Here is a 239,669-nt window from a genome sequence, read left to right on the forward strand (position 1 = left end):
CCTGCCGGATCAGGTCCGCAGGGCACAACGTTCCGGAACAATAGGGTCTGCAGCATTTTTCCGGACCGGATGCCGGAGTGTAAAATCCGGAAGGAAAAGGATTCGGTAGGACGGACGGATGTGTATGGACCCATAGGTTATCATTGGATCCAATCTCATACGTTCCGGATCCGGTCCGGAAAAAAACGTGTGTGAACCGGGCCTTAGTGAATGGCAGTTGCTCTGTCCAACTGCCAAAAAAGTGTATGGTGAGCATGGAGGCTGGTCAGCATCTTTGTATAAATCTTTTTCAGGCAGTGTATTTATAAAGAATAAAGGCCATGCTGAGAATCCCCTAGGGAGTGATGGACTAGCCTAAACCCTGTTGGTATGTCAGATTTCTACTACTTACTGTAAGTGACAGCAACATAGGAGAGAAGTAATTTTTATGGCTCATTTTACTCAGGAAGAAACATACTTCTTATTTGTATGCGTTTACATTTTTTTGACTTTCGTAACAGTTCTTCTTTAAAGGGAACCAGAGACAAACTGTATTAAAAAAATGAAAAAGCTTTTATACATACCTGGGGCTTCCTCCTTGAGGCAATAGGTGGGCATGTATTTTCGTACTGTACAGAAGGGTATGCGTGATTTCTCCAATGGAGAAGTCAAAGGCCATATGTCCCTCTGTACTTTTACATGGTCATGCAGTTATATTCACTTCACAGTGCTGACGTTGGGCTGGTAGTGCCGAGATGCACATTTCACGGGATAAGCATGACATTTTGCAGGCCCTATGCAGGGCTGCCAGTACTTTTTTTTTTTTTATTTACCTGGATAAAGGCTGCCATACACTGATTGCCACCAGATCGACCAACAGATAGATCCCTCTCTGACCAAATCTGATTAGAGAGGGATCTAATGGTTACCCATACACTGCAAACAGATTTTGAATTGATTTCAGCATGAAATCGAATTACAACCTGTGGAACTGCCGTTGCCGCCTCCATCGTGGCCCTGCTCTCCAGGCCAGCCGCAATACATTACCTGTCCGTCGACGTGAGTCTTTGGGTCCCCGCAGTCTCATTTCTTCCAGCGTACTTCTCCATCTTCGCACACTTCCTGTCGGTGTCCCGTCCTGTCACAAGCAGAAAGTCCAAACAGTAGAGCGCCCTCTACTCTTTGAGCTTCGCTTTCTCACAGGACGTGACAGGAATTGAAGAGAAGACACCGGAAGAAGTGAGAGACTGCAGGGACCCGGGGACTTGCGCCAGCCGGACAGGTGAAGTATTATTGCGTCTGTCATCGCCTTATCGAATGCCACGAAAGACGCGCTCCCGACCTGCCTCCAATCGAGCTAAATTTTCCGCCTGGGCAGATCGATGGAATCGATCGATTTGGGATAGAAATCGGTCGATCGGTTTGAGTTATCGATTTCATAGCAGATTCAATCACAGTGATTTAAATCTGCTGTCTATCGGCGGGAAAGCGTGTCAGTGTATGGGCACCTTAAGAGTAAGACAGGATGTTCAAATAAATGACAGAACACAACTTTACCAAGAGTAGATTATTTCCGCAACAATAACTTCTTTAAAGTCTATAGCAAAAAAAAAAGAAAAAAAAGGGAATTTAATGAAGCTGAGTACACTTGAAATGAGGGATTTGAAGGGTGCCATATTTATTTCCTTTTAAAGCGGAATATAACCCTGCATTTCAACTTTGCTCTAAAACATTATTTACAGTATATTATATGCAACCAGCATTTTTTTTTTACTAGACCAGCATTGTACAGGGCTTTAAAGTCCCTAGAGATTTCTGCAGACGCATCGGAACATGAGTTAGATACTTTTTGTTTACAAATATGTGTTTATTGTGACTCATCTCTCTCACTGAGAAGGAGCTTGGAGGACAGCCAAAGAGATGTATCTATTGATAAACAGTTACACACTAACTAAATAGAATGTAACTATCTGAATGTCTGCACGGAACTTAAAACCTCTGTGTTTAACCCTTCCAATGCTGGTCTAGTAAAAAAAAATGCTTTTTGCATATAATATGCTGTACATAATAATTTAGAGCAAAGTTGAAATGCAGGGTTATATTCCGCTTCAAACAATGCTGATCGTCTGCCTGGAGTACCTTTAGGCATAGACCCTGAACAGTCATACAGATTTTTATTATTATTATTAAATTATAAAGTGCCAACATCTTCCGTGGCACTGATTAGAAGTAACAAAAACCATTTCTTTGTTACAGCTGATAAAAATACTAAAATAAATCTGCACTGTTTCTACTTCCTGGTTCATTGAAGCAGACATATTGTTTACAGCCTGCACTTTCAAATGGCCTTATCTGCCATAGGCAGTCATGTGACACAGAGGAAAGATCAGATTACAACATGTGATTAGACACAAATGAGGGGGAATTAGACAGGCTAAACTCACTAAATACATACAGGGTGGATTTCTCTATGTATTTCTTCAGTCCTGTGCAAGAATTCAGGTCCACTTTAAAAGGAAATAAATATGTCAGCCTCAATATCCCTCTCACTTCAGGTGTACTTAAAAAAGAAAAAAATGTTCAAGATACATGTTAAAGGGCATTGCATCCAGCTGATGGAGTAGTAACCTCAAGGATCACACACCAACATCCAGCAGATGTGGTGGGTGTAGGACCAAGTAGACAAAGTCCATACAAGTATCCAAAGAAAGTCCACACACCACTTTAACAGGGCCTTTTATTGCTTCATCACCATATACTGTACACACAATCAATCATAAAAACCGACAAGTCATTTTGGGGCACACATAGTCCCCTTTGTCAAGGCCCTGTGTGGCCTCAAAACTGTGGTAACTGTGCCTCAACAAAGGGGACTCTGTGTGGTCCCGAAGCTATCGTCTGTTTTACTATCGATCATCTAATGGAGTAAACATACTCCAGATAAGTAATAATCTATGTCAATACATGCCAAACAAATGTATCAGCTGTACATTTAATAAAATAATGGATAATATTCAGTCAAAAGAACAACTCTGATGCTTATTGGGGGAAGAATTTTATAATGCTTTTTTTTTTTTTTGTGTGTAAATAAATTATCTCTTTCTACGCCTGGCATTGCATAGTCACTATAGTCACTGCCACGTCTCTGCAATATTGTGTGTTTCTGCCTAGCGTTTCTAATCCTGAACCTGTGTAAATGAAGTCCAGAGGATACAGAAGTGCTTACAAGATTAGCACAGGGATGATAAGCACTGCAGGCAAACTAAAGAGAAAAAATAAGAACTGTGGGGAACAGTTTACAAGGAAGTTTTTACGGGTTAGAACAGCACACTCAAGCCTACTATCACAATAGGGTATACAGATCATAGTAGAGGTGACTCATGAGACAAAATAAAATGGAGTCAAAATCAATAATGAAAATACATTTCTTTATTGATTAGGATTTGAGATGGTCAGACTGTATACAACATGAAACTAGGTGTCCCCAGTATAGGCAGTCTTCTTCGTTACTCACCTTCCTGGGTGCAGCAATGAGCAGCTCCCCCCGCCTCCTCTTTCGCAGACATCCAGCCTCGCACTGCCGCTAAGACCCAGAACTTAGCTGCAGATTGAGGATGGATGCCGGGCAGAGCAGACAGGGAGTGATGATCGCCATAGGAACGTCAGGAGAGGTGAGTGGGTCTTCTTCAGCCACAAGAAGGCCGCAATAGCAGCATAGGGGGTGCTATTGTGGCTGGGAATGCGAAGAATCACTCGCGTTCCCATGCCTGTCGGCCGGTGATGGCGAAACCGGAAGTTGCCGCCGGCGGGTCCAGGAGCATCGGAGCGGGGCTGTGAGGGCACCAATCAGCTGCAGGGGGCTGATGATAGCCCCAGGTGAGTTAAACTCATTTTTCCCCCTTGACTTATGGTTAACTTTAAGGGGATTCTACTGTATAGGGCTCATTTTTGAGAGAAAGCCAGCTGACCTATTACAGTCTATTTTTGAAAGGGAGCCAGTTAACATACTAGTTTGTTTGTTTTTTTTTTTTTTTTGGGGGGGGGGGGGGATATGATAGGAAACAGGCAGAGCAAGAAAAGGCACACACACATTACATGTAGATAGTATTAGTAGGGAAGAAGGTACCAAAAATATATATATTTTTTGTAAATAGAGGAAAGAGTGGATGGATTTACCTCTAAAGAACCAGAATAGCGGTAATAAGGCAAAACGTATATATAGAGCTTGGCACAACTTGCACAATGCATTTCCAGGGCTAACAGGTATATAAAGAGATGCGCCGGATTCCTGGAAAGGCCTGGGCCTTGGGCAGTTGCAACCCAAGGGGCCGCTGGACATGGAAGAAGGGTTGCTGCATATGGAAGAGGAGGCTACAAATGGGAACACATGAAAAAGGGAAACTGCAACCATACATGGATGCTACACATGGCAGTGGAGGCCGCAAATAAAATAGCATGGGGACTGCTAAACACACAAGGGGCAGTTACTACAGTCCTGGCCAAAAGTTTTGAGACTGTCAAAAATATTGGAAATTAGAAAGGTTGGTGCTTACAGAGAATCTGTATTGTTAAAATCGCACAAAAGTAAACATACCAGTGCGTTGGGGGACATCTCCTATTCCCCTCTGTCACAATTTCACCGCTCCCCGCCGCATTAAAAGTGGTTAAAAACAGTTTTAAAAAGTTTGCTTGTAAACAAACAAAATGGCCACCAAAACAGGAAGTAGGTTGATGTACAGTATGTCCACACATAGAAAATACATCCATACACAATCAGGCTGTATACAGCCTTCCTTTTAAATCTCAAGAGATCATTTGTGTGTTTCTTTCCCCCTGCAGCTCACTGAAGAGTTACAAGCTGATTGTTTCTGCCCGGTTGTCTGTAATTCTGCAGTATGTGACTCATCAGTATGTGAACAGAGGATTTATCCAGCTTGTAAAAGATAAGAGAGCAGAGAAAAGCTGGCTTATGTAAATAACACACACAGGGGAGTGTGCATAGAGGGGGCCTGCAGTGGGGGCATGCATAGTAGATCACACTGAAGAGTTGGCAGCCTTCCAGACACAGGCCGACAAGTCTGACAGGGGAAAGATAAGCTGATTTATTACAGAGATGGTGATAGTATAAAGTGCTGCAGTAAGCCAGAGCACATTATAATAGGTTTAGGAACCTGTAGGATGGTAGAAAACACAATGACATTTTTGTTACAGAGTCCCTTTAAGTTTTTATAATAGCAATTTGCATATACTCCAGAATGTTATGAAGCGTGTTCAGATGAATTGCATAGTCCTTCTTTGCCATGAAAATCAACTGAATCCCAAAAAAACCTTTCCACTGCATTTCATTGCTGTCATTAAAGGACCTGCTGAGATAATTTCAGTAATCATGCAGCAAGCGCCAGGATTGCCTCCTAAAGACGATTTGGCTGTGGGATTGGAGTGCAACCAGTGCAGAGGTTGCTCAGGAATGGCAGCAGGTAGGTGTGAGCTCCTCTGCACGCACAGGGAGGTGAAGACTTTTGGAAGATGGCCTGATGTCAAGAAGGACAGAAAAGAAGCCACTTCTCCCAAAAAAACATCAGGGACAGACAGATTGATCTTCTGCAGAAAGTATGGTGAATGGACTGCTGGGGACTGGGGTAAAGTCATATTCTCCTATGAAGCCCCTTTCCGATTGTTTGGGGCATCTGGAAAAAGGCTTGTCAGGAAAAGAAAAGGTGAGCACTACCATTAGTCCTGTGTCATGCCAACAGTAAAGCATCCTGAGACCATTCATGTGTGTGGTTGCTTCTCATCCAAGGGAGTGGGCTCACTCACAATTTTGCCAAAAAACACAGTCATGATTAAAGAATGGTACCAAAACACCCTCCAACATCAACTTCTTCCTGCAACAGTTTGGTGAAGAACAATGCATTTTCCAGCACGATGGAGCACTGTGTCATAAGGCAAAAGTGATAACTAAGTGGCCCGGGGACCAAAACATTGAAATTTTGGGTCCATGGCCTAGAAAGTCCCCAGATCTTTATTATTATTATTATTATTATTGATTTATAAAGCGCCAACATATTCCGTGGCGCTGTACAAAGTAAGAAACAAACATGGGGTACTTAACAATACAGACAATAGTGTACACCAACATACAAGATACATAATTAGTGACAAAATACAAGAATGATACAAAATACAGAATTGGTAATGACAGTGATTAAAGTAACATGATTAATAAAATGTATACTGATTTCCAAACACAGAAGGGGGGGGGGGGGGAGCCCTGCCCTTGCGAGCTTACAATCTAAATTGAGAACTTGTGGTCATTCCTCAAGAGGCGGGTGGATAAACAAAAACCAACTTAATTCTGAAAAACTTAAAGAAGTGATTATGAAAGAATGGGTTGCTATCAGTCAGGATTTGGCCCAGAAGTTGATTGAGAGCATGCCCAGTCGATTGCAGAGGTCCTGAAAAAGAAGGGCCAACACTGCAAATACTGACTCTGCATAAATCTCATGTAATTGTCGATAAACGCCTTTGAAATGTATGAAGTACTTATAATTATCTAACTATTATATATATTTCTGAAGTACATCACATAAACAACCGAAACAAAGATCTAAAAGCAGTTTAGCAGCAAACTTTGTGAAAACTAATATTTTTGACAGTCTCAAAACTTATGGCCAGGACTGTACATATGGAAGGGGTGGTGGGGGGGGAGCAACACATGGAAGCAGAGCCATCAAAAATTTAGCTTGGGGTATAAAAAAAAATATGAATCCAGCCTTGATAAAAAACCCAATGCCTGGAAAAACATGGGACTAGGCACCTTCACCTGATAAAATGGGAGAGTTGGCCCACAAGACATGTTATGGCTGCTCCATAAACTTTTTGCCTTATTTCAGCTGTTGTGGTTCTTTGGAGGTAAGTCTATTTTTACCTTCTTAGAGGTGCTGTATAAAACCATAGTAACAAGCTCTGGACTTAAAGGATAACTGAAGTGAGAATTATATGGAGGCTGCCACATTTATTTCCTTTTATACAATACCAGTTGCCTTGCAGTCCTCCTGGTCTATTAGTATGCAGTAGTGTCTGAATATTGCCAGGAACAAGCATGAAGCTAATCTTTCAGATCTGACAATAATGTCAGAAACACCCTATCTGCTGCATGCTTGTTCAGGGTTTATGGCTAAAAGTATTAGAGGTAGAGGATTAGCAGGATAGCCAGGTAATTGGTATTGCTTAAAAGGAAATAAATATGGCAGCCTCCATATCCCTCTTGCTTCAGTTGCCCTTTAAGGTCAAGGGAAGACGTGGCTTCAAAGTCAGTGTATAGTGTAGGAATTCTGAGCCAATAAAGCTAGCCTGAGTGGTTATTTGTGATACACTAAAAACCTTGCTGGTTGCTATGATACACAGCGGTTTTATACTCTCTGGGGAATTTGCTTACTTAACTCTGATATTAAATTGGCATTGACTTGGTATCTTGTCTCTGCTGCTATAATTAGGTCGAGTGTTCTGTAAACATGGGTTTGCTTGGAAAACACTCTCTGCGACATCTTGGGAACATGAGGATTGTTGCAGATACACTACCCACAATTAGCATTCAAATTATAACGCATTAGAAAACACTCTTAAGCTTAAAGTAGAATTGAAGCAGCAATGTTTACAATAAAAAATCCATACTTTCTTGCAAAAAATCCTTTCCTTTTTGACCCAGTTCTGTTTGTCGTCACACTGTTGCAGACGTGGCCGATCCTCTTGTATGCTATGGCCTCTTTGTTCTTCTTACATCAAGGGTGTCCAAACATTGTTGGCCAAGGGCCATATTGCTGTTCTTAAGAGTGCTGCTAGGGGGTCAAACAAGATAAATTAAAGACAATTTTTGGTGATTGCCGTTATTTACACTATGCCTGTGTCATTTAGTCAATTTAAACATTTCCACGGGAAATAACCCATATACTGATTGTAGTTAGCATCAATATCCAGGCATAGTGCTACTGACACAGTGGCCACTGCTAATCAGAGGCTGTTACTGCTGCTAGTATAGTGGCAGCTGTTAATCTGTAGCTGCTACAGTGGTGGCTGATAACCTATAGGCGAGCAAGGGGTGTGGCAGAGTGGGGATACAAGGTGGCCCCTGCAGGTGGCACCACAGCTATGGTCTACGAGCCACATGGAATGAACGGCTGTATAGAGCTTGGGCGGCCACATCAAAAGGCTTGGTGGGCCGCATTTGACCCTCAGGATGGATTTTGGACATGCCGGTCTTACATGATCATGCTCTGGTCCACACCTCTCCCCACAGAGGCCTGGGTGGAAGTATCTGAACAGGCTCATGATTTAGAGCAGTTTCCTTGCACTTCCCATGTGCACAAAAGACAAGTGAGGACCCTGAGGTATGCAGAAGGGGGCGGGAGAACGTATAGGACAGATCAATGAAATGCAAATCATTTTTTGCACAAATTTTATGTTAATTTATGCAGTTTAAAAACGTACCAAGAAATGCAGAAGCAGCATTAGACTGGTCTGATTTCAAAGTTGCATAAATTTACATAAAATGAACATGAACATTTGCATCAACTTCACATTAGTTGCATTTAATTGACTACTGTCAGCATTATTATTATTATTAGCATGCGCCAGTGTGACATTTTCGGCGCACGCGCTGATGCGACCTTTTCGTCCGACGCATGACACCTGACACCGCCGACCCAGAAATAAACAAATCAGTCCTAGGGAACCCCTGTGCTTGCACACAACAGGGCTGGTACGGGAGCCTGGGACGGTGAGTGTGCCACTGGATTTGTGCAATTATAGCAAAACTTTTATTGTGCCATAGTAGCTAGAAACACAACGTTTCGCCCAGAGGCCTTTATCAAGTGTTACCAAATAAAACAAGTGCTCACCTCGCTATAATTGCACAAATCCAAGTGGAGACCCAGTCTTCGTTTCCTCTTTGCTTGGTTACCTGTGCACCTTGCTGGATTCAGGTGCTTGCCGATTGACTCCCTGGTGCTGACTTATTGTCCTACAGTTGAGCTCTGGGACTTTTTTTTCTACTGTGGAAGAAATAGTGGAGCCTGGCTGGGCTGCAGCAAACAGGGAAACAATTGACACTGGCTTGACTGCAGTGAGCTGGGAAACAGTGGAGTCTGGCTGGGCTGCAGCTGGTTTGGAAACAATGGAGACTGGTTGGGTTGCATTGGGCTGAGAAACAGTAGAGACTGACTGGGCAGCTGTGAGCTGAGATACAGTGCAGCCTGGCTGGGCAGCAGCTGGCTGGGATACAGTGGAGACTGACTGGGCAGCAGCGGGTTGGGATACAGTGGAGACTGTCTGGGCAGCAGCGGGATGGGATACAGTGGAGACGGGCTGGGCAGCAGTGGGCTAGGATATAGTGGAGACGGGCTGCGATACAATGGAGACTGTCTGGGCAGCAGCAGGCTGGGATACAGTGGAGACTGGCTGGGCAGCAGCGGTCTGGGATACAGTGCAGACGGGCTGGGATACAGTGGAGGCTGACTGGGCAGCAGAAGTCTGGGATACAGTGGAGACAGGCTGGGACACAGTGGAGACGGGCTGGGCAGCAGCGGGCTGGGATACAGTGGAGATGGGCTGGGCAGCAATAAGCTGGGATACAGTGGAGACGGTCTGGGAAGCAGCGGGCTCGGATAACATGGAGATGGGCTGGGATACAGTGGAGACTGTCTGGGCAGCAGCGCTCTGGGATACAGTGGAGACTGGGCAGCAGCGGGTTGGGATACAGTGGAGACGGACTGGGCAGCAATGGGCTGGGATACAGTGGAGATGGGCTGGGCAGCAGCGGGCTGGGATACAGTGGAGACGGGCTGGGATACAGTGGAAATTGGCTGGGCAGCAGCAGGCTGGGATACAGTGGAGATGGGCTGGGCAGCAGCGGGCTGGGATACAGTGGAGATGGGCTGGGCAGCAGCGAGTTGGGATACAGTGGAGATGGGCTGGGCAGCAGCGGGCTTGGATACAGTGGAGGCTGGCTGGGCAGCAGCAGGCTGGGATACAGTGGAAATGGGCTGGGCAGCAGAGGGCTGGGGTACAGTGGAGACGGGCTGGGATACAGTGGAGGCTAGCTGGGCAGCAGTGGGCTGGGATACAGTGGAGGCTGGCTGGGCAGCAGTGGGCTGGGATACAGTGGAGACGGGCTGGGATACAGTGGAGACAGGCTGGGATACAGTGGAGACGGGCTCGGATACAGTGGAGACAGGCTGGGATACAGTGGAGACGGGCTCGGATACAGTAGAGGCTAGCTGGGCAGCAGTGGGCTGGGATACAGTGGAGGCTGGCTGGGCAGCAGTGGGCTGGGATACAGTGGAGACGGGCTGGGATACAGTGGAGACAGGCTGGGATACAGTGGAGACGGGCTCGGATACAGTGGAGACAGGCTGGGATACAGTGGAGACGGGCTCGGATACAGGGGAGACTGCAGCAGCAGGCTGGGATACAGTGGAGACGGGCTGGGATACAGAGGAGACTGGCTGGGCAGCAGCGGGCTGGGATACAGTGGAGACTGGCTGGGCAGCAGTGGGCTGGGATACAGAGGAGACTGGCTGAGCAGCAGCGGGCTGGGATACAGTGGAGACTCGCTGAGGAGCAGCAGACTGGGATACAGTGGAGACTGGGTGAGCAGCAGAGTGCAGGGATACAGTGGAGAGTGGCTGGGCAGCAGAGGGCTGGGTTAAAGTGGAGACCATATACAGTGGGTTGCAAAAGTATTTGGCCCCCTTGAAGTTTTCCACGTTTTGTCACATTACTGCCACAAACATGAATCAATTTTATTGGAATTCCACGCGAAAGACCAATACAAAGTGGTGTACACGTGAGAAGTGGAATGAAAATCATACATGATTTCAAACATTTTTTACAAATAAATAACTGCAAAGTGGGGTGTGCATAATTATTCAGCCCCCTTTGGTCTGAGTGCAGTCAGTTGCCCATAGACATTGCCTGATGAGTGCTAATGACTAAATAGAGTGCACCTGTGTGTAATCTAATGTCAGTACAAATACAGCTGCTCTGTGAGGGTCTCAGAGGTTGTCTAAAAGAATATTGGGAGCAACAACACCATGAAGTCCAAAGAACACACCAGACAGGTCAGGGATAAAGTTATTGAGAAATTTAAAGCAGGCTTAGGCTACAAATAGATTTCCAAAGCCTTGAACATCCCACGGAGCACTGCTCAACGATCATTCAGAAAGGGATGGAGTATGGCACAACTGTAAACCTACCAAGACAAGGCCATCCACCTAAACTCACAGGCTGAGCAAGGAGAGCGCTGATCAGAAATGCAGTCAAGAGGCCCATGGTGACTCTGGATGAGCTACAGAGATCTACAGCTCAGGTGGGGGAATATGTCCATAGGACAACTATTAGTCGTACACTGCACAAAGTTGGCCTTTATGGAAGAGTGGCAAGAAGAAAGCCATTGTTAAAAGAAAAGCGTAAGACGTCCCGTTAGCAGTTTGCCACAAGCCATGTAGGGGACACAGCAATCATGTGGAAACAATATTTGGAATGATGTATGATTTTCGATCCACTTCTCACATGTACACCACTTTGTATTGGTCTTTGACGTGGAATTCCAATAAAATTGATGCATGTTGTGGCAGTAATGTGACAAAATGTGGAAAACTTCAAGGGGGCCGAATACTTTTGCAACCCACTGTATATATAAAACAGTTTAACACGAGAAATAACTCACTCCAACCACTATCCCATGGGACCTATGCGCTATAGGTATTGTGGTCCAGACATTATGAGTAAACACCAGAAGAGCGTGATGACAAGCAAGGCAGCAGATTTCTTGTCACATACTTGCGATTGTCAGCCGCTCGTTGCTTTGAAATGTTGGGGTTACAGTAAACGAATGCCAGGGCTTCGAATTGCCTTGGGATTTATATGCTACGAACACTTTTCTGTTTTAATGTGTTGTTTTGTTTTTCTAATTTTATTTTCTCCCTAACAGATTTTTTCGTTCCCAGCAGAGTTTAGCTTGTCTCAAGGATAAATGAAGTTTTTTTTTTTATGTGCGGAAAAAGTTCAAGGCAGCTGCAGCGTCTCGTAGTTTGTGACAGAACGAAATCAAAACCTCACCACGTTTCAAGGAAAAGAACACGTTATTCCGTAAAGCGCAGCCTTCCTGGACACCGCATGACCGTTTGTTTTTTGAGAAAAGACATTTTGGAGTTCTGGAACAAATAATAATTTACTTCTACTTAATAGCAAGAAGGGGGAAATACATTTCCAGCCAAAAACATTAGTTTTGTGTGGAAATGAGTTAGAAATTATTTTACATTTATCATAGCTGTGGGTTATATTGTTATTTGTTTGTTCAGCTGGAACAAATTCCCTCACTTTACATCCTGGCAGCAAGAGGTAAATCATGCTAAAAAATAGCTGAACGTAACGTAGCTTGTGTAAATTAAAAAAAAAAAAAAAAAAAAGAGGTAAAACCTATGGCCCATGCAATTAACTTTTTCTCCTATGTTTTCTCCTAGAAGATAATTTTCATCTTCTCTTTAACCACTTGACGACCAGGGGATTTTCCCCTTATCTGTGCTGCGTGGGCTCTTCAGCCCACAGCACAGATCAGGAATCAGCCAGGGCGATCAGACTTCCCCCCTTTTTTCCCCACTAGGAGGATGTCCTGCTGGGGGGGGGGGGTCTGATTGCCGCCGGCTGTTTGGGTTTTGTGGGGGGGCTCCTCAAAGCCCCCCTCCGCAGCGCTATTCTGCCCTCTCCGCCCTTCCCTCCCTCCTCTCCTTGCTGTGGGCGGCACAGGATGGCGATCCGTCCTGCGCCACCTCTAATAGGCGATCCCCGGCCAATCAGAAGCCGGGGATCGACGATCTCCTTTACGGCAGCGCCATATTGATGTAAACAGCGAGGATTTCTTCCCCGCGTGTTTATAATTAGCCTGCGACCCGCGATTGGAGGCTCGCAGGCTGTTCACGGAGACACCCTCCGTGAACTGACATGGAACGGCCGCTCCATGGAAACACCACTTCGACCTGCCGACGCCTATCGGCGTTAGGCGGTCGTTAAGTGGTTAAAATAACTTTTAAATGGACCCAGAAAAGACAGCTAAAATGGACCCTGAGAAGACAGCTAAAATTAAAATCTGGACTTACCTGGGGCTTCCAACAGTCCCCTGTAGCCAGCGAGGTCACCCAGCTTCCTCTTTGTCCCTTCCGGGGTCCCTGAAGGCATGCGCAGGACTCTTAAGAGGACCAGCGTGATGATGCGCAGCCATAAGAGTCAGCCAAAGTTGCCGGATTACCAGAGCTGCCAACGGGTCTGCTGAAGGAACCCAGAGGACGCCGAAAGAACTTGCGGGCTACGGTGTGCTGGAAGAAGCCCCAGGTAAGTCCAAATTTTAATTTTAGTTCTCTGCTCAGAGTCCCTGAGGATCGAGGAAGCCACTCTGTGTCCACCATCCTGAGTTAGCTGGTCACAGAGTGGTTAAAGGAATAGTATCAAACTTCATCAATTTCTGGCAGTAGCATAAATCAAAATTCAATCAACAGTCTGATGGAACACAGCATATCTTTTTACTGTGCAGTGTCTTATTTTATTTATTTTACCTTATAGATTGCGTCCCCTGAGAAACTGACGGCGACGGGGAATGGGGCAGCTCATTATATGAGAGGGGATTCCTCTATGACAGTGTAGCAGTGCCTATCCTACTTTCCCCACATCATAGCGCATTATTCAGCGCATGACCCGCCTAAGTAGCCTGCTATGAGGAGCGAGAGACAAGACAACCTCTCTCGCTCCTACTCTGCCCAGCCAATCTGCCCCAGCAGGCTTCTGTGTGTCGGGCTCGGGCTGCCGCCGCCGCATCGTCATTGCTGTTTGCTACGGAACGGCAAACACATTAGCTGGAGGAGGGCGTGTCATGAGCCTTCCTCCCCTTCCGCTCCTGCTTCCAATGCTTTCAGGAGCAATGACACCCCCTCCTCCAGCTAATGTGTTTGCCGTTCCGTAGCAAACAGCAATGACGATGCGGTGGCGGCAGCCCGAGCCCGACACACAGAAGCCTGCTGGGGCAGATTGGCTGGGCAGAGTGTTACGCTTGGTGGTGTATTCTCCACAGTCAGCATGCAACGCATGAGCTGACGTGGAGGAGGTACACACACTAGCACAAAGAAACAGGCTATCCCTAGTATAGTGGAGGGGAGGACTGACTCCTGAAGGAGATTGTGGCGCACAGAGCCGGTGCAGATCCGACAGCCACAAACAATACTTTCGCGATAACGTCTCAGCGCAAGGTAGCACTGAGCGCATAAACCAGAACTGAGGAGATCAGGACAGGTAGACAGAATGAACGCTTGCTAGCTAGCCGCTACTTAGTGACAGCAAGCGTCCACAACAAGACAGACTGGAATGAGGCAGCAATGCGTAGCAGCGATGGCGTGCCTCACAAAGACAGGACAGGATAGTCAGGAAATAGCAGGATCAAGATAGATGAACGTAACACAGACAAATATACAATAAGTATGTATTCCTAGCGTATTACAATTACAGCTATCAATGAAACTATTTGTAACGTCTGACTAACATATGTATATATCGGCAATGAACCGATATATGACATAAGCAGGAACTCTGACTAGGACAGGAGTAATACAGGGAACAGGACTCAGAAGGATTCGCTATCTCTTCGCAGAGATGAACGCAATCCACAAACGGTAACAGAACAGGATTCAGAAGGATTCGTTATCTCTTTGCAGAGATGAACGCAATCCACAAACGGTAACAGAACAGGATTCAGAAGGATTCGTTATCTCTTCGCAGAGATGAACGCAATCCACAAACAGAACCAGGAGCAGGGTAACTACCTCAGCACGGGTGATCACAATACGCGCAACCTACCAAAACGTGCTGGAAAGCTGACTAACTGCACACAGGATATAAACAGTTCGTGTACGTATACATCAGCGACACTGATGTATCAACGTAACACGAATACAAGGAAAATAATAAACGTGCTGGTATGCATATATATTGGCAATGAACCAATATATGATGCAAAGACCAGCAAAGTATCTTTAGAACAAGAAACACGATCGGGGGCTGAAGCAACAGCAAGACAGGCTTAAACTGAAGCTATGAAAACCCGAGGAGTCCTGCAGGAAGCAGATCTTTATACTGAGGTCATCCAATAGGAGCAGACATGCAGATTCCCACACAGGTGAATGATAATCAGTCACAAGCTGACAGCAGGGAAAGGCAGACAAAGCTATACAGCTTGCATGGAAAGAGATCAGAACTACCTGAGCTGCAGCACTACTACTTCCAGCAATACCTGCTGCAGCAGCGATCATGACACAGAGTAGGAGCGAGAGAGGTTGTCTTGTCTCTCGCTCCTCATAGCAGGCTACTTAGGCGGGTCATGCGCTGAATAATGCGCTATGATGTGGGGAAAGTAGGATAGGCACTGCTACACTGTCATAGAGGAATCCCCTCTCATATAATGAGCTGCCCCATTCCCCGTCGCCGTCAGTTTCTCAGGGGACGCAATCTATAAGGTAAAATAAATAAAATAAGACACTGCACAGTAAAAAGATATGCTGTGTTCCATCAGACTGTTGATTGAATTTTGATTTATGCTACTGCCAGAAATTGATGAAGTTTGATAGTATTCCTTTTAAGCATTTTACAGAAGTACCTAAAAACTGGTGAAAAAGTACTATCCACATTTTTTTAAAGTATTTTCTTGCTCGCTGGTGGTTTATAGGGCATTTTATGACAAGGTATGAAAATATCACCTAGGAGAAAACTCAGGAGAAAAAGTGAATTGCGTGTGGGTTCTTGTCAACATAATTCATTGTAAGCAACAAAATACTCAAAATAATTTTGATGGTACTTTTTCACCTATCGTATTTTTTGGAATATAAGACTGCTGACACTGCTTTCATCTATTCAGGGGGAGTAGAAGAGACATGGGGACAGAAGGAGACACATGGGGACATAGGAAGACACAGGGGAACACAAGAGGACACATGAAATACAAGGTGGACAAAATCATTGGCGGGGAACATCTACAAGACACTCCTGGATGATGGACGCACCAGGTTAGTATATTTTTTTTTCCTGGTTTTTGCCCTCTAAACCTAGGTGCATCTTATAGTATACACCATTTTTAAGATGCACCTATTTATGTTATATCTTATCTATATATGTATATGTCTTATATTACGAAAAATACAGTACTTTCTTTCTGGTACTTCTTCAATTGTAAAGTGCTAAAAAGTTATTGTAAAGAGAAGATGAAAAAATAACTCCTAGAAGAAAGCTCAGGACAAAAAGTGAATTGCATATGAGCACTTATAAATACAATTCCTTTTAGGGCTGGTTAAAGGTAACCAGAGATGAACGCTTTGGCACAAAATAAACATATCCCCCGATAGATTTTACAGAATAAAAACTATACCTGGTATTTTCGCTGCTCTTGTGTGCCGTTTTTTGTGTTTTTTTTTTTTTACTAAAACTTCATACAAAACACAGTTCAAAGCAAACACAGAACATTTATATCACGCTTTTCTCCTGGCGGACTCAAAGCGCCAGAGCTGCAGCCACTAGGACGCGCTCTATAGGCGGTAGCAGTGGTAGGGAGACTTGCCTAAGGTCTCCTACTGAATAGGTGCTGGCTTACTGAACAGGCAGAGCCGAGAATCGAACCCAGGTCTCCTGTGTCAGAGGCAGAGCCCTTAACCATTACACTTTCCAGCCACAGTTCACCAGAAAAGCATATTATTTAGTGGGCTGTGTGCAAAATGAAATCACCATTTCTAAAAACCCCTTATGACTAATAAATATAGATTAAAAAAAAGTTTTTCAATATACCCTTCCATTAGCAGCTCCTCCCATCTCATCACAACTCTCTGTGATGCTGCAAGTATACAGAAAGGGGAAAGCAGAGCCAGAAGGGTGCAGGCTTGGGCTTGAAAAGACATCAGAGAATACAGACTCAGCAATAATGATTCCTGAGCAAAGCCAGACTGAATGCTCAGTCTGGGATTTTATCAGGGCTGATGACAAGCAGGCTGAGCAGTGAAGAATGAAACAGAGAGCAGGGTAGGTGGTTTCTCTAATGTTCTCACTGATATATATGGTAAAATACATGAGGGTGCTTCGTCTCTGGTTCACTTTAAAACAGCAGGGTTGTGATTTTGCGAAAAATGCAAACAAGCTGCATGTAATATTTTTAAAGAGATCCAGCTTGAATGAATGTGCAAAAACACACATTCATTCAAAAATCACCAAACACTACCTATTTTTGGTGCTTTTTTAATTCCAGAGTGAAAGGTTATTTTAAAGAAAGTATGAAATACTATCTCCTTGAAGAAAAAGTTAATTGAATTGTGTTGACCTGAAAAATGTTATAAACTTTATCCATTCCATCTTAAAATGAATTAAAAAATTGCAAAAAAAGAAGAAGTTAGGAAACCCTGCCTGGCCAAGGTGATGTTCTGGCGCTATCTGAAAGGAACACTTAGTTGTCAGTCATTGGTAGAGATGTTCAACAAGACGCTAATGACTTTGACTTGCATGCAAATTCTACATAGGTTGGAGCTTGGCCAATCAAAATCATAAAGAAATTTAGTTGCAAGCTGCATACAATCTGCATTAAATCTGATTGGAGTCTAGGAACACAAGTTTCGCAGGCACCAATGTAGTAAATTATAGCTTCTTTATTGGTCACATCAGACAAAGCACTCTGCTTTGTCTGATGTGACCAATAAAGAAGCTATAATTTACTACATTGGTGCCTGCGAAACCTGTGTTCCTGTACTTGACGGCTCCAGTGGTGTGGAAGACCGACTGCTTGGGCACATTATCTCCTATACATGGGTGCTGTCCCAATCACACTTCTTGGACTCATCTGATTGGAGTCTGTAATTATTAGCATGTCACTAACCACCTGCAGCCACTGGACAAATAGTAGGCCAATTCATGGAATAATGTCTCTGCTTAAAGCAGCAGGGAAAGCCCTACTATCCCAGGAGAAAAAAACATGCATACGTAGAGAAATAATTGTTCTACTTACATAACCTATTTATTGTACCCTCCATGTTTTGATCTCAGTGAATTTTATATAGTTAATAAAGAGAAAATCGGTTTGGGCATTTTCCATCTTTGCTACCTCTGACTGAAGCCAATCCTGATTTCATTTTCACCCTTACTCTTTTATTCGCCTAGAAACTGGACTATCATATTTAGCTTGCTTTGTCAACACATGTGAGCACAGCAGAGAATGTGTTTCAGGTCAAAGAAGCCTAATAATTGGCTGGTGCCGTGTCTCGACCGGATTGCTCACACGGTCCTGGATACAACCATAGAAAGAACGAGACGGCACTCCACTGGCTGCAAAAAAAGTTGCTATATATTCTGGAACTGTAGTCCTTCATCAGGTGTAAAACAGCGACTTCATGCACATGCACATGTATAAATACACATAAGGGTGACCTCACCCTAAACCCAATTGCTCCACCCCACTGTTATGGATTGCGGAGATGCCGCCGCGCAGTCTGGCAGCGGGGCAGCTGTCTCCGCGTTCAGACCGGCGGTTTCCGCACAGCTGCATGCATCTGGTTTGCCTGGGCCTTCTAGTGCACACAGATGGAGAGCTACGCGTGTGCGCACTAGAAGGCAAGCCCTTTATGCCAGTAGGAGAAGGATCAGCTGATCCCAGTGCGGTTACTGATTGGCTAAGTGGCGCAGGGCGGCACGGAGGAGCGCTGCAGTATATATAGATCTTGCTGGTCAGTCTCTGGTTGTCTGCCGTTGCGAATACTTACGTGTGAGCACTCAGACCTCAGTCAGATCCCACAGTGTGTTAGAACCAGGTGGACCTGGGAATTCACACTTAGCCAGATTACTGTTGTGTTATACTTTAGACCAGTTCCGGGGTGTTGTGACCAAGGACCTCACACCCAAGCTTAGGATCACTGTGTCATTGCTGTGTTATTCTTTAGACCAGTTCCGGGGTGTTGTGACCAAGGACCTCTTACCTCAGACTAGGACTGTGCTTTATATCTGTTATGACTATTTGCTCTGTCGACCTCTCTCTTGCTTTCTGATTTGGTACCTCTGCATATCTGCCTACCTGTTGCCCACCTGGCCTGCCCGACCCTCCAGGCTGTCACTCATCCCTTGAGTGCTCAGTCTATCTGTATTAGCTGTGACACTATTCCATCAAGTGTCAGTTAGCTATTAGGACTCCTGCTCCTCAGAGAGTCCGGCCTGCTAGCAGCCAGTGGCCTCTACTCCTCTGGAGTCCCCTGGCTGCAGTACAGTCTATTATCTGATCACCAAGTATCACTGGTTGCCAGGTTCTCTCTATTCCCTCTCTCAACTAAGGAGATAGTCCCTGCACAGCCGAGGGCCACCTGCCCCTCAGGTGGTTCCTGGCCGAGCTGCCTGTGTCTCCCGCCTCACGGGAGATAGCCTACAGTTACACCAAACACTTACACTTCATAGGTGTCCAGAGGTTAGTCATACTTGTATTATTGGTGATTCTGCAGATCATCCAAATTCAAGTATACATCTGTATTGTTGATGATTCTGCAGATCATCAATAATCAGATTCTCTCTGTGTGCTGACACCAATCGTTACACCCACACACAATAAACCATTAATGTCCAACATCCCCACTTAATGCACCATTTGCATAGTCCTTGAATTCCACACGGTCTTCTGGCTCTCCCAACAAAAAGGGCTACCAATTAATGCAGTAACAACATTTAACTGACTGTGATTCTGGGCCCTTCCTGATTGGACTGCTTCACAGAACAAACTGTAGGAATAAAGATGCGGTTTAAAACATGCATATGCCTGCACACTAGCTCAACTTTAAATTAGCACATTGACTGTACACATTGACTTTCCTCGAGGAAATACAACATCCATTGAATGTATCCATCTAGCTTCCCTCTGTTTCAGATACTTTTCAAAATTGCCCCCATTATTTGGAGGATTCATTGCCTCCCAACACACACCACTTAAATTGTGCTGCATTGTTGCCTCCTTCTTTGAAGTGCCTAGCTACCAATGTGCAGAGATGCTCAAATCTGAACTTTGGGTGAATCCGGATAGTTCTATCCGGATTTCACCCAGATACCTGTGCGAGGTGGGCGGTCAATCTTACCTGTGTGTCGTCTTCTTCGGTCCGTCCCTCGGCGCCTCTCACGATGCGGTCAAAGCGTCGGTCACATGATTACAAACACTTCCTCCTTCCGGGTTGAAGGAGGAAGTGTTTGTACTCACGTGACGCACGTGGAGTGCATCGTGGGATGCGCCGAGGGACAGACGAAGAAGACGTCAGACAGGTAAGATTGACCCCCCGCCCACCCCGCATAGGTTTACTGGGTGATATCCGGATAACAACTATCCGGGTTCACCCAAAGTTTGGATTTGAGCATCACTGCCAATGTGTCATAGTCTTTTTTCTCCATTGTCAAAACTAGTGATTGTCCTCTTGTGCTCCTGTATACGCGTTCTTACCGATCACGTTGTCTCACCTTTATATATATATGAGTCTGCAAGGGCATTTTAACCCATAAACTACCCCTGCCTTGGAACAGTAATGTCTCCCCTTGGTTTTAATTTTGCTTCCCGTATGTGGATGGCCAATCGTGTCCCCTTTAAAAATGGCACTACATACATTACTGTATTTCAGCAGCTTCTCCCTTCTCAACTTTGTGTCATACTGAACTGCCGTCAGCCAATCAGTGAGGACTCGGAGAAGGAATGTGGGAGGAGAGATACGATTTATTATAACAGAAACATTTATGATTATATTGGAATGCTTGCAATTACAGGGTTAGGTTGCAGGCTGCATAATAAACACAGAGCAGTGGGTAAATGGAATTTGATTTTGTGTCTGACAATCCTGCTTTAACTAATTGCCTGTGCTTATTTACAATACAGATAACACAGTGCCCAGAACAAGTTTACAGATATGTACAGGGTCATTTACATTTATGGTGCTATTTACAGCTGGATGAAAGAGATCAAACAGCCCAGGTGTTGGCCTATGAGCTATTGATCAGCAATATAACAAAACAATGACTTAATTGTATCCACATTCATAGTTTTACAGCTGCCCTTGGCAGAAGGGCAAACGGTGCTTTATTAGGAGAAATAGTTATGGGGCTTGTTTATGACCAGTTGAACGTTAAAATCAATCAGTTTTTACCCTTTAAATTCTGCACATTTACTACCTGAAGAAAGCAACTTAAAGAAGTTTCTCAACTTTGTTATTCATCGATAAATTTACGCCACCTATGTGTTTTACCCTTTGATTCCAGTGCTTTCTCTTGTATGCGGAGTTCCTCAACACAGTAAACTGGATTGGGTCCTATTTTCTTCCTGTGTTATAATTTTTACACAAAATATGTTTGGAGGCACCAAATGTGTATAGAACAGGTTAAAAGTGTTGGCAGTATCAACAGAAATACCTAAACTGCATTATAGTCAAGCAACCACAAGATGTCACTGTAAAATGTAAAGTACTGCAATGATCTCTATGGTATTGTGATTTCCTGTATTCACTCTGTGTTCCTTTCTGTTCTAAGTAAGCTACATTACCCTATGGTGGTGTATATTTTATCCCTGCATGTTTTTCCTCAGTAAAGAGTCCTAACTTGTTATACTGGGAGCCTATCTGCGTGTACAGACCACTCTGTTCTATCAAAAAGGAGAGGTTAATTTGGCGTAGCTCGCAGAAGAAATGCCAAAAAACGTCTTGGAAAAAACAATTTATTGTAGCACAAAAAAAAAGGGATAATGCATTTCACAAGATTTAACCCGTTTCCTTGGGTCAGTCAACAAGAAGTGCCAGATGGTTGATGCAATTAGGTATGAGCACCTCCACCTCTGGTGTGGGTGTTAGCTGTAATATTCCGCATAACATGCTTTAACCTGAGGATATTGTTCGTGGAGTATGTGAATAAATTGTTTGTATCTCAAGTGACAGCCTCAAGTCCATTTTTGAGTGGCTGGTCCACCACCGCCACCCGAATGTTTTAAACTTTGTATATATTTTTTACTCTTTTGGCGCCTCTGTACATCTATTTGCCAGGATATCCACCCTGGGTGGAAGGGTGACAAACCCTCTTTTCCTTCTTCAGAGAGCGACATCTTAATCCTGAGTGGGGACAGGTCTAATCTCCCCACCTGCCTATACAGTGGTTACCTGAGCGGTAACCCAGTTTTGTGAGTATAATACTTACCTACCACATTCCCCCCTTGATCCAATACATACTACACTATATTGGGCTCTCGGTTTTTCTCTTTCTTTTAACCTGAGGAAGGAGGTGCAGACTTCCGAAACGTGTTGTTTGGTGCTAATAAATTGTTGTTCCCATTTTCTTTCGAGGTAAGTGAGATACTTTAACAGTTTTTTTTTCACTCTTTAATAATTTTAGTTCTTTAGTATACCTCACTAAACCTTTTCATCTTTATCACATGACTTGTGTTTTTTTGTTTTTGTTTTTTTGTTTGCAATTTAGAAAACAAGCTAAGAAGTTCCTTCTTTTACACAAGTCTAGATTACAACCTTTTGTTTAAAGCTCAGCTGAAAGACAAATACTTCGATCTGCGTTCCCTGAAATTACTGTAATAAATACACACATTGGCCTAAAAGTCATGTGGAATAATTACAGTGGAAATGGCTGGAATTATGTCTTGTGATATTGGATTATGTTATAGTGTTCTAATAATTGAACTTTAATAGGGATTTTTAGTGTGTGTGGCGGTCGCACTGACAATCTGTCATCTCAATGTGTACATTAGTGCGCGTGGCTCACTTGATGGCTTCTCTTATTAGAATGCACATTACCCAGGAAAGTACACGGAGGCCTTGGGGAGTTTTCGTTGTTTTTTTTTTCCTTTACAGCTGCGTGAATTTGATAACGACGGCAAGATTGAGCAGCTGTTTCATTGGTTTTGGAATTTCCTATCTGCTTGTTATATATTATCGGCGTTATGAGAATGCAGTAAAACATGAAGGTTAAGCTAATATTACATCGTAGATCTAAAACCTGCCTTGAAGCTGAATGGTGCATTTAGGATGATGTAGTCAATCAGTGAAATGCAATTCTGTTGTTAAAGTGGAACTCCAGGCAACAAAATTGTAATTTTATCTTTCTAATATGGTTTTTATGTGTCATAAACAGAATATTTTCCAGTAACAGGAAATCTGGGGGCGGTGGTTTGGGCGCCACCATGGGCGCCCACAGAAATATCGGAAATGGTGGAAAATCTGGGTGGCCCCAGCGCCCAGAGGGCACGGTATTTGGTGTCCCAGTACCGCGGGCACCAAAATTTCCCCTCTTTGCAGTCATTTCTATGGGCACATATAGTGCCACCCAAAAATGTGTGTTTTTGCTGTTTTTTTTTCCATGGATGGGTGGTGGGGGTGGTAGTTAAGGTTAGCCGTGGGAGGGGTGGTAAAGTTAGTCGTGGGGGATTAACGCTAGCTGTGGGTGGGTGGTTAAGGTTAGCCATGGGGGGTGGTTAAGGTTAGCCATTGGGGGGGGGGTGATTAAGGTTAGGCATGTGAGGGGGTGTTTACGGTTATCTGTGGTGGGTTAGTTAAGGTTATCCATGGGAAGTGGTCAAAGTGTAATAAAACTCTTACATAACATTCAATAAAAATGTGTTTTCCTACTTTTAATTACCCATTCAGTTACCATAATTGCTTTTGAGCACACATAATACAGGATCTTCTAAAAAAATTAGCATATTGTGATAAAGTTCATTATTTTCTGTAATGTACTGATAAACATTAGACTTTCATATATTTTAGATTCAAATACATACAACTGAAGTAGTTCAAGCCTTTTATTGTTTTAATATTTATGATTTTGGCATACAGCTCATGAAAACCCAAATTTCCTATCTCAAAAAATTAGCATATTTCATCCGACCAATAAAAGAAAAGTGTTTTTAAAACAAAAAAAGTCAACCTTCAAATAATGATGTTCAGTTATGCACTCAATACTTGGTCGGGAATCCTTTTGCAGAAATGATTGCTTCAATGCGGCGTGGCTTGGAGGCAATCAGCCTGAGGCACTGCTCAGATGTTATGGAGGCCCAGGATGCCTCGATAGCGGCCTTAAGCTCATCCAGAGTGTTGGGTCTTGCGTCTCTCAACTTTATTTTCACAATATCCCACAGATTCTCTATGGGGTTCAGGTCAGGAGAGTTGACAGGCCAATTGAGCACAGTAATACCATGGTCAGTAAACCATTTACCAGTGGTTTTGGCACTGTGAGCAGGTGCCAGGTCTTGCTGAAAAATGAAATCTTCATCTCCATAAAGCTTTTCAGCAGATGGAAGCATGAACCCACTTTTGAACCAGAAACAGCGGCAGAAGCGCCTGACCTGGGCTACACAGAAGCAGCACTGGACTGTTGCTCAGTGGTCCAAAGTACTTTTTTCGGATGAAAGCGACTTTTACATGTCATTTGGAAATCAAGGTGCCAGAGTCTGGAGGAAGACTGGGGAGAGTGAAATGCCAAAATGCCTGAAGTCCAGTGTCAAATACCCACAGTCAGTGATGGTCTGGGGTGCCATGTCAGCTGCTGATGTTGGTCCACTGTGTTTTATCAAGGGCAGGGTCAATGCAGCTAGCTATCAGGAGATTTTGGAGCACTTCATGCTTCCATCTGCTGAAAAACTTTATGGAGATGAAGATTTCATTTTTCAGCACGACCTGGCACCTGCTCACAGTGCCAAAACCACTGGTAAATGGTTTACTGACCATGGTATTACTGTGCTCAATTGGCCTGCCAACTCTCCTGACCTAAACCCCATAGAGAATCTGTGGGATATTGTGAAGAGAAAGTTGAGAGATGCAAGACCCAACACTCTGAATGAGCATAAGGCCGCTATCAAAGCATCCTGGGCCTCCATAACCCCTGAGCAGTGCCACAGGCTGATTGCCTCCATGCCACGCCGCATTGAAGCAGTCATTTCTGCAAAAGGATTCCCGACCAAGTATTGAGTGCATAACTGAACATCATTATTTGAAGGTTGACTTTTTTTGTTTTAAAAACACTTTTCTTTTATTGGTCGGATGAAATATGCTAATTTTTTGAGATAGGAAATTTGGGTTTTCATGAGCTGTATGCCAAAATCATCAATATTAAAACAATAAAAGGCTTGAACTACTTCTGTTGTGTGTATTTGAATCTAAAATATATGAAAGTCTAATGTTTATCAGTACATTACAGAAAATAATGAACTTTATCACAATATGCTAATTTTTTGAGAAGATCCTGTATTGTCTGATTACAAATTACAAGGTCCCAAAGTACAGTTTATCTGCTCTGAAAGCTGCCATTGCATTTCATTCATATATTTTAATATAATTAGAACAGCTATCTAGTGATACATTTCTGTGTCTGATGTCAGCTCTGAGTGGTTCAGTTTCAGCAGTTGCTAATTAACCTGTGTTTACATTCCTCTGTTGATACAATGTTATCACCTTGGATCACAAGCTAATGCTAGGTACACACCGTACAATTTTCTGTTAGATTTTCTGTTAGATTCATCTGCCAGATAGATTTTTTCCAACATGTTGGATAAAATCTATCTGGCAGGTAAATCTAACAGAAAATCTATCAGAAAATTGTATGGTGTGTACCTAGCATAAAAGTTTGGATCACAAGCCTCCACTGCAGAATGAAGTGCTGTGTTTAACTGTTTGAATGCTGTTCAGCTAAAAAAAAATGTTGTTGATAGTTGGTTTAAGGCTGTAAATAATCTTTTAGAGCAAAAAAGAATTGCTGTATTTCAGACCACTTTAAGGTTAACAGTTGTGGTGTGTGGTGTCAAACTCTAGTCCCCGAGGGCTGGAGTTGGTCTCCTGTGCTTTAGACAAATGGAGTGGGTTTCCTCATATATGGTCAAACATAGTGGACATGTGCAAGTTCATGAGCTTTGGCCCTAAAGAAACCACTATAGAAACCATGAAAGCAGGTGGATGAGTGTTGGTAGGCCAAGACGTTACACCCCTCCCCCACCATCACCAATGAACCGAAGAAAGTGGAAAATCTCTTAAAAAAAGATTCCTAAACCCTTTAAAAAAATATTTACTCACCTTAGTAAGTATGCCTTGTACCTTAAACAGTTTTCTGTTTGCACAATATGTTCTAACATATTTACATAGTTTCATAGTTGGAAAGTAAGATCAACAAAGTTTAATCAGGCTTGAACAGTGCTAGATTCACACACTGTAAAATAAGAAGAAAAAAAAAAGAGACTGCTACATGAAACATTCTTCCATGGCATGGATGTACGAGCTCACTAAGGCAAAGACAACCAAAGAGGACTGATCATTCAGTGTTTAGTGGTAGGTAGGATGAAAGCCTGCTGGTTTCTGTCTGTCCCCTTTCAAAATGATAAAAGGAAACAGAGGGTGTTCTGTATGCGGTATGAAACAGGAAACAAAGGGTGTTCTGTGTGCGGTATGAAACAGGAAACAGAGGGAGTTCTGTGTGCGGTATGAAACAGGAAACAGAGGGAGTTCTGTGTGTGGTATGAAACAGGAAACAGGAGGTGTTCTGTGTGCGGTATAAAACAGGAAACAGAGGGAGTTCTGTGTGCGGTATGAAACAGAAAACAGAGGGTGTTCTGTGTGCGGTATGAAACAGGAAACAGAGGGAGTTCTGTGTGTGGTAGGAAACAGGAAACAGGAGGTGTTCTGTGTGCGGTATAAAACAGGAAACAGAGGGTGTTCTGTGTGCGGTATAAAACAGGAAACAGAGGAGGTTCTGTGTGCAGTATGAAACAAGAAACAGAGGGTGTTCTGTGTGCGGTATAAAACAGGAAACAGAGGGTGATCTGTGTGCGGTATGAAAGAGGAAACAGAGGGTGTTCTGTGTGTAGTATGAAAGAGGAAACAGAGGGTGTTCTGTGTGCAGTATGAAACAGGAAAAAGGAGGTGTTCTGTGTGCGATATGAAACAGGAAACAAGGGGTGTTCTGTGTGCGGTATGAAACAGGAAACAGAGGATGTTCTGTACGCGGTATGAAACAGGAAACAGAGGGTGTTCTGTGTGCGGTAAGAAACAGGAAACAGAGGGTGTTCTGTATGCGGTATGAAACAGGAAACAGAGGGTGTTCTGTGTGCGGTATGAAACAGGAAACAGAGGGTGTTCTGTATGCTGTATGAAACAGGAAACAAGGGGTGTTCTGTGTGCGGTATGAAACAGGAAACAGAGGATGTTCTGTACACGGTATGAAACAGGAAACAGAGGGTGTTCTGTGTGCGGTAGGAAACAGGAAACAGAGGGTGTTCTGTATGCGGTATGAAACAGGAAACAGGGTGTTCTGTGTGCGGTATGAAACAGGAAACAGAGGGTGTTCTGTATGCTGTATGAAACAGGAAACAGAGGGTGTTCTGTGTGTGGTATGAAACAGAAAACAGAGTGTTCTGTGTGTGGTATGAAACAGGAAACAGAGGGTGTTCTGTGTGCGGTATGAAACAGGAAACAGAGGGTGTTCTGTGTGTGGTATGACACAGAAAACAGAGGGTGTTCTGTGTGCAGTATGAAACAGGAAACAGAGGGTGTTCTGTGTGTGGTATGACACAGAAAACAGAGGGTGTTCTGTGTGCGGTATGAAACAGGAAACAAGGGGTGTTTTGTGTGCGGTATGAAACAGAAAACAGAGGGTGTTCTGTGTGCGGTATGAAACAGGAAACAGAGGGTGTTCTGTGTGTGTCAGTGATGCTCATCCAGATTCCAGATACCCGAACTATCCAGATATCCGAACTTTTTTCTGATATCCGAACTTGGATACAGATTACAGATACCTGGATAAATCTGGAATGCACTATCCGAGCTAACTCAGATACCTATTTGGTATCCGGAAATCAGTCCGGATACTTAGTTCGGGTACCCGGATCTGGATATCGTAACCACGAAGATGACGTCCATGACGTCATTGAGCCAATCAGAGGGCTCCCAGCCGAAGGCCTAGCAACCAATCATAAAGGGGAACTCTGGCCAGCCCCTCCAGTATATAAGGCGGGCGACTTGATGAGAAACTTGTCCTTGCTTGTGACTGCTCACTGAGAGACATCTCCGGTGCTGTTGGCTAAGCAAATGCTGTATTACTGAGTTAAACCTAGCGTTTTTTCTCCTAAACACCTGTGCTACACCAGTATTTTATTATTTTTTAGTTAGCTAGCTTGTATTTTGATTTTAGTCAGTCTGACAGTCAGACTCAGTGCTGCAGCTGCTAGGCTAGGTTAGGGCCTGCTTTGTGCACAGGCTTGGCCTGCTGCCAGCCTTAGCTACAGTATAGCTTGTAGGTTATTAGGGATTAGATTACTGTACTACTACTAGTCTTATATTGTGTGTAGTTAGTTGTTAGAGAGAGTACTACTCAGGGGCGTAACTAGAAATCACTGGGCCCCACTGCGAATATTTGAATGGGGCCCCCCCCATAGGTGCCAAATAATCGTAATGGGGCAGCGTTTCACTGTAAATTAATTGTAAAGTGGGCAGCATTTTACCAGACAATCGTAATGTGGGCCAGAAAATCGTAATGTGGGCAGAGTTCACCAGAAAATCGTAATGTGGGCAAAGTTCACCAGAAAATCGTAATGTGGGCACCAGTCACCAGAAAATCGTAACGTGAGCAGCAGTCACCAGAAAATTGTAACGTGGACAGCATTCACCAGACAATCGTAATGTGGGCAGCGTTCACCAGAATATCGTAATGTGGGACAGAAAATCGTAACGTGGGCAGAGTTCACCAGAAAATCGTAATGTGGGCAGCGTTCACCAGAAAATTGTAACATGGACAGCATTCACCAGACAATCGTAACATGGGCAGTGTTCACCAGAAAATCGTAATGTGGGCCAGAAAATCGTAATGTGGGCAGCGTTCACCAGAAAATCGTAACGTGGACAGCATTCACCAGACAATCGTAACGTGGGCAGTGTTCATCAGAAAATCGTAATGTGGGCCAGAAAATCGTAATGTGGGCAGAGTTCACCAGAAAATCGCAATGTGGGCAGCAGTCACCAGAAAATCGCAATGTGGGCATCAGTCACCAGAAAATCCTAATGTGGGCAGCAGTCAGTCACCAGAATATCCTAATGTGGGCAGCACACACCAGAAAATCCTAATGTGGGCAGCAGTCACCAGAAAATCCTTATGTGGGCAGCAGTCACCAGAAAATCGCAATTTGGGCAGCAGTCACCAGAAAATCGCAATTTGGGCAGCAGTCACCAGAAAATCGCAATGTGGGCAGCAGTCACCAGAAAATCCTAATGTGGGCAGCATACACCAGAAAATCGTAATGTGGGCAGCAGACACCAGAAAATCGCAATGTGGGCAGCAGACACCTGAAAATCGCAATGTGGGCAGCAGACACCTGAAAATCGTAATGTGGGCAGCAGACACCTGAAAATCGTAATGTGGGCAGCAGACACCTGAAAATCGTAATGTGGGCAGCAGACACCTGAAAATCGTAATGTGTGCAGCAGTGACCAGAAAATCACAATGTAGGCAGCAGTGACCAGAAAATCGTAATGTGGGCAGCAGACACCTGAAAATCGCAATGTGGGCAGCAGACACCAGAAAATCGTAATGTGGGCAGCAGACACCAGAAAATCGCAATGTGGGCAGCAGACACCAGAAAATCGCAATGTGGGCAGCAGACACCAGAAAATCATAATGTGGGCAGCAGACACCTGAAAATCGTAATGTGGGCAGCAGGCACCTGAAAATCGTAATGTGGGCAGCAGACACCAGAAAATCATAATATGGGCAGCAGACACCTGAAAATCGTAATGTGGGCAGCAGACACCAGAAAATCGCAATGTGGGCAGCAGTGACCACAAAATCGCAATGAGGGCAGCAGTGACCAGAAAATCGTAATGTGGGCAGCAGACACCTGAAAATCGTAATGTGGGCAGCAGACACCTGAAAATCGCAATGTGGGCAGCAGACACCAGAAAATATCAATGTGGGCAGCAGTGACCAGAAAATCGTAATGTGGGCAGCAGACACCAGAAAATCGTAATGTGGGCAGCAGACACCAGAAAATCGCAATGTGGGCAGCAGTGACCAGAAAATCGCAATGAGGGCAGCAGTGACCAGAAAATCGTAATGTGGGCAGCAGACACCTGAAATTCGTAATGTGGGCAGCAGAAACCAGAAAATCATAATGTGTGCAGCAGACACCTGAAAATCACAATGTAGGCAGCAGTCACCAGAAAATCGCAACGTGGGCAGCAGACACCAGAAAATCGTAATGTGGGCAGCAGACACCAGAAAATCGTAATGTGGGCAGCAGACACCAGAAAATCGCAACGTGGGCAGCAGACACCAGAAAATCGTAATGAGGGCAGCAGACACCAGAAAATCGTAATGTGGGCAGCAGACACCAGAAAATCGCAATGAGGGCAGCAGTGACCAGAAAATCGTAATGTGGGCAGCAGACACCTGAAAATCGCCATGTGGGCAGCAGACACCTGAAAATCATAATGTGGGCAGCAGACACCAGAAAATCATAATGTGTGCAGCAGACACCTGAAAATCACAATGTAGGCAGCAGTGACCAGAAAATCGCAATGAGGGCAGCAGACACCAGAAAATCGTAATGTGGGCAGCAGACACCAGAAAATCCTAATGTAGGCAGCAGACACTAGAAAAAAAATGCACCTGTGAAAAAAAAACAATTCACTTACCTGACAGAAGTCTTCTCCTCTCCCGGCATCTGGCTCGCAGCTCCCCGAGTCCTCCTGCAGCACATCTCCCACGCTGACAGGCAGAGTGCAGGGCTACGGCAAGATGGCTGCCGATGCCCTGTACTAGAGACACAAATAGTCTCCAGTGAAGGGCTTCTTCGGCGGCCATCTTGCCGTAGCCCTGCTCTGCCTGCCGGAGACTATGCAGGCTGCTGCTGGAGCGGGGCTGAGGGGAATGAACTGGCGCAGCGTCTATTAGACGCTGCGGCCAGTTGAGCACCTTGCTGGGGGGTCCAGAGCAGCGCTCCCCCCACTCACAGTGAGCGGGCCCCAGAGCAGCCCCGGGCCCCCCTGCGGCTGAGGGGGTCGCATCCCCGGTAGGTACGCCGGTGGTACTACTACTGTGTTAGCTTCATTTAGATGAAAGCTTCATTTAGATGCAGTGCTGTGACAGATAGACAGTTAGTGTGTGCTTCTGTCACTCTGTCAGTTGAAGTTCTACTAGTACTACTACAGCTAGTCTGCTACTACCAGTTATATATAGTTCATTTGTGTTGCGTTAGCTTACTTTAATTGCAGTGCTGTTACAGTGTGACAGATAGACAGACAGCTAGTGTGTCAGTGTGTGCTACTCTGCTGTCACTCCATTAGTTGAAGTTCTACTACTGCTACTATCTACTAGTACTACTGATTTGAATAAAATACAAGTACCCCACTTCATTTACACATATAAAGTTGTACTATGTCTGCTGGCACTGGCAGCCGGGGGAGGTGCATCATGAAAAGCAAGGGCAAGAGGAGAAGCATTGCCGCCACCGTCGGTGTCAGTGTCCATTCTGCTGCTAGCCACTGGCCGTGGACGCACTGGACGCCCAGCTGTTAGGGGGAGTCACATTGCAGAGGTGCAGCAGCGTGTAGAGGCACACATTGGAGGAGAAAGACGCCGAGCCATGGAGCTGATGGTGGATGAGCAGGCTACCACCAGCTCTACAACAGAGATCTCTACCCAGCACACAGAACAAATCTTCTGCTGCCAGTCTGCCACTGCCACCAGCTATTACGCCACTACAATAGCTGTATTTTGTTGAAAAAAAAAAAACTTTAATTTTTTGAGATGTCTGGGCTGAAAACTGTGATGTCCCAGTTGTGCATTGGACACAATGTGGGCTGCACGACCGCTGTCTGGAACATCTTGGATCTGGAACAACCCAGATATCAAGAAGAGGTATCCAGATATCTGGATGTATCCAGATTTTTTACTATCTGGATCTGGAACAACCCAGATATCAAAAAGAGGTACAGAGGGTGTTCTGTGTGCGGTATGAAACAGGAAACAGAGGGTGTTCTGTGTGCGGTATGAAACAGGAAACAGAGGGTGTTCTGTGTGTGGTATGACACAGAAAACAGAGGGTGTTCTGTGTGCGGTATGAAACAGGAAACAGAGGGTGTTCTGTGTGCGGTATGAAAGAGGAAACAGAGGGTGTTCTGTGTGCGGTATGAAACAGGAAATAGAGGGTGTTCTGTGTGTGGTATGACACAGAAAACAGAGGGTGTTCTGTGTGCGGTATGAAACAGGAAACAGAGGGTGTTCTGTGTGCGGTATGAAACAGGAAACAGAGGGTGTTCTGTGTGCGGTATGAAACAGGAAACAGAGGGTGTTCTGTGTGCGGTATGAAACAGGAAACAGAGGGTTTTCTGTGTGTGGTATGAAAAAGGAAACAAGGGGTGTTTTGTGTGCGGTATGATTTATGAAACAGGCAGAGGGTCGTTTACACACTTATGAGGAATTACCTGTGGATAAAGCTGTAACACGTTACCTGTAACTTCAGCAACACACTGTATAAAAGCAAAATGGGAAGCAATTGTACAAAAAGGTTATACAGTATATTCACCTATGGAAAGGGGAAGGCTCTGGATCCTATAGAGCACAGGTATCATGTACAAGGCTACTGGCCGAATGCGGCCCTCCTTGCCATTCTGTGTGGCACTCAGGCAGGGGCATTTCTAGCCTTTTCGTCACTCCAGGCAAGAAGTCCTGTGTCACCCGCCCCCCCCCCCCCCCCCCCCCAAAAAAAAAAACAATCACACTAGAGACAATAAACAATGTGCCATATAGGGTGGACACATAATACAGGGAGTCCCTGAAATATAAACAACCCCGGATCTTGTCGCATTTTGTTGCACACCCCCTTAGGCTTTGTTCACCTCTAAATTTGAAATCACTGACGGCAGCAATTTTAGGTTTTTTTGCACGTTTTTTTCCTCCTTCCGGCGCTTACCTGCGGGCTGTGATTTTGTATAAAGTGTATTTCAAAGCGCTTTTGCAGAGCAATTCTATTTTTTCACTTCCTGACGCAAGTGCGCAAGTGCAATTGCCACACAAAGCGATTTTGTGAGCATGTTGCATTTTCCTATACCTTCCATTGTAGCAAAAACATGGTACATGCAGCACTTTGCTGAGCGGAAAGCAGACAAAATGTGCTGATTTAAACTATCCCATAAGGATTCATTGCACTAGCGATTTTAGGATGTTTTTTTAAATCGCTGGCGCTCAAAAAAAGTATAGTGCAGAAGAAGTTGTGATCTCCACTGGAGTCCAGTGCTGTATGAAATGTGGCAGGATCGTTGGTTTGTTTTTATCTCAAGGACTCCCTGTATTATGCATCTACCGTATACGGCACATGGTTTAAATTCTCCAGTGTGTGGTGTTTTTTTTCGAGGGGGGGGGGTGGCAGAGGATGCAGGGGAAGGGGGGGTGACACAGGACTTCTTGCCTGGAGTGAAAAAAAAGGCTAGAACTGCCCTTGCTCTCGGGGTGCCCTCGTTCCAGCGCTGTCCCCAGTTCAAATTTTGCAGTCTCTGAGTCGGGTGCCCTCTGAAGGCTTTGGCAGAACTGAGAGCTTCTGAAGACTAGTGGCTCCATACTGCGCATGCATTAACATGCACTCATGTGCGCATGCACTGTGCACATGCGCAGTACAGTGTCATCTGTCTTTGGAAGCACTTGAGGCCACGAGTGCTTTCTAAAGCCTTCCGAGTGTAACTAAAGACACATTCAACCAGTTGTGGTTGGGGTGTCTAGGCACCCTATGGGAAAAAAAGATACAGGAGACAAAAAAGGGAGCCCGATAGTGCAGTATGTCAATAGTAGGTGTGTGGAGAAATCAATTGATTGAAAGGGCTACTCACAAAGGAGGGTTGCAAGGGGCAACCGACCACAGGAAGCAGGTGGAGACCATAAACCCGACTCCACTCGGGGTGGTCCTGGACGGACCTGGTTGCGGTCGCTCTCTTAGATGAAAAAGGATGCACAAAACATTAACCGTGGTAAAACAACGGGTGTTCTGTCACCACCCCTCGGACAAACATGTACGGTGGTATAACTATGCACAATAAGGGAAAGAGGCGCCCTGATTTGAATAAAAGCTTTTAAAACCAGTTTAAAAACGAAAAAGAAAAATGAGGTATCTTACCTCAATGACGAAATCTCTGTAAACTTACAAAATGGCCAATACAGTGCCAAATGACAGAAATCATGTAGCATAGGGAGGCTCCCTATGCTACATGATTTCTGTCATTTGGCACTGTATTGGCCTGAGGAAGCGGGCTCAGACCCGCGAAACGCGTTGCCTGTGCTCAAATAAAAATCTTTTGTAAGTTTACAGAGATTTCATCATTGAGGTAAGATACCTCATTTTTCTTTTTCGTTTTTAAACTGGTTTTAAAAGCTTTTATTCAAATCAGGGCGCCTCTTTCCCTTATTGTACATTCAACCAGTTGGTCGAATACCTGCCATGGGGGGAGACAGCACTGGAATGAGGACACCATAAGAGGACTTGGAAGACTATAGAAACAGAGTCTTGCCTCGCAATAGGTGAGTATATACATTTTTCTTTTGTAGAACCGCTTCACGTTTACTTGAAAGGGAACCAGAGGTGAGGTGCATATTGGGATGATTCCACAGCAGCATTTGTCACTTCATCAAATAATTTTTGAAGCACCTGTGCTTCATTACAAAGTATAGAATAACTGCAAAATTGCTTTTCAGTAGCTGTAAATATTACACTATGACCCTTGCCACTATGCAAGAAGAGGAGCAAGCCCCCTTGTCCCCCCTGGTAATTAACACTTCTATAGATGCTTTGAATAGTTGTAATCATTAACAAACTGTTCCCCATTCCCTTCTTGCACTTCTGATACTGCGGCTGTCCTTGGCAGGTTTTGGTGCGCAATGTCTATTGTTATGTATAGAGTGCTTGGGGGAGATGTCAATTTTTCACTGGGACCCAAAGCTCCTTAGTTCTATCACTGCATACCCTTTTAACGCACTTCTTCAACTTTTGACTTAAAATTGGAAGAAGACTCTCTTACTATTGTGCTGGGCAGACTGGCAAAATACTTGGAGTTTTCCGCTAAGTTTGCACTGAGTATTTGAAGGACTGAAAACAGATTAGCGATCTGCTAAACGTGCAATAATTTTGCAGTAATTGTAGCTTTCGAGCGCTTGTCAGGCATTACTTACAGTAAAAACTGTTTTCTAAATGCTGTCTCTGGATAAAGACATTATTTCTCAGATGCTGGATCGCTGCGCTCTAAATCAATTAATTAAATGAAAAAGAAAAAGTCAGGAGGATTTAAGCGTACTGACAAAGGAATGGACATTTGTATGGTTGTAATACAGCGTATTTTTGTTAAATGTGTTTGAATTTAATATCAGCAGAGGACATACAATCATGATTAACCACTTAATGACAAGCAGACTTATAAAAACGTCCTGCTAGAGCCTCTTAACGGCTCCAGGACGTTTTTATAAGTCAAACAGCGCTGCTGCCGCGTGCATTAGTGAAAAAAAAAAACATAGAAAAAATGCACCTTTATTTCCAAAAAATATCTTGTCACCATACTTTGTACTAGGGACATAATTGAAACCTTGTATTAACCAGGACAAATAGGCAGATAAAATGTGTGGGTTTTATGTACAGTAGCAGTGTTTATATTAAAACTATAGGGGATGAAATTGGAGAAATACAGGGAGTGCAGAATTATTAGGCAAATGAGTATTTTGACCACATCATCCTCTTTATGCATGTTGTCTTACTCCAAGCTGTATAGGCTCGAAAGCTTACTACCAATTAAGCATATTAGGTGATGTGCATCTCTGTAATGAGAAGGGGTGTGGTTTAATGACATCAACACCCTATATCAGGTGTGCATAATTATTAGGCAACTTCCTTTCCTTTGGCAAAATGGGTCAAAAGAAGGACTTTACAGGCTCAGAAAAGTCAAAAATAGTGAGATATCTTGCAGAGGGATGCAGCACTCTTAAAATTGTAAAGCTTCTGAAGCGTGATCATCGAACAATCAAGCGTTTCATTCACAATAGTCAACAGGGTCGCAAGAAGCGTGTGGAAAAACCAAGGCGCAAAATAACTGCCCATGAACTGAGAAAAGTCAAGCGTGCAGATGCCAAGATGCCACTTGCCACCAGTTTGGCCATATTTCAGAGCTGCAACATCACTGGATTGCCCAAAAGCACAAGGTGTGCAATACTCAGAGACATGGCCAAGGTAAGAAAGGCTGAAAGACGACCACCACTGAACAAGACACACAAGCTGAAAGTCAAGACTGGGCCAAGAAATATCTCAAGATTGATTTTTCTAAGGTTTTATCGACTGATGAAATGAGAGTGAGTCTTGATGGGCCAGATGGATGGGCCCGTGGCTGGATTGGTAAAGGGCAGGGAGCTCCAGTCCGACTCAGACGCCAGCAAGGTGGAGGTGGAGTACTGGTTTGGGCTGGTATCATCAAAGACAAAATGAGCTTGTGGGGCCTTTTCGGGTTGAGGATGGAGTCAAGCTCAACTCCCAGTCCTACTGCCAGTTTCTGGAAGACACCTTCTTCAAACAGTGGTGCAGGAAGAAGTCTGCATCCTTCAAGAAAAACATGATTTTCATGCAGGACAATGCTCCATCACACGCGTCCAAGTACTCCACAGCGTGGCTGGCAAGAAAGGGTATAAAAGAAGAAAAACTAATGACATGGCCTCCTTGTTCACCTGATCTGAACCCTATTGAGAACCTGTGGTCCATCATAAAATGTGAGATTTACAAGGAGGGAAAACAGTACACCTCTCTGAACAGTGTCTGGGAGGCTGTGGTTGCTGCTGCACGCAATGTTGATGGTGAACAGATCAAAACACTGACAGAATCCATGGATGGCAGGCTTTTGAGTGTCCTTGCAAAGAAAGGTGGCTATATTGGTCACTGATTTGTTTTTGTTTTGTTTTTGAATGTCAGAAATGTATATTTGTGAATGTTGAGACGTTATATTGGTTTCACTGGTAAAAATAAATAATTGAAATGGGTATATATTTGTTTTTTTGTTAAGTTGCCTAATAGTTATGCACAGTAATAGTCACCTGCACACACAGATATCCCCCTAAAATAGCTAAAACTAAAAACAAACTAAAAACTACTTCAAAAATATTCAGCTTTGATATTAATGAGTTTTTTGGGTTCACTGAGAACATGGTTGTTGTTCAATAATAAAATTATTCCTCAAAAATACAACTTGCCTAATAATTCTGCACTCCCTGTAGTGTATTTTTTAATTTTTTCCTTGTTTTTCCCTTTAAAATGCATATAAAATAAAGTAATTACTGAAAACAAATATCAACCCCAAAAAGCCTAATTGGTGGTGAAAAAAACAAGATAAAGATAATTTCATTGTGATTATTAGTGATTAAGCTATTGGCAAATGAAAGGGGTGAGCACTGAAAGGTGAACATCGCTCTTGTCTGTTAGGGTAAAAACCGCTTTGGGGTGAAGTGGTTAAACTGTGAAAGTCTTCTGTGAGCCCTGCCAGCATTATAGTTGTATATCTAATTAAAAAGCTTCTGGGTTTCAGACATGCCATTTGTGGCAAATAAGTGTCTTGTTGCACGTCATTATAAAGAAAAGCATAACAATGTGTGGAGCATGAAATATTAGGTAACTCAACAATGGAAAATGGGAGTGATTTGGAGGGAGGGATTTGGATCTTAAAGTGTACCCGAGATGACATGTGACATGATGCGATAAACATGTGTATGTACAGTGCAGAACATATTAATAACCGGGCTGTTTTACTTGCTTTATTTTGCTGTCTGAAAGAGTTAATTTTAGGCATGGAAGTAAAAGCTTCTGTCTTGTCGGTACCTTGTCAGGAATTTAGTAAGCATCACCGATATGCAAATTACAGACATAAGTTTTCCTAGCAGAATACAACTTCTGAGAACAGAGGGAGATAGAAAAAGGTAAATAGTTCATGGTTTTTTTCATTTAGGGACACTTAATAGGCTGCCACTGAGCAGAGACAACAAAACATTCAATCTACTTTGTAAATGTTTAAATAAAAAAAATAAAGGAATTCTTTAAAAAGGTCATTTTTAGGAGTAAGAGGATATATACAATTGTTTATCTCATCAGTTTTTTTTTACCTTGGGATCACTTAAAACTTTGACAACTTGAGGCAAAATAAATATATTGCTTAGGAATGCCGAGCCCTGGCAGCCTTAATGAGTAGTTTACCTATATCCCATACATATAAATGATTGGTTTCTATACAGTATATGAATGAATTCTATATAGGATGGGTTCTATTCATGTCTGTATGTGCTCATATGACTGTTCTTGTATGGCAGGGATGTCTCTTTAGACTCTCTGACCAAATGACTCAATAGAGTGATATTATATACTTATTGGAGCTGAGATTGGACTTTGATCCCTGTAGATTCATATTTTATGTTAATGGTAAGCCGGTATCCCTTTTGCTGTAAATTCTTGTTGATAACAGTGTTTGTTTTCAGCCCTATTATAGAGAGTATATTAGCCCAGATGATGTATGATATCATCAGCTTCAGTAGCGGAATTACCCTTATATGGTTCTCACTCTGGGGGACTGTCATCTTTGCCTGCATGGATAACCTGTTTACGTTGTCTTGTTGCCTGTTCGGTATATATAGGGATGGAAGATTCCCCCTTACACAGCTGTGTATATAATTGGACTCTCCTATGTACATGTGTTATTAGCTGCATCTATCCTGGATTTATCATGACCGCGGGGGAGAAAAAGAGTTGTAGTGACCTCCTGTATGTTCTTATAGCAGATGTATATATCTATGTTGCATATGACATATTGATGTATAATATGAATACTATAATCGGCTTGGCTTTAATGTATTTTACATGCTTTCCATCTGTACTGTATCATACTAGTGAATATAAAAAAATGTTCGATAGGCTCCCCATGAAGGAGCGAGGTGATTATTGGCTGTAACTTAGTTACGAGTCCTGCCTGAGGGACTATCGGATCCAATAGACATGCCGGCAGAGTAGTGCAATAGAGGGGGTGGAGCCTGCTCTCATTCGGCCCGTCATTGGCTTACTGATGGGGGAGATACGCGCAGGGCTGGTTCTAGACTTTCTGCTGCATGAGGCAAACTTATGAGAATGTGCCCCCCCCTCCCCCCCCATCTCCCCCTTCCCGATTTGGAATGATCGCACACCACCTGACAATTTACTCTGCATCATTTAATGTTCTCAGACAACAAGGGAGCATTTCCAACAACTTGAACCATGACATGCTGCAGCTCAACACAATAACACACTGGCTGCCTGGCTGGCTGGCTGCGAGTCTGTGATAAACATTCTGCTCACACTCAGCCAGTCAGCCGTCCTCCACTCCCCCTCAGCCAGAACAGCAATGCCACCTCCTCCCTTCTGCTGTGCAAGTCAAATGAAACACTACTGCTCTCCTACCTCCCCCCTCCTCACTCACTGTCAGACTCCTCACACAGCACAACAAGCTGCTTTCCCCCAATGATGACCTCTTCTCCTTGCTTTCTCTCCTCTTGCTTCTCCTCCTACTCTGGCTGCATGCTGTTAGTGTAAACACAGTACAAACATGCTGCCCCTGTAATCTCTGCACCTGATGCAAATGTTTCACCTTGCTTCATGAGAGAACCGGCCCTGGATATGCATAGGAGATGGTGGTGATTGGCCAATACACTACTTTGGTTCTGCCCACAGACCTGGCAGGACCAATCAGCACATCCCCATTGCAATGCATTGCGAACCGGGCCCCAGCATCATCCTTTATGTTATTGGTATTTAAACAACCAGATTCAGAGTGAATGCTACACATGCCAATACAAATAAATGTACAGCTAAATAGATGAGGAAGGGTGGGAGGATCCCCATAATTCACATGCGCCCATCCCTCCAGTGAGTATAAAAAGAAAGCCAATCAACCTATTATTTATTGATAGAGCTGAAAGGCTGTTTGTTATTTTTCTTGTTTGAAATCTATATGTAATTAATTTATTGCACTTTGCACTGGCACATTGTCACTATGCACTTTTCCCCTGACAAAGCACTCCTTTTTAGGGATTGAAACATGTTAGGTTGGCGGTGGGGCCTTTCTTATGTATGATCAATTAGCCATTAATAGCAAGTAGTGAAGGGCTGATCCCTGGAGGTAGAATTGCTCTATGTACTTGTGGATCAACAATGTGTACCTGTGCCCCTCCTCCATGGAAGTATTTCAAACCTTATACATATATCAGAAGCTAAGCTATTTTAATATTTAATTAAAAGTTATATTTTAAGACGTTAGTCTCCTCCTTCAGGTTTAATTAGCCCTGGTCAAATGCTCATTTAATCCTGTGGAAGCTGCAGCCCTGCCACGTCCCCCCTCCTGCACCCAAATAGTAAGAGCTCTCCTGCTTTTCCAAGATCTTCATGCAGCATAATTTACTGCGGCTATCACGCCTCATAAATCAAAAAAAGTTATCTGCAGTTTGGAGATGTGGTTATGGGCAGCTCCTGCTTTAAAGGAAAAGGGGGCCTTATGGCTACACTTGTCAAAGGGGGACAGGACTCCAATTGTTAAGGGTGAATGATAGCAGTGTTTAACCTTATTGCGATCGCTCTGCTCCATCATCAGACTGTTAGACGGGGTAATCGGCATCTATTTACATTGTACAGCGCTGTTATCTACGGCAGCACTGTACTCGGGACAGCCGTGTCACTTGGCTGTCCCCCTGGGAGGCTTAGAGAGCGATCGGCTCTCATAGGCTGATGTCTATGAGAGCTGATCGCTGGGATTGGCTGGCGGAGGGAGGGGTTAAAGAAATACACACATATTATTATTATTGTTATTATTTATTGTATTTATAAAGCGCCAACATATTACGCAGTTATAGTTATAAATAAATGATTAATACATTAATATAGTAAAAAAAAAAATAATGCCCATAGCTATGATCAGAGCCCACGAACAGAAAGCTCTGCTGGTGGGCAGAAAGTGGGAGGGGGGAATCATTAGTGTGCTGCGTTGTTTGGCTCTGTAGCTAGCTCTTAAAGCTGCAGAGCCCTTAATTGTAAAAAATAGCCTGGTCATGGGGAGGGAAGGGGAATGCACACACACTTTCCCTTGTCTTCCCATGGTGATCCCAACAGCCAAAGGGCCCATCTTGCAAGGGTCATAAATCAAGCGTGGGCATCATAATCTTCACATCCCTAACAAGTGTAGCCACAAAGGATGTACCCCTTTATTGGAGTTGGATAGTTGGGGCCCCCTCACAGCTTTGGGCCCCCAGGAGCTACTCCCCTGTAGTTATTCCTCTGGCAGCTCTTGTTCTATGTGGCAAAGCCACCGGGAAGGGGAAGCCATAACTGCACCAGAACAGTTTCTTGGGCAAACTCTGATAAAAGTTGACAAATGTGCACTCTGAAAAGTTTGGTAGGGTTCAGTACAAAACTGTGCATCCATCTCGTGACCCACCGCATGATCTGCACACGGAAAACAAAAAGAGGTGTGTGCTCTGCCCAGGTTCACCTGACTATATACTGGCTGCCTAATTATCAATTAACTAATTCAAATGGCATACAAATGCTTGTTGCATCTGCTTGCCCGAATATGCAGGGTCTAAAACTAACTCACCGCTTTCCCTGCAGGAGTTCGCCCACGCAAAATCCATTGCATCTCAACAAGGGGCACCCCGTGTAGGCCTGCTATGCCCACAGTAAATGACGTCAGGAGTGCTTCAGCTGCCACCAAGAGGGGAGAGCAGAGATGCAGACAGCCATTTCCCCAGGCCTGGCACCACAGCCCGGGTGGGGGGAGTGGGGGGGGGGGCGGCGGCAGACCATGCATGGCTCAAAGCTTCATTGTTTTTGACATTAAAAAAATATCAATTTTTAGATGGATTATATAGAATTTTCCACTACATCTGACCAGTCATTTTATTCGATTCTCTACAAAATTGATTGAGAATTGTCAATTAAAAAAAAGTTTGATGAGCTTATTCTATACCATTGATAGTTTTATTGAATAATTGTAAAATTGTGGTTGTATCATGTAGATGGATAGTGTGCTGGTTAAGGTTACCGTCTTTGACATGGGAGACCAGGGTTGGAATCCTGGCTAGAGTTCAAGGCAAGACTCCCTAACACAGCAGGGTGGCCTCTTGAGTGCTTTGAGTCTGTCAAGAGAAAAGTGCTATACATATGTTCGGATTATTATTATTCTGTGTGGTCACCTTAAAGACTACATCCAGTCAAAAAAGAATTGAATGGCAATACATACTGTATATGTAGTCTATGCTCCGTGTACAGTTAGATGAACACACAAAGTTTATATCTGTAGTGTCTAGAACAGACACACATTTATATCTATAGTAGCACCTCCATCTTTCTCCTCATTCTCTGTGTTCTCCCCATGCTCTTTTAGCTGGGTGCTTGTAACGATTGGTGTCAGCACACAGAGAGTATCTGATTATTGATGATCTGCAGAATCATCGACAATACAGATGTATACCTGATTATGGATGATCTGCAGAATCACCAATAATACAAGTATGACTAACCTCTGGACACCTAATGAAGTGTAAGTGCTTGGTGCAACTGTAAGGCTAGCTCTCGTGGAGCGAGAGACACAGATATTACTGCAGCCAGTGACCACCGGAGGGGCAGGCGGCCTCTGACTGTGCAGGGACTATCTCCTTGAGAGGAGGAGATAATCTTGCAGCCAGTGATTCCCTGATGGGCTAGAAATCATACTGTACTGCAGCCAAGGATTCCCAGATGGATTGGGAATCAGGCTGTACTGCAGCCAGTGGACTCCAATGGGGTAGAGGCCACTGGCTGAACTGCAGGAAGGACTCCCTGAGGAGCAGGAGGTCCTTGCAGCTAACTGACACCTGGTGGATTAGTGTCACGGGTAGTACAGACAGACTGATCACTCGAGGGATGAGTGACAATCAGAAGAGTCAGACAGGCCAGGTCGGCAACACACGAGCAGATAAGGTACAGAGACAGAAGGCTGATTCGGTAACCGGGTACAGGCAAGGTTGGCAACTGGTAGACAGATAGGCAGAGGTACCGAATCAGTAAGCAAGAGAGAGGTCAACAGAGCCAAAGGTCATAACAGATATCAAGCACAATCCTAGTCTGAGGTGTGAGGTCCTTGGTCTCGACACCCGGGAACTAGTCTATAGAATAGCACAGTATCCTAAGCTTGGGTGTGAGGTCCTTGGTCTCAACACCCTGGAACTGGTCTAAAGTATAACACAGTAATGACACAGTAATCCTATGCTTGGGTGTGAGGTCCTTGGTCTCAACACCCTGGAACTGGTCTAAAGTATAACAAAGTAAAGGACAAGAGCGGAATCTGGCTAAGTGTGAATTCCCAGTTCCAACTGGTTCTAACACACTGTAGGATCTGACTGAGGCCTGAGTGCTCACACGTAAGTATTCGCAACGGCAGACAACCAGCAACTGACAAGCAAGAACTATATATACTACAGCGCTCTGCAGCGCCGCCCCCAGCCACTCAGCCAATCAGGAGTTCCGCTGGGATCAGCTGATCGTCCTGATCAGCTGATACCTCTCCTGCTGGCATAAAGGTCCTGTCTTCTGGCGCGCGTGCGTGTAGCTCTCCATCTGTGTGCACTAGAAGTCCCAGGCAGACCAGACACATGTTGCTGTGCGGAAACCACCGGTCTGAACGCGGAGACAGCCGCCCCGCCGCCAGACCGCACGGCGGCATCTCCGCTATTCATTACAGTGCTCCACCCGGCTAGCTTTGGTGCGCACCCGGTTGTCATCGGCTCACCTCCTCCTGTGCTGTAAGCAGAGTTGTGCAGAGAAGCACTAGCTCTGCATTCTTTCATCTCACCCCACCCAGCTACTTTTACATGCCACCCAGCTGGAAAAAAATTCTGTGGAGAACACTGATCCTGATGCCTTGCAAGTACACCCCCAGCCTAGTGCCCTCCCCTTCATGCAAATACTGTATGCCTGTAAAATCCTGCAGTACAGATTATGGGATGGACTGATGATATTATAAAAGCCTGCCTTCTTGTTTTGGTTCAGCACTTGGGAAAGAAGTGAGAAACAGAGAGGTAGAGCAGAGTAATCATAAAGATAAGAAATCAGAGAGCATGCTGTAATTCTTATCCCAGATGTCTGCCTGCCTGCCTTTTAACAGTGGGTTTGTGCTGGGAGCAGGACATGGGGGTGGAGTCATGACATCAATCCCCCAGCATACTTTTCGCCCATGGCCGGTAAAGAAATAAAAATTGCCAGGGTCCAATTTCAGAGAGGGGGCGGGGATAAGTACAATCCCTGGGGGTGAGAAAATTACACTTTATTATACCTGATTTAATATATTTTGGCAACTTATCAGGTTTAAAGCAAACTGTGATTTAAAATTTAGGTAATCTTTAAGATCTATCAACATCAAAAAAAAAAAAAAATGCCACCTCGTAGCACCCGGGTCAGCTGCCCATCTGATGAGAAATATTATTGCGTGTGCTACAATCAGTGTCGGACTGGGAGGTGGAAAAGCTGAGGAAATCCACCTGCTGGCCAAGCAGCAGAAACCCTGTGATATCACTCCCAATAGAAACCTGTAGCAATTCCTCACTGTGCTCAAAAAATCTAAAGCACTCGGCGAGCACCGCCTACTATATTAAACCTAAGATCTACTGTGGGTGTGCTGCATAATTAAACATGTTGCACTAACATAATTGTAACAAAAATTCTATAACAATTATGCGCTGCCTCACAGTCCACTATACTTTACAAAAGTGCCAAGTCCCACAGATTCAAAGGCCTCTTCAGTCCTTGAAACCGATAACCTTAACTCACAAACGTAGATAAAATCACAGCATGTATCAATAAAAGCCGCTTCCTGCCCGCTAAGCCACGCCCTACGTATTTCGTCTTATGACTAATCAGGGGCTGTGGGTCAGGATTGGCTGGCTGATTTTATCTATGTTTGTAAGTAGCGCTACTGATTCTTTTACTACTTGATTAAAAGGTTTTATGCTATATGAAGTTTTTAGTTGCAGTGGACTGCATTAATTTCGGCTGGCAGTTGGGAAGGTGGAATCACTAGTGGATGCTGGGCTGTGCACACATGCTGTCAAGCTGTCTGTGACCTGGGCAGCCGATCTCTCAGGTGAGCACAATCCCGGAAGGTTGGGGGTGACACAGTGTGTAAATTGGTGACCCCCTTAAAGGGAACCTTAACTGGCGGGGAAAAATAAATTCACTTACCTGGGGGCTTTCCCAAGCCTCCTGCAGCCGTCCTGTGCCCGCGCCGGTCCTTCGGTGCCCTCCGGTCTCCCTCCGTGGCTAAGTTTCGTTTTTGGCCGACCGCCAGTCGTCCTCCGGCAAAGCGTCCTCTTCTTCCGCATTCCCCGTCGTAAAGAGCCGTAAAGCGTGTCCGCATGACGCCAAACGCGTCATGTGGATGCGCTTTACGGCTCTTTACGACGAGGAATACGGAAGAAGAGGACGCTTTGCCCGAGGACGACTGGCAGTCGTCCGAAAACGAAACTTAGCGGCGGAGGGAGACCGGAGGGCACCGAAAGACCGGCACGGGCACAGGACGGCTGCAGGAGGCTTGGGAAAGCCCCCAGGTAAGTGAATTTATTTTTCCCCGCCAGTTAAGGTTCCCTTTAAACAGAAGCACGGTGACATATTCTGGCAAGTGGGTGTGTTCCTTTCCAATGCCTAGCAGTGCAGCCTGCGCAATGAATTTTTATCTTTGTTTTTATTGGGAGATCTGTCTATGAACCGGATCAGAAACTAAGGAGACGAGAGTGTGATCAGTTGGAACTATATGCTGTACTAGCTGTCTGTGGGTCTGGGCAGCCATGGTATAAGGTTATCGGTTTCAAGGACTGAAGTGGACTTTGAATCTGTGGGACTTGGCACTTTTGTAAAGTATAGTGGACTGTGAGGCAGCACATAATTGTTATAGAATTTTAATTCCTCACTGTGAGTAGCAGCCAGGGCCGGTTCTCTCATGATGCAAGGTGAAACATTTGCATCAGGCGCAGAGATGACAGGGGCAGCATTTTGGTACCGTGTTTACACTAACAGCATGCAGTCAGAGTAGGAGGAGAAGTGAGAGGAGAGCGAGGTGAAGTGGTCATCATTGAGAAAAAGCAACTTGTTGTGCTGTGTGAGGAGTCTGACAGTGAGTGAGGAAGGGGGAGGCAGGACTCGGGAGAGCAGCAGCTTTCTTTTGACTTGCACAGCATAAGGGAGGTGGTGGCAATGCTGTCCTGATTGAGGAGGAATGGAGTGGCTGAGGGTGAGCAGTTTGTCACAGACTCACGGCCATCCAGTGTGCTATTGTGATGAGCTGCAACATGTCACGTGAGAACATTAAATGAAGCAGAGTAAATTATTGGGTGCTGTTCAATCATTCCTATTCACGGGGCGTATCCTCACAAGTTTACCTCAGGCAGCAAAAAGTATGGAACTGGCCCTGGTAGCAGTACATGATTACTGCTGCTTGGCCAGCAAGTGGTTTTCCTCAGCTTTACCACCTCCCAGTCCGACACTGGCTACAATGCCCCTGAAGATGGCAGTACTGCGCCCAGAAGGAGAATTGCCGTAGAACTGTTTCTCCAGTGTTTTTATCCATGAATAGGCATTATTAGCACAATATAAATGCTCTGTAAGAAAAAGAACAAGTGCAAGCTACACATTTTCCAACTAATCTGCTGTTACTGAGTAAATGTGTTGACATATTTCTTGTTTGCGCTTTTAACTGGGGAAGTAATTTTCTCATGGGGAAAAGAAGACATGAAGCCACAATTACAGCAGCTGAGTGACACCTGCTTCTAATTATACAGTTCCTGTCATCTATTTCATATTCTACAGCTATGCAAGCTTCCAGATTTATTATAGATACTGATAGTGCACATTCTCTGTGATTATTTAGTACAACATACAAAATCCTGTCGAAATTGATGACAGGTTTTTAGGAAAGCCCAGATTTCTGGGAAGGCCAAAAAGTCCCAGGCCTTGGGCAGCCACAGCCCAAGGGCAGGGGCGTAGCTTGGGGGGCGTCGGGGGGACACGAGTCTAGACCAGAGTAGCGGTGCACAGATCTCCCTCCCACGCCGGGAATAAAGTGTTCTGCCACCGGCCCGCCGCCCACCGCTCATATTTGGAGGGGAAAACGAGGGAGGGGAAGCCCTGAGGTGAGGGAAGGGGGGAGACGTCCTCCCTTCCCCGCCGCTGTGCCTACCGCTTCCCCTTCTCTGCGCTGCCACCCCTCCTGCTGGGGGGACACCTAGCTACCTATTCTGGGGACTACTATACCCCTGGCTACATATACTGGAGCATATACCCCTGGCTACATATACTTGGGACACCTATACGCCTGGCTACATATACTGGGGACACCTATACCCCAGGCTAAACATATACTGGGGACACATATACACCTGGCTACATATACTGGGGACACCTATACACCTGGCTACAGATACTGGGGACATATACCCCTGGCTACATATACTGGGGACAGCAATACACCTGGCTACAGATACTGGGGACATACACCCCTGGCTACATATACTGGGCACTTATACCCCTGGCTACAAATACTGGGCACATATAGCCCTAGCTACATATACTGGGGACAGCTATACCCCTGGCTACATATACTGGGCACATATACCCCTTTCTACATATACTGGGCACATATAACCCTTGCTACATATACTGGGGACACCTATATGCCTGGCTACATTTACTTGGGACACCTATATGCCTAGATACATGTATTGGCCACATATACCCCTGGCTACATATACTGGGGACAGCTATACGCCTGGCTACATATACTGGGGACATATATCCCTGGCTACATATACTGGGGACAGCTATACACCTGGCTACATATACTGGGGACATATACCCCTGGCTACTTATACTAGGGACAGCTATACACCTGGCTACATATACTGGGGACATATACCCCTGGCTATATATACTGGGGACAGCTATACACCTGGCTACATATACTGGGGACATATACCCCTGGCTACATATACTAGGGACAGCTATACACCTGGTTACATATACTGGGGACATATACCCCTGGCTACATATACTGGGGACAGCTATACACCTGGCTACATATACTGGGGACATATACCCCTGGCTACATATACTGGGGACAGCTATACACCTGGCTACATATACTGGGGACATATACCCCTGGCTACATATACTAGGGACAGCTATACACCTGGCTACATATACTGGGGACATATACCCCTGGCTACATATACTGGGGACAGCTATACACCTGGCTACATATACTGGGGACGTATACCCCTGGCTACATATACTGGGGACAGCTATACACCTGGCTACATATACTGGTGACATATACCCCTGGCTACATATACTGGGGACACCTATACCCCGGACACTGCCGAGAGCTGGGGGAATGACACGCGGCTCTCGCACATTGGATGTTAAGAAAATAAAGATGTGTGCGACTGTGCGCACAGTTATCGCTGTGCACGTTGCTAGGGCAACCGGGACTCGGCTCCGAGAGCAGGGGAGGATGGGGCCGGAGGGGAGGGGCATGCGTCTGTGTGCACGTTGCTAGGGCAAACGGAGTCCAGCTCCGAGAGCAGGGAGGACGAGGCCCTCACAGCAAGGGGCCCCCCTGTGATCGCAGAGGCTGCACCCCTCTAGTTACGCCCCTGTCTAAACAGCATTCATGCTGTCATTATTAGAGGTCTATTCAGCCCCAAAAGGTCTGAAAAGTCATACATGACACTTTAACTATAAGTTTGCTATTCTGGCCCCGCCCAGAGCTCATGTGACTGCTGTTTGATCCCTGCATCGGTGCAGAAATCATGCTGTAATGGGGTCAGGAGAAAGGAAGGGGCAGGGCCAATATGAGCAGCAAAGGGAGGGGCTGGAGAAAGTTATTTATAAGTGGGAAAAATGTATGACCGATGGGAGAGAGGGCTCAGCCCCTTGACGTTATGATTCTTCCCAGATTTTAGGGTCTAAAAGCAGTGCAATTTTTTGCATGCTTTTAGATCCTAAAACCTGGAAAAAATCATACCGCTAGAGAGATCTGCGGCAGCCCAGCACTCACTCACCTCCCTTGGATCCAGCGCTGCAGTTTTCCCTCCGTCCTCCAGATAACGCTGTAAATATATATCATGACGACAGGCGGTGATCTCATCAGGGAAAGCAGAGGAGAGGAAGAAGAATGGCTGCCAACTTAGGGATCCCCGGGAGGTGAGTTAAAACACCCGATGTGCGCATTGCTCTGCATAGACCTCCGCCGGCTACCACGAGTTCAGCTTGGGGTTAACGCGCTCCTGGCTTGTTTTTTACACCCCAATCTCCTGGCTTGTTTTTTACACCCCAAGTTGAACTCGTGATTACTGCTAAGGAGGTTAATTTGGAGAATTGCTGAGACTCAGAAGAACCACTAAGAACCACACTTTCTCGGATGAAAAGTCTGATCCGTGTAAAAACGTATCCATAGAACAGATCCGTTTTTCAAAGGCATCAGTTTTGCATTCGTGGCCCTCTATTCCATTAGAGTGCAGTCAATGTGACAGACGCACCAATTAGGGAAAATCGCTGCAGACCCAAACTCTGTCTGTTTGGCAGAACGCAGCTAACGGATCCGCTTGAACGAAGCAATATAGCAATATGAATGGATCCTAGGTGCTAGTAAAAAAGTGCGCACAGGGATAGTGGACAAAAAGGGCGCTGCCATAGACTGCAATGCAAAATATCGGCTATTCGGCGCCCGACAGGAAAAAAGGGTGCCCGAGAAATAGCAGTTACAGGGATCGTGTTAACAAAAGTTTTCGTTTACAGAATAAGATTTATAACAAATATCGTTTACATGTTCGTTTTGACTTTGTGTTTTCCTTTTTTTTTCGTTTTAAAATTTCGCTTATAGCAGTTTTTACTTATTTTTTCGCTTAAAATTTCGCTTACTAAAGTATAACAACTAAATTTTCGTTAACACTTCTTTGATCATTTAAAAATTAGTTTTCATATGTATAATGCTTAACCATTTCCGCTCACGTCCGGGCGGCAGCTCTGCAGTGCTCCCGTGCTTGGGCGCGCTCCTGCCCGCTATCGCGGGCGCGCCCCCGCGTCCCCGTTGTGTTCCCTGGTAGCCCTGGGATCAGTGAAAGGGAACATGGTTCCCGATTACACCAATCCCTTTCCCCCGCAGAAAAACCGAAGCGCTCACCTGTGAGGCTTCAGTTCTTCTGCCCGACAGATCTCCGCATCCCCCTTGTACTTCCGCTTAGCGAGAAGTACAAGGAGGGTAAACAAAAAGGAAGGTGGCCATCTTGTGGCCAAATAGTAAAACTACAGCTACACATTTTTTACATTAGTATTTACACAGATAACAACATTAAAAATTTACTGTTTATGTCCCACACCCAAATATTAACCAAATTAAAATTTTAATGAAAAAAAAAATTACAATTAAAAAAAAAAAGACATAAATAGTTACCGAAGGGTCTGAACTTTTGAAATATGCATTTGAAGGGGGTATACTACAAACATTTTTTTAAATTATAAGCTTGTAAATAGTGATGGACGCAAAACGGAAACAATGCACCTTTATTTCCAAATAAAATATTGGCGCCATACATTGTGATAGGGACAAAATTTAAATGGTATAATAACCAAGACATACGGGCAAATAAAATACATAGGTTTTAAATATGGTAGCATGGATTATTTTAAAGCTATAATGGCCGAAAACTGAGAAATAATGAATTTTTTCCATTTTTTTCTTATTAATCCTGTTAAAATGCATTTACGGTAAAGTGGCTCTTAGCAAAATGTACCACCCACAGAAAGCCTAATTAGTGGCGGAAAAAACAAGATATAGATCAATAAATTGTGATAAGTAGTGATAAAGTTATTAGCAAATGAATGGGAGGTGAAAATTGCTCTGATGCATAAGGAGAAAAATCCCAGCGGGCTGAAATGGTTAAATACCGTTTTCAACCTTATTGTATCAGAAATACATCGCTTTTGGTATTAACTTTGTTTTTACACTTAAAATGCGTTGATTATAGTTACTAAAATATCGCTTTTAATATTACTGTTATTTTAAGATTTATAATGCACGTACGTACGTGATTGTAAGGCTATCTATTGTATTGTATATATTTATATATACTTTTCTCTATTTAAAATATTAATGTATACGTAATTTTAAGGCTATTTTAAGGCTATTTATTTTATTACAAATATATAAATTAATTGTATTGTATATATTTATATATACTTTACTGTATTTATAATAATAACCACTTCAGCCTAACTGGCCGAAAATTTTCGTCCAGTTAGGCTGCGCGCACCCCCGCTGCTGCCCCCCCCCCCCCCCCCCCCCGTGCGCGCCCCCGCTGCTGCCCGTTAGCCCACCGATCAGTGAAAGGGATTATAAATCCCCTTCGCTGATCTGACCCCCCCGGAGAAAAGCCGACAGCGTCTCTTCAGAAGCTGCGGCTTTTCTGAGCTCTGGTCTCCTTTCATCTGCCTGGGAGCGAGATTGATCGCTCCCAGGACTTTTTGACTTTGGCCATCTTGTGGCCAAATAGCAAATTACACCAAAAACACACTTTGTGTTAAATAAATACATTTTAATACATTAAAAAAAAACCTGTTTACCTCCCACACCAAACAATACCCACATACAAGTTTTATAAAAAAAAAAAAAATTACAATAATAAAAAAATGGCAATAGCCGCTATTGCCATTTTTATCTGCTTTTGACCTTCTTTGTCATTTTTAGATGACTTACCAATAAAGAGCTGAACTTTGATTTGTGGTGCCAGCCTTTTGTCGTGGACTGGATTTAGGGTCCCTATGGTACTGGGACCTCAGGCTTTGGCACACAGCCTTTTTCCTTTCTATATGGGTGCTCCTCCATTCTTCATTTGTGGACAATAATAAAAAAAAAAAAAAAACATAAATAGTTACCTAAAGTTACCTGAACTTTTTAAATATGCATGTCAAAGGAGTATATCAATATGATTTATTAAATTATGGGCTTCTAAATAGTGATGGACGCAAATTGAAAAAATGCACCTTTATTTCCAAATTGAATATCGGCGCCATACATTGTGATAGGGACATAATTTAAATGGTGTAATAAGCGGGACAAATTGGTTAATAAAGTACATAGGTTTTAACTATGGTAGCATGTATTAATTTCAAACTATAATGGCCAAAAGCTGAGGAATAATGATTTTATTCATGTTATTTGTAGTGAAGTATTTTAAGGATTAAATATATTATTGTTTATATGTGTTTATGGTGTTTGTGCGGTGGGGATGGTTAGGCTTAGGCATTACCAGGGGGGTCTAGGGGTTAGGGATAGGTACAGGGAGGGTTAGGTTAAAGTTACAGTATAATATACGCAACCAAAGGGTGGTTAGGGTTAAGCACCACCAGAGGGGTGGTTAGGGTTAGGCACCACCAGGGGGGTCTAGGGGTTAGGGTTAGGTACAGGGAGGTTTAGGTATAGTTACAGTGCAATATACACCACCAGGGGGATGGTTAGGGTTAGGCATCACCACCAGGGGAGATTTGGGGTTAGACACCACTAGGGGGTGCTTAGGTTTAGGCACCACCAGGGGGTGGTTAGGTTTAGACACCACCAGGGGGGTGGTTAGATTTAGGCACCACCAGGGGGTGTTTAGGTTTAGGCACCACCAGGGGGGTGGTTAGGTTTAGCCACCACCAGGGGGATGGTTAGGGTTAGGCACCACCAGGGGGGTGGTTAGGGTTAGGCACCACCAGGGGGGTGGTTAGGGTTAGGCACCACCAGGGGAGGTCTTAGGGTTAGGCACCACCAGGGGGTGGTTAGGGTTAGGCACCACCAGGGGGTGGTTAGGGTTAGGCACCACCAGGGGGGTGGTTAGGGTTAGGCACCACCAGGGGGGTGGTTAGGGTTAGGCACCACCAGGGGGGTGGTTAGGGTTAGGCACCACCAGGGGGTCTAGGGGTTAGGGATAGGTACAGGGAGGGCTCTGTGTGAGAGTAAGGTTAGGTATAGTTACAGCACAATATATGTAATATATGCAATTTATTAAATTATGTATATTTAAACAAAGAGGGGTCTAGGGGTTAGGGATAGGGATAGGGAGAGATCTGTGTGAGCCTACAGTTCGGTATAATTGCAGTAAAATATCTGTAAAATCTACCATTGCATTGCTATGCTTCATACAAGTGTAAATATTGTTTTCGTTATAGACGCTATTTGATGATTCGAAAGAAGGGGATACACCGCTACACTGCAGACTGACGGAGACAGTGCTGGACCCTTGGTTGCTCAGTCCAAACAAAGTTAACAAATAGGAAGGGAAGGTCCGCAACAGTGTCTCTTGAAAAGCTCAGATTCTTTATTTAGGACGTATCCTCATATCAGTAAAAGCACAGCTGATATGTTTCGGGCCAAGCATTGCCATTAATCATAGCTAAAAATCACAAAAGGTCTCATCTGTTTTTATATAGGTGGTAACAATCCAGGGTGGGGCACATGCCTCTACCACTAAAGGAGGAGTCAAAACAAATACTACAGTCACGACCTATACATACATGAATTTAAAAAAACCATGCAAGGTAAAACATAAAATCAAAACAAACAGAAAGGAACAACAATATGAAGAGCAATAAATAATTGTGATGGTAATTAATAGAAAGTTTATGTTGTAACCAGAGCCAGATCCCACCTTGCATTCAAACCTTTAGGGACTCTAGTTCCAAGGCGGAATATCCATAGAGCCTCCCTTTTTCCAATGATTGATAGTAGGTCACCACCTCTTTTTGGTAAAAAGACCTTCTCTATGCCCTGAAATACAAAACCGGACATGTCACCACCATGTATCTCCCGAAAATGTTTTGCTACATTTGAGATGTTCCTAGTGGACCAGGACTCTACTAAATAATGTTCCGCTATCCTGGCCCTTAGGGGTCTGGTGGTGCACCCCACATATTGTAATGAGCATAAAGTGCATGTAACCAAATAGATGACATTTTTGGTGTTGCAATTAATAAAATGTTTGAGAGAGGACCCATAACCAGTCGTAAGTGACCTAACTGTTTGAGAGTTATTGTGTACTATACAGTAATGACATGTAGAAAGAGCACACCTATATGACCCCTTACTAGAAAGCCAGGTGGTGGTATCCGTGTTGGAACTAAAAAGACTAGGGGATAACATGTTACCCAGTGTAGGGGCACGCCTGCTTGCAAAACTAACGCCTTTCTGTAGGTAAGGCCGTATGCCACTGTCTCCCTCCAAAATAGGTAGGAGTCTTTCTATGATGCATTTAACCCCCCTGGCGGTATAATTCCCGCGGCTGCGCAGCCGCGGGAGGTTTTTTTCACCTTTTTTTTTTTTTTAGCATGTAGCTAGCCTAGCGCTAGCTACATGCTTCCCCCCTCCCCGCGGCGTCCGCCCGTCCCCTCCGATCGCTGCCGGCGCCGCTTGCCCATAAGGAAATCCCGTTCTGAACGGGATTTCCTTGAGGGCTTCCCCCATCACCATGGCGACGAACGGAGTGACGTCATCGACGTCATGGACGTCGTGACGTCACAGGGAGTCCCGATCCGGCGATTGGCCAGGCTGCGCAAGGGGTATGCGGCGAGGGCCTGTATCCGCGGCGTGTAGCGGCGCATCGGCGGCGGGCGGCAGCGATCAAACCAAACACGCAGCTTGCAAAGTGCTAGCTGCGTGTTTGAAAAAAAAATTATGTAAATCGGCCTAGCAGGGCCTGAGCGGCACCCTCCGGCGGCTTACCCCGTGTCACACACGGGGTTACCGCCAAGGAGGTTAATATCACGGAATTCAACACTGTAATTGGTAACAAAGACAGGTCTTTCCATGGATTTAACACATGAAGCAGAGCTACGCACCAATTGATTTCTGGGGATTGAAAGGGCTCGTCGTTTGCCCTTATCTATCATCCACTTGGGATAACCTCTATCCCGTAGGCGACCCTCCACCACAGAAAACTCCCGCATCAAGGTGCTCTCGTCCGAGCAATTCCGGCGGGCCTGAACAAATTCACCCACCGGAATTGCCCGGAAAGGTATGGCCCGGATGACAACTGTTGGCCTGGAGAGTGGAGTTGCCTGCACATGTCTTTCTAAAAGTTCTAGTGTGAATCCCTCAAGTGTTCACATCACCCACCAGTGTAAGATCCAGGTAGTCAATGAGATTCTGTTGCCAACTATGAGTGAATCTCAAATTACAGCAATTATCGTTGAGAGATGTCACAAAAGTATCTGCCGAGGATTGATCTCCTCGCCAGACAACCAGGATGTCGTCAATGAACCTCCCGTATCACGCAACCCTCTCTTGAAGGCGTCTCCCAGCCCCAAAGATGTGGAACTCCTCCCACCATCCCATGTAAAGATTGGCCAGGGATGGAGAGAATTTTGCTCCCATGGAGGCCCCACACCTCTGGAGGTAGAAGACGCCATCAAACATAAAAAAATTGCGGATCAGGAGGTATTCAACGGCAGCACTAATAAACACCCTGAGATCAGAAGAATAATCTGAATATTTCTCAAGGTGATACTGTAAAGCCGTTAAAGCCAAGTGATGCAGGATACAGGAATATAGGGCCTTTACATCTATGGTAAGCCAACTACAGGAATCATCCCACTCAAATCTCTCTAAACTTGCCAGCAAATGCCTGGACTGGAGTCCTTGAGATAACCCGGGAGTCTCCTAACTTGGGGCTGTAGCATAGAATCCACCCAATCACTGAGGCGCTCCCCCAGGGACCCGATACCAGCAACAATGGGCCTACTCTCTGGGGGAGCGCCCGGTTTATGTATTTTGGGAAGATGGTGAAAAATAGGGGTGGTAGGGTGAGATACACCCAAATACTCCACCAATCTGTATTCTAAAACCCCCGAACTCTCACCATACCTAAGAAGGCTAAATAATTGTTCCTGAAATTCCTGCGTGGGGTTCCTTGGCAAGCGGGTATATGTATTAGGGTCCTCAACCTGTCTAAGGGCCTCTGCCCTATAATCTGCCCTGTTGAGGATAATCACCGCTCCCCCCTTATCCGCATTGTGAATGACGGCATCCTGATTGTTCTGCAGGCTTTTGATGGCCTGATATTCAGCTCTAGTAAAATTAGTCCTAGATGGTGTGGACGGTGCAGCAGCCAACCTAACCAACTCCGATTCCACCAATTCCTGGAAAATCTCTACGGGAGGCTTTCTAGCAGTCAATGGATAAAAGTCAGGATTCCTGATCCTGACTGGCTGTACATCCTCTATGGAGACTAGACCGGTACTTTTAGATACCAGGCAATCCAGGGTCCATTTGGCACACGTGTCTTTGAAATCCCCAATATCGGGTATCTCAACTACGCTGTCAGATTTAAAATGTTTTCTTATAAGGATATTCCTAATAAATTTGTTGACATCCAACAGGGTATTAAAAACATCAAAATGATGCGTGGGTGAAAAAGACATGCCCTTAGATAATACTAACAATTCAGTGTTGGTGAAGGTGGAATCGGATAAGTTGAAAACATTGGCCGGTACACCAGGGTGACAATCCCTACATTTACCTGTTTTGTGTTTTAAACCCGCCCTCCTGGTTCTTTTCCTCTCCTGTCCTGGTTCGGAAATTGTTTGTGTCGTCTGAAATGAGTGGGCCTGTTTTTTGGAAATGATGATTGACCTCTCCTACCAGACAGACAGACAGACAAATAACATTTATATCGCGCTTTTCTCCTGGCGGAATCAAAGCGCCAGAGCTGCAGCCACAAAGACGCGCTCTATAGGCAGTAGCAGTGTTAGGGAGACTTGCCTAAGGTCTCCTACTGAATTGGTGCTGGCTTACTGAACATGCAGAGCCGAGATTCAAACCCTGGTCTCCCGTGTCAGAGGCAGAGCCCTTAACCATTACACCATCCAGGCTGACCTCCTGTAAGTTCCTCTGTAAAGTAGCAAAAAATAGGTGAAGTCAAAATTATTCTGTGTATTTTCTTGCTTGCCTGTCGCTTAAAAGGCATTCTATTGATAATTAACGAAAATGTCACCTAGGAGAACACTTAATAGATAAAGTAAATCAAATAAGGCCCATTTAGAAGTACAGAGCATAGGCCGTACAACAGACAATCCTGCCAGGCAACTAGACAGGCTACAGGCTTGAAAAACAAAAACTGTACAATTAAGTAAGTGGACAGATACTGTAGTTAATGCTGGCAAAACTAAAAAACTTCTGTTATGGCTGTTTTTCTCTTTTCCTCTACAAACACTATTGTGAATTCATGTTTGCATTTCACCAAAATGCAATACTCTGTTTTTTGTTGTTGTTGTTTTTTTGTGCGATTTGCTGCTCTTTATCTTTTTTGACTGCATTCGCAGTTCAGAATTTTCACTAGACTGGCCAGGAAAACAATGCATTTCAACACATTTTTATTGTTAAAAAAACACCAGCACATATTCTAAAAAAAAAAAAAAGCAGGACTGACGTTTGCGGCCAAATTGGCAGAAAATTGGATAGCACCAAGGGCATAGCATTAGGGGTTGCAGAGGTTGTGACCACATCGGGGCCCTTGGACCACAGGGGCCCCAAAGGGCCCTCCCTCAACTACAGTATTAGCTCTCTATTGGTCCTGTGCCCATAATAATCACTTCTATAGATACTTTGAATAGTGGTAATCATTAACAAACTGCTCCCTATTCCCTTCTTGCACCTCTGACTCTGTAGTTGCCATTGGCAGGTTTTGGTGCGCTGTATCAATTGTTATGTATAGAGTGCTTGGGGGGCCCCATTGCAAAACTTGCATCGGGGCCTACAGCTCTTTAGCTACAGCACTGGATAGTGCCCTGAGACAAAAGTTATTTGGGGACCTCCCTGACCCCTAACATATTCCCAAGGCCCCTAAGCCTGATGTTAGGCCCCACCCCACCCCCAGTCACACAATATTATTAGGTGTCAATCATATGTCCCCTCAAAAGCATTGTTGGGGTCCCCATTATGCCGCTCCTCCTTTCCCCTACAGATGCGGAGTGTACACACTGCAGAGTTTTACCTAAACCAGGCAGGAAACAGGAGGCAGCACCGCGCTCTACACTTTGGACCTCTTCTACCTGCCAGTGGCACTGACATACCATGCCTGCACGTCATGGGGACAGCAACACCACAGTGACAGGAACCATGGAAATGGGACTCCTGTAAGAAGGAGGAAGATGAAGAACGCGCTGGTTGGACAAGTGAAGTATGCGACTGACATTCGGCTGTGCTGTAACCAGGGCCGGTTCTCTCATGAGGCAAGCTGAAACATTTGCATCAGACACAGAGATTACGGGGGCAGCATGTTTGTATTGTGTTTACTCAAAGGCCCGGTTCACATTAGCGTTTCGAGACAAAAGGATCCAGTGAGCGGATCCGGTCTCCGCTTCACCGGATCTGAATGGCTCTCTCGGCGCCCCGGTTCACATTAAAAATGGAAAGTGAAAACGGATCTGATCAATAATTGATAGGATCCGTTTTCACTCAATTTCGCCAGCAAATACATACCTAATCTTCTGTAGCAGCCGGTGGTAGAGGCTTCATCTTCTTCTGCTGTGACTACACAGCGCATCATGTGACTAGTCGGAAGCCTCTACCGCCGGCTGCTACAGAAGATTAGGTAGGTATAAACCCTCTCTCATCCACCCGCCTTGCTGCTGCACCCTCCCTCACCCTCCCGTCGGTCAGGTTCACGACCCCACATCCCTTCATCCCCCGTGGAAAGGTCCGTTTCTTCACTAGTGTGAAGAAACATTCCGTTTTCCATTGCCCCAATGCTGCAGTATTTTTTGTCCAGATACGTTCCGCTGGGCAGAATGGTCCCGAAAATTAGGGCCTGCAGCATATTTTAGATCCGGGGACCGGAACGTATCACCAACGGATGCATGTGAATGGATCCATAGGTTAGCATTGGATACTTTCACATCTGTTCCATTTGCACAGTATACGTTCTGGTTCTGATCCGCAAAAAAATGCTAATGTGAACCGGGCCTAACAGTATGCAGTCAGACAAGAAGGAGAAGTGAGAGGATTGGGAAAAGCAGCTTGTTGTGCTGTGTGAATAGTCTTACAGTGAGTGAGAAGGGGGGAGGCAGGAGTGCAGCAATGTTTCATTTGACTTGCACAGCAGAAGGGAGGAGGTGGCACTGCTGAGGAGGAATGGAGGTCGGCCGACTAGCTGAGGGTGACCATTTTGTTTGACACAGACTCGCGGCCAGCCAGTGTGTTATTGTGTTGAGGTGCAGCATGTCATGCCTCAAGTTGTTGTATATGCTCACTTGCTGACTGAAAACATTAAACGAAGCAGAGTAAATTATCGAAAGAGGGACAAAGTCCTGAAAGACGGACACATGATGAGGAAAGAGGGACAGGGCTCCCAAAGAGGGACTGTTCCTCCAAAAGAGGGACATTTGGGAGCTATGTGTAACCCTGGCAGCATGTACTGCAATTCAGCCCCACACCCGGCTAATGAAGGAAAAACGGGATGTGGAGAGGAACAGGAAGGCTCTATAGGACCTAGAGCAGACTTTCTCAACCAGGGTTCCTTGAGGACTCTGCAGAGGTTCCTCTGCATTTTCCCCCATCGTGGGTGAAGTATAATAGAGCACCAGCGCTGCTCGGATACCCCTTTTCAAAATCTGGATCCGATTCGGATCCGGATACCCAGATATCCGATCCGTGTCGGTTATCCGAGTTCAAAATTTTCCGATCCGAGTCGGATATCCGACCCTAGTATCCGGGGTATCCTGCGGATTCGGATATCCGGATAGAAAAACGGAAGTGGCCTTTAAATTGCTTTAAAAACATTTTTTAGGGTATATGAGGCATGTAGCATCATTATTTTGCAAAGAGGAACACTAATTAATGATGTGGGGACTTAAAATCCCCCCCCCCCAAAAATAATAATGGCTGTCAATTAACATTAGGCCTAGGTTCCAGACAGTGGTCGTGCAGCCCACATTGTGTCCAAAGTCCAACTGCACAACTGGGACATCATGGCAGTTTTCAGCCCAGACACCTCCAAAAAATTACGCAGCAATTGTGTTTTGGGTTAAATATAGGTGGTATCAGTGGCCTGTGGCACCCTGGCCTGGCGGTGGGAGCTGCACAGGCAGCAGGAGCAGGGCAATGCAGCAGCAGCAGGTGTAATGTGTGCCAGGAGCATGCCGGACATGGCACGTTGCAATTGGCACTTAGGACGTGTCATGTAGCACTTACCACGTGCCATGTGGCACTTACCATGTGTCATGTGGCACTTACTTACAGTATTTCGGATCCGGATATCTGCAATATCCGCGGATATCCAGGTTATGCGGCCAAATATCCGCAGATAGCTAGCCGGATTTGGGCCCAGGTATCTGGAATCCGAAGCAGGTCGTATAGCGTAAAAAAGTTCGGATATCCGGGTTACCCGGATATCTGGAATCCAGTCGAGCAGCCCTGTGGAGCACATTATAATAGGGGGTAGTGTAAAAAGAAGCACTAAATTGGGGGTAAAGAGACAGTATAATGAGTGGCAGTGTAATAGGGGGTAGTGAAATAAACAGCCTCACCGAGTTTTAAAGACCATGCCTCCTGCAAAATAAATGCAGGGGTTCCTCGAGATCAAAACATTGTTTGCAGGGGTTCCTTAAGATCCAAAAAGATCCAAAAGTTATTTGCAGGGTTCCTCCAGGGTAAAATGGTTGTGAAAGACTGACCTAGAGCTCTCCCCTCCTTAGGTAAGTATCTTTTTTTATTATTATTTCTGGCTTCAGACTCCCTTTAACTACTGTATTTCAACATTAATACAGAGTTTATGTAAGTATACAGTGTGGGGTATAGTACTTATTTTTTAGCTAGGCCTACTTTTAACATTGAGTCTCAAGCAACCAGAAATGTATCCGGCATCAGCTGATCCCCATTGATGCCGGATAATGGGGATCTACTGTATAACCAATCAGATGGCTACCGTAACGCGTAATTATCAGAACAGTGAGAATTCACTGAATGGGTTAATCATCAGTCGATCCTTCCCATGCCAGAGGATGCTTTTCTTTTCACGTCTTTGAAATTAAAGATTTATTTTTTTCTTTGCAGTGAACGTTGTCTGCTCTTCTTAAGTATTCTAAACAAACGTATCAGAAAGCCACTCCAAGGACAAAAGAGGAACCTTGAGAATCCTGTGATTGGCTGCATGTTTGTGCTCTCCCACAGTTAGTTATAATTGGCTTTGAGCGGAGTTTGAGAATCACGTTTTTTTCCCTCTGTGAGCTGCGTTGGGACAGCTGTAACGTGACGGCACATCCTGGACTTGTCTTCCCAGTGTAAACTGCTGCATGAAGCGCAAACATGAGCCTGTATGCGAGGAGAGTGACCCTGCCGGCTATCACCCCGCTGCTTCTGCACAACAGGGTAGGGCTGTGTGATTGGCTCTGTCAATGATTGTGAGACAGGATAGACTGCCGGATCTGCTGCACTTCTCACTGTTAGCTGTGGTAGACTTGCTATTTTGCTTTGTATGTCTATGGTGCTTTGAGTGTGCTTTTTAAGGGAACCTGAAGGGATATGGAGGCTTCCACATTCATTAAAGGACAACTGAAGTGAGAGGTATATAGAGGCTGTCATATTTTTTTCCTTTTAAGCAATACCAGTTGCCTGGCAGCCCTGCTGATCTATTTGGCTGCAGGAATGTCTGAATAACACCAGAAACAAGCATACAGCTAATCTTGTCAGATGTGACAGTAATGTCAGAAACACCTGATCTGCTGCATGCTTGTTCAGGGGCTATGGTCATTCCCCAGTTTACCTGACTCTTATTTGGTACATTGCCGCACAGAGGAAGTTGCAGGGCATGCTGGGTTGTCCTTTTTTGTTTTTGCTCATTAGTTAAGTCTGAGAAGCAAAAAAAAGACAACCCAGCATGCCCTGCAACTTCCTTTTTGCGGCAACATACCAAATAAGAGTCAGGTAAACTGGGGAATGATCATTTATAAACAAGAAAAGTAATAGAGATTTTAACTTTTGGATTGCCTGGTTAGCATCCGTATTACTTGTTTTCCAGATAAAAATAAAGAATTCATTTTTGATTGTATACCCGACAGTTACACTATAAACAATACCAGTTGCCTGGCTGTCTTGCTGATCTGTGTCTCGAATATTCGAATACTTTTAGCCATAGACCCTGAACATGTAAGCAGATTAGTTGTTCTGACTGATGTCTGACTAGATTAGCTGCATGCTTGTTTCAGGCTGGAATAATTAGCAGGACTGCCAGGCAACTGTTATTGCTTAAAAGTAAAGAAATATGGCAGCCTCCATACCCCTCTCACTTCAAGTTCCCTTTAAAGGACAACTGAAGTGAGAAGAATATGGAGGCTGCCATATTTATTTCCTTTTAAACAATAACAGTTGCCTGGCAGCCCTGCTGACCCTCTGCTTCTAATACTTTTAGCCATAGACCCAGAACAAGCCTGCAGATGTTTCTGAAAAAATCTTACAGGGTTAGCTGCATGCTTGTTTTGGGTGTGTGATGCAGATACTACTGATGCTGGAATAATTTGCAGGACTGCCAGGCAACCGGTATTATTTAAAAGGAAATAAATATGGTCGCCTCCATATACCTCTCACTTCAGGATGCCATTAAAGAGCACCTGTTACGAGAGAAATATGGGCTTTGTATTTTCAGTTTTTTATAAAATACTAGTTTCCTGGCTGTCATCCTGGTACTGTTGCTGAAATTCTCAGGGCTGAAATTCTCAAGGCAAACGCAGAACGCAGTGAAGATTTTACAATGTGGATACAGTATTGCAATTTTTAGTGGATGAGAAGGAGAAATGCAGAAGAAATGCAGCGCGCAGGATGTTTGTGGATCGCAGTTGGATGTATAAAAGGGTTTCTGTGATATTCATTATTTTGCTGATGTCCTTGTGTTTTGCATGAGATTGTGAGCAAATTGTCTGTAGCATAAAACATCCTTTATGGTGGCCATACATGGTACAATAAAAACTTTGATTAACCCATTTATTCGATCTAAATGATCGAATCAAATGAAAGTTGAAAATATTTTTTTTTCGATCAAGAAATTTGAACGATTGTCCCATTTTTTTGAGAAAAATCAGATCAGACATGCTGGAAAAATCTTTGTATTCGATCTAATGGAATAATCGAACTAAATTATCTAATCGAAACAAAAATGAAAAATTGTACCATGTATGACCCCCTTAGGGCTGGAACCCACTAGAGAAATGTTTTGAGCATTTAGGGGAGCGATTCAAAATGCTAGCGATTCCCCTAAATGCTCAGCTAATGTTAATGGATGGGCCAAATTCCACTGGAGCGATTACGATTAGCAAAATCGCTATCGCAGGACATGCAGCATTTTGGTGGTGTTAGCGTTTGCGTTTCTGCAATGTAAGGGGCCTTTTCCACTAGCAATCACAATCAAAAATCACACCACCAGGGATTGCGATTTTTCATTTGCATTGCATTATCACTGTCAAAATCGCTCCAGAAAGAGATTGCGATTTGCGATTTCCAAATCGAATCATTACAGTGGAAAATACTTCTCGTGATTTCTATGATAAAGTAGCAAACCTAGCGATTTAAAAATCACAAGCAATTTGCGATTTTGCGATTCAGCTGTGTAGTGGAAAAAGGCCCTCAAGTATATAAATGCTGGCGTAATCGCTCATGAATAGCTACACATAGCGATTTGAGTGCAATTTCAAATTAATGCAAACTATAAATAAAATTACGATACATTGAAAGGTCCAATCAGAATTAAAATCGCTAATCGCAAATCGCTACACAATCCCTGGCAAAAAGCTTACACTTTTTAAAATCGATCCCAAAATCGCCAGAAACGCTCAAGAAATCGCTTACTAAACGCTCATGAAAAAGGCTAGCGCTTGAGTTACCGATTTGCGATTTGTAGTGGGTTCCAGGCCTTAGGGCTTGTGCACATGGCCAGTCCATTTGCGTTTGAGACGGAAAACAGAGCATGTTCTGGTCTGCTGTGTCTGAAAAACTGCAGATGCATTATAACCAGGATACAAATGCAGGACAACAACAGCATTAGAGCAATGCGTTCAGACATTGTGCATTTATACCAAGGTTTGGGCATGATACCCTTACGCTGGCCATACACTGTACAATCTTGGTGGTTCAATCTTACTACTTCCATGTAGTACAAGAGCATATTAAAGCAATGGTTTCAAAGTCTTTTCAATCTGTTGGCCCTTATACTACTTATATTTGGTAAATTTGTACAATTAAGATGGTATGGTGTATAGGTGGCCACTAACAGTCCAATTTACAGTGAAGAGTCACCCAAGCAATCATATAAATGCAATTGGAATTAAAATAATGTACAAATCAATTATTTTCACCATCAACAAACTAATCTGCTCTTCCTATCCAACACAACTAATTATAAAAACATTTGTTATTGATTAAATGGTCATTGAACGATCACCTTTAGAATCATTCAAATTCGGTTTGAGACATCAGTGTCAATCTGATCACATTTATCTGGTCACCTGGGCAATCTTTTGCAGAAAATTGTACTGTTAGTGGGTTCCTTAAAGCACCACTATACAAAAAAAATTAAAATGTAATATACATGAATACACATAGATACAAACTACATTTCTTCCATACTGTAATGATCTATGAATCACATTTCTCCAATGCTGCTGTCACTTACAGTAGGCAGTAGAAAACTGACAGAACTGACAGGTTTTGCACTAGGCTATCTCCTCAAGGGGAATTCTAAGGATTTTCTTTTTTTCAAAAGCACTTAGTGAACAGCAGTTGCCAAGTCCAACTGCCAGAACAATGTGCAAACAGATAGGGGGGCAGCCTGCATCTTTGTATAGATGCTTTCCAGGCAATGCTTTTGTAAAGAATACATTAAATACTGAAAATCCCCAATGAAGAGATGGTCTAGTCAAAAACGTGTCAGTTTTCTACTAACTACCGTAAGCAACAGCAACATAGGAGAAAAGTAATTTATAGCTGATTTTACATTGGAAGAAACACACCTCTTATTTGTACAGTATGTGTTTACATTGATTTTAAATGTTACTTTTTTTGTGATATTGGTCCTTAAAGAGAATCTGTACTGTAAAATGCTTACAACATTCTATTCATTATGTTCTCCTGTGCCCCTCTGTGCTGTTTCTGCCTCTCCCTGCTGCAATCCTGGCTTGTAATTGCCATTTTTATGCAGTGTTTACAAACAAAAGACATAGAAAGTGATACGCTGAGATTAGCTCAGTGTGTGAGTCATACAGAGTGTGCAGGGGGCCTGGAGAGGGTGTGTATAGCTTCTATCCAATCACAAGCAGCACAGCACATTCCAGCCTGACTGCCTGAGCCCGACAGAGGAGAGAAGATTAGATCATATATCAGAGATAATACAGCCACTGCCCAAATAGGAAAGGCTGCAGTAAGACAGAGCACACTAGAACAGCTATAGGAACATATAGGATAGAAGAAATAAGGCTCAAAATTTTGTTACAGAGTCTCTTAAAGACCACCTTTAGAATGCGCATACACATCAGATGGTATGGTTTGATTGGGAAGCTGTCAGGCATCTGTAAAGCGGGAGTGGAATTCTTAACTGTTACGATCTTGGTGGGGAGCCACAGCTCCCAGTACCAGTAGGTATCAGTGGTGTTGTGCCGACATATACAATGCTGTGACCATATACAATGACTGTATCTCATCACACGTATGTAGTATGAGGGACTACATAAAGTTCAAAGTATATTCAGTAAGCTTTCCACTCCACTACATAGACTTTGCGATATTGGACAAGATCATACATAAAGATTGTATAGTTGAAGAGCACCTTAAAGGACAACTGAAGTGAGAGGGATATGAAGGCTGCCATATTTCATTCCTTTTAAACAATACTAGTTGCCTGGCTATACTACTGATCTTCTGCCTCTAATACATTAAGCCATAGACCCTGAACAAGCATGCAGCAGATCAGGTATTTGTGACATTATTGTTAGATCTGACCAGATTAGCTGCATGCTTGTTTCTGGTGAGATTTAGACACTACTGCAGCCAAATAGCTCAGCAGGACTGCCAAGCAACTGGTATTGTTTAAAAGGAAATACATATGGCAGCTTCTATATCCTTCTTACTTCAGTTGTCCTTTTAGGCCTCTTGTACACTGCAAGCGATTCAGATTCAGATTCCGCTTTTTAATCAGTTTTTATATCTGATTCAGATTCCGATTTGCAGTTTGCTCCCTGCACACTGCAAATCTGAATCTGAATCTGATGTAAAAACTGATTAAAAAGCGGAATCTGAATCTGAATTGCTTGCAGTGTGCAAGAAGCCTAAGAGTGGGGCTACTGAAAGGTTTTGGCTAGTGTAAACTATATTTCCAAGGTATATAATTCATTACATTTTTTTTAATTCCTATTTTACTACGCTTGCAATCTGTTTTTAAAAAAGGTTTGAAACACAGCAGGGGCATAACTAGAAGTCACCGGGCTCCCCTGCAAGAATTTTGATAGCACCTCCCCCTGGTGCCCGTCCAGCGCCGTTTTTGGGGGGGGCAGGAGGGATTGCAGCATGAGGGGAGAGAATTGCACATCGGTGGGGAGGGGGGACAGTCCCCCCACCCCTCACCTTGGGCTCTCCTCTCAGCGCTCCCCTCCTGCATCTATCACTGGCAGCAGCGGCAGGCAGGACTCATACCTCCAACAGGAAGTAACGTAAAGCACTTACGGATCGAAGACCTCCGTGGTGGATGGAGGTATGTATTGCTGCTGCCGCCGTTGCCAGTGATAGATGCAGGAGGGTAGCACGCTGAGAGGAGAGCCCGAGGTGAGGGAGGGGGGGACTGTCCCCCTTCCCCGCTGATGTGCAATGCTTTCCCCTCATGCTGCAACCCCTCTTCCCCCCCTCCCCAAAAAAAATGGCCCTGAGTGGGCCGCAGAGGGGCCCCTGCCACCCCCCCCCCCTGTGGGTGCAGGTGCTGCATCCCCTATTGTTACGCCCCTGAAACAGAGCTTATTCTATGCCTGCATGCACAGAGTTCCATACCATGAGTTTTTATGAACATATACTTATGAATATGCTATATGAAGCCCAGAATCACCACAATGATGTTCGCTTCTGGATTTTGCTATGCTAAATAGAGCTAAAAACTTACCGGCTGCACTGGCTAGGAGTCTCTCACTATGGTGCTGCCTGCTAGTCTCACATCTTTCCTATGCCTCTTCCTGCTCTCCAGTCCCCACACTGCTTCCCATGGCTGTTTGTAATGATGGTTATTGTTATTAGTATTGTTATTATGCATTAATAGGTTGCCACATTTATAACAGTAACTTAAGTACATTTAACAATGAATGTCAATAAATGCCCCTTTGTGAAGCTCAGAATCTATTTACAAATAACAGTTGGCTATGTGTGTACAAGTCGTTCAAACGTCTTGTACAGTTCTGGTCAAAAGTTTTGAGACTGTCAAAAAAATTAGTTTTCACAAAGTTTGCTGCTAAACTGCTTTTAGATCTATGTTTCAGTTGTTTATATGATGTACTGAAATATAATTATAAGCACTTCATACGTCTCAAAGGAGTTTATTGACAATTACATGAGATTTATGCAGAGTCAGTATTTGCAGTGTTGGCCTTTCTTTTTCAGGACCACTGCAATTTGCCTAGGCAATGCTCTCAATAAACTTCTGGGCCAAATCCTGACTGATAGCAATCCATTCTTTTATAATTACTTCTTTGAGTTTCTCAGAAATAGTTGTTTTTTGTTCGTCCACCCACCTCTTGAGGAATGACCACAAGTTGTCAATGGGATTAAGATCTGGGGAGTTTCCAAGCCATGGACCCAAAATTTCAACGTTTTGGTCCCCGAGCCACTTAGTTATCACTTTTGCCTTATGATACGGTGCTCCATCGTGCTGGAAAATGCATTGTTCTTCACCAAACTGTTGTTGGATTGTTGGAAGAAGTTGCTGTTGGAGGGTGTTTTGGTACCATTCTTTATTCATGGCTGTGTTTTTTGGCAAAAATGTGAGTGAGCCCACTCCCTTGGATGAGAAGCAACCCCACACATGAATGGTCTCAAGATGCTTTACTGTTGGCATGACACAGGACTGATGGTAGCGCTCACCTTTTCTTCTCCTGACAAGCCTTTTTCCAAATGCCCCAAACAATCGGAAAGGGGCTTCATCGGAGAATATGCCTTTGCCCCAGTCCCCAGCAGTCCATTCACCATACTTTCTGCAGAAGATCAATCTGTCCCTGATGTTTTTTTGGGGAAATAAGTGGCTTCTTTTCTGCCCTTCTCAACACCAGGCCATCTTCCAAAAGTTTTCGCCTCACTGTGTGTGCAGATGCGCTCACACCTACCTGCTGCCATTCCTGAGCAACCTCTGCACTGGTTGCACTCCAATCCCACAGCCAAATCCTCTTTAGGAGATGATCCTGGCACTTGCTGGATTTTCTTGGATGCCTTGAAGCCTTCTTAACAAGAATTGAACCTCTTTCCTTGAAGTTCTTGATGATCCTATAAATTGTTGATTTAGGTGCAATCTTAGTAGCCACAATACCCTTGCCTGTAAAGCCATTTTTATGCAACACAATGATGGCTGCATGCGTTTCTTTGCTGGTCACCATGGTTAACAATGGACGATCAATGATTTCAAGCATCACCCTCCTTTTAACATGTCAAGTCTGCCATTCTAACCCAATCAGCCTGACATAATGATCTCTAGCCTTGTGCTCGTCAACGTTCCCACCTGAGTTAACAAGACAATTACTGAAATGATCTCAGCAGGTCCTTTAATGACAGCAATGAAATGCAGTGGAAAGGTTTTTTGGGGATTCAGTTAATTTTCATGGCAAAGAAGGACTATGCAATTCATCTGAACACTCTTCATAACATTCTGGAGTATATGCAAATTGCTATTATAAAAACGTAAGCACCAACTTTTCTAATTTTCAATATTTTTGACAGTGTCAAAAGTTTTGGCCAGGACTGTACTTTTCTGAATACGGCCATATAGCGCAGTCTGTCGTTCTGCTTGCACGCTCAGTACGCAAATGAGTTGGTCGTTCGGTTGGTTGTTGCATGGAAAATACAAGCTGTGCAGCCGGTCATGTCATTGGGTTGGTTGTGCGCTTTTGTTGGACGTGTGTACCATCCTTTATCCATTCCAATTCCTGTCTGTCCTCTCAGACCTAATGTGTAGAGAACAGATGAATCACCTGGGATTCGGTATACAAGCTATTCTGATACACATGCATGTGGCCTTCTATTGCCTTGAAGGAAGAAAAGTTCATAATGCATTGTAATACCTGTACTATTATTGATAGGAAGCAAGTTATGGCTAATTTAGCAACTTCAGGTTGCAGACATTTTTCCCCTAACAAAATAAACCTTGAATCACAGCTAAGTTTGTGTATCAGTAACAAGGCCGAAGAATGTTTTGTGTGAGTTATTTCTTATCTGCAAAAAGTGAAAAAATAAAATAACAACACAAAAAGAACATGCTGTTCAGTGTAAGGATGAATGCTTATTGCTCTTGTCTGGATAAATGTCTCTCAGGAGGCATCTTGGGGACATGGAGCCGGTGCTTCCATAAAGGCAACCGGTGCAATTGCCCCAGAGCCCTGCAAGTGCCGCCCCAGGTCTCTCCCCAACTTTATAATGGTCCTCCGTCCATCTGTACTTCCTTGTCCCTATCCCCTCTGGCCACTTCTCATCATATTACCTAATAACCAGGTCACGGTGGAGAATCGCCCCTGTGAGAATGAAGACGGGAATGTGCGGAGTTTGCTAGCTGTAACAGGTAAGTCACTACACTGTCTACAACTTTGTAGAGGGCCCCAGGCGTAACTAGAGGGAAGCAGCCCGTCCATTTACCACCTTATAGTCCTCGATACTAACCTGTTTTCAACACAATTGCCTGAACTCCTGTCCCCGATAGCTTTATGCTGTTTGAAGCTGTTCATAGCTTTGCCGATCTCCCTCTGTTCTTCCCCTTGCAAAGCTAAAATTTGCCACCCCATCTAACCACATTCTCAGTCTAAAAAAACTGCCTAAAAACCATTGGAAACTTCTCTATTGGGTGTGCATTGGTGTGAAAAAAAACGCCTTTAGGTCTGCTGCTATGAAGGAACACTTATCCTAATCTTATCTTAGTGGGATGTTAGTGTACTGTAGTGAAAAATAACATAATAAATATCATTGCTTATATTTTACACTATTCATTTATAGATTACAATTATAGATTTACATTCTGAAATGCATCACCGGTGGTGACATCCTTAGTTCTGCCAGGTGATCTGTATGGAATGTTCTTTACTGAGAGTTCTATGCATAGATGGAGATACTGCTTGCTTGGTAGTTGAAAAAAGCTGTTATTTCCCACAATGCTATGAGGTTCACAAACATCAAACTGTCAGGACCTTGGTCATGACCTCACACTGGGAGGGGTGGGAGGGGTTTCACCACAATACCAGCCATACAGACCCCCTGATGATCTATTCGAGAAAAGGTAAAGATTTCTTGTGGGAAAGGGGATATCAGCTACTGATTGGGATGAAGTTCAATCCTGGGTTAACGTTCCTCTTAAAGGGGTTGATCAAGTGTCAAGTGACATGCAGCCTATTGGTCCAAACAAAGTGCGGGGATCATGTCCTATGAAGCTACTGGACCGACGGACTCAGGGTGGGATAAGTGGAGCGGGTTACACTTGGAAGGAGCACACGTAAGTTGCCAGCGCACGCAGCACTGCACTATCGTGCGTATCATGAGCACAACTCGGACTCCTCACATTGCAGCTTAATGAGTAAACCCCCAATGCTGGGCATACACGGCTCGATTTTGCCGCTCGATTCTCCCGCTCAATCATTTTGCCGCTCGATTCTGCAGTCAATTCTCTTATCTTCCGCTCGTTTTTTAAAAATCTTTTTTCCATTCACCTCAATCTGGAATCGAGCGGCGAAACGATCGGGTCGGAGATCGGACATGTCAGAAATTATCTATCGAGCCACCTTAATGGCTCAAAATCTGTGTATTCCCAGCATAAGTGCTGTGGATACGATCTTTTCTTTCACTCTGATTTTATCAAATATATGATTGTTCGCTGACAATTGCACCTTAAAGCAGACCTGAACTCAGAACTCCTCTCTGCTCTAAAAAATACACAACAGCATAATAACCTTTAAACAAAAAAACATTTCTTTGTTACAGCTGATACAAATCCTAAAATAAATCTGCACAGTTTGTACTTCCTGATTCATGGAAGCAGACATATTGTTTACTGTGCTTTCAAATGGGCTTATCTGTTTATCTGCCATAGGCAGTCATGTGACACAGGGAGGATCAAATTGCAACTTGTGATTAAACACAAATGAGGGGGAATTAGACAAGCTAAACTCTCTAAATACATTCTGAGTGCATTTCTCTAATTTCTCTATGTTTTCCTTCCTGTGCAAGAGTTCAGGTCCACTTTATTAATTGGCACCTTTAGTGATCAGCTGTCACAATCATACTCAGACTTCCAACATTATTCTTTCAGAATGAGGAGAATGGGGTGTAAGTTAAACGTACAAACCGGACAGATATACAAAGAATTTTGTAAAGTGTTTGTTAAATGTTTTGATGGTCACAGTATTGGTTTCTATGTGCCCGGCTCCAGTACCCTAGGGTAGTGATCTGTAAACCTGGCTCTCCAGCTGTTAAGGAACTACAAGTCCCACAATACATTGAGGGAGTCTGACAGCCACAGTCATGATTCATAAAGGCAAATGCATTGTGGAACTTGTAGTTCCTTAACAGCTGGAGAGCCAAGTTTGCAGATCACTGCCCTATTTATTACTATAAAGTGTTATAATTTTATCTTTATATTCTTATATTCATATTGATGCGTAAGTGTTGCACCTCTTCCTGCCTAATACCAATTTCTGCCGCTTCTCCTTTAAAAAGGACAGGGTCAGAGTGATGCACCACTCCTGTTTCTTCGTACTGTTATATAATATCTCATTAACTTTCTCTGCTACTTTCCTGATATGCTTAATGCACCACTCCAATGAATAAAAGTTAGCAGTTAAAATCTGACAGAACCAACAGGTTTTGGACTAGTCCATCTCCTCATGGGAGAATCTCAGGATTTTCTTTGTTTTCAAAAGCATTTCCTGAAGGCAGTGTAACTGCCAAAATAGTAAGATACCAGCCAACCTCCCTACCCACTTGCAAACACTACTTTGTCAGTTAGACTTAGCAACTGCCGTTCAGGAAATGCTTTTGACAACAAAGAAAACCCCTGAGAATCAGTGATAGAAGATGCACAGTGCAAAAGAAGAGAAGGTGACCTGGCAATATACCATATGACTGTGTTTCTGCTGTGGCCACTCTGCACAATTTGTCACCGTTGCCTATCCCTAGATGCTGCTGCTGTGTGAGTCCAATGATTCAGGAGGCCTCATGGTAGGGCTGGCCCAGTCTCCAGTATAAAGCCATCACCTGAGCTCGCCCACCTCTTTCTGCTGCTCCCTCCTGTCCAGCAGGGTCTGCTGCTCCCTCCTGTCCAGCAAGACTAGCTGATTCCGCTCTTGGCTCCTCCCTGACTGTCTAATGCAGGGCCGGTATACCGACCAGGCAACAGAAGCAGTCAAAGGGGCCCCATTAGCACATAATCCAGCCCTCGCCATCCTGTCAAAGAACGCCACCCACTGCTGATTGTCTTCAGAGGTGGGCTCTCCTCTGATGTTCTCCTCCTGCTACTGTGCGCTCTGCTGCTGCCCACTCCTCCCTCCCTCCCTTTCCACAGATATGTGGGAATGATAGCAGAAGATGGCAAATGCACTCACCCATCCGTGATCCAAGCGATAGAGGTTCCGTCATCCGAAACCAATCTGTCTCGTCTACAGTGCTGCCGCTCGCTCTGAACGTTCTGATTCTCAGATCAGACAGGAAGTAGAAAGTAGTAATAGTAGTAGTAACAGAGCGGCAGCACTCTAGAGGAGACAGTGGGCTCCGGATGAAGGGACCTGTATTGCTTGGATCGCAATAGGTGAATGTGAGTCATCTGGTGCTGTCATTCTCCCCCGATGCGGCTGCTCTCCTCTGCGGGTCATATTCACTGGGGTGGAGGCTGCATGGTGGATGTGTCTGTCTAGTTTGGGAGGAAATTGGTTGTTCGGTGGTGGGGGTTATGTAATTCTGTCTGGGGAGAGGCTTCCCGGGTTGGCAGTGTCCAGAGCTTTCTGTTATTGCCAGGCTGGAAATTCAGGGGGAAAGTGCTGCTGCTGTGATATCTGATGCCCTCTTCACAGGGTGCCCCGAGTGACGAGATCCCGGCAATTCATCTCTCACTCTGCATGTTGCTGCTGCTATTGTGCACCCGCAGAGGAAAGCAGGCTGTTGCCCATAGCAACCAGTAGCGCGGCTGTCCCGGTGTGTTGCGGCATGTTGCTGTGCACACAGCAGCTGAATCTTCTCATGTTATTATGATATGATGGGGGGGGGGGGGCTAAATCAGTTACTTTGCTAAGGGCCCCATTTAGCCTTAATCTGGCTCTGGTCTAATGTAGGTTATGATTGACTAAGGAAAGGATTTTACACTGCTCACAGACTTGCTGTTCACTCAAGAAAGCTACATTTGATTTCAGCCCAGGGAAACAGCAGGCCCCCAAAGTGTCCCGGATCCTCTGGGACTGTCCGGGGTTGGGGATGGTGTCCCGCTAGTCCGCAAATCCTCCCTTGTGTCCTGGTGTGGCGGCTGGGCAGAGGAAAGAAGAAAAGATCGAGGCACCAGCCGCCGAAGTGTAATGCTGGGAAGGGGTGCCGACATCACTCCTCCCTCCATCTCCATCATGGGCCCCCTCCTCAGTCATCTTGCAGAGAATGCGCAGTGGGCGTTTCGTTTACCGGAGTATGTACGCTCCAGCGGCCGGCTTCTTTCTATTTCCTGCTTCCCATGATGCGAAACAGGAAATAGAGAGAAGAAGCCGGCTGCCGTAGTGCACAGACTCCGGTAAACTAAACGCCCGCTGTGTGTTCTCTGCAAGATGAACTCAAGAGGGGGTTCATGATGGAGAGGGAGGGAGGAGTGATGTCAGCCCCCCCTCCATGCATTACACTTTGGCAGCTGGTGCCTCGATCTTTTCTTCTCTCCTCTCCCCACTGGCACACTCCACTCCACCCCCACAGAGTGGCACCCTCCTTCCTCCTTTCCCCCCAGAGTGGCACCCTTCTCCCCATCCAGAGTGGCACCCTCCTACCCACCCACTCCTACCCGCCCAGAGTGGCACCCTCCTCTCCCCCCAGAGTGGCACTCTCATCCCCACCCAGAGTGGCACCCTCCTACCAACCCACCCACTTCTACCCACCTAGAGTGGCACCCTCCTCCCCACCCACTGGCACCCTTTTCCCCACCAACTGGCACCCTACTCCTACCCACTGACACCTTCCTCCTCCCCACTAGCACCCTCCTCCCCACCCACTGGCACCCTCCTTCCCACCATCCTCCCACCCATTGTCACCCTCTCCCACCCACTGGCACCCTCCTGCAAAATTAGGGTGTGGCTTAAGCGGGTAGTGGCTGTCAGGAACCGGCCCGCGGCACGCCTGCGTATACGGTTCCCGACTGCGGGTTTGGCCAGATCAAGCGGGGAGCAGCCTTATTCAAGCTACAAACAAGGCTGTGACCCCTAAAAAGCTCCTTACTGCCACCACTAGCGGTTTGCTAGACATGTTCACTCAGCTGTCGAGTGCTCAATACGCAATCTGCGTTTTCGTATTTGGGTCAGCTTCGTGCTTAGGCCGAATACGAAAACGCCACGCACACACACACAGTTGCAATCTTACACGGTAGTGAAGCAAAACCACTAACAGTCGTTCCGAACAATACTGTTAGACTTCCCACTCGGCTGTCGAGCGCAGAAGTGCCCCATACACACAATACAATTACAATTTCATATGGTAGTGTTGCTCAAGCATACAATTAGGCGTGGACTTATACACAGCTACACTGCAGTCTCCTCTAGGCTATGAGTGTTAGTTTAGTACAGCAGAAGTCAGGCTTATTAAATAATAATTTAATATTCCAGGGAAAAAAGTGGAACAGTGCAGAAAGTAATATATACAACAGATGTACAAAAAACAAAGTAAAAAAGTTCAAGGTAAAAAGTACAAGATAAAAGTTACAAAAATACACACAAGGATATTTGCATAAAATAAAAATGGGATATAAACATACCAGCGTATCGATCAGGACGTTGTTGCGGGAGTACGCACTTTCTGGTCAGGAACCAGGTTAGTTCTAGCCGTGCTATCTCCAAGAACTACGAGTTGTGGTTATCCTAGCTGCTGTTTTATACTGTGAGATACGCCTGGAGGCTGCAACTTCCTTGGGGAGGAACTAGTTTTAATTAAATCTCAGACATAATTCAATTTCCAGAGATCTAACTTCCATGTATGAAAAGTGTATTATAGCACATACATGAAAAGACTTCCCTAGTCCAAGTTACAGGTGACAACCCCATTGTTGACAGTATTTCCTAGCTGATCAAAGATAAGGATATGGCTGCTATTGGCCTGATTAGCCATCTCCTAATAGATGTAATTTACAGGATATAGTTTGCACCTCCACCAATAATATTATTTCCTCACAACGAAATAGTGTTTAACACACAGTAGGCTCTTCCTGGCTAGTCTAGAGTTCTTCACAATGCTTTAACAGCCTTCATCAACAGAAGTGTAAATGTTTCAGTTGTCAATGACTTCCAAGCTTCAACTCCAGATAAGGTAGAACAAAACCCTTTACTTCTGCCATTGTCTAATTAACCAATGTCTTTGCTGGAGGCTAACACCCCAGCTCTATTCACTGAAGTCCCTTTAGACGCAAATGTAGTACAGCCAGATGACAATTGCTTCAAAGCAGTACACATGTGAGATATAGCAGACAAAGTAGACAGAAAAATGACAGAAATATGATCGTGTATTCCCTAACATCATCAGCACCCCAATATATCACCACAGGGGGCATGGCTTAAGTGTCCCTCTTTTTCATTATCCAAAGTTGGGAGGTATGAAACAGTTTTGAAAACCTTTATAAGCTATTTAAAAATGAATGTTGCAAACTGGTTAATGGGCAATGCACAAACCTTTGCAAGTTTCAAATTACAATATTAACACCAAAATATGCATTAAAACATGAGCCTGGCCTAGGGCTTTAAAGGGATCCTGAAGTGAGAGAGATATGGGGGCTGACATATTTATTCAATTTTAAACAATACCACTTGCATGGCAGTCCTGCTGATCCCCAGCTTCTAATACTTTTAGCCATAGACTCTGAACAAGCTTGCAGATCAGGTGCTCTGACTGAAGCCTGATTGAAATTGCTGCATGCTTGTTCAGGTGTGTGATTCACACCTGCCCCACTTCTAGTGACGGGCCAGGTGGGCAATCGCCCTGAGTGCTATGAGGTGGGGAGCGCAGTGATGGAGGGGGGAGCCTCATCCTCACTGGGACTCAACCGCGGTAAGGAGAGCCTGACTTCTCCCTCCTTCTCCCCAGGGCTCCCCTCCATGCTCCCTGTCTTTGCAGAGTAAGCGCAGCAGAAAGCCTCATATTAGTAACTCACCTCCCTTCCCGCTCCAATAACCGTTCACTTGCCACTGATCTCCTACATCTGAATAGTCACTTATATATAGCTCCCAACTGTCCCTTTTTCGGTGGGACTGTCCCTCTTTTGGAGCCCTGCCCCTCTGTCCCTCTTTCCTCCTCATTTGTCCCTCTTTCAGGACTTTATCCCTCTTTCTATGTAAATATATATATTTCTCTACTCAAATATGTGTTTGACTCTAAACTGTATTCCCATTCTTTAAATTGATATATTACTAATTTTAAAATGTTAATGTGAAGTAAAATAAACCAGGATAGAAAGAACCAGTGTGGTTTGAATGATAGAACAACATATTTTTCTTATATTTTTCTTTACGCTATGCGTGACTAGGATTGTGATGGGGGCGTTATTAGGGGTGTGGCAGGGGCATGGCTTAAGTGTCCCTCTTTCTCATCTCAAAAAGTTGGGAGGTATGACTTATACACTCTCTACTTCCTGGTTTTGGTCATTAAAATGTCTAATGTCAGAGTCCAACTAAAAACCTTTGGAGCCAGAGCTTTCTGCCATGCTGCCCGTCTTGTGGAATGTCTTGCCAAACTTAATCAAGACAGCTCCAAACCTAGAGAAGTTTAAATCAAAACTGAAAGGCCACCAGTTTAGCATACCTCCCAACTTGTTGAGATCAGAAAGAGGGACACTTAAGTCACGCCCAGGTCACACCTCTAACCACGCCCCTGACACACACCCAGTCATGCATACTATAACATTTTTATAAGTAAAATAAGTGTTTTATAATTCAAAACAAAGTGGTCCTTTCTATCCTGGCGCATTTTCCTGAGTATAAGAAATAGGTATATCAATTTAAAGGGTAGGCATAAAGTACAGAGTCAATTAAGCACATTTTTCAGTAGAAAAATACATATATTTACATAGATCTGTACATCAGTCCTAAAAGAGGGACAAATGAGAAAGAAATAGGGACAGAAGGATTTGGTTCCCAAAGATGGACTGTCCCTCCAAAACAGGGACAATTGGGAGCTATGGGCCTAGTCTGGCATTTACGATCACATCACATAATTTTTCCCCTGTACACACTATGTTCTGATCTGAGACAAGCTTATGCACTTTGGGTCCTGCAGGAAAAAAGCGCTTTACAAATGTTTTGTTATTGTTTGTTACACATCTAAAATCAATAATGAGCCATATTTGCATGATTGATAAGGGACTGCTGACAAAGCCTTCTGCGATGAGTGATTTAAAAGTCCAGTTGTCCTTTAAATAAAGTCAGAGCAGCCTGTATTTCATCACCCATTGATAGTCTTACAATGTTCTTTTCTACAGGTGCTTTGTTAATACAAGCCGCTGTATTAAAGGGAGCTAAATATAACTGTGTGGTTTGTTTACTGCGATTGAATGGAAGCCAGGCAGACCAGCTTGAGAATTCCCTGTCTTGTGCCCACATTACTGTACGCATTAAGCAAACAGATTTGCAGAGCTGATTACATCTTGATTGCCCATGTCAACATGGCTGTTTGTAGTCTGCCACTCTCACATGTTATCCCCAGCTTTGCTGCAATGTGTTTTGCACGGGACCCGTGATGTTAGGTATAATGTGGCAGGGGAATGGAATTTCATGGCCGGGAAGAACTGCTTGATCTGTTCAATGTGAAAATATTATACAGTTTAGATTTTCAAAGGAAACTTGAAATGAGAGTGATTTGGTGGCTGCCATCTTTTTTTCTATTTTTTTAAAGCAGGATTGTGTCAGCCACAAAATCAAATTCCCTTCACCCACTGCTCTGTGGTTATTATGTAGCCAACATTCAGTCTGCATTGCAAGCTTTCCAATATAATCATAAATGTTTTGCTGTAATAAATCTTATCTGAGTCAGCCTGGCTCAATTCTGGTACATTGCCGATGAGAGGGAAGCTTGTTATCTGCCCCCCCCTCCCACATTCCTGCTACTCACTGATTGGCTGAGAGCAGTTCTGTGTGACAGGAGGCTGAAGTTGTTGTAATACGATCTATTCTGTGCTCACATGTTTACAAAGCAAGCTAAATATGACAGTGTAGTTTCTAGGAGAAAAAAAGAGTAAAGGAGGAAATAACATCAGGATTGGCTTCAGCCAGAGGCAGTAAAGATGGAAAATGCCTGGAACAGTTTTCTCTTTATTTACTTTTGAATATTTACTGAAATCAAAACGACAGTACCGTACAATACATATGTTATGTAAATAAAACAAGTATTTATTTACTTATATATGTGTTTTTTTCCCCTGGGATAGTATGGCCCTATTTCATTTTAAACCTTTTCTGGGTATGACCCTGTTCCCCAAGTCCATTGTTGTAGTTAGGGCATAACTACAAATGATGGCACCCTCCGAGCAAAACTTTGATGGATTTTCCTACATTTACACAGCTTGGTGATAACCATGCTCAGGGGCCCGTTGTAACAAGTGTTGACACTGATTTCAGCCCACTTATACCAGCACCTGATCTGGAGGGAGAAATCCATGGGTATAATTGGAGGGGAGCCCAGAGTTATGGGGGCCCCCAGCTAATACCCTTCCCTTCCTCCAATACAGGGGACTATGCTTCTGATCAGGAGTTTTGAGGCTACACTTGTTATGGGTGTGAAGATCCTGATGGCGACACTTGTTTTATGACCCTTGTAAGATAGGCCCCAAAGTTGTTAAGGGGAGGCATGGGAAGGGGTGTGAACATTGTGGAGGGGGCCCATGAAGTGTATTAATGCCACCAGAGGGACCTTATAATGTAGAAAGGAATGGTAAGAACTAGGGGCACCCAACATCCTGGCCCCCTCTGCTATTGCAGTATCTAGGCCTCTGGAAATAGCTAAGGACCGCCTGTCCAGTATAGTAAGTGGTGGTGGTTTAGTTTTAATGTGTAACACATGGGGAAGGGTGATAATGTAGGGGCAATATGAGGGCTCCTTGAAATTCACCACTTCATTGGTATGCATGAAAAAAATTGGCAAAAAAAAAAATTAGAGCAAAAAAAAAAATTAGAGCAAAATACAGGATTGCTTTTAGCATTTTCAGTGTGTGAACTAGTCCTAAGGCTAGGTTCCCGCTTAAGCCGGAACACCAGGGCAGTTTCTAGGCCTTAGCTCTCCCATGATGAGGATGTATCAATTGCCCCCCCCCCCCCATCCATAGGCTCGGGCACACTTAAGTGATCCAGTAGTCAGATGGGCATCCCAGTAGCCAGAGAGCCCCCGTTTAGGAAGCCAGAGGGCCCTCCCCAGTTGGGGTTGCCAGAGAGCTCTCATTTAGGTAGCCAGAGAGGCCCCCCTTTTAGGCAACCAGAGAGCACCTGTTAAATAGCCAGAGAATCCCCCCTTTAGGTAGCCAGAAAGCCCCCGGTTTAGATAGCCACAGAGCCCCCCCCTTTAGGTAGCCAGAAAACACCACCTTTAGGTAGCTAGAGAGCCCTCCCCTTTAGGTAGCCGGAGAGTCCGCCCCCCCAAAAGTCCTCCCACTTTAGGCAGCCAGATCCCCCCCTTTTTTGGTAGCCAAAGAGTTACTCCCTCTCCATTTAGAAATCCAGAGAGATCCCTCCCCCTTTAGGTAGCCAAAGAGCCCCTCTCCCTCTTTAGGCAGCCAGAGTCCCCCTGCCCTTTTTGGTATCAAGAGGTACCCTTATTTTGGTAGCCAGAGAGAACCATCCCCTTCTTTAGCTAGAGTGACCCCCCTTTTGGTAACCAGAAAGTTCCCCCCCTTTTGGTACCGCAGAGTTCCCCCATTTAGGTAGAAAGAGAGATTCTCCATTAAGGTAGCCATGGAGATCCCCCTTTGGTAGGCAGAAACACCCCCCTTTTGGTAGCTTGGTAGCATCTGAATCTTGTGATTGGTCTATAATTACTGCAGCAATCCAATTTTCGTGGAAAAATTCTGCAATCTCTGATTGGCCTAATGCTTCGATGTTCTGTGATTGGGCTAAAAGTACCGAGTTGTGGTAAATCAGATTTCCAAGGAAATCCGATTACCAAATGGTGATTACCGAGTTCCTATTTTCCAACAGGGCCAGAGCTACCATAGGAAAAAAATTGTGAAATTGCCCCAGGGCTCCAGAGCCTGTAGGGGCCCCCAAGGTGTCCCTCCCCCATCTTAACTGTTGCTCTCAAGGGACTCTGCAGAGCCTGTTAAGTTGGGAGGTGATTGGGGGAGGGTCAGCAGCCAACTCAGGGGCCCAGGAGAGAAATTTGGCTGCAACAAAGGGCCTCTAATGACGCTTTTTTGGGGGGGAGGTGTCTGTTGGGGGAGCCCCAGGCTAATTTTGCCCTTGGTCCCAATTGTTACTTGAACCGGCCCTGTTTTCCAATGAGAAATCCTATTTTTATTTGGAAAATCGGAAGTGTTCGTTCTCGCAGAAATTTCCGACCATCCCAATAGACCTGCTGAAATCACCTATCTCTGATCTACAGGACAAAAGTTTGCAACAATCTGCAATAAACTTATAATCAATCCTCGCAGGCAACTGCCGTTTTTGCCACAAAACATGAGTTTCACTTTACATAGTTAATACAAATCTTAGATTGCTAATTTATGGTCTCGGCTGATGTATATTAAAGCAGAGATTAACTGTGTTTGGCAGGGATAAAAGAAATCTGACCAAAGGGCACAAATGGCTAAAAATGTCCGTTAATTTTTGCACATGCACACCAGAGCCTAAACCTAGTGTTCTGAGGCATGACAAGGGAGCGTAATGAGGATTCACAGGACACTGTTAGAAACGTCCACAAAGACCGACATTTACATAATTAAAAGTAACATCCTTTCAAAGCCCAATTTCTGAAAGAAAAATATAAGTTTTGGAAAAATGGGAGCCTTGAAACGCTCTGAAAGAGAAAGGTACACAGGGAGTATCCATCACAAACATGTTCCTGAAAGTCTGCATTAAAATGATTGCCTAAATGCCTGAACATATAACACAAACAGTAACCACACCGTGGGCCAGTGAAACAAGGGGGTGGTTAGCAATTGTTAATGATTTAGCCCAAAGTGGCATTTCGGATAAGGGTGTGTCAAAAAGGCAAGTGCTACAACCTTTGTAAATGAGCCTCAAAAGAGTACACCTCAAAGTCCCCAAGCATTTACTTGCTATAGCCAGATAGGGCAATTGCACTGGTTTAAAAGGACAAAACAGAATAGATGTAAAAGCAAACAACCCTAATTCCCAACATGTTTCACCCTAAGAAGGGCTTCGTCAGAGGACCCTCAGGGGGTGCAAGAGTGCAAATATAAATAGCTAAAGCATCCCCCCATCCAAAAAATAAAGAACACCACTGCAGACGAGTGCTGCTCCAGTCAGTGCTCTGTACACTCTGGTGGAAATTAATATAGCAGCCTCTATATCTCTCTCGCTTTAGGTTCCCTTTAACCCTCTGGGCGATATAATTACATCGCCCAGGAGGGGGCGCAGCACTTTTTTTTTTAATTTTTAATTTTGTATATCATGTAGCGAGCCCTGGGCTCGCTACATGATAGCCGCTGCGCAGAGGCATCCCCCCACCCACTCCGATCGCCTTCGGCGATCAGAGTAAGCAGGAAATCACGTTCACAACGGGATTTCCTGCTGGGCTTCCCCGGTTGCCATGGCGACGGGGCGGCATGACGTCACCGACGTCATGGACGATGTCGTGACGTCAGCGCTGCCTTGCACTGATTGGCCAGGCTGCGCAAGGGGTCGGGGAGGGGGGGGGGCTGCGCGGCACGGCGGGTAGCGGCGGATTGGCGGCGAGCGGCGACGAGCGGAAGTTACACGCAGCTAGCAAAGTGCTAGCTGCGTGTAACAAAAAAAATTACGCAAATCGGCCCACCAGGAGAAATCCTGAGAAATCCTCCTGCGCGACATACCCCGAGCTCAGCTAGGGATTATCGCCCAGGAGGTTAAAGGGAACCTTAACTGAGAGTGATATGGATGTTTCCTGTTAAACAATACCAGTTGCCTGGCAGTCCAGCTGATCTCTGTGGCTGCAATAGTGGCCGAATCACACCCTGAAACAAGCATGCAGCTAATCCAGTCTGACTTCAGTCAGAGCACCTGATCTGGATGCTTGTTCAGGGGTTGTGGCTAAAAGTATTAGAGACACAGGATCAGCAGGCGATTCAGGCAACTGGTATTATTTTAAAAGGAAAAATCCATATACTTCTCAGTTTAGGTTCCCTTTAAGGGCCTGAAAACATTTGCATGCTTATTTGCAGATTTCAGCAACACATTAGTGTGTAACACATTATTCAAAGAACTGAAGCCAACACGGAAATGCTCAAGTGTGCTAAGGCCATTTGCATGCCCTCCATGAACACCTCCAACACATGTGCATTTACACAGAAATTTCCACTATTTAAATCACAGTGCATTCTTAAAGAGAACCAGAGCTAAAGTAAAGAAAATATTCTACACATACCTGTGGCTTCCTCCAGCCCCATACGCGCTGATCGATCCCACACCACCATCCACTACTGCCCGCATCTATGAGAACCGGCTCCCTGCTCCACCGTCAGTCGGAGCCAGTCTAGCGTAGCAGAAGTGCGCTCTTTGCGTATCTCTGCAGCAGCCACTGGAGAGATACATAGAGGGTGCACTTCTCCGACTCCGATGACGTCAGCGACGGGAGACGGTTCTCGTAGATGCGGGCAGCGGTGGATGGTGGCGTGGGATCGATCAGTGCGTATGGGGCTGGAGGAAGCCCCAGGTATGTATAGAATATTTTCTTTACTTTAGCTCTGGTTCCCTTTAAAGAGAAATTTCACTTTTGTGGAGGAAATCTCAGTGTTTTCACTTTGGTTCTGTAAGTGACAAGGTTATGGTTTTTATGCTTTCATAAATAAGCATAAGCATTCCCAAGTGCTTCTAACCGAAACTAGCAGATAGGAATGCCAATGCTTGATGCCAGTCAATGGATTAGTCAAAGTGTTGTGCAGCTACTGACTCCTACAGCACTGCTTGTATGTAATAAGAACATGATAAGAACTAGAGATGTCGCGAACATAGAATTTTCTGTTCGTGAATCGCGAATGTGAACATTCCTAAATGTTCCCGAACAGGCGAATCTGGCGAACCGCCGTAGACTTTAATGGACAGGCGAATTTTAAAACCTACAAAAACTGTTTCTGGTTATAAAATCGATGAAAAAGTTGTTTCAAGGGGTCTAACACCTGGACAGGGGCATGCCAGAGGAGGAACCATGCCAAAAGTCTCACCAAAAATTACGGAGTTGACGCAAAGTCGGGTTTTAATCCCTAAAGGGCAGAAATCACATTATGCACAGCTCTGGTTGTCAGTGGGTTGCGGAGTGTCTCACACAGAGAAATGCAATAGTACTATCAGAATACAGTGAAACAATAATGCACTGGGTGGTTCTGTGACTGCAACTTAATGAGGCAAAAGCAGTAGTGTGTACACAGCTCTGGGTGTCAGTGGGCTGTGGAGTGTCACACACACAAAAAAAAACACAGGAGACCGATGTGCTAGCCCTCAAAAGGGCTGTTTGGATTGATTTCACAGCAAGTGAGGAACAACAACACAGGCCTAGCTAATGCTGTTAGTGAGAGCAAGGTCAGACTTGCAGCAGATAGGTAGGGAAACTACCGGTACCTATCTGCTGCAAGTCTGACCTTGCTCTCACTAACAGTCAGCATCTGCAGAGAATTAATCCAATATGGCCTCGAAATTGCTTTTTGATAGGGGGGTGGGGGGCAGGGGCGTAACTAGGCCCCACCGGGCCCCCTGCAGAATTTCAGAGTGGCCCCCCCCCCCTCCCTGGGGCCCGCTCGGGGCCGTTTTGTGGGGGCTGGAGGGGTGGCAGCATGAGGGGAAAGCCTTGGCCACAGTCGGAGGGGAGAGGGGAAGTTCCCCCCCCCCTCTCCCTCACCTCGGGGCTCTCCCCTCTGCGCTCCCCTCCAGCTTCAGTTACAGTGTGGGCAGCGGGCAGCGGCGGGCAGATACATACCTTCCGTGCGTTCCACCGCATACTCCTCGCTATAGCGTCTGTGGTCACTTCCGGAAGTGACCACAGACGCTAATGATAATGTATAGAGGGAGATTCGAACACGCCAAATGCTTGCTGTTCGCCGCAAATGCGAACAGCGGGTGTTCGCAGTATACTGCTCGCTGGCGAACAGTTCAGGCCATCTATAATGAGAACACAGACCAGCTGCTACACTCACATTGAGTCACTGTGCAGGCAACAGAAACTCAGAGACCACCGTGTGCAGAAAACACATACAGAAAACTCACAGACGAGTGTGCTCCCAGACACAGCTTTTTATTACACACACTCTGTCCACCTCCAATGGCAGCCGAACTTGCTCTGCAGACTGCTCCTGCATCACTACAGTACACAGGACTTAGGGAGGGACTGGAGAGACAGGGGGTTGGGCGCTGTACACAAGACCCTGCTGAACGCTGAATAGGAACTGTCTACAAATCTTTGTCTACAAAACTTTGTATGATTCCTCATCAGTGGCTGAGCAGATGCAGTTGTGCAGAGAGCGGAAAGCTTTTTCTCTCCGCACGCTTAGTTGTCAGTCTCTCAGGACAGGGAAAATATATTTTTTTTCCTGAACGCCCATCCTGACCTGCGCTTAGAGACTGGAGCCTCCCCAACCTCTGTGACGGTCAGGCCCTTATTTTAACTATTGGCTTTGAATCAGTGTCCAATTTACCAGGCGACACAACTATATGAACTCTTTAACCTCTTCAGTACCATAGGCTTACATCCCCCTAGTGACCAGGCTATTTTTTTTTTACAATTTAGAGCTCTGCAGCTTTAAGAGCTTGCTTCAGAGCCATTCAACCATACACATATATAACCCCCCCCCTTTTCTGCCCACTAACAGAGATTTCTGTTGGTGGGTGGGCTCTGATTGCTGCTGGGTTGTTTGTTTACTTTTTATATTTGATTGTGTCTTTTTTCTTTTTTTTTTTTAAATAAAATTAACTATTTATTTTATGTAATTTTTTTAGCCTGCCAGCCAATCACAGCGATCAGCTGTCATAGACATCAACCTATGGCAGCCAATCGCTCTTCTGCCCCCCTGGGGGACAGCCGTGTCACATGGCTGTCCCCAGTACTGTGCTGCAGTAAGATTGCAGCGTTGTACAATGTAAATAGACAGTGATTGTGCCGTCTAATAGTCTCCTAGCGGCCGGCGTTCGCCGCTTGGAGACTGGTGACGGAGCGGAGCTCCGTTATTCAAGCCGGGAAACACTCCTCTGGAGACTTGACGCCAATCAGCGTTAAGCAGTCTTGGGCGAGCCATCTCGTTCATGCCCATTGGCGTAATGCAGTCGCTAGGAGCAGGGGCGTACCAATAGGAGTTGCAGAGGTAGCCACCGCATCAGGGCCCTTGGGCCAGAGGGGCCCTGAAGGGCCCTCCCTCAACTACAGTATTTGCCCTCTATTCTGTCCTGTGCTCATAATAATCACTTCTATAGATACTTTGAATAGTGGTAATCATTAGCAAACTGTACCCCATCCCCTTCTTGCACCTCTGACACTGTAGTTGCCATTGGCAGGTTTTGGTGCGCTGTATCAATTGCTATGTATAGATTGCTTGGGAAGCCCCATTGTAAAACTTGCATCGGGGCCCACAGCTCCTTAGCTATGCCACTGGTTAGGAGGTTAATACAACACATACTTTATAGGTGGTATTGCTAAGCACAAGGAACTGCTAATATGTGAAAGAATAAAGCTATCACCCCAATGTGTACATTACAGTTACATTACTGTTTTATCTGTGCTTACATAGCTTACCTTTACCTATCTTTCTGTCTGCTTTAAATGAGGTTAAGTAAAACTAGGAAAAACAAACAGGAGGAATAACAGAACAATTGTATAAACAGATTACTAATCAGTCAAATTAAACAAGGTAGAAAAAAAGAAAGAAAAAAATATGTAACGGCTGGGGGGAGGGGGGGAGAACTCGGTAATAAAAGGCTTATATTGTGTTTGAGTATGACTAAGTACACCGTTCCCTGCTTGACACATGTCACCCGGAACTAGGACCAAACAAGCCCTGCATTGTGGCGTTCCCAGACGATATCTGCGGCGGTGACAAGGCTAGAGAAATGGGAATGTCAAGGTCAGACAATAGGAATACAATTAATGAGTACGATAAACTTTTTCAAATCAGAGCAATAATCTGCACTATTGGGCTCTGACGGGAAGGGAAATTTGTCTCTGGCACATGAATATTAAATATTAAAGTTCAAGTTCATGTGTAGGGGCTCATTCACACAAGTGTAGTGAGGGGCGGGGCCACCCCTGAGAGAACTGATCCCTCCTGATTCCATTGCCTACCATAGTACTTGTCTTCCCAGCAGTAAACCATGAAGAGGCTTGTACTAATGATTATTATTATTTAGTATTTATATAGTGCTGACATCTTCCACAGCACTTTACAGAGTATGGTAGGGATTAGATTGTGAGCCCCTCTGAGGGACAGTTAAGTGACAATACAATATCTCTGAGTCCCTCAGAGGGGCTCACAATCTAATCCCTACCATAGTCATATGTCTATGTATGTATCGTAGTCTAGAACCTATTTTTAGGGGGAAGCCAATTCACTTTTCTATATGTTTTCGCAATGTGGGAGGAAATTGAAGTACCCAGAGGAAACCCACGCAGACAGGAGAACATACAGACTCCTAGCAGATAGTGTCCTGGCTGGAATTCAAACCAGGGACTCAGTGCAACAAAGTGAGAGTGCTATCCACTACTCCACCGTGATCTCTACAGTAAGCTCAGAATGAAATGCAAACTTGGCTTGTTGAAATGTTTAACCACTCTGCGACCGCCTAACGCCGATCGGCGGACGCAGAGTGGCTCTGTTGTTCCTCAGTCACGCCATATGGCATCATCTCGCGAGAGGCTAGATTTTCAGGAAACTCGGAGCGCTCGTTACCTGCAGTCAACACAGCGGGGCACAGAGTTCAGCCTGCCAGCCTGCGATCAGAGCTGGCAGGCTGTGAATTACATTTAAACTGAAATAAACATTGGTATAGCGCTGCGATCTTGCACAGCACTGTACAAAATAAAGGCTTGTCGCTTAACTGACCCTCGGAGGGGCTCACAATCTAATCCCTGGCACAGCCATATATCTATTTATATATATTGTATTGTGTAGTGCATGTAATGTAATGTAGGGCTAATTTGGGGGGGGGGGGGGAGGGTAATAAGAAATAGCGTTTTTTTATTCAAAACAATTTAACATTTTTTAATACATTTTTAAGTTGCAGCACTAATAAAATACAACCAAAAGAAAGCTCTTTTAGTGAGAAGAAAAGGGGGTAAAATTCATTTGGGTGCCAAGTTTTATGAACGAGCAATAAACCGTTGGTTGTGAAGTGCCAAATTGTACAAAATAGCCTGGTCACTAGGGGGATATAAACCTCTGGTCCTCAAGTGGTTAAATAGACTGGTCACTTTGCGTGGTCATGGGCGCCAATGTAAAAAAGCCACTAATTGCGGTTACAGCAGCTTGCACCCACTGTCTATAGTGTATAGTATACTTTGTTTAATGGCGGTCCTGGGACCCACTATTTTTATTTATTGCTGTAACCACTATTAGTGGATTTTTAACATAGCGTTTTTTTGGTTTTAGGTATATGTACTGCAGGTGTGGATTAGTGTTAGGAGTAGATGGGGGGTGGTTAGTTGTAGGCATCAATAGGGAAGGGTTCTAGTTAGGCATCAATAGGGAAGGGTTCTAGTTAGGCATCAATAGGGAAGGGTTCTAGTTAGGCATCAATAGGGAAGGGTTCTTGTTGGGCATCAATTGGGAAGGGTTCTTGTTAGTCATCAATAGGGAAGGGTTCTTGGTGGGCAGTGATAGGGGAAGGTTCTTCTTGAGCATCAATAGGGGAAGGTTCTTCTTGGGCATCAATAGGGAAAGGTTTTTGTTGGGCATCGATTCGGAAATCGGCATTCCCATGGAAATACTGCACAACTGCAACACAGTAATTTTAGCCCAATCACAGAACTCGGAAGCAATGAACCAATCAGAGAATGTAGAGTCAACTTGGAAGTATTTGGCCAATCAGAGAATGCAAAAAATCACAAAACCGGAAATCCACGGAATCGGTAATCGTCATTGGTGGAAATCTGGATTTCTGTGGAATCTGAAATTGGCATCTCTGACCATCCCTAAGTAGAAGCAATTCTAAGCAGTGGACACCACAATCCACCTTTGGCGGCTTCTGCATAGTAATAGTGCTGAAATCTATTGGTCTGTGGTGTATGGACAGGCAGTGGCGTAGCAATAGGGGGTGCAGAGGTTGCGACCCCATTGGGGCCATTGGGCCAGACGGGCCCTCCCTCAACTGCAGTATTAGCTCTCTATTGGTCCTGTGCTGGTAATAATCACTTCTATAGGTGCTTTGAATAGTAGTAATCATTAACAAACTGCTTCCCATGCCCTTCTTGCACCTCTAACATTGTGGTAGTCCTTGGCAGATTTGATGCGCCGTATGAATTGTTATGTAAAGAGAGCTGGGGGGGAGGGCCCTATTGTAAAACCAGGGCCCATAGTACCAGGGGCTTAACAATAGACCCCGCAAGGGATGCAGCCACAGGGGGGCCCAGAAGCCACAGGGGGCCCCATCCTGAGAGACTGATAACTGTGGGTACAGAGAGTAAAACTTTTCTATTCTCTGCACAACTGTTCTAATGACTGCATCTGCTCAGCTACTGATAACAAATCATACAAAGTGTTGTAGACAGAGATTTGTAGATAGTCCCTATTCAGTGTGCAGCAGGCTCCTCTGTACAGCGCCCAGCCCAAAACCTCTCTACCCCTCCCCAAGTGCTGTGTTCTGTAGTGATGCTGGAGAAGTCTGCAGAGACAATTATGTTCCATCAGAGATGGACAGAGTGAGTGTAATAAGCAGAGGCTGGGAGCACACTGGTCTGTCAGTTTTCCGTATGCGTTTTCTGTACACCATGTGTGTCTGTATGAGTGAAAATATGCACGTTTTATCACAACTAATGTAATTGATGAGGAAAATGCCTGCAATGCTTCACTGCTGTCAGTTTTTATCTGCATGGGCAAAACATGCTTTAGCCAATTGAATAACATTGGTTCTCAGTTTACTTGTGCAGAAAGCAGGGGGTGGGGGTTGGCGGGAGGGGGCCCCATCCAAAGTTTCGCAGGGGGGCCAAGTGATTTCTAGTTACGCCCCTGCATAGTACCTTAGTTACGGTATGCCACTGTGGACAGGCTCTCTTTTTATCAGATTCAATCAGAGAGATCTATCTCAGGGTCCATCTCTCTATCCAGACATCCTAGGCAGGAGGTTCAGTTTTACATTTCTGATGCAGTTTGGAGGGCGAGGAGAGACATAAGAGGCTGCAGATGTGTGCAGTGCTGTATGTGTACATGTGCACTATGATGCTAATATGAAAGAGCTTTTAATTAAAACCACCCTGGCGTTCTTATAAGATCGCCAGGGAGGCTGCGGGAGGGTTTTTTTAAATAAAAAAAAAACTATTTCATGCAGCCAACTGAAAGTTGGCTGCATGAAAGCCCACTAGAGGGCGCTCCGGAGGCATTCTTCCGATCGCCTCCGGCGGCCAGAAGTAACACGGAAGGCCGCAATAAGCGGGCTTCCGTGTTTCGCTTACCTCGTCGCCATGGCGACGAGCGGAGTGACGTCATGGACGTCAGCCGACGTCCTGACGTCAGCCGCCTCCGATCCAGCCCTTAGCGCTGGCCGGAACTGTTTGTTCCGGCTACGCTGGGCTCGGGCGGCTGGGGGGACCCTCTTTCGCCGATGCACGCGGCGGATCGCCGCGCTGCAGGGGCGATCAGGCAGCACATGCGGCTGGCAAAGTGCCGGCTGCGTGTGCTGCTTTTTATTTCATTAAAATCGGCCCAGCAGGGCCTGAGCGGCAGCCTCTGGCGGTGTTGGACGAGCTGAGCTCGTCCAGACCGCTCAGCTGGTTAAGAATCAGACATGGAAACAAAAGGGACTGCAATACTCATCAGCAGAGACCTAACTGTGTCGGAGTTAGGAAGGCTGGTAGACCCTAATGGTAGATTCGTGTTCCTAAAATGTCTAATTAATGAACAAAAATACACTCTGGGCTCGATTTATGCACCCAATTATGAGCAGGACAAATTCATAATAAAATTGCTATTAGAACTAGACTCATTTGCTGAGGGCAGTGTCATCCTGGGCGGAGACTTGAATTTGCCTTTAAATCCCAACCTAGATACATCCCAAGGTAAATCCGCTATTTCCTACTCCAGGCTTAACAAGGTGAAAAAAGCACTCCATGAGAGACAGTTAGTAGACGTTTGGAGGTTGACACATCCCATGGACAAGGACTACTCATTCTACTCCTCGGTTCACAACGTATACTCGCGTATCGACTATATTCTACTCTCCCATAACCTGCTTTCTGAGCATATACAATCAGAGATTGGAATAATATCTTATTCCGACCATGCGCCGGTTAGCGCAACACTGAATGCCACAACTAAAAGAGGTAAACCTTTTACATGGAGAATGAATACCTCCTTACTGCAAGACTGTCAAGTCGCGAATAAGGTAGCCCAACAAATTGAGGAATTCTTTCGCCTAAATGATACAGGGGAGGTGTCACTTCCAGTCCTGTGGGAATCTCACAAATGTGTCCTCAGGGGAACATTAATCAAATTGGGCACTAAACGAAAAAAAGAAAGAGCGGAGGCTCTAATCAGACTTTTGGAAGAGATAAGACAGCTGGAGTGTAGACATAAACAAACCCTTTCCCAAGACAGCCTGATCTCATTGTTGGCTACCAGAAAAAAGCTTAATGCACTACTGCAAGACAACGCGAAACAAGCTGCACACCGATGCAGACATATCTTTTTTATGCATGGTAATAAGCCCGGAAAGCTGCTAGCCAGAGCCTTAAAACAGCAACAACAAAAAACGTATGTAGCACAAATTGTAGACTCAAGAGGTAATAAACACATCCGAAGTGAGTCCATTGCCCGGGGATTTCGAGAATTTTATTCTAAACTATATGACCTAAAACAGACATCAGGAGATAGCAGACGGGGAGACCTCACGCTTGCCATGAACCAATACCTTGATCAGGCTAACATGCCTAAATTAACGGCAGACATGATTAAAGAGATGGAAGCGCCGTTTTCAGAGACAGAAGTCAGAAAAGTAATAGCAGGCATTAAACCTGGTAAGGCACCAGGCCCTGACGGCTACCCTATCGAATATTACAAAAGGTATAAAGACTTACTAGCCCCCTACCTCTGTAAAATGTTCAATGCCCTTGCAGATAGCGATCAAAATGTAGCGTTACCTCTTCAGACGCTGGAATCCCATGTCACCGTGATAGCAAAACCAGGAAAGGACCCTGCTGCATGTGGTAGCTATCGCCCAATATCCCTGCTAAATTTAGATCTTAAGATTTTTTCCAAAATCATAGCTAATCGACTGGCAGAACACTTGGGGCACCTTATACACTGGGACCAGGTGGGTTTTGTGCCCCATAGGGAAGCTAGAGACAATACCATTAGGGCTCTGGATCTGCTCCAGCTCGCCCGGTTAAAGAAAATCCCCTGTATGTTGCTTTACACAGATGCGGAGAAGGCATTTGACCGGGTGAGCTGGCAATGGATTAGAACTGTTCTGCACAAAATAAATATTGGAGAACGCTTGATGTCTTGTATTGATGCATTATACTCACGCCCCACAGCAAGAATTAAAGTTAACGGTCTCCTATCTGATCCCCTTATAATAAGGAATGGCACTAGACAGGGTTGCCCCCTATCACCTTTAATTTTTGCATTGGCGTTAGAACCATTTCTGTGTCATGTGAGATCAAATGAAGACATAAAGGGCATTGAAATTGGTACGACAGGACATAAAGTAGCTGCCTACGCAGACGACTTGTTATTTTTTCTAACTAATCCATTGATTACGCTCCCTAACCTTCTTGCTGAATTTAACACCTTTAGTAAGTTTTCATATTTTAAGATCAACTATGACAAGTGTGAGGCCTTCAACGTGGGACTGACAAGTGGGGTTAAAAAACACTTAGAACAGAGCTTCCCGTTTAAGTGGAAACATTTACACATACGATACCTTGGGACAAATATCTCCGACTCCTTGAGTGATGTCTATATACACAATTTCCTGCCTATTTTACAGCAAATGAAGGCAGATTTAAAGAAGTGGGATCTCCCCCAGCTTTCGTGGCTAGGCAGAATTGCAGTTATAAAAATGAATCTTATGCCCAGACTGTTATATCTCTTCCAAACCCTCCCGATTCCAATCCCGATGACATTCCTACAACAGGCTCAGTCGACATTTAATAAATATATCTGGAAAGGTAAACACCCTAGAATTAAAAGGGACACCCTGTATAGACCCAAGCAAAACGGGGGGCTGGCGGTACCAAATGTAACCTATTACTGCTTTGCCGCGGTCCTTACCAGAGCGGTGGACTGGGTCAGACATGCTCCATCCAAACAATGGACAATATTGGAACAGGATCTCTCAACTTATAGCCTATGCAACTTAATGTGGCTAACCAAATCTACCTCAAAAAAATGGCCTCTTCCTCCCCTGTGTACTCATACAATCCAAGTATTTGCTAAAGTGAGGAAGCTAATGGCGATCTCGCCATGGCCTTCCCCTCTGTTGCCCTTAATTGACAATCCAAATCTTCCAAATATAAGCGGGACACGTGCAGGTGGAGTCTGGAGAGAGCTAAAATTTTTGAATTTATCTAACATTGTGGGAGAGAGAGCATGGCTGACCCTGACAGACATTCGACGAGCATATGGGAAACCAGAACTAGACTGGTGGGGATACTTCCAAATTAGATATATGTTAAGACATTTAGGGGTGCAGCCCTCGCAGATGAGAAAAAAGACTGAATTTGAGGATCTATGCTCGGGTTCAGTCCCGATGGAAAAAACTTTATCCAAGATCTATCTTATGTTAATTACGCCACAGGAGCAGTGTGCGCCACTCCTCGAGAAGTGGGAAAGGGATATTGGCAAAACCTTCACCCCAGCACAACAAGAAAGAATGTGTATATATGCCCATAAGACCTCTTTATCGGCCAAAATACAAGAGATCAACTACAAAATCCTGTCTCAATGGTATTACACACCCCTTAAACTACACAACCTTTTTCCAGAACTAGATGATAGATGTTGGAGATGTGGCAGGGAAGTTGGCTCGCTTATGCATCTTATGTGGACATGCCCACTTATAGCAGAATTCTGGGGAAAAATAGAAAGGCTTCTGAAGCACGTTACAGAACGAGAGGTACCATTCTCCCCCGAATTCTACCTCCTACATCATAACTCTTGGTCAATGAAGGCATATAAAAAATCGGTAGTTCGACATATATTAAATGCAGCTAAATGCCTTTTAGTACGAAAATGGCGAGACGTTACTCCGCCTAGCTCGAGCGAATTAATTACAGAATTAGATCATATCTATGCAATGGAAAATCTAACTCACTCTGTTCTGAACAGAACAGAAGTCTTTCGCAAAACATGGTCGTACTGGAGTGTGTTTAGAGAGTCAGGGGATTTTAATAAAGTACTGGAGGGCTTGACCTGATATGAAAAGATGTGGCATCGCAAGACACTGGGTATACCTTGGAGTTGACTACGGAGGATCTTTTTCAAAATACATGGATGAAATAGGGGGGGAGAGGAGACGACATGCCATTCCTAACCAGGACACACAAAATGTGTGCCCAACTGATGTTGAGTTATAGGTTTAAATAGTATTGTTCCTTAATTGCTATATTTCTTATGCATAATAAAATCCACAGTAGCTGATCAAATCAGGATTTTAGCATTAAGCCTTTTCTTATCTTTGGTGTATCTATTTCTTATTTACTGTGCAATGGAGCTGCGTCTCCTAATGTCTCACATTTTTGGAAGATCACCTTTGTTCAAATGTATGCTTTCCTGAAACTTGAAATGCTAATTGTAAAAAATATTAATATAACACTAAAATAAAGAATTAAAAAAAAAAAAAAAAAGAATCAGACATGGAAAAATATCACATCATTCAATAATTACTTATCGGGACATTTTTTGTATATTATGTCATAAGCTTGCTTATCCCTTTCAGGCACTTAGCAGAAGACAAGACTCCCAAATCCATTTGACTACCTAGCAGCAACAGTCAGTGACAGTTACATCATGTTTGCTTGTGGGAGCGTACAGCTGTATTAATTCTCATCCTATAAGGACCTTGCCAGTGTATACATGTGAGAAGCATGGAACACATGGAACATACAAATAATAGAATGATTGTCTTGTATTGTACAGCATGCTATAAAATTAATCGAAGGAAATTGCTTAAAGTGGACCTGAACTCTTGCCCAGGACAGACGGAAAACAGAGAGAAATGCACCCTTTATGTATTTAGAGAGTTTAGCCTTTCAAATTCCCCCTCATCTGTGACTAATCACCACCGTAATTTGACCTCTCAGCTGTGTTAGCTCAGGAATGTTAACCCTATGTCTGCTTCCATGAAAGCAGGAAGTAGACACACTGCAGATTTATTGCAGGATTTTTATCAGCTGTAACAAATAAATGTTTTCTTACAAGGTTATTATGCTGTTACTTATCTTTAAGAGCAGAGGGGAAGTTCTGACTTCAGATCTGCTTTAAGTCTATTGTTCACTGACTGAATACATAGTAAGCTTGGAAGAACAAAGAGAAATCGAGAGCCCAATATGGTGTAGTATTGTTAAGTTGTTTGTGGTTAAAAGCAAAATATTTAGATATACTCACATACATGGGTTACCCATAGGCAACCACTTTTAAGTGCAGGTGGGAAGTATTAGAACCTGACCCCACTCAGGTTTTTAAGATGTCGCTCTCTGTAGCTAGGAAACGGGGTAGCACCCCTCCACCGAGGGTGGAATCAAGATTTCAGCAAGGCTTGGTGTACAGAGGCGCCAGAGTAAAATAAAAACGTTTAAAAACGTTTTTTTAAACGTTTTTATTCTACTCTGGCGCCTCTGTACACCAAGCCTTGCTGAATACATAGTAAAGTCACACACCTTAAACTGAACCTGAAGGGGAAATAATCCTATGGAATAATGAATTCTATGTGTATTATGGATGATAAATAGAACATTAGTAACATGGAAACCAATCTCCTAATTTTATTTGAATTTTCCCGGCATACTTTTTAAGCTTGCATCTGACTGTTACAGTTGCTGTTTAGAATCCACACTCTGCCTTATTAAGCTGAAAGAAAAAGAGAAGTAAATTCCCTTTGAACTTTCCTGCACTTAAACCTCATTAGAAGGCCTTTCTCAACTGTTTTAACCTCTGTTTACTTTTCAGATAACCCAGAGTGAATTCGACAAGCTGTCAATGAGCTCTTTTGCATAGATAACAACTCAAGTTTTTAACTATTGTTGTAATGGAAAACAGAAAGGGATTTCAGATAATTTCTTGCTAGGTCTAGTACTATATGTTCCCTCATATTTTATCTCATTATGACACATTTCACTACAGGTATGCTTTAAAGTAAACCGGAAGCAAAAATAAACTTATGAGATAATTAACCTGCCTGGCGTTCTATTAAGATTGCCAGGGAGGCTGCGGGAGGGTTTTTTTTTATAAAAAAAAAACTATTTCATGCAGCCAACTGAAAGTTGGCTGCATGAAAGCCCACTAGAGGGCGCTCCGGAGGCGTTCTTCCGATCGCCTCCGGCGCCCAGAATAAACTGCAATGAGCGGCCTTCCTTGTTTTGCTTCCCTCGTCGCCATAGCGACGAGCGGAGTGACGTCATGGACGTCAGCCGACGTCCTGACGTCAGCCGCCTCCGATCCAGCCCTTAGCGCTGGCCGGAACTTTTTGTTCCGGCTACGCTGGGCTCAGGCGGCTGGGGGGACCCTCTTTCGCCGCTGCTCGCGGCGGATCGCCGCAGAGCGGTGGCGATCAGGCAGCACACGCGGCTGGAAAAGTGCCGGCTGCGTGTGCTGCTTTTTACTTGAGCCAAATCGGCCCAGCAGGGCCTGAGCGGCAGGCTCCGGCGGTACTGGACGAGCTGAGCTCGTCCAGACCGCCCAGCAGGTTAATTGTATCTGTAGTACAGCTAAGAATTCAGGGCCGGATTTACCACTTAGAGGCCTGTAGACACAGGTTTTCTGGCGCCCTAAGCTCCACCCCTGAACACAGGTCACACCCCAAGTAAGAAATATTCCAAACTCGAATTTCTGCCTTATGTCAGTAACTGTCCTTAGAATCTTACACTCTAATCACTGGCTCATATTAATCTTAGTGACATGAGACACGGATTAGGGTGTAAGCTCCTGAGGTGATCAGTGATCTGAGGAGCAGTCACCTCTTCCACATAAGGCGCGTGTCGGCAAGTGCCTACAGTGCCTTATGGAAAATCTGGCCCTGTAAGAAATAGAACTTTAGTAGCAAAGAAAAGAGTCTCATATTGTTTTCCAGTACAGGAAGAGTTAAACAACTTCACTTGTTATCTATGCAAAAGAGATTCTCTGAGTTATTTGACCCAACTTGGTTGAATACAGTCCTGTTTTCTGAGGCACTTAAACAGCCAAGAAACAGTGAGAGGCAGCTTGGGATGAGGTTTTACTGCAGGAAAGTTCAATGGGTCATTATTTCTGCTTTGTTTTATAGTTTAAAAGACAGAGGCCCATATGCAATTAACTTTTCCTCCTGAGTTTTCTCCTAGGAGATACCGTACTTTTTCATCTTCTTTTTAAAATAATATTCCAGCACTTTACAATAGAAAAAGCACCAAAAAGTAGTGATAAAGTACTCTAACAATTATGTTGAGTATTTTGTTTATTGCTTGAGGTTTAAAAGGCAGCCTCACATCCACAGCGGCAGCTGCTACAGCCACAGATAGTCACGTTGTGTGGGCAGATGTCCGCAATCGCGATGTTGCAGGCAACAGGGGGGATTGGTTGCAGGGAACAAAAGTCTCTTGAGCCAATCCGTACATTACCACCGAAAATGAACACTGTTTTAGTTCAAAAACAGTGTTCATTCTTAAATAGAGCTGCCGCGCTTCCTCCCGTTTTACTGCTCCTCTTACTGCTGCCATTCGTTAGATTTATGAATGGGAACAAAGTTGCCATTTATCAATCTCCCCTTTAGGCCACCGTGATCGCAGGCATCCATTGATGCCTGCGTCACTTCCCTTGTTACAATGTAGTAACACATTACTTCCTAAAGCGTACTTATTGTACGCAAATAGGAAGTACTGATCGGGGACATCTTGTGGCCAAATAGTAAAATTACACCTACTGACTTTAGGGAATAAAATGTTTTCAATATGTAGGTCAAGAGGGCATATTATTATTAAATTACGGGCTAAAAATTAGGGATGGATGTAAAACTGAAAAAATGTACCTTTATTTCCAAATAAAATATTGTCACCATACATTATACAAGGTATATCATTTTAATGTTGCAATAACCAGGACAAATGGCCAAATAAAATGTGTAGATTTTAATTACAGTAGTATATTTTATTTTAAAATTATAATGGCTGAAAACTGAGGAATAATGATTTTTTTCCCATTTTTTTTCTTATTATTTCCATTACAATGCATTTAGAATAAAATAATTCTTAGCGTACCACCCAAAGAAAGCCTAATTGGTGGCAAAAAAAAAAACAAGGTATAGATCATTTTGTTGTGATAAGTTATTGGGGAATGAAAAGGAGGAGCGCTGAAATGTGAAAATTCCTCTTGTCCATAAGGTGAAAAATACCCGTGGGCTAAAATGGTTCATTGACAAGTTGTAAAAATATCCTCTAGGATAAAAGTCAGGAGAAAAATCTAATTGCATATGAGCATATGAGTGTGGTTTTAAAACTGCAAATGTGACTGGATGATGCAACGTTATAAAGAAAAAAAAAACAAAAAAAAAACTATATTACTAAAAAGAAAAATATGAGATTTTTCTTTTCTACTAATGTTCTATTTATTATCCGTACTCCACATACAATTCATTATATCAAAGGTTTTTTTTTGCTTTAATGTTGCTTTAAATATGCTGGAATATTTATTGACTATAGAGCTATAAACAATTATGTTCTCAGAAATACTATTGTTTATTATTGCAGGTGATTAAAGTCTTCAGTGAAGACGGCACCAGCAGAGCCTTAGAAGTGCCACATGACATAACAGCTCTCAAACTGTGCCAACTGCTGATCCAAAAGAACCACTACATCGACGATCAAAACTGGACAGTGTTCGAACATCTCTCTTCCCTATGTCTAGGTCTGATTTTTTTTTTGTGTTGTCTATAATATAATATTGAACCGCTAGGCAGAGAGAGAAGTGTGTTAACTATCTTTTTTGGACATGATCTGTTATAAAGGTGCTTTGTTAAAATGCAGCAATATAGTAAATAGACAGTAGAGGATTGTTGTTCATTCTTGTTTATCTGTAGTTCAATGTATTGCTGCTGCCGTGTCCACTACTGGTTCCCATTCCAACCAAGGTTAGTTTTTGGATCTAAGCAAGACAATAATTAGACATTGAACTTAAAATTTAACAATGTCATTTAGCACACTATCACTTTAGTAGGCAAATACACTTATTTATACAGTTCTGTATATCAGACAAAAAGAGGGATATTAGATTAGTAAAGAGGGATGGGGATTTGTGTTTAAACAAAGATGCTTTTTTTCCTGAGCTGCAGCCACTAGGGGCTCACTCAGTAGGCAGTAGCAGTGTTAGAGAGTTTTGTCAAATGTCTTTTTACGGAATAGGTGCTGACTTACTGAACAGGAAGAGTCAAGATTCTTACCCAGTCAGAAGCAGAACCTTTAAAATGTACCTGAGATGGGGGGGCGTGGCCGCGACATCAGGCAGCACGGATGCCAGATAGAGCAGCTCCCGCTCCGGCGAATCTAACCCGGCACAAACCATGGCGCATTCCGCTCCCGACACTCACAGCACACAAGAGGAGATGGAGACTGAGCAGGACAGCACTAAAAAGCGCAAACTCGGTATTCTAAAACCGCATAAACTCACGGATTACTTCGGAGCAAGCCTGCCCGGAGAACCCAAGATGGCGCCCGTCACACTGAACCACCCAGCGCAAAGCAGACAAACATCACCGGCGCTCATCAGGACCTAGAGGACGTCCAGCCGTTAATCTCACCCGAGTCCTCTCCCTTCAAAAGCCCGGCGAGATCCAAACTTCGGGTGGAAGGAAAAGACGCAGAGAGCACGGTAAGAGATAAAGACCCTCCCTGCATCACACAAGCAGCGGCCATTTTTGCAGACTTCCCAGCCACAGACCAAGCTGCATCGCAGGCCTTTATTAAAGAGATTCTATTCTCATTTAGAACCTCCCTGCTATCAGATTTTGCCAACTTATCCAAATCCTTACAGAACGATATAACTGATCTGGGTGACAGAGTAGATGGGATAGAGAACAAAATCACCGAGATCATAAAAGAGCATAACGTCATGGTGGACGTCTCTGAAGCGCAGACCACTGACATTAAATGGCTCAAGTCCAAATCAGCAGACCTAGAGGACAGATCAAGGAGAAATAACATCAAGTTTAGGGGCATCCCAGAGAATGTTCCCACCAACGAACTGAGACCTTACATCCAGCAAATTACTAAATCTGCCTTACCCAATGTCAGTGATACTGAACTCATAATAGACAGGGCCCATCGCCTGCCCAAACCAACCTACCTGCCAGCGCATGTGCCCAGAGACGTGATCGTGAGATACCTTTGCTATCATGTTAAAGATAACCTACTCTTCTCAATACGTAAGAACAATACACTCCCTGAACCCTTTGAGAAAATCAAAGTGTTTGCTGACCTATCCCAACAGACACTACAACTTAGGAAGATTCTTCAGCCAATCACTTCAGCTTTAAGAGCAGCGAATGTGCCATACAAATGGGGCTTCCCCACAAAGATCATCTTTACTATCCAAGGGCAACAGCATATCATCCCCTCCATCGCAGCAGGCCGCAGCCTATTGAAAACCCTGAAAATAAATATCCAGGAAGATCCCAATACTCCTTTAAGGAATGTCCCCTCCTCAAAGATAAACCAAGACTGGCGCCTTGCAACATCATAAGCCGGGGCCCGCACTTATTGGGCCTAACTCCAGTATTTCTTCGGCAGTGTCCACCTCTACAACTGACACTCCCGCAGGTACTTACCTGTTCTTCCCCCAGTGTGTAGAACAAGGAACAATTTGTTCTATTTTCGACTCGGCATCTTGCACTAATAGCTGTTACTAGTGCTATGCTTGTACAAGGAGAGCAAACCAAGCTTGCTCTCAAAGCTTCTTTTTGTGTTTCCAGAGTTGAGTATAAGTTATACGGTTTCTTGTTAAACAGTTTTTTTTTGCTAAGCATTAAAACATGTTTCCTGTACCCAAGGTTTGCAGACCTAATACAAAGTGAACCAACCAATGGTTCTCCCATCGTATACTTAATCCCTCTTTGTTGCAAAAGGGAGCAGTATAGCGTTATGGCACCTATTGTTCACCTGAGGTTTTATATAGCAATGTACGCGCTGACTTGTCATTAATATGTCTCTAAAGATTACATCTATTAATGTTCGTGGGTTAAATTCACCATACAAAAGATACCTCTTGTGGAATGAGATCAAACAGCATAACTCCCAAATTATTTTTGCACAAGAGACTCATTTGGTAGAGAAAGATACACATTTATGTGTAAATAAACAATACCCAACGATTCTCCATAGTACCTTTTCAAAGAAAAAACGAGGTGTCATGATGGCATTCCACAAGGATCTTAAAGTTAATACCCTTGAGATCATCAGAGATACTAATGGCAGATTTCTGATCTTCATTGGTTACATCAACGACCAATCAATGACACTGGTCGTCGTATATGGCCCAAACAATGCTCAAAAAACCTTCCACCAAAAACTCTTTGCAAAGGCTAAATCAGTTCAGAAGGGTCAGTTATTGATAGGAGGCGACTTTAATGCCTGCCCCTCACCTACTGATACAACCTCTAAGGCTCGCCACCATATAGCTACTATAGATAAACAACTACAGTGGCACGATTTATTCGATCCTTGGCGCATTTTCAATCCCTCAGCCAAAGACTTTACCTTTTTCTCCCCAGTACATAAAACGTACTCTAGAATCGACCTATTTGTAACTGACAAAATGCTATTGCAAAAAGTTTCAGATTCCTTTATTGATACCAAGACATGGTCGGACCATGCCCCAATCCATATAATATTAGACGGTAACCTGTCAAATACGAAACCCCCTCTTTGGAGATTAAATACCTCCTTATTGTTAGACAACAACTTTGCTGACAGTTTAAAGTCTGATATTAATTCATTCATACAACTGAACCGCACTCCTGATATGGGTGTAGATGTGATCTGGGCAGCACTAAAAGCTTATACCAGAGGTATACTAATAAGAAAAGGAGCCTTTGAGAAAAGAAAACGGACAGAGAAATATAATTCACTGCTAAAACAAATTCAAGAACAGGAAAAACAACATAAACAATCCCCCACCATAGAGAAAGAAAGGCAATTATTTAACCTGAGACAGGAACTAAACACTATCCTACAATCTAAATATGAATATCTAAGACAGAAATTAAACCTAGATACCTATTCTTTAAGCAATAAGACAGGATCATATCTAGCAAGAATTATAAAATCGAAACAGGTTAGAACAAAAATACACTCAGTTAGACACCCCATTTCTAATAAACAAATAACTAACCCCAAATTAATTGCAGATGCATTTTGTGACTATTACGCTACTCTTTACAACCTGCAATCTGACAATTCCACTCACCAACCCACTGAAAACTCTATTTCTGAATTCTTAAACGCTATTAATTTACCCTCTCTTACCCCTTTACAATTGGAGCACCTCAATTCTCCGTTCCAAACCGAAGAAATCACCTCAACAATCAAATCACTTAAGCGTAACAAAACACCAGGTCCTGACGGATTCAGCAATGAATTCTACTTAGCTGTCAACCCTAGCATCGCACCTTTACTCACAGACCTATTCAATAATTATGCCAGCTCAGGTGCAATCCCAGAAGAACACCTACAAGCCATTATCACGGTCATTCCCAAACCTGGAAAAGACCAAACATTAACGTCTAACTACAGGCCAATCTCATTATTAAATTCAGACACAAAGGTATAAGCAAAGTTGTTGGCTAACAGGCTGATGAAATACACTCCCATTCTGTTGGATCAAGACCAGGTGGGTTTCACTCCTGGCCGCCAAGCGCTGGACGCTACCAGACGAGTGGCTACGGTATTGAGATACGCACAGCTCTGTCGGATGCCTTCTCTGCTCCTAACTTTGGATGCGGAGAAGGCATTCGACAGAGTTCACTGGCAGTTTCTTAGAGCCACCTTGACTAAATTTGGATTCTCAGGTACAATATTATCAGCCATTATGGCTCTTTATGCTGCTCCGTCTGCCCGAGTGAACGCGGCTGGCTTCATTTCTAAATCCTTCCCCATTACCAACGGTACACGACAGGGATGCCCACTCTCCCCTATTATTTTTGTCCTAATCATGGAAACCATCGCCCAAAAAATTAGATTGAATCCCTTAATTTCAGGCATCCAGATTAACAACACCCACCACTTGATTAGTATGTTTGCTGATGATGTTGCTTTACTCATATCAAACCCTACATTGTCAATTCCACACCTCTTAGAAGACCTGAACTCCTTCTCCAAAGTTTCCCTTTATAAACTGAACCACAATAAATCATACGTACTTCCCCTGAATTTGTCCGCTGAAACAATATCTCAACTTAAAAGGATGTTCGCGTTCTCTTGGGCAGACGGGGCGGTATCTTACCTAGGTATTAAGCTTTCCCATAACTCATCTGAATTATTTAGACTCAACTTTAGTCCACTATTAACAGAAATCAAAGAGGAATGCACCTCAATGTCAAAATTCTGGATGTCTTGGTCGGGCCGCATCGCTGCCTTTAAACTATTCCTACTACCCAAAATTTTATATATACTACGCACCTTACAAATTCCAATTCATAAGTCATGGTTTATAGAAATGAGAAAAGCTGTAAATACCTTTATATGGCAAGGGAAAAAGATCAGAACTTTCTTTCAAGTAATGACACTTCCAAAACACCGCGGGGGCATGGGTTTGCCCGATATCGAAAGATACTATCATGCAGCTAATTTAGAATTGACAAAACAATGGTGGAATACACACTCACAAAAACCATGGGTCAAACTTGACTCGATCCTTTTAGGGTCAAATCCAAGAGCTATACTAACCAGTATATATATAGGTGCAAAACCCCCTCAGTCCCCCTATCCATCTATACAAGCCTCTTTAAGATCCTGGGAATATTTTACCAAACACCCACCTCCATCCAATGAATCTACCACTTTACCAGTTACCCTCGCAGCCCTTGAACATTATATCACTGATATCAACCTACAACCTTGGATAAACTCAGGTGTTATATCATTACAAGATCTTTTCAAAGATTCACAACCTAAGTCTTTCTCAGACCTACAAACACAATACAATCTTCCTCTATCCCAAACATTTACATACCACAGACTCATCCATGCAATCAAAAAGGACAAAATCTCCTCCCCAAAAATCCACCCTTCTATTTTGAACATGTTAAATTTTTCAGGTTACTTCAAAGGCAGTATCTCTGTCTGGTATAAACATCTCACGACAGGAGCCATCTCCCCCCTTAACAGGTATGCTACAGTGTGGTCATTAGACCTCAATAGCGAAATTTCGGTTGCCAAATTAATAACAGCTAACACCCTAGTATCAAAAATCTCTCGTTGTAACTCACATTGGGAAATGGCAAAGAAGATACTATTTAAATGGTACATAACCCCTAGACAATTAGCCACATTTTCTGCTACTAACTCTCCAATCTGTTGGAAATGCAACTCCTCTGCAGGTACATACCTACACATGTTCTGGCAATGCCCACTAGTAGCTCATCTTTGGCACCACGTAGAAAAATATATCCGTAAAATTCATAAACCAGATTTCATTCTCAAACCGGACTTCGCCCTTCTTTTCATACAGGAAGAGCCAATCCCCTCAAAAATACGCCCCCCGATCATCCACCTAATACTGACTGCACTTCATCTAATAACAAGTAATTGGAAATCCCAAGAAAAAATTTTACCCTACCTGCTCCTTTCACATACGAAAAATAATATCCTTTTAGAACAAAAAATAAGAGCTAGACTAGCGATTGACTACTCCAATTTCCATATTCCTATAAGTTGGAATGATCAATGTAATGAATAATACCTGAGTATCCCCACCCTAGATAACATAATGTATAAAATCTTCTAGAGTAACAGAATAGAGTGCCAAATTAGACCGTTCCCTGGGTATGCTTTTCTTTCCAAACCCTGGGTCTGCAACTACTTGTTGTGTTTATGTTCATGTTGTTGTTTATATTCATGTTTCTGCTGTTAAAGTCTAACAAGTTAGCTCACTATCAGTTCCAGCCGATCCGGACATACGTAACCTACATTTAACACATTTCTCCAGACTATAACCACTATAAGCTAGACTGTTGTATAAAATCAGATCTCAAATCAACGTTCTAGTGGGGGTCCGTTCTGGCCCACTGGTACCACTAGAATACATAGTATTCCCACAAACGATAGATACTCTCTGCCTGGCTGCCCAATGGGTAAAGTAAAAGTCAAGCAAGAGATTATTCTAAAGAACCCTAGCCCACACGGTTATACTATTTTTCACTCAATTAACAACAAACACATATCATATTAGATTCTACCTGTATTGTACAATGTGATGTATATTGTTTCTTTATATATGTATTGAAGCTGTATGTATTGTAACACGTGTAAACCATTGTCTAAAGGATTTGGCACAGATTATCTGCTTATATGACCAACTTTATTATCTCTTAATAAATTTTTTTTTGAATAATGAAAAAAAATGTACCTGAGATGGCGTGTGTGGGCCGATTTATACTTACCTGTGGCTTTCTTCAGCTACAATAGGTGCTTGGGGTCCCTCCCCATCCTCACCAGCTGCTCCGTTCTCTCTGAAATCCTTCCGGAAAGTGGGTCAGTCATGGCCTGTCGTGGTCTTCAGTGCCTACGCGGATTGCATGTGTCCCTGTCCCGTGCCCAGGAGTGTCTGCGACCACTCAGTACTACTGCACAGGCACAGAACGCACCAGGCTGCAAGAGTGTGACTGGAGTGTACGTGGCCGAGCTGCGCATGTGCATGAGAGTGCAGCAGGTCTAATTACCGGGAGGATTTCTGAGTGAACGGAGGGGCCAGGGAAGACACTGAGGAACCCCAAGCACCTCATGGGGCTAGAAGAAGCCCCAGATAAGTATAAATTGACCCACACATGCCATTATAGGTTAACCAGTACACCATCCAGCCTCAGTGAGCTGAGGCCTTCTTCATAAAAAGTAGGAATTTCAAGCCTGCAACTTCTTTTTGATTCAGAAAATGCAGCCAGGTTGTTGTCTTTTGCCACCAATAAGGAAAATGAAGTGACAGTATTTGTTTTATTTGCAGAAAGAATTATAGAAGATCATGAGATGGTTATTGAAGAAGTGCAGTCAGAGTGGGACATGGAAGAAGACTGTAGATTCTGTGTCAGAAAATACTATGCAAAGTATGAATTCTTCAGAAATCCTGAGGTAAATGAGAAGAGTTATGTAAATCAGTATAAAAAGAAAGCTGACTCATATACAGTGTGGGCAGGGCCGGATTTGTACTTTTTACCGCCCAAGGCCAACTATACCATCTGTATGGTTGTTATCTGTGTGCCCCAATGAGAATTCTACTTACTTTCCATCATTGGAGGTCACAGACAATAACTATTTCAGTAATACGCGTATAGATTATACGTTTTTTCCTTAAGAACTTTTATGTTATGTTTGCCAGCTCGTCAATGATGGACCCATTGTGTCTCGATGTGAGTTAGGCTGATGTGTACCTGCAGGATAGAGCTTACAGGACTTGCAGGGATGTCACAAGTACAGGACAGAGTTCAAAGGTTAAAGCTGTCCTTGTAGGTAGGGATGGCTGTATAGAACCGCTTTACTGCCCCTCACTGAGCCGCCCCTAAATTTCTGGTGCCCTAGGCCATGGCCTATGTGGCCTTGCCAGAAATCCGGCCCTGAGTGTGGGTGATAGTCTTTTGCTGCTGCTGCAGGACCTATGTCCAGACCTCAGGGTATAAACTCCATTTTTTGCTGTAAGATTTCTCTTTGATTGATGGAGAAAAGTTAAGTCTGGTTGCTATAGACAAAGTAGAAAGTTTCTTTCTAATGACTGGATACAGTAGGATAGGAGGCGCCCTTGTTTTTAGATGTATATATGTGTGTTACCTCTATTATAATTAAATCATGTAAGGTTCTTGCCTGCCTTATATAGGAAGACATCCACTCTTAAAGAATTAAGGTTCCTGGTGTCCCTGTGTCCTTTTTCTCCTGTTTTATCCAGCCTCGATATTTCTAATGACTGCACTGATCCTAAGCAACAGAATTTATTTTCCGTATCACGCCCTCTGAAGAGTACATGACTTAGCCTGAAGCAGGAAAAAAAAAGGGGCACCGCCATAGGCAGCAATATAAAAAGCTGCGATTGGCGGCAATACACGGACATTTGGGCACCTGGAGGGCCTGATAAAATAGCGAGTGCTGGGGGCTAGCATTGTGGGTAGCCCTGGTGCCCGCTATTTTATTGCGCATCTCCTCTCCAGCATCCAAATTTCTGTGGATTGATAGCTTTGTGGCAGGTTTTTTTTAGGAGTGTTGGGGGGGGGGGGGGGGGTGTTTAGAGGTTAAAGTTAGGCATCACCAAGGAAGAGGGGGGTTGAGGTTATGCACCACCCACTGGGGAGGGGGTAAGGTCAGGCACCAGGGGGGAGTTTAGTTTTAGGCACCATCGGGGGAAGGGGTTAAAGGGAAGGTCCATGCAAAAAAAAATGAGTTTCACTTACCTGGGGCTTCTACCAGCCCCATGCAGCCATCCTGTGCCCTTGTTGTCACTCACTGCTGCTCCAGTTCCCCACTGGCAGCTAGTTTAGTTTTTGCCGACCTCGGAGGTCGTGGGGCCGCATTGCATACGTTTTTACGCATTCCCGCTAGTGCAGGAACATCAACACATACATTTTTACGCGTTAGTGGTGCAACACGGAAATTTTTACGTGGGCACAGGATGGCTGCATGGGGCTGGTAGAAGCCCCAGGTAAGTGAAACTCATTTTTTTTTTGCCTGGACCTTCCCTTTAAGGTTAGGAATCAGTAGAGGGAAGGTTCTGTGTGAGAGTAGGGTTAGATTAGGTCATAGTAAAATATCGGTAAAGATTGCCGATATTTTACTCAGGGCCGGGACAAGGTCTACCACCAACAGAGGTTGAGCTGCCCATGTGTGCCCCCCCCCCCCCCCATTGGCCACATCTCCGTTATTGTTCCTCTTTACAGGGTGGTGTATATAGTGAGCTGCTCCACAGGACTGTATGGCACACATACAGTAATCATCAGTAGTGGAGATCACTTGAAGTCTTTTTGTTGCTATGAGTTTTAGGTAGCCAGGTATAGGTGTCCCCATTAGAGGTAGACAGTTATAGATGCCCCTTGTATAGGTAGCCAGGTACAGGTATAGGGGCCCCCAGTATCACTCCAGGTATAGGTTCCCGCAATATAGGAAGCCAGATATAAGTGCCCCCAGATTTCATTCAGATACTTCATATTCTCCTACATCTTCAAAACATGCTAATAAGTCAACTGGTTTCCCCCCAAACAATCCTATAGTGATACTATTTGTCTATGACTATGGTAGGGATTATACTATGAGCTACTCTGGGGACAGTCAGTGACATGACTATGTACTTTGTAAAGTGCTGCAGAAGATGTCAGTTCTATATAAATACATAATAATAATATTGTAGGGTATTAGGACTATGACTATGGTAGGATTAGATTGTGAGCTCCTCTGAGGACAGTCAGTGACATGACTATGTACTCTGTAATGTGCTGCAGAATATGTTAGTGCTATATAAATACATAATAATAATATGGTAGAAGATTAGATTATGACTTTGGCAGAGAATAGAAAGTGAGCTCATCAGAGGACAGTCAGTGACATGACTATGTACTTTGTAAAGTGGTGCGAGTGATGGATGCAACAAAACCCCTGGCGCTGTTCCCCCAAGTGTATAAATGTGCCCCCATGTGTGCATTTATACATTACCTGTCCTGTGTTGATTACCAGATGGTGCCCATCCACCTTTAGCTTCTTCCTGTTCCATTTGTGGCTCACATGCCACCAGCATATAGTGTGTGACGCATGTGTGATGTCACCCGTGCTAAATGCCAGCGGCTTGTGAAGCACAAATGGAGGAGCGGATGATGGCTGGGCACTGCACGGTGGGCAACACAGGACAGGTTATGTATAAATACGCACTGAGGGGCACATTTATACACTAGGGGGTTGCGGCGGATGCAGCAGAAGCTGGAGACTTGTCTGATTCCCAAGAGATGTCATGCTAAAATCGATGGAGAATTGGTCTGAGGTGTATGGGCACCTAACAAATCTCTCTTTAATCAGATTAGAGAGAGATTTGTCTCTTGGTGAAATCTGCCCATCATGGGTTGATGTATGGCTGCCTTTACTCTAGCATGGCAGCATTAGGACACTGCAGTGTCATTTCGGTAAGTCCAGGTCCTTATCAGTACTAGGAGTGGAGGGGGGTAGGGGGAAGTGCAAAAGCCTTTACAGCCTGTCTCCCTGACTTCCAGAGCACAGGTTCAGGATGGAGGAAGGGGCACAGGGCTGCTCTCTCTCACATACACACACTGCACATACCTTTCACCTTCCCCGTTAGAATTCCATTCTCCATCAGCCAGCCATGCAAGACTGGGTGGCTTACTGGGGGAGCAGCTGGATGACATCACTGACAGAAGTCAGTGAAGAAGAGTTAAAAAAACAAACAAACTTGCAGACCAGCTAAGCACCCTTACTGGTGTGCTAGGAACTGTCTACCAATCTTACTTATCTAAACTATGTATGACTCCTTATCAGGTGCAGTCTTTAGAACAACTGTACAAAGAGCTTTTTATCTTCGCTCCCTTAGCTGTGTCTCTCAGGACAGTGGTAAAAAAACTTTTTTTTTCTGGACTGCCCATGGATTGAAATGCCTTTGAAAGTGCCCCATCCTGACCTGATGACCTGCCGCTCAGCCTATGTGTAGTCCCGGCCCTGATTTTACTATCGGAATTAAGTAGCAGAATATGAGTCATTTTTCAGATACTCTATTAGTGGCAATATGCCCTTTCTTCCAGGCGCCTGGAGTACATGACATAACCAAGCGTTATAATTGCTACCAGCACTATTTGTATTTTGATCTGGAAAGTAGGGGGGGTTATTGTGTTTTGTATGTGCATTTGTATGTGTTTTGTAATGTATTGTGACATTACTATAGGACAAAAGAAGCTAGGATAACTTCATTGATGATAAGGCGTTGTCAGACATGTTTTCATTGTATCTTGCAGACTGTAATTCCTCAGAGGCTTTGTTTCTAGTTGCATGTTTTAACCCATGATTGAAGTGCTTTACGTATACTACCAATTCAATGGGTAGCTGTGACAAGACATTAATCAAACACAGCAATGGTCACCTGGATTTTGTACTCTACGTGCCTTGTTTTAATAAAAAAAATGTATCAGGCCTTTGTGCAGGTCTGAGTGCTACCATTAATGTTAAATCAATTTTATTGCACCACTACAGAACCCCTTGAAATCTCACTCATTTTACTGAACAAGGTGTGCCTTACTGTAGGAGGTTGTGAGTTATGCCATCATCACTAAGCATTAAATACCTCAGAGGAAAATACAAACGCTCAGCAGATGAGCTTTTTGTTTCTGGGCCTGTACAACAGACAAGGGGACTAAATGTGAAATAATTTAGTTATGGCAAATTCTGTATCTGCATTTAAAGAGGGCTTGGATACTTTCCTTGCACTGAAGGGCATCAACAGCTGATATTACTTGGTCCTAGCGTAGTTGATACAGGGATTTTATCTGAATGCCCCTGTAGTCAGTTCCATTTAAAGAGTAATTGGTCCAAGCCTTGGGTTTTTTGCCTTCCCCTGGATCAGGGCAGGCGAACAGTGCTATGTAGTGTTGCAGGACAAATATTTAGTTTTTTTTCTGGTTGAACTTGATGGACTTATGTCTTTTTTCAACCAGACTTACTAAGCAACTATGTGACTATCAGTCCCTGAATTAAGTAAATTAGACTTTCCCACAACATTTGGTTGGAATGTCTCATTTGCATAGGTGAATCTCTGCAGTTTGACATGCTAAGAAGAGTGTAATACTTAAATATAACCCTGCATTTCAACTTTGCTCTAAAACATTATTTACAGTATATTATATGCAACCAGCATTTTTTTTTTTACTAGACCAGCATTGGAAGGGTTACACAGGGCTTTAAAGTTCCTGGAGATTTCTGCAGACGCATCCGAAGCTGAAATAGATACATTTTGTTTACATAAATGTATCTAAGTGTTGAATGTGACTCATCTCTCTGACTGAGAAGGATCTTGGAGGACAGCCAAAGAGTGTGTAACATTTATCAATAGATACATGTAACTAAATAGAATGTATCTATCTGAACTTCTGCATATCTCTCCACGGAACTTTAAACCTCTGTGTTTAACCCTTCTAATGCTGGTCTAGTAAAAAAAATGCTTTTTGCATATAATATGCTGTAAATAATATTTTAGAGCAAAGTTGAAATGCAGGGTTATATTCCGCTTTAAGCAAAGTTATATGAAATGCTTCTGGTGTCAGGTTTCACATACTATTACACATGTTTATGTTGCACATAAGATACATTTCTGCTGCTCTCCCAGAAAGCTCTCTGAGAGATTTTTCTCACACAGGGTTAACAGATGTATTGTGAGGGAATCCCCCTCCCCTCATGGTTCATTCAGGATCAGTTTTGGCGACACTGAAGTGTGAAAGGAATTAGATAATAATAAACAAAGAGATAAGTATTCAAATGTATACACCAGTACTTAGCAGCACTTTCCAAACTATTCCTATCTCAATAAAAAAAAACATGTTAATCGATATTGTTCCTTTATTGTTATTTTTATATAACTTTCTTTAGTGTTCTGTTACAGTTCCTTATGAACCTGCAAACCTCAGGCAAACTAAAATGCAAATAACTTTGCCTAGAGAGTTGCGGTTGGGCCTGCTACCTCTTGTGAGAGCAGGATCATCCACCAGGCAACCTAGGACGGTGCCTGGGACCTAGCAGGTGTCAAGGGGCCCACCTGTCACTTTCTCTGACCTCTCATCACTTCAGCTTACCAAAAGGACCACAAGGGGGTGCCAAATCTAGTACCTTGCCTAGGACCCCATTACATCTTAATCCATCTCTGCCTCTTGTGTATTCCTATTGGACTATCAGCAGGATTTATTGGGCCAAAAGCAAAAAGCAATTCTGTGGAGATAGGATTGGTGTGGCCAACTGGGGTTTTCCATGGAAATACTTGTCAGAACTTACTATCATTTGAATTTGTTAGATAAATAAATCTAAACACCATTCTTTTTTATGCCAGATGTCATTGTTTTACTTTATATCTAATGGTTTCATGTTAACAGAGCTATTTTCCAGATTTAATGCTGTCCGATTGCAGTGAAATTAACGGCACAACAAAGTCTATGGATACTATAAAGGTGAGAATTTAAAGAAAAGTACAAACTACCTCTTGGATCTGGAAAGAGTACTTGGAAGAGTGGACTGGAAGTAGCGTCCTAAAGATATTTTGACTTTAAAGGGAATATGTAGAGAGACACCAAGGGAGGAAAAATGCAAGAAAACAGGGTCCCCTTTCTCATGTTACCTCTAAATAGGCAAGATACCTAACAAAAGAAGGTTAAAGGATACCCGAAGTGACGTGACATGATGAGATAGACGTGTATGTACAGTGTATAGCACACCAATAACTATGCTGTGTTCCTTTTTTCCTTTCTCTGCCTGAAAGAGTTAAATATCAGGTATGTAAGTGGCTGACTCAGACAGGAAGTGACTACAGTGTGACCCTCACTGATAAGACATTCCCCTTTTTATCTCTTTCTTGCTCTCAGAAGCCATTTTATGCAAGGAAAGTGTTTTATAGTTGGAATTTCATTGTAACGTTTGCAGAATCGTTTTCGTGGTCAGCGCACGAGAGTACACTGACACAGCGAAAACCTTCCACAAGCGTATAATTGGGTGAACCCAGGCTAGGTGCAATGCACCAGCAGAGGGCAATTCCCACCAGCAGATGGTGCTGTGGAGTGCAGACGAGCACAGCCTCTGCACGGCCACAAATGCCAGATGGGAATTGTACAGATCTAAGACAGTGCGGAGCTGTGAGCAGCCCTTAAAGAGAAGAGCACAGAGATAGGCTAATAAATGTGTGTTCCCCAATCTAGTCGCCACCCAGCGACGGTGAACACACATTCGCAGAAACAAAGTATGAACGCAATCGAGGCGATCGCCAGAAGTGACACAAGACTGAACAGAACAGAACACAAGAGTAGCAAAGGCACAGCAAACGACAATGAGAAAATAACGAAAATAACAAACGCTAGCTAAACGCGAACACCGCACTCATTCGCAACAGTGAACGCATTTATGCACGATCTCCGCACGTTAAGCGCAACAGAGACAAGCACGCCTAACTAACCACCGACAGACAAACACGAAACAAAGAACGCGAGCGCTTGCTTAACGGTTACCTCACCGAGCCTACAGCAAGCGTTCGTATCAGACAAGACAGACAAACGGAAAACAGGAATACGAGAGGAAAGATCCACTGCTCTTTCCGTCAGAGCGAGTGAGATCCGAGTTCAGGAACAAGAAAGCAGATCAGAAGGATCCACAGCCGCTACCGCTAGGGGCTAGTGCGATCCAAGCATGACAGACAGATGAGATAGCAGGGAGCAACCGCTGCTCCAGCTATACTCCAAGAACAAAGATCAGAAGGATCCACAGCCACTACCGCTAGAGGCTAGTGCGATCCAAACACGACAGACAGAAGAGGTAGCCGGTAGCAACCGCTGCTCCAGCTTACACTCCAAGAACAAAGATCAGAAGGATCCACAGTCGCTACCGCTAGAGGCTAGTGCGATCCAAACAAGACAGACAGATTAACAGAAGGGGCTACCAGTAGCGGCCGCTGCTCTGGTTAGCACCCCAGACAGACAGAACGATTTCCTGACAACCACCGTTGGTGACAGGACAATCGCAAATGAGAGGCAATACAGACAAAACAGATATCAAGCTAACTGCACTAGGGAAGCTGCCTAGTGCAGTCCCAAGAATTACTATAAGATAACGTTGACAAGAAATAGCATGGCTGACACTCTAGGAGTGTTTCAACAAACCCTGAAGGAATGACCAGCAAAGGACTCTGGGAAAACATGGGGTTTTGTACTGCCAGCCTACAAAGTAGTTAGGTGGGTGGTTTCCATAACCAATGTATGCAAATTCCTCAGCAGCAGAGCAGATCAGAAACTTGCAAAGGAAAGACAGGTCTCTCTTACAGAGACCTGCAGCCCATAGACTAGAGGAATGGTCAAACAGCTGTCTGCCTGTGCAGCCAGCTGAGCGGATCCTTACATTCATATCAGTGAAGGCCACACTGTAGTCACTACCTGTCAGGACTGAGTCAGCCACTTACATACCTGATATTTAACTCTTTCAGACAGAGAAAGAGAAAATAGAACACAGCATACCTAGTTATTTGTGTGCTAGGCACTGTACATACACATGTCTATCTAATCATGTCAGATGTCACTTCGGGTATCCTTTAAGGACAATAAAAGTGGAGAATTTGGTCTAGTAGTAATTATTCGAAGAACCAGTAATAACATTTAAGATACTTGCAAAACTAGGTGACAGTTACAGATAACCACTTTAAAATAAGTGAAGAAAATTGTATTCCATGTACTCTGTAAAGTGATGCATAAATACATAAAAAAATAACAATAATATGGTAGGGCATTATGCGAAGCCGTAAGCGGCCCAGGCTCCATAATCTGACTATCCCAGCCTGCATGGGTGACAAGGGGTTAAAGAGACCTGGGAGGGGGTACCACACATCATATTTTTTGAAATTTTCCTCTGATTTGGCCATTGAAAAGTTAAACCCTTTAACCCCTTGTCAGCCATGCAGGCTAGGATAGCCAGAATGTGGAGCACAGACTACGTGGGCCTGAGTGATACCAGCCCACATGGTCCATGGTATGGGGGAGCTCTGGAAGAGAGGGGCAGCCAAGCCCCTCCTCTCTCTCAGAGCCCTTGTCTAATCCATGGACCTGTGGTGAGGGACACAGAGGCTTCTAGGGGCTGGAGGAAGCCCCAAGTAAGTAAATCTTTTGTCATTTATTTGGGCTCATGTATCCTTTAACCTAAAGTTGACAGACATTGACTTCAATGTTAAATGCAAACACATTTTTACTAAAAAAAAAACAACAACTGGCAAGCAGTCATTCTTCACCAGGTTTGCCGGTTAACTAGTTCATCCATCCTTACAGATCAGGAGTCTCTGTCTGACTGAATTAGCCCCATGCTTGTTTAGGGTGTGTAGTCAGACACTACTTCAGCCAAATAGATCAGCAGGGCAATTGGTATTGTTTAAAAAGAAACTCCGACCAAGAATGGAACTTTACCCCAATCAGTAGCTGGTACCCCCTTTTACATGTGAAATCTATTCCTTTTCACAAACAGACCATCAGGGGGCGCTGTATGGCTGATATTGTGGTGAAAGCCCTCCCACAAACAAATTCTGAGTACGTATTCTTGGCAGTTTCCTGTTTTTGAACCCTGTTGCATTATGGGAAATAGCTGTTTACAGCTGTTTCCAACTGCCAAAAAAGCAAGCAGCAGCTACATCACCTGCCAACAGTAAAAATGTCACCATGTAATAAATGTCAGAATATAAATCAGGGATTTAAAATATTTTACAATGGGCAAACACTGACTAAATCATTTATACATAATTATGGTAAAAATTAAGCACTTTTTTTATTACATTATTTTCACTGGAGTTCCTCTTTAAAAGGAAATAACTATGGCAGCCTCCATATTCCTCTCAGGTGTATTTAAACTGAAAAACGGTTCCAATACAAAGTCTTTTAAAAACCAGAGACAGCTGATCATCTCTTTTTATTTCTAGATGCTTCTAAGTACGAGCACATATCCTGAAATTCACAGTTACTTACATATGACAGAAAAAGGGAAAAAATCATGGAAAAAGCAATTTTTTATATTACGTCGCTCCGGACTATATTACTCAACCAAAGGAACATCAAAGGTATGGCGTTTCTAAATAGACAGCTTCAGGTTACGGCAAATATATTGTAAAAAATGTTTATGATAAAGAAAAATATACACAGTAGAATTGTATCATGTAATAAAAGCAAGCACCTATTAAAAAGGGCGCCCAATAGACATCAATGTTAAACTTTTTCATTTGGCGATAACTGTATAAAAAGGGTACTGCGTTTATTTAAAACAATATATTGCTTGTTATCTTTAGCTTTCATGTCAACACCAAATTTACTGATTACGGTAACCCATAATTTTACAAATAATCGTTACTAAACTGTATAATTGTTTCTAAAAATGTTTCCTATGCTTTCTCAGAAAAAATTGTTTTCATTTCAACTTTTTGCAACGAGCAGCTTCCACTATTTTCACCTATGTTACAAATTATCATTTTTCAACAAACTTACTTATACTTATATACGTATAAAAAAGTTTATTTTTACATTTAATTCCTCAATTATCATTTTTTTTCCTTCTATGTTGAATAAAACCATAAACAATCATATACAAACTTATTTTACACAAACAAAATGTGGGATTAAGGTTAGGAGCTCTCATGGGAGGAGTTAAGTTTGTGCGCCACCAGGGAAAGGTCTAAGGGTTAGGCACCACTTGCAGGGTCTTAAAGTGGATCCGAGGTGAACTTTTACTCATTGCATAATTGTGTTCCTTTCCTATTGTTTATAGAGCATTCCTCAAGCCAAATACTTTTTTGTTTTTGTTTTAATACTCAAATTCCCTATAAACTAAATAAACCACGCCCACAGTTTTTCAGAGAGCCTTGGCAGTAGCAAGGGCTCATGGGAGCTCAGTCTGGGCAGGAGGAGGAGGAGGTGTTACTAGCCATTGATTTCAGAGGCAGAGGGGAGGAGGGAGGAGGGGGGATTAGGTTTTTTTTTCACAGGCTTAATGATCAAGATACAGATAAGCCTGCCTCTGTGTAATGTTTACAAACAACATGGCTGCTGTCATTGTATCACAGGAAGAAATAATCATTTTCTATTAAAGCTGTTTTCAGCTAGATTTGCTGTGTAAACTATCTAAACTTTGGATAAGATATATAGACAAGTTACTTGTTATAGTTAGTTTTTCATCTCGGATCCGCTTTAAGGTTAGGCAACACCAGGGAGGTCTTAGGGTTAGGCACCACTAGGGGAGTGATCTGTGTGAGAGTAGGGAGAGGTTAAGTTATAGAAAAATATCGGTAAGGATTAAAGATATTTTACTATATGAATGTAGTACAATATCGGTATATTAAATGATATTTTATCACTTTTACTGGTCCTGATTTTAGTAAACATAAAAAAATAGGTTACAGTGGGGAATAGTAGAATATCAGTATTATAAACTATATTTTACGTTATATCTTGGGGCCCAATTTACTAAACAATAACTTTGTCATTCATTTCTGGTTCCCTTTTTAGCTGGGGCCCTTATGTATTCACCCAGTAGAATCCCTTAATAATAAACTTCATGGGACCAGGAAAAGTAGTTTACTATATTAGTTTACTATATAAGAATTGGTCATACACTGTATATCTATATGGATCCATTTGCTGTGACCTGAGAGAGGACTGAGTTTACTATATCCAGAGCTTTAGAATCTCCTATAATAACATTCTGCTGTATTTGTTATGGTAATGCCAGTCACATGCAATCACTGTTTACGCCAGCCACTGTTGTACTGATCAGTGAATTGCCGAATCGTGGAGGAAATCGCATTGCGCCAAACAGGGTTGTTGCTAGGATCCCAAGAGATCCGGGGCACTTTTGGGCACTCCAGCCAAAAAATGGGTGGGGCCATGCACCAGAATGTGGGTGTGGTCATAGGTGCAGCCAAATTTACATGAACTTAACAGTGGTCTAAGTAGGCCTGCCTAGCAAAATTTTGGACTAAACCCCCATCTTCATTAATACAATAAATTAATACATAAATACAGCATATCACATAAATAAGCAGTGCCACTTCAAGGGGAACTGAAGTAAGAGGTATACGGAGGCTGCCATATTTATTTCCTTTTAATCAATACCAGTTGCCTGGCAGCCTTGCTGGTCTATTTCTCTGCAGTAGTATCTGAACAACACCAGAAACAAGCATGCAGCTAGTCTTGTCAGATCTTACCGGACTATGGCTAATAGTATTAGAGGCAGAGGATCAGCAGGGCTGCCAGGCAACTGGTATTGCTTAAAAGGAAATAAACATGGCAGCCTCCATATACCTCTCTCTTCAGTTCCCCTTTAAACATAACTAGGCAGAATTACCTGTCTTCTGTGCTGGCTTATTTCTGCTAGGCATGCTGCCAGGTTGTCTGGCAGTCCGCCATAGCATACCCTGACCTTCTAGTGGATCCCCTCCCATGCTCTTATGGGCCTCCCATTGAAGCAACACAACTCCCAATATGCCCCCATAGAAGAACCACAGCTCCCTGCATGCCTCCATAAAGGCATCACAGCACCCAGCATGACACCACATCACCCAACATGTCCCCATAGAGGCTCCACAGCATCCAGCATACCCCCATTGATGCATCATATCTCCCAGCATGCACGCCATTGAGGCACCACAGCTCCCAGCATGACCCCGTAGAGGCTCCACAGCTCTGACTCTGACAAAATAGATCCGTGACATGGGCAGCACGGTGGCGTAGTGGTTAACGCTCTCACCTTGCAGCACTGGGTCCCTGTTTCGAATCCCAGCCAGGGCACTATCTGCAAAGAGTTTGTATGTTCTCTCCGTGTCTGCGTGGGTTTCCTCTGGGCACTCCGGTTTCCTCCCACATTCCAAAAACATACGGATAAGTTAATTGGCTGCCCCCTAAAAATTGGCCCTAGACCACAGTACTTACACTACATAATATAGACATATGGCAATGGTAGGGATTAGATTGTGAGCTCCTTTGAGGGACAGTTAGTGACAAGACAATATATATATATACACTGTACAGCGCTGCGTAATATGTCGGCGCTATATAAATACTAAATAATACTAAATAATAATAATAATGTGCCATCTTTGGGGCTAGCAAAACCCCCTGGTGCTAAGATTGAGACAAGATTTTCCTGCACTCCTATACAAAGTATAGCAACCCATGCACACAGAAAATGCAGCAGGCAGGCCACTGGAATTCAGAAAAAAATCGAATCGCACTAGAAGAAAAACAGCACTGCGACTTGCATGTTAATCGTGGTGCTCTAATGTTCTGCAAAACCCGAGCAAAGCAATTTACTCATCAAAATGCACCCATTGGAAAAGGGCTCTCATTTGCCATTTACAGGCCCTTTATGTATTGGTTTACAAAACATGAACTAGAATATAATAAACTAATAATAACTCAGTTCAGAACTTTGTATCACTGTGTAGATGTGAGAGCGATATGAGGTTAATTGTGATTGGAAGAGCACTTCTGGAGGGAAAATTAGATCACCCAACCACGGGTAACCACCACTTCTCAGCTACTACATTAGTTCCTCCTCTTTCAGTATCTCCCAGCAACAGCATCTTCTGAGGAGAATCTTTAAAGAGAACCCGAGGTGTGTTTAAAGAATGTTATCTGCATACAGAGGCTGGATCTGCCTATACAGTCCAGCCTCTGTTGCTATCCCAAACCCCACTAAGGTCCCCCTGCACTCTGCAATCACTCATAAATCACAACCGTGCTGTGAGGCTGTGTTTACATCTGTAGTGTCAGTCTCAGCTGCTCCCCCGCCTCCTGCATAGCTCCGGTCCCTGCCCCCGTCCATTCCCTCCAATCAGCAGGGAGGGAAGGGATGCAGGCAGGGACTGGAGTTCTGCAGGAGGCGGGGAGAGCAGCAGACTGACACTATAGAGATAAACACAGCCAGCTCTGACAAGCCTTTTGTCAGCAGCGTGGCTGTGATTTATGAGGGATTGCAGAGTGCAGGGGGACCTTAGGGGGGTTTGGGATAGCGACAGAGGCTGGGCTGTATAGGCAGATCCAGCCTCTGTATGCAGATAAAATTCTTCAAACCCACCTCGGGTTCTCTTTAACATGAAATACAAAAAAGGTACCAGGCATTTCAGCTGGTAGTAAAACGGTCTCATGAGGCAGATACACGCAGCCCGCAGTACAGACGGTCGGTAAGCTCCTCTCACATTCACGCTGTCATGAAAGTGTAAACAGCAGTGGGATTTATTTTTTAACTAATTTTTAACCCTTCACTATCCCTTCTACTAGCATTATCTTCAGTATAAATCTTTTTTATTTATTTATTTTTTATAAATTTCACGATAGTGGTGCTTTAATGGTAGGTAATGTACCTGCCGCAAGGGTCTCTGCTTTTTTCACTCATGTTTTATGTAGCTAAGCTACATATGGAAATTGTGTGGCATGTAAGCCTTGTTTTTCTCCAGCTACAATAGTTTTGCTTGCTGGAAGCCTCTGGGTGCCGCGTGGATCGCAGGACGGATCTGCCATTCATAACCTTTGCTTAGGAGGGTGAAAGTTGAAACAAACTTCACTGCAAACTTTCTGAGTAAAACTTTAACATGAATACATAACAGTGTGAAGGATGTTTTGCTCTATTACAGGCCACACTTGGCGGAAAGCAATGCTTATTGCCTGTTTAATAATCCATGCAGCCTGGGTTATTCAGCAGTCAGCTGGCAATGCTTCCTCCATGACTGATTTACATTATCACCAGCAAACTCTTATAAGCATTACAGCCAAATGCTAGTGGGCATACTACTGATAATTATGTGTTTGCTTTTATGATTTTTATTTCTATTATATTCTTTAATGTCTAATTACTTTCTCCTGTCTTCTAAAATGTTCCACCTCTGTCCCCAGCCCTAAGATAAATAAAGCTTATGCGAAAGAAAAAAAAAATGGCAGAAATATATCTTTAGGGCTCAAATAATAGTTGGGTGACCTCTACACAGTTCAACCAAACTTCTGTTTGGGCGTGTCCTTTTTCCTCTGCTCTCTATTTGTGACTGCTCCTTTTCCACTAAGCCTATTGAGATTGTAATTATTGTAAATACACTCAGAGGAGATCTTACATTTAGGTGTGATAAACGCAAACATAACATTTAGCACAAATAGAAACTTGGAGGAAGATTCCTTTGATTTGGTCTATTCAGGAAGGATTCACACTGGATTTAGGGTATAAGAGCATAGCTGTGAACATTCACATCAGGGTTGAAACACTGGCATATTGGATAGTACTCTTGCCTTGCAGAGCTAGGGAGCCTGTTCCAAATCTGGGCTACCACAGAATTTGCACAGAGTTTGTATGTTCTCCACTAGTTTGTGTGGGCTTCCTCTGGGCACCCTGATTTTCTTCACATGCTAAAAACATACAGATAAATAAATTGGGTTCCCTTAAAATTGGCATTAGACAATGGTAGGGTTTTAAGACTATGGCCCTTATCCAATTAACTTTTCTCCGCGGTAGGAGATAATATTTAATCTTATCTTAAAAAAAACTTTTAGCCCTTTACTTTTTTCTTTACTTAATGCATATGTCTGGAGCAAGGGACCTTAATAAATGCTTTCCACTGTTTCCTGACCTGAGCAATCTTGCCTACTTTGGTCCATGATGTCTTTGCATTCTTAATTTCCTCCACCACAATTCTTCTCAAAGTTGCTTTTGGTCTCCCTTTTTTCTTCTAGCTTGGGGATTCCACCTTAAAGGTAATATCCAAGGAGTATAAAAAATAAAAATCTACTTACCTGGGGCTTCCTTCAGCCCCTGTCAGCTGTCCTGTGCCCTCGCCACAGCTCTGCTTCCCGCCGGTGGACCGGGGTCCCTTCATCAGGTCGGGAACTACTGCTCCTGCGCGAGAGCCGGTCACAGTGGGCGCTCTCTTGTGCAGTACACTCAAGATGACATCAGCTCCTGCCGAGGTTGGCATCTTGCACCCCTGGCCACCGGTGGACCCCGGTCCACCGGTGGGGAGCAGAGCTGCGGCGAGGGGCACAGGACAGAGCTGACAGGGGCTTGAGGAAGCCCCAGGAAAGTAGATTTTTTTTATACGCCTCGTACATTCCCTTTAAGACTTCTTTCTCAATGGTGTTATTGCAAAGAGTGCGGTGACTCAATCCTCACTTTGTTTTTATTTGTAAATCTATTGGTTCTTCTTTGGCTCTCTCCCACAACTCTTTGTTTGAAATTATATTTGGCCACGGGATATACACTCAGTGTTCCATCTGCAGCCCCTCTGGGTGATTCAGGACATCTCCATCACTCTAGACTTGCCAAATACTTCACAGCACTGCAACATGCATATGCACACATGGACGTCTGCTCCACCCAGATTCTGTGCTGCAGATCCTAGAAGGTCAGACCAGCTAGCGCTGCAAGCAGCACTACAGAACTCCATCTGCTGTTTCCTCAAGGCTGACAGGTTCTCTTGTCTGCATCTCCTGTGTGACTCCGCATGTGCCTCAGGTCTACTGCATGCCTCGGCCACCTCCTCCTGCTGCTGCCTCCACCTTGGCCAGGTGTAATGTACTATATTAAGCCCCTGTTCCCCCAGATGAATCTGTTCATCTCTGCCCCTGTATGGGATGCACTGTACACATATACTGCACCCCACTGCTCCCTGCCCTAGATATACTGTTCTCACTGCCCTCAGGTGGGCTGCAACCCCTTTTTGCACAGCTGTCCTTGCTGGATGTACTGCACATCATCATTTCCTTGGATGGGCAGCATCCCACGTTTGCACTTACCCATTGGCTCAGCTTGCCCTCTGCCCTTCTCAATGCACGACCTCTGCTGCCCCTGCATGTACTGTATTTATTAGTAGTACTGCACAGGTGCAAAATGCTCCTGGCCATGGGATCATCAAATCAAATGCAGACTTGGGTATTTTGTACAACAATAGTTGCACACAATCATTTACTCAAGATCGTGTTTCAAGGTAATGCCTGGTCAAAAGCTATTTTCTGTGCTGTTGATTGGCTCAATCCAGTGTAAATCCAAGGCTGAGCAATTCACTCTTTTCGGCCTTGTAGAAAAACAAAAAAACCACACAGGGACACCTGCAGCCCGATCCTGCATAATAATGTACGGTGCTAGAATATTTAGAACAATTCTGATAAGTTTATGCAAAGCTGGGTTGCTTAGGAAGGCAGCCACTCCTAAGAGCATGTGGGGAGGTACCGTCCCCACTCGGCCTTGTGGTTGAGATGCGGTTGTTGCTGCTCCAGAAAAAAGGGAAGAAAACGGTCCCGCTCTAGATCAGGCCGTGGAGTGAGTACCTTTGGATGGGGGTCACTGATTAGTACTGGAAAGAGGTAGGAGATGCCCAAGGGTAGAAGTGTATACAAAATGGCTTGTAGGGAAGTCTTACTATTAAATAATTCCAGGAGTATGATCATACTCCTAGAATTACTAGCTAACTACTTGCTGACCGCGTGTGATGCGGCTGTCTCCCTGGGACACAGGAGAGCGATCGGCTGAAGCCTATGACAGTCGATCGCCGTGATTGGCTAGCTGGGGGAAGGTTTTAATAAAAAATAAATAAATAATAAGTAAAACGTATTAACAAAATAATAACATAAATATGTATATAAAAAAAACACTGGGGGAGCTATCAGACCCCACCAACACAAAGCTCTGTTGGTGGGGAGAAAAAGGGGGGTCACTTGTGTGCTGAGTTGTGTGGCCTTGCAGCAAGGCCTTAAAGAAAACCTGAACTGAAAATTAAAAGTCAAAATAACCATACACAAGTCATACTTACCTCCTGTGTAGTCTACTCTTTAATCTCTTTTTCCTCTCCTGTGTCCTGTTTGTCCACTGTGATCAATGGAATTCTCCGTCCTCCATTTTGAAAATGGCCATTACCCCACAACAGCTTCCTGGTCAGCACACAGTTAAACTGTAACATCGCCCACTTGAGCCATAGGAAAACATGGACACATCAGTTCTCCTCTCAGCTGTAACTGACAGCAACTGATATATTTCAGTTCTGACAAAATATTGTCAGAACTGGAAGGGATCACTGTAAGAAGAAAATGGTGAGCTTCTGAGAGGAACTAATAGCAAGGTAACTATGTAATGTTCATTTGAAGTTACCTCATGTGTTTATTTTAAATAATTTTACTCAGTACAGGTTCTCTTTAATTTGGCCGGGATTTGAACCCTGGTCTCCCATGTCAAAGGCAGCACCCTTAGCCAGTACACTATCCAGCCACTGCCATTACGCATCAAAATACGCATGTACACATGCGTAATGACGTAACTAAGTGCCCGCCCCACATTCCAATTAGCTAAGGGGAGGAGTTCAACACTATATAAACAGCAGTTCAGTACTACTTGGCCACTGAGGCGCCAGGTGCTATCTGGACATACTGCTGGTAAGTGAATCTTGTTTGATGCTTGTTCATTATGTGTCTTCTATAAATTACTCTGCATGTCTTTCTTAAATACCCAATGTACTATTGCCAGCCCTGAACTCCTTTGCACTATTTCATATAGGCTAACCGCTCCCAATACACATATGTATGGGTAAAAAATATATATATATGAATTATGATACTGTTTACTGTATGTTATGAAAGTATCTCGCCACATGCTTGAGATTAACGTTTGATTATGTTTATGATTATGTCTATGAATATTAATGCTATGATGTAATACTTAAAATTACCACTATCTTTCTTCCCCCTAAAACAAACCCCCCCCACCCTTCTTCCCCTTCCCCCCTCTTCCCCCCCCCTCCCATTTCCCATCTCCAATTCTTTCCCCATTTCCCCCCCCCCCCGGCCCTCCGTCCTCTTTCCCCCCCCCCTCTCCCCGCCCCCCCTCCACCCCCAAAATACAATAATTAGCCACCTCTTCCCGTTAATTTAAATCACACCAGTGAATTCCATCATACAAATATTTATGTTTATTGATATGCAGTCTGTTCAGGATTTGTACAAATGTGTTGCCTCTTACCCCCAGTTGTGTGCTCCTTCCTGTAATTGCCTGATGAAGCGGGTTTGACCTGCGAAACGCGTTGCAACCTTATTTGGAGTATACCAATAAATGTCCCTTTTGTGAATACACAGTTGTTGTGTCTGCTTGTGGGAGGTGAGTCCACCACTGCCTCCTAAGCAATAATTGTAAAACTTTTAAATATTGTTTTTATCCTTTTGGCGCCTCTGTTCTCTACCATAATACAGGTTCTCTTTAAAGCTGTAGTGGCCAATTTAGCAAAAAATGGCCTGGTCTTTAGCGGAGTTTAACACACTGCGGTCCTCAAGTGTAAGACTTCCTTACCACCCAATTTTTGTATACACAACTACCCTTGGGTCTCCTACCTCTTTCCAATTCACCCCCATTCTATTACAGTAAACATAGGTGAAGAATATGAAGGACAAGTTGACATGCAAGCATTGTCTTATAGAACTCTACCAATAGAATATATTGTTTATTCCTAGGACCCCAGACACCTACAATTCTTCTGTGATTTCACCCAGAGTAACGTATATATGTTACTGTCTGCCAAGAAAAGCTATGGAGCACCCACAGACTATGGCTTCAGTCTAAAGGTATTGGATCACAATCTGTATTACTATAAGATTTAGAAACCCTGAACAAAAAAACAAAATGTATTTTCAAGCTGCATAGCCACGTATCATTATGCATTTGCTGTTTTAGTAGGAGAATTTTAGTGACTTTTATTTCAACAGGTATTGCCTGCAAGACATGCATTAATCAAAATGTGCTGTGGCCTTCTAGCCTAACAAGACAAGAGGAGCCAAGGATATGAAACTGCTGTGTGCAGAGAGTGAAGAAAGTAAGATCTGCTGGGTGACAGCAATTAGATTATACAAGGTAACATTCTCCCTGCTACACCTGCTTTCTGTTTTTGTTTTTTTCCTGCTTTGTAAACACTGTTGGTAGAATACAGATTGTATTCCTTGTAATATAAGATGCAATGAAGTAGGTAATTTGGGTGCAGTTCATGTCCTAGTAATTGGGCACCACCAGGTCCGTATTTACATCACTGGAGCCTGTAGGCGCAGATGTCCTGCTGGCACCCTAGACTTTGCCCTCCATGAACCTACAAACCCCTTCTGGTTGGCTCAGCTTTCACTTCTCCCTTATTTCCCTTGCTCCTCATAGGTAGCTAAAGGTGTAGGTAGTGGTGCCCCCGACTGAAGGGAGATCTTGTCAGATGAATGTCAAGAGCTGGGTGGAGAACCTCTTATTTACAATCTATACGGGACTCTGCATAGGGAAGGAAGAAGGCAAGCACTAGGGGAGGGGAGTGAGCCGCCTTTCTATCATCAGGCGCCTGTGGGCATGTGCCTACAGTGCCTTACGGTATAGGTGCCAATGTTAAATCCTAAAATTACTGGCTACAGTCAGACAGTAATTTGAGTTAGTGTTGGTGGAGCAGGGGGACAGCGGTAATGGTGACAGTGGATGGATCAGGTAGTTTCAGTACCATGACCGGCAGGTGTCTCATAGACGTCTGTGTTCATTTTCTGTAATTGACGCCCAGCAGGTCATTTATGTGCTCATAAATGATCGGCTAAAACTTTAAGTGGTTTGGACGCCTGAGTTTAAATTAGTGTAGGCCTGTATTTTACTATTGTCCTTTTATCCCGGTGCCTAACGGATGCAGTGCTGAGGTTATCTCACCAGTGGAGATTCAAACTCCAGGTAGTGGCGTGGACTGTGGTTAGCAGTGTTTGATAGTGGCGGTATTAGTTGGACATAGGTAGTGAGTAGGATACAGTTTGATGTAGGTAGGGGGTAGGTTAGTGTTAGACATAGATGGGGTACATTAGTGTGATGATAGTATGAGATAGATAGTAGAATTGGTAGAATATCGGTTATGCTACCAATACTCTACTATTGATAACAGGTGATAGTAGGAAATCAATAAAATAACTGATATTCTACTATCCCCAATAGGCACCACCTAAAATAACATGTTCCACGTGTACAGATGGGATAGGTGGCAGACACTATTCTAGTAAATGCACGGAGCAAGCATGTGGTTAACATTGCTGTGGTCTTCTAATGTAAATACTTTCATCTCACAGGAGCAGAAAGGCAGAAATAACATTTTAATGACAGTATCAGATGTTACTTAACCATTTCAGCCCGCGGGTATTGATCACCTTATGGACGAGAGGAATTTTCACATTTCAGCGCAACCTCCCATTCATTCTCCAATAAGTTTATCACTACTTATCACAGCAAAATGTTCTATACCTTGTTTTTTCCACCACCAATTAGGCTTTCTTTGGGTGGTGCATTATGCTAAAAATTATTTTATTCTAAATGCATTATAATGGGAATAATAAGAAAAAATTGAAAAAATTCATTATTTTTCAGTTTTCAGCCATTATAGTTTTAAAGTAATTCATGCTACCATAATTAAAATCCACACATTTTATTTGGACTTTTATCCCGGTTATAGCAACATTAATATTATATCTCTAGTACAATTTATGGTGACAATATTTTATTTGGAAATAAAGGTGCATCACTAATTTTTAGCCTATTATTTAATAACTATAGGCCCTCTTGACATAGATATTATTATTATTTATTCCCCTAAAGTCAGTAGGTGTATGCTACTATTTGCCCACAAGATGACCCAGCTGAGCAAAATTCTATGTAGCGTACAAGTACAACACGCATGTACCCTTTTCGAAGAGAACTAAAGTTAAAACTTAGCTTTTAATGTATAGTACTAAAAAAGACCTATTTTGTTATACACATAGAATCGTGATAAATTGGTAGGGGGGTAATGTCAGAGGTACAAAATTACCATCCTCCCCTTTCCCAATCCTAACTTATAACTCTACACAAAAACTCGACATGTTTCATTTCCTAAAATGGAAATTTCGTCAGGAGTGAAAGGTGCTCAGTGCTAGAGTGCCATAGTGCTAAAAACAAGTTACATTAAATACAAATCACATATCTAGTATAACAAACTAACAGAGTAACGGCCGTAGCAAAACAGCCTGCTGTAGTCCATCCTTGAAGCTGCCTTTTTATAGTGTGTGACCAGACCCAGAGGGTGCTGGGTAGGGCGGGATCCAAATACTCCTCCCACATGGGAGTATCCCCTTGTCTGATAGGTTTAAGTTAAAGTCCATCATTGATATCATCCAATCAACCAAGTCCCCATAGTCATTCATATAATGGTAGAACATGAAAAATCCCAACTTTAAACGTACTTTTTCCCCTAAAGTGGATCCTCAGTAGCAGGCTAAAGCTGTAGTGCAGCGGGTCGAGGTAGCGGCACAGCGTTTCAGCACAAAAACGAGGAATCCGTATTTTGGGCACTCAGATTGGTCCAGCCGGGAGGGTGGGGGGCGTGGTCGAGCAGAGCGCTCAGAGGCCTACGTCATGGTTGTGCAGCCAATAGGCCACCGCTATCCTCTGGCGGCGCTCGCTCTGGAACGCATATGTACATTACAAGACGTGATCATAGGCGTGATCACGTCTAGATGCGTTGCCATGGTGATCCCAGCCACAAAGGCGGAACCACCGTATAGTGTGCGCTGTTACAAACAGGCTGCGTGTCAGTAGTCATGGCAACGCATACACAAAGTCACATTCGTTATGGGCGCCGTACCATGAATCAGCCTGATGACAAGAGGTCAAATCTAACCAACTATAAAACGCGGCTGGTGGGGATTACACAAGGGGACTGCAGAGGGATCACATACAAAGATATATTAATAATACAAGGGGAACAGAGGATGGAGTAGGTACCCAGTTAGCAAGCTTAGTATTAGCAACGGTCATAATATAGAGAAGGGTGAAGGAGGGGGAGAATAACCCCTCCAGTCCATAGTGGGATAAGGATCAACTCTATATACTCATATTAAAGCGCCAGGAATGGACTAAAAATGGTAAGTATTCACATGAGGAAAAAACAGCTCCACATCCATTAGTTAAACACAGGAGAGACACGAAAGGGGACACGGCAAACACCAGAGAAGGAGGTCTCGAGGGGGGGGGGGGTATTCCCACATTTACAAAAAGGGGGAAAAGGTAAAACCCTCATTGAGGCCCTTGGGGCTGAGAGTGCCCAGTCTATATATCCATCGGGCCTCAAGCTGACGCAACTTCTGATCCAAATTACCCCCCCCCCCCGAGGCCCCATCCTCCATTTCTGTATGACCCAGAATTTCAAACTGGACGGGTCACCGCCATGTTTTTCATGGCAGTGTCTAGCAATTGGGGTGTTGCGTTTGTGGTTAACATCTCCCAGATGTTCCAGAATTCTTTCTTTGACGACTCTTGTAGTCTCACCCACATAGATTAGGGGGCAAGGACACTGGATGGCGTATACTACTCCTTCACTGTTACAATTAAAGAAATCCCACAACTCAAAAATACGTCCATCCTTGGGGGCAACAAAGTTCTTACAGTTGAGGACATTTGCACAAGCCTTACATTTCCCACATCTATACATTCCCTTGGGGGGGTTAGAATTCAGCCAAGTTTTCCTTTCCTTAGCAGTGTTTTTATTAACAGTGGGTAAAAAGGAGTGCGTTAGGTTGTCCCCCAAGTTTTTTCCCCTTCTGTATGTAATGAGGGGTGCCCTTGGTAGGTAATCCTTTAGTTGTGTGTCCAATTTCAAAATGGACCAGTGTCGCCCTGGAATTCGCTTCACATTATTTGATTGGTTAGAAAAGGTGCTGACTAGTCTCGCCTTTGTACATTCTTTTGGGGCATCACGATTTTTCGGGATAAGGAGATCCTTACGCTCGACTGCCTGTGCTTTTTCATATGCTTCCCTTATCACTTCTCTCGGGTAACCACGTTTAGTGAAGCGTTTTTCTAGGGTTTGGCACTCCTCATTAAAGTCTGATTCATTAGTATAGTTCCTGCGAGCCCGCAGGAACTGCCCTTTGGGATACCCCTTTTTAGAGGTTCTGGATGGAAACTACGCCATTCCAACAGGGAATTAGTGGCCGTGGGCTTACGGAAAATCTTGGTATCCAAGCCACCCCTGCCGTTTTTCCGAATCTGCACATCTAGAAAGTTAATGCTATCCCTGTGTATCTCATGGGTGAAAAACATTCCAATGTCATTAGCATTTAACTGTTCAACAAAATCGACAAATAGATTCCTGGGGACGTCCCACAAGATGAAGATGTCATCTATGAAACGGCCCCAGAAGATCACATGAGAAGTGTATATTGCCAACTCCTCTCCGAAGACAATTGTGTCCTCCCACCACCCCAAAAAGAGATTTGCATATGATGGGGCACAAGCCGTCCCCATTGCACAGCCCCTCTTCTGTAGGTAAAATTTGTTTTGAAACAAAAAATAGTTATGATTCAATATGAATGACAACAGGTCTAGGATCAGAGTAGAATGTTCTGCCAAGTAGACACTTCTAGATTGTAGATAGTAGCTTGTGGCATTAAGGCCTAATTTATGATCTATATTATTGTATAAGGCCTCTACATCTAGACTGGCCAGCCATACCTGGTCACCAACATGTACATCATGTAGTTTGTTCAGAAGGTCCATAGTATCACGTAGGTATGCCGGAAGACTTTCCACAAAGGGTCTCATAAAAGAATCTACATATTTACTAATCTGTTCGGTAAGGCAGTTATTGCCCGATACAATCGGGCGACCAGGTGGGTTACATATATTTTTATGGACTTTGGGAAGGGCGTAAAAAGTGGCTACTGTGGGGGACCTATTAAGCATACAGTCAAAATCAATCTTGTCAAGGACGCCTTTTCCCAATGCTTCTTTTAATAGGCTTTCAAGTTTCTTATAGAAGGTCTGTGTAGGATTCCCCTCTAATATCGTATACTGTCTCTCATCTGAGAGAATCACACGACACATATTAACATATGCATCCCGGGACTGTAAGACAATATTACCGCCCTTATCCGATTTCTTAATTACTATATCATCATTAGTCATCAATTTTTGTAGGGCGAGTTGTTCGTTTTTACTAAGATTATGGTCAGTATGGTGTTTTGATTTCGCCAGGTCCTCTAAGTCCTTAACCACAGTGTCTACAAATGTTTGGGTAATAGGGTAGCCACTAATACTGGGACAAAACCTGCTTTTACTCTTCAGATTACTTTTTGGTGTTCCCAGTTGTATGTCCCCAGTCCTATTCTCCTCTAAAAGCTCATTCAGGATGTCCAAAGCGTTTGCATCCAATTCCTCTAGTCGTTTAGCCTGCATGGTTGGGGAATTCATATACTTGTAAATGGCCAGCTTCCTCGCAAACAAATTAACATCTTTGACGGTATCGAAAAGATCAAAGTCGGGCGTGGGCACAAAAGTCAATCCCTTAGAGAGGACAGAAATCTCATGTTGATTCAGTGTGTAGTCAGTAAGATTAATAATTCGCATTGTATCAGTCACATCAGGTGTTACCATTCCTCCTCCCTCCGTCTCCACTGACGGGGCTTGTAGCCCCATTTGTCCCTGTTCCTGAGTTGTCTGGGGGTTTCTGGTGAGGGGGGGTTCCGACCCTTTGGCCTGCCCCTGCCACATGGTTTTTTGGGCTTTACAGGTTGCTCCCCTGATTTTACATCCTTCTCTGACTCAGATTCAGTTTCTGTCTCAGTGGTAGTATCACTCCCTGATGGAGTAGGTGTAGGTGCAGAGGGATCCCTTACGGAGGTTTTTCAAGTATAAACCTTTCCGTTCTTGAAATCGCGGCAATCCCTTACAAACTTTTTATGTTTTTTATTTTTAATACTTTCTTTATGATTAGATACTTTTTTCTGTACAAGTACGCTACATAGACAGAAGGTTTCAGTGGAAACCTGTGATCACAGTGGCGGTGGGGAGATTAATGAAGTAAGTACTGTCATTTGAAAAATTCAAGATGGCAGCGCGCATACAAATGAGACAGCACATTATTTACCTCTGTTCAATAAGATTAGATAATCATGTTCATAAAGAATTCAATGCTACTTAGATATGTAGATCATAAGAGAGATTGTGTTTTGTTCAGGTTTGTTTAAAATCCCTGTGCTCACTTGCTCTGTGTAAAATTATAGTAGAAACATGTAACTATTTGTCTATCAGAATGATCTATCCATCTATTGCCTTGTTTTTCAGCATGGTAAACAGATCTACCAGAATTACATACAACCAAAGCAGAGAAGTGATGTAAACAGCCAAAATCTCTCAACTGTGGTATGTACTTTTTAGTTAAAATTGAATTTCTAAACCTTGTAACCTTAAAGTGTACCTGAAACGACAACAAAGAAAGATTTGATACTTACCCGGGGCTTCCTCCAGCCCCATAAGCAGCACTGAGTCCCTCGCTGTCCTCCCAAGTGCCTCCGTTTGGCCGCAATCAGCCCCGGTAACTGGCTCAGCTGCGCCAGTTGGAAGTCCGTGCATGCGCAGAAGTCCCCAACTGACACAGCTGATTTAGGCCAAACTGAGGCGCTCGGGAGGACGGAGGGGGGGGGGGGGGGAGGTCACTCAGCATTGCTTATGGGGCTGGGGGAAAGTATTGAAACTTTCTTTATTTGTGTGTCAGGTACACTTTAAAGGACAACTGAAGTGAGAGGTACAGTATATGGAGGCTGCCATATGTATTGCCCTTTAAGCAATACCAGTGCAATACCAGTTGCCGGGCAGTCCTACTGACCCTCTGCCTCTAATACTTTTAGCCATAAACCCTGAACATGCATATGCAGATCAGGTGTTTCTGACATTATTGTAAGATCTGACAACATTAGCTGTATGCTTGTTTCAGGTGTAATTCAGACATTATTGAAGCCAAATTGACCAGCAGGGCTGCCAGGCAACTGGTATTGTTTAAAAGGAAACAAATATGGCAGCCTCCATATACCTCTCACTACAGTTGTCCTTTAATCAACTTCTCATCTTAAAGTGAACCTTAAGAGTAAAAAATAAATTGAGTTTTACTCACCTGGGGCTTACCTCAGCCCCCTGCAGCTGATCGGTGCCCACGACGAGTCGCTCTGATGCTCCGGGTCCCGCTGGCAGCCACTTCCGGTTTTGCCGTCAGGACCCGTCAGGCTGGGGAACGCGGCTGATACTACGCGTTCCCAGCCAAAATTGCACCCCTAAGCGGCTGTATGGCCGCATAGGGGTGCTATTTTGGCTGGGAACCGTAGAAACGACCGTGTTCTTCATGTGCTGGGTTTGGTAAGAGTTAGGCATCAGTGGAGGAAGGTTGGTTAGGGTTTGGCATCGGTGGGAGTCAGTTTTTCTGCATCCAATCTGCGTGTAGTGGAAACAGGCCCTTAGGGTAAGTAGTCGATGGGTTGTCAGTTAGGGTTAAGCATCTGTGATGCAGTTGGTTAAGGCTAGGCATCAGTGTGGGAGGGGGGGGCAGTTAGGGTTAGGCATCGTTAGCAGAAGGGCTCATGTGAGAATAAGGTTAAATATAGCGATAGTAAGATATTAGTACAATTTACTGATATTTTACTATCAGTAAAACACTGCAAAATAGTAGAATATTGGTAATTTTACCGATATTCTACTAGCCAATATTTCTGCAGTTTTAAAGCAAATCTAAATCGTATTAACTGATCATGCCACACCATTGAACCTTCACTAAAAACTGTGCTGCTGCAGTAGCTGGCCTTTTCTGTATGAAGAGATCTTGTCTACCTACAATTCTCCCAGTTCCCCACAATCCTTTACTTCCCAAGATTCCTTACTCGTGAAATAGGTAGTTTTACAGACCAATGATGAAGCTCAGAAGCTCAAATGACTTCACTTTCAACTTTACATCAGCAGTTGCTAACAATGGAACTATGTATTCACTTAGAGAACATTTTCAGTGATGGGATTAACTATGAACAGTGAGCTCTGTTTCTGTTTCTCTAGTAGGGCTAGCTTCTGAGAAATGTGATGCAAATGTACATCCTTAACAATCTTTACAAACCAGCATGCAAACAATGATATTGTTTATGTTTTATTTGTAGAGGAGCATATCAGAAAACTCTCTAGTGGCAATGGATTTCTCTGGCCATAAAAGCAGAGTCATTGAGAACCCTACAGAAGCACTGTCCATTGCACTTCAGGAAGGGATGCTGTGGAGGGTAGGTGTGATGATGATCTCAGCATTGCTTTTGGTGGTACCCCAAAATGCACTTTGCTCTCAGCTTCCGTCTGGTACTTGGTCAACAGTGTCATCATGACCATGTACTGATGGGTTCTTCCCTTCAAGTAGTGGGGTATATTGAAATTAGCATTATATTATTTCGTTTTGAAATTAAGATTCAGATGCACACTGGTAGCAGCAATCTTTCAACTACGAAGGCAGGACATCACATTTTACAGGTGGTGAGTAGAACTATGGCCTGCACGGGACAACATGTCACTACATTGAGAGTGATTGGAGATTATGTACTCAAGTGGTTACATTCTCTGCAGAGGTTGTGCCAAGCAGCCGCCTAGGCCAAGATCTTGTTAGGATGTTTTCAAGGCTTAAGGTCAGTGAACCTTAAGTCTCCCCCCAAAAATTAGTTTTACTCACCTGGGGCTTCCCTCAGCCCCCTGCAGCCGATCAGTGCCCTCGCCGTGTCTCTGCGATCCTCCCGTCCCCGCTGGCCACCACTTCCGGTTTCGCCATCAGGACCCGACAGTCTGAGAACGCGAATGATTATTCGCGTTCCCAGCCACAATATCGCCCCCTATGATGCTATTGCCACTGGGAACGCGAATAATAACTCGCATTCCCAGCCTGTTGGGTCCTGACGACGAAACGGGAAGTGGTCGCCGGCAGGGACAGGAGAATCGCAGAGACACGGCGAGGGCACCGATCGGCTGCAGGGGGCTGAGGGAAGCCCCAGGTGAGCAAAACTCATTTTTTGGGGGGGAGACTTAAGTGCCTCTTTAAGGTCTATTTTGTAGCCAGTTAACCAAACAGTATCTTCTTTGGCTGTGGGAGGGAACAGAGCAGCCTGAGGAAGCACACACAAAAAGAACAGACAAATTTCATGCAGACTGTGTACGGCCTAATATATAAAGCAGAGATGTCTAAGGTTGGAGTGATATCTGCTTATAAACCATCCCATCTGATTTTCCCTCAAGTCCTGTCTCAGGGATCTAGAAATCTAGGCCCATATGCAATAATTTTTTTTCTCCTGAGTTATCTCCTAGGTGAAAAAAGTACTATTAAATTTTATTTTAAATATTGTCTTGCTTGCTGGTGGTTTAAAAAACATTTTATGGCAAGGGCCTATATGCAATTCACTTTTTCTCCTGAGTTTTCTCCTAGGTGATATTTTCACAACTTGTTATAAAATGCTTTTTAAGCCACCAGCAAGTAAGAAAATACTCAAAATAAATTTGATAGTACCTTTTCACCAACTTTTGGGTACTTTTTCTATCGTAAAATGCTGAAAATGTAGTTTAAAAAGAATCGGAAAAATTATTTCCAAGGCGATAACTCGAAAAAGTGAATAGCATATGAGCCCTAATGTGAGACTTAGTGGTCACTAATAAAATAATTGAGGAACACCAACCTTAATGTGACAGAGATTCTATGACTCCCCCCTTAGCAAAAATGTTTTAGAATTTCTGTCTTTGTCCTTGTTGGAGAAATGTACCAACCTCCTGTCAGAGCAAGAAGTACAGATAATTATATCAAATAGAGTACATGCAACATTTAAAAGCAGTTTTAACCATCTGCAAAGCTATCCCAAGCCAAAAATGGAAAATAAAAAGAAAGTAAAAAAAAATATCATGTCAAATATTGTTAGTTTTAATATTTCTTTTTTTTCCAGAGGAAAAGCTGTGGGAGGATCAGTCTTCACGGAGTCACTACAAGTTCACAAAATCCTGCAATGAATTTAGGTATATGATTTAACTTCACATGCAAAGCTATATTGAAGTGAATTGTGTAGTGTAGTTAGTTATCTGTGAAGGTAGCTTGAAATGTAGAAACTGAGGCCTTTTTGTGTTCTAGATCAGTGTTTCTCAACTTTTTATTGGTATGTACCCCTTTTAAAGCCCTGCACTCGCCAAGTACCCCCTAGCATAGTAAACCTTATCACAAGTACCCCTTGACAAATTATATTTCATTGTAGAACATGATAATTGGTTCTAAACAATTTCCAAGCATTTACTATTGCTTTTAAATTAGCTAAAATACTAATTTGGTGTTTAAATAAGATTTATCATTTTCTAAAAACTCTAAATTAGTTATTCTTGGTTAAGTATATCAAGGCCGAGTACCCCCTGGAACCATCAGAAGTACCCCTTGGGGTACGCGTACCACACGTTGAGAACCTAGGTTCTAGATGTTTTACCTCTCTAACGGAACAATTTCATCAGTGTTAATGAGGTTGGGTAGATATGTGTTTATAAGTGTAGATAATCAACGTACGTACTCCAACCAAAATCAAATTAACTGACAGCTATCATGCAGAGTAAAGTAACTCTCTGAAAGTGGCTGCAAGTATTTTTTGTCTTAAAGGGTAATCAGGAAGGATATGGAAAAAGTCAGATACTTACTTCAGTAGAGGGAGGTCTTTAGATGGGCTAGATGCTTCCCCAGTCTTCCTTCACCCCTCCCACACTGTTCTGGGACCCTCTAAAGCAGAATTGCTGTTAGAAAGTTTCACTTCATCACCATAGAAGCACCAAGAAAGATTTGTTAGGTCAAGATCAAGATGTTTATTTCACATGTGTGGCCTTCTCTTATGCTTTGCACGCAAAACAAGTGTTAACTTGTTGCCAGCACAAAGAGATGAGAAAGTCTCCTCCCACTCCCATCCCTTATGATATCTTCTTTTGTCTCTGGTCAGGCGTTGCCATCAGTACATCACATGTCGTTGTCTCCCAATCATCATTGATTCCTGCTACTTTAAGTTTCTGTCTGGGCGGGTCTGCTGTATAACTTTCTATTCCCCAGCGAAATTATTATCTCAGTTCCATTTTTCAAGAACTCGGTTCTCCTAGGTTTCAGAATCGTCACAGGAAATACTGGTATAGACCGGTTCTGTGTCTCCTTCAGAAGACCCTGCAATAACAAAAAATCTCGCCACAATGATTTGCTCTCACTTTCATAGTATACTGAAAAGCTCTTAGTATATAGGAATAGAAAGTATAAAGGATATAAACACAATTCAATTATAAAGGCTATATTAATTATTTCCACATTCCCCAACTCTGTCCTCAAGGCCCACCAACAGTACATGTTTAGGAAACCACAAACATGCACAGGTGCGGTACTTAGTGTCTCAGCAGAGCTGATTAACTACCTTTGTGCATTTATACAAAAGATGCACTGTTGGTGGGCCTTGAGGACAGGGTTAGGGAACACTGCAGTCTAAAGAATCCTCAACATTTCACAAATTACAGAACAACATAGTGATCTCAATTACCATCTGAACAATTATTGTTAATAGTTGGACTGTTGTGTGAAGTATGTGGGTAACATGTTGTAACGATTGTGGGATTCTCTCCGTGATCAGCGCATAAGACGTGCGCCGACACTGCGGAAATCCTCCACAAGCGTGTAATTTGAGGGAACCCAGCAAAAGGTGCAATGCACCTGTAGAGGGAAATTCCTGTCGGCAGGTGGAGCTGTGGAGTGCAGAGGAACAGCTCCTCTGCCCCACCACACACGCCAGACAGGAATTGCACGAAGGGAAGAAACGCAGGGCAAGATAGCCCTGAAGGAGAGAGAGCAAAGCGACAGAGGGTATGTGTGTGCACCAAACTAGTCGCCAACCCGCGACGGTGCATACACAACAGTAGATATGAAGTAGGAACGCAATCGCGAGAGAGGCGATTGCCAGAGGTGACACAAGGCTACAGCAAGGCAGAGCACGAGAGTAGCAAAGGCACAGCAAATCATCCATTGAGAAGATAAGGAAAACAACAAACGCTAGCTAAACACAAACACCGCACTCATTCGCAACAGTGCACGCGTTTATGCGCGGTCTCCGCGTGATAAGCACAACAGAGACAAGCACGCCTAACTAACCACCGACAGACAAACATGAAACAGAGGACGCGAGCGCTTGCTTAACGGTTACCTCCCCGAGCCTCCAGCAAGCGTTCGTAGCAGACAAGACAGATACACGAAAACAGGAATAAGTGAGAGATAGGATCCACAGCACTAGCACAAGGCGAGTGCGATCCAGGCAAGACAGATTAGATGAGATAGCTGGTAGCAACCGCTGCTCCAGCTATACTCCAAGAACAAAGATCAGAACGACTTCCTGACGACCACCGCTGGGACAGAACAATCGCAACAGACAAACAAAACAGATATGCAATCCTAACTGTACTAGGGAATCTACCTACTGCAGTCCCAGGAATTACTCTAAGCTAATCTTCAAACAATGAGCAAGGCTGACACTCCGGGAGTGTTACACAGGAACTAACCCTTATGACCAGCAAAGGACTCTGGGAAACATAGCTCTTTATACTGGCAGTCATCAAAGGAGGCAGGTAGGGGATTTGCATAACGAGTGTATGCAAATTCCTCAGCAGCAGAACAGACCAGAAACTTGTAATGGAAAGACAGGTCTCTCTTGCAGAGACCTGCAGCCCACAGACTAGAGGAATGGTCAAACAGCTGTCTGCCAGTGCATCCAGCTGAGCGGATCATTACAGTACCCCCTCCTCTAGGGTCGGATTTCAGACGAGCCTTTAAACTGATATTTGCAAAAGACTCTAACTGAAGACTCATGAAGGTCGGGGCAGCCCGACAAGGCCCAATTCCAGAGTCAGCCCACCCGAAACCGACCTCATCGGAAGGAGAAGCCACCGAAACACGCCCATCAGCACCACAAGTCTCAGCGTAACACCCATCAGTACTGTGAATGCCAGAGAAGAAGCCATCGACACCCACCGAGCCATGCCCACCACCTTCCAAGGACCGTCAAAAAATACCAAACCTGCCACAATACCCATTCGAAGTGTCCCTTTCCACTAAGCACCCACTGCTGATCTCATCCAAGGTACCAGAAAATATTTCTTCCAGGATCTCCCAGAACACTTTGAAGCTCTGCAGAGATCCCAGGAGGGCAGAACGATCACCAGGCTCACATGGAGAACTATCAAGAACCCCTATGGAACCAATGACAATTCCGGATTCAGAATTACCAGGACAAGCATCAAGAACAGGGCCTTCAGGGACCACCTCTGGGCATGCAGGCAGGCAGGCAACATCAGAACAGGTTTCCACCGAGGAAGCATCTGAGCAGGCTGGCAACCGAGACACACGTGGGCTTTTTGGGTCACAGAACACATCGGGGTACACTAGCCCAAGGGGAACCTCAGGACACGTCAAGGAACTGCCAACCTCAGAGTCTGTCATGACAGGACCAAAACCAGAACCGGGCAGAGAATCATGATGAGCAGTGGTCTCAAGCCCTGGACTTTAAAAAAAAAACTCGGACGCAGGCTTAGAAGTCTCAGTGACTGTAATGGTATCTGACAAAAACTCATCATTGACTACGCATAACTGAAGCTCCACAAGAGCTACAGAAGTAGTCAGCATGGCAGGAATGCCTACTGAAGTGGGCAATACTTCAGAAGGAGTTGGGGAGCCAGAAGCATCTCCTATAAGTTCTGCACCCTTTGGGAGGAACTCGGAGTCCTCCAGAACATCAAACAAAACCTCAGGAGCATTGACTACACACGACTGAAGCTCCACCAGAGCTGAAAAAGTAGCCAGCAAGGCAGCAATGCCTACTGAAGTGGGCAACACCTCAGAAGGACTTGGGGGGCAGGAGACATCTCCTACAAGTTCTGCACGCTTTGGGAGGAACTTGGAGGTCTCCAGGACATCAGACAAGACCTCAGGAACATCATTTTCCAAGTTTTCTAAGAAGGATTCTGAACTATCCATGTTACAGGGCAAAACTGGAACTTTATTTTGTGGACAGGGCAGATGTCCCAGGGAAGGTTTCACCATAAACTGAGACTGAATTTCATCATCATGAGCGGAATGTACAGGAATATTTACTGGAACATACACTGACTCCCTAACTTTAATCTCACTGCACCCAGAATTCTGCGTAGCAGTCAAACTAGCTTGCAACTCCAAAACTGCAGAAAAACAGGTGAGTATAGTAGCAATACCTAGACGAGCCTCTAGGGACACTTCAGGAGATTTTAAACAAGGCCATATTAACTCATCCAGAGTACAGGGTGCAGAATCAGCATTTTCCTCAGAACAAGAAAGGGACTCACAAATGTCAGTGTGAGTGGAAATCAGGTTTTCATTCATGGTACAGGGCAGATTCAGAGAACGCTTCTCTGGGCAAAGCAAAAAAGCTTCAGCATCAGATTCGCAAAACCGAAGCGCTGTCTCACTCTTAGATTCGGCTACCAATGTCAAATGCGAGGAGTCAGAACGCAAAACTTGCGAATCAAAAATCGCTTTAGGTTGTGAAACTGACGCTTCCATAACGCAAACCTCCGCGATCTGCGGGGCAGACTGTAAGGCGTTCAGGACAGAAACACTGGAGCAACTGTCACCAGGCAACGGGCCCTTACAGGTGTGAACAGGGTGAGTCAAAGACGCATTTGCAGTAGAAATAGCGACAACATCAGGAAAAACTTTATTAGACATATTAATTTTACTTTTGATGCTGCATAATTTAGGAATTTTCCCCATAGCAGGATCACAGATGGAAGATCTTAAAGATCTGTTTCTAAATGACAAGGGATCCCACACATCCTTGAGAAAACTGGCACATTCATGCTGATCACAATCGGCAGGAACATCCGAGAAACAGGCATCAGATCGCATAGATTCAAACTGCACACAGTCAGGTGAGAATCTTTCAGGATTCTCACAGGAATCAAGCACAGTGGTACTCCCATTCATTTCAGATCGCACAAAGTCAAGACTCACATGCTTTACCCCAGAAAGGCAGGAACAATCATCCGATGTCTCTTCATTGGAATCAATCGATTGGTGTGTGTGCAACTAATCCAAAATCGTCTGCCACACACAAATCACCAGATCCACATCACCCTCGTCACATTCATCGGAATCAATCAAAAGGTACATAGAATCGAGACAATCATTCAAGACATCTTCGCTTTTTGCGATGTAAAAATCGCAAAAGGCTTTCCAATCAAAATCAAATTCCTCCAGCAAGGCCCCAATATCCCAGGAAGCAAATGGGGGCTCAAATAACCCTGTATCTAAGTAGCTTTCATACGGGTTGGGGTCAGGTACATGCATAGACTTTCTTACTCCTTTAATATAGAAAATAATTCTGCCTATTATAGGATCCGCAAAAGCTTTGGATTGGGGTAAAAAACCCGGAGACTGAACAACATCATTGTAAACATCAATAGGGAGTGTTTTATTCAGATGCTTGCGATTTTTAGTTTTTCCTTTTTTAGCAACTTTGCAAGTCTGCTGTTTAGAACCTGAAGTGGCAAGAGAAACATTGAACTGATTATCACACTGAATGGTTTTGCCTGGAAGGGATATATCAGCTGACTTATCAGCAGCTACACATTCAATCAGAGCAAGTGGTAAGCCAGGCAGTTTAAACCAGTGAGAGAATATCACTGCAAGAAACTGATACAGATTATCATTCCAAGAATTGTTTTTTAACACATTGTGCTGCCCAGGTGAACAAATCGCCTTTTAAGAGCACATAGGCAAACTGAAGAGCCGACGTAGACAGATCAGTAATCTGAAAGGTGGGATTCAGGCAAAACCTTACACATTCAGAGAGAAATTCCGCTTTAGTCTCTGAGTTTAGCCTTTTAAAGCTCTTAAAGACACAGGACCCATACTTGACCTAATCGTACAAATCGGAAATTCCCTCTGCACTGGGAATTTCGGTTTGGCTGGTCATACTGTAATGATTGTGGGATTCTCTCCGTGATCAGCACACAAGACGTGCGCCGACACTGCGGAAATCCTCCACAAGCGTGTAATTTGAGGGAACCCAGCAAAAGGTGCAATGCACCTGTAGAGGGAAATTCCTGTCGGCAGGTGGAGCTGTGGAGTGCAGAGGAACAGCTCCTCTGCCCTACCACACAAGCCAGACAGGAATTGCACGAAGGGAAGAAACGCAGGGCAAGATAGTCCTGAAGGAGAGAGAGCAAAGCGACAGAGGGTATGTGTGTGCACCAAACTAGTCGCCAACCCGCGACGGTGCATGCACAACAGTAGATATGAAGTAGGAACGCTATCGCGACAGAGGCGATTGCCAGAGGTGACACAAGGCTACAGCAAGGCAGAGCACGAGAGTAGCAAAGGCACAGCAAATCATACAATGAGAAGATAAGGAAAATAACAAACGCTAACTAAACGCGAACACCGCACTCATTCGCAACAGTGCATGCGTTTATGTGCGGTCTCAGTGTGATAAGCACAACAGAGACAAGCACGCCTAACTAACCACCGATAGACAAACATGAAACAGAGAACGCGAGCGCTTGCTTAACGGTTACCTCCCCGAGCCTCCAGCAAGCGTTCGTAGCAGACAAGACAGATACACTAAAACAGGAATAAGTGAGAGATAGGATCCACAGCACTAGCGCAAGGCGAGTGTGATCCAGGCAACAACAGATTAGATGAGATAGCTGGTAGCAACCGCTGCTCCAGCTATACTCCAAGAACAAAGATCAGAACGACTTCCTGTCGACCACCGCTGGGACAGAACAATCGCAACAGACAAACAAAACAGATATGCAATCCTAACTGCACTAGGGAATCTGCCTAGTGCAGTCCCAGGAATTACTCTAAGCTAATCTTCAAACAATGAGCAAGGCTGACACTCCGGGAGTGTTACACAGGAACTAACCCTTATGACCAGCAAAGGACTCTGGGAAACATAGCTCTTTATACTGCCAGTCATCAAAGGAGGCAGGTAGGGGATTTGCATAACGAGTGTATGCAAATTCCTCAGCAGCAGAACAGACCAGAAACTTGTAATGGAAAGACAGGTCTCTCTTGCAGAGACCTGCAGCCCACAGACTAGAGGAATGGTCAAACAGCTGTCTGCCAGTGCATCCAGCTGAGCGGATCATTACACCTGTACTTATATTAAATATCCTGGTATCTCTCTGGGTACTTATTTTAAAACTGGAAAAATAGTTTTTTAATAGTGATTAGGAATGAGCGAACAAAACGTTTGGCCCTAGTCTTGCTTTTTGAGATTCTCACAAGATTGATAGCCAGTGTCCTCACCATGAAGCTTTGTTAGATGAGAAACTATAAAAAGATCATAAAAAGAAAATTGATGGTAAATAGAAATAAATTAGCACAATAGATTTTAGCTCTTAATAGCGATCTTAAGATTTCACTTCAGTTTCAGACACTTTGGCCTCGATTCATCATTGTCTTTGAGATAACTTTTTCCAGTTTGTTAAATTACCGAATTCGAAGTTTAGCGATTTCTAGTTGTATTCATCAAGGTTTTTCGGCATTCGGTGTGAATTCGATAACAATTCGGTAACCATTCGGTAACGTGTCGATATTTCCATTTTACAGCGGTAATTTAACACAAGGCCATAAGATTCCCATGGAATTGTGGGTAAAAGGCAGTCCTTTGAGCACTACGTAGCAACATTCTGAATAGGGCTTAACACCTGGACCAGGATTCTGGAAGTGGTTGGGACAATCCCACAATTTGATAGGAGCCTTTTCTCACAAATTATAGTGCAGCTAGCAAAATTAGTTAACCCTGGCACTGCCTGTGTTCTCTTACAAGATGATTCAAGAGAAATGCAGATGTCGTGTTATAGCAAATAAATCTATTCTCTTACAAATTGATATGGTTCTAGACCTTATTCTTGCCCTTCTGCGCCTTTGAATCACTCTCAGCTGATACATAACCACTTCAAATGGCTCCATCTTCTCTGTCAGCAATGATCTGACAGGAATAACGACAGAGCAGTGAAGGAGATAACTAATCCTAAATGTAACGCTGAACCACGCCCACTTTCTTTTTCATGAATTGCACTTTCTTCCGTTTTAGCGAATCGTTACCGAATCGTTAACGAATGTTCGCTAACAGCTGTAGATAACTTTGATGAATCCTGAAATGAAGTTAACAAATTCGGTATTTTACCAAACTGTTGTTAACAAATTTGCTAAGTGTTGATGAATCGAGGCCTTTATTTCTATTGACATTTGTTGATACTGAATACATACTATATACATTGTTAACACTAAATATTTTTTTTTCCAAATCAGAGAAGTAATATTGAAAATAATAGTTTTTTTCTTTTGTTTAAGCTGCGGCTTATATTGGAAAATTGTGTATATACAACACATTTCTGTTAAAACAATATTAAATATAAAAAATGAGAAATTATAAAATTATATGATGACGTCTTGGTCTAACTGGCAAGCATTTTAAGTAACCCCCCCCAAAAAAAGTCACTACTTATCACATTTAAATGAGCTATATCTTGTTTCTTTTCACCACCAATTAAGTTTTCTTCGGTTAGTTCATTATGCCAAGAATTATTTTATTCTACATGTTAGTTAAAGGGAAAATAAGAAAAACATTGGAAAAAAATCATTATTTTTCAGATTTCGGCCATTATCGTTTTTAAATAATACATGCTACCATAATTAAAATCCACGTATTTTTTTTGCCCATTTGTAGTGGTTATTACACTGTTTAAATTATGTCCCTATCACAATGTCTAGCACCAATATTTTATTTGGAAATAAAGGTGCATTTTTTTCAGTTTTGCGCCCATCATTATTTACAAGCCCACAATTTAAAAAATAACAGTTATATACCCTCTTGGCGAACATATTAAAAAATTCAGTCCCTAAGGTAATGATTTATGTAGTTTTTTATTGTAATTTTTTTCTTTATTATACAAAAATTTTTTGGGGTACCTTGGGGAGAGTGTGGGAGGCAAGAAGTTAATTTTACATATAATTCTGGGTCTGTGTATAAAAAACAATGCATGCAGGTGTAATTTTACTATTTGGCCACAAGATGTCCTCAGTCATTTTTTTTATGCATCATGTAATCATACTATTATGCTTACAGGAAGTTAAAGGTGGTTGGAAAACTTTTTTTTTTCATCAGAATGATCGCAGCTTCTAATAGAAGCTGCCAATCATTGCAACAGGGACTTGGATCAATGTATGGAAACTGCGTTTCCATTCATTGATCTCCAGGCGAACAGGCAGTGACATGAATGAGCACGAGAGCTTGCGCACAAGCGAGCTGGAGCGTGGACATCGGCGGTAATGGCGGGGATATGTATATCTACTCCCCAGGCGCAGGAGTGAAGTTTGGAGGGGCATAGATATACTGTCCCCGGGCGCTGAAGTGGCCACTGTAGCCAACTTTGTACTTAAAGTGGACCCAAATTAAAAATACAAGATTTCAGAAATAAAATCTATTTTCTAAATTATAATAATAAATAGCAGCCTTTTTTCAGCTGCATGATGACAAATATAAAATATTTTACATTTATTGGAGGAACCCCTCCCTTCCTTTCAAATTGCCTGGATTTTTCCGGCAAACTGGTGGAGTAGATGGTGTCTGGCAATGGAGGAATTGCTAATGGCTGCCCCCAGTATAATCCTAGCTATGAAAAGAGAAGGGTGAAAAGCATGCACTAAAATGCTCATAGGTTTGAAGGAGTGTTTATTTATCTTTGTATGTGTCAAAGTGGTGCAAGTAAATATTTTTAAATTAAAAAAATGTTTGGTTTGGGTCCGCTTTAATGAAATACAAAGCTAATTACATCTTCTATTCTGTACTGCGGTGAAACATGGTTCCCCGTTTCCAGTTCTCTCCTTCATTTGATGAGATAAAATTTTCATTTACATTTCCCAATAAACGTTTGATCTACAAAACAGTCAAACATTGATCAACAGTACCTTCATCTTGAACAGATTTTTATTACATTCAATAAATTTATTACATCTAATATCTATTCTGTTGAACCTATCTAACTGTGTATGATGGGCTAAAGTTAGGCAGGGATCTTGGTTTTTGTAATATTGACTTGGTAACTGCTATAGTAAAGTTAGATCATCTGCTGATTGAATCTTACTGATAAAACCGCCATCTGGAGCGTCAATACTAAAAATGTGTAGTATGTTATATGTTTATAATATAATATATGTATACACTATATTTATACGTATGCATTATATTTTAGTATTTATCAAAATAAAAAATGTGCTAAAAAGATAAGTTTATTTTTATAGTTTAAACTATACATAACAATTAGCTTCTTATTTTACTGCATTTTATAATTACTTTTGTAATTACCAAAAACATTCATATATTAAATATTTAGCAGTCCATATGTCACAGCCCTGGTTTCACCACAAAATATCAAGGGATGAAGCACAGAAACTTATATGTCAACAGGGACTTGTCAATGGGTAAGTTACTTTTTGTATACTGTTGTTTGTTAAATGTTACTCTTTTTTATGTCTTATTGTGTTTTGTTTTATTTCTCTTATTACCTGTCAGAATATTTGTTTTGTTTCAGTAATGTTATATGTTAACTCATTAATATGTTACTACATTTCTTTTTATCAATATTATTGGTTAGGGAGGTTTATTGCATTCCTTTTAGAAATATAGCATAACTGTTGTACCTAATGTCTTATATGTTAATATGTGTTGACTGTAGAGATCCTACAGATTTGTTGAAGGGTTTTCTAAGAATTAATTATTCAATTCATAGTCTAAAATGATAAAAAAAAAGAAAAAGTTTCAAAGATTCATTGAAAGTTGTGGGGGTGTCATAAAGACTCAGATCAAGTACACACACAATTTGGGATAAAATATTTTTTTCTGCGTGATTTTATCACCATTAGATAATAAACACAAATATTCAAAGAGTATACTGCACTCACTAAAAATTAGTTAACTAACTAGCTAAATAAAAAATGAAATGTACTCTAGAACACAAAAAGATTGCCTACTTACTAAAACTTCAGAATTCAATCCATTTTACATAGTAAAAAAAATAAAAAAATATTGCAGTCTGTGAGAAAGGCTCATAATTAAAATAACATTAATATATTAAACCAATTTCACAAGCTTTTATGCTACTGCTACTACTACTACTACTACTACTACTACTACTACTACTACTACTACTACTACTACTACTACTACTACTACTACTACTACTACTACTACTACTACTACTACTTCTTTCATAAACTGCTTGCAATATTCTGCTGCTATCTATGTATCCATTTGAAACAATATTTCCCCACTTTTTGTCCCTGGAGAGTCTCTGGATCCCCCAAAACAGTTATGAAGCCTGGTGGATCCCTGCTTTCGGATTATTCCCTTTACCCTAATCTCCATCGCAGTCTTCAGTCTGTGTGGCGTGTCCCCACTCAGCCTCAGTAGACTAGTCATGTCTAAAAAGCATACGTTTGCACTCAGGCCTTATTTTGCAAGGTATAGAGCCTGATAAGGTAAAAGCAGAGATGCCAACAGAACCCAATAAAAGAGTGTTCTGGTAGAAGCGTAGTCAAATCAAGCCAGGAGTTATACACATAAGAACCGTATTAAACGTAAAAAAATCAGGGCGCAGGCAAATGAATAGTTGAACAAGCAGAGGTCAGTCCAGGCAGAAATCCAGAGACTAGTCAGGTTCAGGCAAAGAGTCTGTCCAGGCAGCAATGCACAGAACAGTAAGGTTCAGGCATAGGCCCACATATATAAGTAGATAAATACTTTCTCTACTTACATAACATATGTATTGCACTGTCCACATTTTTATTTTAGTGATTTTTCTACAGTAAATAAAGAGAACATCTTTGTTAGCATTTCCCATTTTAACTGTGGCTATTTTTTATTGGTGTAATTTCCTCCCTTACTCTCCTCTGCCTGATTGTGTATGCATTGCCCGCCCTTCACCATAGAAAGTTCATTGTCTCAGTATGAGAAATATTGGCCAATCAGAGAGGAACAGAAGTGTGGGAGGGGAAAACAGGAGGGGAAGAGGCTTCAGCCAATCAGGCTGCATTAGTTAAGTCTGAGGGGAAGTAGAGAAGCAAAAAAGGACAACCCAGCATGCCCTGCAACTTCCTTTTTGCGTACCAAATTTTGTGTGTACCAAATAAGAGTCAGGTAAACCGGGGAATGATAATTTATCAACAAGAAAAGTAATAGGGATTTTAACTTTTGGATTGCCTGGCTAGCATCCTTATTACTTGTTTACCAGATAAAAACAGTTACACTTTAACAGGAAATAAATATGGTGGCCTCTATATTTTTCTCACTTCGCTTGTTCTTTAATGTGAATCATGCAGCAGAATGATGAGCTACCAATGTGCAGAAGGCTAGTGTTGATCACATTCTGCAGCACTAAAAAGGGAGACTCAATGCTAAAGTCAGTGAAGCAAATACAAAAGAGGGGATGTGGCTCCATAGTAGTGATGAGTGAAGCTAGCATTAATTTTTGATGCTGTGCATACAAAGGTATAACTGTTGACATGTTCCCTGATGATCCTTGATAGCCAACAATGAGCCAGTCTGATGCACGTATATGTACACCGCGAGTTGGGTGCAGGGTGAGACAAATGATGACTCACCCTGCTGCCGCTCAAATCCCTAACGGCGTAAAGTACTATTCCCCTATGACTTGAAGTAATTCAGAGGGAGATGTAATTTGGGGTCTGGAGGTTGCAGAAACCCCAAATTACCCATGCACATTATTGCACTAGTGATATAGCGGCACCCAGGTCAGCCGCTACATGCCTGGTGCCGGCACCTGCTTTGCTAGTTCGGGCAGCATCCACATCTACATAGACACCTTTCATATAAATTCATTTGGCAAGTTCTGTACGATGAAGCCTATGGCTTCATCGTAAGAAGGAAAAATGAACTAACCTAAACTAGTTACTGCCAATCCAGCTCTCTGATGACAGCAGAGGAAAGAAAAAAAATGAAAAGGTATATTTCTAAACTTGCTTGATTTGCTTGGACACATTAGAGGAGCTAAGCCAGTTAAAGAGTACACTTACACTTTAAAAAAATATTTCTTTTGGAAAGGCTTTATTGGCAGATAATATAGCGCAAGAAATTGTAAGGAAAGTGTCTGGGTTAATGTTTTTTTATTTCTGGATCAGAGAAGTGTTTTGAAGTTCAGCTCTTATACAGTCTATGCCAGCTGGTGGACTACGCAGACTTAACAGCTTGGACCTGTAGAGATGAATCAATAGTCAACTCATTGAAGTTTCTTTGAAAGCATAATCACATGCTTCAGTCTTATCTCCTTCCACTTGTAACCCGGGAGAGCTCTATTTATAAATCCACTCAGATATTCTTAAAGCTTTCTCAATGCTTTGCAGCACCGTTCAATCTGTAAGTTGTATAGACCGGCAAATAAGAAAGAACTCGCGGATGTTAAGTTTAATTGGAATACAAAAATGCAGCATTTTCTTATGGTGGACATACACGGAACAGTGAGACTGAGTAGTCGGTCCAAAAGCCTTGTCTATTTTCCGAGCACAGGTTTGTGTCTTGTTATGACTCCTGCAGCAGACCTACTTAGGTGTTGTCTACATGTACTGTAACTAGTAAAAAGTGCCCATAGTGGATACGTACCTCTTGAGGGGTAAGCCTCTGGATCCTAAAGAGGCTTCCCTCATCCTCTGGTTCAGCCCGATTACTACGCTGGGAACCCTTGAAAGTATGCTGAAAAAGGCTTGTTGGCATGCAGGCACAGTAGTCATAAGGCTCCTGAATCATAACAAGCCAGTGACTCACCTAGCGCAGTTGCACTAGTGGCTTGTGGCTCGGAAATAGCAAAGCCGATTGGGTCTACTCCATTGCACAGATGCAAGCTGCCTGTGCCTGCGCAGCAGAACGTACCTAACAGGCTCGGCTATTAAATACATATGGCAGCCTCCATATCCTTCTCAGGTCAGTTGTCCTTTACAGACGGATTATACTCCCAAAACTAAAATTACAGTAACTGCTAGCATTCCCAAGTATTCCCTGTGTGTAAAAATGTATACTTGCAATGCAGAGAGCTGTACAAGATAGCTTATCTCTGGCTAATGGCAATTGTGATTACTGCTGGCTGAAGCTATGTGAGGCATGTGCCTTCATTCTGCCCACTCCTTTTCTGCTGAAGTGGCTAAGCTGTTGCCAGGGTGATGTGTCTGTTCAGCTGGGGGGGTGGGGGAGCAGAAGAGAGTGTCTTCTGCTTTTTGCAAATGAGACTGAGATAAACTATCTTGTACTGCTCTCTGCAGTGAAGATATACATTTTTACACACAGAGAATACTTGGAATTGCTTTCAAATGTTCTATTATCTAAGAGTAGTTACTTAACCACTATAGTACCACTGGTAGTATTACCACATCCAGTTTGCCCCTGTTAATGGCAGTCATTTTAATATGTTGCATGCCGCTACCACCACTGTGCACATGCGCATCCGCCACATGCACCTGCAGACACTGACACATCTTTGGTTGGTGAATGGGAACATGTGTTACCTGAGCCAATTAAAATGCCTGTAAGAGAACGATCATGGCTTCAACGATTAACCAATGATTTTTCCTGTAACAACATTTTACACTGTATAAATTAAATCAAATAAATTAAATCCCTTTCCTTCCATCCCTGCCCCCATAGTTACTAAAATAGAACAATTGTAAAAACAAAAACAAAAAAAGACAGCTTTTTAAAAAAAACAAAACCCTGAATAATTACGTTAGAGACTCAGTTTTTTTTTTTTTTTTTACTATGTATGTCAAGAGGGTATATTAACATTATTTTTGCAAGTAAAGGCTTGTAATTATTTATTAGGTACAAAAAAACCCACAAAACAGAAAAAATACACCTTTATTTCAAAATAATATACTGTCACCATACATTGTACTAGGAACATGATTTAAATGTTGTAATAATCAGGACAAATGTGCAAATAAAATGTGTGGGTTTTAATTACAGTAACATTGTTTATTTTAAAACTATAAAGGATGGAACTGGAGAAATAGTGTATTTCTGTTTTCATTTTCCCCTTGTTTTCCCTTTAAAATAAATACAAAAAAAATTTAATTACTGAAAACAAATATCAACCCCAAAAAGCCTAATTTGAGGTGAAAAAACAGGGAGTAGATCATTTTGGTGTGATAAGTAATGATAAAATTATTAGCGAAATAAAAGGGCAAATCGGTGATAGGTGAAAATTGCTCTGGTCCATTATGGTAAAAAACCCTTAGTGGTTAAGTGGTTATATTTTAGTTTTGGGACTTCAATACTACTTTAAACTTGCAGCAAATAGCTGCAAATTGAAATAGAAAATGTTTAGTAACAATAAATTACAAAAAGACCCGTGCCACACTAATCTATATTTATATGCTTATAGTAGTTTTAATATAAAAGTGAATTTACCTTTAAATAGAAGTATACTGGGACTTTAACATGAAATTACACCAACAAAAAACCTGGAATTTGGAAGCATTCCTATAAATCATGTTTGCTTTCCAGAACAGAAACTGCCTGAAACTGCACATGGCACAATTAGCACGATCCACATTACCTAGGTATCACGAGTGCTGCTAGAGTAACGTGCACTACTGAAACAGCACATTATGCCTTACCGTAACAACACTCACATTACTTAGGTAAAATTGCTGGACGCTGCCTGTGCATGGCAATCTTACTGTCGGATATTGAATCAAGACTATTACGGTATCTGTATTAACTAGTAATTTATCTATCCTTATCTGTGTAATCTTGTGACTTCTCTCTCTGCATCAGTTTACCCCTTGAAAAAAATTAAAGTAAGATAATTCAAGAGATATGTATTGTTAATCAACTACCTTATCTGTTTATCTCATGAATTATCTCTCCTTAAAGAGAATCTGTACTCTAAAATTCTTACAATAAAAAGCATACCATTCTATTCATTATGTTCTCCTGTGCCCCTCTGTGCTGTTTCTGCCCCTCCCTGCTGCAATCCTGGCTTGTAATTGAGAGTTTTAGGCAGTGTTTATAAACAAACTAACCAGCTTGTGATAGGCTCAGACTGGGACTCACACAGAGTGTGAAGAGGGTGTGAATAGCTTCTGCCAATGACAAGCAGTGCAGCACATTCCACACATTCCAGCCTCAGCCTACAGTGCTGACAGAAGAGAGAAGATTAGATCATGTAACAGAGATAACACAGCCACTGTGCAAGTAGGAAAGGCTGCAGTTAGACAGAGCACATTAGAACAGGTATAGGAACGTATAGGAAAGAAGAAATAAGGCTGAAATTTTTGTTACAGAGTCTCATCAAAGAGGCACTCAAGGGGAAAAAAAATATGATGCAATGATTTGTATGTGTAGTACAGCTAAGAAATAAAACATTAGGAGCAGAGACACAAGTCTAATATTGTTTCTAGTACAGGAAGAGTTAAGAAACTCCAGTTGTTATCTATGCAAAAGAGCCTGTGAGCTCCATGACTTTCAAAGTCGCAGAGAGCTCTGTCTTCTGAAGCTTATTATCTTCAGTGTCTGTCACTGGATTTTCTTTTTCTCTGCAGAGAAGGGGTTCAAATGTTCACTTGCCTGCTCTGTAAAATCATTTAGAATGCCGAGTAGTGTGTAAACTGCAAATATTAGAGAATGATGCAATGTTATAAAAAAACAAAAAAAAACAAAACAAAACTATATAACTGAAAATTGATATAATATGAGAATATTTTCTTTGCTACTAATACTAATGCTACTTCTAGTAATTATCTGTACTACACAACCAATTCATTATATCATAATTTTTTTTCGCTTCAGTGTTTCTTTACAAGATACATCAAGGAACATTAAAAAAATCAGACTTACTTACCTGGGGCTTCCTCTAGCCCCTGTAAGCCTATGTGCGCAGAGCACTCCTGCCACAGTTGCGCTCTCTCGCATGTGCAGAGGCCGCCGACCTGGCCAGGTCAGCAGCTGCTATAGAGGGTACCCCAGGAGTCCGGCTTGGAGAGGAGCTGCAGGGTGGGACACGTAGGCTTCCAGGGACTAGGAGAAGCCCTAGGTAAGTAATCTGATTTTTTTTAATACTCACGGCGAAGTATCCTTTAAGCCACATACATATGTATGAGACATATCCCCCTCAGGACTCAATCCCTTGTACGGCAGTGGAAAGTGCATTACTAGCATTCAGGCTCTCAATGTATTTGATTGCTATGGGGAGGGGAGGAGGTATTGGCACATAAAGATTTTCACTGAGTAGGAGGGGGGAGTGGGGAGAATGATGCCCTCAGCCAGTGCTTATCCAAGTCGATGCGCCAGGCCGATCACCTGCCGGCTGCCGTCGGAACAATAGGGTTTGGGGGCCACTGTACACATGGTCGATTCTCGGCAGAGGCGGTTATCGGTTGTTACCGACCAACTTGACCAAGTTTAATCTAGAATCTTTAGAAGGCTGTATAGTTAAGATTTAACGCTATGTACCATAAGGTGAGATAAGTTTTGTAAAACAGCCTCAAACCATCATAATAATGTTGTGCCTAAAAAGTAATGTCATTTTTTTCATAGAGTATTTTTGGTCCGTGACAGCCAGAGCACACCAAAATCGTTTGTTCTTTCCTTGTGTTATGGGCAGAAGATAAAGCATTTTCAGATTTCACCGGTAAGTTATTTTGCTCTAAATCAGCCATTCATTATTGAATGAAAGTATTGAGCGGTACCTTATTTTTTTGTTGAGTGTAGTATTAGAATCAATTTTTGCGAGACTCAATTTTGGCACTCTCGAGATGACCTATCGCCACCATCATCTGGAATTCATCATTGCCCTTCTGGCACATCTCTGCACTTCTGCATATGCCTTTGTGCATGCATGCAATTATGTTATCATGCATGACACATGCAAGGATGTCTCAGCACATCCAGGCTGTTGAGCACTTCTTCCAGATGCTTCAGATTGGTGCAGGGTCATGTAAGGGTCGGGGGCAGGAACGCATTCATGCAAAAGTTACGGTAGATTTAATGGGATGTGGCTAATAGTATATTCCTAGATTAGGGGTGTGTGAGAATAATTAAATGAAATGAAACAAATAATGTGGTCAACAGGATCCAGGCAGTCTGTATGAAGGATGAAGTCATGTGTGTGGAAGGTCCGCTGCAACCACCCCAGTTCCCTGGGAGCTGGAGACAGAAGAGCCAAGCAGCATGTAGTAGTCAAGGAAACTCCACTTAAAACGGAATGAAACCCTGCATTTCTTCTTTGCTCTAAAAAAATATTTACAGCATATTATATACAACCAGCATTTTTTTTTTAGTAGAACAGCATTCAAAGGGTTACACACAGGACTTGAAAGTTCAGTGCAGAGAAATCTGGACAAATCTGAAGTGGAGATAATGTTATCTTGTGTTTACCTAATTGTATCAAGTGAGCAATGTGACAAATTATCATTATCATTTCTGCCTTCAATACATAATGAATAAAACCAGTTATGAATAAAATGCAGTCAGCTCTGAAAGCAAAAAAAACTGTACTTTTGTGAACTTATTTCTAAATGAATAATAATACTTATGCACAAATACAAATATGATAACCGTATGGCATATAAAAAGTAGGAAAACATGTTTTTATTAAATATTATGTCAGAGTTTTATACTACTTTAACCAATTGAAAGTATAAAAAGTCCAATATTTATTTGCCAAACAACGAACAGCAACATGTTGAAAGCTCATGCATATCGTAGCATGCTATGCAAACTATGACTAAGGAGCCACACTTGCTCTGATACGCTTGAGTTTTTGACGTGTTGCTGTCCGTTGTTTAGCAATTGGATATTTGATACTTTCAGTCATTGAAGCAGAGTCACATGACCCCAAAGTTTTGGACCTCCCCCGTGGGTAAGAGGGGACTTAGTGGGATGTTGATATAACCATAGATTAGGGGATTGTGAGAGAGATTACATGAAGCAAAAAAAGTGGTCAGCAGGTCCAGGCAGTCTGTATGAAGGGTGAAGTCACATGACCCCAAAGTTTAGGACCCACCCTAGGTGGGTAAGAAGGGACTTTGTGTGATGTGGATATGTCCTTAGATTAGGGGGCTGTGAGAGAGAAACAAAAATGTCGTCAAACAGGATCCAGGAAGTCTGTATGAAGGATGAAGTCACATGACCCCAAAATTTAGGATCCACCCTAAATGAGTAAGGAAGGATTTAGTGTGATGTGGGTATATGCTTAGATTAGCGAGTTTTGAGAGGTATTACAAGGAACAGTTTAGTCTACATGAAGTATTAAGTCATATGACTCCAATGTTAAGGACCTCTCCTGGAGATATAGGTGAGATTTAGGGCCAATTCACACAGACGTTTCCTGGGCAGTAAATGTTGTCATTAAGCACTGCCCATTCAAATGAATGGGAAAAGCCGGTACCATAGTTTACCATCATTATTGCGAAAAACATGGATAAAAACGCAGCATTTGTGCTGTCTGTTCGCCTGTCTGAACTGGCCCTAAGTGGGATGTGGAAGAAAATAAATAAAAAAAAACATGAATCAGGGCGTTTAATGCTTTAACATTGGTAATTTGATGATGCTCATAATTTAACTTTGTTGTTTTGAAACTTAATTTTTGCTTCTGCTTTCACCAGATGGAAGTTGAAGGAGAGCTTTACTATACGTTGGATGAAGGACACACAAGATTTACTGATCTGACACAGCTTGTTGAATTCCATCAGCTGAACAAAGGAATACTGCCTTGTACACTCAAACACTACTGTACCCGCGTCACTGTCTAGCGTTATATCATGCGTCATTATGAAGAGATGTAAATAATATTTACGGAATGTTATTACTAAGATACCATGATTGAATCCTATATGTACAAGAGGAGATAAAGTCATCATGGTTTATTGAACAAGCTTGCACCATGAACATTGCACAGTTGGAACTGACTACATAAACGAGAAAGGAGACTCTTCACTATTCAACTATTATCTACTTTGCTGCGGTGCAGATACTCTGGCAATAAAGAAAATCTGTCCTCTGATTTATTAAAGTTGGTCTAAAGAGCCCAATCGTGGATTCACTTAAGCAGCTAGGCTGTGAGGGTGCCCATATGTAGGCCTGCTGTCACTACAGTAATTTTGGTAGATTTCCTTCCCTCGCTATAGAGCTTAAAGTGAGTTTGAAGTGAGAATAAAAATTAAATCAGATATTCGCCTAAGGAGAGGGAAGGCTCTGGGTCTTATAGAGCCTTCCCATCCTCCTGGTCCCCACATTCCCCTACAGGCTTTGCTGTTAGCAGTCTAAGACCTGTTCGGTCGTAGACTGCTCTCTTCTGGGTTGGGCTGGCTTCTGCGGTCTTCAGAAGCACCCAGGTTTCCGAAGACGGGCTGATCCCTACTGCACACGCGTCAGTGCCCTCTATCATGCACTTGCATGTGCGCAGTACAGAGCCGCCGGTCTTCGGGTGCCAGAGTGTTACCAAAGACTTCTGACGTCTCCCACAGTGGGAGATTCAAGTGGAGGAGCCTGCGGGGAAACGAGGATAGCGTGAAGAGAACGGGAAGGCTCTATAGGACCCAGAGCCTTTCCTCTCCTTAGGTGAGTATCTGTTTTTTATTTTAATTTTCACTTAAGACTTGCTTTAATACTATAATCATGGTTATAGTGCTACTAACCAGAAAATAACTGGTTATGCTGCATTTTTAACGTGGCTTTTTTTCAAAGAAATATTCATAAACCCAATTTCAAGAACCAATAAATTATTTGCAGTGATGTAGCTAAGGAGCTATGCACCCAAGTTTTTACATTGGGCCCCCTCAAACCCTCACAATATTCAATTCAACACTAAGACCTGCTGAGGACAGCCACAATGTCAGAGAGGTGTAAGCAAGGAGGAGAACAGTTGATTATCACTATTCATAGCAGACAGAGGTGATCATGGCCAGCATAGCACCAATGAAGAGCTAATACAGTAATTGAAGGAGGTCCCCGGTAGTCCCCAGTGCACTTCTCTGCATTCTCCATTGCTGTGCCACTGATAGAATACTCATATCTAGGTATGGATGTTGTCGGGAAATTTGACAATAAATCAGTGCATGAGACAATAAATATTGTACTAATGTTTAAATATGTGGTTCTTGTCCTTAATGGAGTCTGAAGAAGGCTTATTACCCAGAAGCTTACTCTTTTTCTTTAAGTTTGCTAATCAACGATATCTTGTTTCAAAACTTCCTGAAACTAATATGGTGAAATTTCCTTACACATTTGTTTCATTAAAGCAGAAGCACCATTGATATATTCTTTAGTTTGGCAGATATCCTTCAGATCTAATCACTCAGCTCAAGTCCCCCCAGTGTGTGGGTAGCATAAAACCAAAGTCCATCTCTGGAAAAACCTCTATAATTATCATTCAGTATTTATATAGTGCCATTATCTTCCGCAGCACTGTACAGAGTATATTATCTTGTCACTTAACTGTTCCTCAGAGGGGCTCACAATCTAATCCCTACCGTATATCTATATTTTGTGTATGCACTGTAGTCTAGGGTCAATTTAGGGGCAAGCCAATTAACTTATCTGTATGTTTTTGGGATGTGGGAGAAAAGCGGAATGCTCAGAGGAAACCCACACAGACATGGGTAGAGCATACAAATTCCATGTAGATAGTGCTCTTGCTTTCGAACCATGTATGATACAAGAGAACCGGCACCATCCATTGTATATAGCTCTTTTATTCGCTTGTCAAAAGCATAACAGCAGTCAATGCGACGTTTCAGGGCAGCCGCCCCTTTGTCAAGCTATGCTGTGCAGAAAAACAATCTACAAATGCATCACAGCAAACATATATACCCCAGCAGCATCCCAAAGCAACCTATCACATACTCCCACATCTATCTAACCAATCATAGGGTCTCACTATGTGCGGACCTGATGGGAGACCTGTGCTCCGGTTATGCAATTGGAGGATTCAAACGGAGCTCTACACCTCCCCTCCTACCTCTCCAACGGATGCCCACGTTCCGGCGCACCCCTTGCGCTGAAGCCACTCCCCCCAGGCCGCCGATCCGGCGGACCTGATGGGAAACTGGACAAACATGACGCGCAGTGCGGAGAAAACTCCGCCCATCTCGTCACCCAGCGACGACAGACGCAGGCGGCGTTGCTAACGCCGCTCGGCGCTGTTGATGTAACTAAGGGGGGCGTCGGCCAAGGCAGCCAATGGGAGGAAATCACCACATTCCTTAACTCTCTGTGCGCCTGACTTTGCATATACTACATATACTACATAGCCACACATAATCTAAAACTCACTGCGGGGGGCGGCCAGAGGTTGAGTGACAGACAATCTAACCTATATCATAAATACAATAGACATAGGAAATAACGAACAGTTCAAAAATCCCAGATCCAGCAATATCCCCATTGAAGGCTGGTACCGCCCACATAAATCATGTAGGCAGCAGCAGCCCTCACTCAGCTCAGACCAGCTCAGATACACATAAGTCTTATTGATAGATTGGGCAGCACAAAATATAACAAAACAAAACAAAAACAAACAAAAGCATATCTCATACACAGAAGCCAAAAATCAAAAGTCTGAAGCTGGTCACGATGGAACACGAGACCCATTTACTAAAAGTCTTAAATAAATGGCAATAAATCAAATTCTCTATTTAGGCCCCTTGGTTCCATCGTGTCCAGCTTCTTAATCCAATACGCCTCTCTATACAACAGTTTTTTAACTCTGTCCCCTCCTCTCCTTATGGGGCCAACCTGTTCAATGATCATAAACCTCAGTTGACTTACATGATGTTTGGCCTGATAGAAATGATAGGCCACTGCCTGATCAGTTAAGGATTCCCTGATCGCATGTTTATGCGATGACAGTCGTTTTTTTATTTTTTGTGTGGTCTGTCCCACATATAACAGGCCACATGGACATTTCAGTGCATAGACTACGAAACTGGAATCACATGAAAAGCATCCATTAACTTTAAATTTAGTACCCCTGTGGGGGTGTACTATATGATCACCCCTAATCACAGAGTTGCAATGGACGCAGTTCATGCACGGAAATGTCCCTCTACGAGTGGATCTAATACAATCCGTAGAACTAGTGTCTGCATGAACTAAACGATCACGCAGATTAGGGGCCCTCTTATAGGAAATAAGTGGAGGATTTTTGAAAAATCGTATGTCAGGGAAGCTGTCCGAGAGCAAATACCAGTGTCTTTTAATTATTTTTGCTATATTATCACTTTGAATATTATATCTAGTGACAAAAGGTATTCGCTCTCGGACATCCCCCCTCTGTCTCTTGTCTGTCAAACTACCATCTACTACCTTGGATCTGGCTGTCTGTATTACATCCCCTGGATAACCTCTGCTAATAAACTTCCGCTGCATCTGGTCCATCCTCTGAGTTCTGACCTCATCATCTCCAACTATTCTGTTTATTCTTTGGAATTGTCCAATCGGGACGGATCTCCTGGTTGCCCACGGATGGAAACTCCCGAAATGCAATAGGGAGTTCACATCCGTGGGCTTTACATAGAGATCCGTAACCAATCTCTGATCCTTACACATAACCATTGTATCCAAAAAGCTGATCTGTTCCCTAGAGCTATGAATAGTAAGTCTAATATCTGGACATTTGATCATCAATTGATCAACAAATTCTAGAAGGGTCGAATGTGGCCCCGCCCACACGCAAAAAATATCGTCTATGTATCGAAGCCATTGTACCGCATATTTCTGAAAAAACTCACTCGAATAAACAAACATCTCCTCATAGACTCCCATATAAATATTAGCGTAGGAAGGGGCCACATTCGACCCCATAGCTGTGCCCCTAACCTGCATATAGAACTGTTCCTCATATCTGAAATAGTTAGACTTGAGTACTATCTCCAACAAAACTAACAAAAATTGTATTTGCTCCTTGGAATAATCTGATGCAGTCTCCAACATATAATTGACAGCCTCCAGTCCATTTTCATGCGGTATGGCAGTATATAGGCTCTCAACGTCCATTGTGACTAGAAGCCACCCTTCCTCAATTGGAGGCATATTTTTTAAAATATTCAAAAACATTTGCGTATCCTTAAGATAAGATTTGAGGGAGACTACATATGGTCGGAGAACCTGATCTAGATACTTGGAGATAGGGGCCAGAACAGAATCTATCCCGGCGACTATTGGTCGACCGGGAGGATTGTCCAATCTTTTGTGAATTTTCGGACAGATATATATGACAGGGACAACAGGATGAGACTGGATCAAAAAATCAGCTAATTTTTCATCAATGACATTGTGAACTTTGGCAGAAGTCACAATATCCAGTATTTTCCCCTGTATTTCTCTCGTAGGGTCATATGAGATCAGTCGATAAGTTGTATCATCCGCCAGCTGTCTTAGGACCTCTCTACGGTAGTCCTTGGTATCCATGACCACTATGGCCCCGCCTTTGTCGGCGGGTTTAATTGTAATATTGGGGTCATTGATCAACTCCTTAATTGCCAATCTTTCCATTCTGTTGATATTTGGTCGTATACGAATGCCTCCATAATCAGTCTGTCTGATCAAGGAGTCCACTTCTTCTTGCACTTTTTTGATATAAATATCTATCATTTGACATGAAGTCGGCTGGAATTTGCTCTTAATGCGCAAAGTGGTATCACGTAAACTGAGACATTCAGATTGTGTAGATGAAGTAGTCCTATTATCATCCATTCTGGGAATAGAGAAAAAATACTTCAACTTAATGGACCGAAAAAAACGTTGTAGTTCAATGTCCACTTCAAGTGGATCTGGAAAATTAGTAGGTGAAAACGAGAGGCCATAATTGAGAGCTGACTGTTGGGATGAGGACAGTTCTACAGATGATATGTTGACTACGATTGTTTCTTCGATTGTCTCGGTTGTCGTGACCGTAGACGGTCTCTCATGCCGCCACCCCCTCCTCCTCTTTCGGCCGCCCCGCCGCGTCCTTCCTGATTGTTTGATGGGTCGGAAAAACCCTCTTGTGAGGAGCTGCTATATACCTCTGACGAGTCTGGCTGTAAGCCACCTACTGGTCTTTTGCCATCTGGGCCAGGTCTCGGTCTGCGGATAGGTCTCGGCCTACCTATAGGTCTCTGCCAGGAATACACAAAGCCCAGGCTGTAATCATGCTCATCACGTTGAAACTTATCTCGTTTGATGCCTTCTATTTGTTTTTGATGTGTTTCAATTATTGTCACCAGTTCCGATGAGAACTGCTCATATTCGTCATTGGACACCAATGCTTTAAGTTTGTCCTTCAAAGCAATACGTTGTGTAGTGAGCCTCGGAAGCTCTTCCTGTATTTTTTCAATCGTAAGTGTCATCGCGTCAAAAGACGCTTTATTCCATATGAGGCTCCAACGATGGCAAAATATCTTATCTGTCGGGAACATAATAGGTGCGACATTAGAGCGCATGCCCCGAGGTATTCTTTTGACTCTATGATATTCCGCCAATGTCATGGCATGTAGTTCCAGAGCACAGGTCTCCCATCAGGTCCGCACATAGTGAGACCCTATGATTGGTTAGATAGATGTGGGAGTATGTGATAGGTTGCTTTGGGATGCTGCTGGGGTATATATGTTTGCTGTGATGCATTTGTAGATTGTTTTTCTGCACAGCATAGCTTGACAAAGGGGCGGCTGCCCTGAAACGTCGCATTGACTGCTGTTATGCTTTTGACAAGCGAATAAAAGAGCTATATACAATGGATGGTGCCGGTTCTCTTGTATCATACATCTGATTGACCGGGGTGCAGCTGGCCATACCGTGGCACATCCGCTCTGGAAACTGAGGAGTGCTCCACAACCACTTTGCAAAATATCTGTTGCCTGCACAGTGTGTGAGCACCCTTAACGACTACCAGTATGGAGGAGACTGACGTGGACTCACCCACCTTTACCTATACTCCTGAGGAGACATCCAGGATTATGGCACAGGTGTCTACCCATGTGTCTTTTTTGAATGCAGCCAATGACAAGAATATACGTAAACAGATCATCAAAGTAGCCAAGATGTATACAACTCTGGAACTACATGCCATGACATTGGCGGAATATCATAGAGTCAAAAGAATACCTCGGGGCATGCGCTCTAATGTCGCACCTATTATGTTCCCGACAGATAAGATATTTTGCCATCGTTGGAGCCTCATATGGAATAAAGCGTCTTTTGACGCGATGACACTTACGATTGAAAAAATACAGGAAGAGCTTCCGAGGCTCACTACACAACGTATTGCTTTGAAGGACAAACTTAAAGCATTGGTGTCCAATGACGAATATGAGCAGTTCTCATCGGAACTGGTGACAATAATTGAAACACATCAAAAACAAATAGAAGGCATCAAACGAGATAAGTTTCAACGTGATGAGCATGATTACAGCCTGGGCTTTGTGTATTCCTGGCAGAGACCTATAGGTAGGCCGAGACCTATCCGCAGACCGAGACCTGGCCCAGATGGCAAAAGACCAGTAGGTGGCTTACAGCCAGACTCGTCAGAGGTATATAGCAGCTCCTCACAAGAGGGTTTTTCCGACCCATCAAACAATCAGGAAGGACGCGGCGGGGCGGCCGAAAGAGGAGGAGGGGGTGGCGGCATGAGAGACCGTCTACGGTCACGACAACCGAGACAATCGAAGAAACAATCGTAGTCAACATATCATCTGTAGAACTGTCCTCATCCCAACAGTCAGCTCTCAATTATGGCCTCTCGTTTTCACCTACTAATTTTCCAGATCCACTTGAAGTGGACATTGAACTACAACGTTTTTTTCGGTCCATTAAGTTGAAGTATTTTTTCTCTATTCCCAGAATGGATGATAATAGGACTACTTCATCTACACAATCTGAATGTCTCAGTTTACGTGATACCACTTTGCGCATTAAGAGCAAATTCCAGCCGACTTCATGTCAAATGATAGATATTTATATCAAAAAAGTGCAAGAAGAAGTGGACTCCTTGATCAGACAGACTGATTATGGAGGCATTCGTATACGACCAAATATCAACAGAATGGAAAGATTGGCAATTAAGGAGTTGATCAATGACCCCAATATTACAATTAAACCCGCCGACAAAGGCGGGGCCATAGTGGTCATGGATACCAAGGACTACCGTAGAGAGGTCCTAAGACAGCTGGCGGATGATACAACTTATCGACTGATCTCATATGACCCTACGAGAGAAATACAGGGGAAAATACTGGATATTGTGACTTCTGCCAAAGTTCACAATGTCATTGATGAAAAATTAGCTGATTTTTTGATCCAGTCTCATCCTGTTGTCCCTGTCATATATATCTGTCCGAAAATTCACAAAAGATTGGACAATCCTCCCGGTCGACCAATAGTCGCCGGGATAGATTCTGTTCTGGCCCCTATCTCCAAGTATCTAGATCAGGTTCTCCGACCATATGTAGTCTCCCTCAAATCTTATCTTAAGGATACGCAAATGTTTTTGAATATTTTAAAAAATATGCCTCCAATTGAGGAAGGGTGGCTTCTAGTCACAATGGACGTTGAGAGCCTATATACCGCCATACCGCATGAAAATGGACTGGAGGCTGTCAATTATATGTTGGAGACTGCATCAGATTATTCCAAGGAGCAAATACAATTTTTGTTAGTTTTGTTGGAGATAGTACTCAAGTCTAACTATTTCAGATATGAGGAACAGTTCTATATGCAGGTTAGGGGCACAGCTATGGGGTCGAATGTGGCCCCGTCCTACGCTAATATTTATATGGGAGTCTATGAGGAGATGTTTGTTTATTCGAGTGAGTTTTTTCAGAAATATGCGGTACAATGGCTTCGATACATAGACGATATTTTTTGCGTGTGGGCGGGGCCACATTCGACCCTTCTAGAATTTGTTGATCAATTGATGATCAAATGTCCAGATATTAGACTTACTATTCATAGCTCTAGGGAACAGATCAGCTTTTTGGATACAATGGTTATGTGTAAGGATCAGAGATTGGTTACGGATCTCTATGTAAAGCCCACGGATGTGAACTCCCTATTGCATTTCGGGAGTTTCCATCCGTGGGCAACCAGGAGATCCGTCCCGATTGGACAATTCCAAAGAATAAACAGAATAGTTGGAGATGATGAGGTCAGAACTCAGAGGATGGACCAGATGCAGCGGAAGTTTATTAGCAGAGGTTATCCAGGGGATGTAATACAGACAGCCAGATCCAAGGTAGTAGATGGTAGTTTGACAGACAAGAGACAGAGGGGGGATGTCCGAGAGCGAATACCTTTTGTCACTAGATATAATATTCAAAGTGATAATATAGCAAAAATAATTAAAAGACACTGGTATTTGCTCTCGGACAGCTTCCCTGACATACGATTTTTCAAAAATCCTCCACTTATTTCCTATAAGAGGGCCCCTAATCTGCGTGATCGTTTAGTTCATGCAGACACTAGTTCTACGGATTGTATTAGATCCACTCGTAGAGGGACATTTCCGTGCATGAACTGCGTCCATTGCAACTCTGTGATTAGGGGTGATCATATAGTACACCCCCACAGGGGTACTAAATTTAAAGTTAATGGATGCTTTTCATGTGATTCCAGTTTCGTAGTCTATGCACTGAAATGTCCATGTGGCCTGTTATATGTGGGACAGACCACACAAAAAATAAAAAAACGACTGTCATCGCATAAACATGCGATCAGGGAATCCTTAACTGATCAGGCAGTGGCCTATCATTTCTATCAGGCCAAACATCATGTAAGTCAACTGAGGTTTATGATCATTGAACAGGTTGGCCCCATAAGGAGAGGAGGGGACAGAGTTAAAAAACTGTTGTATAGAGAGGCGTATTGGATTAAGAAGCTGGACACGATGGAACCAAGGGGCCTAAATAGAGAATTTGATTTATTGCCATTTATTTAAGACTTTTAGTAAATGGGTCTCGTGTTCCATCGTGACCAGCTTCAGACTTTTGATTTTTGGCTTCTGTGTATGAGATATGCTTTTGTTTGTTTTTGTTTTGTTTTGTTATATTTTGTGCTGCCCAATATATCAATAAGACTTATGTGTATCTGAGCTGGTCTGAGCTGAGTGAGGGCTGCTGCTGCCTACATGATTTATGTGGGCGGTACCAGCCTTCAATGGGGATATTGCTGGATCTGGGATTTTTGAACTGTTCGTTATTTCCTATGTCTATTGTATTTATGATATAGGTTAGATTGTCTGTCACTCAACCTCTGGCCGCCCCCCGCAGTGAGTTTTAGATTATGTGTGGCTATGTAGTATATGTAGTATATGCAAAGTCAGGCGCACAGAGAGTTAAGGAATGTGGTGATTTCCTCCCATTGGCTGCCTTGGCCGACGCCCCCCTTAGTTACATCAACAGCGCCGAGCGGCGTTAGCAACGCCGCCTGCGTCTGTCGTCGCTGGGTGACGAGATGGGCGGAGTTTTCTCCGCACTGCGCGTCACGTTTGTCCAGTTTCCCATCAGGTCCGCCGGATCGGCGGCCTGGGGGGAGTGGCTTCAGCGCAAGGGGTGCGCCGGAACGTGGGCATCCGTTGGAGAGGTAGGAGGGGAGGTGTAGAGCTCCGTTTGAATCCTCCAATTGCATAACCGGAGCACAGGTCTCCCATCAGGTCCGCACATAGTGAGACCCTATGATTGGTTAGATAGATGTGGGAGTATGTGATAGGTTGCTTTGGGATGCTGCTGGGGTATATATGTTTGCTGTGATGCATTTGTAGATTGTTTTTCTGCACAGCATAGCTTGACAAAGGGGCGGCTGCCCTGAAACGTCGCATTGACTGCTGTTATGCTTTTGACAAGCGAATAAAAGAGCTATATACAATGGATGGTGCCGGTTCTCTTGTATCATACATCTGATTGACCGGGGTGCAGCTGGCCATACCGTGGCACATCCGCTCTGGAAACTGAGGAGTGCTCCACAACCACTTTGCAAAATATCTTGCTTTCGAACCAGGAACCCAGAGCTGCAAGGCAAGAGTTATAACCTACTCCACTGTCCTGTTCTGTCCTCTAAATATATTGTTTAGGAGCTTAGTAATCTGAGAACTTTTTGTTTAAAAAAACAAAACAAAAACAAAAAACAAACCAAAAAAAAACATTGCTTTTAAAATGAAAGAGTTTGGACCAATAGGAATGGTTTGTGAAGGGTTATTGGCATTATTCCATCATTTTTCTATTAGCACCCAAAATGGTCCAATAAGTAGAAATGGCAGGAAACTCAAATGCTGGCTAACACAGTGTAAAAAAAAGCTTTATTTAACAACAAATCCTGCTAAAATTGCACTTACGCTATGATATATCGGCAATATTGCATATCTTGTTCCAAAAATTTGCATACAACCAATTGGAACCTCAGTTTACTAGGTAATGAGAAATCCTAAAAAGGACAGGCTGACAACAGTATCGCTTATCAGGCCATCTCAACTCAGTTGTATGTCTAAGCTTTATATTCCCAAGCACATATTCATCAAGCATATTCTGCTACCTTTAGATCTACTTAACAGGAGCTTCCTCCAGTCCCTTGTAGCCCCTTGCCCGGGGTCCCCTTAGGTACAGAGGTCAACCTCGAGGTCATCCTCTACTGCACCTGCGTGAGCACCACTGTCAAACACTCACTCGCATGTGGGCTTGTGGGTTTGAGTGTTCTGCACAGACACAGTAGTTCTGCTCTTGCACAGAACACTCGAGCCTACATGCAAGTGATTGACAGTGCCACTCATGCAGGCACAGTAGAGGATCGACCTCTGTTCCAGTGGGGACCCCGGGCCGGCGGCTGCGTGCGGAGGTGCAACGTGGGACATGTTGGCTGCAAGGGGCTGGAGAAAGCCCCGGCCCCCGAGTAAGTAGATCTAAAGGTAGCAGATTATGGTTGTTAACTCCTTTAACCACAGATAAGAGCAATCTGCAAAGAGAGGAAGCTATGTCACCAAGGCCCCCTACAGCAACAACAGCCCCCCCCCCCAACCCCCGCATTCATGTAAAAACGGCCCGAGGAAACTTTGGAGCAAGGTGAAACCAGAAATCGGCTCACCCTGGTTCTGCAAATGAAGCATGACTGACCACATCAACAAACCTGCCCATAGGATGACAGAATGTATGAATGCCGCAGTAGTTTAGGTCTCAGGTTTCCTTTAAAGAGAAACTCCAACCAAGAATTGAACTTTATCCCAATCAGTAGCTGATACCCCTTTTACATGAGAAATCTATTCCTTTTCACAAACAGACCATCAGGGGGCGCTGTATGGCTGATATTGTGGTGAAACCCCTCCCACAAATAAATTATGAGTACAAACTCTTGGCAGTTTCCTGTCTGTGAACATTGCTGCATTGTGGGAAATAACTGTTTACAGCTGTCTCCAACTGCCAAAAAAGCATGCAGCAGCTACATCACCTGCCCACAGTAAAAATGTCACCATGTAATAAATGTCAGAATGTAAATCAGGGATTTAAAAGATTTTACAATGGGCAAACACTGACCAAATCATTTATACATAATTATTGTAAAAATGATGCACTTTTTTATGACATTATTTTCACTGGAGTTCCTCTTTAAGTGCACTAAGGGCATGCACCCTGCAGTGCTAGGGAGCCCAATAACTTCTTACTGCACTATCCAGCCACTTAGATGCTCTTCTACATTTTCCAAATACTAACCATTGGAGTTGTTGTGTAATCCAAGTGCTACGTATCAAATTGTACAAAACCAAAAAAAAATAATAATTCTACTCTCAACAACAAAAAGATGAATTTCTTCCTTTTTGTAAATGGAATAATTCCATGTCACAGTTTTCATTACTCCACAAAGCAAAATCATACATAGAGTGCACATAAAAACCATGCATTTATCACTGCTAAAGATTTTAACAGCATTCAGTATTAAATAAATGTTTTTGTTTTCCATGGCAACTATGGGCTACAGGGTAACTATGATGTCAGGGAAAACTATTGTCCTGTTATTTATCAAACGTTAAAGCAGAGAGTTATGGCAGATTCCCACTGATTGGTGCATTTGTGTCCGTGGGCGGAAACAGAGAACCATAAATATTTGCATTAGACTATTTTGCCCTGGAAGACAAATATTACCTTTTCAGCTATTATTAGAATTACCACTGGAGTGGAAACTACCAATTTAGGATTTAACAAAATGAAGATTTGCATTTTTAAATGACAGAACTTGTCTTTAAAACATGCTGACGGAGGCTGTTTTACCCTAGTTTGCCTCATTATATGCACACCCCTGCTAGTTACTCTAAATTGTATATAGATAAAGATGCGCTTGTTGTTCATATTCCTGGAAAGGAAAGGAGCTTTTCATGGGATACTATTTCTGTAAGACAAATATAACAAAATAATATTATGATTTTTTAAAACGGACCCAAACTCTGGCATGGCACACAGTGAAAATTCTTAATTCCATATTTAGTTGCTGAAGAAATTTACTTCTCTGTGTTTTGTAAAAGAAAAGAAAAACACAATCGAGAGCCCCAATAGTGTATTATTGATGATAAAGGAATTCCAAGGTAGCAGCAATAAGAAATATACTCACAAGCAGGGCCGCCATCAGAAATTTTGGGGCCCCTCACACAACATCAAGCCTGGGCCCCCCTACAGACTGCTGTGCACGCCCAGTACAGTGCCCCAGTATAGCCAGTACAGTGCCCCAGTATAGCCAGTACAGTGCCCCAGTATAGTGCCCCAGTATAGCCAGTACAGTGCCCCAGTATAGTGCCCCAGTATAGCCAGTGTAGTGCCTCAGTATAGCCAGTACAGTGCCCCAGTATAGCCAGTACAGTTCCCCAGTATAGCCAGTACAGTGCCCCAGTATAGCCAGTACAGTGCCCCAGTATAGCCAGTATAGTGCCCCAGTGTAGCCAGTATAGTGCCCCAGTATAGCAGTATAGTGCCCCAGTATAGCAGTATAGTGCCCCAGTATAGCTAGTATAGTGCCCAGTATAGCTAGTATAGTGCCCCAGTATAGCCAGTATAGTGCCCCAGTATAGCCAGTATAGTGCCCCAGTATAGTGAGCCAGTATAGTGCCCCAGTATAGCCAGTATAGAGCCCCAGTATAGCCAGTATAGTGCCCCAGTATAGTTAGTATAGTGCCCCAGTATAGCTAGTATAGTGCCCCAGTATAGTGCCCCAGTATAGCTAGTATAGTGCCCCAGTATAGTGCCCCAGTATAGCCAGTATAGTGCCCCAGTACAGCTAGTATAGTTGCCCCCAGTATTGTGCCCCAGTATAGCCAGTACAGTGCCCCAGTATAGCCAGTACAGTGCCCCAATATTGCCAGTATAGTGCCCCAGTATAGCTAGTATAGTGCCCCAGTATAGCCAGTATAGTTCCCCAGTATGGGTAGTTGGTGCCCCCCGCTCGTCCCTGCCGCTGTTGTTACCTTAACAGCGGCCGCTCTCCCCTCTCCGGCGTATGTACTTATTATTCCAGCAGCATCTCCCGGCTGCTGTGTGTGATGATGCGGCAGGAAGCCGCATCATCACACACAGCAGCCGGGAGATGCTGCTGGAATAATAAGTACACACGCCGGAGAGGGGAGAGCGGCCGCTGCTAAGGTATTAACAGCGGCGGCTGCTGGGGGAGGGGGGCCGGAAGAGACCAGTCAGCAGGTTAATGCCTGGGGCCCGAGGCTGCGGGCCCTGGGCCCGGCCTGGGCCCGTGACGGAAGTCACAGCTGTACCCCCCTGATGGCGGGCCTGCTCACAAGTACGGGTTGCCGGGTTCAGGCAACCACTTAAAGCACTTATGGGGATATTAGGCCTGTCCCCACTCAGGCTAAAAAGTCGCTCTTTGTAGAACTAAAAGAGTAAAAATTGATCTTTGGCAAAAACAGATAAAAGTTGGGGGGCAAGGGTGGACTTACCTCCCCAAAACCAAACACCACCACTATGTATGGTTTAAACAAGATTTAATTCGTACTCCAGAACAAATGTAATGCGTTTCGCGGGTCTCTAGCACGCTTCCTCAGGCAATAATAAAGATAGGAGTAACTCAGAAGTTGTGTAGCCAGGTAGACAGAGGTGCTGTACTTGGCTACACAACTTCTGAGTTACTCCTATCTTTATTATTGCCTGATGAAGCGTGCTAGAGACCCGCGAAACGCGTTACATTTGTTCTGGGGTACAAATTAAATCTTGTTTAAATCATACATAGTGATGGTGTTTGGTTTTGAGGATGTAAGTCCGCCCTTGCCCCCCAACTTTTATCTGTTTTTACCTATGATAAATTTTTACTCTGCTGGTGCCTCTGTTTCCTTTGCAATCTCTGTGTTCTGTTTTCTTTAGGCAGATCAACCTGTGTAATTAGTTCTTATCAGCAACTGTGAATAGACTGCAGGAGAGCTCTGCTGAGGCAGCTCTCTAAATAGTAAACACTGAGGATTAACCCTTTCAGTGCCCTTTGCAAAAGTGAAAACAAGTAAAACTTCATTTTTTTTTACGATTTCAGTAAATTGTAATGACTTTTTTTAATATCCACATAGGTTATCATGGTGTGGCTATTCTTTTAGAGCAGAGAGGGAGTTCTGGGTTTAGTTCCAATTTAAAATGGACCTTTGCGCAAATCCAAAGAAATAAGGGACACCTGTGAAAGTGTTATATGTGTTGTGAACTTAAGCACAAGGAATTCTAACTCTTACATCCAAAATTTTCCAATTTCAGGTTGAAAATCATAGTTCAGAATTCTGACGTGTTAACTCAGGAAGTTAATTATCTTATCTAAGAAATTACATTTTCATACTTCACAAATGTTTCTTCATTTAAATAGCAGAACATGTCTATGATGCATGCTTGAGGGCAATCAAAGGGGAAATGCAAATATTTTAAGTGAAAAGGTGAAAAAAACTCAAAGTCAAATTGTAACCTATAGTGCTAACTGCAAGTTAAAGGGACTCCGAGCAGTGCCTGTGGGTATGCCTTTAAGCATACCCACAACTAATTACCGTATTTTTCGGAATATAAGACGCACCGGATTATAAGACGCACCTAGTTTTAGAGAAGGAAAATAAAGAAAAAAAAATATTCTGAACCAAAAAGTCCTAAAATATTTCATCAGGTGCTGTCATATACCTCATTTTGTGTAGTCAGTCTAGATACCAATGTACTGTATCTGCTGTGGGGTTACATGAAAGCACTAAACAGCTGCATAGAGTATATTTTCACCTCTCACTCACTAGATGCTGCTGCTAGTCTTAGTGTAATTTGGGGGGGAGGAGTATCTTCTCCCTAGGGAGCCTTCTCAGCCTATAGGAGGATTGGGGGTGGCATTTCAAAAGAGATCCCTGTATATAGACTCTATATGCTATATGAAAACATTGGACAGTGCTGCTTCAAAGGGTTGCCAAGGTGAACCCCAGCTCTGCTGTATAAAAACATTGCCCCACCACATTAGAAACACCTGCGCAAAACAACATTGGAAATAAGATCAAAATCGCAGCTTACTGTGGCTTGACGCTGCATTTCATACCATCTCCCATGTGCTTTGCCGGTACTCTTGTCTGCCACGTGCTCTGGCCGGCTTCGTTGTATGTCCCTCTATGCTTCAGTCGGCTGCAGCAGGCTTTGCTAGGCGCAGTGTCCCCCACATGTTGCTGGCTTTGCTGGGCTCCTTGCCTGGCTCTGCTATAGGAAACAATTGTCCCCGCTAAACTTGAAAGACCGCCGCGCTGATTAATGGCATCTCCCGTCCTCCTTTGCCGACTGTAGTCACGGGTTGCCATGGTGACGCAAAGCGGCAGTGACGCGATGTGATTAGCAGAGCCGGCACCTCCTCCCCTCGCCGCTATCATTCAAGAGGGGAGGAGGCGCCAGCTCTGCTAATCACATCGTGACACCGCCACTTTGCGTCACCATGGCAACCCGTGACTACAGTCGGCAAAGGAGGACGGGAGATGCCATTAATCAGCGCGGCGGTCTTTCAAGTTTAGCGGGGACAATTGTTTCCTATAGCAGAGCCAGGCAAGGAGCCCAGCAAAGCCAGCAACATGTGGGGGACACTGCGCCTAGCAAAGCCTGCCGCAGCCGACCGAAGCATGGGGGGACATACAACGAAGCTGGCCAGAGCACGTGGCAGACAAGAGTACCGGCAAAGCACATGGGAGATGGTATGAAATGCAGCGTCAAGCCACAGTAAGCTGCGATTTTGATATTATATTTGTATATTCGGAATATAAGACGCACTGACTTTTCTCCCCCAGTTTTGGGGGAGAAAAAGTGCGTCTTATATTCTGAAAAATACGGTAATTATGTTCTCACTAGAGTTGGGCCGAACCTCCGATTTTAGGTTCGCGAACCGGGTTCGCGAACTTCCGCGGAAGGTTCGGTTCGCGTTAAAGTTCGCGAACCGCAATAGACTTCAATGGGGATGCGAACTTTGAAAAAAAAAATAATTATGCTGGCCACAAAAGTGATGGAAAAGATGTTTCAAGGGGTCTAACACCTGGAGGGGGGCATGGCGGAGTGGGATACACGCCAAAAGTCCCCGGGAAAAATCTGGATTTGACGCAAAGCAGCGTTTTAAGGGCAGAAATCACATTGAATGCTAAATGACAGGCCTAAAGTGCTTTAAAACATCTTGCATGTGTATACATCAATCAGGTAGTGTAATTAAGGTACTGCTTCACACTGACACACCAAACTCACCGTGTAACGCACCGCAAACAGCTGTTTGTACTAGTGACGGCTGTGCTGGACTGGTGCGCACCATGGCGAGAGTGCAGGTTTTGGTGGCTTTACAGCCCATATGGTCGGCCTGGCTGATGTAGCTGAATGACAGAACAGTGACTGTCCAGCTGATCAAATTTGGTCTGACCACAATGAAGCAACGACCTTATTATCTTTTGTGTGCCCCCCGAGACACTCATCTAGGCGCCGGTCATTGCTTCATTGTGATACGCAAGCCCCTTCACCACGGCAAGGTAATGATCACGAAGGGGAATGGGCGCATGTACATGCCTTTTCTTTTGTTGTTGCAGCTGCCCTCAGTGCAGCCAGAAAAATTAGGCAGTCATGTACACGCACCATAAAAATTATTACAGCGGCCGCTGCTAGCAGCGGCCTAAAAAATTCAGCAATCCGCCTGGAGTCCCGGACCCTGTTGGTGGTGGCGGAGAAGGTAGTGAAGCGGCCTGCAGGCAGACATGCTGTGTGGAGGGACTGGGAGCGACTTAGTCTTTTTGGGGCAGGCCAGGCAGCCAGTCACACGGCGTGCAGGCAGAGATGCTGTGTGTGCGGGGACTGACTTAGTCTTGGGGCGGGCAGCAGCCCTCCGGGATCCATGCCTCATTCATTTTGATAAAGGTGAGGTACTTAACACTTTTGTGACTTAGGCGACTTCTCTTCTCTGTGACAATGCCTCCAGCTGCGCTGAAGGTCCTTTCTGAGAGGACGCTTGCGGCAGGGCAGGAGAGAAGTTGGATGGCAAATTGGGACAGCTCTGGCCACAGGTCAAGCCTGCGCACCCAGTAGTTCAAGGGTTCCTCATCGCTGTTCACAGCAGTGTCTACATCCACACTTAAGGCCAGGTAGTTGGCTACCTGCCGGTCGAGGCGTTGGTGGAGGGTGGATCCGGAAGGGCTACGGCGAGGCGTTGGACTAAAGAACGTCCGCATGTCCGACATCACCATGAGATCGCTGGAGCGTCCTGTTTTTGACTGCGTGGACACGGGAGGAGGATTAGTGGCAGTGGTACCTTGCTGGCGTTGTGCCGTCACATCACCCTTAAAGGCATTGTAAAGCATAGTTGACAGCTGGTTCTGCATGTGCTGCATCCTTTCCACCTTCCGGTGAGTTGGTAACAGGTCCGCCACTTTGTGCCTGTACCGAGGGTCTAGTAGTGTGGCCACCCAGTACAGCTCATTCCCCTTGAGGTTTTTTATACGGGGGTCCCTCAACAGGCAGGACAGCATAAAAGACGACATCTGCACAAAGTCGGATCCAGTACCCTCCATCTCCTCTTGCTCTTCCTCAGTGACGTCAGGTAAGTCAACCTCCTCCCCCCAGCCGCGAACAATACCACGGGAAGGTTGAGCAGCACAAGCCCCCTGCGACGCCTGCTGCGGTTGTTCTCCTGCCGCTGTCCCCTCCTCCTCCTCCTCCTCCTCCCCCAAAGAAACACCTTGCTCATCATCCTCTGAGTCTGACTCGTCTTCTGCACACGACCTCTCTTCTTCCTCCTCCTCCCCCCTCTGTGCTGCCGCAGGTGTTGAGGAAACAGCTGGGTCTGATGAAAATTGGTCCCATGCCTGTTCCTGCCGTAACGGTTCCTGGTCACGCTCATTCGCAGCTTCATCCGCCACTCTACGCACAGCACGCTCCAAGAAGTACGCGTAGGGAATTAAGTCGCTGATGGTGCCCTCACTGCGGCTCACCAGGTTGGTCACCTCCTCAAACGGCCGCATGAGCCTGCATGCATTTTTCATCAGTGTCCAGTTGTCGGGCCAGAACATCCCCATCTTCCCAGACTGTTTCGTTCTACTCCAGTTGTAGAGGTACTGGGTGACGGCTTTCTTCTGTTCTAGCAGGCGGGAGAACATGAGCAGGGTCGAGTTCCAGCGAGTGGGGCTATCGCAAATGAGGCGTCTCACCGGCATGTTGTTTTTACGCTGAATTTCTGCAAATCGTGCCATGGCTGTGTAAGAGCGCCTCAAATGCCCACAGAACTTCCTGGCCTGCTTCAGGACATCCGCTAAGCCAGGGTACTTTGCCACAAATCTTTGAACCACTAGATTCATGACATGTGCCATGCAGGGTATGTGTGTCAGCTTCCCCATATGCAAAGCGGCAAGCAGATTGCTGCCGTTGTCGCACACCACGTTGCCTATCTCCAGGTGGTGCGGGGTCAGCTACTCATCCACCTGTTTCTTAAGAGCAGCCAGGAGAGCTGCTCCAGTGTGACTCTCCGCTTTGAGACAAGCCATGTCTAAGATGGCGTGACACCGTCGTACCTGGCATGCAGCATAGGCCCTGCGGAGCTGGGGCTGTGTAGCTGGAGAGGAGAACTGCCACTCAGCCAAGGAGGAGGAGGAGGACAGCGAAGAGCATGTAGCAGGAGGAGAGGAGGTGGCAGGAGGCCTGCCTGCAAGCCGTGGAGGTGTCACAATTTGGTCCGCCGCTTTCTGCTTGCCATCGTTCACCACCAGGTTCACCCAATGGGCTGTGTAGGTAATGTAGCGGCCCTGCCCGTGCTTGGCAGACCAGCCATCTGTGGTCAGGTGTACCCTTGACCCAACGCTCTTCGCAAGAGATGACACCACTTGCCTCTCAACTTCACGGTGCAGTTGGGGTATGGCCTTTCTCGAAAAATAAGTGCGGCCTGGCATCTTCCACTGCGGTGTTCCGATGGCCACAAATTTACGGAAGGCCTCCAGCCGGTATGGTAACAGCTGGCGAGCTAACAGTTCCGCCACGCCAGCTGTCAGACGCCGGGCAAGGGGGTGACTGGCCAAAAGTGGCTTCTTCCGCTCAAACATTTCCTTCACGGACACCTGACTGCTGCTGTGGGCAGAGGAGCAGGAACCGCTCAAGGGCAGAGGCGGAGTGGAGGAGGGTGCCTGTGAAGGTGCAAAGGAGAAAGCGGCAGAAGCAGATGATGCACCTGAAGGAGGAAGAGGAGAAGGAGGGTGACTTTTCTTTTGTGTGCTGCTGCTGCTTTTGCTCAGGTGGCCATCCCATTGCTGTTTGTGCCTTTTCTCCAGGTGCCTTCGTAAGGCACTTGTCCCTACGTGAGTGTTGGCCTTTCCACGGCTCAATTTTTGTTGGCAGAGCGAACAGATGGCTTTGGTCCGATCTGAGGCACACACATTAAAAAATTTCCACACCGCTGAGCCACCCTGGGATGTGGGCACTATGGGGACCTCAGCAGCTGATGCTGAAGGGCAAGTTGGCTGGCTGTACATAGGTGGCGATACATGGTGCCGGACTCTGCCACCAGCTGTTTCTGACGAAGAGCTGCCCCAGCTTCTTTCAGCAACTTCTCTCCTCCTACTACTCTCTGACTCCCCCTCTGAACTGTCCCCCTCTTCATCTCCTCTATTGGGAACATACAGAGGATCCCTATTACCGTCATCATCGTAGTCATCCTGCCCAGCTTCACTTGCCTCAGACAAATCCAAACTTGCACCATCAGTAGGTCCTTCATCCTCCTGACACGTTACATCCATAGTGTTGCCGCGTAACTCAGACATATTAGCTGGTGAAAATTCATCTGGCTGTAACAACAATGGCTGTGCATCAGTGATTTCAACACTAAATAATTCTTGCGAAGTGTCAAATGCAGCGGAAGTGGTGCTAGTAGTAGCGCTGGTGGCTGAGCAAGATGAGGTGTTCTGTGTCGCTAAATACTCAACCACGTCCTGACAATCTTGGGAGGTGATGGGACGTGCCTTCTTCCGAGCACTGTACTGTGGGCCAGGTCCACACGAAATTACATTTACACGACCTCGCGCAGACCTGCCGGGTGGCCTTCCTCTGCCTCTGCCACTACCTCTTCCTCTTCCTCTACCTGTTTTGTCCATATTGGGTATGCACGGAGTGGTATATCACACTGCGTGCACTCACGTAGGTAGGTGGGTTCACTTAACTGCACAGGTATGCGCACTGATGCGGTGGGTTCACTGAACAGAACAGGTATACAGTGGCGGGTTCACAGAACAGGTATGCAGTGGCAGGATCACTGAACACAATAGGTATGCAGTGGCGTGTTCACTAAACAGGTATACAGTGGCGGGTCCACTGAACAGAACAGGTATACAGTGGCGGGTCCACTGAACAGAACAGGTATACAGTGGCGGGTCCACTGAACAGAACAGGTATACAGTGGCGGGTCCACTGAACAGAACAGGTATACAGTGGCGGGTCCACTGAACAGAACAGGTATACAGTGGCGGGTTCACAGAACAGGTATGCAGTGGCAGGATCACTGAACACAATAGGTATGCAGTGGCGTGTTCACTAAACAGGTATACAGTGGCGGGTCCACTGAACAGAACAGGTATACAGTGGCGGGTCCACTGAACAGAACAGGTATACAGTGGCGGGTTCACAGAACAGGTATACAGTGGCGGGTCCACTGAACAGAACAGGTATACAGTGGCGGGTTCACAGAACAGGTATGCAGTGGCAGGATCACTGAACACAATAGGTATGCAGTGGCGTGTTCACTAAACAGGTATACAGTGGCGGGTCCACTGAACAGAACAGGTATACAGTGGCGGGTCCACTGAACAGAACAGGTATACAGTGGCGGGTCCACTGAACAGAACAGGTATACAGTGGCGGGTCCACTGAACAGAACAGGTATACAGTGGCGGGTCCACTGAACAGAACAGGTATACAGTGGCGGGTTCACAGAACAGGTATGCAGTGGCAGGATCACTGAACACAATAGGTATGCAGTGGCGTGTTCACTAAACAGGTATACAGTGGCGGGTCCACTGAACAGAACAGGTATACAGTGGCGGGTTCACAGAACAGGTATGCAGTGGCAGGATCACTGAACACAATAGGTATGCAGTGGCGTGTTCACTAAACAGGTATACAGTGGCGGGTCCACTGAACAGAACAGGTATACAGTGGCGGGTCCACTGAACAGAACAGGTATACAGTGGCGGGTTCACAGAACAGGTATACAGTGGCGGGTCCACTGAACAGAACAGGTATACAGTGGCGGGTTCACAGAACAGGTATGCAGTGGCAGGATCACTGAACACAATAGGTATGCAGTGGCGTGTTCACTAAACAGGTATACAGTGGCGGGTCCACTGAACAGAACAGGTATACAGTGGCGGGTCCACTGAACAGAACAGGTATACAGTGGCGGGTTCACAGAACAGGTATACAGTGGCGGGTCCACTGAACAGAACAGGTATACAGTGGCGGGTTCACAGAACAGGTATGCAGTGGCAGGATCACTGAACACAATAGGTATGCAGTGGCATGTTCACTAAACAGGTATACAGTGGTGGCGGGTCCACTGAACAGAACAGGTATACAGTGGCGGGTCCACTGAACAGAACAGGTATACAGTGGCGGGTTCACAGAACAGGTATGCAGTGGCAGGATCACTGAACAGGTATGCAGTGGCAGGATCACTGAACAGGTATGGAGTGGCAGGATCACAGTACAGGTATGCAGTGGGCTGAGGGCTCACTGAACAGAACAGGTATGCAGTGGCAGGATCACTGAACAGGTATGGAGTGGCAGGATCACAGTACAGGTATGCAGTGGGCTGAGGGCTCACTGAACAGAACAGGTATGCAGTGGCAGGATCACTGAACAGGTATGCAGTGGCAGGATCACTGAACAGGTATGCAGTGGCAGGATCACAGTACAGGTATGCAGTGGGCTGAGGGCTCACTGAACAGAACAGGTATGCAGTGGCAGGATCACTGAACAGGTATGGAGTGGCAGGATCACAGTACAGGTATGCAGTGGGCTGAGGGCTCACTGAACAGAATAGGTATGCAGTGGCAGGATCACTGAACAGGTATGCAGTGGCAGGATCACAGTACAGGTATGCAGTGGGCTGAGGGCTTACTGAACAGAACAGGTATGCAGCCAGGAAGAAGTTAAGCCTAACTAATCTTTCCCTATATGAGAGACTGCAGCAGCTCGCCCTACTCTCACTAATGCAGGCACACGAGTGGCCGTAATGGCCGCCGCTGCCTGCCTTATATAAGGGGGGGTGGGGCTCCAGGGGCTAGTGTAGCCTAATTGGCTACACTGGGCCTGCTGACTGTGATGTAGAGGGTCAAAGTTGACCCTCAGTGCATTATGGGGCGAACCGAACTTCTTCCGCAAAAGGTTCGCGTGCGGTACCCGCACGCGAACCACCTAAGTTCGCGCGAACCACGTTCGCCGCCGAACCGTTCGGCCCAACTCTAGTTCTCACACCTACCAGCATGATGTTTGTTATTATATCCCCCTGGGTTCCTTGTATTTTATTGCATTGCACTGAATGGAGCTGCCAACACTGGGGAAAGTGTCATCCTGCATAATACAATGCTGAATAAGGAATCCAAGATGGCGGACGCAATTTTGAAAATAACGAAAACTAAATGGCGTAGGGTGGCGGTTTATATATCATTGTAAAGAGGAGAAAGAGAGCTTCAAAATAATAAGCTTCTTTCCATAGTTACTGCACTGCTCAGAGTCCCTTTAAAATGGTCCAGAGTTAATAGGTTATTAGAATATTGGTAAATTTACCAATATTTTACTACAACTTCACCCTAGCCGAATTATCTTACCCCTTTCCTAGTACCTACACCTAGCACTACCTCCCTAACTTACGCTTAACAGTAACCCTCTCGGGTATAGACCTAATACTAACCTTCGGCACTATAGCTGCAATTTTACTGGCACCCTAATTACCACTCCAATGCTGCTCCTGGCGCAAAATATTAAAATAAGAGTTTTGCTATAATATATCGGAACTTTGGCACCCACCATAGCCACAAATTATCAGTGCCTGCAATAGCCCCAATTGACCCAACACCCTAATTATCTGGCACCGGCTCCTGCTGTTTTTTCTGCACCAGCTTATGGCCCCCAAATAAACTGATTCCCATGCGGTGTAGTCAGCAAAGTTAATTAAAGGAAGGAAGCACCACAACAAAATAATGACATATACTGTATACAGTATATAAAAATATAAATCTGGCTTACTTCTAAAACGAAGGGACACGCCACCTCAAGAGACAGAGGCACTCCCAGCAGCATACACGCTCTTTTTTAAGACACTTTTGTTTACTGACCTGAGGAAGTGTATTGTGATCTGTGAAACACATTATCTACAAAGTGTCTTATTGTCTATTTGATAAACTTCTTTACCTTCCGTCGGCTTGTCCCTTTGTTTCATAGGTAAGCCAGCTTTATATATATATATATATATATATATATACAGTATATATATATATATATATATATATATATATATATATATATACTGTATATATGTCATTATTTTTGTGGGTGCCTCCTTCCTCCAAGTGCTATCTACACCAGCCCTCATGACTTGTGGGGCAGGTTAGTGTCACAGGGCCCTGTACCCCCAGACCCTGTTTTTCTGGAGTTCAACCTCAACCTGCAAGAGCCCGAGTAACGGCTTTTCCTCACTGGGTTGAGAGTTTCTGCAACCTAGACTTGTGAGTATAATTAACTTTGCTATTTGGCTGCTCATAGATTTAAAACAATAATCAGAGTAGTAAGCCTCCCTTCTATCAGGTAGTATAAGGATCAAATTGAACACCAACTATGTATGTATTTGTACGTGTATTGCTGGATGTCCTGAGTTTAGAACTTCTCATGTATCTGTGCTACCCACTATTTGTTTTGTGTACAGCGCTATGGTATACATTGATGCTATATTCTTATTATTTATATAGTGCCAACATCTTCTGCAGCGATGTACAGAGTATAGTTGCCACTATGCCGTACGTCAGAGAGGTGCAAAATCTAACCCCTACCATAGTCATATGTCTATATTGTGTAGTGTATGTATCAAAGTCTAGTGTCAATTTAGAGGGAAGCCAATTAACTTATCTGAATGTTTTTGGGATGATGAAGGAAACTGGAGTGCCTGGAGGAAATCCACACAGGCACCGTGAGAACATGCAAATTGTGCAGTTGATGCCCTGACTGGGATTCGAACCGAGGACCCATTGCTGCAAGGCAAGAGTTTTAACCACTAAACCAATCCGTTGCCCACATATATAAATAATAAAAAAAAATAATAATTCACTCATCACTACTAGGAAGACTTTTCTTCAAAGAATTTATGGAAGGAAAAAAAAACAAAAAAACATTTAATGCTTGCAAAGATGCACAATTTAAGCTTACAGACAGTTAGACATTAATAGCTGCCTGCAAAGTATAGTGACTATTTTAATTTTGTAAAATGATACAAGATCTGTGCAGTACTGACATTACAGTTTATTACAGTTTTTAAAATGGAAATGAAATTTCTCCTTATAAATTAAAAAAAATAAAAATTAAAAAACAGTTATCTATTTGTTTTGGTTATATTAACAGGATTTGTAGCTATTCCCATGTTAACCTCTGGCCAAGAATTTCATTATTGTACCTCTGTTTTTATGCTATTTAATCTTATATAGAAAACAGATAATATTATCATGCTTCAAAGCATTTTTTTCCTTATTAAAATGCACATTGCTTATGCCAAAGAGCCCAATTAATGTTGCGTTCCAGTTTTTTTTGTCAAGCATTGCTCAGAAGCAACGGCAAATAAAATAATTTGGCCATATATCGGATTGGCCTCTGGATGTCAGTAGTGCACCACAGAGTCTGTGTGAGCGTTTACTGCAAGGAGCCAGACTTCAGCCATTAAACGTATGGTCTTTGCACACCTTTTAAATAGGCACCCTTTTTTTTGTAATTGTATAAATTATTTACATTTTCTGTACCAATTAGTTCAACCAATTGCTAGGTTTGTTATCAAGTTAGGCTTTAAGATAAAAAAACCTGGACTTGAACGATGATTAAAAATTCATCAGCCGAGCGGATTAAATATGCACATATTCTGCGTGTGAAGCTTGTTCTTAAAACCATTATGTTAACTTTTTTATTCTAATGATTTCTATAATTAATATAAAGGAGCCTGAAAAGACTTTTGAAAGCGTAATGAGACTTTTCAAAAGGGGTGAGATGCAAATTAGGCGGCAAAGTTATTGCAGAAGAACCCCATTTAAATTGAAGTCGACACAGATGACCACTTTCTCCTCCTTTCCATACTTTACCCTGCCGGACTTGTGACATTCCTCTCGCCCCCAGTTTTCTTGCAATTCTCATTTTCAATCTTTTAATACTAAACTGTGTAATGTGTTCACTCCACTTAATGAGATGGCTCTGAAGTGGACTGGAGTCCTGTTTCTCGATGCTCCTGGGAATTTAATTCCCACAGCTGAAGAGAGGGAACCATCCACATATTAACCGTAGCAATCCTTTAATTTGTAAGTATTTTTTTTATAATCGCCGATCGGGTTACTAAGATAACTATTTAATTAGTATCTGCTCTTCATATCCATCTATCTACGTGGGTCGAGTCCTATTCGCAGTCTGATGTCAATTGTTATCTTTTAATTATTACTCTGAAACACTCAGATGGTGTAAGGAAGCAAGTGGACCAGAGGCGGTTATAGGCCAAGCAGGGCGTGCAGCCGCACAGGGGCTCCATGTCCTCTTGGGCCCATGCAATTGCACCAATTAGGGCCTGATTATTCTCTAGGCTTTTCTCCATGTATTTCTCTCTTAAACTCAAGAGAAACAGTGTTAATAACTTGTACCCCAGCTTAGCTTCCAACTGTCCCTCTTTTGGAGGGACAGTCCCTCTTTGGGAGCCCTGTCCCTCTTTCTTCCTCACTTGTCCCTCTTTCAGGAGGGGTATGCGTGACTAGGGGTGTGATGGGGGCGTGATCAGGGGTGTGGCAGGGGCGTGACTTAAGTGTCCCTCTTTCTCATCTCAAAAAGTTGGGGGTATGCCCCAGTCAGATACGCGTTTAAAATGTGTGCTACATTAATATAGTACCTACAGAATGTGACCTAGGTTCATGTACTTTTATCTTATCAGAATTGTTTGGATCCAACCATGATCTGTTATGACCGTGCCCACTTACATGGGGTCCGTTTCATTCACTCTGCACAGTGGCCCATCGTTGGCTTTGTCCACCACTGAAGTGGACACTTAATTCAAGGAACACAGGCCAGGGCCTAAGTGGGTATTAGTATAGTACCAATCTTAAAAAGTAACTACACTCATCCTGTTTAGTTGCATAATTTTTTGCTATAGATACGTAAATTATATAATAATTATATACTAAGTTCTGGTGCACACCAAGAGCACTCCTGAGCACTTTTCAAATTACCAACGCTTTGAAAAGCGCTTGGCTACTGAAAGCTCATGAGGGTGTCCCCAACGCAGCATTGTGATTTTTTAAAAATCCCAAATGCGGTGCATGTAATCATTTTTGGATGGACTCAGCTTGAATAAATGTGCAAAAACACATAAAAAAATCACTTTAAGCCCTAGCGATTGCAATTGCCATTTTGGTTTGCACTAGCTCTTACATAGTAAAGTTTATATTTCTGCGGTAGCTCCTTTCCCAGGTTCGTGGATGTCGTTGTCATAGAAGTGGCCATCTTGAAGTTCTGCACTAATCCCTCTCTCTTTCCCTGTGTGATTATGCTCCTGGCCAACCCCTTCCACTTGCTTATGCTGTGCCCTTTATTCAAATTACTGCAAAGAGTAGGATGAAGGTGCCTACAGCCTTGCAATTTTAGAGTGTGCTATGCACCATGACATCATTGTGCAGGAGGACAGTGTGGCAGGTGCACCAGGAATAGGAGGGGTCCATAGAGGACACTTGCAGAGCAGAATGGTGGTATGAATACAGTACGGCTGCTTAGATGCATACTATCCAGAATATTCTTTAAAGTGAGTGTTAAGCCACTGTTTTCCTTTTTGATTTGTGTGTTCTCTTTCTTGTTTAGTACTAAAAAAAAAAGTAAAAAGATTTTTAGGAATAGGAAATAGGAATAAAAAAAAAATACAACATTTTACAAATGCAAATGCGATATTAAGTTGAAGCTCAACTCTTTCTCTGACTAGACAAATAACAGCCATCAGAGATGCTGGTGTGTGCGGAGAAGTTTTTGAATAGTTAATAAGTGTGCAAAGCTTTTATTTGGGCTCTTTTTTTGTGCAGTAAAACATACATGTTCGGTATGTTTTCTGCACCTTTGCTAAATGCTGGAATTGGATCCTGTTAAAAATAGGATTTGCTTCCACCTTTAGAAAAAAAAAAATGGATGACAGAATCTGACCCTGCTGCCAGAGGAGTAGCTATGGGAGGGGCAAGGGGTACATCTGTCCTTGGGCGCAGCATCTGGGGGGGGGGGGGCGCAGTTACAAGTTTTACTTTCCATGATGTGTCCCCGAAGTTTCTATGAAAGACGGTGGAAGGATCCAGTCTTCTCCCCGCTCCCTCCTGCTCTCTGCCCTGGAGTTTTGTTTTATCTTCCTACTGTAATCAGCTCTTGCCATGTTTGCATCAGCAAAGTAGATCATGTGTATCTTCCAACTTTCTAATGCCTGGTACACATGATGCAATTTCCTGCCAGGTGGATGGGTAGAATTGATCATCTCCGGCATGTCCGATCTGCTACTTATGGAGAACGAAGATCGATTTTGTGCAGTGCTGATCTGAAAATCAATCCTGTTCTTAATCAGGTGCAGATCGGACATGCAGGAAATTATTCTAAAACTCAAACATCCCTGGGCAAGCATGATGGACCCCCTTATGGTTCACACCTTGTCACGCAGGGGTGCAAAAACTGGCTTTGTCCCCGGGTGCTGAAAACCCTAGCTACACCCCTGCCTGCCTGAGCTGAGCAATAGAAATGGGGGAGAAGATGGCTAAACGGTTGGAGGAGATTTTAAACTTGGATCTGGGGGGAGGCGGGAGGATAAAGTCTCAATACGTAGACAAGATGAGGTAAAAAGACAGTGGGAGCCTAACATTATGGGGGGTGGAGAGGGGGGTGGGGACAGTGTAAAGATTAAGGAGGTTGGTAAAAATTCAAGTAGCCCATTTCATGTAAACAAAATTGGTAAATGTGGTGGTAAAAATATAAAGTGCATGGTAACCAATGCACGGAGCCTTGCAAATAAAATAGACGAACTAGAGTTCATTCTGAATGACAAAGGCTATGACATTGTGGGAATAACCGAGACATGGATGGATGAAAGCCATGACTGGATAGCTAATTTAAAAGGATACAATGTGTTTAGGAGGGATAGAACAGGGAAAAAGGTGGAGGGGTTTGTCTCTTTGTTAAGAATTCTCTTACAGCTGTCCTCAACGATGAGATGGAGGAAGATTGCGAAGATGTGGAGCCCGTTTGGGGAAATATTCATGGTGGAAATAAAAGTTGCCAATTGCTTATTGGGGTATGCTACAGGCCACCTCTTATTAATGAAGCTGCAGAACTGTGATTACTACAGCAGATTGAAAAAGCAGATTAAAAATTGTAAAAAAGAAATTAGGCAGGCAAAGATTAAAGCTGAAAAACAAATCGCTAAGGATATCAAACCCCAAAAAGTTTTACAAGTACATTAACTCTAAAAAAAGAAAGGTTGACTGTATAGGACTCCTAAAGGATGAGGGTGGGAACTCAATGGTGGATGACCAAGGTAAGGCAGAGTTATTAAATGCTTTCTTTGCTTCTGTCTTCACAAAAGAAACAGCACTGTTGCAAACTACAGAGGCGGAAGAGTCTCAATCTTCTAACTGTAATATTAAATACTTAACGCAGGAAGAAGTGAAGGCAAGACTAAATAAATTAAAAACAGACAAGGCACCTGGCCCGGATGGCATGCATCCTCGGGTCCTAAGGGAATTAAGTTCAGTTATAGATAAACCCCTTTATCTTATCTTTTGTGACTTGCAGAGTCCCAGTGGATTGGCGTACAGCCCACGTTTTCCCATTATTTAACCACTTGCTGACCGCACGCTTATACCGTGCATCAGCAAAGTGGCAGCTGCAGGACCAGCGACGCAGTACTGCGTCGCCAGCTGCAGGCTGATTAATTAGGAAGCAGCCGCTCGCGCGAGCGGCTGCTTCCTGTCAAATCACGGCGGGGGGCTCCGTGAATAGCCTGCGGGCCGCCGATGGCGGCTCGCAGGCTAAATGTAAACACAAGCGGAAATAATCCGCTTTGTTTACATTGTACGGCGCTGCTGCGCAGCAGCGCCGTAAGGCAGATCGGCGATCCCCGGCCAATCAGCGGCCGGGGATCGCCGCCATGTGACAGAGGACGTCCTGTCACTGGCTGCACAGGACGGATAGCGTCCTGTGCAGCCCGGATCACTGGGGGGACAGGTAGGAGAGGGAGGGGGAGGGAATGTCGCCGCGGAGGGGGGCTTTGAGGTGCCCCCCCCCCCGCAACATGCCACCAGCAGGAGCGATCAGACCCCCCCTGCACATCATCCCCATAGGGGGGAAAAAAGGGGGGCGATCTGATCGCTCTGCGTGCCCTCTGATCTGTGCTGGGGGCTGCAGAGCCCACCCAGCACAGATCCCATCAAACAGCGCTGGTCCTTAAGGGGGGGTAAAGGGTGGGTCCTCAAGTGGTTAAGAAGGGCAAAAAATCAGATCCAGGAAATTATAGACCTGTAAGCTTAACATCAGTTGTATGCGAACTATTTGAGGGGTTACTGAGAGATACTATACATGACTTCATAGTAGAAAATAATCTTATTTCTCAGCATCAACATGGGTTTACTAAAGACAGGTCCTGTTTGACTAACATGCTCAGCTTTTATGAGGTAGTGAATGCTAATATGGATATTGGGAATGCTGTAGATGTGATATACTTGGACTTTGCAAAAGTCTGGTGCAAAAGTTGAGGATGCAAGGACTGGGGAAGAGTCTGTGTTCATGGATAGGGAACTGGCTAATGGACAGAAAACAAAGAGTTGTGGTCAATGGATCGTACTCAAAATGAGAGACTGTTAGCAGTGGGGTCCCACAGGGGTCTGTTCTGGGTCCAGTGCTCTTCAATTTATTAAATAATGACCTAGTAGATGCAGTAGTGAGCAATGTTGCTATTTTTGCAGATGATACAAAATTGTGCAGAATCATCAACTCTCAGGAAGATAGTGTCATATTGCAACAGGATCTGGATAGGATGGCTATATGGGCACATACATGGCAGATGAAATTCAATGTTGAAAAATGTAAAGTCATGCATTTTGGACATACTAATGGTCTAGCACCATACAAAATAAATGGGATACAGTTGGGGACATCAAACTTGGAGAAGGACTTAGGAGTACTTATTGACAACAAGTTAAATAATCGTACTCAATGCCAAGCAGCTGCAGCTAAAGCTAACAATATTTTGGGATGCATTAAAAGGGAAATAAAAACTCGAGATGCTAGCATAATATTGCCCCTGTTTAACTCTCTAGTAAGGCCACATCTGGAATATGGAATTCAGTTCTGGGCACCACATTACAAAAAAGATATTGCAGTTTTAGAGCAGGTGCAGAGACGGCCAACAAAATTGATACGTGGGATGGAAGGTCTCACTTATCAAGAAAGGTTAGATAAACTGGGTTTATTTAGTCTAGAGAAAAGGAGCCTTAGAGGGGATCTAATTAACATGTATAAATACATCAGAGGGCAATATAATAGCTTGGCGGATGAGCTTTTTGTCCCTAGGCCTTCTCAAAGGACTAGAGGACATGATCTGCGCATGGAGGAAAAACGTTTTAGCCATTTATTTAGGAAAGGTTTCTTTACAGTAAGAGTGATTAAGATGTGGAATGCATTGCCACAGGAAGTCGTTATGGCAAACTCTATACCTGCATTTAAAGGGGACTTAGATGCTTTCCTTGCGTTGAAAGACATCCATGGCTACAATTACTAGGTAATGCCTAATGATGTTGATCCAGGGATTTTATCTGATTGCCATCTGGAGTCGGGAAGGAATTTTTCCCTTTAGGGGCTAATTGGACCATGCCTTGTAAGGGTTTTTTTCGCCTTCCTCTGGATCAACAGGGATATGTGAGGGAGCAGGCTGGTGTTGTACTTTATACTGGTTGAACTCGATGGACGTATGTCTTTTTTCAACCAAAATAACTATGTAACTATGTAAGAATGATTTTTCCAGCTTGCATGCAGGTTAAATGGTGAGTGTAAGCAGCCTGGAACAGAGATGCTCGGATGTGCCTCATCCACGAATTCGGCAATCCGCGTGGTTGCAAAAAAAAAATCCGCATTCGGCCCCGCCGCATGCGGATTTTCGTCCGCGTCCACGCAACCACGCGGATTTTCTGCCGTGAATGGCGTAATCACGCGTGGATTCCCGCCCGGAGGCGGATTTTCTTTTAACGTTAATAACAAAGCCCCCATACCTGCTACAATCCCCCAAATTGCATGGATTATCGAGGTGATAAGGGGCAACATAACTTCAACATAAAAAATACCCCAAAAAATTTTTTTCTAGAGAAAATGGATTTTAAAGTGAAATCAAAACTTTAAATGGGGCTATTAATTGGTAATAAGTGGTTTTAAAAAGGGATATACGCGTTAAGCAATCAAAGAGGTGAAGGCGAGTTCCAATGGCACTTGGCGGCGAAGGTACCGCTGGAGGAGGATGAGTGGCTGACGCCAAAAAGGCCCCAGAGAGGTTTTTGTAATTTGTTTTTTTTTTTTTTGCAGCAATTAGCAATGACATCGCAGCAGAGTTGTCAGTGGACACGGGCAGTGTGAACGCAGAGTGCAGTGGTGGTAGCGACTGAGTCAGGAGAAGGACTATGCGGGCGGTCAGTTCAGCAGCACAGAAGGACCACAGCAACATACTGGTAGTAGTAGTAGCAGCACAGAGTCATAGTGCTGGTCAAAAAATTAAATGCACCCGGTGACCCGGGCAGTGTGAACGCAGACAGAGTACATTGGTGGAAGCGACTGAGTCAGGAGGAGGAGGACAATGCGGGCGGTCAGTTCAGCAGCAGCAGCACAGAAGGACCATGGCAACATACTGGTGGTAGTAGTAGCAGCACAGCGTCATAGTGCTGGCCAAAAAATTAAATGCACCCGGTGACCCGGGCAGTGTGAACGCAGACAGAGTACATTGGTGGAAGCGACTGAGTCAGGAGGAGGAGGACAATGCGGGCGGTCAGTTCAGCAGCACAGAAGGACCATGGCAACATACTGGTGGTAGTAGTAGCAGCACAGCGTCATAGTGCTGGCCAAAAAATTAAATGCACCCGGTGACCCGGGCAGTGATAACGCAGACAGAGTGCATTGGCGCGAAACCCTGCCAGACATGTTGCTAGTAATGAATCACTGGATGCAGTGGGCACAGTACAAGGTCACTGAAGGATGCACCAGGCACAGTACAATGGCACTGAAGGATGCAGTGGGCACAGTACAAGGTCACTGAAGGATGCAGTGGGCACAGTACAAGGTCACTGAAGGATGCAGTGGGCACAGCAGTGGGCACTGGATATACAACTAGGTCACTGAAGGATGCAGTGGGCACAGCAGTGGGCACTGGATATACAACTAGGTCACTGAAGGATGCAGTGGGCACAGTACAAGGTCACTGAAGGATGCAGTGGGCACAGCAGTGGGCACTGGATATACAACTAGGTCACTGAAGGATGCAGTGGGCACAGTACAACAACAACAACAACAACAAATAACATTTGTAAAGCGCTTTTCTCCCGTGGGACTCAAAGCGCATAAGCATGGCTCCGACCATCGTGGTACAGGGGAAGAATTTTATAAATCTGGAAATGCCAGGCTAAACAGGTGGCTTTTCAGTCTGGATTTGAATAGCTCCAGGGATGGTGCTGTCTTTACTGGGTGTGGTAGGGAGTTCCAAAGAGTAGGGGCAGCATGACAGAAGGCTCTGTCTCCAGATTTTTTGAGGTGCACTCTGGGAGTGACCAAGTTTATAGAACTTGCTGATCTGAGGTTGTGAGAGGTGTGGTGCAGCTTCAGCAAGTCCTTCATGTATCCAGGGCCCAGATTGTGCAGGGATTTGAATGTCAGCAGTCCAATCTTGAAGAGTATTCTCCATTCTACTGGTAGCCAGTGCAGTGAGCGAAGGATCGGTGTAATGTGACAGTGGCGAGGCTGGTTTGTTAGCAATCTGGCAGCAGCATTCTGCACTAATTGCAGGCGACGCAAGTCTTTTTTGGGGAGGCCAGCATAAAGGGCATTGCAGTAGTCCAGCCGTGATGTGATGAAGGCGTGGACTAGGGTTTGAAGATCCTCTGGGGGAATCAGATGTTTAATCTTTGCAATGTTCTTCAGATGAAAGAAGGAAGATTTAACTACAGATGAAATTTGGTTTCTGAAACTCAATTCCCCATCGATTAGTACGCCAAGGCTGCGCACAAGGTTGGAGCTGTTTATGTCTGAATTCCCAATCCTGATTGGTGTTGCTTTAGGATAGAGCTGTTTTGATGGCGAGCACTGGCTTTGGACAAACAGGACCTCAGTTTTGTCAGCATTCAGTTTCAACCAGTTATCATTCATCCATGCCTGAAGCTCAGCTAAGCAAGAGTTTATTTTTGGGGTAGGGTCTGTTCCACCAGGTTTGAAGGACAGGTATAGCTGTGTGTCATCGGCGTAGCAGTGGTACGTCAGGCCATGTCGTTGGATAAGTGTACCGAGTGGCAACATGTAGATTGCAAACAGCAGAGGGGATAGGATTGATCCTTGTGGCACTCCGAATTGTAGAGGTGCAGGTTTGGACATTATAGGTCCTAGGGATACTCTCTGTGTTCTGTCAGTCAGGAATGATCTGAACCACTGGAGGACTGATCCACTGATGCCACAGTACTCCTGCAGTCTGTTAAGCAGGATTTCATGGTCAACTGTATCAAAAGCAGCTGAGAGATCCAACAGGATTAGGATGGAGCATTCCCCTCTGTCCCTTGCCATGAGCAGATCGTTGCAGACTTGGATGAGGGCTGTTTCACAGCTGTGGTGTTTCTTAAAGCCAGATTGTAGAGGGTCCAGGATGTTGTTTACTGACAGCCTGGTTTCAAGTTGCAGATAGACAGCCTTTTCAATAACTTTACCTAAGAAGGGGAGGTTGGAGACAGGTCTGTAGCTGCTCATAGCATCTGGATCCATGGAAGGTTTTTTGAGAAGGGGCTTGATGATTCCTTCTTTTAGAGAGGTAGGAAACCTCCCTGCTTGCAGAGAGCAATTTACTATTTTGTGAAATGCTGGACCAAGCAGGTCAGGGCATTTCAGCATATGTTTAGTTGGTCCAGGGTCCAGGTCGCAGGTTGTCTGGTGGAGACGACAGAGGGTGTCTGAGATCTCTTCCTCACTAATACTTTTGAAATCAGTCCAGGGTGTTAGGTTGTTTTTGCAGCTATTTCCATTAGTTGCATGAGTCTTGGGTGCTGTGGACTGAATGAGAGGTCACTGAAGGATGCAGTGGGCACAGCAGTGGGCACTGGATATACAACTAGGTCACTGAAGGATGCAGTGGGCACAGTACAAGGTCACTGAAGGATGCAGTGGGCACAGCAGTGGGCACTGGATATACAACTAGGTCACTGAAGGATGCAGTGGGCACAGTACAAGGTCACTGAAGGATGCAGTGGGCACAGCAGTGGGCACTGGATATACAACTAGGTCACTGAAGGATGCAGTGGGCACACAAGGATGTCACACTGTGTAATGAGATGCTTATATGCCAGCGAGCGAGCAGTGGGCACTGGGCACGGCACAAGGTCACTGACAGAATGAATGAACAGCGCTGGCAGAGAGTGGCGGCGCCGGCGGTGTGACTGGCTGCCTGCAAATAGTACAAGTGTATAACTGTCACTGGAATATACAAGTGAACACTGCAGCTGCACTAACCTGGCTGCCTGCACTACACACAGATAATCCCCACTCCCACTACACTGACTACACTGCAGCACTGAACCTGCCTGCACTACACACAGTTAAATAATCACTAGACTCCCACACTCCCACTACACTACACTGACTACAACTAACTACAGCAATCACTCACTGACTAGCTAACTGTGTACAGTATAAGAGCAGTGTTAGCAAAAAAAACGCTTTGTTTTTAACACAATAAATGCACTTGCTTAAACAACAATGGCCTGGAGATAATCCTCTCAGCACCACAGTCTAGCAAGGACAGAGCTTTTCCATCATGGCCGCCGCTTTATATTCAGGAGGGGAGAGCATAGCTCCCCTCCTGTGATTGGTTGCTAGGGCCTGGCTGGGGCCCTCTGATTGGCCTGCAATGTGTCACTTTCGCATAGTTTGACGCATTTCCGCTAACCACGACTTCAGCGCCGGGTTCACGAGCGTGAATGCGGATTTCTGTCCGCATTCACGCGAAGCCGAAGCAGATTTTCGTGGTTGAAAATCTATTCACGGCTTAGCGTGTCCGAGGCGGAATGCGTCAAAATGGTCGTGAATCCACGCGTAAGCGTGATCACGACCTGGCGGTGAGCACCACTGGCCTGGAACTTTGCCACCCAAATACATTACCTGCTGATTTAAATTGCAAGAATTTATAGCACAATACTGTTGACCTCTAGAGAGCATCACTGACATCTACTAACAGTGCTCCTTCACCAAACCCACATGCATTTAGAGTTGGTTCCATCTTTTTCATGGGATCACACCTTGATGGGATCACAAATTATTTTGGTCATGGTCATATAGAAGATGCTGAAAACATCTTGCTTGCTAAGCAGCAAGGGCAGGAAAAGTGGTTTGTATCTGCTTCACACATATCTAGTTCTTAGATCCTCAGTCTTATAATAAGCATAAAGCATGCTACTGTAGCATAAAAGAATAAACAGCAGGGAGTAGAATGGCGATCTTAGGACTTTTTTAATGTACACTTTTAACTCTTTATATATGAATGTAATATGACACCTTTTAATGAGCCAAAATGCATAGGAGGAGCTGAACAGGATTCCCATCAGGAAGCAATAATGTAGGGGAGTATATAGTCTTGTCACTAACTGTCCTTCAGAGGGGCTTATACCGTAATCTAATCCCTGCCATAGTCATATCTCCATTGTAGTCTAGGGATGATTTTAGAGGGAAGACAATAATGTATCTGTATGTTTTTGGGATGTAGGATGAAACCTGAGCACCTGGAAAAAAAACCCATTCAGAAACAGAGAGCACATACCAACTCTGGGCAGATTGTGCCCTGGTTGGAATTTGAACCAGGGACCCAGCACTGCAAGGCAATAATGCTACCAACTGATCCACTATGCTTCTTTATCAACTCTGATTGCCATGAACTTTAGGGAGCAGCTTGGCATAGTGTGGTGTCATCTTGCAGGACAGCTAGGACACTATTTGCACAGAGTTTGTTCTCCCCATGTCTTTGTAGGTTCCCTCGGAAACTCTGGTTTCCTAAGTTAATTGTCTTCCCCATAAATTGGCCCTAGATTACTATGGACATATGACTATGGTTTAGAGTGTGAGCCCCTAAGATGGATGTTAGTAACAAGACTATATACTCTGCAAAGTGCTGTGGAAATTGTAAGCGCGATATAAATACTAAATAATAATAAAAATTGTAACTGTGATATAAATGTATTTCACAATAAACATCTGCTTTTATGCTTTGTAAGCAATAGAGATGGCCCTAACGGTTCGCCGGACGAACGGTTCCTAGCGAACTTCCAGGGGTTCGCGATCACGGAAAACCGCAAACTTTTCTGGAAGTTCGGTTCGCCCCCATAATGCACCATTAGGGTCAACTTTGACTCTCTACATCACAGTCAGCTGGCACATTGTAGCCAATCAGGCTACACTCCCTCCTGGAGCCACTCCCCCATTATAAAAGGCAGGCACCGCCGGCCATTATACTCACTCGTGTGCCTGCAGTAAATAGAGAAGGGACAGCTGCTGCAGACTCTCTCATAAGGAAAGATTAGTTAGGCTCTTGTAGGCTTGTTAGCTTGCTCCTTGCTGATTCTTATTGCTAAAATAGCACCCCACAACAGCTCTTTTGAGAGCTAATCTTGTTCTTGTGATCTATTTTTTTTTCTGTGTTTCCCACTGACACTTGTGTTGCATAGACAGACTTGATAATTGATACTGTGTGTGTGCCACTGCCAGCCAGGCCCACCACATTCAGTGACTACCTGTGTGTGTGACAGGTGCACATTGTAATACCCATTACTGCATATACTAACCTGTTGTTCACTGTGCACACACCCACCTACGTGAGTGCACGCAGTGTAACTGTGCCTGTCCGCTACCTGTCTGTGTGTGACAGGTGCACATTGTAATACCCATTACTGCATATACCTACCTACCTGTTGTTCACAGTGCACCCACCTACCTACGTGAATTGAGCGCACGCAGTGCCACTGTGCCTGTCTGTTACCTGTCTGTGTGTGACAGGTGCACATTGTAATACCCACTGCATATACATACCTGTTGTTCACTGTGCACCCACCCACCTACGTGAGTGCACGCAGTGTCACTGTGCCTGTCCGCTACCTGTCTGTGTGTGACAGGTGCACATTGTAATACCCAGTACTGCATATACCTACCTACCTGTTGTTCACAGTGCACCCACCTACCTACGTGAGTTGAGGGCACGCAGTGTCACTGTGTCTGTCCGCTACCTGTCTGTGTGTGACAGGTGCACATTGTAATACCCAGTACTGCATATACCTACCTACCTGTTGTTCACAATGCACCCACCTACCTACATGAGTTGAGTGCACCCAGTGTCACTGTTCCTGTCTGCTACCTGTCTGTGTGTGACAGGTGCACATTGTAATACCCATCACTGCATATACCTACCTGTTGTGTTCAGTGCACCCACCTACCTACGTGAGTGCACGCAGTGTGATATACCACTCCGTGCATACCTGTTAACTGCACCTGTGTGACTGCACATTGTATTAGTCAAGTCAGCGTATACCTTTCACTTCATCCCCCCTGATATGGACACAATGGACAAAACAGGTAGAGGCAGAGGTAGAGGCAGACCCAAAGGAAGGCCACCCGGCAGGTCTGTGTGAGGTCGTGTTGATGTGATTTCGTGCGGCCCTGGCCCAAAGTACAGTGCTCAGAAGAAGGCACGTCCCATCAACTCCCAAGATTGTCAGGACATGGTTGACTATTTAACACAGAACACCTCATCTTCCGCAGCCACCAGCGCTACTACAAGCACCACAGCTGCTGCATTTGACACTTTGCAGGAGTTAATTGGTGGGGAATTAACTGATTCATAGCCATTATTGTTACAATCAGATGAAGGCGCTAAGCAAGTTACACAACCTCATATGTCTGAGTTAGGTGGCAACACTATGGACGTAACGTGTGGTGTGAGGAGGAGGATGTTGAAGTACCTGCTGTTGGTGCAGTTTTGGATGTGTCTGAGGCAAGCAAAGCTGGGCAGGATGATTATGATGATGACGATTATATGGATGCCACGTATGTTCCCAATAGAGGAGATGAACAGGGGGACAGTTCAGAGGGGGAGTCAGAGAGGAGTACGAGTAGATGAGTTCCTGAAAGAAGCAGGGGGAGCTCGTCATCAGAAACAGCTGGTGGCGGTGTTCAGCGCCATGTATCGCCACCTATGGACAGCCAGCCAACATGCCCTTCAACGTCAGCTGCTGATGCCACCATAGTGCCATCACCCCAGGGGGGCTCAGCGGTTTGGACTTTTTTAATGTGTCTGCCTCAGAGCAATGTCATCTGTTCTCTCTGCCTCCAAAAATTAAGCCGTGGAAAGGCCAACACTCACGTAGGGACAAGTGCCTTACGAAGGCACATGGAGAAAAGGCACAAACTGCAATGGGAAGAGCACCTGAGCAAAAGCAGCACACAAAATAAAAGCCACCCTCCTTCTCCTCTTCCTCCTTCAGGTGCAGCATCTTCAGCCGCTTTCTCCCTTGCACCTTCACAGCCACCCTCCTCCACTCCGCCTCTGCCCTTGAGTGGTTCCTGCTCCCCTGCCCACAGCAGCCAGGTGTCCGTGAAGGAAATCTTTGAGTGGAAGAAGTCAGTCACCCCCTTGCCCGGTGTCTGACAGGTGGCATGGCGGAACTGTTAGCTCGCCAGCTATTACCATACAAGCTGGTGGACTCTGAAGCCTTCCGTAAATTTGTGGCCATTGGGACACCGCAGTGGAAGATACCAGGCCGCAATTATTTCTTTAAAAAGGCGATTCCCAAACTGTACCGTGAAGTTGAGAGGCAAGTGGTGTCATCTCTGGCACACATGGTTGGGTCAAGGGTCCACCTGACCACGGATGCCTGGTCTGCCAAGCATGGTCAGGGCAGGTACATAACTTACACAGCCCATTGGGTCAAGCTGGTGACCGATGGCAAGCAGAGAGTACGTGGCTGTGCAGCGGACCAACTTGTGACACCTCCACGGCTTGCAATCGCTTTGAGTCCGCCAGGAGAAAAGCGCGATATAAATGTTATTTGTCATGTTTGTCTACTTTTCACAGGCACACACTTTTCATTGATTTACATGACTGGAGAAATGAATTTACTGATTGTTTGTTCTATGCATTATTAATAATAATTAATAACAACATTAGTAATAATGACCAATACAGGGGCATAAGATATGCAAGGGTTGGGGCAAAATTTGACTTTTTTACAGAAAAAGTTGCATAATAATAGTGCAACAGTCCACATTTCAGCAACTACTGATCGATTTGATATTTTATCTTTAGTATCATATTTAATTGTTTAATTTCTATAATAAATCTTCATTTTTCATGGCATCAGTGTTTTCACAAATGTGCTTGAATAAACCCAGATTTATTTTATAGTTACAAGTTACATTACCCTATGGAAGTAATTAGAAATGACAATATTTGATGAGTTAGGTACAAAATGTATCAAGAAAGATGCAAAGAAACCTGGATTAAAGATGGAGCACTGGAGAACCAATCAAAATCCTTGTTTCAGCTGAATTCTAACTGGCTTCTCTATGCAACCACTTCAGTTTTGCTTCAGTTTTCTTTACTCCAACCCACATAAGCCTTATTTATTGCACTATAGGTTTAGCTTCACTTGTAGTCTACTGGCCCGTAATGTTCCTTGTTGTCTAGTGCTACCCGTCTTACTGGTGTCTAGTAGCCCCCTTCCTCTCCCATATAACTTTCCCGGTGGTCTAATGGCCTTCTCCCTCCCCTATATTGCATTCCTTGGTGTCTAGTAGCCTCCCTCACACTGCAATATAGTTTCCCTGCGGTCTAATGCCCCCCCTCTCCCATACAGCATTCCTGGAGGTCTAATGGCCCTCTCCCTCCCTGTATCACCTAATAGCAGGGTAATATTTGCAGAGATGGTTCTCGGACAACCTCACCTGATCCAAGGCCAGATGACACTGCAACGGTCCTCCCGTGCAATTCATCCTTTGGCAGCTGAAGCTTGCTCTCTACTAAAAAGTCAGGTCCTCTCTCTGCGTCCCCTATGTTTGCTCCATCAGATGCACAGACATTTCCACCACTTTTGGCTGAAAAATTGCATCCTATGGAGTAAAAATACAGTATATTTGCTGCAATTGATATATAAGTTGATATGATATTGAAATATACATCTAAGCTATTTATATTTTTTTAATATTAAATATATTGATTTATATTTCCTTTTGTCATTAGTAAAATAAAGGGTGGTTTGTCCGGATTCATGCCATCATATGGTATCTTACATATACTGCCCAGCTATTTAAGACGCACACATGGTTCTCAAGATAATATAATTACTTACCGCTAGGAAAATTAGCTCTCTCCCAGGAAGACAGAACGTTTTCATATCACCAGAATCATTTTCTACATAATCTTTGCAATAGAAAACGCCGGAGGGAAAATTACAATTAGGACGGACCTTGTGTTGATTACTTTGTACTATTAAGCTCGAACATGCAATCACTTTATAACAGCTATAATTACATTTAATACTTGGCAATATGGCTTTCATAAAACTTCAGTCTTAATTACTGTTGCAAATTTCTGACAATTTTTTTTTTTTTACTTTGCTTTAACAGATTTATCTGCAGTATAAAAGTAAAATGATTTGGATTCTTACTCAGAAGCATTCTTATTCAGAAATATAGATATAAATCATTGAGGGAAGGAAAAACGGTGAATCAGATAGAGCAGGATCATCCACCAGACAACCTAAGCAGTACGGCTGAATGATTTTAGGAAAAGATTGAATTGCCATTTTTCTGTCCAAAATTTGCTATTTTGATTTGTTTCAAGATTCTCTTCAAATCAAGCTTGAGCACTAAATTCACAAAGTACAGTAACATTTACAAACATGCATTGTCCATGTCCAGATGCCCGGTGATCGTCCTCTGCCCCCCCATGTCTGCCCTCTGCCCACCTTCGCATATCCAGCTGCCCGGTGATCATCCTCTGCCCCTCTTCGTATGTCCAGCTACCCGGTGATCCTCTTCTATCCCTCCTTGCATGTCTAGCTGCCTGGTGATCGTCCTATGCCCCGCAGCTTTGACGTCGATAACATGATCGTCTTGTCCTAAATCGTGATTTTGGTCTACAAATGATAGATCATTCAGCCCTACTAGGCATTTACCTGGAGTCTAATGGGTTTCAAAAGGCCCAGCTGCTATCTTCTTTGACTACTCTCCCTCCTCCGGTTACCAGCAACACTCTCATGGGAGTCAAAGCTACAATCTTTCCTTTGCCTCCGTTTCATACTGATCCTTTTCTGCCCTTAGACAGTGGAATATCAATGTGGGATTCAGATGTTGTACCTGATTCAGAACCTGTGGGCAATAGGGGTTCTTCTTCAACCACTGCACTAGCTATTCATTGGTGCATTGCTGGTAATGATTACTTCTATATGGGCTTAACGCCAAACATTAGCAAACTGTTCTGCTTTCTTGCCTACACCTACAACATTGCAGCTCAGGCTGTTCTTGTCAGGTTTTGGTACACTGTATCAATTATTATTATTATTTATCGAGTGCTCGTAGAACCCAATATAAAACTCACATTTCCTAAAGGTTATCAACAATACAGTATTGATTGTACAAGCTTACCAAACCTATCTAGTAGAAGAGATAACGGTGTAAATATACCCTTAGTTAGTCTCATTTTATGTAGATGGGGTGAGATTGTGCAATCAAGATTGTTATAGACTTAAGCTTAATTTATCCCTCACCCCTATCCCTCAGGCGGCTTTGTAAATGTGAGCTCTGAGCACTTGCATAATTTGATCAGTTGAGAGTACTTACAGATAGTGAGCCCAGGGATACTTATTCGGATATCTAGGAAATTAAATTCTTGCATTTTCGATTACTGCAACTTAGTAATTTCAGCCCAATCACAGAACTCAGAAGCACTGGACCAATTAGAGAATGCAGAGTCAACTCGGAAGCATTTGGCCAATCAGGGAATGCAAAAAATGACCAAAAAGACTCCTCGGAAATCGGAAATCCTGGTGAAGTCGGGATTGGCGGAAATTGGAATTTCCACAGAATCAGAAATCGGCATTTACAGCCATCCTTAGGTGAGCCTGCAGGGATGCTGTGCTGGCCAATTTGTGTGAGCATTCCTCAAAGGCCTGGTTCTGTGATTGGTGACATTGCACACACCGTAAAATCTCTGAAACACCATTCGTTTCTTCAATCAGTGGATGCAGGCTTCCCTCTAGGCTCAGCATCTGGAAGTGTCCACCAGGGCCAGAAACTCAAAAGGGTAAAACTGGGCAGTTGCCTGGAACCACATGCTCCTTAGGAGCTCAACATATCAGGAACTGTGGAGGTCACAAGTCTACTGTAAATTAGACAGTTAACATTCATCATTTTTTCCCAGGGCCTCATTTTACCTAAAAAATGTCCCTAGTGCTCACTGATTTACCCAGCCCCCCAGGTGCACAAAACCAGTTTGACACCTATAATTGCTTGTAGCTGACTTAATCTAGTTTTGGAGCATAAATATTTATAGAAGTTGGGTGTTCTTTAAAGAGAACCAGAGACAATAAAATAACATATTTATACATACCTGGGGCTTCCTCCAGCCCCACCACCCTTGATCGCTCCCACGCCACCTTTCTCCGCTGCCTCTGTCCGCTGTTACCGGGTCCCGTCATTTCGGCCAGTCAAGCCAGTCGACGCAAGTGCAGTGTGCTTCCTCCGTACTGCACAGGCGCATGCATACAGAGCCAGCGGGCATGCGGAAGACTGGCCGCGTCCGGAGGAAGTCACGGGACCCGGTACTGGCGATAGAGGCAGCAGAGGACGGCGACGTGGGAGCAATCCAAGCTTATGGGGCTGGAGGAAGCCCCAGGTATGTATACCATCTTTCTTTAATTTTTAAAATACGTTCGTCTCTGGTTCCCTTTAAAGATGATCAGTGAATTGCAAATGTTAGGAATTGATGAAAATAGTGTTACAATTTGTAAAAAAACTATTTCAATGGTACAGTTTCAACATGTAACTAACTGCAACAATATTTGCATCAAGTCAGGAAATTAAGATCTCACTGACCATCTCTAGTGGTCTAGTGCCAGAAACTCAATTCTGAGTCTACAGGACTGAATTGGCTTCCCACCACTAAATATTGAAATGCAACCCCTAGTACTGTACATTTCTAAAAGGAAGACTAACAAAGGTCAAACTTGTAGATTGTGTTTAGGATGATATTTTTTAGACATATATCCTTCCTTGCCAACTTCCCCCTGAAGAAACTGAATTTCCGCTATCTTGGTTGCCCAGGAATCCTCTTGTTATTAAATAATGTCTTACAAATTCTCACAGTACCCATTAATCACATAGCATGGGTGATTGTGGCTTCTCCCAATGCATAATGGTAATATGTTACTGGGTATTATGTTCCAAGAGCCCGTAAAGAGGAACTTTAACCTAAGATTGAACTTCTTCACATTCAGTAGAGATGTCCCGAACGGAACTTATTCGCGTGAACAACGCTGGTTCGCATTCGCATTTGATGCTAATGTTCTTGTGATGTATTTTTTTTGTGTGTGGCCCACTGACACTGCATATACAGCCATGTCTGTCGCAGCTGGCCCCTGCTAATTGCTATACTGTGCCAGGCCCAGCACATTCACGCCTAGTGTGACTGCTGCACATTGTATTCTAATACCAGTCCGTGCATACCTTTCACTGCACCTGTGTGACCGACCGCACGCTGTTTTATATCAGTCCGTGCATACCTTTCACTGCACCTGTGCGACCGCACGCTGTTTTATATACCAGTCCATGCATACCTTTCACTGCACCTGTGTGACCACATGCTGTTTTATATAGCAGTCACTGCATACATTTCACTGCATCTGTGTGACCGCACTCTGTTTTATATACCAGCCACTGCATACCTTTCACTGCATCTGTGTGACCGGACACTGTTTTATATACCAGCAGTCAGTGCATCCATTTTCACTGCACCTGTGTGACCACATGCTGTTTTATATAGCAGTCACTGCATACATTGCACTGTATCTGTGTGAACGCATGCTGTTTTTTATACCAGTCACTGCATACTTTTCACTGCATCTGTGTGACTGCATGCTGTTTTATATGCCAGCAGTCAGTGCATCCATTTTTACTGCACCTGTGTGACTGCACAATGTTATACCAGCAGTCACTGCAACCTTTTCACTGCACCTGTGTGACTGCACATTGTATTATACCAGCAGTCAGTGTATACCTTTCACTGCATCTGTGTGACTGCACATTGTATTAGGCAAGTCAGTGCATACCTTTCACTTCATTCCCCCCCCCCCCCCCCCCCCAGATGAGAGCAATGCCATCTGTACTCTCTGCAACCGAAAATTGAGCCGTGGAAAGGCCAAGACCCGTGTAGGGACAACTACCTTACGAAAGCACATAGATAAAATGGAGAAACCGAGAGCCCAATATAGTGTAGTATGTACTGGAACCAGAAATGTGATTGACAAGTAAGTAATATACTCACAAACATGGGTTACCACACAGGCAACCACTGTATAGGCAGGTGGGGAGATTAGACCTGTCCCCACTCAGGATTAAGATGTCGCTCTCTGTAGAAGGAAAAAAGGGTACAACACCCTTCCACCAGGGTGGAAAACTCTGATAGTAAGCTGTGCAGAGGCGCCAAAAGAATAAAAGTATACTAAAAAGTTTAAAACATTCGGGTGGCGGCGGTGGACCGGTCACTCCAAAAAGGACTCGATATTTGTCACTTGAAGAACATACGATTTAATTAAATACTCCATAATTAATTGTGGAGTATTTAATTAAATCGTATGTTCTTCAAGTGACAAATATCGAGTCCTTTTTGGAGTGACCGGTCCACCGCCGCCACCCGAATGTTTTAAACTTTTTAGTATACTTTTATTCTTTTGGCGCCTCTGCACAGCTTATTACGAAAGCACATGATGAAGAAGCACAAACTGTAATGGGATGACAACCTAAGGAAAAGCAGCACACACAAGCAAAGCCACACACCGCAGTGAAAGATACCAGGCCGCAATTATTTTTCAAAAAAGGCGATACCCAAACTGTACCGTGATGTTGAAAGGCAAGTGGTGTCATTTCTGGCACACAGCGTTGTGTCAAGGGTGCATCTGACCTCAGATGCCTGGTCTGCAAAGCACAGTCAGGCCTGCCCGAAGACTAAGTCAGTCCCCACACACAGCATCTCTGTCTGCATGGCGCGTGACTGCCTGCAGGGACGGATTTAGACCAAGTTGCGCCTGGGGCAAGGTCAGGTTTTGGCGCCTAAAGGTCAGGTTTTGGCGCCTAAACTGCCATTTCCCATCCAAATTTTGCTGCCTTTTAAGAATTTAACAAACTGCGCCTGGGGCAAGAGATCCGTCTGCCCCCCCTAGATCCATCCCTGACTGCCTGCCCCAAGACTAAGTTGGTCCCCACACAGCATCTCTGCCTGCAGGCCGCTTGACTGCCTTCTCCGCCACCACCAACAGGGTCCAGGACAGGGCTAATCGGAACAGCTGAATTCCGATTTTGCAGAAATTCAGTGTACCGCATGCGAAAACCGAATTTCGTGTTCCGAATTTTCGTGTTTCGAGTGCATTCCTATTGAATTCAATAGTGCCAAATTCTGCGGTTGATTGTGAAGCCCCCCTACATGCTGTCATCATCAAATTATCCTCCCCGCCACTGTCCGCGCTGCCCCTCCTTCTAGCGCAGCTTCCCATCCTGCTCTGTCGCTTCGGGGGGGGGGGGGGGGGGTCATGGCCTACACCCCCTCACTGTCAGTCATCTGGTGATTGCATCACTGTTTGCCAAAATTTCTTGTTTCAAAGGCAAACTTTTCGTGTTCCCAGCCTCTGCTATACAGATGCAGACGCTGACTGTGACCATTCAGTGGTGGGAGTTCATCGGTGTGGGAGGGTGGTGGGACCACTGCTGAGGATACTAGCGTGGGATTAGGTAAGTATCGCTGGTTAATCTAGAACAATAAAGGACTTTTTTTTGTTGTCATGTTTTTATTTCTTTTTTTTAACTCTTTGTGGAAATGGGTAAGGGGTACTGTCTACCCCTATACTCATTTGTCCTGGGGAGGGGGCGGCCTCCGGGAATGCGCTTGTTAAAGGGGACCCCCGGATGGCACCATGAACCCCCCAGGACATCGGCAGCCCCTACTTCCTCCTGGGGCATCAGAGGGGGGGAAGAGCCCCTTGTCCATGGATTGGACAAGGGCTCTGGGGGAGAGGGGGAGGCTTGGCCACCCCTCTCCTCCAGAACCCCCCCTACCATGGACCATGCGGGCTGGTATAGCTCAGGGTGTAAAGCCCCACGTGGCTGGGACTCCACATTCTGGCTATCCCAGCCTGCATGGGGGACAAGGGGTTAAGGAGGCTTGGGAGGGGGGACCCCACGCTGTATGTTTTCATGAAATGTATACAACATCTATACAGAACTCGAAGTGCAGTAACCTGTACTGCAGCAGAGTCATTTTACACAGTTTAAAAAACTATGAAACTTTGGAATCAATTTGCTCAAAAACTATAAGGTCTTTTCTCAAATTTTTTTTTACCATGTTCCTACTCATCTGCTTAATGTACATGCCAGATTTGGTGAGGATAGCATGTACGGGGCTTCACAATTAACCACGGAATTTGGCACTATTGACTTCAATGGAAATCCGAATTCAATACTCGGAACTGCCAAATTTTTGAGGTTCGAGTGTGTACTCGGAACTCCCAAATTCCGATGCCAAACTCAAAATTCGAAATCCGAGAGCTCAGCCCTAGTCCAGGACTCCAGGTGGATTCCTGAATTTTTAAGGCCGCAGCTAGCCGCGGCCGCTATAATAATTTTTCTGGTGCGTGTATATGCCTATGCCTACCTAATTTTTCTGGCTGCACTGCGGCTGCAACAACAAAACAAAAGGCATGTACATGTGTCAATTCCCCTTTGTGATCGTTACCTTTCCGCGGTGAAGGGGCTTGCGTATCACAATGAAGCAATGACTGGCTAGAGTGTTGGGGGGCACACCTGACCCAAGAAAATAATAAGGTCGTTGCTTCATTGTGGACAGACCAAATTTGATCAGCTGGACACTCAGTCACTGTTGTTCTGTCATTGAGCTACCTCAACCCGACCATATGGGCTTGAAAATCGCCATTGCCTGCACTCTAGCCATGGTAAGCACCAGTTCAGCACAGCCATCATTACACAAACCGCTGTTTGCGGTACGTTACACAGTAAGTTTGGTATGTCAGTGTGAAGCAGTACACTAATTACACTACCTGATTGATGTATACACACGCAAGAGGTTTTAACCACTTGAGGACCGCCCCCAGCCGATGGGCGGCGTCAAAGTCCGGGCCCAAACGACCGCAATACGCCCATCGGCGGGGGCGGCTGCGGGAGTGGCTATGCGGCGATCGCGTCATTCGTGGCGCGATCAGCCGCCGGGGACTCGCTCCGCCCACCGCTGGTAGTAACCCGCCGGCCGTTCGGAAGCGCCGGCGGGTTACTAGCACCCGGATCGCCGCTGCACGTATGTATAATAGGCTTTGTAATGTATACAAAGCCTATTATACTGGCTGCCTCCTGCCCTGGTGGTCCCAGTGTCCGAGGGACCACCAGGGCAGGCTGCAGCCACCCTAGTCTGCACCCAAGCACACTGATTCCCCCCCCCCTGCCCCCTGATCGCCCACAGCACCCCTCAGACCCCCCCCTGCCCACCCCCCAGACCACTGTTTGCACCCAGTCACCCCCCTAATCACCCATCAATCACTCCCTGTCACTATCTGTCAACGCTATTTTTTTTTATCCCCCCCCCTGCCCACTGCCCCCTCCTGATCACCCCCCCACCCCTCAGATTCTCCCCAGACCCCCCCCCAGACCCCCCCCCCCGTGTACTGTATGCATCTATCGCCCATGCTCACCTGTCAATCACCTGTCAATCACCTGTCAATCACCCGTCAATCACCCGTCAATCACCCCCTGTCACTGCTACCCATCAATCAGCCCCTAACCTGCCCCTTGCGGGCAATCTGATCACCCACCGACACCAATAGATCGCCCGCAGATCCGACATCAGATCACCTCCCAAGCGCAGTGTTTACATCTCTTCTCTCCTCTAAACACCCACTAATTACCCATCAATCACCCATCAATCACCCCCTATCACCACCTGTCACTGTTACCCATCAGATTAGACCCTAATCTACCCCTTGCGGGCACCCAATCACCCGCCCACACGCTCAGATTGCCCTCAGACCCCCCTTATCAATTCGCCAGTGCAATATTTACATCTGTTATTCCCTGTAATAACCCACTGATCACCTGTCAATCACCTATCAATCACCCCCTGTCACTGCCACCCATCAATCACCCCCTGTCACTGCCACCAATCAATCAGCCCCTAACCTGCCCCTTGCGGGCAATCTGATCACCCACCCACACCAATAGATCGCCCGCAGATCCGACATCAGATCACCTCCCAAGTGCAGTGTATACATCTCTTCTCTCCTCTAAACACCCACTAATTACCCATCAATCACCCCCTATCACCACCTGTCACTGTTACCCATCAGATTAGACCCTAATCTGCCCCTTGCGGGCACCCAATCACCCACCCACACGCTCAGATTGCCCTCAGACCCCCCCTTATCAATTCGCCAGTGCAATATTTACATCTGTTATTCCCTGTAATAACCCACTGATCACCTGTCAATCACCTATCAATCACCCCCTGTCACTGCCACCCATCAATCACCCCCTGTCACTGCCACCCATCAATCAGCCCCTAACCTGCCCCTTGCGGGCAATCTGATCACCCACCCACACCAATAGATCGCCCGCAGATCCGACATCAGATCACCTCCCAAGTGCAGTGTTTACATCTCTTCTCTCCTCTAAACACCCACTAATTACCCATCAATCACCCCCTATCACCACCTGTCACTGTTACCCATCAGATTAGACCCTAATCTGCCCCTTGCGGGCACCCAATCACCCGCCCACACGCTCAGATTGCCCTCAGACCCCCCCTTATCAATTCGCCAGTGCAATATTTACATCTGTTATTCCCTGTAATAACCCACTGATCACCTGTCAATCACCTATCAATCACCCCCTGTCACTGCCACCCATCAATCACCCCCTGTCACTGCCACCCATCAATCAGCCCCTAACCTGCCCCTTGCGGGCAATCTGATCACCCACCCACATCAATAGATCGCCCACAGATCCGACATCAGATCACCTCCCAAGTGCAGTGTTTACATCTCTTCTCTCCTCTAAACACCCACTAATTACCCATCAATCACCCCCTATCACCACCTGTCACGGTTACCCATCAGATTAGACCCTAATCTGCCCCTTGCGGGCACCCAATCACCCGCCCACACCTCAGAACGTCCTCAGACCCCAGCCCTGATCACTTCGCTAGTGCATTGCTTGCATCTATTTCCCCCCTCTAATCACACCTTGAGACACCCATCAATCACCTCCTGTCACCCCCTAGCACACCTACCCATCAGATCAGGCCCTAATTTGCCCTGTGTGGGCTCCTGATCACTCGGCCAAACCCTCAGATCCCCCTCAGACCCCCTTCCGATCACCTCCCCAGTGCATTGATTGCATCTATTTTCCCCTCTAACCGCCCCCTGAGACACCCATCAATCACCTCCTGTCACCCCCCTAGCACTCCTATCCATCAGATGAGGCCCAAAACATCCTGTCATCTAAGAGGCCACCCTGCTTATGACCGGTTCCACAAAATTTGCCCCCTCATAGACCACCTGTCATCAAAATTTGCAGATGCTTATACCCCTGAACAGTCATTTTGAGAAATTTGGTTTCCAGACTACTCACAGTTTTGGGCCCGTAAAATGCCAGGGCAGTATAGGAACCCCACAAGTGACCCCATTTTAGAAAGAAGACACCCCAAGGTATTCTGTTAGGTGTATGATGAGTTCATAGAAGATTTTATTTTTTGTCAAAAGTTAGCGGAAATTGGATTTTTATTGTTTTTTTCACAAAGTGTCATTTTTCACTAACTCGTGACAAAAAATAAAATCTTCTATGAACTCACCATACCCCTAACGGAATACCTTGGGGTGTCTTCTTTCTAAAATGGGGTCACTTGTGGGGTTCCTATACTGCCCTGGCATTTTAGGGGCCCTAAACCGTGAGGAGTAGTCTAGAAAACAAATGCCTCAAAATGACCTGTGAATAGGACGTTGGGCCCCTTAGCGCACCTAGGCTGCAAAAAAGTGTCACACATGTGGTATCGCCATACTCAGGAGAAGTAGTATAATGTGTTTTGTGGTGTATTTTTACACATACCCATTCTGGGTGGGAGAAATCTCTCTGTAAATGGACAATTGTGTGTAAAAAAAATCAAAAATGTGTCATTTACAGAGATATTTCTCCCACCCAGCATGGTTATATGTAAAAATACACCACAAAACACATTATACTACTTCTTCTGAGTACGGCGATACCACATGTGTGACACTTTTTTGCAGCCTAACTGTGCTAAGGGGCCCAAAGTCCAATGAGTACCTTTAGGATTTCACAGGTCATTTTGAGACATTTGGGTTCAAGACTACTCCTCACGGCTTAGGGCCCCTAAAATGCCAGGGCAGTATAGGAATCCCACAAGTGACCCCATTTTAGAAAGAAGACACCCCAATGTATTCTGTTAGGTGTATGATGAGTTCATAGAAGATTTTATTTTTTGTCACAAGTTAGCGGAAATTGATATGTATTGTTTTTTTTTTCACAAAGTGTCATTTTCCGCTAACTTGTGACAAAAAAAAAATCTTCTATGAACTCACCATACTCCTAACAGAATACCTTGGGGTGTCTTCTTTCTAAAATGGGGTCACTTGTGGGGTTCCTATACTGCCCTGGCATTTTAGGGGCCCTAAACCGTGAGCAGTAGTCTAGAATCCAAATGCCTCAAAATGACCTGTGAATAGGACGTTAGGCCCCTTAGCGCACCTAGGTTGCAAAAAAGTGTCACACATGTGGTATCGCCGTACTCAGAAGAAGTAGTATATTGTGTTTTGGGGTGTATTTTTACACATACCCATGCTGGGTGGGAGAAATCTCTTTGTAAATGGACAATTGTGTGTAAAAAAAAGCAAACAATTGTCATTTACAGAGATATTTCTCCCACCCAGCATGGGTATGTGTAAAAATACACCCCAAAACACATTATACTACTTCTCCTGAGTACGGCGGTACCACATGTGTGGCACTTTTTTGCACCCTAAGTGCGCTAAGAGGCCCAAAGTCCAATGAGTACCTTTAGGATTTCACAGGTCATTTTGCGACATTTGGTTTCAAGACTACTCCTCACGGTTTAGGGCCCCTAAAATGCCAGGGCAGTATAGGAACCCCACAAATGACCCCATTTTAGAAAGAAGACACCCCAAGGTATTCCGTTAAGAGTATGGTGAGTTCATAGAAGATTTTATTTTTTGTCACAAGTTAGCGGAAAATGACACTTTGTGAAAAAAAAACAATTAAAATCAATTTCCGCTAACTTGTGACAAAAAAAATAATCTTCTATGAACTCACCATCCTCCTAACGGAATACCTTGGGGTGTATTCTTTCTAAAATGGGGTAATTTGTGGGGTTCCTATACTGTCCTGGCATTTTAGGGGCCCTAAACCGTAAGGAGTAGTCTTGAAACGAAATTTCTCAAAATGACCTGTGAAATCCTAAAGGTACTCATTGAACTTTGGGCCCCTTAGCGCAGTTAGGGTGCAAAAAAGTGCCACACATGTGGTATCGCCGTACTCAGGAGAAGTAGTATAATGTGTTTTGGGGTGTATTTTTCCACATACCCATGCTGAGTGGGAGAAATATCTCTATAAATAGACAATTGTGTGTAAAAAAAATAAAACAATTGTCATTTACGGAGATATTTCTCCCACCCAGCATGGGTATGTGTAAAAATACACCCCAAAACACATTATACTACTTCTCCTGAGTACGGCAATACCACATGTGTGGCACTTTTTTGCAGCCTAACTGCGCTAAGGGGCCCAAAGTCCAATGAGCATCTTTAGGCTTTACAGGGGTGCTTACAATTAGGCACCCCCCAAAATGCCAGGACAGTGAACACACCCCACAAATGACCCCATTTTGGAAAGTAGACACTTCAAGGTATTCAGAGAGGAGCATAGTGAGTCCGTGACAGATTTTTTTTTGTCGCAAGTTAGAAGAAATGGAAACTTTTTTTTTGTTGTTGTTGTCACAAAGTGTCATTTTCCGCTAACTTGTGACAAAAAATAAAATCTTCTATGAACTCACCATGCCTCTCACTGAATACTTTGGGATGTCTTCTTTCCAAAATGGGGTCATTTGGGGGGTATTTGTACTATCCTGGAATTTTAGCCCCTCATGAAACCTGACAGGTGCGCAGAAAAGTCAGAGATGCTTGAAAATGGGAAAATTCACTTTTGGCACCATAGTTTGTAAACGCTATAACTTTTACCCAATCCAATAAATATACACTGAATGTTTTTTTTTTTATCAAAGACATGTAGCAGAATAACTTTCGCGCTCAAATGTATAGGAAATTTTACTTTATTTGAAAAATGTCAGCACAGCAAGTTAAAAAAGTCATTTTTTTACCAAAATTCATGTCTTTTTTGATGAATATAATAAAAACTAAAACTCGCAGCAGCAATCAAATAGCAGCAAAAGAAAGCTGTATTAGTGACAAGAAAAGGAGGTAAAATTCCTTTAGGTGGTAGGTTGTATGACCGAGCAATAAACCGTGAAAGCTGCAGTGGTCTGAATGGAGAAAAAGGCTCTGGTCCTTAAGGGGCGAAAAGACTGTGGTCCTCAAGTGGTTAAAGCACTTTAGGCCTGCAATTTAGCAATGCAATGTGATTTCTGCCCTTACAACCCTGCTGTGCGTCAAATCCGGATTTTTCCCGGGGACTATATATATATATATATATATATATATATATATATATATATATATATACTGTATACACACACATATATATGTATATCAACCTTTTAGCCTATCATATTGTTACGTGTGTGTGTTTATCGATAATGATAGTTGGTGCATTCCCTTTTTTCTATGCCTGCCAGTAGTAAGGATGCTGACCTGCTGGCTCATGGTGGATCAAATAACATGAAAAAATTACACAGCGAGCACCAATCATTTATTGATCCATCCTTTTTAACCTCTCACTTTGCAGTGTCTTGATTTAGTTTTTTTACTCTACTACTATCTTTTTATTAAGTTCCTCTTTAAAATCACCAGTAGAGATAGAGGGCAAAACCCTCAAGGTAAATTTTAAATCAGGAATGGTTTTCATCAAAGCAAAAAAAAATAACGAAAATGTGCATCAATTTCTCTTTGTGATGCCCTTTCACATTCAATAGTGCTTTTTTTTGTAGAAATGTTAAATGTAACCATTTATATTAACTTTGCTGGTTATATAAGCACCTATGATCAGTAACACATCAATAATCCAGGCATACAGAGCAATGTAAGGTATTTTTGTTTTCTTTGGGGATTTAGTATATGTGAGGTTCAATGCAAGGAGAATAAGAGAGAAACAGGAGCTTGAAGTTGTGTGTTGGCAGAATCAGGGATAGTTGTGATTGAGCAGGATCAGTTGTCAATTTGCTGTACTTTTTTAGTCTAACCTGTTCTTCTTGTTTATTTATGTATGTGTACGGTATCTTTTTTATTCTGAGAAATTATTTTAGTTTTGTTGTTGATTTAATACCTGATCATTTTTATTTTTCCGATTAAGATTTTTGTGATAGTATACCATACATTTTTTTAAAAAACAAAAAACAATGCGCAATGCATTTACATCTTAGCCTACAAATAGCTTGAATAAAGTTTACAGGGCGACTCCTCCACCATACTATTTCTTTGGCGTGTTGTCCTTTTTGTGAACCAATATACTTGGAAGGAGCTTCACTAAACTCTAAGAGCAATAGCAAACCCACTGACTGCATCCTAAAAGTCACCTAAAATTAACCTAAATTTGCTTTCCCCATTGACAATAGTGTTTTATTTTTGTAAATCGTGAAAACATTTTTGGTTTTTAAAAACATTTTTATGTGTCAGTTTTACTTATCACCAGGTCTTCTGTCTCTTATGTTTCTAGTAAAGGCAGACATACCTTTTTATATATGGCCAACCCAAAAACTTCTGGACAAAGGGTGAATCAATGGATCTCTCAGCAACAACAAGGGAAAGCTGTGTTGGCCAAGTAGATCCTCCATTTCAGTTCCTCAAGTACACATTCTACTCTTATTTCATTGCAACTTCTCCCCTTAGGTCATACTACTAGAGATGGCCCGAACGGTTCGCCGGCGAACAGTTCGCGATCGCGGTGAACTGGGAACTTTTCCGGAAGTTCGGTTCTCCCCCATAGTGCATCATGAGGGTCAACTTTGACCCTCTACATCACAGTCAGCAGGCACATTGTAGCCAATTAAGCTACACTCCACCCTGAAGCCCCACCCCCCCTTATAAAAGGCAGGCAGTGTCAGGCAGTGGACTCACTTGTGTGCCTGCAGTAATTAGTGAAGGGATAGCTGATGCAGACTCTCATAAGGAAAGCTTAGTTAGGCTCTTGTAGGCTTGTTAGCTTGCTCCTGGCTGATTGTTATTGCTAAGAAAGCACCCCTCAACAGCTCTTTTGAGAGCTAATCTTGTGCTTGTGATCTATTTTTTTTTGTGTTGCCCACTTGCATTATATACAGCCCTATCAGTCAGTGTCACTGGGCCTGTCTGTGTGTGACAGGTGCACATGTAATACCCATCACTGCATACACCTACTACCTGTTGTTCACTTCAGTGCACCCACCTACCTACGTGAACACACGCAGTGTCACTGTGCCTATCTGGTACCTGTCTGTGTGTGACAGGTGCACATGTAATACCCATCACTGCATATACCTACTACCTGTTGTTTACTTCGGTGCACCCACCTACCTACTTGAGCGCACGCAGTGTAATATACCACTCCATGCATACCTGTTAACTGCACCTGTGTGACTGACTGCATATTGTATTAGTCAAGTCAGTGCATACCTTTACTTCATCCCCCAAAATATGGACAAAACAAAAGGCAGAGGCAGGACACCTGGCAGGTCTGTTCGAGGTCGTGCTGTCTTGATTTTGTGCGGCCCGCGACCAAAGTACAGTGTTCAGAAGAAGGCACGTGTCATTAAACCCCAATATTGTCAGGATGTAGTTGACTATTTAACACAGAACACCTCATCTTTCTCAGCTTCCGCACGGAAGCGTGACATATCTTCCTTCTTCTACTCTGATTCTTGCACCCCACTTAACACTCAGTCGGCCACAACCACCAAAGTGCCATCACCCCAAGGCTCATCGGTGTGGTAATATTTTTGTGTGTCTGCCTCAGATGAGAGCAATGCCATCTGTACTCTCTGCCACTGAAAATTGAGCCGTGGAAAGACCAAGACCCGCGTAGGGACAACTACCTTACGAAGGCACATGATTACAAAGCACAATCTGCAATGGGATGACTACCTGAGGTAAAGCAGCACACAAAAGCAAAGCCACACACCGCAGTGGAAGATATGCAATTATTTCTCAAAAAAAGGTGAAACCCAAACTGTACCGTGATGTTGAAAGGCAAGTGGTGTCATCTCTGGCACACAACGTTGGGTCAAGGGTCCATCTGACCACGGATGCCTGGTCTGCAAAGCACAGTCCCCACACACAGCATCTCTGCCTGCACGCCGTGTGACTGCCTGCCCCAAGACTAAGTCGGTCCCCACACAGCATCTCTGCCTGCAGGCCGCTTGACTGCCTTCTCCTCCACCACCAACAGGGTCCAGGACTTCAGGCAGATTCTTGATTTTTTTAGCGGCCACTATAATAATTTTTCTGGTGCATGTACATGCCTGCCTAATTTTTCTGGCTGCACTGCGGCTGCAACAACAAAACAAAAGGCATCTACATGTGCCAATTCCCCTTCGTGATCATTACCTTGACGCGGTGAAGGGGCTTGCGTACACAATGAAGCAATGACCGCCGGCTATATGAGTATCTCGGGGGGGGGGAGGCACACCAAAGATAATAAGGTAGTTGCTTCATTGTGGACAGACTAAATTCGATCAGCTGGACAATTACTGTTGTTCTGTCATTGAGCTACCTCAGCCTGGCTTGGGCTTGAAAACTGCTATCGCCTGCACTCCCGCCCTGGTGTGTACCAGTCCAGCACGGCCATCACAACACAAACAGCTGTTTTCGGTGCGTTACACGGTGAGTTTGGTGTGTCAGTGTGAAGCACTCTCTAATTACACTCCCTGATTGATGTATACACATGCAAGATGTTTTAAAGCACTTTAGGCCTGCAATTAAGCATTCAATATGATTTCTGCCCTTAAAACGCTGCTTTGCGTCAAATCCAGATTTTTCCCTGGGACTTTTGGTGTCTATCCCACTCATCCATGCAAAAACTTAGATGTTAGACCCCCTGAAACATCTTTTCCATCACTTTTGTGGCCAGCATAAATTTTTCTAGTTTTCTAAGTTCGCCTCTCCATTGAAGTCTATGGCGGTTCGCGGAAGTTCGCGCGAACCAAACTTTTTGTGGAAGTTCGCAAACTGAAAATCGGAGGTTCGGCCATCTCTACATATTACTTAATTTGCTAATATAACCTACTATTTTTATAACACAAATGCTTAGTAGCTTACTGGGTGGTTGTTAAACGTTAGCTTGCTGTAATATGCATTTTTAAGCATTAATGAAATTGCATAATATATATATATAAACCTTATCTTAAGGCTTATATTCGGAAATCTGATGTTCAAAAGGAATGAGGACATTAAATATGAATTTGCGGAAACCTACTGTAACCTGTAATGTTATTAATTACACAACAAAGCTTTTCTATTGTCCTTCTTGAATCATGCGACCGGCTGTTTGATGAGAAGTAAAAAAAAAAACATGCCTGACTTTGCTTGACATAGCTTGACATCTTTAACCTTATGGAAATGTTTATTAAGTTATTTATTTATAGCAAGCACAAATATATCTTATCCGAGACAGAATGTCTTGCGAGGTCTTGGTCACACCATAATAAAATACAGGGGCAAAATAAATTATGGACGCAATATATCAGAAAAGCAAAGTAGTTACAAGTGTAGTTAAAAAGTAAGAGAAGCTCATGAGTCAAGGGAAAGATCGCTCTGAAGCCTTCCTTTACTTTCTCCAGGGCTCACTGGCAAAATTTAGTTTCAGGAGTTTTCATAAATAAGCTTTGTACAGCTGAGAAGATATTTTATTGTTTAAAGAAGCTGAAGGTGGCTGCAAATGTAACATAAGTGTTACTTTATTGAGTCAAGTGCAATTGGCCTGTCCAAATCTCCCCAGGTCAACCAGTCCTATAAATCACACCGTTATGGTGCAACTGTTTTGACAGTGCAGAAATATTTGTTTTAGGCACTGTTTATTTACTTCACCCTGGCCTTTGTGCCATGACACAGTGGATGAAATGTTTATTTTTGCAGGTGATCATTTGAAGCTAAGTGTTAGTAGTTTTGGTCAGGACAGGTTAGTATTAGACATAGGGTAGAGTTAGTGGAGTGTTAGCCTTTACGGATAAGCAGGTGGAATTCACAAAATCACTTTTAAGACAAAAGGTATGTGTTTGTGCACTGCAAAATGTTTCTGAAACTGCACCTTAAAGAGGCATCACAAGGACATATAGTAAAATGTAATATATTATTCAGGATAAACAATGTTATGTTAGTAGCAGTAGGGCATTGTACCATGTTAGCCATCAGTAAAAGCAAGAAGTTTTGTATCAGGATGATACCATTTATTGGCTAACTAAAAAGAATAAGAGTAAGTGAGCTTTCGGCTGTAAAGCTTTCGTCGGGATTCAAGCCATGGGGTTTCCCTCGTCGGGCTTACCGCCAGGGAGGCTACGCAATATACACTGTACAGAGTATATATTTTTCCCTTAACTGTCCCTCAGAGGTGCTCACAATCTAATCCTTACCATAGTCATATGTCTATGTATGTATTGTGTAGTGTATATATTGTAGCCCGAACACAGTGAATCCAGCGCAGGAGACTTGGGCGCAGCCGGCGCCACCATAGGCCGTAATAAGAATTACCGCTATAGCGGCGCACAGGGAGTAACTTCGGCACCTTCAGAAGATGGAGCTGACGATACTATTAAAACACAATAATTCGTCTTCCAGCAATTGCTGGAAGTGGAATTATTTTATTCCCCACCATCCATAGCGGCCTGTAGGGGGAATAGTATTTAACATGGCCGGTGACTTGTGCAGCAGCAAGATCAGCCATATACCGGCTGTATCCTGCACCCAGGTCTCCAATTTCTCTCATACGCCAATTTAGGGGGAAGCCACTTATCTATATGTTTTTAGCATGTGGGAGGAAGCCAGAGTGCCCAGAGGAAACCCACGCAGACATACAAACTCCGTACAGATAGTGCCCTGGCTGGGATCCAAACTGGGGAACCAGTGCTGTAAGGCAAGTGTGCTAACCACTTTGCCACCGTGCTGTCCAATATATATTTTTCTCCTAAACCCTCATTGACTTGATAAATTTGACATGTTTGAGGAAGCAATCTTTTCTTTTTTTTTTTTAATTCGTAGCAAGAAATAGCCAATTTTGTCACAGCACGCTGCCGGGATTTTCGCTCCGCCATAGGCTGCAATGTGAATTACGGATATAGCGTACCTCACTGGTGAATTAGCCCAAATTACAAAATTTTTCAGCCACCAGCAATAACCGGAACCTGAATTATGCAGCCAGATACATTTTTAGGTCAGTTGTGGAATGTTTTTTAAAATAGGCAGGTGAAAAGCTAGACCAGGGAGAGACATCTTTTGGCTTCACCCTGCACCTAAATTTAATTGCGCTGTTTTAGAATGTACACAGAAATAGCCACATTATACTTAGAATAGTATAAGTAATTGGAATGCTTATCGGATTTTGCGTAATAAAAATGTTTGCATTTCTGGAAATACTGCATTACAGCAGCTGGGTCATTTTAGCCCAACTTGAAAGTATTTGGACAGTCAATGCACAAAACTACCACAGAATCTATCCTCTGCTCCTCTGTAATTGTCTGGTATGCGGGCGCTAAGGCCAGCGACAAACAGAAACTGCAGAGAGTCATAACTGACGCAGAGAAGATCATCGGCTCTCCTCTTCCTCCTCTTGATCTCCTCCACTCTTCTAGGATGAGAAAGAGGGCAACCATGATCTCCCGCGACCCCTCCCGCCCAGGCAGCCACTACTTCAGGCTCCTCCCATTGGGCCGCCGCTACAGGACTTTACCATCCAAAACTACTAGGCGGAAGAACACCTTCTTCCCCCAGGCTGTTTGGCTACTGAACTCTAACCTTCCCCGGCCCGGCCTGAATCTCTAACTGCCGGGTCAGTCAGCCGATTCCTGCCTCTGCCTGCCCAGGTTCTTTATCCGTAAAGGGACTGTGGACGTTTTAATGCACCTTATTATTACCTGACTGCCCTGCACAGCAGTGAAATGGCCAGTACGGTCCTGACCACTGCATTTCTATCTTTGTATTTGTATTTGTATGCGTTTTGTGTCTGTCCTTCTCTGTCTGTCTTTACACTGCCTATGCCATGTGTACCACAAATAATTCCGATTACAGCTCTTGCTGTACTTGGCGAAATAAAACTGATTCTGATTCTAAAAATACTCCTTGGAAAACATAAATAGGATTTCTGAGGAAGTACCGCAGTACCACAACTCGGTAATTTTAGTCCAATCACAAAATTTGGAGGCTTTGGACCAATCAGAGAATGCAGCATTAACTCTGACTTATTTGGGCAATCAGAGAATGCAAAAAAATGACCCAAAAAAATTACTCATTGGAAATAGGAAAACAGAATTCAGAAATCCATGGAATTGTAATTGTCATTTGTGAAAATCGGGATTTCTGCAGAATCGGAAATCATCATTTCTGACCACCCCATAGTAACTAACAAATATGAAATTTATTTATATATATAGTGTACTTTTAGTACCTTAGAGACCATGATAAGGTGTGGTTTTAACTAGAACATCCAAGTAGAACCATTCAGCTCATAAGCATACCTAGCTTATTACAATATTTCTATTTTTTGTTTAAAGGCTAAAGCATATGGGAAAGAAACGGTTAAAACGGAAGGACCATTTTACCATTATAAAAGATGAAAAAAAAAATAACAACAATAATCTTTAGGGAGCAATAAGTGCAACTGCGTCACTGAAGTGCTCTAGCAGACTTACAATTTATGCTTTTAATTTTGTTAAAAACATTTCATTATTACCATTATTTTGCGGGTCAGAAAAGACAACTCAATCGAAGCCGGCTTTTTTTTTTTTAACTTCTTTAGCGTACGTATACTTTTAAGAGACTCTAGAAGATAATGGAATCTAGGAAACGTGTTAGCTGGGTGACATAATTGCAAACAAAGACACAATCATCCTTTGTGTGAACGTGGTCACTAATGAAACAGGCATACATTAACGGCAGAAATTTAGGTGGTAGAAGAAAAACATTTCAGTTTGAACTTTTGCTGAAGGTAATGAATAATAATTTAGGTAGTAAAGCTGGTGCTAGGTAGGATGCATCATTAAAACGGCGACATTACAGTCTGGAATATGCTGGAAGCTTCCGTGCTAATAACAATCATGTGTTATGCACTTTCTTTGTATTAGTTTAGCGGTGTATAATGCCACTATCTCTAACGACCTGGTGTTCATTTAAAAAAGAATAATAATAAAAAAACACACACACAAAACCAAATGCTTTGAAGATTTCATTTGTAAAGAGTACAATGAAAAGGAAAGTCCTTAGGTTGATAAAAAAAATAAATTTTTGTATAGTTTTCCCAAGTTCCAATTTTATTCCTTCTTCTCTGCTGTGTAAGGTAAGGAAAGCACAATGGAGAAATAAACCCCGGGGCGGGAAAAATAAAGAGTGATGACCGTCCATGTTCAGCTGCAACGAGTGAGTGATTCAACCTACTTTTTAAAGGTAACTGAGCAACTGGCAATACATTTTTCTTAAATCATACTCCACCTAATGTAGTGCGCCATTAGGAGGGGGGTAGAGGTTGGGGTAAGTATCACTACTTACCTATGGGGTGCTTCTCCTCTGGTATCTGTTCCATATGGGATGTGCCAACTTCTCCATGGAGAGACTACTGCAGGCCAAGTGTCACACAATGCAATGTATACTGGGAGATGTAGTCTTTTGATGCAAGAACATTTCTGTACTCGCATTGATAGAATACATCTCCTTTGCCATTTGACAAAGGGCAGGAATTGCCCAAAAGTGTCGCTGTAATATTGATTTACTGTATTTGCTCTAAAAATGAAAGAGCTGTTAGTTGGTTGCTCCCTAACCCTAACAGTTGAAAATATTTTTATTTACTGTATAAAGTGTAAAATATGGTTTAAAATGTGCGTTTTTAGGTATTTTTTTACCACTAGATTTCCCCACACACACTATTCTGTGTGCTTTGTTGTTATAGGAAAGATCATTAGCTTCTTATTAAATCCATGATCTTTCCCTTACAGGCTCAGGGAACACTTGTTCCCCTTCACTAATCATAAATGTGTCAGTTCCGGCAGGTACTCGTGGCAGAAGCGCACCGTCCACGATGATGGCAGTGGCAGGCGATGTTTTAAAACATTTTTTGCTAAAGGGTGTGTGCTCAGACACCAAGTGAACCCTTATATACCTGGCTTTCAAGATAAGGCCTAATTGGCTTATTCATGAGGCATAGCTCAAGCAAATCTGCATTCGCTTTCGCCAGCGAGGATATGCAGGGTTTTGCCAACTAACTCAATTTTTGCCCTGCGGGGGATTAGTTCATGAATCATTTAGCACTTATCCAGGATTGCCACGTGGAGGCCCCCCCCCAGGATCCCAGGAAAATGCTGGTCACCCCAAGCCTGTTAAAGCTCAGGGGCAACTCTACAGCACCACACCCCAATGGGGAAACAGGGTGCAGACAGCCCATGCAAAGAGGGCCATCCACCACCTGCTTCCAGAAGGAAGAAAATGAACAACATTTTTTGCAAAAGGGTGTGTGCTCAGACACCAAGTGAACCCTTATATACCTGTTTTAAAACATCAATTTGTCCATTAACAGGGGCAAACAGGATGTTTTAAAACCACAAGTAGCCGGGTAGTGGAGTTCTATGTAAGTATAGGGGGAGGTTAGGTCATAGTAAAATATTGATATGTTATTTTATTATATTATATATGTTATATTAAAATATTATATTTTAATATATTATATATATTATTACCATTATTTTACTATTTGAATGAAGTAGGAGAATATCGATACATTTACCAATATTCTGCTATCGGCTATTCCCTGCACTCTTTTCAATGGGTGCCTTATGTGCTGGTGTTAACCCCCTAATTGCCTATATAATTTATAATCAAAAACCTTTACCTATATAAACTGCTTGGTATCTGGCTTACCTCGGTTTCCCTGCTCCATTCCATATAAACGATGCAATTTGTAAGCAGTGCGTCGCGCAATGTAACGTGGTGTTGTCTTTTTAAAACAATAACAGTTTATTTGCAAAGGTCACGGTCTCTCGTCATTTTCCCCCTCCAATTTAAACCTGGTGAAAGACCTGCGTTTAGCGTCTTTAGCATTGCATTTACACTTGAAGACATATAGATGCTAATAGCTGTGTCTGGGGGGATACACTTGTAACCTTTTCAAAGGGAACTGCTATTTCTCCTGAAACCAGCCTGCTGGAATTTGCCATTAATTACATTTCATAGAGTCTATAAACTCACGTTTTCAATTGCTGGTTTAAGATGAAGAATTTAAGAACAAACAGGGCTGAAATGTGTGTAATTTCTATTTCTTTTTCCCCTCATTAAAGTAAAAATCCAATCTATCCTGATTTTTTTTTTATCAGAGAAATATTTTAAAATATACAACCTACTTAACCAGATTTACTTTGTATTATTCAGGCTGGAATGGCTTGGATAGCTTTACGCTGTATATTCTATAAACTCTGGTGAGGAAAACTGGAATTCACCCAGGGCAGGATTTAGACTCTTCGCAGCCCTAACTACTGTTTTTGACATGTACTTTCCAAGTGCAGTAACTTTTTACTTCTATGGGCATATGTCCTTAGACTCCCCCACCCCCTTCCTACTTAGTTAGTACAGCCCACCTCTTTTATGCTCAGCAAACTCTCTTTTACATGGACATCTTAAAGTGTACCTCAGACAAAATCATCAAAAGGTTTTATAGTTACCCGAGGCTTCCTCTAGCCCGCTGTGGTCCTTGGGCTCCCGGGTCCCGTCCATTTCGCTGCTGTCAATCCTGGAAAAGTCCTTGACTGAGCTAGTCTACGGTGCATGTGTGGTCATGGCTGCCTGCCTCCTTAGTCATCCTCTCCCATGGCCTGGATGGTTCTCCATCTGCACAGTTAGTTAAGGCACAGTTGTAACTGCTCAGAGGAAGACTGCTCCTGGCCATGCTTTTGCAACCAAGGAGGCACTCGACCAGTGCTGCAGATAAACAGTAATCAGTAACTACTGGGTTGTCACAGAAAGAATGAAGTGGGCCAGGCACAGGCAGACACTTAGGGAGCCATTGGACCACAGGGGACTGGAGGAAGCCCCAGGTAAGTATAAATCATTTTGCTGTATGGATGTCTATGGGCTTCAGGAAAAAAAAATACTAAAAAACGCATATGCGTTTTATATACGTGCGTTTTCAGAAACGCTGGTTTTGTTGCATACTATTCAAAAACGCATTAAAAAACACACATAATGAAAGTCAATGGGAACGCAATGGTGTGTGTATTTCTTGCTTTTTTCCATGCGTTTTTATATGCGTTTTTTTCCCTCTTCCTGTTGTCTTTCTAGGGATTTGCATCAACAGAGATATAAAAACACTGGAAAAACGCATCTGCTGTAAAAAACATAAACGCAACTAAAAAGCAATAAAAATCTAGTAACAATGCACAAAAACGCACACAACATGAAATGAAAACATGTCATAAAACGCAGCCTTTCATTTTATGTTATGTGTGCATTGAATTTGAATGATTTTGCACAAGTTCAACCACGTATTAGTGCACCTGCTGATGTGCAGGAGTGACGTCAGCAACAAAAAAGTAATTAACCTATTTTGGTTCCTGGACGTAGAAACTACGTCCAGGAACCATGTGCGCTACCGCGCGCCCCCGTGGGCGATCGCGCTCGTGCACGCGCACTCCCGGCCGCGGATTCGGTAGCCAGGGAATCAATGTATCGGGCTATGGTGCCCGATCACTGATTCCCTCCCCGATGCGCCACTCTAAGCGTGTGTTACGCTTAGAGTGACGTCATGTAAACAAACTCATGGCCGCCATCTTGTGGCCAAAAAGTAATACTACAACTGAAAATAAAAATAAATTAAAATGAACACACATTTACATTATAAATCTATTGTTTACCCCCCACCCTCCCAAAACTACCCAAATAAAATGTTTACTATAAAATAAAAAAAACCATTACAATAAAAATAAAAAAAAACATGTAAATATTTACCTAAGGGTCTAAACTTTTTAAATATCAATGTAACGATGAAATATTTCTATATTATTTTATTTTAAACTTGTTAATAGTGATAGATGCAAAATGGAAAAAATGCACCTTTATTTCCAAATAAAATATTGTCGCCATACATTGTGATAGGGACATAATTTTAATGGTGTAATAACCGGGACATATGGACAAATACAATACGTGAGTTTTAATTATGGAGGCATGTATTATTTTAAAACTATAATGGCTGAAAACTGAGAAATAATAAATTTTTCCATTTTTTTCTTATTCTTCCTGTTAAAATGCGTTTACAGTAAAGTGGCTCTTAGCAAAACGTACCCCCCAAAGAAAGCCTAATTGGTGGCGGAAAAAACAAGATATAGATCAGTACATTGTGATAAGTAGTGATAAAGTTATAGACTAATGAATGGGAGGTGAACATTTCTCACGTGAAAACCACGGAACCTGAATGGGTTAAGTAAAAACAAAAAATGTGCCATCACTCAGAGGATATGTCAAATATTAGGCAATCTTTAATGGGATATCTGTAGAAAAACATTCAAAAAACACACATTTAAAACCGCTTAAAAGAGAAAAATGTATGTAAGATATGTTATGTGTGCACCCAGCCTTAGCTAATCGCTAAGGCACTATCGCTTTTTAAAGCACTTGTGCTTTGGCAGTACCCTATGGCAGTGTTCTCATTGCCGCAATTGGCGCTGATCACGGGTTAGCGCCAATCGTAAACATGTTACCTGTAGCATTTTCTGGGCGATTCTGCAGCAATCGCGGTACAGTGCTTATAAAGCACTGACAGCGGTTGCTCTGAAAATGCGGAAGTATACAGTGATTTTTACTACGCCAATCATGATAAAATCACTAGAGCAAAACGCTGGCGCTAAGTTTTAGTGTTTAGCTTTTTTAGATGTGAACGGGGCCTTAGAGTGCCAAACCACCTGCAAAACCGATCTTCCTCCTATGGATGAGCAAAAACATCTCTGGCAGTCTCATAATAGGAGTTTCCTTGAGCTTCTGGTGGTCACACCATTTTTCCATGAACTAATATCCCAAAATGAATTAAAGTCAAATAAAGTAATTCACTATAAACTGTGATCTATGTTGTCTTTCCAGAAATATGTCCCCGATTCTAACTAACATCTTTGTACACCTGTTCAGGGGTTAAGGGAAGCATAGGCCTACATGACCTTGGCCCTGGTTACCTGAAGGATTTGTAGCACCTGGGTCACACCTCAGATGAAATGGATCCAATAACTTGAAAACCCCCAGAGTTAAACTTAAAACCTTTGGAGCCAGAGCTTTTTGTCATGCTGCACCAACCCTGTGGAATGCCTTGCCAAGCTTAGTCAAGACAGCTCCAACCCTGGACACAATGTAATCAAAACTGAAAAGCCACCTGTTTAGTCTGGCATTTATGATCACATAACATTTTCCCCTGTACACACTATGTACTGATCTGAGACAAGCTTATGCACTTAGGGTTCTACGAGAGAAAATCACTGTACAAATGCTGTGTTGTTGTTGTTGTTACCACCCACATAACTGCATTAAGTTGCATTATTTCAATATACATTTGGAGTTCATCTAAGGTTACTTCTTTTATACCAACTAGTTAAACCGTGTCTGGCATCAAATATATGATAGTTCAGACTGTTAGCATTTTTTTGTCACTTATGGAAAAGTTCCAGATCTGTCTGCTTATTGGCAAGGAGCTTGCATAAATTGTAATATTGCTCATGCCGAAGGGTAAAAAGCAGTTTATAGAAAAAAACAACATTTTCTGCTTTTCTATTGCCATCAACGTATTTTCATAAAAAATCTTGTTTTTATATTCTTGTGAAAACTTTAGTTGAAACAGACAAATTAGTGAAAATATCACAATTTAATCATCACTGATGTCTATGGGTAACAACATTTTTAAAGCTGAAAATATTGCATTTTAGGTTGAAGGGTAAAAAAAGGGGTGAACCTGTTTTAGGATTTTCATACCTTCTGGGATGAATGTGTCAGGAGTGGCATAGCAATAGGGGTTGCAGAGGTTGTGACTGCATGAGGGCCTCTGGACCAGAGGGGACCACTAGGGACCTGCCTTCATCAATCTTCTTAGCTTTGCATTGGTGCTATGCTGGTAATGAACACCTCTAGATGTGAATTGAATAGTAGTAACCTTTAACAGACTGTTTTTCTTACTCTGATTACACCTCTCTGAGTCTGAAGGTAGTCTCCTTGGTAATAAGAGGGTAAGGGCCCTTTTACACTTAATCAGTTGCTCTCAGATAAAACGGAAAGAAAACTGATTTTCAAAGTAATGCCCTTGTTTCCCTATGGCACCTTTCACACTTAACGCATTTTAACTGAAATCTTCCCAATGCACTGCTATGGAAAAAGCGCATACCAATGCATACTAATGCGTACCAACTGATTAAGTGTAAACGGGGCCTAAAGGTGTGTACACACGCACTACAGAAGCCAACGGACCCGTCGTTGGCTTCTATAGTGCGTGTGTACGCACCTTAAGAGGCACCCAAGGATATATCAAAGTGAGCTTAGACTCAGGAAACATATTGCCAGGGTATAATAAATTGTCATTTGCTATATGAAGTCATTTTTAAGGTAAGTTTTGATCATTTTTTAACACTGTTTTATATGTCCTTTGGCGCCGCTTTTCCCCCTTTTGTGCTTCCAACCCTGCTCTGTAGTTGTGACATTGTATTAGGTGACCTGGCCACATCTGGTACAAGTTATTTTTCTAAGAGAGGAATTGCATCTAATACCCTCTGGTCACCCGAGTGGAGTCGGGTGTGTACATCTCCACAGCTGCCCCAAGTGGTTGTTTTTTGTTGTTGTTTTTTTTTTTTTTGGGGGGGGGGAGTGGGGGTATTTCAGTTAAGCCCCTAAAGAGAACACTCCCTGTACGGAAAGTAGGCCTTGCAAGTATAATGTAACATTAGGTGTCATCATAAGTTAAAGGGATTACTTCACAAACAGTGGGAAAAATAATTCCCCCATTTCTTTTTACCTTCATAATTTTGAAGGTTTTCAATTTCAGTCAGCTCTCTGCTGCAAACAGTGGGGAAAAGAAGAGCACAGATCGATGGAGGAGGCACAGTAGCAGCAGCAGGAAGATCATGACTGAGATCCCATGTACACTGGTCTCCCATAGTGCTTTGAGGCAGAAGGCTGTGTGACATCATAGCTAAACATTCCTGGGAGGATGGGGTTACAAACCAGTAAACAGCAATATATGGATATCGAAAATGTTTCTTTTGGGGGGCAGGGTTGGAAAAGTGTAAAATTGGGTATTCTAAATAATGCAATACATACTGATATATATAATTACGGTTTCTCTTTTTAACTATTGATTTTGGTTTGGAACCGTTAAATAGTTCACAAAATTGTGTGTGACATGTCGCCAAAACTATTTTAGTCTTGTTTATAAATTAAATGTGAGGTTTTATTTTCAACTTTAAATCAAAAATGATAAATGATATTATGACTCACCATAGCATGCCATCTCTATAGCATTATGGCTGTGAGTGAAATAAAATCTTACATTTTCTAACATTTTTACTATTGACCCGTCTGGGATAACTCAAGGAAATTGTATTTAGAAAGCTGGTGTATTTTTAATGATGTTATGGTGTTTTTCTATATAGACATGATGTAACAGGAGCAGATAATGGAAATGTTTTAGAAAGCAATGGCAAATACATACGTACCTTCCAAAACCATATTTACAGTGTACCAGTGGGGGATCTATGGACATGGCTTTTGTGTCATATTCTCCAACAGAAATTTTAAATATAAGCTGTAATGTCAGGTGACAAATTAGTGGCTTTAAAAAATATATACATATCGGGCTCGATTCACAAAGCGGTGCTAACCCAGTTAGAGATTTTAGGCGTGATAACCATTGCACCACGCTGGTGAAAAGCCAGTTTAGGCGTGATAAGTTTAGGCATGATAAGTTTAGATAAGTGTAGATAGTGTGCAAAGTCCCGAACGCAAAGCAGCGCCATTAAACTCTATGCGAAGTGCACCAGACTTTGCTAGCGCAAAACTTTTGATCAGCGGTGCACTGCGGTGCTAACGCAGTTGGTGCTTAAACTTATCACGCCTAAACTTATCACACCTAAACTTATCATGCCTAAACTTATCACACCTAAACTTATCACACCTAAACTTATCATGCCTAAACTGAGTTTAGGCGTGATAAAGGGCTTTTCACCAGCGTGCTAACTGTTAGCACCGCTTTGTGAATCAGGCCCATCATGTCCATGATTAGCTTTTCCTCCTTTTGATACTTCTCCAGGAAAGGTGCAGTGGAATCTGACTACTTCAGAAGTCAATTGAGAAGAGCTGTAACTTACTTGCTGAGTGACCACTCCTTCCACAGCAGGACTCTGCAGAGGTTTTAGTGGTTGGTTGAAAATATAGCTGAGGTGGTTTTACTGGGGCATTGCTGGAAAACACTGGGCCTCCCTGGAAAACTTTGGATGCCCCGCCCCCCACTCACTTTCTGCACAGGTAAACTGAGAACCAATGTTATTTAATTGGCTAGAGCACACTCTAATGTGTTTTCCCCATGCATAAATAAACAGACAGCAGTGAAGATGTATCTATATAAAGTGCATTAGCTTCTGTGATGAAATGTGCATGTTTTCACACATACAGACACACATGGTGTGCAGAAAACGAATACAGAAAACCAACATATGAGTGTGCTCCCAGTATTAGCGTATATCAAAAATCTATTAACCCTTCGCACTCTCACATGCAAATGTTCAAACAATTGCATTCACAGATTTACTCATCCAGGCACAACTGTTATCCCTACAGCTAAGTTAAAAGCCGGGGTCTTAGTTCACAGAAGAATGCATTCTTATGCTTAGTCACCTATACTGCGCAGAAGTACCCAGGTAAACATAGGTGTCCTAACTCTAGCCCTGTAACATGCATAGTGCAGACATGCAAACACATTCATTGCATCAAACCTATCAATGGATTAGGAGCACACATCCTGACGTCCTCTCCTGGGACAGATAGTGCATCTTACCAATCTCATAAGGGAGCTAACGCAATGTATCCATGTGCATTATGCAGTCTTAGCTTATTACACTCACTCTGTCCCTCTCTGATGGAGCAGAACTGGCTCTGCAGACACCTCCAGCATCACTACAGTACACAGCGCTTGAGGAGGGGTAGAGAGGTAGAGGGCAGGGCACTGTGCACCCTGCTGAACACTGAATAGGGACGGTCTACAAATCTTTGTCTGCAAAACTTTGCTTGATTCCTCATCAGTGGCTGAGCAGATGCAATCATTAGAACAACTGTGCAGAGAGCAGAACGTTTTTTTGTTGTTGTTGTCAGTCTCTCAGGACAGGGAAAAGAAACTTCTCCTCCCACGGGGCCCCCTGTGGCTTCTGGGCCCCCCTACAGCTGCATCCCTTGCAGGGTCTATTGTTGCTATATTTACTTATACTTATTTCCTTTTCACCTCCCCCCCCCCCCCCCCGCAGGGGTTCTGTTTCTATTTTTAGAACACACTAACTCTGTATCTCCATCTTGTGGCCAAAAAGTAAACCACATCTAAATACCCTATTGTACACCTTCCCATAGAAAAATGAAATACATTTTCATTATTTTTTAAAAACCCTTCGAGGTGAAATGGTACAATACCATTTGCCTGGCATCCTGATGATCTTGTATGCATCAGTGGTGCCTGAAACAAGCATGTGGCTAATTCAGTCAGACTTCAGTTAGAAACATCTCATCTGCATGCTTGTTCGGGGTCTGTGGCTTAAAGTATTAGAAATTGAGAAACTATAGTTCCTGATTATGTTTAGTGTTGGGCGAACAGTGTTCGCCACTGTTCGGGTTCTGCAGAACATCACCCTGTTCGGGTGATGTTTGAGTTCGACCGAACACCTGATGGTGTTCGGCCAAAGAGCACATGGCCGACCGTTCCCCGAACGTTCAGCTAGCGCTGTGATTGGCCGAACGGGTCACGTGGTTCGGACCCGAACGCGCTCTGATTGGCCGAACGGGTCACGTGGTTCGGGTAAATAAATACCCGATCCATGTCATTTCTCCGCCATTTGTCTGTGGGTTTAGCTTTGGGTAGGCAGGCAGGGTAGTTCTCTCTCCAGCCAGGCTAGCCAGGGTCCCCCCAGTCATTGTGTCGCTGCTGGGAACAGTAGTACACCGCTCACCCACACTATATAGCATTGTGTTTACTGCCACTCTGTGTACACCGCTCACCCACCACTGTATAGCATTGTGTTTACTGCCACTCTGTGTCTCTGCTGGGAATAGTAGTACACTGCTCACCCGCCACTGTATAGCATTGTGCTCTGTGTCGCTGCTGGGAACAGTAGTACACAGCTCACCCACCACTGTATAGCATTGTGCTCTGTGTCGCTGCTGGGAATAGTAGTACACCGCTCACCCACCACTGTATAGCATTGTGCTCTGTGTCGCTGCTGGGAATAGTAGTACACCGCTCACCCACCACTGTATAGCATTGTGTTCTGTGTCGCTGCTGGGAACAGTAGTACACCGCTCACCCACCACTGTATAGCATTGTGCTCTGTGTCGCTGCTGGGAATAGTAGTACACCACTCACCCACCACTGTATAGCATTGTGCTCTGTGTCGCTGCTGGGAATAGTAGTACACCGCTCACCCACCACTGTATAGCATTGTGCTCTGTGTCGCTGCTGGAAATAGTAGTACACCGCTCACCCACCACTGTATAGCATTGTGCTCTGTGTCGCTGCTGGGAATAGTAGTACACCGCTCACCCACCACTGTATAGCATTGTGCTCTGTGTCGCTGCTGGGAATAGTAGTACACCGCTCACCCACCACTGTATAGCATTGTGCTCTGTGTCACTGCTGGGAATAGTAGTACACCGCTCACCCACCACTACATAGCATTTCTGTACTGCCACTGTACTGCTGCCAGTCAGCGTGTACTTTAAGGATAAGTGAAATGAAGAAGAAATCCTGTGAAAGAGGGAGGGGCAAGGGAAGAGGTGTTTCCCCTTTCAGTTCACGTACAGGCCACAGTGGAGCACCAAAGAAAACCCACTCAATACCGCCCATGTTGTCCAGGAAATCAACCCTCACAAATCCAAAAGAACAGGACCAGATAATTAATTGGATGACCTCTCAAGCGTCCAGCAGTGGGTTAAGCAGCACCAGCACATCACGCACGAGGTCCGAGTCCTCAGCCAGTTACAAGGAGCCAGTGGGCACAAAGCTGACACAACCGGCAGCGACACCACGCACACAACTGCCAAATAACAAGTCCGAAGAATTTCCTCAGGACACAATGGGGTATTCGCAGGAGCTATTCCCAGCCCAACAAACTTCCACCTTTCAAAGGTCAATGGAACAGCCAGAAATGTTGTGCCCGGATTCACAACCATTTACTGTGGGAAATGCACCGCGCACTGAAATGCAAGGCGAGTCCGAGGACTTTGAAACCCAAATCCCAGAGCAAGTTGGGCAGGAGGGGTTTCAATTGCAGGAGGTCGGCCGAGAAGATCTGGAAGACGACGTTGGAGTGAGCTGCGCAGAGGTTGTTCTGGGGAGCTCTACTCCACGGCAGCGGCCCACAATCACATATGACGAGTTTGAGGAGATGGAAGAGGAGGGCTTGGACAATGTGGACACAGACCCAGATTTTGTATGTGAAGGAGAACATCGCCGTCATAGCAGCACAGATGAGTATGTTGAAGAACCCACTGCTGCACGAGTTCGCCTTGTGCCACAAGGTAGGCGGCGCGAAATTTCAGGCACCACAAGCGTGGAAGTTCAAGTGAGACGCAAAAGAGGCGCAAACAGAAATGGCCAGCAAGGCAGGTGCTCCAAAGTCTGGCCTTTCTTTGAAGACTGCAGTGAGGATGGTACCATGGTGATTTGCAAGGTGTGCAAGACCCGCCTGAGCAGGGGGAAAAATATTAACAACCTCTCCACCACCAGCATGACCCGCCACATGGTATCCAAACATCCCACTCTGTGGGCAAACGCGGCAGGACAGGGTACCAGCAACACTGCCTCCCTTGGGGTCACCAGACTCACCACCAGACCCTCCTCAGCAGCAGCAGTAGCCCAGCCATTGCGTGGTTCACAACAACATTCACAAACATCAGACGACGCTGACACTGTCACTTTCCGGAATAGTGCTCTTGAGGTCTCCCAGTCTTCATCAAACACAACAACCAACAGCCCTTCAGTGTGCAGCCCTACGGTTCAGTTGTCTGTCTCGGAGATGCTTGAGCGCAAGAGGAAATTGCCAGCAAATGACCCCCGGGCCGTGGCACTAACAGCCAGCATAGCCAAGCTTCTGGCCTGTGAAATGCTGCCATATCGAGTGGTGGAAACAAACAGCTTCAAGGGCATGATGTCAGTGGCCATCCCACGTTACGTGGTTCCCAGCCGCTACCACTTTGCGCGCTCTGCAGTGCCTGAGTTGCATGAGCACGTGGTCAGCAAAATAACCCGAAGCTTGAAGAATGCCATTGCCTGCAAGGTTCACCTCACCACTGACACCTGGACGAGTGCGTTCGGCCAGGGTCGATACATCTCCCTTACCGCGCACTGGGTGAACCTTGTGGAGCCTGGCAGCGATTCCTCACCTGCTACAGCGCGGGTGTTGCCCACGCCGCAAACAGCTGCACCGCCGTCCCTCCCACTGGATAACAACAGCAGCACCTACCTCTCTGACTCCTTCTCCTCCAACGCATCTCAAAGCTGTACCTCATCCGGAAACGCTAACCCAGCAGCAGTAGGATCGTGGAAGCAGTGCAGCACAGCTGTTGGCATGCGTCAGCAAGCGTTGCTAAAGCTGATCTGCCTTGGGGATAAGCAGCACACAGGGGAGGAAATTTGGAGGGGAATAAAGGAACAGACGGATTTGTGGCTGGCACCGCTGGACCTGAAACCGGGCATGGTTGTGTGTGATAATGGGAGTAATCTCATTCGCGCTTTAAGGTTGGCTAAGCTGACACACATCCCTTGCCTGGCGCACGTGATGAACCTAGTAGTTCAGCGGTTCCTGAGGACATACCCAGGCGTGGCCGATCTTCTGTTGAAGGTGCGACGAGTGGCCAAACATTGTAGAAATTCCAGTACTGCTTCGGGGGCACCCCACCATCGCTTGCTGTGTGATGTCCCTACGCGCTGGAATTTGCACATGCGCTGCACATGCTAGCCCGCTTTTGCGAGCAGAAGATTGCAGTGGTCCAGTACATGACGTCGCAGTACCGAGGCGCATCCGGACAGCTGCCAAGCTTCTGTGGATCTGATTGGGCCAACATGTTGGACCTCTGCCAAGTCCTCCAAAATTTTGAGCAATCCACGTTGCTTGTGAGCAGTGACAACTCTTCAGTCAGCATTACCATACCACTGCTGTGTTTACTGAAGAAGTCAATGTTGAAAATCAAGGAAACAGCTGTCATGATGCAACTGGGGGAATCTGAAGGAGAAAACGATCAGCGTGATGATACCAACATCAGGCCATCTGCCTCAGGAAACGCTGGCCCCAGCAGCTATGACGAAGAAGAGGAGGAGGAACAGCTGGAGTTGGAGCAGGAATTTCATGCCACCACTGACGAGGGCCAGAGCGGTGCACGTTGGACTTCCACAATTCAGCGCGAATGGTCAGCAGAAGCAGACCAGGAAGAAGGTGACGACTATGATGCATCACAACTATCACAACGCTCACAAGAGGATGATGAGGATTCTGGCAGGACTCTGGCACACATGGCTCAATTCATGCTAGACTGCATTGAACGTGACCCACGCATTGTGCGCATTCTGGACAACACCAATTACTGGGTTTATACCCTTCTGGATCCACGGTACAAACACAATGTTCCAAAACTGCTTGAAGAAAGAGTCAGACAGGTCAAAATGGAAGAATACCAGCAGGCCCTTGTGGAGACTTTAGAGAGGAGATTGACATCCTCCCCCTCCTCTAGCCAGTTGTACGCCGACAGACTGACTTCCGCAAAACCCAGGACGACCAGGAGGGCAGCAAACAACACAAGCCGCAGCTAGTGCCCAAAAGGGAATGGTATCGGCAGTGTCCTTGGAGTGGGAAAATTTTCTGACACCCATGCAGCAGCCCACAGAACAGCAAGCGTGCAGATCCACCTCCAACACCGATCGCCTGGAGAAGATGGTCAAGGACTACATGTCAGATGGCGTAGCTGTGTTGAACAATCCATCTGCACCCTTCAACTATTGGGTATCGAAGCTAGACACCTGGCAAGAACTGGCAATGTACGCAATAGAGGTGCTGGCTTGCCCGGCAGCCAGCGTTATGTCGGAACGCTGTTTCAGTGCTGCCGGAGGCATCGTCACAGATCGGCGTATCCGCCTCTCCACAGAAAATGCAGACCGTCTGACTCAAATTAAAATAAATAAATCCTGGATTGGAAATGACTACGCAACACTCCCAGACCCCAACCAAGTAACATGAACAATGAACATCTGTGATGGGTTAGCGTTTCCGGTCCCTGTTTATTGAACCTCTCATCTGTATTACATTTATGACTGCATGGCGACAAAATGCATTGCTATCCGCACGCTTCTTGTCCTCATACAAGGCCTGGGTTGCGCCTCAAAGCGTGGCCTTCTCCTCCTGCGCCTCCTCCTGTTCCATCACGTGTGCTGCTGCTGGGTTAGCGTTGCCTGTCCCTTTTTACGGAACCTCTTATCTGTATTACATTTATGACTGCATGGCGACAAAATGCATTGCTATCCGCACGCTTCTTGTCCTCATGCAAGGCCTGGGTTGCGCCTGAAAGCGTGGCCTTCTCCTCCTGCGCCTCCTCCTGTTCCATCACGTGTGCTGCTGCTGGGTTAGCGTTACCGGTCCCTTTTCCTGGAACCTCTTATCTGTATTACATTTATGACTGCATGGCGACAAAAAGCATGTTACCTGTGCAAAGAAAAATGACATTTTCCGCATTTTAAAAGACATTTTTTTCTTTGAAACTTTACAATCGATTTTCTCAAAAACTATAAGCTCTTTTTCAAATATTTTTTTTTCCTCTTGTACCCACTCCTCCCAAGGTGCACATACCCTGCAAATTTGGGGTATGTAGCATGTAAGGAAGCTTTACAAAGCACGAAAGTTCGGGTCCCCATTGACTTCCATTATGTTTGGAGTTCGGCGCGAACACCCGAACATCGCGGCCATGTTCGGCGAATGTTCGCGAACGCGAACATCCAGGTGTTCGCCCAACACTAATTATGTTTACATACTAAATTATTTATGATTTTTCCTGAAATTTCAGATTACGATTTCCCATCGTAATTGAGAATAATAATGCAAAATCACGATTATGCAAAATTCGTGCTCATCACTAGAACTGACATGATTGTGATGGTTTGACTTTTTGGAGTTACTCAATCAAGCTCCCCAGGGGAAATTCATTGGTTTTTGTTTCCAAATTCGGCACCACTTGGTTTGGAACCCGAACACACACATTCAACACCAGCAGCAATACAGCGGAAAACAGCAAGATGGGGCGCCGATACTTTCTCCCTCCAGCTAAGAGGAAAAAGTATCGAAGGTGTAATGGTGCTGAATGTGTGTGTTCTGCTTCTGAACCACATGGTGCCGAATTCGGAAACAAACACTACAAATAGTCTCCAGTAGGCGGCTCTTTTGTTATACTGTATGTGATCTGCTCACCCTTAATTTAAATGTTGTCTTTCCTCTAGTTGTTACCCCACTGAATCAGTTCCATTACTAGAGGGGAGCAGCAGTTGTGACCACAGAGGGACCCAGAGCTGTGGGGGGCCCCAACTACTAACCTTCTCTCCCTCTGATACAGGTGCCTATACTTCAGATCAGGTGTTTTTGTGGCTGCACTTGTTATGGGTGCGATGATCATGATGGTCACACTCGTTCTATGACCCTTGTGAGATGAACCCCAAGCTGTGAAGGACACCAAGGGGAGAAAAGAAAAGGGTTGTGGTATGAACATTGGTGGGACCCCATCAAAGTTTTGGTGGGGGTCCCATGAATTGTAGTTACGCATCGAACAGATGGCATTAAAGGTCTGGTAGAATCAGGATGTGAATGGGACTTACCAAGGGTAAAGTTTAGGGCCGTTACAAAGATATATGGGCTGGCAGCATATGCTCATTCCATTTGATAAGTTCTTAAACATTAATTCTGGCAAATGCCTTACTTGCTAGTCTCCTTGTGTTTCCAGCTGCCATTTATCTGCTTTTTTCCTTAAAGTGAATGGAAATAGCATTTAAAAAAAATGAGACAGATACTTACCCAAGGAGAGGGAAGGCTCTGGGTCCTATAGAGCCTTCCGGCTCCTCTCCTGGTCCCCTCGTTCCAGTGCTGGCTCGCCCGGTAGCAGTATCTGACTAAATTAGTCAAATACTGCTATATCCGGCTGAAGGAGGCAGAAGTCTTCAGGGGGCCCGAGTGCTCCTGAAGAAGGGCAACCCAGTACTGCGCCTGCGCAAGCACACTCTCTTGCATGCTCACGCCTGTGCAGTATGGTGCGGCACGTCTATGGGAAGGCACGGCTCCAAAAGACTTCCAAATTCCCTTTCGACAGGGGATTGAAACGGGGGGAGCAAGCACAGGATAGAGAGCATCATGAGAGGAGACGGAAGGCTCTATACGACCCAGAGCCTAGTATTTGCTTCATTTTTAAAAGTGCGGTTCCCATTCACTTTAAAAATTCCAAAAACGTTTTTTGCCTAGACTTGTAACATTTTTGTTCTTTTCTAAACTGACTTTCCTTCGCTGCATGGACTAGATATTTTCCCATCTAGAGAGCAAGTTAATGTGCATTAACCACTTATGATTGAGTGTTGCTTAAAAATCTAATAACCTATCTCCCTAACAGATTTCTAACTTTAAAAACTTTCTCAGATGTGAAGCATGCATTATCTGCTAATACTGAGAATATTGAATTAAATGTAACTTTGGATTATACTCTGCATTAGTTAGTCCTCGTTATCTCGGAGAACGTCTTTCTATCTCCTTCGTGCTTCATTTGTCTCTAATATACTCATCTGAGATCGCAGATTCCACTCAAGAAAGATGACAGGAGTGACTAACACGGTTGCTTGGTCATTTCACTGTTTAAAACAAAGAGTTGTTTTATTCCTTAGTGTGGGTATAACTAGGACTTACTCCCTTTAGGATTTTTCTAAGAGTTGTCTGTGCATTTGATCATAAAAATGCATTCTATGCATGTGAAAATAGAAAGTCTGTGATCAGCTCAACATTCATCCTGACAAGTGTGGTCGGATTGGACCCACACAGTATTTGCAGTCAATATGCACATTTCAAATATACTTTGCAGCCCAAACTGTAGGACTTACTTTATCATTATCAATGGTAGTTTTGGTATTTATTACCAAGTGTTTAGTCTTTAGCAATGATGTTTTTGCTCAATGATGATCGAAATCAGCTAATTACGATTACATGAAATTTTGAGTACATTTTCGCAATTACACCTCTACGTAATTACAAATTGTTAATTCAATTGATTTTGTATTATCTTTTTTAATGTTGCATGAATTTTCGTGTAATTTTTGTGTAATTTTGTACTGACTTTGGCGCTGAATAGCAAAGACCCCATGGCCCATATGAAATTCACTTTCCCACCCGAGTTATCTCCAAGGTGATATTTTTTAAATTTGTCTATAAAATGCTTTTTAAGGCACCAGAAAGCAAGAAAATACTCAAAATAATTTTGATATCACTATTTCATTTACATTTCGGTACTTTTTTCATTAAAAAGCGCTGTAAAATTATTTTAAATAGAAGGTGAAAAATAATCTCCTAGGTGAAAACTCAGGTGAAAAAGTGAATTGCATATGGGCCCATGTGTGCTATTGTCACCAAAATTGTTATATATCTTAAAAAGAATAGTGGCTACAAGGAAAGAAAATATTTGTCAAAAATATCTTGTAGTTTTTGAGAAAATCAATTTTAAAAATGCAAAGAAAAATGTTTTTTAAACATTACAGTTTAAAAAACATGTTTCCTTTGCGTTTTTCTCAAAATGTTCAGTTTTCTCAAAAACTACCAGGATTTATAGCAATAACATGTATAGGGGCTTTGCTATTAACTGCTAAAGTCGACACAAAATGAAGTGAAAAATTATGTGAAATTACAAATGATTGCAATTACATGCAAAAATGAATTATGATTTCCCCAAAATTTTGCATTAGGGTTACAATGCGTAATTATGAATTACAATGCCTAATTACTCATAGGCGTAATTTCTGCTCAGCACAAGTCTGTAGTCTTCTTTTTCAAAGTCAAAATAGATTCCAATAAACCTGATGTCTGTATAACGGTAGGAAATATTAAATTAGCATGATGTTCTTTTTGAGATTTATTCATATCTATAATGGAAAAAAACCTCAACCAGTTCAGGACCATAGGCTTTGAGCCTGCTGCAAAGCCATATCACTCAGCACGCAAGTGAATCCCTCCCCCTTTTCTGCCCACCAAAAGAGCTCTCTGTTGGTGGGCTCTGATCATTGGTGTCATGTTATTTATTTGTATTTTTTTAAATAAATGTATCTATTTTTTTATGTTTATTACTCCCCTACCCCTAACAGCCAATCAGGGGGAGTCTGATGCCTATGAGAGGGGATCACGATCGGAGTCTCTCCAGGGGTCAGCCGAGTGACAAGGTTGTCCCCAGTATAGCGCAGCAGTAGAATGCAGAGCTGTACAATGTAAATAGACGACGGCCTAACAGTCTGCTAGCGGCGATCGCTGCTGTTATTCAAGTGGGTATGCGCGCGCCATCCCCACTAATCTCCGCCCTCTTGATGCCTTTCGGGGTTAGGCGGGCCTGGGGCTGCCACCTTCCTGACGCCTATCGATTTTAGCCAATCGGGTAGGGCTTAAAGCCAGAGTTTACGCTCCCGGATTTTGTTATTGTTAGAGGCCATATAGAGGGTGCATACCGCCTCTTTGCACCATCCATAATTCTTCTGACAATGACGAATCTTTGTGAAACAGCTGTCAAGTGTGTGTGTGGGGCGGGGGGGGGGGAGGGAGCTTCCCATTGGGGGCCTCCTCTGTTTATACCATCTGCTGAGTGTGGTCACTCCTGGACTCTGATTTGGGAGTTGCCACACCTGTAGTATGTTTCCAGGTAGATAGGCTTCCAAATCATGAAGGTCACTAGGGAGGTAGGGGTGTGAATGTTGGAAAACCCCATAAAAGTTTGCTGGGGCTACCATGATTTGGGAATGCTCCATGACTCTTTTATCAGCACGTATCCCAATATGTAAGGTAATGAGCATTAAATACCTGTGTTCAAGGCTGTGGGCCTATAGTGCCACCACCTGTCAACTTTTTTAACAGTTACTGAGATTTGAGGTTAGCATGACTTTTGAATTTAAATGTTCATCTTTGATCAATTGCCATTAAACTATGTTGGATCATGCTACTTGGACATACCCTTTTTGTCTCTGTTATCAAATTATTTGTTAACTAGTAGACCCAAGCCCGTTTAAAAACGGGCTCTAGGTCTTTTTCCTGCTGTCACCGCTGCCAGTGAGCATGCACGTGCCCGCCGCGCCTGTCCCACCCGCCTTGCTCCCTGGTCCTGTCCAGCTGTCCGTACAAAGCACATGCGCAGTATACAAATAACAGGGACACGGACAGCTGGACGCAGTGACACAGGGAGATTATAGTATAGGATTATCCTGTTTACCTTTTCTTAACAGATCTAATGAGAAAATATGATAAAATCTGTGTCCCTATAATACAAGCATCTAAAGATACAAAGCATGTGGCAGTTAGAAAGCTTTTAAAACCTATTACCTGGAAAAAAAATGGGCAATGGAAAACTAAAGAAAGAAATGGTTCGTTCAAAAATTGAATGGACCCCTTATGGCCTTTAAACAGGACCTGCCTGATCCACAGCTTCGATTTTGTCCATACGCCCCCTCCGATCATCCAATGATCTGCACCTGTTCGCACTGTGCATATCTGAGCAGCCTGAGGGCCTGTTTCCACTGCACGCAGATTGGATGCAGAATGGATGCAGAAAAACTGACTCCAATTAATGCCTATAGGCCTGTTTCCACTAAATGCAGTTTTTCTGATGCAGATTTTCCCATAGGCATTTATTGGAGTCAGTTTTTCTGCATCTATTCTGTATCCAATCTGCGTGCAGTGGAAACAGGCCCTTAGTGAAATCCTGCATTAGTGCATGGGAGATGCACGATTGCAAGACTTCACTAGGGCTGCCCCCACTCTCTATCTGGAACTCACTCCCACCAGCCATCAGTCTTACACCACCTTTAATACCTTTAAGCGAGCCCTCAAAACTCACCTTTTCACCCGTATCAGTACCATAATAAATTCTGCTGGGCACCCTCTCAACAGACATACTTAGTGTCTCTACCCCACCCTTTAGATTGTAAGCCTCTGGTAGGACCCTCCCCCCCCACTGTTTCCAGCTTGATTATGCAATCTTATTGTCTGACAAACCTCTAGCAGACTAGAATAAAATCTATTTTGATCAAAGACACTGAACTACTGTTAATAAAGACATTTGTATGATCTTGTTTTGTTAGTGAGCTCCTTGTATGTCCTACCTTGTATGTTAACCCATTTATCTGTAGAGTTGGGCCGAACGGTTCGCCGGCGAACCTGGTTCGCGCGAACCTAGGTGGTTCGCGTGCGGGTACCGCACGCGAACTTTATTGCGGAAAAGTTCGCCCCATTGCGGTTCGCCCCATAATGCACTGAGGGTCAACTTTGACCCTCTACATCACAGTCAGCAGGCCCAGTGTAGCCAATTAGGCTACACTAGCCCCTGGAGCCCCACCCCCCCTTATATAGGCAGGCAGCGGCGGCCGTGGCCACTCGTGTGCCTGCATTAGTTAGAGTAGGGCGAGCTACTGCAGTCTCTCATAGGGAAAGATTAGTTAGCCTTAGCTTGTCCCTGGCTGCATACCTGTTCATTGATCCTGCCACTGCATACCTGTTCATTGATCCTGCCACTGCATACCTGTTCATTGATCCTGCCACTGCATACCTGTTCATTGATCCTGCCACTGCATACCTGTTCAGTGATCCTGCCACTGCATACCTGTTCATTAATCCTGCCACTGCATACCTGTTCATTGATCCTGCCACTGCATACCTGTTCATTGATCCTGCCACTGCATACCTGTTCATTGATCCTGCCACTGCATACCTGTTCATTGATCCTGCCACTGCATACCTGTTCATTGATCCTGCCACTGCATACCTGTTCAGTGATCCTGCCACTGCATACCTGTTCATTGATCCTGCCACTGCATACCTGTTCTGTGAACCCACCACTGCATACCTGTTCTGTTCAGTGGACCCGCCACTGTATACCTGTTTAGTGAACCCGCCACTGCATACCTGTTCTGTTCAGTGGACCCGCCACTGTATACCTGTTCAGTGGACCCGCCACTGCATACCTGTTCTGTTCAGTGAACCCGCCACTGCATACCTGTTCTGTTCAGTGGAGTTTGGTGTGTCAGTGTGAAGCAGTACCTTAATTACACTCCCTGATTGATGTATACACATGCAAGATGTTTTAAAGCACTTTAGGCCTGTCATTTAGCATTCAATGTGATTTCTGCCCTTAAAACGCTGCTTTGCGTCAAATCCAGATTTTTCCCGGTGACTTTTGGCGTGTATCCCACTCCGCCATGCCCCCCTCCAGGTGTTAGACCCCTTGAAACATCTTTTCCATCACTTTTGTGGCCAGCATAATTTTTTTTTTTTTTCAAAGTTCGCATCCCCATTGAAGTCTATTGCGGTTCGCGAACTTTAACGCGAACCGAACCTTCCGCGAAAGTTCGCGAACCCGGTTCGCGAACCTAAAATCGGAGGTTCGGCCCAACTCTATTTATCTGTTGTGCAGCACTGCATAATATGTTGTCGCTTTATAAATACAATAAATATTAATAACATAAATAATCATTATGTGTAAAAAAGTGACAGATTCTCTTTAAAACCATTTTTAGAACATTGTTTACAGGTCCTATGACCATTA

General features: G+C 43.9%; 1 protein-coding gene and 1 long non-coding RNA gene across 3 annotated transcripts; both read left to right on the forward strand.

Annotated features, from left to right (window-relative positions):
• The first annotated feature begins 253 nt into the window (after positions 1–253).
• On the forward strand, positions 254–53,826 carry LOC137525838 (uncharacterized). The gene is made up of 3 exons (XR_011023026.1): positions 254–367; positions 15,932–16,079; positions 53,345–53,826. It is a non-coding gene; the product is annotated as an uncharacterized lncRNA (long non-coding RNA).
• Positions 53,827–61,377: 7,551 nt separating this feature from the next.
• GRB14 (growth factor receptor bound protein 14) lies at positions 61,378–157,079 on the forward strand. 2 transcript variants are annotated; one of them, XM_068245627.1, is made up of 13 exons: positions 61,378–61,535; positions 98,862–99,018; positions 106,321–106,445; positions 112,427–112,501; positions 115,990–116,127; positions 125,531–125,641; positions 125,832–125,927; positions 132,174–132,251; positions 134,024–134,140; positions 135,830–135,899; positions 146,322–146,406; positions 153,527–153,620; positions 155,596–157,079. In XM_068245627.1, the coding sequence occupies exons 1-13, from the start codon at positions 61,473–61,475 to the stop codon at positions 155,740–155,742; spliced, it is 1,356 nt and encodes a 451-aa protein (XP_068101728.1). In that variant the 5' UTR covers positions 61,378–61,472; the 3' UTR covers positions 155,743–157,079. The 2 variants fall into 2 exon arrangements, with proteins under 2 accessions (XP_068101728.1, XP_068101727.1); XM_068245626.1 differs by having other exon boundaries at positions 61,380–61,535; positions 146,319–146,406.
• The last annotated feature ends 82,590 nt before the right edge of the window (positions 157,080–239,669 follow it).

Source organism: Hyperolius riggenbachi, chromosome 7 (assembly GCF_040937935.1).
Source record: "Hyperolius riggenbachi isolate aHypRig1 chromosome 7, aHypRig1.pri, whole genome shotgun sequence".
In the NCBI taxonomy this organism is placed as follows: domain Eukaryota; kingdom Metazoa; phylum Chordata; class Amphibia; order Anura; family Hyperoliidae; genus Hyperolius; species Hyperolius riggenbachi.

Excerpts from the sequence above, each read along its gene's own strand:
- GRB14 (XM_068245626.1), top strand. The coding sequence starts at position 61,473 with ATGAGCCTGTATGCGAGGAGAGTGACCCTGCCGGCTATCACCCCGCTG. Across the intron at positions 106,446-112,426 it reads AATTCTTCAGAAATCCTGAG|AGCTATTTTCCAGATTTAAT; the intron begins GTAAATGAGAAG and ends TCATGTTAACAG. Across the intron at positions 116,128-125,530 it reads CAACCAAAGGAACATCAAAG|GACCCCAGACACCTACAATT; the intron begins GTATGGCGTTTC and ends GTTTATTCCTAG.